At 35.0% G+C, this 286,844-nt stretch overlaps 15 protein-coding genes and 1 long non-coding RNA gene across 46 annotated transcripts in view; 5 read left to right on the plus strand and 11 right to left on the minus strand.

Moving 5' to 3' along the window:
* mtus2a (microtubule associated tumor suppressor candidate 2a) overlaps positions 1-6,299 on the plus strand; it is a 128,117-nt gene extending 121,818 nt beyond the window's left edge. For 2 of the 4 annotated variants that reach the window (XM_087270575.1, XM_087270576.1), the window contains 6 exons: positions 714-819; positions 895-968; positions 1,046-1,144; positions 1,568-1,687; positions 2,154-2,254; positions 5,256-6,299. In XM_087270575.1, coding sequence (XP_087126701.1) covers positions 714-819; positions 895-968; positions 1,046-1,144; positions 1,568-1,687; positions 2,154-2,254; positions 5,256-5,601 — 846 coding nt within the window. In that variant the 3' untranslated portion in view covers positions 5,602-6,299. The remainder of the gene's footprint in view (positions 1-713; positions 820-894; positions 969-1,045; positions 1,145-1,567; positions 1,688-2,153; positions 2,255-5,255) is intronic. The other 2 variants (XM_087270577.1, XM_087270578.1) reach the window with 1 other exon arrangement.
* LOC147842084 (uncharacterized) overlaps positions 1-11,503 on the minus strand; it is a 16,793-nt gene extending 5,290 nt beyond the window's left edge. The window contains exons 1-2 of the long non-coding RNA XR_015501138.1: positions 11,100-11,503; positions 8,643-8,706 (exon numbers count right to left, since the gene is read on the minus strand). This is a non-coding gene — a long non-coding RNA (uncharacterized LOC147842084). The remainder of the gene's footprint in view (positions 1-8,642; positions 8,707-11,099) is intronic.
* A 72-nt stretch (positions 11,504-11,575) lies between these two features.
* slc46a3 (solute carrier family 46 member 3) lies at positions 11,576-25,390 on the plus strand. Of its 6 annotated transcripts, none has more exons than XM_087270645.1 (8): positions 11,576-11,714; positions 13,094-13,295; positions 15,984-16,118; positions 16,210-16,643; positions 20,656-20,902; positions 20,991-21,074; positions 23,218-23,374; positions 24,650-25,390. In XM_087270645.1, exons 4-8 carry the CDS (start codon positions 16,215-16,217, stop codon positions 24,744-24,746), a joined length of 1,014 nt encoding a protein of 337 aa, XP_087126771.1. In that variant the 5' UTR covers positions 11,576-11,714; positions 13,094-13,295; positions 15,984-16,118; positions 16,210-16,214; the 3' UTR covers positions 24,747-25,390. The 6 variants fall into 6 exon arrangements, with proteins under 6 accessions (XP_087126771.1, XP_087126773.1, XP_087126772.1 ...); XM_087270647.1 differs by having other exon boundaries at positions 13,100-13,295; XM_087270646.1 differs by having other exon boundaries at positions 11,576-11,661.
* Positions 25,179-33,427, minus strand: stoml3b (stomatin (EPB72)-like 3b). The gene is given in 7 exon segments (NM_001017825.3): positions 25,179-25,677; positions 25,815-25,949; positions 26,061-26,264; positions 27,147-27,229; positions 27,492-27,564; positions 27,965-28,068; positions 33,337-33,427. Coding segments are annotated over 7 exon segments (843 nt in total). The 5' UTR covers positions 33,392-33,427; the 3' UTR covers positions 25,179-25,488.
* vps36 (vacuolar protein sorting 36 homolog) lies at positions 26,957-62,837 on the plus strand. 4 transcript variants are annotated; one of them, XM_087268875.1, is made up of 15 exons: positions 26,957-27,246; positions 45,979-46,079; positions 46,326-46,394; positions 46,551-46,621; positions 48,069-48,183; positions 48,399-48,488; positions 49,423-49,509; positions 49,828-49,860; positions 49,945-50,022; positions 51,761-51,895; positions 54,781-54,846; positions 57,267-57,331; positions 58,566-58,650; positions 62,040-62,116; positions 62,209-62,837. In XM_087268875.1, exons 2-15 carry the CDS (start codon positions 45,984-45,986, stop codon positions 62,288-62,290), a joined length of 1,149 nt encoding a protein of 382 aa, XP_087125001.1. In that variant the 5' UTR covers positions 26,957-27,246; positions 45,979-45,983; the 3' UTR covers positions 62,291-62,837.
* Positions 34,643-45,580, minus strand: proser1 (proline and serine rich 1). 2 transcript variants are annotated; one of them, XM_087270610.1, is made up of 12 exons: positions 45,060-45,580; positions 44,813-44,878; positions 44,674-44,742; positions 44,484-44,578; positions 44,304-44,397; positions 41,745-41,855; positions 41,569-41,655; positions 41,378-41,456; positions 41,110-41,202; positions 38,953-40,354; positions 36,984-37,131; positions 34,643-35,935 (listed from the first exon to the last, which is right to left on the minus strand). In XM_087270610.1, exons 1-12 carry the CDS (start codon positions 45,102-45,104, stop codon positions 35,813-35,815), a joined length of 2,412 nt encoding a protein of 803 aa, XP_087126736.1. In that variant the 5' UTR covers positions 45,105-45,580; the 3' UTR covers positions 34,643-35,812. The 2 variants fall into 2 exon arrangements, with proteins under 2 accessions (XP_087126736.1, XP_087126737.1); XM_087270611.1 differs by lacking the exon at positions 41,110-41,202.
* Positions 62,838-63,547: 710 nt separating the features above from the next.
* Positions 63,548-72,246, plus strand: thsd1 (thrombospondin, type I, domain containing 1). 2 transcript variants are annotated; one of them, XM_087270609.1, is made up of 5 exons: positions 63,548-63,606; positions 65,414-65,538; positions 68,580-69,841; positions 69,945-70,392; positions 70,481-72,246. In XM_087270609.1, exons 4-5 carry the CDS (start codon positions 70,209-70,211, stop codon positions 71,911-71,913), a joined length of 1,617 nt encoding a protein of 538 aa, XP_087126735.1. In that variant the 5' UTR covers positions 63,548-63,606; positions 65,414-65,538; positions 68,580-69,841; positions 69,945-70,208; the 3' UTR covers positions 71,914-72,246. The 2 variants fall into 2 exon arrangements, with proteins under 2 accessions (XP_087126735.1, XP_087126734.1); XM_087270608.1 differs by having other exon boundaries at positions 68,580-69,539; positions 70,234-70,392.
* A 62-nt stretch (positions 72,247-72,308) lies between these two features.
* fgl1b (fibrinogen like 1B) lies at positions 72,309-75,331 on the minus strand. Its single transcript, NM_001386710.2, is given in 8 exon segments — positions 72,309-72,767; positions 73,442-73,632; positions 73,724-73,812; positions 73,888-73,985; positions 74,056-74,215; positions 74,536-74,764; positions 74,869-74,939; positions 75,146-75,331. Coding segments are annotated over 7 exon segments (1,008 nt in total). The 5' UTR covers positions 74,926-74,939; positions 75,146-75,331; the 3' UTR covers positions 72,309-72,583.
* An 814-nt stretch (positions 75,332-76,145) lies between these two features.
* On the plus strand, positions 76,146-93,936 carry tpte (transmembrane phosphatase with tensin homology). Of its 3 annotated transcripts, NM_001025458.1 has the most exon segments (20): positions 76,146-76,317; positions 76,400-76,537; positions 77,517-77,591; positions 77,839-77,916; positions 77,999-78,046; positions 78,176-78,337; positions 79,844-79,963; positions 80,046-80,145; positions 81,032-81,095; positions 81,237-81,301; positions 81,422-81,482; positions 83,443-83,524; positions 83,626-83,714; positions 85,833-85,894; positions 85,991-86,071; positions 86,368-86,473; positions 90,738-90,835; positions 90,920-91,015; positions 93,248-93,318; positions 93,403-93,747. In NM_001025458.1, coding segments are annotated over 18 exon segments (1,536 nt in total). In that variant the 5' UTR covers positions 76,146-76,317; positions 76,400-76,537; positions 77,517-77,541; the 3' UTR covers positions 93,506-93,747.
* A 2,511-nt stretch (positions 93,937-96,447) lies between these two features.
* Positions 96,448-110,664, minus strand: smpd1 (sphingomyelin phosphodiesterase 1). Its single transcript, NM_001326536.2, is given in 6 exon segments — positions 96,448-97,241; positions 102,279-102,424; positions 102,735-102,811; positions 105,643-105,814; positions 107,118-107,893; positions 110,227-110,664. Coding segments are annotated over 6 exon segments (1,776 nt in total). The 5' UTR covers positions 110,440-110,664; the 3' UTR covers positions 96,448-96,849.
* Positions 110,665-111,556: 892 nt separating this feature from the next.
* On the minus strand, positions 111,557-146,652 carry ilk (integrin-linked kinase). The gene is given in 13 exon segments (NM_200571.1): positions 111,557-113,256; positions 113,344-113,474; positions 114,027-114,126; positions 115,156-115,277; positions 116,835-116,962; positions 119,328-119,437; positions 119,557-119,642; positions 120,973-121,056; positions 121,215-121,311; positions 122,600-122,695; positions 123,378-123,543; positions 140,106-140,386; positions 146,607-146,652. Coding segments are annotated over 12 exon segments (1,359 nt in total). The 5' UTR covers positions 140,195-140,386; positions 146,607-146,652; the 3' UTR covers positions 111,557-113,106.
* Positions 146,653-149,319: 2,667 nt separating this feature from the next.
* Positions 149,320-153,046, minus strand: timm10b (translocase of inner mitochondrial membrane 10 homolog B (yeast)). The gene is made up of 3 exons (NM_001017829.2): positions 152,882-153,046; positions 152,674-152,769; positions 149,320-150,023 (listed from the first exon to the last, which is right to left on the minus strand). The coding sequence occupies exons 1-3, from the start codon at positions 152,906-152,908 to the stop codon at positions 149,538-149,540; spliced, it is 609 nt and encodes a 202-aa protein (NP_001017829.2). The 5' UTR covers positions 152,909-153,046; the 3' UTR covers positions 149,320-149,537.
* Positions 153,047-153,323: 277 nt separating this feature from the next.
* LOC101885675 (uncharacterized) lies at positions 153,324-162,235 on the minus strand. Of its 2 annotated transcripts, none has more exons than XM_087270671.1 (6): positions 161,340-162,235; positions 159,769-159,888; positions 159,225-159,288; positions 159,048-159,115; positions 158,884-158,957; positions 153,324-154,114 (listed from the first exon to the last, which is right to left on the minus strand). In XM_087270671.1, exons 1-6 carry the CDS (start codon positions 161,344-161,346, stop codon positions 153,671-153,673), a joined length of 777 nt encoding a protein of 258 aa, XP_087126797.1. In that variant the 5' UTR covers positions 161,347-162,235; the 3' UTR covers positions 153,324-153,670. The 2 variants fall into 2 exon arrangements, with proteins under 2 accessions (XP_087126797.1, XP_087126796.1); XM_087270670.1 differs by having other exon boundaries at positions 159,048-159,118; positions 161,340-161,543.
* A 3,210-nt stretch (positions 162,236-165,445) lies between these two features.
* On the minus strand, positions 165,446-243,502 carry si:ch1073-15f19.2. 15 transcript variants are annotated; one of them, XM_087270629.1, is made up of 15 exons: positions 243,256-243,502; positions 241,465-241,517; positions 221,703-221,946; positions 221,492-221,597; positions 221,231-221,364; positions 220,830-220,866; positions 205,258-205,442; positions 176,502-176,867; positions 174,511-174,629; positions 174,281-174,434; positions 173,560-173,675; positions 173,277-173,430; positions 171,388-171,756; positions 166,446-166,539; positions 165,446-166,360 (listed from the first exon to the last, which is right to left on the minus strand). In XM_087270629.1, exons 9-15 carry the CDS (start codon positions 174,607-174,609, stop codon positions 166,264-166,266), a joined length of 1,083 nt encoding a protein of 360 aa, XP_087126755.1. In that variant the 5' UTR covers positions 174,610-174,629; positions 176,502-176,867; positions 205,258-205,442; positions 220,830-220,866; positions 221,231-221,364; positions 221,492-221,597; positions 221,703-221,946; positions 241,465-241,517; positions 243,256-243,502; the 3' UTR covers positions 165,446-166,263. The 15 variants fall into 15 exon arrangements, with proteins under 15 accessions (XP_087126755.1, XP_087126748.1, XP_087126750.1 ...); XM_087270622.1 differs by lacking the exon at positions 205,258-205,442; XM_087270624.1 differs by lacking the exons at positions 205,258-205,442; positions 221,703-221,946.
* A 9,540-nt stretch (positions 243,503-253,042) lies between these two features.
* On the minus strand, positions 253,043-263,050 carry LOC110440085 (uncharacterized). The gene is made up of 9 exons (XM_087271541.1): positions 262,897-263,050; positions 262,185-262,781; positions 259,790-259,917; positions 259,155-259,261; positions 258,930-259,047; positions 254,199-254,811; positions 253,728-253,855; positions 253,402-253,508; positions 253,043-253,301 (listed from the first exon to the last, which is right to left on the minus strand). Exons 1-9 carry the CDS (start codon positions 263,048-263,050, stop codon positions 253,166-253,168), a joined length of 2,088 nt encoding a protein of 695 aa, XP_087127667.1. The 3' UTR covers positions 253,043-253,165.
* A 19,359-nt stretch (positions 263,051-282,409) lies between these two features.
* Positions 282,410-286,689, minus strand: LOC100535655 (uncharacterized). Its single transcript, XM_087270648.1, has 5 exons — positions 284,525-286,689; positions 283,905-284,402; positions 283,630-283,757; positions 282,737-282,843; positions 282,410-282,649 (listed from the first exon to the last, which is right to left on the minus strand). Exons 1-5 carry the CDS (start codon positions 284,676-284,678, stop codon positions 282,517-282,519), a joined length of 1,020 nt encoding a protein of 339 aa, XP_087126774.1. The 5' UTR covers positions 284,679-286,689; the 3' UTR covers positions 282,410-282,516.
* Between the last annotated feature and the right edge of the window lie 155 nt (positions 286,690-286,844).

The raw sequence follows: 286,844 nt of genomic DNA on the forward strand, positions 1-286,844 counted from the left end.
TAATTTATCCATGACAGACTCGAACCAGCCAAGCTACCAGCACAAAAACACACTCAGCATAAAATAAACACTTTCAAAAATAATGATATTGCACACCCAAATATAATTATGACAGTATGAATGTGTAGGCCAGGGCTGCCAACTCTTTCAGCCAGTTCAGTACACAATTGACAGTATTCTCACGCCACACATCCATTTTCTCACGCATGCTTATCAACACCATATTTTACCATATTTTAACTGTTTTAAATAATGACTGTTAAAGTTATTAATATAATGATTGTTTTAAATAATGGTTTACACACACAGCATTACTGGTTTACAAAAAATTCAAACAAACATAATCCTGTTGCACTGCTACACTTGATTTTGGTTTTATTATTAAAAAAAAAAAAAAGAAAACATGTTAAATGAGAATTTGAAATATTTTATAGCATACTTTAAAAAAAATAAATATGATTTAGTATTCAAAATATTTTAATTTGATAATGTATTTAAATAAATTGCTCTTACACTTACTTTTACACCGTTACTTTTACCATAAACCGACATGCCAACCATTTGTTAGAAGTTGATATTTTTAAAACGATGAGATGTGTTGGGAAAAAAATGCATTGAGTGTGTTAACTAGCGACATTAGGAGTTAGGAAATGCAATCCAAAAATGTTTTTCTTGGTGGGCCAGCTAAAGGGTTAATGTGGTTTTGTGTGTAGATTGAAGAGTTGACTGCCAACCATGAGGCTGCCCTTGAAGACCTGAAAACCATGCACAACATCACTATGGCAACACTCCAGGAGGAACATGCCAGGACGATGAGAGGTGAGTGTCTGATTCATAACATCACCAACAGACAGAAATGGGGAGAAGAGCTCAATCTCATTTCCTTTATCTTAGACTTAAGGAAAGCCCATGAGCAGCAGAAGGCCAGTCTAGAAGAGGACTTCGAGAAACTGCGCCTCTCACTTCAGGTGATTTGATTCAAGGTTTGTTATGAAGGTTTTTGCTCTTCATTTGAGGTCATTAGTAACAATAATGTTTTCTTCAGGATCAGGTGGATACTCTGACTTTCCAGAACCGGACTCTGAAAGACAAAGCTAAGCGTTTTGAAGAGGCACTGAGGAAGAGCACTGATGAACAAATTGTGGTATGTTTCTTTGAAGTCGTCATGAAAAACTATATTCTATCTATATATTTCTGTAATTTTTGTCCCTAATGTGTGATGCACATCTAAATCAAACAGATTCTTTAATGAGAAAAAATGTTCATCAGGACAAATCAAAATAAAAATGATGGACAAATCAGCTGATTTTGAATTATATAGCTGTTTTGCTATAGGTGAATTTCATTTGAGTGACACATTGCCTCGCACTTACATGTCATTAAAGAAAGGCAGAGATGTCCTTGAAATGAGAATGGAAGTTTTTTGATTGAAGATTACAGGGCATTTTAATTAAAGATTGCACAAGACTGCCAAAAATAATGACATTTGGCTTAAAGACATTTCTAGATTGGATACTTACAGTAGCTGTGGCCAAACTGAAAGCAAGCCATTTAAATGTGTTTGTAGGATGCGCTGGCCCCATATCAGCATATTGAGGAGGATCTGAAGAGTCTGAAAGAAGTTCTGGAGATGAAGAACCAGCAGATTCATGACCAGGAGAAAAAGATCTGTCATCTGGAGAAAGTGGTAAGCTCCAAATGAAAAGGTGTTTAAATAAACACAGTGTGCAGAAAAACTGTCCAATCTATTGTGGTCCAGTTTGGAGTTTAAAGTTTAAAAAAGGTTGTCAAGAATGGCCTGACAAACCTCTTGGGCTCCTATAGGAGTACTGTGTATTGTATAATTTCAATAATATTGTATAAGAGTTATCGAGCTCCACTTTATTGTCCTACAAAGCATTATTTATCATTCAAATATTTAACCAATTTCCACTTAAACTTATTTTTCTTTTAGCTTTGGACGTTATATTTTTTATGTTTTGGAAATAGGGCTGCTGTCCATTTTAAAGCGTTTTACTCTCATTTCCATTAGCTTTTATGAATGCTCATTGTTTTGTTCTTGTGTAAAGTACATTTGAGTTCCTTGTTGTTCTGGCAGGGGTGGTTTGTGTAAGAATTTAATGTTGAGTTCTGTGTTCACTTGATCCTTCGAGCAGGCTCAAAAGAACCTGTTCCTGGAGGAGCGGGTCCAGGTACTTCAGCAGCAGAATGAAGACCTGATGGCCCGCATAGACCGACACCTAGTTGCGTCAAGGTGAGGAATTGAATACTAATATATTAATGTGAGGGGCATTAGGATGTTTGCTAAATATATACTGTTGCAATAATACATTCACTTGTCCCTCAAGCAAAGTACAGACACAGAGTATATACAAAATCAAAACCTTTATTATTATTATTATTATGATTGTCTTAAGGTTATCTATAAGTTATTATGTTTAAAATGTACAAAAAAAACAAAATTTGAATGTATAAGGTATATGCATTTAAAACTTAGACTTTAACTCCATGTCAGTGTGGATGGGGGAAAACGGAGACGAGGTGTGGTTTCCATCTGATCAGGGCTTCTTCTTAATATAAAGCACACAAAGTTCAGACTTGCATCCTTTTCTTGTAAGATCAGACCTCGAAAGTTTATAACAAACTCCCGAGGATGTAAGGGCGCGTTGGGTAAATCTTCAGATGTAACGGCAGTGTAGCCTACTTTACGACGTTCTTATATTGTTATCTTAACAATAAAATGAAAACATGACTTATGACATGACACTGTCTCTTTTAATTTTATATTAACAACTTAAACATAAGAGAGAGGAAAAAGTTAAAGGCATCATGTTCAAATTTATATGACCGTCATCTTCACTGTAGGCAAATTTATAACAAAACATAGTGGAAAATATGAAACATTAATCTCACTGTGTGGTTTTGGCAATATGTGTTTAGTGTCAGGCTATTTGCACACAATATCAGTGTACGTGGTTACATAAATTAATAGGTATATTAACTTATCTTTGCGCTCAGCCCAAACAAGTTACAAGTAGACTAATGGATTCAGAAGACAGATTCGTTAAATAAAGGTCTACTACACAAAATGAATTACACATCGCGTTTACCAACTACAGAGAGATGAGATCCAGCGGCAGATTTTGGATGGACTGGCTGACGTTCCGCTGCTCTCAGCTGGGCAGGTGTGGTCAGAGAACTGCCTGGTGCTCAGACGCGAGAATACCCTTAAGTAGCTTTCAGCGCAGAGTGTGTGTATGGTCAAGTGATGTGCATTTTCAGCGATGTAGAGTGGACGGAGAGCTGTTCATAAACACTAGATGAAATGCCAGTGTGGACTCATAGAATGATCATCAGAATGATCATTTAGAATGATCATCTTCATTCTAAAACGTCGTTTTAAAACTAAAACTTATTAGTGGCCTAAGACAGATTACTTGTTCACAATTACTATTTTCTATGTGGTGAATGGAATGTAGTACACTGCAAGGGATAAATAGTTCAGACAAGTAAATATGCTTTCTATTAGGGTGATTGAAGCCTGGTTGTGCGTATGTGTCACCGTAAATAGTTTGTTTTGGCCAGAGATACGGTAGGACAAAAAGGATCATGCACTTAAGTTGGCGCAGACCACTAAACTTATAAGACTCATTTGAATTCTCTGCAGAAAGCAATTTTAAAGCAATATGGAGGAGATTAGGAGGAGAAACGATGAGGCTCAGCAATACTGCTAGACCGTGGCTGCCATAAGCTGTCAGATCCAGCTTTATCAACCTCAACAAATCTGGCAGAGCTGCAATTTCAGACTACTTCAGGGGACCTTTAAAGTATATAGTTTCTGCACTATTAGTGTTTTATATATATATATATATATATATATATATATATATATATATATATATATATATATATATATATATATATATATATTATATTATATCCAAAACATTTACAAGAAACAGCCCTTAACTACTATGTACTTACATCAAAAAATAAATAATAAACGTACTGTGTTCATAATCTATTGCAGAGCACTTCTGGTGCTACTGAGGTAGGATACAGAACAGGTTTGTTGGAATGGGTAGGTTTAGAGATGGGTTAAGGTGAAAGGGATGGTTCAAGTGTGTAATTAGATTACACCTTGGCACCAGTGGTGTAGTGGTTAGTGTGTCGACATGCAACTCAAGGCATCCCCAGTTCGATTCCACCCCGCGGCCCTATGTCGATCGTTCACTTCTCTTTGCTACCCATGCTTTTCTGTCAGTTCTCATTTCTCACAGATTTCTTTACATTTTAATATGGCATCTTTGGATATCTTTTCTGCTGGAGATACTGTTGTCCTAAAAAACGTTTTTTTAAAAATGTAAATAATTTTTTTTATTTTTTATTTACACATACCTTGGAAACGGTATTGCAGAAAATTTGGGCAGTTTTAAAACCTTGACTTTTCCAAACTGCGGTAAACCTTGAAAACGGTTATTGTCCCATGCCTAAACAAATTATTAATTTCAGTGTAAGTACATATTAGGTAGGGCCACTTAATATAAAGTGGGAGCGAAGACACTATTTTAATCATAATTGTTGCACTCATATAAGCATGTGGGTGTGCTCATTCACTTAAGTTTAGTGAAAACCCACATACAGAAGGCTCATCCATTTAACAGTAAGTTGTAAACTTTTCATGACTTTTTTAACATTTACAGATAGTGGATATACCTGTGAAATTTAAATTATGCGCTTAGGAAAACACCAAAAGAAAAAAAAAACATTCAACATCATATGCAAACTGATTCAAACTACATGTTAAGGTTTCTTACATGTTAATTCAGAGCCTTACTTTGTTTATTGAAACATCATATATAGGACAAACTTGATTAAGCACTCTATTACCATCAATAAGCTAAATAAGTCCTTTACAGATTGTCAGATGCACTTGTATAAAACTGTTGTATATGATATGGATAGTGATGACAGATTTGAGCAGGCCAATGTTGCCCAGGAGGCTCAATGCTTACACCTTTAGAGGCGATAAACCTACTGTATAATTGGCACACTTACAGTCGTCAAACAACAGTACAATGTTTTTGACATTAAAAATGTTACATAGGTGCTTCATCGCTGTGGTGACCCCTGATAAATAAGGTACTAAGTAGAAGAAAAATTAATAAATGAATGTTATATAATTTACACTTGAATTTAAACTGAATCATGCCTAACCAGACATTCGACTAAACTGTTTCATCCTGTATTTCCAGACAACTGTCTGAAGAGAATGCAAACCTCCAGGAGAATGTAGAGAAGGAAACCAACGAGAAGAAGAGGCTGAGTCGCAACAATGATGAGCTGCTGTGGCTCCTCCAGACAAGTCCCCACCTATCACCAGCCTCATCCCCCATCCACAGAGCCTTCTTTACCGGCCCTGATATTCCCCCATACTCTTACTCTCCAGGCCCTGGGACCCCCACACACTCGTCCTCTCCTGGCCCTGGTACACCTACTCACAAGGTGGCATCTCCGGCACCAGGGACACCCACTTTCAGAGGCTCACCAGCACGCTCGTCCCCCGCACGCATCCCAAATGCCAATACTTTACCTAGATGAGCTGGATAATGCAATACTAGCTGTATTCCATCTAGTTTCTGCCCACAGCAGTGCTTCACTTTAATCTGCAGCCCCTGATTGTCATTTTTTAATATTTATTAAGATTTTGACAACCCCTACTGCCATAAAGCCTGTCATTTCCGTTATTCAACTTTGAGATATCTTTTTATCTCATAGATTTAGACTTGTAGCATTAGATTAAAAAAGATAATGATGCTAATGCTATTATTGATGTGCTGCCCACACTGGGCCAGCATGGAGGCAGAAACAATTTTGTGTAAACGGAAGTAGCTCAGCTTAAACTTGACTTTAACATTCTTTAAAGGTCTGTAGGTCCTCCTGAATGGCATACAGGAACTTTATACAACAAACAGCACTTTAGGTTTCTGCCTTTCCTTCCTACAGATAAATGCACCAGCATTTTTTGTGGTCTGGTTTATTTTTTTATGAAATATGTTTTCAGGTTTTACAATTCTCCCAATGTTTCAATTTTTAAATTTGTCAAAACTGCAAAATGTCATTTTGGTAATTATTTAGTATCCTTGAAAAACCTAAACATTCTTTTAAAAGAAACTGACTTAAAGATTTATTAATCCCAACAATTTATGTTTCAAATTCTATCTATTTTCATTCCGCTATGGCGACCCCCTGATAAATAAGTGGCTAAGCTGAAGGAAAATTATCTATCTATCTATCTATCTATCTATCTATCTATCTATCTATCTATCTATCTATCTATCTATCTATCTATCTATCTATCTATCTATCTATCTATCTATCTATCTATCTATCTATCTATCTATCTATCTAGAGCCCTTTTCTCACTATAAATAAGCTATTACTGCTCAATAGTGATGGGTCGTTCTTGAATGATTCGTTCATTTTGAACGAATCTGTTGTATGACTCGAGAACAACAAGTCCTTTCAGGGAGTGATTCATTCATTTGTGCACAGGCACATTTGTGCAGGTGAAGCAGATTAGTTCCTTTTCTGAGTCTTCTGTGGGGTTTGAGTAGTTCATTCATCACATTAAAGCCAGAAGCCAATCGGGTGCAGTCAGAGCCAGAAAAAGATTTGATCCATTCATCTCTCAAATGCTCAGTTTAAGTCTTTCTTTCATCAGGTGAAAGACAGAAGCCAATCATATGCATTTAGTCAGAATAAGATTTGATCTTTTCATTTCTTGAGTACTCGGGTTTGAGTCATCCCTCTTTACATGCTGTCACTTGATGAACGAATGACTCAAAAACCAGAAGACTCGAAAGGTGAACTAATCACGGCTTCATTGGCTCAGACTGTGTACATTGGTTAAGCTTATATGGGACTGTCAGTGTGACGTGAACAAACCACTGAAACTTAAAAACTTGTCAGAAGAGGTGAGCTGACATAATCAGACAAAACAGCAGGTAAACAATGAATGATTATTTTCTCTTTCTTATAGCATTTTAGTAATGACTTGTTTATAGTGTGATCTACATTTAGTGTAGTTGTAGATGAGTTTGAAAGCAACTTGTAATATTTGAATAATATTTCAAGCAAATTGAACGAAATAAACAACATGACTAAAAAAGATTTGGTCACCTCACTGAGCGAGACTCAAAGGCCTGAGTCAACAAACATGATCCGAACTTCCCATCAGTACTGCTCAGTAATCTGTCACTTTTGACATTTGATATATATCCAGAATAAAAATGGGTTTTATAATTATCATTTTAAAAATGTTTTGATAATTGAAATGTAAACAAAACTGATAATTTAGAAAATGATTTTTTGCATCACCTCGTCACTGTCATAACCGGCTGCAATGCCTACTGATGCATGAGTCATTTCATTTTGTTGAACCACCAAAAGACCAATCCACCCAAGATTAAACCAGCTTTTAAAAGCAAGTTTCCTTGCGTATATGATTTTCAGACTTACCTTGGCATAGATTTCATTGTGCCAGATTGTAATGGTTGCTCAGTTATTTTAACATAAAACTCTTCAGCATCAAGTCTGTTCTTCCTAACTAACTTATCTGACAATAGTAAGTGCTTTCACTTCATGCATGACATAAAACCGGGAGATCAAGCAAATGTAAAAGTACCGACTACAGGAAATGTTGTTGTAAATTGTAGGTGTAATTTTTAGTAGTTATTTGTAATTTAATGGGAAATTTGCTACTTGATGTGCATGTAATGTAAGTCTTCCATTATTCATGTGAATCCTAGGATAGTTGTCATGTTAGCGTAGATATTCAGACTCCTAGGAATGAAAGCTTCCACCTCTGATGTTTTTTTTTTAAAGATCGAGGATAGTATTTTACCCATATTATATTAGGACTGGACTTTCCTGCCAGGTGTGTTGCAGGTTTTATGGAGGTACAATATGGCGGTATGTTTGAATTTAAGCTATATTTACTGTAATGCTGGTTAACTCTTGTATTACCTCTGTAGAGTGTAGCATAGGGTTAGAGAGAGTTTTCTCTGTATGAGTAAACTAGAAAAGAATGTATCTGTCTTTAAATGTCCTTTGAAAAAGTTCAGGGAAATTATTTTGCTCTGTCTCAAAAGCAGTTTTTAGTTTTTTAGCAAAAAAATACTTTTTGTTTTTGTTTTTGGAAATATTAAAACATTCCTCATGCAAAGTGGGTTTTGATATTTCAACACAAAGAGGTTGTTTTTTTAAATTTTGAAGAAAATGAATAAGTTTTTTTTGTTGTGTGTTTGTACAATTGATACATCTTTCAATGGTCAGCCTTCTACACTTTTGATACAAAGGCGAATTTTTGTAATTTCTTCACTGATAATAATTTTTCTACAGTATTATCAGACGGTGCTTGTACAGGGTATCGTACACAGAAGTACAATAAAATGCTATTCAAGACCAGCAATCTATAAAAATACACACACAATGATTTTTTTTTCGTTTAAGACATTATTGTTTTGAATGCTTTTTAATTACTGTGATTTTTTTTCATTCTCATTCTAAAGTATTTTCTAATTATGTAGCTTTGCAGTCTTTTTTTTTAAGTTGGTTCTGTCACTGTGATAATGACTTACCATTGTTGACTTTCCATTTTTGCTACTCTGGTGCAGATGCTAAGAGGAGTCTTTTTGATGTTTCCTATAAAGCACAATATATACGTGATATACCACCATATTTTTAATAAACAGCAGATCAGCCAGTAACTTGTTTAAAACAGACAATTCAAAGTCATTTATTTAGCCATCTTGATTTACTAAAGCAAGAACACAAATGTTTCAGGGACGTGCCTTCATTTAATGTACAAAGTAGCAAAAATGAAAAGAATTTTCACAATACAGCAGCCTTACAAACAGTTAATATGCTTCTAATTAAAATCTTGATTAATACCGGAAAATAAATAAATTTTTCCTTGACTATTTATTTATTATAATTTTTAACTAAAACTAAAATGTTCTTTTTGTTTAATTTAAATACATTTTTTTGTTATAATGTATTTATTTATTGCATTCTATACTCTTTGTATATAAATGTTCTAAATTTATGACTCAACAAAACCTCAGCAACCTCAAGTACACAATCCTACTGCACCTGTTATGGTTTTTAATTGTTACTAACTCGGATTCATTGCAAGGAGTAATGTTTAATTGTATACTTTAAAATCCTGAAAGAGCTCCTTTGTTTCCCTTCAACCCTCAAGAAGAGCTTCAATATGGCATAAATGTTGATGAATGATATAAACCAACAGTATCAGGTTCTGAGATGCACTGACTCTTGTCCTGTGGACATCCAATCTACTGAATGTCAACTTACCCTGAAAATACTGACACAGTCAATGTAAACCGGGACTGGTGGAGTCACTTATTGTACTGAATGAAATGTGTCCATCTGTCTATTTACAAACATTTGACTTTCAATTATGTCTTTTTTGACTGAATTTACAGTCACATGTAAGCTACTATTTATTGTGTTGTAGTGCACAGTAATCAATGCATGTTTGTCTTGGCAGATCATCCTTCCCCTTGTATGTTTTCAAATTGTGATGGTTCATGCTGTAACTGTAGCATAGAGAATATACTAAGGAATGGAAATAATTTATATATAACTCATTTGTATTCACTATGGGAGGACGGGGAATGAATATTAAATTCTTTCAAAAGAAATAAAATGCTTTGGTTGTGAATGTATCAGAATGTACAACGTTGATCAGAGTCAGATCAGAACTAATTTCTCTTATTTTTTTGAATTACTAGCTTATAAGTGGGGGAGAGTGGGAACAAAAGTAACGTTGAAAGAAAGTAACATAGCAATTTTTCTCTAAGCCCTGACAACATTTGATTTCCAGGCTATAACAGCACATTCTGCATGCAACCTTGGATGGAGCTGCCAAATATCGTGATTGACAGTGTCCTGCGGTTAGTTCCAAATTTCTGTTTTTAAGTGCAAATTGTAAACTATTGTTACGGTTCTTTTTTTGCTTGCTACAAGTTGTGTTTCTCTTTTCATGTGTTACACTAATTATCAGTCAGGTTATTTAGTGCTATAACACATCCTTGAGTTTGAAATCTCTGAGTTTTTCAGTTTAAAACTAAATCAGGTTTAAATGGCAAGAGTTCTTGTGGGGACAAAAGTAACACTTATTTATGTCCCACAGCTAATAGCCATACCTTATTTAAAAATATATATATAATATAAGATATATATATATATATATATGTGTGTGTGTGTGTGTGTATGTATATATATATATATATATATATATATATATATATATATATATATATATATATATATATATATATATATATATATATATTTTTTTTTTTTTTTTTTTTTTTTTTGTAGAAAATTTTTACATTTTGTAGTGGCAGATTGGTTTTGAAACATTTGATAGAAGTGAATTTTAAAATTTTCCTGCCTATGAGGTCAAAAGTAACAATGCGCAACTTTTGTTGACACAAAATAACAACTTATATTGATAGACCACTGTTTTGAGTCAGTTACCACAACAAAAAATATATTTCTGATAAAAACATTATCTTTTGACATTTACTTTCAGGTTTTTATGAAAAATGCTACTTTTGTCCCCGCTCTACCCGAGTGTCATGTGAAATTTGACTTGAAATGACGGCGGTTGGGTAACTGATTTTAACATTTGAGTAAGACATTTTATTTTGACTGTTGCTCTGTTTAGGCATTTATGGAAGGAGTAGATTTAAATGTAGTCAAGAAAGAACCATGAAGAAAATAGATTTAAATAGATTTTTAAAAAAATTGTTTGAAAATACAAATAGGCCTGAGAGTGAGAGTGAGAGTGTAAGAGTAAAACCTTTAGCAGTCAGCTAATTATTTATGGCATTAAATACTTAAGTAAAATTTAAATTTCATTCCGTATCTTTGATTGAAAGTAGCAGAATTTGACAAAAACGTCCAATACACTCACAGAACATTTCTGTGTCTTTTCACATTTTTCTATCATGAAAACATTTGTTTAATATCAAACAAACAACTTATATTCAAACATTGAATCTTACCTCACACTGTCGACCGTTATAATTAAAGCATCTTTTTCCCGCCTTTGGAAATTAATTAAGTTTTGTTTCTGTCAGGTTTAAAGCCCCGCCTTCTTTGATCTGATTGGCCAGATCAGTTATGTTAAAACGCCGCCGCTGATTTATAACTCTTTATTGGCATCCTTGACAACAAACGGAGCAGTATGTCATTATAGTATCAAATCGGAGGTCATTCATAAATATTGATGACCTCATAATGACGTTTACTGGCCTGCTGAAACGTCCAAAATGCATTTTATACATTACCTGTCCGTATGTTAACTCTCTTCTTCTCAACTGTTTGCACTCCTTCCTCGTTTCTGCTACACAAACACAGATTAGTGTTCAGAGGGTGTGTGTGTGTGTGTGTGTGTGTGTGTGTTGCCCTTTGAGGATTTGTAGTCTTGACAAACATACGTAAGGAGGGGAAGTGTTTCTCTTACAGGATCTACAGTCCCAAACGAGTTCCAGAAGACAACATGAACATCTCATCGTCTGATCTTTCTGTTGACTGTGTCTTCTGACTTCCCGAGTGGATTTGAAGGCAAGCATGCTTTAAGAATGGAATTAATTCATAACGTTACACTTTAATTACAGGTAAGGTCCTCTCTCTTCTTTTCAGGCATAAATGTTTCTTGACAAGCACAATGTTTTATATTTCACAGAACAAATCTCATCTCTGTTACGACTTTCAATTTTAATTATGTAATTTTTTAAGTATTAAAATGTGTTTTATAGCAACATGTAATGTACTGTAAAGTTTTTCATTAATATAAAAATGCAAGTCCTATTATTGTACGTGACTGTTTTTTGCAAATTCATTATTTTCAAATAATCAGAAATAGTTTATTTTTTAAATATTTTAAACATAATACTGATCCAAAGTTTGGGGTCAGTTTTTTTCAGGTGTTTTTCTTTTCAAAAAAGTTCTGTTCATCAAGGTGGCATTTATTAAATGTAAAAAAAAAAAAAATGTTAAATTGTTAAATATTAACATTTTAAACAACTTTGTTTATTGTATGTAGTTTCAAATGAAATTATTACTCCAGTCATTATTGCTTTTATTACCATTACCAATAATAATATGAATAATAATAATTAATATTAAAGTAATTTTTGAGGAATAATATGACTAAAGACTGGAGCAATGAAGGTGAAAATTCTTCTTCAGCTTAAAACTCGTCATACTGTATTTTTGATTAAATAAATGCAGGATTGGTGAGCAGGAAAAGCTTATTTTAAACCTTTTATATATATAAGCATTATATTTGTAGATTGTTTAGAATTTATATAAAAAACATGTAGTTGAAGTCAGAATTATTAGCCCCTCCTTTGAATTTATTTTATTTATTTTTTTATTTTTCCTAAACTATGTTTAACCAAGCAAGGACATTTTCACAGTATGTCTGATAATATTTTTACTTCTAGAGAAAGTCTTATTTGTTTTATTTCGGCTAGAATGAAAGCAGTTTTTAATTTTTTAAACATCATTTTAGGGACAAATTTATTACCCGCTTTATGCAATTTGATAGTCTACAGAACAAACCGTCGTTATACAATCGTTATAACTTTATTTTATAAAATGAATCAGTTATTAGAAATGAGTTATTAAAACTATTATGTTTAGAAATGTGTTAAAAAAATCTTCTCTTCGTTAAACAGAAATTGTGTGTGTGGGGGGGATGAACAGTGGGGCTAATAAATCTGACTTCAACTGTAGGCTATATGTTTCAAGTACATTACTGGAGAATGTATTGCTTTTAGCATCTTGTTTCACTACAGGTTACACAAATGTTTTTTTTTCTATCCATATTTAGATTGTAAATGTGCGTCTCAACAAAAACTAAAGTTTCACCTAAACTGAATTTAATTATGTATTCACAGCCAATAACTAAATTATTTGCTTACAGTCAGGAGTTTAGTAACAGTTTTATGACCTTTCAATCATCTTTGTTTGTTTTATTTTCTTCTCCCAGTGTCAGATCAGAAAGGGGGATGGCTCGTGTGTCTCTGATTGAACCAGCGGTTGGCCTGTATGCTTTTGCCATGTTTATGTTCTACCCTCTGCTACAGCAGTATGTATATCGTCGGCTGTGGTTTGAATTGAGCGGCTTCATCTATACGTCTGAGAGTCTCTCTCACTGCTCCAGCAACCACAGCTACATCACCTTACACCAGGTGAGAGCTCACAACCTCCTCTTCACTTATGGGCATTCATAAAATATAATTTAAAGTTCAAACTGAGTTTAAATTCACATACAAAGAGATGAAGCGATTACACTTACTATACTTAACACATACACTTAATACACAAATACACTTTATTAAACATGTACACAAAGACATCACCTATATGCTATAAAGCTGTAGGTTAACCATGTTCATATGTAATAACTTATGTTTTTTTTACAACTTTAACTTTGTAACTGTCTACCTTTTGTAGCTGCTTTAAAACAAAAATTATTGTAAAAAGTGCTATAGAAATAAACTTGAATTGAATTTAAACACATCACTTGTGAATATTATTCATTTTCTTGTCGGCTTAGTCCCTTTATTAATCCAGGGTCGCCACAGCAGAATGAACCGCCAACTTATTCAGCTAGTTTTTACGCAGCGGATACCCTTTTAGCCACAACCCATCTCTGGGAAATGTGAATATTATGTTTAGATTAATTTAAAGTGTTGTTTTGTGTACCACAAAATGTACTGTCAATAAAGACACAGATAGAGGCAAACCAGGATAGTAAATTATATATATAAACTTAAATATTATTAACTTTTCATTGCACAGTATATAGTGCTCAGCATAATTGAGTACATTTCTTATAAAAATTAACAATTTTTCCATTTCTTAATCAACAAAGCCAATCATTTGTGGTGCTTTTTAAAAAATGTTTTATTAAACAGTTATATCCGTTAAATTAAGAGTGTGGTCAACTGAAATAAAGCTGAAATTTAAATTAAATTAATTAAACCTAAACAGTAATTTTCAAAAAAAATATATATACATAAATATTACACAAGCAAATGACAAAACTACTTAAAACTATATATAAAAACACAATTAGAGTATATAGAAAAGACACCAAAAAAAGTCTAAAGTATTATCTTCAAATCTTGTAAAAAATAATATTAATAATAATAATAATGAAAAGACAAATACAAAAGGAACAATAAACAATTGCTATGACTTATGATAATGTAGAAGCTAAATTAGAATAAAGTTTTAATTAATTTAGTTTTTATTGTAACATTCATAGACCAGACTGTTTGGTTTGTAGTGTCTTTAAAGTTTACCTTGATGTTCATACCTTATTAAAGGAGTTTCTAAAGAACCGGTTATACTGTATTAGGTAAAGCTGATCTCATGTCTCATGTTTCTGTTTGTAGTCCTTATGTACTGTACGTAAGAAAAGTGCTAATTATGCATCTGCTTGTCATCTGATACAAATTAATTGTCCTGTTTTCAGCAAAGCTTTACAACCATAATGTTCCCTACACTAATAGTGGCACCCATGGGAATTATGAGAAGGTTTTACAAAAATTCTTAATGTTTAACCTTTTGTTCAAAATGTTAATTATAAAACTGTGCTCTCCTGTAGAACAAACAGTTTTATCAAAAAACAAACATCTTTGTTAAATATATTACTGGCACTATTACTGGCGCTCCTACGAATTCATATCAGCAAAGAATTTTGAAGTATATTCCTGATGATATATTTTTATAGTCCACTTAAGAAACAGGAACGGGAAATGGTTTAATTATGACCTCCTGTTTCACAGAAATGTAAATGTGAGAAAACACAAAGGCCAAACTCTTCATAGCAATGGGACTAAAGAACATGCTATGATTTGCAGCAAAAGCTTGTTGAGCTTTACAAAATGAGACGTTGCTATAAGAAAATAGCAAAAACACAGGAAAAAAAATCCTTTTTCATCATTATATAGAAATTCCAGTCAACTGGAGGCGTTATGAATCAGCCTGAAAGATCTCTGCAAACTGCTGGAATGAAGGGTCTAAAATATTTCCAAGAATCACAGCTGGAGAATTGCAGACGTTAGTTGGGTCTTGGGATCAGAAAGTCTCCAAAATTACAATCGACCATCTCCTAGATCAGTGTTTCCCAATCCTGTTCCTGAAGGCACATCAACAGGACACATTTTTAACCTATTTCTAATCAAACACCTCTGATTCAACTCATCAGAGCATTAGTAGAGACTACAAAACCTGAAATGAATGGGTCAGATAAGGGAGACATCCAAAATGTGTACTGTTGGTGTGTCTCCGGGAACAGGGTTGGGAAACACTGACCTAGAATACCACAAATTGTTGGGTAGGGATTCAAAATAAAAATAAATAACTATAAAAACTACTCCCTTCCAAAAACAAACTTGAGCATGACGCATATTCGTTATTAATTTATTTTTAATTTGGTGTTGTTGTTATAGTTGACATTGAAATGCTCACTTTTGTATTTTTTTTATATATATTTAATTCAGAAAAGTGCCAGTCACAAAAGAAAACATGAATGTGTCTAGATGTTTGTTTGAATATATTTTACCTTGATAATGGCAGGCTGCAGTGTTAATGATAAATTACAATCATCCATCCATATCAGTGATTCATTAGTGAGCAGAAGGTCATTAAATGAGATGTTTTTGAAATAGTAAAAAGATTGTTTATTTGCAATAAAATGGGCAGTCGATGTCACCTTTAACATTTTGAGCAAAAGGTTAAACAGTAAAGAAATGTTTTGCCTTCTTTGCTGATATTTACCAAGGGTGCCATTATTAGGTTAGTGAACATGTTTTGTTTTATGTGACATTCACATTTAAACTGGAACTGTTTTGTCTTTTCTCCCTCAGGCTGTTCAGAAGGAGACGTCACTTTTTCTCCTCCACAGTGAACTTTGCTTCCTCATTCCCAGTCTCATATCTGCATTACTCCTGGTCTCATACAGTGATTACTGTGGCCGTAAAGTTGCCATTGTTCCTCCTCTGGTGGGTGAAGCTCTGCACGCCCTGAGCTATGTCTTGGTCAGTAGATTTTCCTTTAGCCTCAATTACCTGCTCGCTTCCTCCTTCATGTCAGGCCTGATGGGCGGACCTCCCACTTTGATTGGCGGATGTTTTGCATATGTCGCTGACCTCTGTGGGGAAGATCTAGAAGGTCAGAAGACAGTCCGAATGGCTCGGCTGGACATGATTTTAGGTGTTTTGACTGGCTTAGCCTCTCTCTGCACTGGATTCTTCATTAAAGCCGCTGGTTTCACCTGGCCCTTCCTCACGGCTGTCTTTCTGCATTTGATAAACCTGCTGTATGTGTTGGTGGTCCTGAAGGAGTCCTTGGTTCTTCCGAATTCGGCTGTTTCTACATCAAGCCCTTCAGCTTCTGAAGCTCCTCGACTGCGGCAGACTCAGGCTCTTACCACTCGACTGCAGGGTGTCTATTTGCTGTTTGCAGCCTCCAACCGGAGAAGGAACGTAGTGCTGTTGCTTATGCTGGCTGCTTTTGCCTTTTTCAAGGTAATTATGACAATTCTCATTTTATTAACAAGTTTTATTAGTTAGAGAGACATGTGTAGGGTGACCAGATTTCCCAGGGTGAAATAAGAGATGGACTGATAGATTATAAGTGAAATAAGTGTAATGATGCATCATCATCATCATTCATTGTTGGTGGTGTTTTTATTTTTTTATTCTGTACTTGTTTTTCAAGATAATAGTCATCATCAAATAATCTTATTTAATTATCTCAATAATAATTGTATAATCTTAATCTTAATAATAACCAAATAATCTTAATTTTATCTTATTTAAATTAATCTTTTCATTTTATGTGATGCATTCAGTATCAAGAAAATACATGTAATAGATGCAGACAAACATGGACATTAAATATTTACCATACAATTATGTTTATACTTTGGGTTGGTGTTGAACTATAAATATTAAAGAAGTGGCTGGCTGGATGGCATAAAAACCTATTCAAAAATACTGTGCAATAAATGAGGCATCACTCAGAAGTCCAACATATTATGAATATGTAATGTAGTACATTTATTTAGCAAGATGTTCTGCTCTGAATTGAATGCTTTCTTTATTGGGCACAATGTTAAACAAATATATATATAAATATACATACATATATACATACATATATATATATATATATATATATATATATATATATATATATATATATATATATATATATATATATATATATATATATATAAGCATACACTACCTCAAAAGCTTGAGGTCAGTGAAATTTTTAAGTGTTTTAAAATAAGCTTATCTTGCTCACCAGGCTGCATTTATTTAATCAAAAATACAGTACAAATTGTAAAATTGTGAAATGTTATTGCATTTTAAAATAAATGTTTAAAAGTCATTTATAATTTAATTTAATCATTTATTCCAGTGATTTTAATGATGAATTTTCAGCTTAATTACTCCAGTCTTCAGTCACATGATCTATCAGAAATCACTCTAATATTAATTAATAATAATATTATTATGAATATTATTATTATTATTAATGTAATAGTAATAAAAGCAATAATGACTGGAGTAATAATTTCATTTGAAACTACGTACAATAAGTAATAAATAAATATTTGATAAATAAGTATTTAACAATTTAACTTATTTTTTTACATTTAATAAATGCTGCCATAAAGAACAGAACAATTTTCTTTAAATTATCAAATAAAATTAATAATAATAATAATAAAACACCCCAAACTTTTGACTGGTAGGGAACATACTGTGTATGTATGAATGTATAAAGAAACAACATAATACTGAAATATAGTCGCTCAGTCAGCGTTTCAACTGTGACAAGACAAAAACGGTGGCAAGATGGAAATAAAAAATAAAGGTCATTGTGGCTTTTTATTTTATTATCAATATTAAAATGTTTATGTTCTCATATAAACTTTCTATTTTAATTGGAAAAAAGCCAGAACTTTTAGCAGAATTTTCTTTTGCACTTGCCAAGTTTAGATCTAAGTTTACATTTCGCACTTCTGATTTTTTTTTGTTAGTTTCTTTTTTTTACAAAATTCCAACTAGGTCTGGGCGATTTGGCCCAAAATCAAAATCTTGATGAATTGAAAATTTTAACTTGATTACAATTAATAAACGACTATTTTATTTATTTATTATTTATTTATTTTTTTGGCCCTTATAGTTTACTGACAAGGGCGTCACGGTGGTGCAGTGGGTAGCACGTTCGTCTCATGGCATTTCTGTGTGGAGTTTGCATGTTCTCCCCATGTTTGCATGGGTTTCCTCTGGATGTCCCGGTTTACCCCACAAGTCCAAAGACATGTGGTATAGGTGAATTGAATAAGCTACATTAGCCGCAGTGTATATGTGTTAAAGAGTGGGTATGGGTTTTTCCCAGTGTTGTAACGCCTGTTTCACACCGCAAGCGTCAGCGGCGCGTGAGCAGAGCGTGAGCAGCGCGTATGTCGAGCAGTAGCAGCACGCAGGCGTTTGCCTTTCACACCAGCTGCGTCTGCAGCGCGCAGTTCTTCGGCAGCTGCTGCTGAGATCAACCTATCTCTGTCTATTCTATCTAGTTACCCATGTCTCTCTATATACAAATACACTTTTTAAACTTTTCATCTGCACCAAGGCCCCACCTATGCTGTTTCGTTAACCTGCAAATATTTATTTTACAAATTTTATAGATCAAATAGTACTGTATGCTTCTAAAGCTAACTTATATGAGAAGTGTCTACAGTCAGAAGACAATCACCTGTGATATCATGTCATTTGTTTTTTGATTATCAGGTTGCTGTAGACCTAGTTATAATCATATTTATACAATATAGTTATAATGATATTTATACATGATCAAACTAGTGTTAATTTCTCCGCTTCAGTGATGTCCAGCGGCAGAATAACAGCTCGTTAATTCATGCTCGTGCAGATTATGAGACGGACAAAAGTAATTAATGCATGCCATTCTTTTACTTATTTTCGTGTTGTCAGATTCAGAGTGCAATTTGTGCAAACAGCTCCCGGTAACGTTAGGAATAACTCGAGTGAACATAAACAAAGCCGATTAAAACTTTCTTCCTCTGCTCCGCTGCACAGATAGCGAGCTCACATCATCCAGCATGCGTGTCGAACTTCACTACCCACAATACACTTCGCTATGGACTACAATTCCCGTAAATATTCTATTTCCCCTCTCCTACAACACTAGTGTGCAACTGATACTAAAATTGTTTTACATTTGGTTTTGTAGTTCGGACCTAAATAAATGTTTGTTGCCGTTTTAAATCGTTTTAAGTGAATTTGAATGACTATATATATAAACCATTTGACATTATTAACGCATTTATTGGGTAAAATTGCTACTTTTTACTGTCATTCAATGTGTTTTGGTCGTTGTCAATGCACTGTCACTTTAATTGAGCGTGAGCAGCGCGTCAAAAATAGACCCAGCGCCGAAACTATCGCTGCACTGCTGCTTCGGCGACGCTCACGCCTCGCTCTGACGCGCTGCTGCTGCGTGCGGTATGAAAGCTCTAATCTGTTAACATGGACGCCGAAAACACACGCGCTGCTCACGCTCTGCTCACGCGCCGCTGACGCTTGCGGTGTGAAACAGGCTTTAGGTTGCGGCTGGAAGGGCATCTGCTGCGTAAAAAATATGAATGAATGAGTTCACGGACAAGTTTTGTACAGTAAATATGCTCACATATTGCAAGTGATTAAAGGGAGCATTGCTTGATTTTAAAATCTACTATCTATGATTATTTATTGAACATCAACGTTGAACAAATGAAATTAAAACACACATTGCCTAAAACGCAGCTCTACACGCCACACACCCTCATTACTTATCACATGTTGTTGTTACATGTAGTTACATTTTTTGAGAGGTGCATGCGAAGGCTGTACGTGTTCTCCTGGCAGAATTATAAAATCAGAAAAATATAATAAGTATAAATCAGCCTTAACAGAGGGGTCTCATGACTCCACACATGGTAGGGAATATGTCTGAAAAAATTTACCTGGAAAAATTAGTCGATTAAAGTTTCTGAATGTCAATTTCGATTACTTCTCAATTAATCGCCCAGCCCTGTGTCCAACTTTCTTTATCACAATTTCATGTTAATGTCTTCGGTTACACTTTATTTTAAGGTGTCCTTGTAAACACATATAGTTACACTGTAACTATTTATGTAACTACTGAATAATATTTATTAATTACATGTACTTATAGGGTTAGAATGTGGGTTGGGTTTGGCATTAGATATATGTAATTAATTGTACATAATTATTTACTATGGTAAGTACATGGAACATGCAATAAATACAATACAATACACAATACAATACAATACACAATACAATAAACACCTTAAAATAAAGTGCTCCATATTTCGCAATTCTTAGATATTCTGATCATTCTAATGAAAGTAAGTCTGAAGGTCATTAAAGTCACAATTACCCTTTTATTATTTTCACTTAGACAATATATTTATTAATTTAAGCATTTTTCCTCTCCCAGTTAGCCCTGCAGGGTGGCTGGTCGATCTTCATCTTATATGAGCTGAATACTCCTCTGTGCTGGAGTGAGGTGTTTGTGGGTTATGGCTCGGCTCTTTCCACTGCCATCTATCTGGTGAGTTTTGCTGGTGTGGCGCTGCTGTCCCGATGTCTGCCTGACGCCTACATCATCCTGCTGGGCCTGATGTCTGTGGCAGCCGGCCTCATCATGGCTGCCTTCGCAAAGACCACCCTGCTTATGTTCCTGGGTAAGACCGAGTTTGGAGGTCCTAATGGATGGATGGATGGGTGTACTATTTTCAGGTGAAACAATAGTGAATGTTTTATTCATTGCAGTGCGGTTGCCATTGCTGCTGTCCATCATGCCCACTCCTGTCTTACGGTCCATGATGTCCAAAATAGTGTCTGGATCCGAGCAAGGTAAGAATCCCAATGAAATATAATAAAATTGGTTTTTAAGGCAACACACTGCAGGTGATTATGGTTTTTAAAAATTGTAAAATTGCAGACATTTATGTATTACAATACTGTATTAATTTGTAAAACAATTCATTTGTATTACAATCACACTTGGGCTTATCTCACCGCCGTCTTTCTGCATTTGATATACCTGCTGTGTGTGTTGGGGGTCCTGAAGGAGTCATTGGTTCTTCCGAATTCTGCTGTTTCTACCTCAAGCTCTTCAGCTTCTGAAGCCCCACAAATGATTAAATGCATGACATTTATGTATTACAATACTGTATTAATTAGTTTTACAATATTTTAGAATATTTGCAGAATATTTGCATATTATAAAATATGCTAGTGATGTGTTGTTTAAATAAATATGTCCTAATTAATTTTTATACAGTTGTAGCACAAAAATCTAAATATTGAATGAGGTCAGGTGCAAAGATATTTTTAATTTTAATTTTCTTTGACATATTAGAATCATTTTTTTTATAAAGGGGATTTTAGGTAGCTCTTTGTCAAAATGTAAAAACCCAGAATAAAATGTTTTCACATTTGTTTTGTAGAGTACAATTTAGTATATAATCAGGCAACATTTATAAAATTTATGCAACAGTTCTATCTGGTTCCCGAATGTGATTGGCTGATAGCCATCCAATATTCCTGTAATTACAGCACTCGTACAGCCTCCTCACCCTTGTGTATTACTCCGCCCACTTAGAGTGACAGCAGATCAATAAAGTCACTACAGATTGACAAATATTGTAGCTGTTGGACAACATAATGCACTTTTGAAGCTTTTTTTAAGCAATAATGTAGTTGTTTAGATTTAGGATATGCAGTTTATTTATAAGGATACTGCCTATTTTAAATATTTATATTTTTAGAGATATGTCAGCATCCATCAGCCTGTCATACTGAGCAGAGCAAAGACGGTTGACATTGTCCATCCACAAGATGGCAACAGAGACCGCATAATAAGGCCTTAGAGGAGAAAAACTCAGCCTAAATTTTAACTACAGCTGATCAATTCATTATTAAACTGGTGAAGGACTTTCTAAGTCGATTTCACTCTTTTGTATGTTGTATTGCTGTATTTATACCATAGTAATTGTAGTGTATCGAGTGTGAGATGGGAATCGCATATCAGGAATGTATGTATTTTGTGAAAGTCACTCTTTGTATTACCCTGAGTTATTTTTTGGTTGGACATCTGTTTGTTTCTAATGAGTCTCCTGTTTTCGTTACTGCAGACTAGTTCAGTAAACAGAAAGAAAGAAGAAATGCCCGCATGTGTTTAGCATTTTTTATTAGCGCAGTTCTGTTTGGTTTTCGTTTTTTTTTTTTTTGGGGGGGGGGGGGGTAATTATTGTGATCAGCCAATTGCAACAGAGAAATACTGGGAAATCTTTGTAGACATCCCATATGCCGATATACAGCCATATGACACTGCTACTCATGTGATACTGCTCATATCTCTAAAAACATATTAAGAACACAGACATGAGTAAAACTGTAAAGTTGCTGTATGTAAATGTTGCTGTAGTAGAGATTTATGGTGTAAGAGGAGAAAAAAAATCATTTTTAGAGAACAACCTTTTAAAATATGCATTGTAATTAAAATCTACAGACATAAACTGATAAAATAAGAGAAAATAAACATTTGTTTTCTTTAGATTAGACAAAAAGAAATTTGTCATTAAAAAGACAGAATTTGACAGGTACATGACAATAACTGTTTTTGTCAACAGCGTCTCACTTATACTAAATTGAATTAATTTTGTTTTTTATTATTTTGCATAACATTCCTTAGTGTTTCCCAATCCTGTTCCTGAAGGCACACCAACAGTACACATTTTCAACCTCTTCCTAATCAAACACACCTGAATCAACTTATTAGAAAATAAGAAGAGACTCCAAAACCTGAAATAAATGGGTCAGATAAGGGGGACATCAAAAATATGTACTGTCGGTGTTTCTCCAGGAACAAGGTTGGGAAACACTGACCTAACGAACAAAGCAAGCCATTTAAAAAAAGTGCAGCATTCCCAATTCAGATGAATTATTGATGGCTGTGTAAAATTGTTTCTTGTGGCTGTGTGTTTGTGTACAGGTGCCATGTTTGCGTGCGTAGCCTTTGTGGAGATGTTGAGTGTTGGAGTTTCATTTACGGTGTTCAACAGTATCTATGCAGCAACACTCTCCTGGTTTTCTGGGTTCAGTTTCTTGTTGGCTGCAGGACTCACTGTTATTCCATCTGCCCTTATATGGTGAGCATCCCGCATCTGTATTTATTGCTGAACTGGAACCATCTTCATTGTGAAAACCAGTTTTATATAGTATATTAAAAATTGTATTAGACAGCTCTCAGGAATACTTCATTCTGATATTCTAAGGTATGTTATCCCCAGATAAAAATGTATTAAAGTAATAACACAAGTTTAGCTGGGTGCACTGAAAAAATAGAGGTTTTGTCTTGTTTATAGTACAAATATATTTAAAAATTAGTTTTAAGTTTTAATGTGAGTATTAGGTATGTTTTTTCAATAAAACAAGCAAAACAATCTGCCAGTGGGGTAAAGAAAATGCACTTTTTTAGATTCTTTCCCCACTGGTAGATTATTTAGGTTGTTTTAATGATTTTTAATTAAACACTTAATGTTGACACTTATTTTTGCAGTGTACTACACATCATCTTTACCATTGGTCAATATACAGTATATTTGTATACATAAACCCTTAACTGTCACTTTGCTGTTTTGACTGTTTGGCACCTCTAGTGATTGAATAATAAAAAGTAGGTTAGTGTAGGCTGCACCCAGCTGTTTTATTTTAGAGCTAGTAAAGCGTTACTCAATTTCTGTGCAATAAGCAGAACAATGCACAGCCAGTCAGTCTTTATTCTTATACAGTAGCACACTCTTATAGTACTTTAATCTATGAGAACAACCATATGGATGTACATTATCCCTTACATAGCAGCCAGATCCTTTGTTTTTTTTTAGTAATACAGTTCCATATGCCGCTGTTTGTCTGAAAAGAAAAGTAGAAATCTGAATTTTTAAATATTTTTACATAGATCTTGTCATATAATGGCAGGTCATACAGAACATAAAGAAAAGGATGTTAAGTACCTCACTGCATTTCACTGTCACACTCCCCTTTGAAGTGTGACTGATTTCTTTGAAGATGTACAGTCTAGGCCAAAAGGCAATTAATGATGTGAATGTGAACATTTTTATTGCTTGAATGATCTATTGAAGGAAAATAAATCTTTACTTAATTTTGCTGAAAGAGTATCACAGTAAAAAGTGGCAAAGGAATTTATTTTATTCCAATCTCAAATATTTTTGATTCTGTCCATCTATTTAAATGTCTATTTACCCAAAATACTGACTCTTAAAAATGGTCATAAAGAGAGAAATTAAAATCCATATGAACTGAAAATTTCAGGCTTCTGAAAAGACACAGTTGCTGTTTAAGAGTAAGCTGTTAAATTATATAAGCAATTTGAAATGTTTAATACTGTAATTCTCGTCTTTTAGTGTTATACTTTGTCTCCGTCTGGATGTGTATGAGGAATCCATCAAACTGACAGAGAGCATGGAAAACCACACAGAAATCTTGGAGATACCACAATAATATGGACACTAGAAGAACATTTCCTCTAACTTTCTTGCATGACAACAGTGCCCTCTGGTGGGAAGTTAGAAAACTGAGTTCATTGATGATTTACAAAATGCAATTCAAAGGTTCTACTGGCACTTTGAGAATAAAACAAATACTGTATCTTTTAACCCTTGTCTTGAGTTTAACAAATCTCCAAGGACCACAAATTTGTCTTTTTTTAGTTACTGAAGAAACTAAACAGCCTCAATTTCCCCAAGGGTGCACAAATTAACAGTAATTTATTTAGTTTGTTTTTGAGTGAACTAACTTAAAATTAGGAACTCTGATCCGAGTGTTGACACTTTTTGTTTTCTTTTTTGGGGCCTACATGAATGCTACTTCACAGTTTGCTAAAGAACAGATTAATAACACTGTCCTTCTTTTTTGTGAAAAAGACCAAAAATATTTTGTACAAAAATGTGTTTATTTTTATTTATCATTTGTTTCATGTAATAGTATGCATGCTTACAAGAGGATATGAAATTTTGCATTTGGATTTTTACGTTACACATTAGTATATTTCTGAATTGTAATATTGGTAATGTATTTTTTAAATAAAGCCATTTGTAAACCTTAAGATTACGCTCTTTCCTTTCATAAACAAGTAAAAAGTCTCCTTCAACATAAAAAATATGTAAAACATGGCACATTTGTAAGTACATATTACAAGTTGTAAGTAAATGGATAGCATATGTATGTAAAGAATATTCAGCATTTATTTCCTTATGAAGTGATTCATGATGTCAATGGGCAGTGGGAAGACGATGGTGGAGTTCTTTTCGGCTGCAATGGTGTTGAGGGTTTGGAGGTATCTGAGCTGAAGTGCAGATGGAGACTCTGCGATCACCAGAGATGCCTCCTTTAGAGCCCTGGACGCATTCATCTCTCCCTCCGCTGCAATGACCTGCATCATCACAAACCATTATTGTGTGGCATGAAGACACAGTCAATGTCCATAGATGTCATATGGGCAAGTAGAACATAAATGAAAGATGTGTCTTTTTTTAAGTTAAAATAAGTTATAAAACTTGTAATACTGACCTTTGCTCTGGCCTCACGAGCTGCCTCCGCCTCAGCTGCCATTGCTCTCTGCAGCTGCTGTGGCAGTTTAACATCTTTAATCTCCACTCGCTCCACTTTGATGCCCCATGAATCTGTGGCCTCATCTAGAGTTGTCTACAGCAGGAAGGAGTAATATTAAGAAAACTTCAGGTTCTTGAAAACAGACCTGCATTTAGATCATGCATGCACAACTCAGGAGACCATTATTTAATTTTCCACACTCACCTGCATACTATGGGAGATGCCTTCTCTGTCAGAAAGGACCTCAGCAAGGTTCTTGGTGCCCAGGACATTTCTCAGGGTGGTCTGGGCCAGTAGGCGGGTTGAGTAATCTGCATTGGAGACATTTGCCACTGAGGCAACTGGGTCATTTACTCTGAAGTACACAACACCATCCACTGAGACTGTCACTGAGTCTTTGGTCAAGATCTAATGGGAAGCAAAAAATGTGGCATTTTAGCATCTAAACATACTGATCATTAAGGTATACAACAGCTGACTGACAATCTGTGCATCTGAGGAAAGGTTTTTGGTGGCTTTCTATTATGCCATAGAATCATTCACTTAAAGGTTCGTTGAGTTATTGAGGAAAGAACAATAAGTGATTGATTGCATTCACAAATCATATAGGCATCCCTATTTTTGCATACTCTTTTATGAGAGTAGTTGGGCCAAATTTTTACATACTATTTTAGGCTATTTGTACTAGCTTGTAAATAAAGTGGTTATTAAATCCAATGCCTATGCTATTTTTATTAATTTATTTTATTGTTAAACTTCGAGAAATTACTTAATCATAAAGTTCTCACAAATATGGACTTTGGAATGGTATTAGCATACTATTGTTTAGTCATACTTGATATTTTATATGTGCTCTCAAACAAAGTAATAATTTGTAAGTCCTCACTTCTTTTTCATCTCAGTTTCATTCATTCTTTAGAAACTGAACAGGTGATGACTCTATTGAGTCATTTCACAAAACTTAAATAGCATAGGCTCTCACTATCCTCCATCAAATATAAATATAAACAAATAGAGTAGTAGGCTATAAAATAATTCAAATTCGGCCTTAAATTTCAAATCAAGCGTTTTCCTAAAAAGTGATTCATTGAATCGTTCACGAATACGATTCGTTTGCTAACACTGATTCACTATGTCTGGAAACGTTTTTTGAGCATTTTCCGTTTTAGCCTTGTAGCCTTGTGCTACTGGTTGGCAAAGCGATACACAGATCGAGTAATCGTCGATTAAGTTTGTTAAAAGTCAGTTTATGAATAATAACCTCTTGATTATTGCGTATTTGCATGTTACCTCTTGGGGAGGGATGTCAAAAGACACAGTTCTCAGATCCACTTTGATGAAAGAGTCCGTGCAGGGGATAATGAAGAAGATTCCTAAACACAGACAGCAGGTAACATGTTTAATTATAATTGTTAATATTTTAACTGTGCTATACAGATTCGTCATTTTCCTAAACGGACCCCTACAGGAGTTTGAAATTGCAGGCCACATTCTCAAGATCTTTGGCAAATATTGATTTAGACAAAAGCTGGTGTCACTTCTGTATTTGTTTGTTCAGCTTTGGCTTATCGAATGTAAGATCTATGAAAGTCTTGCAGTGTATTTTTGTTTGTTTGTTCAGGTGTTCTTGTTTACCTGGTCCTTTGGCTTTGCGTGCTGTTATGCGGCCCAGCCTAAATATGACAGCACGTTCATACTCTTTCACAATCTATAAGAAAGCAATGAAAAACATCAAATGGGTTATAAAACAGTTCAACACCAGATGGTGTAAAATATTCAGGCATGAGATATAACTTTCTATTATTGCAAGACAAAATGAAACAAGAAGGCCTTATAATTATACCCAAATAAATAAAAAATAAAAAATATTGATTTAAGTATATATTTTTAATAAATGTGTTTTATTTTTAAGCAAGTTGGGGGCTGCTGATACTAGATACAAAAGTCATATTAACTAAAAATTAAGTAAATCTATGAAAAAAACTTAAAAATATTTCTAAAATTTATAATAGTATCACTTATAGTAAAATAGGCCTGGTCTTAGTAAGTTTATTGTTGAATATTTTTCAATATGGTTTTTGTTTTGTTTATTTTACTGTGGCTCATACCTTTATGCTTATGAAAATGCTGATTGGAAATACAAGGATGCTGAAAAATGCTGATATAATAACAAGGATCCACCCACAGCAGCCCAGACTCCCATCATTTTCACCTGTGACCACAGAGAAGAGTGTGATTCTTAACAGAGCATGCCGTTTAAAATGAGGACAAAGATGTCTCAAACAACAACTTTTCTTGCTTAACTTTAGGATGACAAAAAAAAAAAGAATTGAAGCATGAAGGCCTGTTACCACAGTTTATATAAGATAGTAAACATAGTTCTAAAAAAGCATAAGTATAAAAGACTAGTAGCAACTAATCCAATATTGTTTTAATACTTTCAGAACTTCTTTTCCCACTGATAAATAATGATGAAAAAAAACATTGACAGGCAACTAGTCAATCTATCTACTCCAGCATTACAAAACTCAAGCGCACTTATTATTATTAGAGTGATATTTTTAGTTCCTGCAGATGCTAATATACATATTATAGTTCTTGTTTTTGTAACGAATTGGCCTTAAAATGATAGTTTACTCAAAAATAAAATGTACTTTTTATTTAGCGTCAGTCCATCCAAGGTGTAGGCTAACTAGGCTAACTTTTTCTTCTTCTATGGAAGAACAATTAAAAAAAACTCTGGACCACAGTGATTAAAAAAGTGCAAGTTGATGTTTTTAGGGCTTCAAAAAACTACACAGGTAAAACAAAACAAAATAAATATCTGTGACTACTGAAGATACAATGAGATCTAATGAAGCGAAATGATTGCTCTGTGCAAGAAACTGAACACTATTTAAAATATTGTTACCTTTAAATCACATCCTCAGGCAGATAATCTGGATTATTGACCTGTTTGTCTACATTTGGATCGAAATTTAAGAAGGAGTTTGTGGCTTTAGTCAGCACAGATTCTGATGTTACTCAACATACTCAATGAAAATTCATTTTCAGGCATGCCTGATTTTATTCTGCTTGAAATGAGTCTATGTACCAGTGTACATGACAATCCTATAATGCTGCCTCATTCAGCTCTTAGCATTGACTAAACCAAGGAAACATTTACAACTTTTGCTGAAAAAATGATGATCAGGGTAAGAAATGTATACTTAAAAAATGACGTTTGCAGTTTGTTGAAACTACTTATTTAAAATAAGCTGAAACAACACAATTCTTTAGGTTTTTAGAAAAGACAACTGAATTAGTCATGTTCAATCCATTTAAATTTGTAAAAACTCAGTTAATTAAGTTTTTTCTTGTCCCAACACTAATCAACCATATTTTAGTGTAAAAAAAAAAAGACAAACACAGAAATCTTAAATCTAGTGTAGAGGTGCACAATTAATTGAAAAAAAGATCACGATCCTGATTTAACCCCCTACACGATCTTAACCCAGCATTTCTACGATTCTGCCAATCATATTTTCAAGTTAAGGAGAGAAGCAAAGGCGACTGCACAAGTCTTTTCATTGTTTCACACACATTGCTCAGCGACATGGACACTTCCAAATGATGTTAAAAGAGTCACATTCTGTATTTATAAGGTATAATTCACCCCAAAATGTCATTTTTGTTATTTAAATAATATCGCATTTTAGAGTTATGACTGCGACAAACAATTGATATTTTTTTTCTTTAATAGCAAAAACATGGTTGTGCATGAAAATAAATGCTTACAGTGTCAGTATAACTACTCTAGCCTGTAAAATGTTGATTTTACCAGTGAAGTAAATGGTCTAATAATGTTCTCAATGACAGATTGCAAGCATAGGCCTATATTTTAAACATAATTCAACATCAGAATTATTAAAAGAAACCAGTAGACCTACACATAATATTAATTTTGTTGTTTTACCATATGTTTTGAGAAAAAACAATAATCTCATCTCAGCTTTATTTTACATCTACAGAAACGTGAGAGAATCGTGATCTTTATTTTAAGCAAAAAATCGCGATTCTCCTTTTAGCCAGAATCGTGCAGCTCTAATCAAGTGTTGAAATAAAAAAAGGTTTCAGTGGTTTACATAAAAAAATATGAAGATGAATGTTTATTTTACATGCTTAAGACATAAAACAGTTGGTTTCCACATTATCACATGGTGATCTATTCAAACAATTTCGTTACATTACAGTGTGATTACATAAACTCTTCTTTAAAAGAACCATTTCCCAAAGAATAGTTTTTATTGAGTTTTTTGCCGAGGCTATGGATTACAGATAATAAGATCGTAAATAAAGTAAAATTTCCTGCACAGATTGATAATTTCATAAGATCTCAATGTATTGTTAGGAATCCCACAAATAATTTAGTTTGTATGTGTTTTTGTCTCTCAAAGTGCTGGTTGCATTTTATGCAGTTTATTATAGTTTCAACTTAAAATTTCAACAACAAAAAAATATAGTCATCTGCGTTTTGTATGGCCTGAGGTCGAGTAAACTAATAGCAATTATGTATTGTTCTCTTTAACAGTTGTAAAGCTTCAAATTATCGTTTTATGCTAATGATTTTGTTTGCAGAGATTCTAAATTTCCAGAAACGTGTACATTATACTGTCAATCATCTGTAAAGCACATCTTATCTTTTCCCCTTAACCCAGAATAGAAGCACTTTGCAATAAAACATTCAATACCACCCCGGCCCTCACCGGATCAATAGTTTTTCAGATAAATTTCATCAGGGAGACCCTTTTTGTCATAAATCAGCTCAGGGTTGTCCTTTATCAGTGGGTGGATAAATACTGGTTCACAGACCCTCCTAGTTACAAACCATTTATGTAAGTGGTATGGATAAGGCTACAGTTTTTCCACACACACCAAGCACTTTGCAGTTGGCAAAGCAGCAATACAATAAGTGTAATACAGCTTTAATTAAATAACATTTTTAATTGTAATTTATTTATTTTTTATTTTTTACAAATACATATAATTTCATTATAATTAAATTTGTTAAATAATATATATATATATATATATATATATATATATATATATATATATATATATATATATATATATATATATATTAGGGATGTAACGGTATTGTAAATACCGTCATACCGCAATATTAATTTTTTTCAATATTACCGTAGTCGCATAACTCGGTAAAACTATAGGTCTTCTGAGAAAATTTGAAGCGAACGGGAGGTAGCAGAAACTACAATTTCCATCAGCCCAGGCTTGGCCATCATCCCTTGCGGTCTGCTGTCGCTACAGATCCAGTAATGCGGAAATGGAGTGTGCTGCTTGAAGCGGGGATGAAAAAGAGCTGTAAGTGATCGAACCTAAAGCGGGTGTTGTCGCCGCGCGCGTACTGAATAGCGGTGTTGTCGCTCGCGTTCTGATCAGCTGTGTTGTCGCGCGCGTACTGTAAAGCAGGGAGGGGGGGTTGAGCGCGCATACTCAAGAGAGGTGTTGTCGCGCGCCTACTGAAGGGCGGGACGGAGGGTGTGTCGCGTCGCGGGGGCACTTTTGATAATTTTGGAAGGGCATTTTCTATCCAAGACTAAAAAGGGCATGTTCACTGCACAGGTTGAGCCCTATGTGTGCACGTGCCTGCAAGTTGGGGAATACGACAAATAACAGTCATGGGGACTGCAGAAACACAGCACACTGTTCAGATTGATGCAGACATTGACTTGTACCGCAAAGAGACCTCTATCTCACTCATGGCTTGTCCTCTCAAGTGGGGGAAAGACAATGCACAACGTTACCCACTGCTGTCAACCTGGGCCAAGTCATATCTCTCTGTCCCAGAAACCTCAGTCCCAAGTGAGAGGGTTTTTTTCTGTTGCAGGGGACATTGTAAATGCCCAGAGATCCCAGCTTTTACCAGATTATATTTATATGATAATTTTCCTTAAAACCCATCTCTATCTAAGTGAGTGAGTGATTAAATGTTGAATGTGATGAGTTTTCAACAATACTAAATTGAAACTTTTATTTTTTTACATGGTTTAATAATTTTTTGTTATTAAAATTGAAGTTCCTGTTTCAAAGCTTACAGATAGATGACTAATTTGTATGTCATTGACACTTTTGGCACTTTTTTTGAGTATTTTCATAAGTTTTGTTTTTTCCTGTAAATGATTCAATAAACACCGTACCGTGACATTCATACCGAGGTATTACCGTACCGTGAAATTCTGATACCGTTACATCCCTAATATATATATATATATATATATATATATATATATATATATATATATATATTTTATTTATTTATTTTTTTTTTTTACCACGTTTTACATTCCTTTTTTAGTAGTTTGTATAACAAAAAATGTAATCTTGTCAATCACTTAATCATCATTTGACGACAGATTAAAGAACTCCATTTAAACTTCTGAACTCGTGTGGCCCAAAAATAAAAATAAATTGTCATTTTTAACATTATACTTTTTCCTTTATTCGTCAAATCATTTGTCAACAAGAAATGTTTAATACATTACATTTTAAATCGATTGTCGTTTAAACAATTTTTTTATTTAAATTTGAATAAATACAGGTCATTTGAGCATATTGTTTAATTTTTTTTACACACGCGCAGATATATAACACCGAATGACAATGGTAGAAAGGCCCTCCTTTACGACCTGTCTTATAAACATTTAAGATAAATATGAACACGTGTTTAGATCTTCCACAGTTTACTTATTAAGTTCATATGCAGTTCAGTAATTTAATTCATGGTAATGACTCCCTCTGTGATTGCTTATTGTGTAATAAAGTCAATCGCATTCCAAACATGTCGTCTTCTCAGAAAAGCATGAAAAAAAAACACCCTCTAACAAGTTTTCTATAATCTGCTGTGATGAATGAAATCAATCCCAAAACCACAATATTGATGTTGAACAGGAGTAGTTAAAAACAGGGCACAATTTGCCAACCCAACATCAACATACAGTAATATTACAAAACTCAGTACATGTAATGAAAATATTAAATCAGATCTTTGCTGTACCATCAAGCTGTCATGTTTTAAATATAGCCCTTTCATTTCTCCTCTTTACCTTCCCTATATTGCAACAGACTATTTGCATGCAACAGCTTTAACTTCTAACTTTAAAGCTCACATTTATAGTTTGTTCATGCTGATTTTATCTCACTAGAAATACTAAAACTATCACCAATAGCTTGTTTACACATACAATACAGACTCTATTTCTTTGTCTTTCCTTGTGTAATTTGTCAAACTACATGGTTAATAACTTGCTTTGCACACCAAACACATTCAACTTACATTAATAATATTGGTGATGATGGTTAAAGATCATAAGCTCAAGTTCTATAGTAGTTCTACTTAAGAGAATTACTATATTATATTCCCAACATATTAAAAGTCACAGTTGAGGGACAGAGAGAAAGAGTAAAGTCTTCTTACTAATTAGATTCTGTTTGCTCTGGGGTCCTCGCTCCATTTCAGATTCCATTTCCATGTAGTTGTGTTGCTACGGAAGCTTTGCAGAAGGCACTGTTGGCTTTATGGGTTGCCCAGAGATGTATTTGTACTGTCATAACACTTCCTGAAGGGTGTGTCTTTGTGTACAATGCAATTATAAAAATCATTTACAGAGCCTAATGGTCATATGACTCCCTGCACTACATAAAATCAATACCAAGCTGATGTCAATGTTAATGAAGCAGTTTGGATGAGTTGATTTCTCAGATGAATCCGCTGTTTTTATTTTTAAGATTTATTTTTCAGCAATCAAGCCAGTGTGCCTTTGTAAACATTTCCAACTGTTTTTAAAGCATTTCATTGTTGTTATATATATATATATATATATATATATATATATATATATATATATATATATATATATATTTATATATATATATATATATATATATATATATATATTTTTTTTTTTTTTTTTTTTTTTTGAGTTTTGAGTTTTGCATTTATAGATTAAATCAGTACATTACCCCTTCTCTACCATGTCATTGAAAGAGAAGGAAAAACAAAACAAAACAATATATACCTACACATATACACATACATATACACACAAACAAACGTTATAAAAGAAAAAAATATTTATTGCATTGTTTAACTATAAATTAAAACCAATAAAAGATTCAAATGACAAAAAATAAATCTGATGGGTAAATCAGGCAAATAAGTTTTATTTTTGCATTTTTTTATTTATTTATTTTTGTTAGGTTAAATGTAAATTGACCCATTATTATGTAATATTTAATACATTTTTATGAGCTATACTGTATCTACTCATGGCACGCATACAGGAACTCCTAAGTCTTGCATAAAGTAAAACAAAGGTCAAGTGGAAACTAGTAATCACAGGAGTCTTATGACTTGTGACGTGGAAAAAAATACTATCACGATTTCCCTCCTGTTATGTGATCAAATGCATGGGCTGGATCAATCGATGTCAGAATAATGTGTAATAACTAATTTAGTTTCCTGGACAAGTTCACCAGCAAACTCAATATTCAAGACTTTAACCATCATAATGTAAAATGTATAAGATATTTGAAGACATGTAAGATTTTTTTTGCAAGAAAAGGACACATTATATATGTCAGCAGGACCAAACTTTGTCTTTTTTTTTTTTTTACAAAGTTTACCAAGTTGTTTTTTTTAGTCATTCTGGAAAGTCCTTTACCGACACGTGACATCCACTGCTAACCACACAATTCAGAGTAAAAGGAAACCACAAAGAAAGTCTAGGAAAAAAAAGAGTTTTATTTTATTATGATGTTAAAACGCACCAGACAACCATAAACCTACCATATTGTTTTGTACATTTTATAAAATATAATGGAAACAAATGAGAGTACCGCAGACTCTGGGGGCTGGATCTAAACATTGTATACATGCAAAATTCATGGTTCTGACCTTAACCCTTTAACTGCCTGCTCTACCAAATGGTTGACCATGTTTTGACTGTTTTAAATAATGACTGTTAAATTCATTTAAATAATGGTTTATACTACACAACATAATTGGTTTACAAAAAAAATCTTACAAACACTACACTTGACATAGGTTTTATTGCATGTTAAATCCTCAAAATATAAAGATGATTTAGTATTCAAAAATGTTTTATTTTGATTATGTTTTTAAATAAAGTCTTACACTTCATTTTTTCAGATTTTTCACAGTATATGTATTCATTCCGGTACTTTCACCATAAACCAACATATCTACCATTTGGAGGAGGTTGATATTTTAGAAATTATAGGATGTGTTGAATAGTGACATTAGAAGTTAGAAAATGCAATCCAATTTTTTTTTTCTTGGTGGGGTAGTAAAAGGGTTAATATCAGCAAAATTGCACAACAGTGTAATATTGGTTACACTAAAGTCACTTTGGAGTTGGCAAAGCAGCTCTATCAGTTCCTATAGAGAAGTTTGCAAGGTAACAGGGAAAAATAAAAACTGGATCAGCTACAGTACAAAGAGCAAACATCTAATTTACCCATTTTCGAAGGGTATGTACAGTATTTGACAGACGTTTAAAGAAAAAGTCAGTTAAGCTACTTTCACACTACTTTCATGATTAAAAAAACAGTATAGTAAACTTTGCAGACCCACACTTTCACAGTTCATCTACTGGTGTATGTTAAAAAAATTATTTCAATATTCATTTTTCAACATTGTCATGATGCTTAATGTTAAGATCTAACTACTTCTAAAAACAAAAAACTAAAGGGTATTATTTATTTCATTCATTCAAATACATGTGACAAGCAGTCCAGTCCTCAATAGTCAAATCAAAATGATTTCTTCTAATTCGTAGCACCAAACCACACGTCTGGTGGTTTGAATCTCTTGTAGAGGAAATTGTTTCACACACAAACATCCTTAGGTTGCATTTCTTTCGATATGCAAATTACTGCCAACCCAGTGAAGGGTGCAGACCTGGTTGCAGAGGGAAGCTTGAGCCAGCTGCTGCTGGGTAGTTTGGGAATCCATTTGGCTGAGCGTAACTGTCCAGTGCTGATGCTGAGTGAGCCTGAAATGACAACCAAAACAAGCATTAGCATTTGAATGGAGTAGTGCAATCATAATAGCATGTGTTCTTTTATTACAGAGCCACAGCCCCAGAGGGATAAATGTAGGGCTGGGCGATTTTGCAAAAAAAAAATTAAATTACCACAATATTATGATTCGTATCATTATTGAATATTTTTAACAATCCATTTAGGTATATTATGATTTTTACCACTTTATTTTAATTTACCAACATTACTAAGGCAAATAGTTTTAATAGTCAAAACCAAAAATATTTAAACAATATCTGATCTCTTTATCATAAAATAACATAAGTGTTAAAGAGACTCTTAAACCTGATGAATAAAATGTTACAAAGTGTGTGTAATGGTAAAGTTAGATCAACATCTGTAAGGTGTCAATAATAATGATACAGTAAACCTCAAACTCTGTAAACAAAACAAATTATGGCTATCAAATCTGAGTTTAAGGAAACAACCATCATTATTCAAATTCATACTGCAACAATACAAGTTGTGAAGTTGAATGAATATATTACTTCCTATGCTAAATCCTTCAGATGGGGTGCTAGTGGTTGGGATGCACAAGAAAAGAAACCAAAAAGCTACTCTCTCCTTTTTATTTACAATCTCCTCATTGCTGCTATACAAAACTCATATTCGCATTTGTTGTTTTTCTGACCTGAAGTGACAAGCAAAAGCGTGTAGTTTTCTTCACAATTTTATATGCACTTTGCACTAACACCCCCCTGGCATCTCTCGTAACTAGGTGACCATCAACCATTTTCTCAGAGGATGAAATGCGTTGTGCAAGTTGCTCGCATTCATTGGAAATTACAAACTTGCACACTAAGCTTTATGGCATTCCTTCCAAGGAGCACGCTCATCAACCACATTTTATTAAAACTATAGCCTTCATACTGAACTTTTTTTTCAAAGTTATTGACAATGGTGATCAGTGAAAAAATACTGATATCGATTTTATTGCCCAGCTCTAGATGAATAGATGGAATTCATTTTTGTCTAATAATAGAGACAATTGTCTGCTACCTGCAAAAGAGCAGACTGCATGGCAGAGTTGTGTAGACCAGAGAGGGCAGCAGGAGACGCAGCGCTGGAGAAGCCGGGCATCCCTGGAGGAAAAGACAGCAATCCTGGGAAACCTGCTCCTCCAGGGGGCTGAAGACTTCCAGTGAGCCTGAGTAACATAATAGAGATGGCTATTAACAGTGTACAATTCTGTTTCGTTTTTTCTCCAATTTACATTGATTTGAGAAGTGAATATTATTTATAGAATAATATACAAAAACATATATAATATTTGTACTGGAAAAGAAGATAGAATTATGGTTCTACTGATAATTTTTCAGTGTAGTGAGCATTTGCTCTGTGGTTTGTTAGAGAAAGTTGCTGTTGGTTTTGTGGTCATTCTAGTAAAGTCCTTTAGTGATGTGACATTCACTGCCTACCAAACTATTTAGAATAATAGCAAACAAAAACTTCTTAAAAGACAACTTAATTTCATTACGATGTCAAAACATACTAGACTACCAAAAACTACCATATTCTTTTATACATTTTATAACATAATGGAAACACATGTGCGCATCACAGACTCTCTTGGTAAAGAATGCAAAATTTACGGTTCTGACGTTAATATCAGCAAAATTGCACAACAGGCTTTCAGTGAGCCCAAATAACGCATTAAGGAGCAATATGGAAGGCTATTAACAGTGTGCAACTCTAGCTGTTATCTTATGTTAACAAAAAGATAGCATTTGCCAAGGAGCTCATAGTTTCACAACCGGTTACTAAATTCAAAGGGAACTGAGGGATCATACTAGAATCAGTATCTAGACTTATAATAATCAGCAATATGACCATAAAATACTCTTGTAGTTTTAATTTACTTTGACAGTTTTACCATACCTTTAGGGAAGGCAGGTCACTCTGATAATATGAAACACTGAAAAGTAGACCTTGGACTTTGCAGAGAGCATAAAAAGGGATAGTTCACCCAAAACTGACAAGTCTGTCATTATTTACTTAATCTTCAGTTGTGTCAAACCTGTTTAAGTTTTATTTTCCTGTTGATAAATATAATAAAATATTGTAAAAAAAAAGAAAATGTTAAAAACCTGTAACAATTGACTTGCATTAATGAAAATTTTTTTTTATAAAAGTCAAAAGTTAGTTTCAAAATATCTATTTGTGTGTTCAACAGGATACTATACTGTATACTACCTTACTGTACAGGGTGACAGATCCTAAACCTATTCTCTGGCTTTCTGATCGCTGCTTACATTGTCATTCTAAAGAATCATTATAACGAAGATGGAACTACAAAACTGACTCTGTGTAATTGTTTCCAATACATTTTTCTATTAACATGCTGCTTAGCTTACAGTGTAATATTCCAATGACCACAAAAAATACTTAACACATGTAGTGGATATAATAGTCCATTTGTGAATGGATTGAACACGACAACTACTATCCCGCAGAGTTTAATGGCAAGCGAAAATGAATATAGGAGCAAAGAGTCTAAAATAGGGATGGGCAAACTCCTGCAGAGTTCTGTTCCAGAACAAATCAAGCACACCTGAACAAGCTAATCCCAGTCTTCGTGATCACCAGAAATCATAGGCAGTTGTGTTTTATTAGGGTTGAAGCTAAACTCTGCAGGACACCAGCACCCCAAGTTTGCCCAACCCTGATCCAAAGTAAAACTATGATGGAATGGTGTAGTGCAGGGGTGCTAAAACTCGATCCTGGAGGGCCGGTGTCCTGCATAGTTTAGCTCCAACCTTCATCCAAACATCTGCTTGGATGTTTTTTAGAATACCTAGAAAAATCTTTATTAGCTGATTTAGGTGTGTCAACTTGGAGTTGAAACTAAACGCTACAGGACAGGCCCTTTAGGACAAGGTTTGGGTACCCCTGGTATAATCAACCTTCTCTACGCATTACAACCACATTAAACATGCTATGTAATTAGGCCGAAGAAGAAAAAACATACCCAGGCTGTCCAACCAGAGCAGGGTTGAAGTTAGAGCTAAACGCAGAAGCAAATCCTGGAAGCACAGGAGAAGAGGAAGGGACTCCTGCTGCGGCAGCTGCTGCGACAGCTGCCTGGAGAGGTGCGACAGTGGCTACTGAGGAAGAGGCTCCTGGAATGCCCATTAAAGATGACAGCACTGGACTTCCTGCAGCAGGGGACCCAGAGCCTCCAAATCCTGGGAAGGCAGGGTTTGGTCCAGGAGGAAGACCCGGGAACACAGATGGAGCTGTTGTCAATCCAAGGCCAAAAGGGGTGTGAGAGGGAGCACTAGAGTGAGCCAGGCCAGTATATACAGATGAGACAGGAGGAGTAGGAGTAGAGGGGGTGGAAATGGAAGACTGGGCGCCAGGGAAAGGAGACGTTGCTGCAAAATGTGGAGCAGGGCTACTTCCAGACTGAGAGCCTAGAGCTGAGGGCAGGCTATGGAGACCTGCTATGCCAGCAGTGCCAGGTAAATTAGACTGTGGTGAGGGAGAACCATGGGCCATACCCACAGGTCGGGCAAGGACAGCAGAGTTAGGCATTACTAGAGAGCTAAGAGAAGGGGTGCCAGAGCGTGAGGGGCCTTTAAATGCAGAAGGGACAGGACTGTTGCTTCCACTACCTCCGCCATGCCGGGCCATGGAGCTGGTGTGCTGCTCATTAAAATAAGCTCCTGCAGGGCTACCAAAGGCGGCCTGGGAGGTGAGTCCAGGAGAGGGCTTAGGGCTACCAACACCCTGCATGCTGGGAACAGATTGTCCAGGGGCGAGAGCAGACATCCCTGAAGGTGTGTAACTACGAATAACTGAATGTGACTGCGTAGAGGGAGTGCCAGGGTAAAAAAGTGCTGACTGGGAGTCAGAGGAAGGTGGGTAGCCCTTTTTTGAGGGTAAACCCATTGCTCCATGAGTATTCATGGAGTCACCAGTTGCCCTGGGAGTAGGTGTGATGCCACCAGAAGGTGTTTCTGAGCGAGGCGCATTGTGGAACGGAGAAGGTGGGATGCCTGTACTTGGCCCAGGTGTACTACATGGTGTTCCAGATGGTGTATGACTTTTGATGACAGAAGGGGTGTTTCTACCAGAAGGGGGCATACTGGGAAATGGAGAGGGAACTGGTGTAGTGTGGCCACTGGAGTTAGAGGCAACTTGGGGAGAGCCAATTGGAGGTCCTTTGATAACTGAGGGAGACGGGGCAGGAGTAGGGGAAGGGGTCACAGGGTTCTGGGATGGGACCATGCCAGGGAAAACTGGAGTGATTGGTGTAGTTGGCTGAGGCTGGGAGGTGACTGGTGTTGATGGAGTGGAGCCACGAGGAGAGATAGCAGGTGTGCCAGAGATGTTGGCTGTTGGGTTTTGACTGGCAGGTCGGCTGTAACCTAAAAATAAAATAAAAACAGTCAGTCCTATCAAATAAAGACACAGAATCACATGCATCTAAGTTCATTAGTGCTGCAGTTAGATGATAGATTAGAAAGCAAATTCTCCCAATCCACAAGCTGAGCCATAGTATCACAATGCAGCAGAGCAAGCATTCATGCTTTAACTTAGTGCTTTCCCTTCTTGCCTCTAGAAGACCAACATCCTGGAGAGTTTAAACCAGCTGAAACACACTTTTCGGAAGTTTCTAGAGTCTTATAACCTTGATTAATATAGAAAGTGTATAATTAATGTTGGAGCTAAGCTCTGCAGGACAGTAGGCTTACAACAACAGATTGTCACCGCTGGTTTAAAACTGACTATTCAACACAATTCCACCCTTGTGATTAAATGAAGTAAAAATGTTGAAAACATGTATTGAAACTTACAACTGCAAGTCCATTAAGACACTTTTAAAAATTCTGAAAAATTTTTTCACACTTACATATTTTAGAAAATCTGAAATACTTAGAAAGAATGTAATTCTACAATTTTTGCTCTCTATGAATCACAGCAAGCAGAAATAACCATATTAGCTCTGTTAGTTCAGTAAGGAAAACCTGTGAAGAGTTTTAAGCATGATCATAATGCATAGTATAGATGCTGCAGGCAGATTTAGAGCATGCCGTGGTGAGGTAGCATCTACAGACAGCATAGTCATCAACAACTGTTAAAGGCAGCAAACAGCGCTAGCGACAGCAACTGCATGTTGTACCTGCCAAATTGGGAGTGGCTCGGTAGGGTGGGGGTGGCACACTGGCAGTAATGACCCCACCCACTGACACCAGACCTGCGTTGTTGTATGCACCTAATCAGCATCCGGAGAAGAGGGTAAGAACATTCTCCCTCAATTTACTTTGATATTGAACATAGACTCATTGCTGGAATATACATGGTAACAATTTATCAACACATTTTTTCCTGCACATTAGGAAGGTCAAACTACTCTTCTTATTTTCTTATCTGAAGAAAATGGGTCTTACTTGGAGCGATGGTTGCATGGGGGCGGCATGGCGGGATCGGGTATGGCACAGGTCTGTGTGGATTATATGATGAAGGGGACTGTATATAAAATAAGAGAATTATGTGTGTTTTTAAATGGCATTAAAAAACCTGTTAAATTCATTTGAAATGTATTTTAGTTGGTCAAAAAAGAAAAAAAAAAAAAACACACCGGTTTGCTTGATCCTCCAATGATGCGTAAAGCAATACCCTTTCCATCGAGGTTTACATCCTCTCCCTCCTTTTTGGCAGGAATTCCCTTAAAAGTCCCAATAAAATCCACAATGAATTCAAAAGATTTACATCTGGCAATATGTATTTAAACATTTATATAGTAAATCAGCTCACAGGGAATGTTCCTGTAACCTGGCTGGGTTTGCCCTTAGGATAAGGGTTCCCTGGGATCATCCCGCAGGATGAAATCATTGCAACTGGAGCTTTACATCCCACCTTACACACCTAAAAATATTATTAAGATGTACATTTAAATATATAAATCAACATGTACTGTCTATACTTGAAATAGCTCATTAATTCTGTGTCATTCTAAACCCTGAAGTAAATCAACCCTGGGTTATCACATTTACACTGATTATAACTTGTCAAAGTTGCAGTATGTGAGTTTGGCACCCAGTGGTTGAACTAGGTATTGCATTCCTGAATCAAAACACACGCAAGTGCAGGTTGCCAGATTAAGGAACAACAGGACTGACTATCGAACTTAAAGGCTGATTTAAGGCCAACTTAAAGCAAGTCCTAAATACAAGCAATGGCACATGATAGAAGGAATATTTTCATATTAAAAGGAGTTTTTGTTCTAACCAATACCTGGAATTTATATTTTAGAAACGGTTTATTATTTCTTGCAGCTGAACAACAGAAAACAATGACAATAATCACCTCAGGTACACCTCATGTGCTTTATTCAGTGTTAAATGCTAACAATGTGAGTTTGAATGCCATTTTACATGACATGTATTGCCATGCTACTGAAAGCAGCAGCAGATAGTTCACCTCAGATCTTAAATAAGCTAAATGAAATTAAACTTTAGACCTGTGAAATAATGCAAATAAACACATATGAGTGATTCAGCATCTACATTTAATAATGTTAAAGAGGTTATATATGTATTAATTAGATCATAAAGTTGACCATTTTGTAAGTGAGTGCATATTCTGTGCTTCTGAATGGCTGTATCTAAGGGTGCTTTCACATCTGTAGTTCGCTTCATTTGGTCCATACCAAGGGTAATAAATGATACATTGTTGCATCTTCTGCCGTCCTTGGGTCGTTTTCACACCACACTGCTTGTTTTGGTCCGAACCAGTTGAAACGAACCAAAATGCAGTCATCTGACAAAATCCACATCTCTCATTGGCCAGATGTTGTTAAACATATTTCCTAAACTGCCTATTGATTGGTCAGAATTCACGAGCGGTAAAATGCCAGTGAACTCCCGCAGGTAAACAAAACCTTTTACTCCCGAGGGATGACTGCGGTGACTGACTGTATCCCTGCTTTAGACAAACTATACATTACGAAAATGAAGCGCGGCCGCGGCTGGAAAACAGTGTTTAATGCATCGCTCGTCACTTCAGGAGGTGTGAATTAATTTAGCTAAACTGCGACATGGTAATCTTGCGGAAATATTACCAACGATCCATCAGGTAATGTTTTCCCCCTCTCTCTCTCTCTGTTAGTAAAGCGCTGTCAACAAATATTTTTCCTGCATATCCCATAATGCACAGCGCATCGGCCTACGGCAGCTGAATTAGTCCAAAACGCGCAGTACTTTTTGCGGTTGGACCTGTTTTAGAAAGGATCATATTCTCACCACAAACGAACCGCTCCAGGGTTCGTTTGAAAGCGTACCGAGACCACCTCTTCAAGCAGGTCTCGGTACGCTTATTTGGTCTGCTTTTGGTGCGCACTCGAGTACGATTGCTGCATTCTCACCTGCCCAAACGAACCGTAATAAAAGGGGAAACGAACTCTAGTGCCATTCAATCGAACTAAACAAGGCAGGTGTGAAAGCACCCTAAATTTCTACTGTGTTGCGTCTGGTGCAAACAGACAAACTGCTTATCACTGCAAATCTTGTAACGTAGTGTGTTGTTGGGACACGGGGATAGAAGCTCACCTAATGCTTATGTTTGTAATATTTATATTATTTGCTAATTAATATCCGTCATGTAGAACTGAGGTCACATTTCATGGGCACATGCTTTGATGCAACCTAGGGCAAATTGTACCCATTGCAGAGCCACTTGAGCTGAGCTTCAACAAGGGGGAGCTTAAGCTCCAGCTCCTCTTTTCTTGAACTTCAGGTTAAATGAACCAAAACAAAAACAGGCGTTCCAACACGTAACACACATTTTCAAAGCAGAATATCTGACTAGCATTGTTTTTCAGATAAATAAGTATGTCGCTTAGCATGTTTCCTAAATATTTGCAAACATTTTGTGGTGTTTTTATTCTTTAGAAGAGTCAACAACTCACATACAGCAAATTTAACAATTTACCCCGAGATATTCATGCTTGCGTGTTTCACACTGTACAACCCTAAACCTTTTGTTAATAATACTTAGTATTAATACTAAATAATAATTAGTAATATTTGCTACTATATGCTGCAAACTTTCACTAGAATTGCTTTTTTTTCTCACCATTTACTCTGTCCTTCAGACACTGAAATGATTTTATACAACACACTGCAAATATTTTCACCTTTAAGGTAAGGCTTAACTCCACAATAGCATCAGGGCAGGGTTTCATAAAAACAGGGTTAAAACTGTGTTCAAAATAACAATAACCCAGGGTTAAGCCCAGCGTGAATGGCCCTTTTCGTTCAATATAGTCAGGAATTTGCTCAGTTTTTAAATCCCCAATGAACAACAAAGTTCCACCTGTTCTAGGATTCTTCTTGCACGTTTCTTCTCAGAGAGATGAATACGGAATGCATCTTCCACAGGACGGTAGTTTTGGGCATCAGAAATATTTCTGTATAGTATAAAAAGCAGGATTATGTTTAACCTGTTGAATATTTCCTGTTGTGTAGAGTGCATATGCAATAGAGCATGACTTACAAAGCTATGAGTTCCAATACTATAATTCTGTCCTTTGAAAATGTGAAGCAATTAAGGATGTTTGCAACCTTTGTCGTTGGAATTGCAACCATTTTCTGCAAGAAAAAAAATTCATGCAAGTAAGATATGTTTCTTATCTCATCTAACAAGATTGGGAATGAAAGTAACAAAAAACGAGCAGAATTCTTACATGTTGCAAGGCTTTGACTGCTTTTATTTGGGGCTCTGCCCAGGAGAAGTACTTCAAAATGTCTATGACCTGAAGAAGCACATTAAATGGGTAAACACATGCAAAACACTGCAGAATTAGTTACACAATTTCAACACACCTGTTCACTGGAGAAATACCCATGAACCTGCTCGATAGCTTTGATCCGTTGATCTGTCAAAACACACTTAAACACAAAGAACAATATAGCATTATCCTCTTACCTTGAACACAAATTCAATAATATTGTCTGATCACCACTGCCTCCTTCCAGATCACATCGACATGTATATATTCTTTATTTCTCACAGACATTTATGTAAACATGCATACCTACACAACACAAAATATGCTGCAAATATATTTACCTTTCTGATTTCGTCCAAGACGATGTCAAATGATTTCTTGTCCATCTTCTCTGCCGATGCTCTGATCTCTGTATTGATTGCCAATCTATCCTACAGCATTTCAAAGACTAACCTTCATTTACCTGCTGGAGGGAAACTAATTATAACTGTTAGAATGATTCACAGCACCGAGGTTTAAATTCAGATTTTTTAGCATATAGTCTATCCTTCTAGTGTCTCCAAAATCATTTCGTAGAGGTGCAGCAGGTACAACGGAAGGCTGGTGGTCTCTTTAAATGAAGGCTGGCATCATTGCCGTGAGGAACAACAATAGCCCAGTGCTAAATCCACATACTGGCCGAATGCATCATTCTTTACATATACGCACGTCTGTTATCATGTTTGTACATGTACAGTTTTCGCCGAAGTGACTGACGACCATAGTTCGCGCGCTATTGTTGTTTATTTGGATATTTCGACGCTGTTTGATGGGGTTTAGCAGAGATGCTAAAGCTTGCAGTTCGTCTGCGACCGTCTTTGTCAGGACCCCGACTAGAAAGAGTCTACTTGATAATACGCCTTAGGAAAATGTTTTATTTTCAGTGTATTGGTTGTTTGTAAATTGTTCGTTTGCTATCATTCATATAGTAATTGTACATATAATAATAGTGATGGTTGTTTGTGAAAAGAATGTACAAATTAGATATTTGCTAAAAGGTTTGTAATAAGAAATGTTAATTAAATTGATGTTATTAATTTGATTTCAGAAGTAATATTTATAAAAAGCAAATTAAAAACAATTAAGTGGCTTCACAGAGTGAAGTCTTGAATGAGTCGCCTTATTTTTCAGACAGGCGCATTATTAGACACCTAGGCGGAAGTAATAGTTCATGTATACTATGCTATAGTTCTGTTATTCATCTTTCTTTTATATTTAAAGAAAAAATGGACCGATTTATGTGGACAAATGGTCTCCTGGAGATGAACGAAACTCTAGTAATTCAACAAAGAGGAGTAAGACTTTACGACGGGGAAGACAAGGTATATTGCTCGTAACATTAACGTTAGTTGGTCATTGTGTATTCAGCTGAAAGTTAGGAAATGACAACCATGTGAAACACCGGGATGAAAATGAGATTTACACTTGAAAACAAATATATTTTAGAACATGTTGCTTTGCTATTGCGTATTAGCTTGTTGCCATGATACTGAAAGACTCGTGTTAAGATGATAAGATTTGTGTTTACTAGATTTCAAGTTTTCTAATTCACTGTTTCCCACTGACAGGCTAAACTTGATGTTGGAGGAGTTGTATTAAGCACCCATCGCCTTCTCTGGAGAGATCAGAAAAATCATGTAATGTCCTTTTCATATCATTTTATAATCTCCTTTTAAATAGAATCATAAACAGTATTTACAATTCAATTGTTTATGTCAAACTTTTTTATTCTTCTCTTTAATGAGAGTATGGGGTATTTGCTTACACTTTTGACATCTCTTGTTGTTTTGCAGGAATGCTGTATTTGCATCCCCTTGTCACAGGTCATATTCTTTGAGGAGCAAGCTGCAGGCATTGGAAAGAGGTGACTGTTATTACTGTTATACCAGCAATATTTCAACCATTAATCAGTTATAAATGTTTGCTGTGAATGTATCAGTGCACTGAAGGACTTTTGCAATTGAGACAGCCCTTAAATTGGCTCTGTCTGACTACTGAACAAGGTACCTGATTGAGATAATAATAATATATATTTTTTGTATTGCCCTTTTTGTCTACATACATGCAACTCAAAGCGCTTCACAAACAACAAACAAACAAGCATTGTAAAATAAACCCAAATAAAGCAAAAGAAACAACAAAAATATACTCAGAAAAAAACACACGTTCACACATATCTACACAATCACACACACACAATAGTCCTTACATATGCATATACATGCACACTGTACATGCATACACCTACACAATATACATACAGTATATACATAAAATGCATGCTCTTTACATACTACTGTTATATCCTTATGCAATTTTATTAGTCACGCTTTTTAAAAAACATGAATGCTTGGGGAATCATTTGGTAGACAGATCCAAATTTTTGGAGCATAGTGACTAAAAGAGGTGCTGGCTGATTTCGTGTGACATTCTAAAAGTCCAGCGCTAGAAGGGCATAGCAAACGGTTTGGATTGTATCTCGATAAGCGATCAGAAATGTAAGAAGGTGTCAGGTTGTGTAGTGCCTTATAAACTAATAGAGATACACCCTTTGATTGTAACAAGCTATTAAGGTTACAGGTAAAGTACAACAGCTGCCGTTTTATCTTTTCACACCGTTCTGGTCATTTCCTCTTTCCTCTAGCATCAACAAAGGATTTTCACCATAATGCTTCTACTTAAAATACATTCTTTTTTCCAGACTTTTCTGTGTAAATCCTAGAAATAGTGGTGCAATAAAATTCCAACAGATCTGCAGTTTCTGAAATATTCAAACCAGCCCATATGACACAACATACATGACATGTCCAAAGTATGTTAAATCACTTTTTCTTTCTCATTTTAAAGTTTTTAAAGATCATCTCTTGACCACACATTAGGCATGGGCCGGTATAAGATTCTGACAGTATGATAACCTTAGGTAAAAATATCACTGTGTTGTGATTACTGCTCTAAAGTATAGTCTTTTTAAATCTCTGGGTAAAATTTTGGAACGGTAAACATGTCAGGCTAAATAACACAAATGAATAATTGACTTCTGCATTCTTCATTAGTTTCAAAACAGTGATTTCATTACAATTTAAAACTTTATGTTTGCATATCTTTTACTTTGAAAATGGTTATCAACCCATGCCTACCACACTTAGATACCTAAATGCTTGAAGTTGCCGTCATGTGATTGGCTGATATAATATTTTTATTAACCTTATGAATCTGTCAGTTAGAGCACACCCTGTTTATTAATCTAAATATAAGTAATATAATATAAATATAATATATATTAATATAAATATTTTTTCAAAATCATTCAGTGCCAAGATTGTCATTCACCTGCATCCAGCCCCTGAAAACAAGGAACCAGGCCCTTACCAGCACAGCAAATACTCTTACATAAAGCTGTCCTTCAAGGAACATGGACAGATTGAGGTCAGTAATTGAAGGAGTGATGTCACAAAAATATTTCAGCTGAGATGATGCATAGATTAATAAAGCTTTCGTGTGCATGGAACTTATTACGCCTCTAAATCTGGCTTAATGCAGTTTACGGCATAAGCAGTAGACTGTCATGGCATTTAGATTGAAACAGAGCTGCTGAGATGTTAGGTGTACAAGTAAAGTAACTTGTGATGTGTTTGATGTAGTTTTACAGACGTTTAACAGAAGAGATGACTCAGAAACGATGGGAAAATACACCCGTCTCACAGCCCATCCCCACTGGAACAGGACCCAAGGTCAGCCTGGACTGAGACTCTGAATGATAAACAAACTGTTAATTTCATTTATTTTTATCATTTTTATTATTATTATTATTATTATTAATATGAAAACAATAACTTTAATTAAATATTTTGTTGTTTATGTTTGTGATGATTAGGTATGGATTTCTTTACAAACAATTTTTTAAAATCAGTCATTATTTTAGTTCATATTTTGTTTTTTTATTTTATTTTTAATATCATTATTTTAGCAAAAACTCATTTTATTATTAGTATAATAATATTTTGTGCATCATTTTGGATACATTTTTGCTTTTGTTTTACATTTCTGCTTAGCTTAATTAAAAATTAGTTTATATAAATTAATTTGTAGCCCGTTTGTGTTAGTTTATTAACTTATAATTATAATAAATTTTATTATTTAAAAATGATTTGATAGTTTTAGCTTTTATTAAAAAAAAAATCTACATTTTTTATTTTTATAATTGAATGATGTTCTTTAATTTGTCATTCATACTCATGACAGCAGTCATCTACCTAAATAAATAATGTTTCTAAATATAATGAATGTTCACAAGTAACCCACTAATCCTGTTTTGAAGAGTAAAGATGCAGTGTGCATTGCTCCCTCATGGTGGCACTGTAATATTGTAGATTTCATATGTGACAGTGTAATTGTTGACAAATCTGTTATTTATATATAATTTCACTTTGACAATATTGGTGTATCATGGGTTGGTTTATGATAAACAACTTGCATGGCTGTTGTTTAAAGATTGTGTGTTGTAAAGAACAGGCCATGAAATAGTAACCCCAGGGCAAACCCTTTCCTTCCTGTTCCTTTGTTAGTTGTTTGCATGTTTTTGAGTTATTGTTTGTGCGTATTTAACAAAGCGTGTTGTGCGTGCCTAACTTTATTTTTTCTCTCTCCTTCTTTCTGTGGTTGTAGGCAGGAAGGACACGTGCAGTGGGGATTGTGGGTATTGAGCGGAAGTTAGAGGAGAAAAGAAAAGAGACAGATAAAAACATATCTGAGGTAAGAAACAGACTGACAGGTAGTCATATCTGACCTACAGAGATAATCAGGAATCAGTAGGCGCCGTGGCCCCCTTTTAAGAGGGCCACCTGATGATGAAAGCAAGCCGGGACCCTGTTTTTAAAACCCGGTGACCTCATAGTTCTGATTAGCTTTCTGGCACAGTTATAATGGAAGATAAAAAGAGAGAGCACAGTGGTGGGATATCCTGAATACACCCAGTCATTTACAGGTGATTTCAGCCCTCGATAAAAGAGGGTTTTAGGGATAATCTCTTTCTTTTTTTTTCCAAGTTCTAAATCTCTCTTTTTCTTCTAGGCGTTTGAGGATCTCAGTAAACTAATGGAAAAGGTAGGTCGGTGGGTGAGCTGTGCAGAATTCTGCCATGGTCATGTTATCAGTCTGATTTCAGTGACACATTATCTTCCCTTACAGGCCAAAGAGATGGTGGAGCTCTCCAGGTCCATTGCCAACAAAATCAAAGACAAACAGGGTGATATTACTGAAGATGAGGTGAGCTTGAAGACTGGGACATGCTTGATGATCTGAAGCATTCATTCTTCACTGAGACAGAAGAGCAAAACTTAAATAATAAGACAATTATTGATCATAAATTGATACAGTTTTTTTTTACATTTAAGGGTTCTGGCAGTGAGAATTTTTATCATAATTTTCAGCAAAAAAAACTTTTCATGCGTTTTAACAATTAATTTAAATGAAAAAATGAGAACATGTAATAAAAAATAAAATAAAAATCATTATCGTTTCTTTGTAAACTACAAAAATGCAAATATGTTGAATTTAGCCGCACACGTAACTACTAAAACCACAATAGCACTTGACAGGTCACAGTATTTCTTTTTTTAAAGTGACATCATCACCTAATGACATGGAATCCGTAATGTAGTATTTATAGTAATTTTCACAGATCTATGTGGAAAGGGGTCATACTTTTTTAAATATCGAATGATTTCAGTGCAACTTTGCCATTTGAACTTTTGCCAACTTTACCAAGGCTGCATTTATTTAATCTGAAACATTGTTAAAAATTATTAGAATTGTCTGCTCCATTAGCCTAATGGTTAGTGCATTGTCATGGCGAGTTTAATTCTCAGCTAGAGGTCCTTCGCCAATCCTTCTCCATCCCTGCTCCCCCCAATTTATTGTCTGCAAAATCTCCACTGTCCTGTACAATAAAGGTGAAAACGCCTAAAAAATAGTTATGATAAAAATTAGAATTTTATTATTCAATCAATATATTTTATTATATATCCATATATTTCATTAAATTATGTTTCTGTGATTGCAAGTTACATTTTTAGAAGACACAATACCATTCTCAAAGTAACATTCCTTGTTATGAACATTGAAAACAATTGAGCTGCTTAATGTTTTGTGATGCACATTTTAAGAAGAACAGAGTTCAGAAGTAACACAAAAAACTTTATCACATTTGATCAGTTTAATGCATCTACATGCATCTGAATAAAAGTTTTAATATCTTACAAAAATGTACTTGATCAAATTCATCAACTTTTTGAACTGTAGTGTTTTAAACATGTGCTTTAAGTCTGTTTCCTCCTCAAAGTCTATTACTGCTTTGATCCTGCTTAAGTTAATAGGCTTTCTCGGATTGCATGTAGATAGCAGCTGTTATATCTATTAGTATAGCTAACATTTTTTATATGGCCTCCATATCCACACATAAGAATTTAAAAGCTGATCTATCATTTCCTTTCCTTAATTAAAACAATGCATTTAGATTTGGATTATTATTTTCACTATTGCTCAATAAGATGTCTATAAATCCAAAGCTTGGAAAACATCAGTTGTGTAATCCACATAGAGCTCGGAAGTCCTGCTCACTCCCAACAAACTTTGCACTGGGATGTCAAATGTCCAGGAAACAAAGCGGTGACACAAATAGAATCTGGAATTGAGCTGAAAAGCAGCCAGAATTGAGATGCATCAATCAGAGGACTGATGGTGCATGTTTCTAAAGCGAAGGACTGCATGCGCATACAAATAATTATTGCAGAGAAAATGACCTGCAATTATAGAAGCCCACAATGAAATGAGGAAAAACCTTTTTCACATCTGAAAATGAGAATGTTGAAGTTTACATGCTAAAACTGGATGTTGGATATTCTCAGTATTGTTTGTAGACTAAGAGCCAGCCTTGCTCATTTTTTTTGTGAGTGAAGAGCTGCAATTAAATTTGTCATGTTTGTTTTTGTGTCCCATCTGACAGACTATCCGCTTTAAGTCTTATTTGCTGAGTATGGGTATAGCCAACCCAGTGACCCGGGAGACGCATGGCTCTGGCACACAATATCACATCCAGCTCGCCAAACAGCTGGGAGACATGCTGCAGGCCCCACTGGAGGTAATTAAGCCTGTGTGTTGTTTCTACATAAACAGCTTCTACACTGAAAAAAATATTCATTGGATTTACAAAACATTTTTAGGGGTAAGTGGTTGCAAATAATTTATATGGGCTTAATTTAAACAAACAAATTTAATTTTGTAATGTTTAACTTAATTTGTTTATATCCTGCCCATATAAATTATTTGCAACCAGTACCCTTACATTTTGTTTTTGTAAATCCAATGCATCTTTTTTTGTGATGTGTATTTAGATCAATATACATACAGTGCTCTATGGTTTCATATGCAAAATCACTAAATATGGAAATTATAATGGAATCCAGTCATAAAATTGACTTAACTGTATAAGACATTTCATGAAATTTGACACATTTTGGATGAATAAATAGAATATATTTTTGTATATGTATGCTTAATCATCATTAGTATCTGTGAGCATTTACCCCTAAAGGTATTTTTAAATAAATAAAATGAAAAAAATAAAAATTATAAACGTACTTTAATCTTGTACCCAAGATATATGAAATATGATTGAATCATTTTATTGGCGGAAAAAGAAGTCCAGAAATAATAAAATAAAGAAAGAAAATTACATCTTTTTTAATGTGATTCCCTAATTAATTTCTTGTTTGGAATAAAATAATTTTTTATTTTTTTATTTTAGCTCATTATTTTTTTTATACTTTTATTCAGCAGAATACATAAAATTTATAAGACTTTTTTTTAACTTTCTATTTATCAAATATAAACAATGTTATAGATTAAATGTTTAATAATCAGCTTTACTATCACATGAATAAATTACATATTAATAAATATAATAAATGTAAAATATGACAATATAAATAATGTTTCACAATAGTATGGTTTTATTTATTTGTTAGCTTTTTTCTTTTTCTTTTTTTACATTGCATACATTTACATATTACTGCCCCCAAATTACTGAATATTGTATATTTACACAAAAACCTTTTGTACATAGTATAATAATTTTTGTTTAAATAAGCATTTCATATCAGTTTTTTTAAACGACACCTATGATAAAAAACATCTTTTGGAAGCTGTTTGGACAGAACTTTGTGCAGGTATAGCGTGTTCACAGTCACAGTGGAGTGACAGAAAGACAATAAGATTTTTTTTCAATTTCCTGATATTTAAAAAATAGAATCCAAATGTGTGTGTGCAAACTTTAGTACAGCATTGTGTGTGACTCATTGTTGCAGAAAGGCTTGAATAACTCCACAACAAATATATCAAATAACCACTGGGAAAGTTCTTACTGTAGTACAGGAGATCTGCTTCCTTCTTGTTTGTCACTGCTGTTTTTCAGTAGCTATGTTTCCATCCCCCTATTTTTATGCCCATTTGGCATATTCGCATAAAAAAACGATTGATGGAAACGCCATGATGCGCTTAGATTTTGAAAACTTATGCGCATAACTGAGTAGGATAAACTTTTTATTCTATAAGAATGGATGCGCATAAACTATGATGGAAACACTTTTACTACACAAATTTCAGTTTGCGCATTACAAAAGGTCATGTGATTTTGTGATAAGAGATCATGTCATGATGATGTGTTAATGGACAAACCAGCAGGCTGAGCACACTGTAAACCATCTGAACTGTTGTTTTGGTCATTCTAAAGTGCCTAACCATTTTAAGTATTAGTGTTATTATATTATTAATGACCTCTAGAATCAAGAGTGTCTGTGCTCCATGTCTGACACCTTCAAACGCCACCGCACGTTCATTGCGTGTCAGGATTGCCTTCTGAGGCGCAAGTCATTTATTAGAGGAAGAAAAGATTGACGTAGCTTCTCCTACTGCAGCAAATTCAGTTTTTGCTGTTGTTATTTGGCACCAGTTAATCAGGAAGCGACGATTTATGTTTGCTTTGACTCGTTGAAGCTGCTTTATTCGCACGTCTTTTATGCGATGATCCAGTTTTGCACAAAAATTATTCGCATTTTTAGATGGAAACATAGCTATTGTGAAGGCTACATTCATCAGACCGATCTCTATGGCTCTGACAGGCACGTGAGAAAGGTGAGTGGGGAAAACCCAGCTCATTTGCATTAAAGGCACAGGCAACAAAAACAGCTACAATGTCATAACAGCTCAAATTTTCCAAATCCAGGAAGGTATAATAAATAATCTCATTTGTATTTTGAGCTAAAACTTTACAGACACATTCTGGAGACACAAAATACTTTATCTTAAATCTTGAAAAAGGGGTAAAATAGGAGCACTTAAAAATATATATATATATATTTGGTGAGTTGCATAGCATACATGTTTCTTGACATTTACATCTTACTGCCCCCAAATTATCTCCCAGAAATGGATTGCGGATGGAAGGACATCTTTTGCGTGAAACATATGCTGGATAAGTTGGCGGTTCATTCCGATGTGGCGACCCCAGATTAATAAAGAGACTAAGCCGAAAAGAAAATGAATGAATGAATGTATGCCCCCAAGTTATTAAATAGTGTATATCTGTATACACTAAACATTTAACCATTTATTGTACATATAGTATAATAACTTCAGTTTAAATGAGCATTTCGTATCAGGTTTCAACTCTGGACTGAATGCAGATTCAATTTACTAGATCTTCTATGTTAAGCTGCTTTGACAGTCTATATTGTTAAAGCGCTCAAGAAATAAAGATTAATTGAAATGATAATTTAAAAAATTATTTATTTGTTGACTTGAAATAACATGCAGTCAATTCATCATCATCTCAAAATATTCCTCTTGTTTGTGTTAATTTCTCAATACTGAATGTTTGACTGTACATTTTGTCTTACAGTATCTCATTATATGGATATTGACCTTCCTTCCTCCGCTTCTCTTGTATTATTCTGTGTCTCTCTGTAGGAGCGTGGAGGAATGATGGCCCTGACTGAAGTTTACTGTCTGGTGAACAGAGCCCGAGGGATGGAGGTTAGATGAAACTCCGCACACTCAGCAGCATCAGTGCATCTTATCGTAGAGCCAATTAGATCTGATCCTGATCTCCTTCCCGGTGGCATTAAGAGTGAAGCTGGTGATGGTACAGCCATCTGGAGTGTAGAGAGCAAAACCTCACATCAAATCTCAGCCTGATGGCGTTCCTTTAGCTTGTGTGTAAATGATGTTGTCATTGCATTCTCAAAATTTTACCTTCATTTTGGAAGTATACTGGCTTTATTAGCAAGTAAAATAACTCATCAATTAAATTAAAAGTTTTAAATTAGGGCTGCACATTATATCGTTTCAGCATTGATATTGCACTGCAAAAGTCCCATCACAAGATATGCAAAGTTGTGTCTGAATTATAGTTGACCAGGAGCTACAGAATTGTATTTAATTACTGTATTTGTACAATTTATAATATAAATAGTGTGTGTGTGTGTGTGTGTGTGTGTGTGTGTATATATATACAGCTTAAAGTGACATTTAAAGGCTTAACTAGGTTAATTAGGTGAACAATGCAGGTTAGGGTAATTAGGCAAGTTATTGTAAAACGATGGTTTGTTCTGTAGACTATCGAAAAAAATATATATAGCTTAAAGGGGTTAATAATTTTGTCCCAAAAATGTTTTTATTCTAGCCAAAGTAAAACAAATAAGACTTTTTCCAGAAGAAAAAATATTATCAGACATACTGTGAAAATGTCCTTGCTTTGTTAAAAATCATTTGGGAAATATATATATATATATATAAAAAAAAAATAAAAAAAATAAAAAGGGGGCTAATAATTCTGACTTATATATTAATTCTGAATATATATATTCTTACTTGGAATGTTTAATATTTATATTTCAAAGCAAAAACAAGATTTTTACAAACCCCACTGGCATATAATTGTACTTGTTTTAAGGAAAAACTCTTTAATTTTGACTTTAAAGTTGAATTAAAACTTCCTTTTTTTTTTTTTTTTTTACATATTTGGACTAGAAATGAGACAAAGTAAGAAAAGTCTTTTTGGAATTGTGATAACTCAATTTCTGTACCTGAAAACTGTACCAGATGCACCGCAGCACGGTACACGAGACGCACATATTCATGTGTTATTTAAAATACAACTATTCAGATGGCGCTCTGTGGCATGGCAGAAATATGAACACTGTCCTGAGTCATAGCTGGGCACCATGGACAGCCACTGACTTGCTTTGCCAATATGCGTATCCTGATAGAAACCTATGTTTACAATTCTAAAATGCATGGCACTGCTTGGTGCGGTGCGTTTGCCTAGCAGCACATCTGGTGTGTTCCCCTCCTTTAGACTTCCCAGAAAACAGTCAAATAGTGCTACTCAAAGTATATGAAATAAACTGTAGTATCGCAATATTTATTGCAGAAAAACTAAATATCACGATATGCGTTTTTTTCAACATCGTGCAGCCCTGTTTTAAGTAATAACTGTTTTATAAACCTGTTTATTAAGTTGAGTCATATGCTGAGATCACACTAAAACAAGAAATATCACAAAACCTCAATGAATTTAAAGATTTGATCAGGTGGTAACATGTCATGTGTGGCTCCCAATTATACAAATACAAATTTTATTTATGAATTAGTAATGCTGAAAATTTCACTAATAGAGATGTTTTTTCTTTCTTAATTTAAAATGTTATAATATGTAATATGTCTTATATCCAGTATGCATATTCATGAAGATATACACTGTAAAAATGCTGGCTTCCACACAGTTCATTCATTGTTCCAACGCAAATTGATTGAGTTAACTTAATTGTTTTTTTGTTTTTTTTATTAACCCTTTGGTGCTGTTAGGAAGGCATTGTATTAGTAAGGAAAGCAAGTATTTTACTAAAGTGAAACTTTCGTTTTAGTGTAGTATTGTTTTTATTTAGTATTTTGTGTCTTTATTGAATTTTCTACTCGTGCACTTTAGTTAAAATTAAATTTTAACCACTTTTTTTGACCATAGACTTAAATTACATTTCCAGTGTGTAAGCTGTCTTAAATTTAGAGCACAGATTTTTTGTTGGACTCTTGTACTTTAGTATTTTTTCTCAATTTAAAACAAAAACTAAATGTTTTTTTCTTTTTTTTTTAAGATGATGCTTGGCAGATTATTGCTCAAGTAGAAAAATTTTGTTGTTTTTTTTCTTAATGTGAAATAATATTGTGTAGAAGTTAAAATTTTGAATAAAAAAAATCAGACATAAATCTAAACACATTTGTTTTTAATATCACTAAAAATAACTTTTTTTTTTCCATTGCCTTGTTCATTTTTGACTAGATACAGAAGCCAAAAATAGCCACACAACACTAGAAACTTAATAAATAATGGTAAGAAAAACTTTCCAAATGGATCCTTTCATGACGTATAATCTGTCTCTCAAATGTCTCCTCAGCTTCTCTCTCCAGAGGACCTGGTCAATGCCTGCAAGATATTTGAGTCACTGAAGCTTCCCTTACGGTATGGCTATGAGCAGGGTTTGAAATGAACACCCGCCAACCTGCCAAATGCAGGCAAAAAATAGACTGGTGGATATTGCGAATTAACACACTAGCCAATTTGGCGTGTTTAACTTTGCATATAATCTCTGTATGAGCTCAAAGGCAGTCTCAAACATTTGCAAATCAAAACATAAAATGGGTTGCACAATGTGTTTTATCCCAATACATGTTTAAAATCAAACATAATATAGCATAAAAGTACGTCTCTAAAAAAGTATGTATTTCTCTATCACTTTTCTGCAGTTTTTTGTTTTGTTTTTGAAACTCCTATTTAAGCTTTTTGACTTTGATTTAAACTTATAAATTATTTTTAAATGCACTTTTCTTAGTATGATGTTCAGATTGATTGTTTTTGGACTTTTATTATACTTATAGCTTTTATTTTACAAGAAAAAGAAGCATGTTGAAATTAAAAATCTCTTTTCTTAGAGCGTCCTGGACAGGATAACAGGACACAGATCCCATAATATCATCATTCATCTATCAATACACGCATAAAATGACAACTTGTCAGAACATCTACAGACCAGTATTTTACATTCAGAATTATTTTTAAAGAACAATTAATTCATTCATTCAAAATAAAATTATGAGAAATCACAAGAGAATTGTTTATCTGTTAACAATAATGCACTGTAGTGTGTGTGTATATATATATATATATATATATATATATATATATATATATATATATATATATATATATATATATATATATATATATATATATATAAACATGATACAGTAATTTTGAATCAGATTTAAAAAATAAATACTTAAATCCAAGCAGTGACTTTAGTAATTTGGAAATTTGTAATATTTTTGTTTTGGCTAATGAAGTTCTGAACAGCTAATAACTTAGAAAATTTGCAGCCAAATTGACCTTATTTAACTGAAAAAGTACATTTCAACCCCCTATTTTTGAGCATAGTTGTATGTGCATGTTTTGAGTGAACAAAACTGTGCAAGTCAGGCCGGTCAGCATGGAATCGGTCAGCCACTTCCTGGCAGGCTTCCTGTTTTGACGACCCATGTCCGCCCTCAGTCTGTTGGCTGCATTTTCCACCTTTCAAAAGAAAACAACCATTCGACTCAAACCACAATTAAGTTGCATGCTATTAGATTACGAAGCAGTAAAGTCTTGTTGGGTTCTTATGTAACCAGTAACATAAAAATTCTTCTTTCCTTGTCAGTTTGCGAGTGTTTGACAGCGGGGTGATGGTGGTTCAGCTTCAGTCCCACAGCGAAGAGGAAATGATCGCCTCGGCTCTAGATAACGTGAGTTTCGTGCCATCATATTCTCCCATCTGTGAAATCACTTACTGTATGTGGCCATTCAAACATCATGCACCAACTTCCTGTCATGTTTAATAACCGGTTAGTAGAGTGGAAATTGGATCAAATCTGTAACCACAAGCTTGTATAGCCAATTTATTCCTCTCTGTTTAATAGTTGTGGTCAGGAGAGTGAGAGAAGGTTCCAGTTTTATTTTTTGCTTGAGATTGCATGAAATGAACCACCTTCAAAGTGTTTTTGAACAAGACGTGGCTAGCAGATGTGACTGGCGCTGATGTTATAGGTCAAAGAGCTGGAATGAGAGGCGTGTCAGATTAGAAATTTCCATCCCTGACCCTGAAGAGTACAAGACACATGTGGTAAAAAAACATCCAAGCAAGCATCTCTGAGGACCATTTAAGATGAAATGCCAATTACTGCTGTACTCAAAGTGATTCAGTTATTAGATTTGATGTATAGGTGAATCTCACGAGGCCCGTCAGGATAATATCTGGGTTATGTTTCCCTGTAAAGTAAGTACAGGGAGAATAATAAAGTAAGAATAATAAATTAGATTTTTCTATTAATAAAATCAAACAAAAATATGAAGATATATTAAATAATTGTGTGTTTATTTTTTACTAAAGGCATATAAAAAGAATAATCATTTGTAACAAAAAAATCTATATTTTTCCTCTTAAAAATGAAATGCTTATAAGCTAAAGATAATTTTACACTTCAGATTACTGAACTGTTAATAAATTGTATAGTCATTGTTTTTAATAACTGCTCTGCATTGGATTAAATCAACCAACTTCTGGCACCTAGAAACAGGTATTTGAGCACAGATTTTGCTTCAGAAGCTACATTTTTAAACTCACCTTTTGGCACCTAAAAACAGGTATTTCAACCCAGATTTTGCGTTAGAAGCTGCATTTTTAAATTAACCTTCTGGCACATAGAAACATGTATTTCTACCTAGATTTTGCTTTAGAAACTGCATTGTTTTAATGCCACCCCACAAGTTTTCAATTAGGTTGAGATCAGGGGGTTAAGCTGGCCACTCCATTACTTAAGTCCTTTTTGCCTGAAACCATCGTGTTTTGAGATTGTTGTTTTGTTGAAACACCTTTTTCTGGGCCATTTCCTCTTCAGCATAATCTCTTCAAGTATTATGATGAGTTCAAACCTTTTCATGGTAAACGATGAATAAGAAACATCCCCATACCATGTTTATTCACAGACTTCACACTGAACCGAAGCTTGAATAGGTACCTGAGGATCATCGGATGTAATGTCGATGAGCACTAGATCAAAAGAGAATATGTGCTCAAGTGCTTCAAGTGTTCTTTTGCAATTTTAGCTGATTTTGCATATGCTGTATCTTTCGAAAAGTGGTGCTTTTTAGCCTCTGACAGCTGAGCTTCAATCTAAAGTCTTCTGACTTGATAATTGTTTGGATTTTTGCCATTCAGACTATTCTTCGATTGAAAAAAAAATTTAATTGCAATTTGTGACGCCTCAATAAAGAAACTAGTGCTGAGTAATTAATCGAAGACTATTTTCATGTGCGTTTCCTATGTACATTTGGTTCTTGTAAACATCCAGCATGTGCTTTCAGATTGAGCAGCATTTACTACACAGAGTCATATTGAACTGACAAGCTCAAAAATTGAGATAGATTTAATCAAATGATAATGACATAAAGATAAGTGTTCTGCTGTTTCCTATGGTTCTCGGTGAACTAGCCATTATAAATGCTGCTACAGTACATGTGAAAAATATGAGGGATGTCCAGATCGATCACGTGATTGGAAATTGGGCCTGATCACGTGGTTTAAGACTCGGGTCTTATATATATATTTTTTTATATAAAATATATATAAAACGCTCAGTTGCCGTTTCTGTGTGGAGTTTGCATGTTCTCCCTGCCTTTGCGTGGGTTTCCTCCGGGTGCTCCGGTTTCCCCCACAGTCCAAAGACATGCGGTACAGGTGAATTGGGTAGGCTAAATTGTCCGTGGTGTATGAGTGTGTGTGTGTGGATATTTCCCAGAGATGGGTTGCAGTTGGAAGGGCATCCGCTGCGTAAAAACTTTCTGTATAAGTTGGCGGTTCATTCCGCTGTGGTGACCCCGGATTAATAAAGTGACTAAGCCGACAAGAAAATGAATGAATGAATGAACAAATTATTTTGTTAAACTATCCGCTTGTTAAGTTGTGACATGAAATACTGTTTCTGTTCTGTTTCATATAAAGTAATGGTGTAAACAACAGTCTCTGGACTTGCTGCATCACAGACACCAATATTATATCACCAATATCACTTTCTGGTCATTGAATATTAGGCATGGATATATATATATATGCTTAGCCATATCGCACTGCTACGAGTGTGATATTGCGTTTATACAACAGTTTGACGGCATAATTGTGTATATAAAAACTAATTTAAACATGGAGAGCCTCAAAAACCCTTTTGTATGAGGAACTACTTTCTTCCGAATTCAAATCATAAGCTGACAGTTAAACAGTTAAGCGTGCATCTTTTAAACTTTAGAGCTTTAGTGTCTGCTTTTTGCTGGCTGTATGTGTGCGGAGTAATACAAAAAGGGTAAAGAGGCTGTAGGAGTTCTGATATTGCAGAATATTGCACGGCTATCAGCCAATCAGATTTGAGAACCAGACAGAACTGTTTTAATTTCATTTGGGAAACATTTAAAAAAGAAAAAACATCAAAGGGGGGCTAATAATTCTGACTTTAACTGTATATTGTGATTGTGATTTTCGAAAGTATTACATCGCCTTGTAAACATTTATAATTACCATTTGTTTAGCCTCCCTGTAAATTTTGATAGAGTGCTTGGACCTGGAAGCCGCTTTGCGTGAAGTCACACTTAACAAGTGGATACATTGCAACTCTTCTGAACACACCCCTTTCAAGTCATTGGCCAATTGCTTGGTTTATGGCATTTTTTAATCCACATGAATTTAATGTGGATTAATTTGTCCAATTTTAATTAAATTTGTCTTCTGAAGATACATAATTGCATTATATAATGAACAGATTTAATTAAGGCTTTTATGCACATGTAAACTGGATTATTGATAAAAAATATTATTGTTTGTGTTTCAAAGATAAACTTATTTTCATACTATCATGGAAAGACATGAGGGTAAAAAAATAAGAACATAATTCTGAGGGTAAACTTCAGAGTTTTTTGTTTTATTGTTGTGTGATGAAGAGCCTGTGTTAACTCACTGTGGCATACAGTAAAATAAACATAGTAATGTATATTTTTAGCTTTTGCCATACTCCAGAAATGGCGGTAGTATTGCTGGGCATATATCTGGTTTAATTGAGGTTTCCTTCTCTTTTTTTCCCTCTCCCAGGTGTCTGATAAAGGCTCACTCACAGCAGAAGAGTTTGCCAAGCTGCTGGGACTGTCAGTTCTCCTCGCTAAAGAAAGGTGCTGGAGACATCCTTTGCCTTATTTCATCAATAATTCATCCCTCAAGTCTCTCCTCACTATTTTGATGTATCGCTCTCTCTCTTTCACAGGTTGTTATTAGCCGAAAAAATGGGTCACTTGTGCCGAGACGATTCAGTAGAAGGCCTGCGTTTTTATCCCAACCTGTTCTGACGAATGAGGCTGATATGTTATCGAACCCAGCTGCCCCTCAGCTCCTGCTGGCCCCGAATCCTTCTGTGAACTAGATTAGATCTCACTCTGGACACAAGTGGGCACCTATTTTCCACTGTTTGTCAATAGGGTCTTTCATTGAATGATGGTTAAGGTACTTTTGTGTATTACTGCATCTGTTTGTTTGCTGTGCCCTGTGTGTAACCGATTTAATCTATTCTACGGCCTTTAATGGAAAAGGAGTGACAGAAGTGACCATGCAGAGGATGCAGTCGATATTGTGTGTGACTGCAGTTTGCTCAGTACTATTAGATTGTCTATTAAAATATGTCGTTATGCATTGCATATAGATCAGAATTGAGATATAAACATAGGAAAGAAGGCAAGAGGCCTTTAAATGGCAAAAATAATCAGAAAATTCATTAGAACATCAGCTAATTGTTTGGCAGTCAGTGAGAGCAATCTGTTTTGCAGTTGTTCAAAGTCTTCCATGCTTTTTTTGAACAGTTGTGTAAAAAAATATATACATATATATTTCTCTTTTTTTAACACTTTTTGACTTTGGGTTTTCTTTCATGTGTTCAGTTATTTTTATTTCTGCTGAATTACATCACTTGCATTTGTGTTTTTAATATCAGAAGTTTCACCAAAGCTTTTTGGCAGTAATTGTTCTGACCGAAGATTAATGTTCTGTTTTTCTAAAGTTTATTTCATGGAAACATGTGATCGCGAAATGACAACTGAGATTACAATGAGAGCACTGTTCCTAAATATAGTTTAATATCTTAATTATCTTCAAAGATTGCTTGAAATGTCAAGCTCGTTTTGAGACAGACCTTGCTTTTGTGGGGAGATTTATGGAGGAGAGGTTTTTTGTTTTTTGATGATGATTTACTTTTTCTTCTGACATTTATGTTTAGATACACGAACTACAGCTAATCTGCTGGATTAATGAAGAACCAGCCGGCATTTCACTGCGGTCACTGAGAAACTTGTGGTTTGATTTACACTTTAAATAGACGCATATAATGCAGTTTTTCGTAATTTATCGGCTAGACGTAAATACTAAATAGATTTTTGTGGGGACCAGACCGCGTCCTAACTTGATTTCCTAATAACTGCCATAAGAGGAAGCGAGGGAGTGCGCGTTCACGGAGAATGGGGTCGCGCGCCTCAAAGGAGCGCGTCTCAAGAGCGGAGGCGCTCCGTGACGTTCATTCATTTACCACTCAAAAACAAAACTCACGGTAACATGATGCCTTTCAGTCCGTTCAGGATACAAGAACATACGGTGTGCATCCGACTTAATGTCAAATGTAAGTAAAATACTTCTGCTTTTGTAGGTCACTCTTAATTTGCGCGTTTAAATGTTTGCTATTCACTGGTTTTCTTTAACCTTGCTGACCTCGTTGTTCGTTATTTTGATATTCTTATTAGAGGTATTTTAGCGATAACCAGAAATGTCGTTTTAGGTATTATTATTGTCTTTTTCAAATTCATATACATATGCCCACGCAACAATAGTCTGTTTGCTATTTATTACAGGCTATACGTTTAAATAGATTTTTGTAATAAATTATAATACATAAATGATATAATAGAACATGTATATTAGATCATATAACTCGTGAATTATATTTTATTATAAAAATATAATAAAGCATTAAGTTTTGTTCAAATATAATCTAGCAAGTTTCAGCTATTAAAAACAGACTTCTTGCTCTGTACCTTTTGAGTTAGTTTAGAGAATAACGTGCATTTTAGTACTTATTATATTGTGAGAAATAACTCCATAATTAATTTAATTACTTGACTCAGCACTGATAACAATCTCTTTAAGTCTTAATGCATAGACAATAAAAAATGTAATTCTTAAACTTAAGTCAACATGACCTTTTAGCTTTATTTTAAAAAATAAGACTTAAGAAATGTTAAATATCAATATTTGTATATTTCATATGCGTACATCCCATGTATATTCATGTCAAATATTAAATGTTTCAACATAATTATGATCTTTTATAAACACAATGTCATTAATTTCTTAAGTTCATTTTTTCTAAAGCATGTGCAACTACCATAATAAATGTTAATTTATGTTAAAAATTAATTATAATATAAAGCAAGTATATATATATAAAAAAACTATAAATAGCTTACAAAGTAATCTTTTAGTTTTTCAGCATAAAATTACAATCAATTAATTTCACTAACCAGCTACTTTGTAACAAATGATACCCAACACAAAGTGCATGTATGTACTGAAAAAAAATATATAATAAAGTGTAATTCATATGTGATATATGCAACATTTATATGTTTTTATGTGCATTTTTTAATTATACTGTATTATAAAATATTAGAAAACATGTTGTGTCCAAACATAATAATAACTATTAAAAACAAATGTCAAGCATTTTAGTACTTTTTTTACTTTTTGGTGTGAGAAATAACTCAATAGGTAATTTAATTACTTGACTCAGTACTGATTAAAAATATAATACAAGTGTAAATATAATATAATATATCCCAGTAAGCCTTAATGCATAGACAATAGAAATTAAACTCTTAATGCTTTAAACTGGAGTCAACATGATCGTTTGGAGTATTTTAAAGAACAACACTTAATAAATGTTAATTAATATTTCTATACTTTATACATATGCATACATAGCATGCATATTCATGTAAAATATTAAACGTTTCAACCTAATGTCCATCTTTTATTCAAAATGTCAATAATTTCCTAAGTTCTTTTTTTTAACCATGTGCAACTGGCATGATAAATGTTATTGTTAAAGAATTATAAGGCAAGTAAAGTATAAATAACTACAATTAAATTGTTTACAGAGCAAAGTATTCAGCAGAATTTTACAACTATTTAATTACAGTAACTACTTACTTAGTAACAAATGACACCCAACACTAAGTGCAAGTATGAACTGGATAGACTATGCACCAAGTGTTAAAATGTGAGATTATCAAGAAGATATTCAAATGCATTTTTCCAGCTTGTTGATAGTCCAATGAAAGAGTCAGGTGATTGCCTCAACAAATAAGTGCTATAGAAAATGAATGCATTCAATGTATCTCTTGTTCCCGATTGAACTGCTTCTCTTTCAGGACAGGGAAAATAATAGTGGATTGGGGTGATGCGGACAAAGAAAGATAAGAGGCCGCACAAGTCGGAATGACACAGGGTTTCCCTACAGCGACCTCATTTGTGCTGCTCTTCCTGATGGGATTTGGTAAGAATGCATGCTTGCTTTTAAAGAACATATTGTTCTGAAACTCAGTCAAGTCTGACCATTTGTATGGCAACTAAGCTTTAAAAACAGAAAAAAACTCTTCTAATGAAATGGCTCAACCAAATAACTAACTGTGACTAGCGAGTAAAGAAACTTTCTGCAAAGCAACAGGTGTAATAAAACCATTACGTTTTCATTACATCCTTAGGGATCAGTACAAAGGCCCAAATGTTCAGTTATGTCATCCAACTTTGTTAAAATCCGCGTCAGTGATTGACAGTTTCAAGTGCACCGTGGTAAATTGGGAGAGGAAAATGGAGGGAGGGGGAAGGGTGGGTCACTGAAGTTTCCTGCACTCTCTTCCCCTGGATGCATTTGTTTTTTCTGCAGGAAGTGACCCACGCTTGTAAATCACAATGTCTCAAGTTCTCATACTACAGTAATAGACACAGTAGTTGAACTTCTTGTATTAGGCTTCAGAAGTTCTTTAAAGTCAGTCTAGCTCAAAATGCACAACCAGAAAATCTGTGGTAATGTCAGAGATAAACCAAGGTATAGTGCAGCTTTTAAATATGACCAAATTATTTGACATATTGTCATGATACAGCATGTGGTGTTCTTGGAATGGTGAGTGTTTTAAAGATTAGTTCTTTTTTCTTTTTCTAATCACAGTCACAGTCAATAAAAGTAACAATAACAGCAAAAAGGGGAAACAAATAGTTGTATTTAACTTTTTTTGTGATTCTGCTTAATTTTTGCTTTAAATTTAAGATTACATTTGCATTTCAAAAAAAAAACATTTTGTGTCTGACCACCATGGAGGCTTAAGAATGTGCGGTTTAGACTTCATTCATTCATTCATTTTCTTGTTGGCTTAGTCCCTTTATTAATCCAGGGTCGCCACAGCGGAATGAACTGCCAACTTATCTAGCAAGTTTTTACGCAGGGGATGCCCTTCCAGCCGCAACCCATCTCTGGGAAACATCCACACACACACTTATACACTAAGGACAATTTAGCCTACCCAATTCACCTGTACCACATGTCTTGTTGGACTGTGGACTGTGGGGGAAACCGGAGCACCCGGAGGAAACCCACGCGAAGGCAGGGAGAACATACAAACTCCACACAGAAACGGCAACTAAGCTGAGGTTCGAACCAGCGACCCAGCGTCCTTCTTGCTGTGAGGCGACAGCACTACCTACCGTGCCACTGCCTCACCCCGCGGCTTAGACTTATATTAGTAAATTACCATCTAAAATCTACAGATTATCAACCAAGTACACTGAAAAAAAGGATTCAAAGTTGATTCTTTGAATTGACTTTTTTTAAGTGGTTGTAAACTAATTATTTAAAGTAAATTTAAACAAACAATTTAAGTTGAAAGTTACTAAAGTTAATTTGTTTAAATTCAACCCATATAAATTTAGCAGGAGCGACGAGGTGGGGCAATAGGTAGTGCTTTTGCCTCTCAGCCAGAAGGTCGCTGGTTCGAGTCTGCGCTGGGTCAGTTGGCGTTTCTGTGTGGAGTTTGCATGATTTCCGCGTGTTGGTGTGGGATTTCTCCAGGTGCTCTGTTTTCCTCCACAGTCCAAAGACATGCAGTACAGGTGAATTGGGTAGGCTAAATTGTCCATAGTGTACGAGTGAATGGATGTTTTCCAGAGATGGGTTGCAGCTGGAAGAACATCCGCTGCATAAAACATATGCTGAATAAGTTGGTGGTTTGTTCTGTTGTGGCGACCCCAAATTAATAAAGGGACTAAGCTAAAAAAGAATATGAATGAACAAATGAATAAATTTTGCAGAAGGTGAGACGGTGACTCAGTGGTTAGCACTCACAGCAAGAAGGTCACTGGTTCGAGCTCTGGCTGAGTCAGTTGGCATTCCTATGTGGAGTTTGCTTGTTCTCCCTGTGATCATATGGGTTTCCTCCAGGTGCTCTGATTTCCCCCACAGTCCAGACAAGCGCTATAGGTGAATCAAATAAACTTAATTGACCATAGTGTGAATGAGTGTGTATGGGTGTTTCCCAGTCCTGGGTTGCAGCTGGAAGGGCATTCGCTGCGTAAAAACATGCTGGATAAGCTAGAGGTTCATTCCGCTGTGGCGACCCCTGATAAATAAAGGGACTTGGCTAAAGGAAATGAATGAATTTTGCAGAAATATTTTTTTTTTTCCATTTAGCCACAGGGTAAATTTGTGCTTAAGGTATTAGATTTGACCTCAGACAAAGTATGGTCTTGATTCTGAACATGATTTTATATAATCCTGCCAAGAGTATGGTTATGATCTACAGAACTAAAGACGAAAGTATATATTTTCCAGTTTTAGGCTGTCCAATGAAAGTCGTACTGTGTTTGTAAAAGTAAAATATCTTGGTCATTTTATTACTGAGCACTTGACTGATGATGAGGATATTGAAAGGCAAGGTCGTATGTTGTATGTACAGGCAAACATACTTCTAAGCAAATGTAGCTTCTGCACAGGTAAGGTGAAATAACGTTGTTCATAGCATACTGTACTACACTTTACACTGCTCACCTGTGGCCTAACTACAGTAGAGGTCAGTAGTACACGGTCAATCAGAGCTGAGGAGATATTGGTATTGATGTATTTAGTAAATGGTTTTGTTTTTATATGTAATAACCTTATGAGTCCATTGAACTTACTGCATATTGTTAAACTGACTTAAAACAATTTGTGTAACTTATTAAGTTAAAACATGATTAGCTTAGTTTAATAAGTTGTAATGAACTAAAAACATATGTTGTCATTGAATATATGTTTTTACTTTATTTATTTTTTAAATTGGACTTTTGGAGTCTGTAATAAGGTGTGTTTGATTGCTTGAATGAATGATTGCAGTTTTGTATTGGGCAAGGCTGACCCTTCAATCATGAAAAATCCACAGTAGGCAGTAGATGTTTCACTTTTAGTCCATTTAATAGAACATAGTAACCTGACAATGCAAGCTATTCATTGTTTTTTTTGCTTCTCAAGATTTTTATTGGTTTTACTTTGTGTTTTCTTTCCCATAGCAATGGCTGGTATCCAGCTATGGCCATCGATGCACATTGCCTTGAGCAATGCCAGTGTGTTTGTGGATTACAGCACTGAAAACAACCTCACTGACCACCGACTGACAGTGGAATTGATTGACGTGGACAGGAATGTTACAGTACTTACCAGGATGCTTCCTTTCAACCAATCAGAAGGGTCAATGGAGTTTAACTGCTCCTGTTTTCTGTATGCTGGTAGTTTCAGATTCAGACTGGAGCAGAAGCACGTCCTTGGCGTGTCTAACAGGAGTGCCATCTGGTGGTGGAGTCCGGTTCTACATGTGCACTGGCCCACCTTTCATTTAGTCGTGGATAGGGGCAGCAACAACCAGAGCTCCACTGACTTTAGGATTGGTGTGTACACTAATGACCATTTCCATCCATGTTTAAGCAGCAAAGCTTCAACTCTGTACCTTGATGTGAGCTACCTTGAACAAGTCCAGGTAAAAAGAACCACCTTTGAGAAGGTGCAGAATCGGATAAGACATAATATTAAAGTAGCCAGGTCTCAACATCTGGAAATGCCATGTGCATCCCCTCTGACAGAGCGTGGCTTCATCCAGATTTCCATAAAGTCCCCTCATACCCAACAAGACATTAAATCATCTGGTCCCCTTTACCTGTCCAGCATCTTTTCCTACAAGCTTGTCGTGGATAACAGTTACAAAAGAGGTTGTGAAGGAGCAGTTTCTGTCCGTCGAATTGCTCCTCCCTGTACAGTTGCAAATGGAAAGATTCTGCTTTACAAGGAACAAAGTAAAGACTCATCTTCTCCCTCTCACCTGGCATTCAACTTCCTCACACAAGGGGAGAATGAGACTGAATTTAACTGCTCCATCTTTGATGCTGGCAAGAATAAGTACTGCTTCAATTTCACTCTGGTCTACAGTCAGGCTGCCAGTTTAGCGCACACCTGTGTGATTGTGCAAAGACATACAAGTGAGTCTGCTTTAATCTGTGGTGAATTTATTTGTACAGCACTATGGTAAACTGCAGTTGTGTTTGTTATAGTGAGTACTTAACATTAACTAAAAATGAAATTAAACATGACCAAATCGAGGCCAATTTATTCTAGAATTAGCATCACTGATCCATTTCTTAATAATTTGTCTAATTAGTGATGCATGATAGTGACACCTATCACTGATTTGAATCCCTAAACCAAGGTGTCCAATCCCACTCTTTGTGGCTCAATTTCCAGTTAAGCCTACCTACAATCTTAATTAAACATACCTGAAAGAGTTCATTAAGGTCTTAAGGATCACTAGAAATGACTTGGTTGGTGTGTTGAAGCTACATTCCGCTGGAAGGTAGAGGGAAGTTGGACACCCTAGAGTCCTGGAGGGCCGGTGTTTTGCAAAGTTTGGTTCCAACCCAAGACACTCCTGGGCTAGCTAATCAAGCTCTTACTAAGCTTTATAGAAACATCCTTGCAGGTGTGTTGAGGCAAGTTGGAGCTAAAATCTGCAGGACACCAGTCCTACAGGACCAAGGTTGGACACCTCTGCCCCACACCTTAAAAACCAGACCTCAATCCAAAGCATTGCATTTACAGTGTCCATTTTCATCTTATTTATTTTGTTTTTAATATTTGCTCATTTGTTTGTTATGATACCATATTATTTCTTTGAAGAAATGTGGGGACCGTGGCAGGCATGGAGTGGTTGTAGTGTGACTTGTGGGGAAGGTGTGCGAGAGCGTGTCCGTGAATGTCTGCTGCCCTCTAGTGGTGGGATACAATGCACTGGCATGGTTAGGGAGCAGTCACACTGTTCACTAGAAGACTGCACTGGTAATCATTTTACTTATTCTATTTTTTATATATTAATTAAAAACAAGTCATTTCAGAATAAACTCCATTCTGTCTTTTCTTTATTTAGAGGAGATTCCCCCTCCACCAGTCAGCCCTCCACCAGCTATGAGCACACCTCTAACTAGTAATCTAGTGGTAGTGTCTGGGATCGCTCTTTGCCTGGCTGTGATCCTGGCCACCATTTTTGTTACAGTGTGGCGAAAACTGTGTCGTGCCCCAAAATGCAGCTCTATGCGCCGTGGATCTCTACACTCTCCTAGCGGCCGAAAGAACTCTGATCAAGCATCTATCTGTGGTCACAGCATGCAGAGGCCCAGTTTCTCAGAAAGTCTCCAGGCAGCTCCCCTACAGAAGGGATTTACCTTACCTGCTAAGCAGGGACCATCAAACCGAGGTGTATTGGCTCATCAACAGAGCATGTCCCTTCCTCTTCCCCATCCACAAGACCCAGAGAGGATGTCTCCTTCTGGCCAAAAGATCATTCCACCCCTTTTTGGCTACCGCTTAGCTCAACAGCAGCTCAAGGAAATGAAGAAGAAAGGCTTAAAAGAGACTACTCAAGTCTACCATGTGTCCCAAAGTCCAGTGGATGACACCATGCTAGAAGCAACGGCTTCAGCTGGTCTAACTCCTGTGCCCCAAGAATTTGACAGTCCAGAGGAGTCAAGCAGTAGCCACTTCCGCATAAGGTCTCCCTTTCCAGAACCCACATGGCATTCCAAAAACAGTACCTTGTCAGATAGACAAAAGATAGACATTTTACATAATCCTTCGAAGTCTGCATTTAGTGCCAGCTCATGTCGTCTTGAGCGCACTGCAGACTGGGTTGAGATGGTAGAGCGCAGCAGAGTACCATATTCCAAGAATACCAATTTCAGGAGGACTTCAAGCTTCAATGAGACCAACCAGCAGCCATTTCTCCCATCTCGGCCACACAGAGAAAGAAGCATGACCCAGGTGACCCCTCGGCAACTGCCTGAGGGCAGCTGTAGAAGCAGACCCTGGGAACATACGCTTCCTGAACTTGAGGTCTGGTCTTGTTCCAGTCCTAGGATGACTGAAAGCTCAGTGGACAACAGGAGAAGACCATGGGTTGACACACCCCCATCACAGTCAAATTCAAAAGATTCAGCTCCAGCGACACCAACAAAAGAGCCCTTGGTGGATCGTCATCACGGGGCCCGGAGCCCATCTTCTGCACTGGACCGTGCTGAAAGAGCAGAGCAGAACTGGAGCAGAAGAGGCCCCTCACCCATCCAGAGGAACATACTAGCAAGGAAGCTACGAGAGGCGAATTCTTCTACCGGCCAAAGGCAACGCAGTTCCACATTTTCTACCTCAGAGCAGCGTAGGGGACGCTGTCGCAGCCTTCCTCTCTCTGCAGACTACAGCAACTCTCCATATAGTCTCACAGAGTCAGAACAACGCATGATGGACATTTCTGGATACTTGGGTGAAGATGATGGCGTAGAGGTTCTGACTATTCATAAGCTTACCTGACAAATCCTGTGTTTCTACTAGTTTCCAACACTTTGACTTTAAAATGAAAGTCTTAATGGAATGAAGCATTAGTTTTTGATTACAGAAAGGTGTTTCTATCAGATTTGGAAGATTTTGTATCATTATGTTTTCATGACTTCAAATGAACGATTCATTGTATTTCTATTTATGAAGGCTTGATTTGATTTAAAAAGCCAATTTGATCTCATGCAAACCACCATCATGAACATTATATAGTATATTTTGGACACATTTTGATTTGATTGTACACTGGAAAATGTGAATTCTCAGGTTCTTTTCCATAACAAACCAAAATATACATATATATACAAAGTTTTTTTTCCTGAATGATTATTTTATACTACTAAACAGTGATACACAATATCAGTCAAGACTTTTCACATGTAAAAATGCTGTTTTAATGTAATATGCATATTGTATGCTACAAGTGCTATTATATGGCTGCATGCAAAGTTATATTATTTATGATTATTTTAAAAATAACAGGTGGATTCATCAAATCTACCAAGATTACTTTCTTCCTTCATCCCTCCAAGATTCTTTCTATGCTCAACAGTCATGTGGTTGAAAAGTTAATAAACCACAGTAAATCTTATAGTTAACACAGTATAATTCACAAATGTGTATAACAAGATGCTCAGCAACCTTGCTATTCAGTGGGTCCTCCTCCACTACCCACGCTGTCCATGTGGGAGCTGGGCCGGACCTTCATGACTGTGTGTCTGAGGGAGTACCACAGTCCTTTCCAGGTGCTCCAAACAATACCATTGTCATATTTGGCCTTGTACTCTCCACCTCTGTAAAATCTCCCATTAAGATTGGCAGCATGACACCTGTAAATAAAAAATAGGTATCTTAAAATAACACATATTTTTGGAAAATGGGGAAGAAGTCCCCTTGAAATAAACCATTTAATCATAAAACCAACAATTACCATTTTTGAATCCATTCAGCTGATCATTGGGTTAAGTGGGAGCACTTTTAGCTTAGCAAAATTTATTAATCTAATTTTGGAAGGACAAACTGTTCTAATTAATCAAATAATAGCATTCATATAATTGCAAAACTCAATTATCGAAATATATATTGAATTGGAATAGAAGTATTGGCATAGTATTGAATCAGCAGAATAGATCGGTATATCAATGCCAGCCGTCTGTGGTATGGCAGTAAAATTCCTTGAATATTACGTCAGAAGTTCCTAGCCATAAAGGCCTTGAAAATAGCAACATTTTAGTACATGATTTTACTACAGAAGAGTCTAACTTTAAATAGGAAAAGGACTTAAACTCTTTGGTCATTTATGAGCGAGCTGCTAATGCTCTATTCCAGTTCAATGATCTATGCTAAGCTAAAAGTGCTTCCATCAGAGCCAGAAATTGGCTAAGTGGATACAAAAGGGTAAAACTAAACTGTTTAACTCTATGAAAATTGTCCAATTTGTCTATTGTCAAAAAACATGGAGTATTCTTTTAAGACCTAAAACTCAGAAATCCCTTGGCATCACCTGTTATACCACCAGCCCCCCTTGTTCTCTGCAGCACAGCTTCCCTGCAGGTACCGATCATGATCTTGGTCCCTGGTGCTGAATTGCATGCCATTATGGGAGGCTGACCACTGCTCCACCATATTGGCTCCTCCGGACAAGGCATCTCCTGCTTGACCACTGTACATCCCATAGTACAGCCTGTATTTATCCTATAGTGAGCAGAGAGGAATGTAATTGAGACTTCATCCATATGAACTTCTTTTATGCATAAATAATGGTAAGAACCTAAAAGAACATTACTTTTTCATCTGACACTTTGAAGTTGTCATACATGGCATATGATTTCCCTCCTTTCCAGTCTGTCAGATCAATTTTCATCACACTGTCACCTAAAGGGTGTTAATAGAATATTGTTAAACAGAAAATAAGTGTAATAAACTTGCAAATAAATATACAAGTCTTACCATCACTGAGAAGGACATGAATATGATCGTTCCCAAGCCAGAATTCATCTTTACTTGACTGAAAATTTCCAAATCCATTTTTATAATCTTCCCACTTTCTGTGAAAAGAAATGCAGATTTAATAATGCTGATATTTTTGTCGGTCTAAGGACAAGACAATGTACTTGCCTGTCAAAATCAACTTTCCCATTGATTCTTTTTTGAATCACAGTCCAGGCCCCCCCATCATCCATGTCACAGTATACAAGGAATGGTTCGAGTGATGGTTTGGGTTTGATCCTGTAGAATCCACTGACTGGTTTGAGTCTGTCATATAACTCTGAACAGTCTAATGGACATACATTCCATAAATAACCATATGACTTTTTTTAAAATTATTATTATTGATCTTCAACCCTTCATATTATCACAAAAAAAGCAGTTATGTAATTTTTGTTTAATTTGTATCAAATTTTTGTTGAAATGCAAGAACCTCAATAAAGCCACAACAATTACAAACATTATGAAGGACAGAAAATAATGTACATTTAAAAACAAAGCTCTTTAAAATGTAAAAAAAAAAAAAGAGTTTATACCCATTTTTCATAAAGTAATGAATGGTTTAATTAGAAATATACATGTGCATAGGTTTCTTATGTGGCACATTACCTTTATCATGAACTAATAAAGATCCTCCAGTGCTTGGTAAGGTTGGTGAAGGTTCAGTGTTGTTTTCAGACGGCTTATTTTCCTGTAATTCCAGATTGGGAACCAGCCTGAATTTACGATGAGTACGCAGATGCATAACTTTCCATTCCCCTATCAACAATTTATTATTCAGCATGCGAATCTCTTCCTTCAGCTTTGACATTTCAGAACTTTGGCATTCTTCCCCTGCCTTGATAGAAAACACAACATTAAAAAAAAAACTTTATAGCTTTTATTTATTTATTTAATGTCTAGTTATTGTAGAAAAACATTTTAGACAAGAAATAAACTTACTGAAGCTTGAAGTAATGTGAGAGCATGACAAATCAAGATAAACACCAGCTGTGGCATGACCTGGTAATAGTCTTCACATGAGAATGTAGATGTGTTAATTTGTCCAACACACATCACACCTATAAACACTAGCTTTCCACTTAATTTGCATTAACATTAAACAGCTTAATATATTACATTGTAATTTTAAATAATAAATACAACAAAAACTTAAGTATTATAGCCATATAAGCAATAAAAATCTATAGACATTTATTAAATACAGAGTTATACATACAGAACGTGATGTTCCTTCCTCTTCCAGATTAAGCATCAATGAAATGCCCTCCAGACTTTCATTTCTAATATTTATAGGTGCTGTTGGTTCCACATGGTCCACATTAGTCAGTCCTGGGCCATTCCGCACATACCAGAAGCAACTATGTGAAATTGTTGTTGTCTTTTTGTTTTCTGTTACACAAATCGTAAGCATTATGATTAGAATTATAATAGTTAGCAATGTAGTGAACAAGCCAGACAATAAAAGCTGTTTATTGTGCCTTAGTTTTTTTACAGTTAAAGAGACAGTTCACCCAAATATGAAAATCCTGCCATCATTTACTAACCTTTCACTTGTTTAAATCCTATTTCAGCTTCTTTGTTAGGTGAACACAAAATCATATTTTGACAAATGCTGGTAGCTGGCATCCATTGAGTTCCATAGATTTTTTTTTTACTTTGTCGAGTGCCCACAACCAGAATTCTTCAGAAAATCTTATTATGAAAAGAAAGATCTCATAAAGGTTTCAAGCCACACAAATAATGAGACAGTTTTCATTCTTTTAGGGGAACTATCACTTTAACATCTCTATGTGTTCTGTATTAGAAAATAGGCACAAGGTTGGGAAAGCCGTAAAGTTTCTCTAATATTACAGACGTATTTTAGCACTTTTATATTTTATTTAAAGGAATACTTCGTCATTTTACTGTTATTTCACCAAAAAAATAGACAATTGACTTTCATTGTTGGGTTATCTGCTCCACAAAATATTGGTAAAAAATAGATTTGAAACTATAAACGAGCGTGCGCGCGCACACTAATTCAAACCAGATTAGAGTATTAGAAGACCGCAATACATTTAAAAGCACCACATTTTCAGTCCCCGTCCATATTCATTTTGTATGAGGAAGTTAAAAACCGCTACGTCTGCAGCAGGAGTGAAGAAAGGGGCGGTGTGAATGTGGATGTGTTTGTGGATGGAAGAAAACTATTGCTAACCTTCGAACCTCCTTCCTTTGTTATCGCAGAAAATCACGGGACAGTCACCGCTTGTAAAGACAACCATGATGGAGACAATACGCCGAAAGACTGTTTGAGGAATATGTGACTGTTTAGAGAGCAAAAAATAAAGCTGCGAGTCAAGCAAAGGGAAAGGAAACAGTTTTCCCGGATGCGCTTCAGTCTGGCTGGTTTGTATCGGTTTCCAAGTGTCCTGCGGGATATGTTGTATCTGGACAAACAAATGATTACTGGTTACATTTCTTTATGCAGATATTTAATATAGTAGATTACACTTGATTCAGAAAGTGCAGACGACGTTCGGGATTAATGGAATCCATGGAATAATATATCCTTTAATCCACATTTGAAACTTTAAATTCGGACCCTTTGAGAATTTATTGATCTGAAGTAAGTACTTTTGTAAGTTCGTCAATGCTGATTCGTTTGTTTTAATCTTTCTACTGATATTCATATATCCCAACTGTTTATGTAATGAAATTTAGGTTACCTTTTGTTTTTGACTTATCATCATAGGTAATCAGAATTGACACGTCTCATTATTTTTCTTAGCTTTAAATTACAAAAGTGATTTTTAAAAGTATATTGAATGCAAAGGTTGGACCAATATGTGTGTAGTAGCCTCCATGTAAAAATAAAATGACATGCTTATTATGACCTGTAAGTTTTAGTTAAAAAGCAGTAAGTGATCATTTATATTATTATGGTGTGTATTGTATTTGCAATAGTTAAAAGCAGTGTGCAAATTATACATTGACAATTAGGGGGGTCAACTTTTTCGGTAATAGTTTGATAATAAATTCTTTGGTGAATACAATTTAGAAATGTATTTAAATTAGGCTACATCTAATTTATTAACAAAATGTATACATTTTCAGTTTTTTGAGGAGATTTATTAGTATTTATTAACATTAGATCAGAGAAGCTGAGTTTGTGTCTTGTAATTCTGATGTCTTGTGATTTTGACCAAACATCTTGTTTTGATGTCCTTCAGGGGGATCAAGCGTTAATTAAGGGGGTCAATCTCCCCAAACCTCCCTTTAATTTGTACCCTGGTTAAAAAGATTCTTAACAGAGTGGTTTTAGGGCTAGTGACAAAGTTTAAATATTTAAAATGAGAATGTCTTAGTGTTTTTGGAGAAAATGCTTACCTTTTTGGGTTTTAAACTGTTATAACGAATGACATTTTAGTGTGGGTCTTCTGTAAATCATTGTAAAATGTATGATGATCACTATTATTTTCTACAAAAAAAGATATTAGAAGGCAAATTGTGCAAATGTGTTGTTCTGAGGCTTGAAAACCAACAATATATATTGCACTGAAGTCCAGTATTGACTCACTGATTGATTTCTTTCTTTTTCAATATAGCAATACTTGAAATATTCCCATAAAGATGACGTCTGTGCATTTTAACCCTGGGTTAGATTCCAAAGAAGTTAATGGGTGAGTGAATAACATTCATTAAAAGTTACTAACAGTTCACCAGCATCATGACCTTTACTCCAACAACTAAATGAGCAATTCAGCACCGTTTCTAGCTCCCTGATTTACAGGATATTGTTAACAAATCACTCCAACTCCTTATGCTTTGTAAAACTACTCACTGAAGTTTTGAAACCACAAAGTTCAAATATAGTGCAAGCACTGTCCTTATGTTTTAATGATGGTTTTAATATGCACATTGGATCAGTAATTCGGTGAAAGAAGAGGCAGAGGTGCAGATTGATGATGGAAAGGAAGAAACCAAAGACCCAGACACAATGTACCAGTAAGTAAGCTAATAAATTGCTGACACAATGACGCGTTGGCATTGTTATTATTCTTGCATGTCATTCTGATTTGTTTTGCAGTCAGGTCCGGAAAAAGATAACTCCTTTTGTGATGTCCTTTGGTTTTCGGTGAGTGGCATACTGGAATTTGATGTTACAAATAAAATGTCACAAAGTGTTTAGGTACTGTATTATCCCCCAAATAAATGTATTATAAGCAGAGTTTGATCAAACAGGCTACTTTCATTATGTTTGCAGTGTTTTTGGCCTGGTACTGATCATCTTGGACATCATTATGGTCATTGTGGACTTGTCTCTTTCTGAGAAGAGTCGTGATGTTGGAGGTGCACTGGAGACTGTTTCTCTGGTCATCTCTTTCTTTTTCCTCATCGATGTATTGCTCCGTGTTTATGTGGAGGGGTTAGTAGCTTTTTAATTTAATTAGGCAACCTTGATTTCAGCACATGATGTTATTTGGAAATCTTTTATCTTGCATGACTTCATTTGAACATCATTTACAAAGCTCGTAAGACTAACAGTAACCAGTAGCATCACATGATAAGTTGCTCATGATGGGAAATGATCTGCAGGAAACACATTTTCCTGGGCATTTTCCTGACTCAAAAATGAACTGGTCAAACATGCTCCGCTGTAATATGAAGTAAAATTAAAATGATAATAGCAATATATGAGTGTTGTCTAAACTGTATGCATAATTTAATATTTTCAGGACCTGTATGGGACCATTTGATATAAACTTTATAATTTAAGTGCTACTGAGCTTAGCCACTTTTTAGTAGGGACAAAAAATACTATGTAAGTCAATAGCTGTTTTTTTTTCAACTTCTTCAGAGCGTCTTGTTTTGTGTTTAACATAAGAAAAATAATTCAAACAGGTTTGTAAAAAATGGAGAATGAGTAACCAATGATAGAATTTAACATTTTGGATATCTATCCCTTTAAAACAGCAGATTTGATAAATTAGGCTGCTGTACTTGACATACTTCGAATTCTGTTGCAATATCAGGGTGTCCGCAGAGTCTTAAAGTATAAATGTTGATAAATCAATTTAGAGAGAGAGAGAGAGTCTTAAATTTCATTTTACATGGTATTAAATTGTGTCGTTTTTGATTATACAGTGTATAGTTGTGTGCTATTTCCAATTTTTAATTCAGTTTTCAAGCTACTAAGTTTCAATTTCAAAGAAAAGAGGTCAGGATTGTAGAGAAAAAAATCTGTCATAGTTGGATAAAAAATTTACAGAAAAAATCTGAAGTGCAGGGCAAAATAGAAATTAATAAATGGTAAAATACATTTTGTGCATTAGTCTGTGCAGTGAATGTCAAATGAAATCAATCATGTTAAATGCATATGATAAATTTAAGCATTTTTATTCAAGTAATTTTAAATAGATTATAAAATATCTGTTATGATTGCAGAATGAAGTTAGTTTAATAGAACCATGATATTACCTTTTTGTTAGACGAGTTAAATGAGAACAAACTAAACTAAATAACATTTCAATAGTTTGTTTACACACATTTGAAGGTGTTCACCTAAAAATTACAACTGTCATAATTTACAAACCTGTTTGAGCTTTTTTAAGTTGAACACAAATGAAGACTGATGAACAATTGACTTCCATCTTCTTTTTTTTTTGTTCCTAATATTGATGGAAGTGGCAGCTTTTTTCCCAATATCTTGTTTTTAAAAGAAGAATAAACTATTAAATTTATTTGTGTGCAAAATTATATTGTTGTGTACATAATAAAGAGTTTATGGCCTATTAAAGCTACATTAAGGACAAATAGTGCAAAACAAGTATAAAGAGTAGTTACTTTGCCTCTAATGTTGTCTTTACATTTCAATTTAAGCTCAAACAAAAGTGTAACAGTCTCTGATAAACTGTTGATCTTTTTTTTTCAGATTCAAAGTGTATTTCAGCTCAAAACTGAATATAGTAGATGCTTGTATTGTGGTCATTACTCTGGTGGTCACCATGATCTACGCATTCTCCGATTTCTCAGGAGCCAGTCTGATTCCCAGGTACAGCCGATTTGACCAATACATTAATGTTTGATATTTCCCAACAGTGTTAATGTAACGTTTTGTTATGATGTGTTTTCAGGGTGGTGACATTCCTGAGGTCTCTGAGGATCCTAATTCTGGTACGCATCTTCAGACTGGCCTCGCAGAAGAGAGAGCTTGAAAAAGTCACCAGGAGAATGGTGAGTCACTTAAAAATATAAATACATTATAGTATTATTAAAAATATGTAATTGTTGTGTCTTTTTATCAGATTATAATTCAGTTGCATTATTTTTGTAATTCATTTTATAATAATAATAATAATAATAATAATAATAATAATTATTATTATTATTATTATTATTATTATTATTATTATTATTATAACATTTATTTTCAAGTCTCTTTTGCACAGAGGCTGCTTTTAATTGATTGAAAAATTTAGATACTGTAAAATATATTATTACAATTTTAAAAGCAGAATTTACTCCAGTCTTATTATAATATAATTTTGCATTCAGAAATTATTTTAATGTTCTGATTTAGTTACCTAAAAACTTATTTTTATTATTATTTTAATAATAATCATAATTATAACAACAACAATAATATTTATGAAAATAGTTGCACTGTTTCTTATTTTATGGATACTAAGATAAACACACGCATGAACTAACCAGCATGTTAAAAAAACTATATTTTATGTATATTAATAGAGAAAAAATAATAAATAAAAAAAATATATATAAAAAAATGTGTAATATTATTTATTAATTTACTATTTTATTGTTGAGTTTGATGTTTTTTACTTTCTAAAACAATTTACATATAAAAATCAATATAATTGTTTTCACTTGCAGTCTATATATCTATAACACCCTTTTGTATGCTTATATGCTCTTTTAATATATTTTTTATTTTAATTTTAACCAATTATTTTTATGTAGTTTTTTTTCACAGTTTTTTCGTGGGTAATTAAAAAAAAAAAAAAAGAACTATCAAATGTCTCACTTTGATCTAAATCAATTTATACTGTATGAAATGTGTGTGTTTTTTTTTTAATTATTGTATAATAATTCTTTACAGGTTTCAGAGAACAAAAGACGGTACCAAAAAGATGGATTTGATCTGGACCTCACATACGTTACAGGTTTGGTTAAATTAGAAAAGCCCTTTTAAATAATTTTAATACATTATAAACAGAACATTAAAATAAAATAGTTTGAATAAATGTTAAAAGGACAGATACTTTAATAGGCAAAGTCTTATTTAGTGGGTTCTCTCCCTCCAGAAAGAGTCATCGCCATGTCTTTTCCATCTTCTGGGAAGCAGGCGCTTTATAGGAACCCAATCAGAGTAAGTAAAACACAAATGTTGAAGGTTAACATTTAAATTAGATGTGAATCAGTTTAGAGGGATTCAGAAAACAATACAGCAGTTCTGTCATTCACATGTAAATCACATTTCATTTTTCAGGAGGTCGTTAGATTCTTGGACACCAAACATATGGATCATTACAAGGTTTTTAATCTCTGCAGTGAGTAGAGTCTCTCTTCATTATTTTAACAACTTCGACAACTTGTTAAATCTAACCTCTTTTCTAAAAGGCTTGATAATTGTGTAATGTTCAGTATAAAGGGATGTAGCTGATTTGTTCAAATAAATGAAAATTAGAGACTGAATATTCTATAAACATAATAATTTAAATCATTTAATAATAAGTACATTTAATTAAAAAATACTTCAATTGAATATGTACAGGGTTTGACGAAAAGGGGTTTTAAAACATAAAATAATTGAAGAGCTTTGTTTTCCCCAATACAGTTTAATGTGCACTGCTTATTTGTTTCCTTTTTTAATTATGTTTATGGCTGAATTATTTATAATTAATTGTTATACTATGGTTATCATTTAAAATATCTTTTTTCGAACCCCTAGTATTTACCCATTTGTCATTATGAAGAATGGAATCATTTAAATTCGAATCAAATGAATAAGAAATTATTCCTGTTTTATTTAATTGAATAAGTTAACAATCTGGCCAGGCAGTGGCGCAGTAGGTAATGCTGTCGCCTCACACAAAGAAGGTTGCTGGGTCGCTAAATCGAGCCTCGGCTCAGTTGGCGTTTCTGTGTGGAGTTTGCATGTTCTCCCTGCGTTCACGTGGGTTTCCTCCGGGTATTCCGGCTTCTCCCACAGTCCAAAGACATGCGGTACATGTGAATTGGGTAGGCTAAATTGTCCGTAGTGTGTGTGTGTGTGTGTGTGTGTGTCTGAATGTGTGTGGATGTTTCCCAGAGATAGGTTGCGGCTGGATGGGCATCCGCTGCGTAAAAACTTGCTGGATAAGTTGGCGGTTCATTCCGCTGTGGCAACCCCGGATTAATAAAGGGACTAGCTGACAAGAAAATGAATGAATGAAGTAAACAAACTGTTTAATTTTTATTTAAATATATCTCTTATGCTGAATGATGATAAAACATTATTTGACTTTTGTGTATTTCCTCCGTCAAAAATTCAAATGTAATATTTTCAGTGCTTATAAAAATCATATATATATATATATATATATATATATATATATATATATATATATATATATATATATATATATATATATATATATATATATATATATTTATTTTATTTTTTTGCTTTGTTCATGTATAGGTACCCAATCTGGCCATTAACATCCATACAATCACCAACTTAATACATCTCAATGAAGTGTTCAATTCTTTTATTTAAAAATGTTTTAAACTATTTACCATAACGGTTTAATTACTTTCCTTACAGTAACATTTGTTTAAAAGATCTTTATGTATTTACTGCTGAGGATACTGACATGACCTATATTATTATTATTATTATTAATAAATTATAATGATTTTGTTGATAAGGCCAATTAATAATTTTCCAACTGGGATATTCGATAACGATCCTTAGCATTTAGCCCTCTATAGGTCTAAAATTTCATTCACTATGGTCTTAAAAATGTCTTATGTCTTAAGTTTCACTTGGTCAAGCCTGAAGCCAGTATATATATATATTATAGACATCATCTAAAAGCTGATTTAATAAGCTTTCCATTGATTATGATAGCACAATATTTGGCCGAGATGCAACTATTTTAAAGTCTGGAATCTGAGGGTTCAAATAAATAACAATATTAAGTCAATTTCCCTTTAAATTGTCCAGATTGAGCTCTTAGCTGTGCATATTTCTAATCAAAAATTTAGTTTTAATATATTTACGGTAAGAAAATTACAAAATGTCTTCATTGAACATGATCTTTATTTAACGTTCTAATGATTTCTGGCATAAAGAAATGCATATAAATATATAATTTTGACAATTATATATTATATGTGCAACTTAATACGAACAATATGTGACCCTGTACCACAAAACCAGTCTTGTTTTTCCTCACCCACCATTTAATTTGATCTCAAACCAAGTTTATAATAAACTGGTCAGACTGACTTTTCTTGTTTCAGGTGAGAAAGGTTATGATCCAAAGTTCTTTCACTACAGAGTAGAGCGTGTCATGATAGATGACCATAATGTGCCTTCACTGGAGTGAGTATCACCACAGCTCAACATGTGCTTCATCTCTGATTCCTGCTTGAAGATGTAGATGAGCTCAGCTGATCTGTGTTTGTGTGTTTTAATCCGGTCAGTGATATGCTGCGCTACACCGCCTGTGTCAGAGACTGGATGGCAGCAGACTCCAGGAATGTTATTGCCATCCACTGCAAAGGAGGAAAGGGTAAATAAGTAAAAAAATTTAAGTAAAAGTTGTGCACCCCAGACATTTCACAGTGTTGACTGGCATATTTGTCAACCTTCCTGTTTTTCCTAGCAATTTATCATCCCGTTTAAATAACTTCCTGTACTTTTTATCTTACCCAACCAAAATAAAATGTCCCACTGGGTGTAATTGAAATGTTTCCTATATATTGCTGCTATTGTAATGCCGACCAAATCAAGCAGAATATATAGTGGCATTCACTCTATTAAATATCAATCCAAAATCAACTTAATTTGTAGTAAACGGGTCTTTTTAATACACAATCTAGACACAAACACAATATGTGAAGTATGTGAAGTGAGTAATGGTTGATTTTTGTTCTGTAGTTTGGCCCGACACTATAGTTTGCATGGGGCTTGTTTAAATACAGTATTTTATTTTGTTTTATAAACAAATTTCTAGAGGATCACATGCTTATGATTGACCACCGCTGGTCTCACATCATCAATCACTTATTAACCAATCAGGTGTACCCCAAATTTACATGAATAGTCTGCCTTCCTTACCATAGTCTGTTAACCTTCAACAAGTTTTCACACGCCAACATCTTTTGTGAAATTGCTCAAAAATACAGAAATCTGAAGCAAATCATGCTCATTCACGAGAGTACACTGTGAATCATCAAAGTCCCTATCAGAGAGAATCATAGACTCTTATGAAGTATTCGGTAAGCTAAATATCTGGCTATTTAAAGTCATGCTGTGTGAAGTGTTCCGACTGAAAAACACATCGATCGTTGGCACCGATAGCCTAGTGGTTAAGTGTGCCCACAAATACCACTGAAGTGTTCACGATGACCTATATTCTTTTTCCGGCTTGAGTTCCTTTACCAATCTTTTTTGTCTTTCTGCCTTCCACACTTTCATTTCTAAATGTCCTGTCCAATAAAAGGTGAATAAAATTAATTATAAATGTTAAAAAAAAAACATCTACCTACAGCCAATGCGTGAGCAAGATACAGGGCAGCGTGACATCTATGATGCTTTTTTGCATCTGACACAATGATTTTTAATGAATAAAGTTCATTTCTCTGCTAAATTTATTACACACATATTTGTATTATTTATTGTTTATTATATAATTGTTTATTTATTATTATTATTGTACATGTTTTAATATTTATTGTCACATTGTGTTATTAAAAAATATAAATTTACAGCCTCAGCCTTATTTTATGTTAATGAAATGAAGCATTTACAAATATCATAAACATATTTTAGTTTTAATCGCTCCATGACAAATCCTCAAAACTAAAAAGAAATATAAAGCGCTAAAAATATAAAGCAAACATAAAACAATGCTCAGCATATACGAGTACACCCCTCACAAATCTCTCTCTTAAATTCATATTTTTAAAGGGAAGCTGTACAGTATTATATTTGTGAATATACATTAGGAAGTACTAAAGTCAAATCTGGAGCTTGCGTAATAAAATGACTTATGATAACGGTCCAAAAACTAGCACACCCAAATGTATATGATATAGAAAAATATTAAATACAAATTTAAAAAGTGGAAAAATCAAGAGAAGCAAAAAATAAAAAAAAGTTAAATATTTTTTAAAATATTTTATTGTATTTAATTATATTATCCTTCAATTTCTAAATATGTTTGGTGACTAAAATCTTTTTTAATATATAAAATAATATATCTGTTTAGCTGGAAGGGCATCCGCTACGTAAAAACGTGCTAAATAAGTTAGCGGTTCATTCCGCTGTGGAGTCCAGATTAATAAAGAGACTAAGCCGATAAGAAAATGAATGAATATCTGTTTAATAAATCTGTTTTGCTTAATTCACCAAAATGCATTGCCTATATTCACTGGGAAATGCAGAAAATATTCATTTGTACTAAACTATGCTGAGCACTGTATACTGTATATGTAAATATCAATTCTAATTCAACTTATTTGTAGTAGCGGGTCTCTTTAATTCAGCATGAAACTAAATGTTCTTGAAGTTGCTTTGGACCATAACTGTAGAACATTTCTGAAAGTAAAAAGTTAAGACGCATTCTAGAAAAACACAAATAAATCAGTGTATGTGAAGTGTGTAATGGTTGATCTTTGTTCTGTAGGTCGGACCGGCACTATGGTTTGCACATGGCTCATTGACAGCGATCAGTTTGAGAGTGCACAGGTACAGGCTGATCATATTATCCATATTTCAGATTCCTTCTCTTCCTCAACTGGTCAGATTTTCTTAAAGCCTTACATATCTCTTCATCTCTCACAGGAGAGCCTGGATTACTTTGGAGAGAGACGGACTGATAAAAGCATGAGCTCCAAGTTTCAAGGTGTTGAAACTCCGTCTCAGGTTTGTTAGCTTGAGTTCAGTCGGTGAACGTGTGTAGAATTATGAGAGGGGTCTGGATGCAGACCTGATGCAGTTGCAAATCTGAGCTGCATGTAATGCTTTATAATGAGCACATCTAACCCATAACCCTACCCCTAACAGTGACGTCACTAGCTTTATTGAGTGCATTGTGTCTGACATTGCTAGCCAAAGACTTGCATTTTTAGCTTGCATAATCAAGGCTGCATCCATATACTATTGAGAATGATAGATGTTCTCTTTATTGATGCATGATCTGTTGGGTTGTGCATTTGCAGAGCAGGTATGTTGGCTATTATGAGATCATGAAGAATCAGTACAACCGTCAGCTTCCTCCTCGGAAGAGCCTGAAAATCAAGAGCATCCGAATCCACTCCATCGCAGGTCAGACTCTGTTTCTATTAGTGTAACAATCATGACAGACATATGTAATTATATCAAATGTATATGTATTATTTTAATGTATTCAGATAGTGACTGCTTTAATGAAAAAATTGTAACAATTTAATGTAAAAATAACTGATTAAATAAGGATAATCAGGGTGCCTGCAGTCTTAAAAAGTATTCAAAGTTGATCAATCAATTTAGAGATCTTTAAGGCCACTAAAAAGTCTTGAATGCTATTTTACAACATCTTAAATTGTTTTATACAACAGTTCTGTCTGGTTCTTGAATCTGATTGGCTGATAGCCGTGATATATTTAGGTAATATCAGCACCCGTACAGCCTCTTTACCCATTGTGTATTACTCCACCCACATACAGCTAGCAAAAAGCAGACACTGCTTTTTTAGTTTATTCATAACAATTTGCTTTTGTACAATGTTCTTATTAATAGCAGTATTATTTATTATGTGCATATTTATATATTTTTTATTAAAAACAAGCTTAGATTTGCTCACCTTTCAGGTTTTAGACCATATGGGGCACAGCGTGTGTATTTGGATATAATTCAGGTTTTTAAACACACTTCGTTATTATTGTTCATTTATTCGTTTGCTGGAAATTAGAACTGAATTTAGAAATAGTTTTGAAACAAATCTTTGAGCTTAACAAACAAAATTAATTATGTATAGGCTAATGAATGTCTGTGCGCACAAGATGTTTCCCTATCCATGAAAGTGAAAGCGAAAGTAAATAATGAGAAGGCTCATCTCTCATTATCATGCTGTAGATGCTCCGTTTAACTATTTTCTTACTAGTGAAGCATTCAGTTTTTCCACTTACAAAGTCCGCCATGTAAATAGCAAATGCGCTATGGCGCAGCACAACTGGCTCTTAAAGGGAATGGGAGATAAGACTCTGATTGATTTATTCTCAAAACAGAATAAGTGAATAAGCTCAATCCTGTAAGACCATGCGCCATGGCGCAAAGTGGATTTTTCCATCCTTAAAATAGCAAAAGTGGATTCTGACATGCCCTTATTGTGTTTGTGCCCTGCACTTTGCGCATGGATCATCAAAATAAGTGAAAATAAGAGCCCAAAATATTACAACAAATGGTAATAATCAGGGGCGCCTACAGGATTTTATTCCAAGGTATTATAATGATATAAAATGTGCATTTTTAAGGATGTATTAAAAGTAACCATTTAAATGATGGCTGTTTTTTTTTTTTAGTATTTAAACATTAAATAACGTAAAATAGTAAAATAAAAATGAATATGAAACACAAAGCAGTATATAAAGCATATAAAGCACTATTATGTTTAGCAAAATGCTTCTCTTTTTATCTTAGAATTTTTATAATTTTATTTTTGTTATTTTTAATAATTTATTGTCTTCATAATTAAAGCTATAGACAAATTGCTGCTTGACATTTTAGGAAATATTTTGCGTAGCCGCCTAGTATGTATTAAAGATCACTGAGAATATAAAAACAAAAACATGTTACATGTCCCCATAAATTATTCATTATTCATTCCTTTGACTTGTTTATCGGTGCATATATAGGCTGTCATTTAAATCATACAACAGTACCCTGGACAGCTACAGTGCTACTCTAGCTTAAAAGCAAAAGTCCAAAAAATTAAAGAAAGATTTGACTTTCTCTGGTGAAGGCCGACTACAACACGCCATAACCGTCCTTCGGGTGATATAGCCTTCATTAAATTACAAAACAAGCTGTTTGGGCTGTGAATTAAGTTTGGGCTTTGAAAAGTGCAGTTATTTCTCATCAGATTATTTCAGATCAGAGCGAGTTTCTGTGCTACCAAAATACAGCGTTGCATGCAATAAACTCGCATTCAGTCAGGCGAAGTAAAGGTCTCATTGCCTAGGATGTCAATCAAATTAAGCAAGCTCTAGTCACAAAAAAAATAATAGGCTATTTTATTATTCTAAGATTTTAGATGACGGGTTAATAATTCTATTATAGATGGTTAATTATATTCAAGTCAATGACATGATAACTATAACAAAATAAAATATGTTTGTAAGAATGTGGTGGGCCAGTGAAAAGCAGCTGTAGTGTATACTGTTTAATAATCAATTGAAATGATGTCATAAATAAAGTTTCCGCACCCTCATGGTAGGTACGCACAGTGCATACAGCCGCACGGCTGCAGGCGCCACTGGTAATAATAAATGTTTATAAATAAAATTTTATAATTTCGAATATCACAATTACAATATATATGTCCATGCTAAATATCCGATCAAAGATTTGTTTCATGACTGCAAGATGAAAGTACTCAGCCAAATTTAAATTGTGTCTTGTTTTCAAGAAAGTGATACGTTTTTATAAATTGTTAAAATATTGGTGTCTGTGATGCAGCAAGTCCAGAGACTGTTGTGTTCTCCATGATTTTATATTAAATTCACTATGGTGTGTAATATGACGAAAGTAGTCATAAATGAATAGTGGCTTGAACCCGGAAACACTTTTCCATACTTCACCACCTAACAAGAGGATAAGCGCCACCTGCTGGATTAGCTGTTATATTCACCATATGAATAATGTTTTAGTTTTAGATTAGTTGCTTGCAATCAGTATTTTGTAAATATACTTTAGGTTAAAATGTTGTCAATGTTACCAGTTGAAACCTAAAGTGAGGTCTTAATGTATGGAAAGAGTCTTAAAAAAGGTCTTAAATGGTACTGAATGTCATCTCCCTGATTCCTTTATATATCCTGATAATAGAACAAAAATATTTATTATAAAAAACAACATGTTTACGTTATTTATATTTATTTAAAATAATTTAAAAGTTGTCTATCTAAAATATTAACATCTATATATTTTATTTAACTTGTGTGTCATTTCTGTATTAAATATTTAGTAATATAATGTTTAATCAAGTAAATTTAAACTATTATATTATTTGAATAATATACAAAGCCAAGTATAAAATTTGAAATAAAATGTTTTCATATTGATTAAACAGCATAAAGTGTGTGTGTGTGTGTGTGTGTGTGTGTGTGTGTGTGTGTGTGTGTGTGTGTGTGTGTGTGTGTGTGTGTGTGTGTGTGTGTGTGTGTGTGTGTGTGTGTGTGTGTGTGTGTGTGTGTGTGTGTGTGTGTGTGTGTATATATATATATATACATACATACAGTTGAGGAGTATAAAACTGTGAATCTTTTCAGAGCAGAAAAATATTTCCTTTTATAACTTTCTTTAGGAAAAATTTGTATTTCTTTTAGTTTGGCTGGAATTAAAACATTTTAAATATATATTATTTACAACATACAATAATATTAGCCCATAAAAATAGACTTATTTTTGATACTACAGAACAAACCACTCTTTTTCAGAGAGATGCCTTGTTAAGCCTTAAATTGCACTTTAATCTGAATACTAGTCTATTACAAAATAATTCGCGTAAAATATGATGCACTGTCATCATGGCAAAGCAAAATAAATTATTTATTAGAGTGATTCTGCTCTGTTTTATATAAAATGCGCTTGTTTTAAAGTCTTTTCTCCATTTAAACAGCACTTATATTTGAAAGAACAAGTGTTTCTCAGGCTAATAATTGTGTCTTCAACTGTATTTGAATACAGTATATGTGAACAGTTGAAGTTGGAATTATTAGCACCTTTTTGAATTTTTTTTTCTTTTTTTTATATTTCTCAAATGATGTTTAACAGAGCAAGGAAATTTTTACAGTATGTCTGATAATATTTCTCCTTCTGGAGAAAGTAGTATTTGTTTTATTTCTGCTAGAATAAAAGCTGTTTTTAATTTTTTATGAAACATTTTAAGGACAAAATTATTAAGCCCTTTAAACTCTATATTTTTGATAATCAATAGAACAAACCATCGTTATTCAATGACTTGCCTAATTACCCTAACCTGCCTAGTAAACTTAATTAACCTATTTAAACCTTTAAATGTACCTTTAGGCTGTATAGAAGTGTCTTGAAAAATATCTAGTCAAATATTATTTACTGTCATCAGGGCAAAGATAAAATTATTCAGTTGTTAGAAATGAGTTAATAAAACGAAAATCTTTCCTCCACTAAATAGAAATTCAAGAAAAAAACAAACTGAGGGCTAATAATTCTGACTTCTACTGATCTTCATATATTATGTTCATGCTGATTAATATTTCATGTCCAGATGTTTTATTTTTTTTTTCTATTTATTAAAACAAGTAAAATAATACAAATGGTGGAGAGTCGGTGTAATTATGATCTGTTTATTCAGGTGTGGGGAAGGGCAACGGCAGTGACCTGAAACTGAAGATCATAGTGAAGCACGAGCTTGTTTTCCAGTGTGTTTGTGCCAAACAGCACAACTGTACAGTGAGTGTCTGTTCTCTACTCTCTAATCAGCTGTAATTAAGTGTCTTTCGTTTCATTCTGATCATCTGTTTTTCTGTCTCTCAGGTGTTTCCTGACACTGGTAGCAATGCGGTGGTCATCAGTTTACAGGACGGGCCTATAGTGACTGGAGATGTGAAGGTCATGTTTGAGTCCAGTGCTGTAAGTGTTTAACATAAGATTTCCGATGTTTTACATCGTGCTCGTTCTGCTGGTTTTTCCATTGATGTGATGCCTTTTTTTGTTATCACATGATCTGAACAAAATCACATGACTTTTTTCATGCGCATGCTGGAATATTTTTTTGCTGACGCAAACATATTTGTTCAGTTGTTTTTAACTCTTGTGTGCGGTAGGGGATGTTTTCATCCACTCTGGGGTGATTTTAAGTCTTAAAATAAGCTGAAACGCAAAGTTGTGGCCAAATTGACACATTTTGCGAGAATGCATTCAACAAACATTCTGGGCAAATTGACTACCCTTTTGTCATATTGGCGGCTGTTTTTGCCTCATTGACTTCCATTATACCCATGTTTTTTCATTGCAAAGCCATGACACCACCATGTAATCATGCAGTCCTGATTGTTTCTGGTTTTTCCAGTGTGAAAGAGGTCAAATTTTAAAGGTTTATTGTTGATCCATCAGCTGGAGTGCAAAAAGAGCTTAGTTTCAGCCTCCTATATGAAGTAAAGTGTGTGTGTCTGTGTGTGAGAGAGACCTTATCTTGATTCATCTGAGAAAATCAAAATAAGCAGCTCAGCTCTCAGAACACAGTAAACACTGTAATTGTATTCATGCACACACTGTGATCTGCTGCTTTTCTCCACAGAACTTCATCGAAATTGTAATTATAATTGGATTGATCAAATACTATTATCAATATTTTGGTACTGATATTAATCATATTTTAGCCTCACACGGGGCACCATTTAATGTAGTGATAATTGGATTTTTCAAATATTAACATCAATATTTTGATATGGATATTAATATTTATATTTTAGCCTCATGTGGGGACACCGATTAATGTAGTGAACACAGTTGAAGTCAGAATTAATAGCCCCCCTGAATTATTAGACCCCGTTTATTTTTTTCCTTAATTTATGTTTAACTGAGTGAAGATTTTTTTGCAACAAATTTCTTACCATACTAGTTTTGCATAACTCATTTCTAATAACTGATTTATTTTATCTTGCCAAAATGGATATTTTTCAAAACACTTCTATACAGCTAAAAGTGACATTTAAAAGCTTAACTAGGTTAATTAGGTTAACTAGGCAGGTTAGGGTTATTAGACAAGTTATTGTATAACAGTGGTTTGTTCTGTAGACTATCGAGAAAAAATATTAGCTTAAAGGGGCTAATAATTTTGACCTTAAAATGGTTCAAAAAGAATTAAAACAGCTTTAATTCTAGCCAAAATGAAACAAATAAAACTTTCTCCAGAAGAAAAAATATTATCAGACAAACTGTGAAAATTTCCTTACTTTAAGCATCACTTCAGAAATATAAAAAAAAAGAAAAAAAAAAATTCAAAGGGGGTTAATAGTTCTGACTTCGTGTGTGTGTATGTATGTATGTATGTATGTGTGTGTGTGTGTGTGTGTGTGTGTGTGTGTGCGTGTGTGTGTGTGTGTGTGTGTGTGCGTATGTGCGTGCGTGTGTGCGTGCGTGTTTGTGTGTGTGTGTGTGTGTGCGTGCGTGTTTGTGTGTATGTATGTATGTATGTATGTATGTATGTATGTATGTATGTATAGGGGACGGTCCACAAAAATCACGGTTGGATACGACAGTGGTGTCACGGTTCGGTACGTTTTTGATACAGCAAAAAAAAAAAGAAATAAGCCAGAGGATTTCTCTTATTTTAATTTTTTTAATGTATTAAAACTAACATCATAAAACAAGATCATACCTTTTTTTCTTTTACTTTAAACTGTAATAGAGCTATACCTCTAGAGTTTCTGCTTAGCAGAAAATACAACAAATTCTTCTTCTTCACTCAAAACCAAAAAGCTGCTTATAAAAAAAAATATATATTATATTGTAGAAGGTAAACAAATAAAAAATAAAAGAACAATTTAGTTTTAACTATTTTTAGGTATTTTTTATTTTCAGAAAGATGGGTGTCCACCTTTTCTTCAGACAACACAGATCTGCTTGATTTGACTGTCACCTGCCATTTTAGTGGATCTGAAAGCAGGAATTATCTGACTGAAATGGGCTTATGAAGGAATGATGTAACGGAACTGAAATAGCAAAAAATGTCTGCAGATTCTGTCTGGCCCTACTAATCCCTCTGTCATTTGTGATGCAGAACTTTAATATGCATATTAAATCAGGATGATGGTGATGCAGTTATTGATGTTGATTTAACTTCTGTTTCTCTGTGTTCAGGGTTTGCCGAAGGGTTATGAGGACTGTCCCTTCTATTTCTGGTTCAACACCTCATTTGTGGAGAACTACAGGTGTGTTTTTGACATTAGTTTGTAATGTTTTTTTCTCTCTCTCTCCATGACTCATTTACTCACTCACAATGTTTTGTGTGACAGACTTTTTCTGTCGAGGGAAGAACTGGACAATCCTCACAAACCCAAGACCTGGGACATTTACAAGGAAGACTTTGGAGTGACGCTGTCTTTCACTGAGCCTTGAGTTACCTATTTAAGGTCTAACCTACTTAAAGGGATAGTTCACACAACAATTTCCTCATTGTCTTATTAGTGGTAATAAACTTTCTATCTTTTGTTGAGCACAATATGAGATAGTCTGAAGAATGTTTAAAAAAAAACATATAGGAACAAAAAATGCCAATGGCTTTTTTCCAAAAACATTGTCAAACAGAAGGAAGAAATCTAGTTTAACAAGTGGAGGAAGAATAAATGATGGCAGATGGCTAAAATAAATTAAAAAAGTATATATGTTTTTGTGAAGTATCCCTTTAAGCTATAAACTGAAGCCAAAGTAAACACTCCATGTAAACCCACAGCTATACGATCTGAGCGAGACGTTTTGTACTTTTGTTTTCATCCAGTTGTATTTTGATGGTTGTCTTTTTGTGTTTGAAAAGAAAAAGGAATACTTAATAGAGTTTGTACTGTGGTTCTTTTTGTTTTGCATTTTTTCATATGATGGCAATTAATGTTCATTAGTAAGTTCAAACATTTGAGAGCAAGATTTGACCCTAAACAACTAAAACTAAACAAAAACTTTTGATATTGTTAAGCTGGGAGTTTGTCATTTTGTGCTGCTAAAGTGCAGGTTTCGCTCAATATGTTCTCTTTCTCTAATGATTTAAACAGAGAAATACATTTTTATCAGAGCTGCATTATTACAACTCTTACTAAGGACTGTATTTAGTTGATAAATAGTACATTAAGATGGAATTTTCACTGCCAAAATTCCAAACTGAACCAAATCTAACTGAACTTCAACTCTGAAAACTGGACTGAAACAGTTTCAATCTACTAGAACTTCCATGTTAAGCTGCTTTGGCAAAATCTACATTGTAAAAGTGCTTTACAAATAAACCTGAATGGAAGCGTATTGTGCTTTTTATATATGTATAATTTACAAAGTTCAAAATTAGTTCTAAAGTAACATTATAAATATACAGTGGTAGAGTAAGTAATGCAGTGTAAGGTATTACTGAACTAATTTTTTAGTAATCCTTTACTCTGTACATGAGTAATGTAACAATTTTGATCGAAAATGTAGTTGCGCAAAGGAAAAAAACACAGGAAGACCACAAGCTATAGAATGAAAAGTATCATTTCTGTATGTTCCTTGTAGGATTTCCGCAGGAGTTCTGCATGTTCATTGAAAGTAACTTTCACAATACTGTAAATGTCTTTGTTTTGATCTTTGGTTATGAATTGCTGTATTACTGCTTAACAGAAGTAATAACTTTTTTTAATCACTTAGCAAAATATTTTAGAAACCAAACTGCTAGATAACTGAAATGAGTAAACTATAAACTAAAAGAAATCTAAATAAATGTTATAGAATAATCATTCCTATTGTTAAATTCCATGTGGAAACACACAAACATTTAAAATAATGATCAAACTTGCAAAATATTTCTTTATTCAATAATTACAACCTATCATATTTCATGATTTTAACATTCATTAAGATCCACAATAATTAGCAAATCATTTTCAGCAAGTGTGACAATTCAGAGTAAATCAGACGATCATAGAATCTTTGAGAACTTTTTTTTTTTTAAATTAAAACAAACAGTGCAATGACTTGATTTTCAAGTCCACATTGTACAATTAGTTGACTCGGACTCCAGTGTGCAAACTGTAGCTCAATGCAGGAAGAGATGAACAGACAACGATCAGCTCATGAGTGACGAAAACACACAACCACAGCATTGACAATAAATGAAGCCTGAAGATGGAGGAACTGTGGTTGTTCTGAGGCAGAAACACAGCGCATAATTCAACCATGAGCTCATTTCCAATCAGATAAAGCTTGTCTTTGGTTCAGCACTCTAAATGACACAAACCGTGGACCTTTTAAGTCCCACTTTAAAGTGACAGTTCACCCAAAAAATACAAATTGTTAAGGTATGATTTATTTGATAAAACTGTGGTCTGGTGATTCAGAAAATGCAAAAATCTGCGAATGCAACCACTTTTAACATTCGAAAAAACCTCCAGGCAAGCCAAAATGATTTTACATTGAATACTCAAAACAGTTTGATGAAGCTGTGAACTTAATAACATGATGTTATAAATAAGAATAACTTTCTTGATCATTTCGCTTCATGCGTATCATCTGAGCTCATTTTTTTGCTTGAATATTATTTTGAGCCTCAAACTGCTGACTTACATTTGATGAATCACCAAGAACCAAAATTTCAACAACAAAAAAATCTTCATTAATATCCTATTGATGGAAAAAGTCACCACCTTATATGACGTGATGGAGACTAAATCATCACTAAACTTTCATTTTTAAGTAAACCATCCCTTTAACCAAATACCAACGGCTTTAAATACCAACGACATGCATAGTGAGTCAGCTAACGGTTGATTTGATCACCGAAAACAAATGTAACAAACAGAACAAAGTGCTTAAAGAATCAATCAGTGTGACACCGTACAATAAGGTCCATTAGTTAAAGCACAGGTGTCAAATCCAGTTCCTAGAGGGCCGGAGCTCTGCACAGTTTAGTACCAATTCTAATTAAACACACCTGATCAAACTAATCAAGTCCTTCAGGCTTGTTTGAAACCTACAGGTAAGTGTGTTGAAGCAGGGTTGGAACTAAACTCTACAGTGCTGCGGCCCTCCATGAACTGGCTTTGACACCCGTGTTAAAGGGATAGTTCAACAAAATAAATACACATTTACTCTCTCTCAAGTGGTTCCAAACTATTAAGGCTGTCCTTATATAATATATTTTGAAGAATGTTCAAACTGCACTGACTTCCATAATATAATAAACAAATACTATGAAGTCGATGTTTGCAGGTTTTCAACATTTGTCAAATACATGTTGTGTTCAACTAGTGAAAGAATCTCAAACAGGTTTGTGGTTAGTGCAGTGAGTAAATGATGACAGAAGCTTTATGTTTTGGTGAACTAGCCCTTTAATTTACTATTATTTAGTTCTCAAGCACGTTCCTGAAGGACCACCAGCTCTGCACATTTTCCATGTCCCCTTAACCAAACACTCCTGATTCAGATCATAAGCAGAGACTGAAAGACCTGAAATGGGTTTGACAGACAAAGAAGACATACAAAATATGTAGTGTTGGTGGCCCTCCAAGAGCGTGGTTGAGAAACATTGATTTAATCTATTAATTTACTAACATTAACAATGAATAATACATTCATTACCGGTTTTATTCATCTTTGTTAATGTTAGTTGTTGAAATGACTGCTCGTTGAGGCTGTACCTTCTGAATTCATGTAATGAAATACATTACTAACCTTAACTAATGGAGGCTTACTGTAAAACATGAGCTTAGATTTCTCCATTCTCCTCAGCACATGCTCTTCTTGGGTGTGTCTCCATGTAGCGGGCTGCATTGAGTCAGCAGGTCATAGCGTCCGCTGTGCAGGAAGCAGATGATGGAGGTTTTGCATGTGTCTTTGCAGGGTTTGGATACGTGGCCTTTGTGAAAGAGGTACCAGAATTGCTGGAAAATGCGATCGTCATTCACCATGTGTTTGATCAGAGCCTCCATGTCTGAAGGGAAGAGTGTGGACAGACCGTAGGCTTCGGATGCTCGATAGAGAAGTGTCCAGGATGGCCTCGGGTCTGGTTTTAAGGGCCGGTTGTTGGCCAGAGTCAGGTTAAGAATAAACGTCTCGTGATCTAGAACCATTCGGCTGCTGTCAGGGTAGTTTCCGTCCACGTAATACACACGGTATCCTGAGCATGAAGAAAACAAGTTTGTATTTTTCTTTCTTTCAATGAGAAACTTTTTTAACAGTTAAGTTTATTGAAAGGTTTAATGTATATCATGTTGTCAGCAAAGATCTTTTTTAATAATAATTTTAATGTCACCAATGCTTAAAACCAAACAAAACACTTAAAATAAAACAATAAAACAAATGCTAACATAAACTAAACTGAAAATCAATGTTTAACAAATGAAAGAAAAACTAAATGGTAAAATTAACTAAGGGTGAAAATAAAACATGAAAATATATAAACTAAATAAATTCTTCAATAAACATTCAAATATTAAATAAAAAGATCGAATTTACTTAAAATATGAAAACATTATTACATGATGCTACATAAATGTACCTAATGCTAAACAAATAGTAAATAAGTAAGTTAAAAACAAAACAAAATATCTTCTAAGATAACAAACTAAATCCTTAATTCTAAAAAAAAAGATAAATGAAAAGCATAAGAAAATTGATATTCCTAAAGGCTAAAAACTAAAAAAAACAAACAAACAATCAAAAAAAAAGTTAACAAAATAAATATTATTACCAAAAATGTGTTTAAATAAAGAAAAAAAGAAGAAGAAAAAGTTAAATAAAATCAAGCAGAATAACACATAAGCTAAAACAAATAAAAACAAAGTCAAAATAGGTTAAATTCACCAAGGATAAAGAAAACAATAAAACATCATAATATTTAAATTAAATAAATTCTACAATACACTTTCAAAGCTATATTAAATTAATTTACTAAATAGAAGCTTTCTTGATGCTAAAAAAAATAAGCAAATGCTAAACCAATTTTGCATGCTAAAAATATCAAATGCTAAACAAGTAAAAAACAAAACGAGACTTATTTAAAAAATAAACGAAACTCCTTAAAAATGTTTTTATAAAGGATAAAGAATAGAATAAAACATCAAAATATATAAATTAAGTAAATTTTAAAATAAACATTAGAATTATAAGTAAGGTATATTAATAAATGAATAATAAAATAAGCTACATTACAGTTTTTTTTACAATGGCTATGACAGTTTTTTCAATACATTTAACAAGTTTCCTAAACTCTTAAAACAGTTAGCACAACATCCATCTTTCGTGGGCTATAGACTACAATTAACACATTTCTTGTTGCTTTGACACAAAATGCATCCAGTTAACACCAATTTAAAATGCTAAAAAAATGCTCATGTACTATGTAAATACTAAATAAGTAAAAAAACAAAACTAAATATATTCAAAAATAATAAACTAAAATCATTAAAAAACTATTTCAATAAAGAGCAATAAAAACAGCAACCATAAATGCTAAAAAATATATATATAACAAACAAACAAACCACCAAATGAACAAAACTTCCAAAAAGGTATTTAAAAAAGAAGCAAATTTTGAAACAAATAGAAAATAACACAAGATAAAACAAATAAAAACAAATGCAATCATAATAAACTGAACTGAAAAACAATGTATAAGAAAAGGTTAAATTCACTAAGGATAAAGAAAATAATAAAACTTAAAAATATATCAATTAAGTAAATTCTAAAATAAACATTCAAATAAGCTACATTAAAATAATTTACTAAATATAAGCTAACATTCTTACTTGATGCTAAAACAATAACCAATGCTAAACAAAAAAATGCATGCTAACATGCAAGAAAAAAAAACCCTAAATGTAAAAAGAAAATACTAATATATAAGTAAAAAACAAAACTGAAATGTAATCACCTAGTAAAATAAACTAAAATCTTTTAAAACAAATAATGTTCTCTTGACGCTGAAAAAGCCTTCGTCAGAGTCGAATGGGACTTTCTTTTTGCTACTCTTAAGAAAATTAATTTAGGCCCTAAATTCATCGATATGATAAAATTGCTTTATACCAACCCTCAGGTTACTGTGATCACGAATGGCTTGAACTCAAAACTCTTTGACATAGAAAGAGGTACAAGACAGGGGTGTCCCCTTTCTCCCCTGCTCTTTGCCCTTGTGATTGAGCCACTAGCTGAATCTATAAGACAATGTCAACATCTTTTTGGAATAACAGTAGGAGACGAAGAACATCGGATTTCTTTATTTGCAGACGACGTGTTGCTGTACATTTCTGAACCAGAAAGGTCAATCCCAGCTACACTAAAATGTCTTTCAGATTATAGCAGTTTATCCGGATATAAAATTAACCTGTCTAAGTCTATAGCGCTCTCTTTCCATATTCCTAATCTAAACGATCTTTCATCCCTTTCACCCTTTAGGATAACTTCTGTAGGTTTTAAATATCTTGACATATTTATAACACCAATACTAAAGGACTTATTTAAAAAAAATAACTATGCCCCTCTTTTTGAAGTTATTAAAAAAGACCTTAACATTTGGAGGACACTTCTTATTTCTTTTTTGGGTAGGATTAATGTAATCAGAATGAATATTCTCCCTAAATTTTTATCCGCTTGTTAAGTGTGACGTCATGCGAAGCAGCTTCCGGGTCCAAGCGCTCTATTCAACTGAATGGGGAGACTCATGAAATGGTAATAATAAACGTTTACAAAGCGATTTAATGCTTTCGAAAATCACGATCGCAGTATAAATGTACATGCCTAATATCCAATGACCAGAAAGTGATACATTTTTTTTATAAATTATTAAATTTTTGGTATTTGTTTTGCAGCAAGCCCAGAGATTGTTGTGTACATTACGATTTTATATAAAATTAACTTTAATGTGTGATAGGAATAAAACGTGATCATAAACGAATGATTTCTCCACTCAAATGAATGGTGGCTTGGACCCGGAAACAGTATACCACTTAACAAGCGGATATTTATTCCAATCCCTTCCTTGTCACTCACCCAATGCTGTTTTTAAGGACATTAACAAGCACCTTTCTAAATTTATCTAGAACCACAAAATGCCCAGAATTAGCCTTAACATATGAATGAATCAAAAGATAGGGGAGGTGCCGCCTTGCCAAACCTACGCCTTTACTTTTGGTCGGCACAAGCGAAGCATATGGTCAGCTGGTACAATGAAAGAACTGACTCTAGATGGCTTAACATGGAGGCAAAAGCCTGTGCTCCTCTCCTAATAAAGTCCCTGCCTTTTATTCTAAATGTTAAAAAACTTGAATGTGTTTCAACCAATTTTATTATTTTAAATACTCTTCGAACATGGAGAGACATTAAAAAGCATTTTAAAATTCCAGCTAATATCACTTTATTTTCACCTATTGCTTTTAACCCTGATTTCCCAATATCTTTCCAAAATATTGTTTTTTTCAAATTGGTCCAAATCAGGGATTCGTGCCTCTTCACAGACAGTACACTTAAATCTTTCCAAGAAATTTCATGTCAATATGATATACCACAATCCAATTTTTTAAAATACCTTCAGCTGCGTCACTTCATTAAATCTTTGTCCGATAAGGGTAAACTGAGATTTGAACTTGTACCCATAGAGCAAATTGTAACAAACAATTTTGCCAAAGGGCTAATATATCCAAAATACATAAAGTTCTGTCTAACTCATGTACTTCTTTCTTTGAGAGTTTGAAGTGTGTGGGGGAAAAAGATTTGGGTCACGAAATTGAAGATACAGATTGGTCTGAAATATGTAACAACTTGTATTCTAAATGTACTTCATTGGGTGTTCATGAGCTCAATTATAAATTCAAGAACAGAGTTTATCTTACACCCTTGCGTCTGAAAAAGATTTATAGAAACTCCTCTGCTCTTTGTTTTAACTGCAAAAAAAGGCAAAGGAACATTCCTTCACTGTTTCTGGTATTGTGACAAAATCATCTCTATTTGGGAGAAAATACATCATTTTCTACAAGGACTCTTTCAGATAAAATTCAGTTTTTCTCTAGAATTGTATTTGTTGTATGATGGAGTTGAGAATGTGTTGGACCCTGACACCAAACACCTGTTCTTAATTTTGGTCTATCTGGCAAAGAAATGTATACTTTTATTGTAGTCATCTCCTAAAGTGCCTTAATCCTTTAAAATGTGGTTGTCTCAAGTATGTGCGTTATTTCCACTTGAAAAACTCACTTATGATATACATCAAAAGTCAGATGACTTCTGGCAGCTATAGACACCTTTTTGGCATTACATCAATAATCTCTTCTGATTTTCTACTCTCTGGTGTATATGCATGTATGTAGGGGTGTATGTATGTGTATATATGCATATGTATGTATGTATGTATGTATGTATGTATGTATGTATGTATGTATGTATGTATGTATGTATGTATGTATGTATATATATATGTATATATGTATATATATATATGTATATATGTATATATATATATATATATATGTATATATGTATATATATATATATATATATATATATATATATATATATATATATATATATATATATATACATACATATATATACATATATACATACATACATACATACATATATATATATATATATATATATATATATACACATACATACACATGGTAATGCGTAAACATGCATACGTAAACATGGTAATGCAGTCAGGCTAGGAGTAATATATATATATATATATATATATATATATATATATATATATATATATATATATATATATATATATATATATATATACTCCAAGCCTGACTGCATTACCATGTTTACTTATTTGTATATTTTTCCCCCTTTTATAATTTTTTTACTTTCCCACTGTATGACTGAGTCTGTATTTGTATGTGCTGATGTATCGAAATAACCGACGACTAATAAAAAAATAAAATAAATAAATAAATAAATAAATAAATAAAACAAACAATGAAAAAAAATCTATATACCTAAATGCTAAAAACTATATAACTGACAAAACATATAATTAATGACCAAATTAAGCAAACAATATTACTACAACTACATTTAATTAAAAAAAAAAGAAATAATATAAAATTAGTTAAAATATTAGCAGTTAAATTAGCAATTAAAATAAAATAAGATTTAGACTAAAACAAACACGTGTATATATAAGTGTTATTTCTTGAGTGAGCACCTGGGTTGAGGTTGACAAAAGTAGTGACACTCGGAGCAATGAAAGCCACACTCAGTGGACGGGTCAATGTTTCTTCATCATAAAACATCTGAAACTCATCCGTGTGTGTGTGTCCAAAAAACTGACCGGTTATAGTGCTTTCATACCTGCGAAACAAAACACAACGATAAAAGAAATAAAGAGAACAAAACACAAGTGAACCATTAACCAGTGCATTATATACCCTTACCAGTACATACGGTAAATGAACGGGACAATCTCAAAAACAAGCAGTTACAGTAAACATGACCCATTTAAAAAAAAAACTATATGACCCTTCTGGTGATAAAAGACTGTTTATAATGCTTTAAGAGTGCAGTCACGCATTTTTGTTGACACAGCTATGGGTTTAAGAGATGAAAGTTAACTTTACAGCATGATATAAAGAGCTGATAGAAAACTGACTGACTGACTGACCTGTTGACTATATGATAGTAATTCCAACTCCAACTGCTCAGACAGAAACCGGGAGGAATGTGACCAATGATGTGGACCTGAGACACAGACAGACACACAGACAGGCAGACAGAGACAGCTTAGACAAAACCCAAATGGAAAAAAACAGACTAAATTAAAAGCAAAATGAACAAAAATAAACTAAAAACAAAAATGCAAAAAAGATCAAATTAAATAAAACCACAAACAAAAAACACAAAAAATAAAGACGAAGAAGAAAATAAGGAAAAAACGATAATTTAAAAACAGAAAATGTACAGGTAAAACAAAAACTGCAAATAGCAAAACAAACCTATAAAATTAAAGGACAGAAAAAAAAACAATAAAAATGAAAAACTGAAACAAAACACCCAAACAAAACAAAGCCCTAAATACAAAAAATACAAATAAAATAAAGCAAAAATAGCAGCATAAACCCAAACACTACAAAAACAAAATGAAAATGCAACAAAAATAAACAACAAAATAAAAAAACTATGCACAAAATGAAACAAACCACAAAAATAAAACAAAACAACAAGCGAAATTGACAAAAGACAAATATAAAACAATGACATACAAAGAAAATCTACCAAAAAATGCAAATCAAACTAAAAACAAATATAATGATAAAATCAAAATGTAAACAAAAAAGTGCTGCAAAGAAATAACAAAACTAACAACAAATTTTACAAAAAAAAACAGAAAAAAAATAATCAAGTAACAAAAAATGTAAATAAAAAAATAAAAAGTAAATAATAAAATTTCAATTCAAACAAAACTACTACATAAACTCATACTTAATTAAACTCATATCACAAAAAGTAATAAAAGTTTTTCTTAGTTGTTTACACACAATTACTTGTACTACAGACACAATTTCTACAACATGTAACTGATGCACCAACCCCCTGAACCAGTTCTGTTAACCTACAAGCACAATTCCTGCTTTACACTGCAGGTTTACAACACACTTTTTTCAAAACGCTACACACAATTCTCTGCATTTTGCACAATTTTCAAGCACAAAATCTTTTGTTTTCACAAGGAACACACTGTCATTCACAATTGTAAAGTCAGTTGCCCTACTTTACATACCAACTCATCACATGAGTAAACACCTGTTACACAGAATTGCAATTTAGAAATCAGAGCTCATCTAGTTCATAACTGGTTCACTTCCCACCCACAATTTTTAGTTGTTTATCTACCTCCATATTCTCCATTCCTCAAACCAATTGAGGAATTGTTTTTCTGCCTGGAGATGGAAAGTGTATGACCGAAATCCACACACACGTGTACCCCTTCTCCAAGCTATAGCAATTGATGCTTTTCATGGCTGGATTCGTCATGCAAGGTAACATTTTCCCCTCTGCTTGGCCAGTCCAAAACAGAAAAGAGGATGCAGTATAGCTGTTTATATATATATATATATATATATATATATATATATATATATATATATATATATATATATATTTTTTTTTTTTTTTTTTTTTTTACTATGACTGTATTCTGTACATACTTTGTGTTGGTTGGGATGAACACTGTGTACACTGTTTTTATGGGAAAATAGAGTAAAATATATTTGGTATTTGTGTGTTTTGTATAAAAACAATACTCTGAAATATTTTACAACAGACTTCTGTAGGCCTATTTACTGCCTGTAGTAAGTGTAACACTGAACGAAAAATGCTAACAGTAAGTCATTATGATAAATGGAGAAGTGGTCATAGTGTTATAGTGTTTTACATTCAGCACATCAGTGTTCAACTGATCTTATAATTGTCTATTCATGTGATGGTTTGTGTGTGTCATTTGAAAACAGAAGACCATTTTGAGAAGAAATCATATTGATTTGAACGTAGAGTTTCATTTTGCAGGAGAATTGAAGGGTTTTGCCTATTGTGTGTGTGTTTTGTGATTTGTGTGTAGAGTTCTGACAATATGAGACCTGCTTACAGAAAATATGTGTAAACAATTGGAAAAAACTGTAAATTGAATAATAATAATAATAATGCAAAAACAAAAAGAAAATATATCGCAAACAAAACCAACAAAATTTACATAAAAAATATATAGAAAAAAAATCAAACCACAGAAAAAAATCAAAATAAACACGTAAAACAAAAAATTTTTGAAAAAAAAAGTAATGCTAAAATTTAAATTTAAATAAAAATATAACATACAATATAAAATATATTTAAACCACAGAAAAACACAACAAATAAGCCACACATTAAACAAGTAAAAACGCAGCAAATCCAAAAATGTAATTGAATAATAAAATAAAATGTAAACAAAACAAAATTGCTACAAAAATAAATAAAACCACAAACTAAATTTACAAAAAGAAAAAAACAAACAAACAAACAAACAAACAAAAAAAAAAATACAAAAACTAAAAACACAAAATAATGCTAATAAAAATATGAATTTAAAAAATGTGTTTGTGCTACAATGTGCAACAAAAAACTAAACTAAATTCAAAATGTCTAAAAAAAACTAAATGCAAAAAAACAACAATTAAACTTAAATCTTAATTTTAAATCAAAAATATTAAATAAACCACAAAAAATATATTGATGTTTGTGGAGGGAAAAAACATGGAATGTGGTTCCTCATTCAGTGGTAGAAGCTGTAGGGAAACTCCAGCATTACATTAGCATGTGATGCATACCATCAAAATAGCAACAGAAGTGCAAAAACAAAACTGCAAGTGTCAAACTGAAAAGCTGAACATGCAACAACCAAGAGTCACACATCTTCTTTAACAGCTCCAAACCTTTAAACCCCTTCAACCCACAAACACCAACACTACTGCTGCAATACACTATGGCTTATTGATCACATTTCTCTGTTTTCTGATGATGCATCTCTGATTTCTCACCTTCTCTCCCTTGTTCTCGGACTCCTGCAGGATTTGTATGAGCCACTGTAGCTGATCTGCTGGGTCAGTGGAGTTCACCATCAGCCAGTAGTTTTCTCTGGAGCAAAAGTTCATGTTCAGAGACACAAGCCTCAATCCAGGCTCAACCTCCACGCTGTAGAAACCACCACGGCTGCAAAACACACATTACACAAATGATAATTAAACTAATCAATCATAATATTGGCATTAATTATTTAGATCCGGCAGGTATTATCACAAAAATTAATACATAACTATACCAAAACAAAACTATACCATCATTATCAATAGTATAAAAAATAAATAAATAAATAAAAAATAATAATGATGATAATTAAAATAATAATGGTCATAAGAATTATTATTGTTGTTATTATTATTAAATATAAAAAAGAAAATTTGTATTAAACAAAATAATTTCCTGAACTGCAATAATAATAAGTACATTGTAAATATAGAAATTAGTAAAAAAATAATAATAATTTCTTAAACTGTTATAATAATAATATTAATAATAATAAATTAATAATAAATTAAAATAACAAACTGTCATATCATTTAACACCTTGTAGCTACAACAGCTACTCTTTGTGGCAAAACGATTAGTAAATAATACAAATATAAATCAATACAATAAAACAATTTGGGCAGACAAACAAGCAAATAAGTTGTATAAAATAAACTTGTAAATACAGAAATATTAGTAGTAAACAAAAGTTCTAAAACTAATAATAATGTTAACAACAACAATAATAATAATATACTACATCTAAATTTTTCAAATGATTTCACATGATTTTTTTTACAATTATTTATAATAAAATGATAACTGTTAATAATAATTAATTCAAACAAATAATTCATTCAAAAATCTTTATTATTGATATTCAATTTTCTTGCTGTGTTGTAAATACACATTTCATTTTTACGCAGAAAAACAAGTACATTTAATTGTATTTTAACATCAGAGATGCAGAGAATCTGCATGCAGACAAAATTACTGATTACAGAGAAACAATAATGATATATCATAATAACAAATATGATACTTCAATATATAATAATGAATTTAATGTAACTTAAATATTAACAATTTTTTAGTTAAATAATAATAACATCAATAATAGTATAATTAGTGTTGTTGATATTATCATTATCATTATTAGTGTTGTTGTTATTATTATTATTATTATTATTACTAGTGTTATTATTATTATCCTTTTTATTACTGGTGTTATCATTATTATTATTATTAGTGCTATTATTATTATTATTATTATTATTATTATTATTATTATTATTGTGTTATTATTATTATAATTATTATTATTATTATTATTGTGTTATTATTATTATTATTATTATTACTAGTGTTATTACTATTATTATCACTAGTGTTATTATTAATATTACTATTATTATTATTATTAATATTATTCTATTTACAGCTTTACCGTATGGTCTCCAGGGCTTCCTCAGGCAGCCAGGGTGCCCACTCCTTCGCCATAGTCTCATAAAGCCAACGGGACGAATGATTTCCATGCACAAACGGAGGAGGAAAACTATTGACCGGCGTGCTCTCGTGATTTCCCACCGCTGGATACACTGTAACATTTCGCCCCAAGTGTTTGTGTATGAGTCTGCTGATGGTGACCAGCTCATTCAGCTGCTGGTTCCGCGTTTGAGACCACACATTATGCGCAGGAATATCCCCTGTCCAATAAACCCAATCCCACGGGCCTGATTTAGCCACATTCTCCAGGAGATTCTCCACCGTGCGCAAAGGCAGGTCACACTTGCTATACGTCCCCCAATATCCTGCCCCAGCGTGCCTCCAACTGGCTCTTCCAGAGTCATTTCGGCAACACAGAGGCTTGTTACACTCCGCAAGGCTGCCCTCAGTGTACTCTGCGTCCCAATGGATGTCTGTGAGGAACAGGATCCTGCTGCGTGGAGAGCCTGGTTTGGGTGGAGAAGGCGGCTTGACTGGCGGTTTGGGGATTTGTGGTAAGGAAACGTTCCAGGGGGCGTAAATGTCGAAATGGCCACACGAAGGTCCAACCAAGACAGCACAGGCCTCTGTAGGCCAGAGAAAAGACTCCTGGAGCGCTCGGATGACATCAGCACGGAAGAGTGCGGTGATGTCACGACACACATCCGGATTGGCCAGGTGAAGACGGACACACACCTCTCCTAAAGCTCGAGACACTCGCTCCATGTTTGAGTCACTCTGGAAACAGACGACACAGACACAGTTTAATAAGTTGACCTTGTGACCTTGTGTTTAATATATTATTTCAGTAAGGTTTAGATATTCTAATGAGTCATGAAACCATAGTATACAAAAAAAACTCCAGACACACCTCATCACTGTTACCCTGATGAAGGCAAGTGTTTGCCGAAATGTGTAAGTGTAGTTTTAAGCAATAGCCATGTCAATGAAAGCGTTTTAATATTTTCACATTTTTCGAGTGCCTTGGACTGATTTTTGCTGTTTTTTCAGATAAATCGCCTGCCCAAAGAACCCAGACACACTATTTAAGGTACCCCTGAGCACTTTTTAAATGATTTTGGACGGTTTAATAACAGTTAGCACCAAAAAAAGGTCTTATTTCAACATATTATTTCTTATTTTTAACTTATTTCAAGAGATAGTTCACCCAAAATAAAAAAAAAAACTACATTTTACTCACCCTCAAACATTTAATAGTTTCTTTTTTTCTGTTTTACACAAAATAATACATTTTGAAGAAAGTAGAAAACCGGTAACCATTGACTTTCTAGTAGGAAAAATAAATACTATACGAGTCGATGGTTACAGGTTTTTAGCTTTCTTCATAACATCTTTCTTTTGTGTTTGACAGAATAAATCAATTCAAACATGTTTGGAGCAAGACGTGAAGTTCTGATGACAGAAATTAACTTTTTTGGGGGGTGAACTGTCTCTTTAAGAGCATGAGAAAATGAACTTGTTAAATGCTTTGCTTTTGATAGCAGCAGTTTAACAAGTCGTTTGTGCTGGTGTTTGTGGCTTGGAGGTGTTTGGGACATCGTGAGTCAGATCGGCTAGAAGAGGATGTGTGATGGCTGGTTTTTATACGTTTAGTTTCAGTCATTAGGTGTTTTAGTTTATGCATTTAAAACATATATAAAATGTATAAATAAATAATATAAATGGATATACATGTAAATTATATTTAGTAAATGTAACAACAGCAGCACACAATTATAATAGGATAAAATAGATATACATATTTGTACTGTACTATTTGCATGGCTATTTGAAATCATAGTTGGTTTATCTACAATAAAGTACATACAAATTGTACATGCAATAGAAAGAATGTAAAATAACTAGCTAGAAACTTCAAATGTATATCAAAATCTAGATGGCACAACATGAATATATAAAATTTATTATATTATAATACAACATATATAAACGCATATCTACAGTAAATACATTTTAAAAAACTATACGTCATGGTATATCTATAAATCAAAATGTACATTAAAAGAAAAAAGTTTCATTAGTTTCTACATCTATACAGAACACATATAAACATGCACACTATAAAGAATATTATGGAACACCATCCCACCAACAATCAGAAGATTACATACATTTCCTTCTTTTCAGTTTCATGTAAAAAATTGGTTATTGACAATGACAACTCAGCAATGTCAACATTAGTACTGTACTCTTGACAGTAGACCTACTGATTGTTTTGTCTATGTTGTCCTATTGTTGTTGTTTTATTCCCCTTTTTTGTTTCTCTGGTTTCATATTTGTGTTTGTATATTTTACATATGTGGCAGTGTATTTATGCTGTTTCTGTTTGCAGGTGTGACTTTATAACATTCTGTTAAGGGTCTGAAGAGGAAAAACAGCCATTCTTGGCTAATTCTGGAACACTTTAGAGTAAATATAAACATTATAAAAGAATGTTATGGAGCTCCATCCCACCAACAATTAAAAGATTACATACTTTTTAGTTTTATGTGAAAAATTGGTTATTGATAACTTATCAGTGTCAACATTAGTACTGTACTATTGACAGTAGACCTACTTGTGCTGTTTGTTCTTGACTATGATATCCTCTCCATCTGCCATTGTTGTTTTATACTCCTTTCTTGTTCCCCTTGATTCTTACTTGTGTTTATAGTGTTCACTATTTTATATATGAAGTGTATTTTGTGTTATTATGCTGTTTCTATTTGTAGATGTGACTTTTTAACATTCTGTCAACTGTCTGAAGACAAAAAACAACCATTCTTGCAACATTGCAGTAATGTTTATTGTATCAAATGTTTATTGTCAGTCATATATGTACTGTTTATTAATGTAATGTTAATTGTGCATTGACCCTGTACACAACTAAACTATTTTCAGTAAAGTTGGTTTTATATTTGTAAACTGCAGTCTATATACTTCACTTTCGATTTTCAAAATACAAACTAAGAAGCATTTATTACTCTCTCACACAAACAATTAAAAACGCGCCAGGAAGACTTAAAACACACAAGAACCATCATGGAGGAAAGTACAGTAGCAGATCTCACCAGCAGCGCGATGTCGACAGAGGCGAAGATCGCTTTACACAGCACGCAGGACAAGTTTCTCCATCCGAAACCGAGCTTCAACCGGTCCAGCTCCTCCACGACCCTCAGCTGAGGCACATCTGTTCCTCCTTCAAGAGGGTAGGAGAAACACAAAGGCCCAAAAAACAAGGTCCAGAGTAAGAAAACTGTCAACTCGTACACCGGACGCTTCATCTCGACGGCGCGCTGAGGTACTTTCAGACCCCCGTCTCTACATCCCCGTCGACCCGCACAGTAAAACAGAGCCTGTGGATAAGGAGTCACGCGTGTGTGTGTAAATAAAACAGCAATGAGAACAAGGTGACTTCGCGTTTTGTTTATTGGCAGTTGCGAATAATGAAGAGTCTGTCCTCACGCTGTACCGCGTCCCGGGCGACCGGACGAGTTTACATATAGCGTCAGCTGATTGGTCACGTGACTTGCTGACAAAGCATCTGACGAATCACGTGCTCTACTGCTTTGTAAACATTAAAATGACAACAGAGACTTTTGATGAGCCACAATTATAGTAATATTTTAGCTATAATACTTTTGACATTCTAAAATAAGCACATTACTGCACTGGACAATGACGTGACGCCCTTTTATAGTCTATTAGATTGTTAAAATAAATCTGAAAGTAATATATAGATGAAAAAAATTAAGCCCTCGGATTAAGTTGTAACTTTCAAATAACAAAGATTATTCAAATAACACACTTTTTAAATATTTTTAATAACTTACTTAATTCTTAATTCTAAGAGTGCTGACAATATTCACATTAGCAGTGTTTTACATAAAAAAACACTCTCTCCTAAGACTGCTGCCCCCCACGACCCGGCCACGGAAAAGCAGATGAAAATGAAATAAAATTAAATGAAAAATTAAATGAAAGTATTATTAATGTACAATAATTTCCCCCATAAATTCAGTTATTATTTAATTTAGTCAAATTTCCCATTTATTTTTCTAGATTGCAGTTATCTATTTTACACATTATTCTTTTTTACACTTTTGGGATTTAAAAAAAAAACATTATCAAATCATTTTATCCCTATTATACTAAAACATGGAAAATTTTTATTATAATAAATTATATATAAATGATTACAGTACAACAGTAAACATTTAAAATTTTTTACATTCAGACAAATTATGAAAAACTCACAGTCCTACGTTTAATTTATTCATCCAAATTTTTTTCAAAACACTGATATTCTGCATTATACAATAAAATCCATTTTCATGACAGAATTTCACAATTCTGCTTTCCATCTCATGACTAAACAAATGAACCGACTGAAACTCTCAGCATGGCCAAAACATTTTTATTTTGTTCTTATTTTCCTTTAGTAAACTTTAGTTATCAGGAATAAAATATAAACAGCCCAAATCTCCAAAATAAAGACTACAGAAAAGCCACATGAACGTTCATTAAAAACCTCACAGGGTCAGAAAACGGAGCATAAGTTAGAAAATCAGTCTGTTTGTCTTTTTTTCAAAACGCAAAAAGAAACACTGTGAAATAATAATAATTAAAACAAAAAGATACAATTATGCATGTCAAGTATGCTTGTTTTCGTCTCTTGGTTTCCTATTGCATACTGGCAAATTGAAAAGAGGAACACTGAGAGCAGAAGGAAGTAAATAGATGTAGTGTTCAGAAAAGCAAAAGTGCTCATGGGCTGCAGAACGAACCACCCATGAAACAAAAAAAAAAACAAAAAAAAAAACACATATATATGTATACAGTATAAAAATCTCTCAGACGTTTCAGCACATGACATGCTTAACATGTACAATGAGGAGCGGGATGCGTGTTAGTTACAAAACAGAAATCATGCATGAATCTAAATCAATTTATGGAAGGCAAAAACTGACCCATGATATATGTGGCACATGACTTCTCACATTTAATGTGATGTGTGTAAATGTCTCCTTTATTTTTTGCATTTACGGTACCTAATCTAATGTAACGGGTGTTCATAACATGAATCTCCTTGCTATGAAAGGGACAATACAATCATGATATTCTGGGCACTTCTTATTTTGGTTATTAATTAATTTTTTTACATGACAAGGCATAAAATGGCATTAGCTTATGCATTATTGCACTGTTTTATATATTTTTTAATGCAAATAAATCTGACTTTTGCAATCAGGAACAATCTGCAACTGTAAATGCAATGGCAGGATGCTTTAAATACTAATAACGGACACATCAACTAATAAAAGGACTCCTTTGAAAAAGCAAAGTGGACAGAAATGGCGAAAAGAAGCGGATGTTTGGAGTGGTTAGCTGACATTATATTTACTGTACATTCACTGCCACCACTTCCTGTTTAATGGCTATAGAAAAGAGGTTTTGGGAGGAGTGTTTCTCTGTAAACGCTCCTGAGAGCACGTAAAGGCTGATGAACACACAAACACGCGCACCATTTTCAATGATTGCATATAAGAATATAGAGGATAGTGAGAATGTGGCTTTTTAAAAATGTTCAACAGCGCTTCCACAAAGCATTCTTTCTTTCTGTAGCAGAGGACTTACAGTGGCATAGAGCACTTTGGTGAGTGGTGAAATTTAAAGAGACAGTTCACCCAAAAATAAAACCTCAATCATCATTTACTTACCTAGAGAAGATATTTTGAAGAATGTTGGAAATTCATAGCCATTTACTTCCATGGTATTTGTTTTTTCCCTATATGGAAGTCAATGGCTGCCGGCTTCCAACAATCTTCAAAAGATCTTTTTTTGTGTTCGACAAAAAACAGAAATCTGTTAGGTAATAGTGTGTTTGTGTTCATTTTTGAGCGAGCTTTCTCTTTAAGGCAATACTGTGAAGTCAGTGTTGTGCAGTGTGGTTATTTGTCTTGCATCTTCTCCAGGATGGGCACGATCATGTCGAATTTGGGCCTCTTTGCAGGGTCTTCGTTCATGCAGATCTTCATGAGTTTGCAGATGTGAGGGGAGATGCCGGGTGGGATGGTGGGCCGTAGTCCCTCTAGCGCCACCTGGTGGGCACAGAAGAGATAAGGTTTGTTTGATTTTGGTCCAGTTTTTTAAAGTCAGGTGTGTGTGTGTGATGGTATGTTTCTGACCTTCATGCCGATCTCCATGTTTGAGAGGTCAGCAAACGGCACTTCTCTGCTCACCAGCTCCCAGAGCAGCACGGCGTAGCTCCACATGTCAGCTGAGCGCCGGTTGATCTCCTCTGGCTTCTTCTGCAGAGCTGAGAACAGAGGTAGAAGGAGATTAAGAATGTGTCGGCTGATTAAAACATTAAATGTTAAATTTAATGAAAAATTAAAATTAAATATTTTTAAATTATAATAAAACTATATATTTTAAATAAAAATTATTTTATTTAAAAAAAATTAAAACCTAAAAAATAAATGTGAGAAGAGGTTATTGTGTTAACTGATCAAAACTCAGTTTTTTATTATTACTAATATATATATATATATATATATATATATATATATATATATATATATATATATATATATATATAAATGATAAAAAAACAGATATAAGATGGCACCGATGAAGAACAGTAAAAAAAATTTAATAAAATAAAATAAATTAAAATAAATAAAATCTGTTGCATTATGTAATTATTATATATATACACATTATATTATAATATATAAAATATATACATAATATAAAAAAATAGATACCTTCAGGTGCCACCCATTTGGGAAAAATAAAATAGAATAAAAATAAATAAAATAAAATAAATTAAAATAATAAAATAAATATTTAATTAAATTAAATATACCTTCAGGTGCCACCCATGCAGGAGAGTACATCCTGCCAGGACACTGAAATGACAACTTTACATCTGCCATGCTTATCCTGGCCGTCATGTCCTCGTCAATCTGATCAATTAATCAAAAAATAAGTACATTTGTAAATAAGTATTTGTTTTAATGTAAAAAAAACCAGCATACTAAAATTAAAAAATTAAATTTAACAAGGATGCATTAAATTACCAAATGGCATATAAGCCCGGTTTCACAGACAGGGCTTAGACTATAGCCAGGATTAGGCCATAGTTTAATTAGGACATTTCTTTTTTTTTTTATAAACATGTTGGCAACTGGTGTGCATCTTGAGACAAAACAAAGGCACTGATATATTTAAAAATCAATCAGTGCAATTTTATTTCAGTTGAAACAGCTCAGACTGACATTTTAGTCTAAGACAAGGCTTAAGCCTTGTCTGTGAAACCGGGGGAAAATGTATAAAAAGTGACAGGTAATATATATGTAAATGTATATTAAATCTCAAAATATATTTCAAACAATTACTCTTGCTATTTAAAGAAAAAAATATATATTTATCATGATTTGCATAAATATATAAAGCAGCAAATCAAACATGCTTATGAACATAATAAAGTATTTATATATCATAATAATATATATTTTCTTGAGAAAAAATATGCATATTACAATCATTTCTAAAGGATCATGTGATACCAAAGACTGCACTAATGATGCTGAAAATTCAGCTTTGATTTACAGGAATAAACTACATTTTAAAACACATTTACATTCACAATGTATTCACAAAACGATTATCTTAAATCATAATATTTCCCAGCATTGCTGTTTTTATGGCAGTTTTGATCAAATAAACAAGGCCTCTAAAAGCCAAAACTGTACTTTCACTATACTTCTGACAGGATGCACACAAATCTGTTTATAGAAAGTTTCTGTTACAGCAAATCAGTTCCACATACCATGACAGCAAAAACAAACATTGGACTTGTGTTTTGCAAATGCTGGTCTACAATGAGTAACTCATGTCCATAGTAATGAATCTAAAGCAAAGATCTTGATGAAACGGAAACTGAGACTGTGGAAAAAAGCAGTTGTAGAAACTGGGAGTTTTCTGTTCCTCACCATGACACTCTTGCTGTTGAGATAATGGCGGGGGATCATGGGCTCAAGAGTGTGTAGGAAAGCCATTCCACAGGCAATGTCCAGAGCAAATTTCACAGCCTGGTTTTGATCCACTACTAAGTCTATATGAGCAAGAGAAAAAGAGGGAAATAGAGAAAAGACATTCAGTAAATAAATAAATAAACAAAAAATGTGCGTTAACAGCTTTGTTTCCCATTAAATAAGAAAATCTAATTGAACATAAACGGCATTGAAGACATTAAAAAATGTTGTCTAATACTGAATAATTTATTTTAATAGATTTTAGTAAAACATTCAAGAGAAAAAAAATCTGAGAATTTACACGAATAACCTCACTTGAATAAACAGATTTTATTAAATCATTTAATTTATGACTTTTTTTTTGTTATTTCAATAATTTATGATTAGTTATAAACTTCAAACATTAATACTAAAAAATAGTTTCAATCACCTTTGAAACATTAATTAAACGATAAGCAAAAAATAATCCTATTAAAATACTGAAATACAGTTAACCAATACAAGTAAATAAAAATAGGGCAAATAATAATAAAAAAAGGTTTATTATGAAGAACTAAATTATTTGTACCATTGCATTCCCTTACTTACAGATTAACCTATTTGGTCCCAAAAATATATGAGATGGAAAAATAAAGTAAAAATATATATTTTCCTTACGTCTAAATGTACTTCCTTCATACCCGAGTTCGAAAACAGCTCAAATCAATCAAATCAAAATTAAATAAATTGTTTAGGTCTCTTAAAAAAACAAACGAAACAAATAACAAAATAATAATAATAATAATAGTAAAATCTGTGGGAAAGAAAATATATATTTATGATCATTTCTAATAATTTGTAATTATTCATAAAATAAATTATGTATATTTTGAAGTTCTTAAAGTAAAAAAATTAGGAAACCTTAAGAGTATTTAAATAAAAGTAATAAACAAATAATAATTTATATACAATTGAAGTCAGAATTATTGGCCCCGCTGTTTATTTTCCCCCCAATTTCTGTTTAATCAAGATAACATTTTTTTAACTTTTTTTAATTATTTCTAAACATAATAGTTTTAATAACTCATTTCTAAAAACTGATTTATTTTATCTTTGCCATGATGACAGTAAATAATATTTGACTAGATATTTTTCAAGGCACTACTATACAGCTTAAAGTGACATTTAAAGGCTTAACTAGATTAATTAGGGTAACTAGGCAGGTTAGGGTTATTAGGCAAGATATTGTATAATGATGGTCTGTTCTGTACAAAAAATATAGCTTGAAGGGGCTAATAATTTTGACCTTAAAATGTTTTCTAAAAAAATTAAAACTGCTTTTATTCTGGCTGAAATAGAACAAATAAGACTTTCTCCAGAAGAAAAATATTATCAGACATAGTGTGAAAATTTCATTGATCTGTTAAACATCATTTGAGAAACATTTAAAAAAGAAAGCAAAATTGAAGGGGGAGCATATAATTCTGACTTCAACTGTATATATTCCTAAAGAAAAAGTATTTTTTTTAAGTCAAGGAAAAATAAACAATAATAATACTAAAAGTAGCTTTTTTTAAACACATTTCTTCTGGCTCAAAATGTGATGTTCAACATTCAACATTGAAATCAAGCAGACAAACAGTGTGTGTTTTACTCACTGGTGCCCTCATGCAGCAAGTTGTAGAGGGAACCGTAGGGCATAGAGTGTGTGATGATGATTGGGTGAGGGGCAGGTGGAGACTGACACGCCCCCAACACGGGCAACACGTTTGGGTGAGAGAAGATTCTACAGCAGGTGGAGAGTGACAAATGAACACACAGACAAAAGAACACCGACACAATGGACACAACTGACAGATGACAGACCACAAATGTCCTTTACTCACTGAAAATTTAAACTTGTTCAAAATTGTTACGAGTTTATATCTTCTGTTCAACACATTATAAGTTACTTTGAAAAATGTTTATTGATGTTACCCATTGACTTCCATAGAAAATCTTTCCTACTATGGAAGTTAATGGGTACCATCAACCAACATTTTTCTAAATATCTTCTTTTGTATTCAACTGAACAAAAAACTCATGAAAAATTAAAAATCACATGAAGGAGATTAAAATGAGGCAAATTTAATTTTTGGGTAAACTATCCCTTTAAATACTTCACATAGACTTTTTGAGGCATGACATTTGAGTATCAGCACTTTACATTTGGATTAAATATGTTCTGCTCTGACTGTTGGAAACTATTTATTACAGCAAGATGGACAACACTGTTTAAAAAAATCTGTTTGCAGTTTTTTTATTAATGTCTTATGACAATGTTCGCAACACATTACAAAAATGGAGTCTTCAAGCAGCGAGATGTAATTAAATGTAAATAAAGAGATGCTGTATTTTACCAAGAGACTCAAAGTTTGTTTCAAGATGTCAGTGGGTCAGTGTGACACTAGAACCAAGCTGTTCCTCAATCATCTGCCACAATTTTGTATTCTATATATAATCTGTATCTTCGTATTCTGTTTATCATAAACTACAATGTGCGGCTTCGGTTTTTGCCGTTTGCTTGAACAGTGGCTCTTAAATACCTCTCAAAATCAGGTTTTGTTTGGCCCTGCTCATCACAGTTTAAGCTTTTGGAGTCTCAAAATATGTTTTGTTGTTTGCAAAGTAAATGGCATGCTTGCTATTGTAAGCCCACACATTGTTAAAACAGCAATTTCAATATTTTCATAGACGATAAATACCGCACGCACTTAAATGTCAAAGAAATTTGATTGTTTACATAAGATATGTCTATTCAACAAATAAGTTGATGTAATTCACAAAAGCAGTAATACTGATTTTTAACGATCTGGTTAGAATAGTTCAACTAATTAAACTGTGCCATGTTTGTCACACAAAGCCACTGTGTGATTTAGAAGACTGAATATTCTGCAAATGGCCACAAAGGAACTTTTATGGTGTTTTTTGCGGCCTTTTTGAACTTTGTAAGCTTCAGTATTTATTCAAGTGTGACTTTGACCTTCTGAGTTCTGTTTGTGTTCCACAGAATAAAGTCTGAAAATCTGAAACTTCAAAGTATCAATGAAACATTACTATATAGTTAATATTTTAACTAAAATATTTCATTGAACCTTAAGTAGTCCACTATTGTTTTTTTATTTTTGTTTTTTAGCGCATTCATTTATATTTATATATATATATATATATATATATATATATATATATATATATAAATAAATAAGAACAGTTTATATATATATATATATATATAAATATATATATATATATATATATATATATATATATATATATATATATATATATAAATATATATATATATATATATATATATATATATATATATATATATATATATATATATATATATATATATATATATATATATATATATATATATATAAACTGTTCTTATTTATTTATTTATAAGTAAAAAGTTTGAAAGTAGGAATATACAATATGAAGGTTTTTGACTTATAAATGAATAAAATTATTTTAAAAGAAATTTCACAAATTATTTCAAAGAAATTTAACCAGAAGAAAAAATAAACAACTGTGAACATTATTATTGATATCATGTAATAATTAATATTAATATTATTACAAAAATACACATTACAAAGTTACTATATTTATATGTGAAATTTGGAATAAATATTATCAGATCTATCAATAAAACAAATATCAACTTTTACTTAAATAACTAGTAAAAACTGAGAATTTTCAAATGATCTCTTCATTTTTTTCCAAATCTAAATATTCATGTATTACAGTTAGAGAAGAAAAAAAAGTACATTAAAACAACTGCAAAGCCCAAAAACAGACAATGATTTGTCATTATCGCAATAACTAGCAGCCAAATGTGATAAATGTGCCCTTTTTAACATTTTTTTAAAGATATTATAATATACTTTATTACTATTATTATCTTTATAACAAATTAATTAAAACAATATTATCATTTAAAAATTATTTATATTATTCATATAAATATTGATTTAAATATAATAAAAAAAATATTATAATATAATAACTGTGGTTCTGTATGTCATTCATTATTTCACACATTTTGAGGGAAACTGTCTTTTTAATTTGTGTAATGTGACCACACAGGACTATTGGTTCTTCACCTTAGTTTAGGGTACTCCTCATTAAAGTCTCGGCTCTTTCTGGTGGTCCATTCCCGCACATGCAGCATCTTGACCACAATCTCTGTGCCCTGCCAGCGGCCCTTCCACAGCTGCCAGACAGCGATTGAGAAAGAGAGAAAGCAGAGGCATCAGTGTTTCCGTCATCAGCACTCTCAGACTTGGCCAGGATACTTATTAAAGTTTGCTTTGGTTTGGTAAATGAGCTCACCTCGCCGGAGTGGTTCTCGTTGATCTTGTTCAGCATGTTAAGCTGCTTATAATCTATGCCAGCTTGCTTGTTTAGTGTGCCATTACCTGCAGGAAAAAAAATAATGTTAAAAAAAACATAGCAACAAACCTTAGTTAATAAGATAAGGCAATATACAACTGAAGACTAAATTATTAATTCTGTGAATTTTTCATTATTTTTCATTTTAGTTTTTTTCTTTTGGGAAAAAAGTCTTTTATTTTTTTCATTTTTGGCTGAAATTCAAAAAATAATATTCACAAATATAAAAAAACTTTATGGTAAATATTGTAAGCCCCAAAATAATTAGTATTTTTTGATAGGCTACAGAATAAAGCGCTGTTTTACAATAACTTGCCTAATTAAACTAACTTGCCTTGTTAACCTATTTAACACAGTTAAGTATCTGGCGAAACACTAGTATATATACAGTAAATACAAGTAAAATATTATGTACAGTCAGCAAAGTTACTAGAAAATGGCTATTAAAACTGTAAAAATATATCTTAGACCCTGCTTGTTAAACATCAATTGGGAAAGATAATTTATTTAACAGGAGGGCAAGCATTTATTTTTGTCTTTAACTGTATATGTGGCCATTCAACAAAACTAGTGCAAGAAAATAAATAAATAAAATAATAATAATTCAAAAACACTTACACTACAGTAAACAAACTGTAGATATTTACGAATACACAATAATATTTCATTTAGCATTAAGTTCAATATAAAATTATTTTTAATCAAATAATACGTTTTTATAATTATTGTGTAATATATTGTGTACATGTATATATATAAAATATAAATAATTTTTTTAAAATTATTATTGGAAATTGACATCCATACATATATCTATACATTTTTATAAGTATTATTATTTGCATTTGTTGTTTTATAAAAAAAGTCTTTACAACAAGGTTAATTTTTTTTCATTTTATTATTTTTTATTAATACGAATAGAGTAATATTTAATAAAATAATGCATTAGTAGTGTAATTTAGCCCTGACAAATTAAATATTGTGGTCACTTTTAAAACACTGCCATCATTTTTGAACTTGAATGGGATGTTACAAATTTGAAAATAATTTTGTTTCACAAAAAAAAATATGTGTGTGTGTGTGTGTGTGTGTGTGTGTATATATACACACACACACACACACACACACACACATAAACACACGCACGCACGCACGCACGCACATATATATATATATATATATATATATATATATATAAACTGTGAGTTATCAACTTAGATGTTATGATATTTGTTTGCTCAATGTAAGTTTAGACTAATGAATCCTTACCTTTGAAAGCAGAATGATACAGTAGATGATAATAAACTGCTTGCATCTGCATTAAAAATGTAAACGAAACTCAGAGGTTTTGCTTACGTGGTCGTGTTCGAGTTGTTCCTTTCCAGAAATTGTCCTTGTAAGGGACTTTTGACAGGCTCTGTCCTTGTTTCTCTGCCAGGTCTGATTCATAAACATAACAGTGATAGATATAAGAGACAATGGAAAATATGTTAACAGAAACAGATCTCTGAGACTTCACAAGGTTAAAATAAAAACATCATACAAAAGCACCGCTGATGTCAAATTACTGCATTATTAAATAAAGAGAGAGTGCTTACCTTTTAGATTTGCTGCAAGCGGTGGTTTGGCCTTGTCCATTGGAGTTTCTCCATACTTGTTGCAGATGCTCACCTGAGCTCCATTACTGACCAGATCCTGGAGACGTGACCAAACAGTACAACCAACCAATGAGTACCAATGTTCAAGCATTTCTTTGATGATTCTGCTAATGTTAACCTTTATGAACTATATGTCAAGATTTGACTTCTGAAAATGAAATGGAGCTGAAAATGTTGTTTTACAAAACAGTCATTATTACAAGGTTATTTTAGTCTAATAAATAATAATATCTAAAAATATTTTTTGTTAACTGAAAGTAATTAACAATGGAAAAACAAAAAATTCACATAAAAAACAAGTGAAAAAAAAACTCAGCAAAAATATTTATGTCCTTTAGAATTAATAAGCAGTCATTCTGTGGCAGAAAATCTGAGCTGCTGTAATATATAGAAGTACCTCAAGATGGGGCTTTTATAGTTGAACGCATCAGTCAAGCACATGATTATATATACCTTCTTAATTATAAAAATCTTCTATCTATTTTTAATCCTTGACAAATGTAAACTAGGCATGTTTAACTACATATATTATCTCTAAAATCAAGATTTATCGTTTAATCTGCATTTAAGGTTTACGGTTCGGTGTCTTTTCAAACAATTCTTTCATTTAATACCAAGAGGTAATTTTTTTTTAAACTCTGTTAAACTAAAATGATTAAAACTAAAACTGAAACTAAATATATAAAAACTAAATAAAAAGTGTGTTTAAAGATACAAACTAAACTAAAACGAACCAAAAAACAAACATTAATGAAACAAACTAAAACTAAACAGTAATAATTGAAATAAAAAACGAATTAATAAATCATAATTATAAGAACCTTGCATAATTGATTTTTTTAATGACATGAAGTTGCTAAGCACATATTATTGGGGTATTAAAAATCTGCATTAAAATGATGAATGGAATGTAATCAAATTCCTTTTACTTTATAACTTATGATTGCTCAAAAACAATACAAATCTCAATTTCTAACAAAAAACAAAACATAAATAACGCAACATAAAATATCACACTTAAAAGTCACACTTTCTAGTTTGCTATATTCCCTGTCTTTTAACATGTGAAGCACATGTGAAGATCTTTCACACACATCTATGTTTGTTTCCCTAAAAATAAGTCACCTAATTTATAAGATGCAACACACAGTGGAAATGAAAATATATATATACAGAAAAGTCACACTGGTGTCTAAGTCTCCTTTTATCATTTCAATCAGAAAACATGTCAATTACGTTCTTTTAGTCAAGTAACAGAAGCCATTTCTCCCGCTCTGACAGCTGAAGTTTGTGATGTTTCACAGCAGAGGGCGCTTCATACTCACCTCCGCCACCTGATCGTGGGCCCAGAAGCAGGCATAATGTAGAGGGGTGTTTCCGTGCTCGTTTGCCGCATTGGTATCTGCTTTACACTGAATCAGCTGGAACACACAATCCACAACATAATTCAGCATTCACACAGCAAACACACAACAACAATTCACAATCTGTAGTTTTACACAACTATAGATTTGCTACTCAATATGCTATTCAAGAAACATTGATATTTATCAGTGTTAAAAATGGCTGCTAATTTTGTGGGTGTAAAAAATGTGTACTATTAAAAGTACCATTAAAAGGATAGTTTAACAAACAATGAAAATGTATCATGTGGTTTTAAACCTGAGTTTCTTTCTTCAGTTCAACACAAAAAGGCGATATTTTGAAGTATGCTGTTTGCTGGCACTTATCGACTGTAGTAAGAAAGAAAAACAACGGAAGTCAAAGGGTACCAGCATTTTTCAAAATATCTTCTTTTTTCTTTAACAAAGAAAGAAACTCAAATAGGTTCTGAACAAGTGAAGCGAGAGTAAATAATGCCACAGAATTCCCAGTTTAGGGCTAACTACCTATTTAAATATCACTGATCCCAGACTTTTGGCAGTAAGTGTATGTTTAAGGTTTGTGTGTGTGTGTGTGTGTGTGTGTGTGTATTTAAAGCATTGCCGTTTGCAGCTGTGTGTTTGTTTACACCTTTCCATGAGCATTGTGGTCAGTGTGGTTGTTCAGGTGCAGTTGTGTGTGTGTGTTTGAAAGTGTTTATCTGCTGTGATCTGTTCACACCTTGGCCAGAATGTCACGATGGCCATGGCTCGCTGCCAGGTGCAGGGGTGTGTCGTCGCCGCGGTTCATCACATTGATACGAGCACCTCTCATGATGAGCATATCCACAACACCCGAACGGCCCTCGCGGCACGCCCAGTGCAACGGACTGAAGCCGTGATCATCCCTGACAGAAACAGACACATGCAGAGTGAGCAGAGTAACTCAAAAACACAAATAAAGATGTTCAGACACCATGGAATTAAGAACTGACCACCTTCAAAAACTTTCAAATGATTCTGTGTACATCATATCGAAAAATAATGATAATGTTAAAGGTAATTTCCTCATCGTTATCGTCCTTTTATTATGTTGGTGGCTGTTTTTTTCCCTATTGACTTTCATTATAGCGACATTTTTTGACGGCATAGCCTTGGCAGCATTTAATCATGCATTTTAGTTGCTGGTGGTTTTCCCAGTTGGAATGAAGTCAAATTTGTTACGGCCCATTCACATGGGGCGTCAGCGTTGCCGAACTGAATTGTGGGTCTGTCAGCGCTGCTTCAGTGGAATTGCTCACTGCAGAAGTTAGACTTTCTCAACTTTTCAAGCGCCAACGAAAGCTTCAGCCAATTAGATCGCTGTATGCAAATACATCAGCTCAGACAGTAGCCAATTGTGGACTAATTTAATTGGCTGACGCTGCCATGATGTGTCAGCCCTAACTTCAGACACGCCCTCAGACAAGTGTGAAGCCCCGTGTGAATCAAGCGTTATTCTTATGGTTGATCATCAGTTGGCACCATTAAACCTTTGGACAGGCCTGTACAAAAAAGTTTGTGTATAAATACACTTACTATGTTTACTATGATCTGAGAGCAGCTGTGGTGCTTATTTTGATATTCTCAGATAGATCATGGTAAGTGTGCAAAGGTGTGCTCTCACACACTGGCACATACACGAACGCACATACACACACATTCACACACTATTCTCAATATATAAAAGCCAGAAACTAAGCTTTTCTTGCACTGCTGCAACTGTTGATTAATAATTGCAAATTTTTGAATTGCAAACAATCAAGAACGCATGGTATGATGTCACGGCTTTGCAAACAAAAAAGTTGTTTTGATTGAAGTCAATAGGGAAAAAAACAGCCCCCCAATATAACAAAAGGGTTGAAGATATACCCAGAATGTTTTGTTGAGTTTTTGAAAATTTTCAAAGAATTTTCCCAAAATATGCGTAAAAAATAGGTTTGTTACAAAAAAAATCATTACATTTGCTGAAACACAGAGAAAGGTTTGACCAAATCAAGACTCAACATCACCCCAGAGTGGATGAAAACATCCTCAACAGCACACAAGAGTTAATTAAATTAACTTTTACAACATCTCTTTTGCAAAACAGCCATTCCATTTGCAACATCTCTTTTATTTTGACAGCATTCACTGTCATGAGGGTATGGCAACATGCCAATCACTAGTGATCTACCAACAGCAGACCACAACAACCCAACAATGCAATCAAATCCCAGCGGACAAGTACCACCCTACATATTTTCCTTGTTTGAGAACAGTTTTACTCAGATGTATGTCACAATGACATAAAAGAAAAGACTATCACAGTTTACATTTTATTCTGACGTAGAGACTTTTGTATTTGAATTGTCGTTATAATGTTTCATCCATTTAGATTACCTTTTCATTCATTTGGAATAGTTTGTGTTAGAGCTGTCTGTTTTTTTTAATGTATGACTGACAAATATGGACAGTGAGTCCTGAGCTTCCCAATGGGAATTCTGGAATGCTCTTTATTTCCGGCCAAACTGCATGTTTCATGAAAGGAAGGAATGCTGAGAAACAGATACCCAAGCAAGCAAGCAAAAAACAAGTCTAGAATGGTGTCAAACAAAAAGGAAGATAAATTTTTTTAAAATAATTAACCAAACAGGAAATGAACAAAGGAAGTTATAAAGCAGGCTGGATATTTCTGTGATCACATCACTATTTAAAAGACAAGACTATTACGACTTGTACTTAATTTTACACCAAAAATGACTGAAGTCACAAAAATTAGAGGGTCCATTAAATGACATAACATATTTTAGGCCAATACATTTTCTGTGGCCGAAAATTTTGTACATCTCTAATTTCAACACACTTTTAGATTCCCATTGTTGCACATGTCTGTGGTGTGATTGGCTCGTACATCAATATTGAATAAAAAAGTCCAGAGCTTATTGCAATTTAGATAAATTTTGTCGTTATTTAATATATCGTTTCTATAATATCTGCCCAGCCCTAATTGAACCGTCCCTTTAAGTCAAGGAACTTTTTTGACGCAGCGGTTGGCGGTAAAATGTCTCCAGTCAGGCTAGTGATCTCGTTCTCAGCTGTCTGTCTCCAGCCAGTTAAATATAAACAGCCGTTAACTGGCCCTTTCCTCTAGATTATGTATATCCCCTGCCCCCCAGCACTTCAAGACTGAGATCCGCTCTCAGGGCTTCCCATTTCCTTTTCAAAACCACTGTAAAACTCACACTTACTTCAGATTAGCAGGACAAGAAAGTAACAATAACAACAAAGTGATCAGATCAGAGCCTGTGCATTAGTGCGGTTACTGAAAGCATGTGTGACTGAACCACAAAGTGTGTTTTTTACCAATAAAACTGCTGAACGCAAATGCTCTTAGTGTTTTTTTTTAAATAAACAAAGGTAACGCCTGCAGATCGTGCTTATGTCGAGCTTCGTAGCAGTTAATTGTGAAGCTTTTGTCTGCTGTAATGAAGTGTTTGTTAAGGGGCTGGGTGTGTGCAGTACAGTAGGAAGTCTCTGGGTAAATAGTCAGGCCAGGAGTGTGGCTAAACTTAGGGTAGCTGCTGAAACTTCTCACAGGGATCTGCCGGAACAGACAAGACCACACACACACACACACACACACACACACACACACACACACACACACACACACACACACACACACACACACACACACACACACACACACACACACACACACACACACACACACACACACACACACACACACACACACACATGCACACACACACATACACATACACATACACATACACATACACATACACACACACACACACACACACAGACAGACACACATGCACAGTGTTGACCGAGTCAAATGGTGGTTTGGTCAAATCTGAAGCAGTTTAACACAAAAACAACAGAAAAAAGGCAAACAAACAGGAAGTCCCCTCTTCCCAAATAAATAATTAAGTTAGGACAGCAATTTCCATTGGGGAGTTTCTGAACATTTTTTATTTCTAGCCTTTTTAAAAGGAAAAATAAGAAATGTAAGGATAGAAAAGAAAAGAAAGAGTCAAGCAAAGGTTAGAAAGCAGGAAGAAACCAGGAAAGACAAGAAGAAAGTTTGGGGGAAAAAAAGAAACAGAAAAAAATAAGAGGGAAAAAGGGAGGAAATCAGCAAATGAATAACGGATGTGGCGAAGAGAAAAGGATGGACAAAGGACAAAAGGATGCAGCAAAGAAGAAAGCAGAAAGAAATGAAAGGAGAGAAAGAAAGAAAGAAAGAAAGAAAGAAAGAAAGAAAGAAAGAAAGAAAGAAAGCAAATAAATGAAGGACGAAAGAAATGAAGCAAAAATGAAATGAAGGAGGAAAGAAAGAGAGAAAATAAGGAAAGGAAGGATTAAATAAAGGAGGATTCAAGGAATGATGAAGGAAGGATGGAGGGAAGAATGAATGAAAGAAAGGAAGGAAGGAAGGAAAAAAGAAAGAAAGAAAGAAAGAAAAGAAAAGAAAAGAAAAGAAAAGAAAAAGAAAGAAAGAAAGTGAGGAAGGAAGGAAAAAAAGAAAGAAAGAAAGAAAGAAAGAAAAGAAAAAGAAAGAAAGAAAGAAAATAAATGAAGGACGAAAGAAATGAAGCAAAAATGAAATGAAGGAGGAAAGAAAGAGAAAATAAGGAAAGGAAGGATGAAATAAATAAAGGAGGATTCAAGGAATGATGAAGGAAGGATGGAGGGAAGAATGAATGAAAGGAAGGAAGGAAAGAAAGAAAGAAAGAAAGAAAGAAAGAGAGAAAGAAAGAAAGAAAGAAATAAAGAAAGAAAGAAAAGAAAGGCACAAGACTTTAAACAATTTCAAACATCTAGTTATAAAGCAGGAAATGGAAGCTATAGAAGAAGGCTGAAGACAGCTGGACTATACGAAAAAAAGCAGCTGAAAATGAAAACATAATTATCAGTGTTCAAACAGAGAGTCAGAGCTCAGTCTTATCATCATCACCCCAGCACTCAGCACAGCAGAGCTCCTTCACACACAGGCCTGAACAGAGGAAACCAGAGCGGGAAACACAGGAAATCATATTCCACGCTCTCTCTTCCACTGTAGCGACTCCCTCCCTCCGCCTGCCCTGCGCTATGGTCAATTCAATACAGTTAGTACTCTTGTCCTTGTAAGGTCGTGAAGCACATGCTGTTAACAAGCGCACACACACACACAGAGAGAGAGAGAGAGAGAGAGAGAGAGAGAGAGAGAGAGAGAGAGAGAGAAAGGAACGTTTACGTTAAATGCCTTACAAACGCACAAAGACAGACTATGTAAACAGTGATACTAGAGTCACAGCTGAAAGATTACGTCTTGAGACTGCGATTATACGATCAAAGAGTCGTAAAAACTCTCTTATTAAGAGCATCCTCCTGCCAAAAAACGTTCCAGGGTTGCATTTGGTAGTGATTTAAATGTACGGCTTCACTTCTGAGTTCAAGTTTCAACCTTTTAGCAACAATCTGGCTGAGTGAAGCTCGGACTGAATTAGGTCATAAACCGCACATCAGTGAGGCGCCATGCTCTAAAAATGTATCCAAGCTAGCAGGCTAGTGAAGTGTGTGACAAAAAAGGGGGTTTGTGACAGGAAATGTAACTCAAACAATATTGCGAAACATCTAAAAATCCCCTTTTCTCAAACCACATATCAAAGTGTGTGTATATTTAGATACTACAAGCTCAAAGGAGAAGTGAAAAAAAGAGAAGCATTTTTAGTAGTAAACGGCGATTCACTGTTTGGTAAACGTGCTTGTGATTGACCTGTAGCTTCGGTGTGGGTTTTAAAGCCACACAGACAAACAGAGCTGTAACCCAGCATTTAGTTTGTCTCGGTCTTTGGTCTTCTACTATCATTAGTTGCTCTTTAGTACCATCCAGACATCAAGAATGAAAAGCAGCACACAAAATGTGTCAGTTCCTCTTTGAGTCACTGTTTGAGACTCGCAAGACTCGAGGTGGCCTTCGTTACTGGAGAAGCACAGATGCAAAATTTGGTTACGGATATCCGATCTTCAAAACAACCTGAGATGGTGTAAGACACGGTATTATGTATTGCATACAGGAAAAATGCTGAAAAGTCAATTTGTAAAAGTACAGATATGAAGACAAAGATATATTTTAATTCAGTAATTTACGCAATTTAACCTCAACAATAATGTGTGATTGTTATTTTTATACATGTTAGTTGGATAAAAAATGCAATTTTATATGCAAATACAATTAGTTTTAACATAAAAATATAAATATTTTTATTTTAATATATATATAAATTGTGAATTATCAGTGTCTGTCAAACATTTTACCAGTATGTGCTACTCTTAATATTTCATTTCATTTTAATAGCTTATCTACTTATCTCTAATGACCTTCCTGTTCCAGGATGTTATTTGACTAGTTCTGTACTTCATGTTTTTAATATCAAAATTAATTCAAAACTTTTGATCTGACGTATATGCAAAACTTAAGGTGCCTCTTAAACCCAAACGCTATTTTGGGATTCCGCCTGGATTTTGCCTACCCAAATTTAAAAGTTTCCCATATCCACATTCAGGGGTAAATGTAAAAATTTGGTATCATTTTAAAGAAAACACTTTGAATTTTCATAAAATACTATTTTAAGTGTTTAAAATAACTGTATATGTTGTCTGTGTTATAATAAACACCTGAGAAAAAGAGGCGCTTTTTGTATTTTTTTTTTTATAAACTCAAATTTAAAAGTGTACATTTTAGGTTCTGTGAGGTCTAGGTTGCTGTAATTAATTTAGATGGTTCTTGCACACGTCTGTAATCATATGAAAAAAGAAAAATGTTTCTCATAATCTATGCAAAAGATATTATATTCCAACTAATGAGAAGTGCTATACAAGCCACAGGGATCGATCATTGTTTTCATATTTCACTATTCTTTTGTTTAATCAAACATAATTCACTGTGTTTGGACCACGTCAGATATATAAAAGGATTACTTATGCACATCACCTCAAAAACAGAGGAGAAATGGCCTGTTTTAATAAGCACAGCATAGGGGAAGAGATTACAGCTTTCTGTGCTATCTGGGGCTGCTTATTGATCATAAATGTATTGTTTTCACTTCTGCGCGATTAATTCGACAACTGTTTGATATGTGAATATAATTCAGTAAAAAAAAAAACGCTAGAACCGTATGAGCACTGGCAAGAGCTCTTATTTGAGCTATAACAGGGTTTGAAATTAACCTATTTGCTTGGTAGCACCGCTGCTCCTAACTTTAAAAATTTAGGCGCATCGGTCAATTATAAGCACCCTTACTACAACTTTTATACAAATATTTATTGCATTTGAAATCAACAGTAATCAAACTTACAATCAAGAAAATATATATGTAAGCGTGAGGAAAATATGTCTCAACAAAATCCTGTTATCACATGAAAATAAAATATTATAACAAACTGAGTGACCGAAAGATACATGGACCGCTCACGCACTGCTAGACATGAATGGATCTGTTAACGATATAACTTGTGCTGTTCTCTGTCTGATATTGCAGTGATGTTTTTGACATATACTGTCCCTTATTATATGCATACGTCATGTTAATAGCAATACGGGTCTTTTCAAGAGTAGCGATATTAGTTAACTCAGTGCAAGCCTTTTTGTGATAGTGTACGTGGTGTCAAATTTTACATATAGCTGTCACTTGCACGACGGACAGTATCTGGCGATTAAATGAAGGAATAAACAGAAGCTCTCGTGCTAAATGCGGCAGACAGTAACCTGAAAATTCCATCCCACAGACTTTTTATAGCAGACTTGAAGCCAATGGAAGACTTGTATACAATCTTCGAAAAGTGTGGATTAACATTCAGCACATGATTGCTAGTAAGATGCGTCATTATTTATAACTTTAGATGCAATGGTTTCTGAAACAAAATTTGGCAGTGTTATCTTCATTCTCGATTTACAGTTTTTCGCGGTAGTAGCTCTCTCTGTCATCCCAATCCAGAAGGCATTGACTGAGGGATTGACAGCTCATATTTCAGTGCTAGAGCAGTGGGCCAATATGAAGAGCGCGAAGGCGGGGCAAGCATTACGGACTTCGCTTTGTTTACTACAGCAAGTTGACATGACAAATGTTTTAAACCAATAACTGAGCAATGCGTTTCGCGTTTTAAGTACAAAGATACATTTTGCGTGAATGCCTCCCAAACCTGCGCATGTGGTGAACATTTTGCAGTAAAAACTGGTCACACACAACAATTTTATGCATTCGCACAAATGCTCCCAAATATATTTTGAGGTCGCATAAATAAGTTTAAATAACTAACTTAAATAAACATTTAGGATTAAAACCGAGATGATGCATATGTGCATAAAATATAGTTTTAACACTTTCAAATGAAACCACTTAATGGGGTCTGGTGCAATGCTAGCCCTTTAAATCTTAAAGGGAAAGTCGTTGATGTCACGCAGAATTTGTGAGGCTAATAAAGAAAATCTGGGTATACCAAGGCATAGTAGAATAATAAGAGATCAGAATTTGAAAATGGGCATACCGTGAGCCTCAGGCCCCGTTTACACTAATGCGTTTTCGTTTTAAAACGCATAAGTTTTGCTACAGTTACGCCATCCGTCCACACTACGCTGGAGTTTTCAGGCGCCGAAAACGGAGCGTTTTGGAAACCCTGAAGAGCCCATTTTCATTCTGAAACACTGCTGCTCCGTCTTAGTATGGATGGGGAAAAACGAAGACATCTGAAAACGGAGGCGGGGCTGCCGAGATTCGCTTACTGATTGGGGCTTTTGTGTCATTGCGTATCCTTCTCTTATTTGTCAAGCCCCTATCACATGACTATAACACATGGCTTTAATGCTACCGGAAGACTTCAGACCAGCCTTCACTGTAAACAACAACATGGACTGGACACAGAAATGGGAGCGCTGTTTGCACTGTTGTCTGTTTTAGGCACCATTGTACAGTTATTCATTTGTTACGTTTAGTAACAACTCGACCTCATCGTCTGTCCACAAAAATACCTCTCTTGCTTTCTTTGCCATCGCGTTCATTGTTTAACCGGTGTTTGTTGACTAACAATAACCAAATGCCAAGCGAGACACATGCTTCCTGTTTATACTAGAATGCGCATGTCCAGAGTGCGCGAATAGTCACGTGATACATGTTTTTGGTGGTGTGGTGTGGACGGAGATATGTTCAGAAACGCTAGGTGAAACGATAGTGTGAACGCGGATCATTTTTTATGTAAAACCCCGTTTTAAAACTAAAACGCACTAGTGTAAACGGGGCCTCAGACAACACTGTTTCCTTGTTCTTGTGTAAATTTTACAAGTGTACAGCCCCAGTGGACAACAGGCCAATCAGAAGACAAAGCATACATGTGACAAGACTCACTGGCCATGCCCTCCGCTAGGGCTGCTCGATTATGGGAAAAATCATAATCATGATTAATTTGGTCAAAATTGTAATCATGATTATTCAAAACAATAACTGTTGAAGTCTAAATTATTAGCCCCCTTGAGCAACATATATTTTTGATTGTCTGCAGAAGAAACTACTGTTATACAATGACTTGCCTAATTACTCTAATTAAGTCTTTGAATCACATCTTAATCAAATTTATTCGGCAGCAGGAATATTGCACGCTGTCACTTTAAGAGCAGTGCGGTTCTGATTAATGGTTTCACTTTGACATGTCTTTTGATTCTCAGTTTGTTTGTTTATTACACAAATGGGGGTTAATATGAATAATCACTAAACACCGCGTTGACACAAATTTGCATGTATTTGACCATAAAAGCGGTCACATTAAGATGGCGTTAGATGTGTGTGCCCAGCTCGTCTCTGAGGTTAAGTGCATACAACAGCATGAACTCTTTCGCGCTTTTAAAAACATGAATGATTCGAATCTACATCAATGAATGATGCGCATCCGTGCTGCAAAAGTAGCATTACAGTACATGCTTATAGTCATTTTCATGTGAAACTGACCTTTGCAGAGCAATGTACAACTGGAAAGGGGGCGGTATATGATGGAATAATCGTTTTATCTCCATTAATGTTTTTTTATAATTATTAGAAGCCAAAATCAAAATCGAAAACAAATTTTCGATTGATTGCACAGCCCTACCCTCCGCATTTGCATGTATGCCTACTTTAGGTCATTAATCCAGACCTGACAAGCAGCTGACGCCTTGAATCATATGCATACTTATTTGCATAAAATGACCCATATGCAGCTCAGAGATCATAATATGCACGCCTCAGGCTGCGTTTAATAAGCCTAATGTTTTCTAGAAAAAAACAATGATAGTTTCTCTCCTTCAGTTATTTGTAAGCTTATTTTCAACTTACTTGTATGTGGGACTTTAATTTTGAAAACGTGAGGCCTTTACTGAGTGTTACTGGGCAAAGACAGCACAAGACATGTTCAAAACCACTTCATAACGCAAAATGCAATATTTTCTGATAATACATTTATTCATCTCCACTCTGAAAAGGCATAAGGTATGTTTTATTTTACGTTTTGTTTATGCATCGTGTTTACTGTGAAAACATGTAGACTGCTAAATCGTATCAAATCCCTCATCTCAACTTTCATATGTTCATCTAGAGGTTATTTATAAATCCTGGCTGATTTCTTTGACAATTTAGCTTTAAAATGCAACACTATACATCTCTACCACTCTCTTTTGTCAAGTTTAATTATAATTTAGCTTTTATTCACAACAGATCTGGTAAGAAAATAATTTAATGTTATTGTGATGGGTTTATGTTTGTCCATGTTCAGCATACATCATACTCTTGTGTGTGCCTGTAAGAGCTGCACGTCAAAGCGGAGTCCATTAATAATTATTAATAATTTTTGGAGATTTTTTTCACTTGTTCAAGCCATGAACCTACTATGTCGATATCAGAGAACTATTTAACTTATTAATGCAGTAACTTTAAAATGTATCAACATATAATGAAAACAGTAAGGTTGACTGTGCAAATGTCATCAGCATAAACTTTTTCTACAATTCTAAAAACAATTTTCAGAGTTTTGCATCATAATAGCGCGTTTATGTGTTATGTGTTAATGATTAAACCATACAACAATGTGATTTCACCATCTGGAATTTAGATCAGATTTTAAAAAAAGCTCACTAAAACACTTGTAAACTCTGTTAATAACATTATTTTCTCCTCAAATTAAAGGTAATTTCAGAAATATGAAACGTAATTTTTTTTACATGCTGTTGAGTCCCTCATGCTAATCAATTATTAAACTAAATGCACAATGTTCCAATGTTAAAGACTTTCCATAAAATATGCACATTTAAATGAGATAAGATAACAGAAGACCAACGTTTTGTTGTCCAGTTCAGTTTTCTAACTGTCATAATGTAATGCGGAGCATAAACAACACCCATGTATGTCTGCCATTTCCTGTCTCCTCCCACAAACATGTAAGGTCGTGACATCTGAAGCCCTGCTAAAACTCCTAATGGCCCTTCAGAAGAACTGAATCATAGCCCATTCCATTTTATTAAGCCAAACCCGAAAGGCAAACCCCTTAGCTGGAGTTTTACTATTTCTGGAAAAGGAAAACACTTTGAGATGGGTAAGCAAAGAGAGAGAGAAAGAGAGAGAGAGAGAGAGAGAGAGAGAGAGGGAGAGAGAGGGAGAGAGAGAGAGAGAGAACTGGTAAGGCTCAAGTCAGCATGCTTTGGTTGATGAGGTCATCGTATGGAAACTATTCCACTCCATCCTATTTCATTTTAGCCCAGACTGTTCCCACCTCCCCTTGTTCTGAGTCACAAATTACACATAGGCTTCAAATAATGCTGGATTCGTAAAGCATCAGCTGTTGTTTAGAGATAGGAATAAACTTAGCGAATAGTGACATTAGCAGTAATATATACAAAAATGTATAATATTGTTTAATATTTTGGGATTTTGTGCCATTTAATTTGTTGTTTTAATTAAACAAACCATTTCTGAGTCACAAATCAGACATGGAATCCAACTTCTGCTGGATTTATAAAGCATCAGCTGTTTTTTAGAGTTTGGACTAGACAAATTAACTAAAGTTAGCACTAACATAAACAAAAATGAATGATATCATCATATTTTTGGGATTCATGGTATTTAATTTGACCTTTTTTTATTTCTTTATGCTGGCTGCTTTTCTAATAAACCAAACAATACAAAGTCATAAATTACAGATGGACTCCAACTAATGCTGGAGAGATAAGTAGGTGGCATTAGCACAAACATAAACAAAAAATAATACAATTTATTGGATTTATTACTGTTTAATAGGGCTGCACGATTCTGGCTAAAATGAGAATCACGTTTTTTTTGTAAGTATCAGCTGTTGTTTAAAGTTGGGATTAGACATATAGCAACGACATTAGCACTAGCGTAAACAAAAATAAATAGCATTTTTGTGTAAAGCATTAGCTTTTGTTAGAGGAATGGCAAGCAAGTGATATTAGCACTAACATGAAAAAATGAATGACAATTGTTTAGTTTTTTTTAATTTTGTGCTATTTTTTTTTGTTTTTTCCCCATGTTAGCTGTTCTTTTAATAAGCCAAACATTTCCTCTGTCATAACTTCAAAGTCGCAACTTCAGCCATGTGAAGAGTGCAGGAAATACCTAGATAGTGATCTACATCAGACGTGACGACACGCCTCCCTAAAACCTTCATCTAAACTAGAGCTTTTGCCTGCAATCTGCTGATTGCACTGCTGAATCTGCACCGGTGAACCATTCGTCTCCATCCCATTCCTTCCAGCTAATAATTCTCACGGCTGACAGCAAGAGAAACAGCTTCAGATCAGATTCTTTACAGCTTCTTGGAGATCTACCTGACCATTTTCCTCTCTCTTGTGCGTCCCAGCTGCTCTGGGTTGTATTATTGAAGGAAGACGGGCCAAGGCTGTTTGTGAGTGGGAGCTTGGCAAAGGTGGAGGTATTTGAACAGGGTGCATGGATCAACTCTGTGTATGCTTTGCACCATATAGGGCTAGAAGTGGAACGCGTGTGGAATGTGTTTCGTTTTGTTTATAAAAGACAGACTGGATATTTTAAGTCATAACTCTTCAAAACGGCGCTAACGATGTTCAGTTTCAGAGAAGAGGTGCACAATATTAACAGTTCTGGCTTACATAAAAAACATAAAGGCCAATAACTAATAAATGTATTAGTTGTATTTTTATTATTATATATATTTTTGTAACTTTGTCCTATGCTGCCTGTTTTGACCAAGACTCCCTGGTAAAAGAGATACGATATCTCAATAGAACATTCCTGGTAAAATAATTAAATAAATAAAAAATGATTGATATAAATAAAAACATGTACTGTAGAAATTTATTTTGACAGGAGCTGACATTTGACTATATCATTCACTTTGAATAAAACAAACAAAACATTATCATTCAAGAAGCATTCACTGCATTATGAAGCTAATTAGAATACTGTTAGAATGACCCTAATACTTATGAAATAATAATAATAACCCCATAGATGTTTTTAGTTATATATATAATATATAATATACATCGGCTTAGTCCCTCCATCAATCCGGGGTCACCACAGCGGAATGAACCGCCAACTTATCCAGCACGTTTTTACGCAGCGGATGCCTTTTCAGCCACAACCCATACACCCTCTTATTCACATAAACACTCATAAACTAAGGCCAATTTGTTTCAGTAAATTGATGCATTCCACTAGTCTACTTGTCTTATATAATATAATTGAAATATAATTCCTTTGCATTCATTCCCCAAATTTCTATACAAATAAAACTGAGCTGCTGTATGTTCTGCTTTCTACCTATAAAACAGAGGCCATTAAAAGCCTGATGTATAATATCAGTACATATACAGTTTTTTTACAGTTCTAATTACGTTAACTAGGCAGGTTAGGGTAATTAGACAAGTTATTGTTTAACGATGATTTGTTCTGTAGACTATCGAAAACAAAATAGCCTAAAGGGGATAATAATTTTCACCTTAAAATGTTTTTTAAAAATGTAAAAATATTTTTAAAAAGAGAAAAATCTATGGGGGAGCTAATAATTCTGACTTCAACTGTATGTATCTGCATAACATACAGTATAAGCATCTGTTAGAAGTTTAGCGAATGATATAACAAAAAGACTTGGCCTGAATGCGCGGTTGGATGACATCATGTGATGGGGTCACACACTGAGAAGTACTGTACTGCGTCTAAAAGCAAGATTTATACTTTCGACAGGCTCTGGTATACTTTTTTCCTGATTTCCACCTGGTTGACGCAACATATTTAACAAAGTAGTATATCTCCTGATATAATGGCAGGGGATACATAGCACACCACACAAAAACCTTAAAACATTGTGCTACACACAGGTGAGTGGGCCTGACAAACCAACTGTAGGAAAGACTGAGGGCTGGGCGAATTTTAACTAGAGTACAATTAATAAACGATTATTTTGTTTATATATTTGATTTGCTTGTTGTCATAATTCCCTGACAGGTTTTGTACAGTAGCGCACATATTACAAGTGAGAGATTTCTGAAAGAAGGTTGCATTAAAATAATTGAAGGAAACACATTATGTGCTATCTATGATTATTTATTGTACATCAGTGCTGAACAACTGAAACTAAAACACACATTGCCTAAAACCAACTGTCATTTTTCTTCATAAAAAAGTGAAAATAAATAACTTGCATTTTTGTAAACAAAATTAATAGTTTTTATTGTTTATTATATTAAAAGTAGAAAATAAGCAGCATCTCTTCTAAATAAAATAAGTCTTGTATATCCTGTAATAAATATTTTAATAGGGTAATTTCTTACATCTTCTGTAAACAAATATTTTAATGTAAATAATAATTTTAATGCAATGGAAACTATGTCTTCTCAAGACATCTCTGGTGCAGCTTCCAATCATCGTCACTGTAGTACCAATAGCCCCTTTCACACAGTGATACCGGTAAATTTCCGGAACGACTTTACCGGTATATTGAAAAAAGCGCTGTTCACACAGGCGAGGACGTTAACGGAAATTTTCCGGAAAAGAGCATTCACACATCCATTCCAAAATACTGGTAAATTCTGACATCATTCACCACAAATGAGCTTTAAACGGCTGCGCTTGTATTTGTAAACATTTGACTAAATTACAAACTCTGTGGATGATCAATATTGTGAACAACTTTCGCAGGATCACTTTCGCATGTCGAGATGTTCATAATATGTGCGTGTGCAGGCGCTCATAGGCGCACGCAAAGCTTGAAGGTAAACAAACAACGGCTTATCATAAGCATCTCATCGATGATTATTTACACAGTTGGCATTAAGAAGAACATATAAACGTGATCTGACTAACTTTTAGCAGCTAAATGTGCCTGGAAAAATATTCAAAGGCTTTTATTCTCACAAACCGCGCGGACGTAAATGCGTCTGACTGTTGTGATTGGCTAAAGCAGACGTCTCACGTCAGCACGTTCTAGACGTGCACGTGCTTATTACGGGAATCTTCCTTCTGCATTCACACAGCGCAGCATTCCGGCAAATTGCCGGTAATGTTACAACTTCTCTTTCCGGAAAATAGCCAGAACGAATTTACCGGTATTTTCAAAAAGGACCTGTTCACACATACAACCTTTCCGGAAAATTGCCGGCAATTTTCCGGAAAGGTCTGTATGTGTGAAAGGGGCTAGTGTGTGACCTGTAGTTACATTTTTTGAGAGACGCATAGGTATGCGATGCTGCGAAGGATATATTGGACCATACTCGTGCGTTCAACGCAGAAGTATAAATCAGCATTAACAGAGCGGGGTCACATGACTTTTCATGCCGTAAGGAAAGTAAGGGTGCCTTCACATTTGTAGTTCGCTTCATTTGGTCCGGACCAAGGGCAAAAAATGATACATTGTTGCATTTTCTCCCGTCTTTGGGTTGTTATCACACCACACTGCTGGCTTTGGTCCGAGCCAGTTGAAACTAACCAAAATGCAGTCACCTGACAAAATCCACATCTCATATTGGCCAGATGTTGTTAAACATATTTCCTAAACTGCTTATTGATTGGTTAGAATTCACATGCGGGAAAATGCCAATAAACTCCCGCAAGTAAACAAAACCGACAGATACAAAATGTTGTTTTTACTCTGGAGGGACAACTGCGCTGACTGACTGTATCCCTGCTTTTGACAAACTATACATTTCAAGAATGAAGCACGGCTGCGGCTGGGAACGAATGCATCGTTCGTCACTTCAGGAGGAGGCGTGAATTAATTTAGCTACACTACGACATGCTCATCTTGCGGAAATATTACCAATGATCCATCAGGTAATATTTTCCCCTCTCTGTTGGTAAAGCACTGTCAACAAATATTTTTCCTGCATATCCCATAATGCACAGCGCATCAGCCTACGGCAGCTGGATTAGTCCAAAAGGCACAGTACTTTTTGCGGTTGGACCTGTTTTAGTACAGATCATATTCTCACCACAAACGAACCGCTCCAGGGTTCGTTTGAAAGCGTACAAAGACCACCTCTTCAAGCAGGTCTCGGTATGCTTATTTGGTCCGCTTTAGGTGTGCACTCGAGTACGACTGCTGCATTCTCACCTGCCCAAACGAACCGCACCAAAAGGGAAAACGAACTGTAGTGCGATTCAATTGAACTAAATAAAGCAGGTGTGAAAGCACCCTAATTGACCTGGAAAAATTGGATCGATTATAGCTTTTAAATGTTGATTTCGATTACTTTCCAATCAATTGCCCAGCCCTAGAAACACTCTTTCCTGTCTATATGCACCAGACACTCTCTTATAAACACACTAAAACACAATGTTACAAAGATATTAAAAAGTTATCACCTATACTGAAAAATTATTTTGTATAACTGCAGATTAACTATGTATATGATTGGAAGCTATAGTGTCCACCCAACACAAACCTTAAATTTTTATTAATTGAGTTTTAACTTAATTACACATACCATTTGTAGAGCTGTTTTGGTACAATACTTTTGGTACAATGAAAAGTGATACACAAATAAGCAAATTGAATTGAATCTCTTTAAATCCTCAAAATCATCTATTTAAATCTAAAAAAAATACCTGTACTGCCACGACAGACCAAATAACTGAATGAAATCTGTGCCACAAACAAAACCTGATAAAAATCTACCCTCATTGCCTTTGAGTCACTGCACCACTGCGCCTAGGGATTACAAGACTGATAAAAGTGTAAGGGGTGAACTAGGGGACAAGACCAGACAAAAGCTTGTCACAAAACACACACAACATTTCAAGAATCCGCCCCCTATTGACAGAAAGTCTGTACAAAACCACAAATAAGCAAATTCTACAAGCCCACGTCAAACCTTCTAAAAATAGCTCGTATTATGACCCTTGCAAACTCTCAAGAATGCACTCACCCCTGGTTTAGGTCATTCTCTGTGTTGTCCAGCCAGAGGCGAACGGCTACCGCGTTGCCTTCACGGCACTGAGTGAAGATGTCATCCATTTCGGCACCCTCTCTCCTCTCACACTATCCCAATGGATCGTCCTCCTACCAGGAGTGTCCTGGAAGAGGCGTTTGATGCAGCTGGACCCTGAAGAGAACAGGTGAGGGCGGACAGGACATCCAGCAACGGGAAGGGTGCGATGGGACAGTCTCTTCACAGCCTCAGGGCAAGTGTCTGGTGTCTGCGCTGCACTGCAGAGAGACGAGAAGGAGGAAGCTGTGATGAGCCGTTCTGATCTCTGTTGCACTAAATACACAGTCACAGTTCAAGTCACTAGGGAACAATGACAAAGTGTGAAACATTACAAGAAGTTTAGAGGTGTGTTCGCACTATTTTGGTTCTTTAGGTCTGGATTATTTAGCATTTCATTTTTAAGACTGAAGCTAATTTTTAAGCCATTTCAGAAGCATATTTTACTACAGAATTGACCTTATATCCACAAAAGTACTGTGTACTTGGTTAAATGCTGTAACTTTGATGAGAAAAACAGGCATGCTTAAGCATTCTGTCCTTTCATGGTGATGCATTGTGACATCATGTCCTGTTTTTGGTTAGTTTAGACGTCTTTAGCCCATGTTGTATTAGTATTTCAGTTGACCTGCGCCAGAGTTTGTTGCACTCATCTTTTCAGAGGTCTCGGTCTGCTTGTTTGGTGTCCATAAAGTTTTAGAAGGTAGCGTTCACACTTGCTGAAATTATTGAAACTTTCTATGCTTTCATTTATCAAGTCTTCTACTGTTAAACATGTTAAAGAGTGTTAAAAAGTGTAAAACGTTTTTTTAATCCAACCAAAAACAGTATCTTTTATATTTATAGCTGCATAAAACATATGCAGAGTTATTGCTGGTTCATTCCACTAAGGCGATCGCTGATAAATCAGACACTAAGTTAAAGGAAAGTAAACGAGTAAATTAATTGTTTATGAGGACTATTATTAACTGTAATTATCTGAATGGAAAAGGTTGGTTTGTTGTTGAAGACATCTAATCATACTAAATCTGTCATGATATCTGATGGAGCACAACAGCACATCTCTCCTGTCTCCATGGTTTAAAGGTGCTCTCTGAAAGCATAAATCCTTGTGCACCGTGTAATATCATTCTGTTTGATTTGTTGAGTTTCTTGACTATAACTCCAGAATGAAAGAATAGTTCCTAGAAATGTTGGTCTTATTACACAATGTAAATACAGTAGAGTCAAGCTTTAAATAGGAAAACCATCAAAACTCTTTTTTTGAATGAAATGCTAACGGTCTAGTCTAATTCAATTAATTATGCTAAGCTAAGCTAAGCTAAAAGTGACACTGCCAGAACAAGAAATCGGCTGAATTGTTTCAAAAATGGTTCAAGTTATCAGTTTAATTATAAGAGACCAGTAAATAAAAAAGAAAAGTGGAGAGTCCTTTAATCAAATTAAACCTTCCAAGTGTGAACACATCCTTGAAGAAATACCCAAAAATGAAAAGGTCAGTGATGTTTTTCTATCATATTTATACAAATAAATTAATGTATTTTACACATCTTTTATGAAAAGACTAAAGTCATAATGTCACATAGCCATAGCTATAGGCTCAAATGTTCTAATGTTAAGAAAAAGATATAAGAGAAAAACTTATTTTAATAAAAAAAATTACAATATAATACAATTATATTTTAAACATACAAATGAATTAAATACTTTTTCATAAATACAACTTAAGAATAATTAATGAAATGTTTGTAAATATATTAATTAATGCAAGTAAATATTAAGATACTCAAAAAGTATTGAACTGCAAAAGAAATATTTTATCACTTTTACTTGATGGCTACCACATGACATTTTTAAAGTAATTCAATTAAATTTACAATTCAAAACCACATAATGCCAAAGAAAAAAAAAATTATATATATATATATATATATATATATATATATATATATATATCTAAAATGCTGCCCCACAAAAGACTTTCCTTTATTTTTTTATAATCATAGTACTTGTTTTGTAAGGAGAAAGTAGATGTTGTATAATGTTATATATATGATATACATATAACACAGATAATATCAAATAAATATAAAACAATATATTTTTAGCCCTGGTATTATTTTTAGTCATACAAACTCTTTTACATAAGCCTCTCCGCCACTTCATTGTCAGTCTCACACTTTTACCATGCCAAAATATTTTGGGCCATACTCATATTGCTTAGTGAACAGTTGACTGTCACTTCAGAATCTTTCATTTAAACATACTGTTATTTGGTACTACATATTGGACTGAATGCTTGGCATGAATCTGGACTTGGCGTTGTCCTTGACCTATATATACTCTTTAAAATATCTTCCAGTAAAAAACAAGTTGCACAAGTTTAAAAAACAGTGGTCAGTGTATTTTTTGGATAAGCTACTCTAGTCTTTTATTTCACCACATAGAGTTAAGCAATGGGTTCATTCAATGCTGATCTGTGATAAATGCCCATGTAATCATGCAGGTTTTGGCCTGTTAAAACACATATCACTCCCTCACCGAGTCCTAAACAAGCCTCTGCCAAAGAATGTGTTTCTTTAATAATCTGACATCACTCCTCCAACACATACTTCACTTAATAGACTTGCTCTAGACATTTCTTTGTTTGTTCAATTAGAAAATTAAATTATAGTCATGTTCCGTTTTTTTAAAAGAGCAATTGATTGAAATCGTTTTAAGAAACCTTTTGAGAACTATTATGCAATTAAAGGGACAGGACAGTTCACCCCCCAAAAATTCCTCACTATTTACTTGTACTCAAGTGGTTCAGTTGAACATTAAATGTTTGTTTTTTTACTTGTTATGTTCATTTTCATTGAAAAAAAAAATCATACAAACCATACCGCCTAAATCCTTACAAGAAAGAGATGGACCATACATCAAAGTTCTCTTGGAAGTACTCTATCACAGTGGATTTAGCGGACTACAAAAACTCAAAACCCACACATCAAACATTGATCAAAATGTTTGTGGAAGGTTCATTAAAAATAAATTAAAAGGCATACCATACATGAATAACATTTACAATCAGGGCTTGACATTAATACCCGCCAACCTGCCAAAATGCGGGTAGATTTCAGCTGTGGCGGGTTAGAGCTAGCCACTTTGGCTGGTTAAAAATATTTTTTAGATTGCCAGTGCTGGCTAGTCATTAAAGATTAGAATTATAATTTATGATCGTTTGTCAATATGCGTGCAAATGTGATCTCTGAATCGAGAAGCAGCACGACTAACTGTTAAAATAACTGTTTGCACACGAGCAAAAGAAAGGAGGGGAATACTGAGTGAAGGTTGATCATGCACACGGTGAGACACAGACACGCTACCGTTACCTTGTGTGCCTGGAAACGGAACTGCTGTGATCGGTTGTCTTTGAAATGCACTGGACAATAAGCGATGCTCGTGTACCCACAGTCCTGCTTCTTTTAATAGCATGATCATACTTTCATTATCGCACATGGTATTTTTCATCTGCTTCCTGCTTGCGATTATTTTTTAATATGGTTAATTATCATCCTTTGCAATGGCTTTAAAAGGAGATTAGCTCAATTTATGTATAATTAACTGGTGATTTGGCCTGGCAGACTACTGTGCATAGTTTTATGACAATCATTTTTTTAAATGCCAGTTGTTTTTTTAAGAACATTGTTGTTAAATAAAAGTGTATTTATGCAACTATATTTTGCTTGTTTTTACACATCATTCAAAAGTTGTGGCAAGGAAATAATTAGTTTGAAATTTTTTGAAAAATACATACTTGAGCCCAAAACAGTCACATGAAAATGAAACTAATTGTACATGACAGCATGAAACTTATTTTCTAATGCTCATTGAGCAAGGTCATTCACAAAAAACAAAAAGGTTTAATGAAGGAGGCATGTGGACATAACACAAAATTTAAATCAAGTAATTTTAGCATGTCAAAGTCAAATTAATGAATAAAATATATTTTCCCAACAAACTTGTGTCTAGTGAAAATGAGTGGCTAGTAACATTGGAAAACTACTAGCCACAGTGGCTGGTGCTAAAAAAAGTTAAGCCCTGTGGACAATCATAATATGGAACTGGCTGGGACAAAAAATAAAAAAATGGAAGCAAGGTGTATATGGACAATGAAACCAAAATACATTATAAAATAATTATTAACACAATAGTCTTGTAAAAGTATATTAGTTCCGCATATCTGCAAAAATAATATGAATGGTTCCCAAATCTTGTCAGAAATGGACAATTTGTCACTCTGACCTTATAAATGTAACATATTTCCAAGTTCTCTAGCCCTTATTTCAAAGTTGGGGACAGGATCAGATTTTCACATTTGTTAAATGAGTTTTTTTGCAACACACATACAAAATACAATTGCATGCGTTTGGTTTCTACTGTACTGCAAGAACTGTCCTCTGCTCCTAAAAGTCCAATACTAGGATCATGTTCCAAATTCACTGAATACACTTTAGAAAGAAATGTTAAAAAATTGTATTTTGAAGAATTATGGAAAAAAGCAGCTATATCAATATTAGGAACAAAAAATACTAAGGAAGTCAATGTTTTGTATTCAACAGAAGAAAGACACTCAAACAGGTTTGAAACAAGTGAAGGACGAGTAAATGATGACAGAATTTTTAATTTTGGCTAAACTGTCCCGTTAAAATACAGTTGAAGACAGATTTATTAGCCCCTGTTTATTTTTTACCCCAATTTTAGATTTTTTCAACCCATTTCTAAACATAATAGTTTTAATAACTGATCTCTAATAACTGATTTATTTTATGTTTGCCATGATGACGGTAAATAATATTTGACTAGATATTTTTCAAGACACTTCTATAAAGCTTAAAGTGACATTTGAAAGCTTAAAAAGGTTAATTAAGTTAACTAGGTTGGTAAGGGTAATTAGGCAAATGATTGTATTATGATGGTCTGTTCGGTAGACTATGGAAAATATATAGCTTTAAATTTTTTATTTTTTTATTATTTACTTAAAACAAATATTATCAGACACACTGTACAAATTTCCTTGCTCTGTTACACCTAATTTAGGAAATATTAAAAAAGAAAGAAATTCAAAGGGGGGCTAATAATTCTGACTTGAACTGTATATTGCAGATTGTGATAAATTGGTTTTAAGGAGTGATTTTGTAAAAAATAAAAAAAATAAAAAAAAACTACACTTAGAAAGAACAAAAGTGTTGACAGAAAGAAGAAAATGACAAAAAGTGTTGACAAAAAGAAAATGACAGAGAAATTAAATAACTGAAGCAAATCTCATTGGTATTGATTCAGTTTGGTAAACAACAGAGTTCAGACTCATAGAAAGATGAGAAGGATTACACACAGAAAGATCCATATTGAGAAAAAAAATGATAAGCAGACATCAGACAAGTGTTGTTTCGACAGACAAGCAAATAAAATGAATAATGGATGAAATGGAAATGAAAATAAACTAAATGTGAGACAGACAGCTATGCAAGTAAGTTTGAAGAACAGTTAGACAGAACTCCTCATGGAGAAAGACAAGTGGTCAAAGAGAAATAGAACAAAATGATTTATATATTACAAACAGGAAGATATATAAGAACATGTTAGACAGACAGACTGGTATGGGTTCAGTGGGATATATATTTGTTAGTTGGAAAGCTTCAAATAAACTGATGTTTGTTAAAGACAGTAAGCCAGGTAAATCAGGAGATAGAGACAGACAGAATGATAGATGGATAGATTTACAGACAGACAGACAGAGTTCAAAAATGTTACATTTTGCTCAATACAGAGAGCAAGACTGGCAAATGAAGAGATATACAGACAGACAGACAGGCAGACAGCCATTAGAACGATAGATAGATAGACAGACAGACAGACAGGTGAAAATGCAGTACAAACTGACCAGATAGATAGATAGATAGATAGATAGATAGATAGATAGATAGATAGATAGATAGATAGATAGATAGATAGATAGATAGATAGATAGATAGATAGATAGATAGATAGATAGATAGATAGATAGATAGATAAGAAATATAGAGAAAGAGACAGACAGACAGGCGGACGGACAGACAGACAGATACGTGTGTTCTCTCTAAAGCAGTAGTGACATTAGCCACGGAGCTAACAGACAGTCCATTCTAAGAGTGACCAAAGACTCTTAACTGTGAGTGAATCAAAAGAAAAATACCACTATTTGAATGATAACTTGCTTAATTATGCATAATGAAATCATTTTCCACTTCACGCTTTATTTATAGACATTCGGCAGTACTTTTGCCCTGCAGTGGGCTACTGCGCTAATGCTGCTAGCAGTCATAAATACGCCCACAGTGACTGAACTAAGTTACACGATCAACACAGGATTCATGCTTCCCTCTCTTACACTCAATCGATCATAACAATAATCGTTACCTGTTTATATGGCCGCTTTTAGCTGAAGTGGACCAACGGAGATGACTGGGACGGTCTGTACCCGACACTCTTCCAGCGTCCACACCCTACTAGAGCCCGAGTCTGAGATCTCCTCCCCGCCGACACACACACACTCATTGCGCGAATCCGCGAAGATCAGCGCCACTGCAGCGCCACCGGCTGGACAGCGAACAAAAACATGGCTTCGGGTAATGTTTTTTTACTTCAGTCAGAAATGTGCCCTGTGAAATTGGCAACGTTCTTCCTAAATTTTTAACTATTTACCAAAGGCAGTAATTGTAGGTGCATCGTTTCCATTAAGTTGGTGTTTAAGGGAAGACATTAAAACACAATTAAATTATTATAATTTCCAGCATGATTTTTTTTCAATAAATATTTTTTTTGCTTAACAATTTAAACAATTCAAATTCACTAATAGAAAGATCAATACCATTTTTTTATCATTTAGTTTATCAAAAGCATGATTTTTGTGTTACATAAAAAGGGTCATATAACATTATGGACAAGGCAATTTTTTGGAAAACATTAAAACATATGCTGGAATATTTGGTGGTTCATTCCACTGTGGGGACCCCTGATTAATAAAGGGACTAAGCCAAAAAGATAATTAGTGAATGAATAAAATATATGCCGGAAAAGTTGGCAGTTCATTTTGCTGTAGCTACCCCTGATAAATAAAGGACTAAGCCACTGATCTGTATAGAATTCCACAAATTACTTGGTGTTCACCTGGTCCCTCAAAATCAGCTCTAAATCAAAGAAGGCCCAGCAGCATCTTTACTATCAAAGGAAGGCATAGCTTCCACCATACATCCCTACAACCTTCTACAGAGGAAAGATAGAGAGCATCCTGAGCAGCTGCATGACTGCCTGGTTTGGAAAATGCACCGACCATTCATCAGAGTCGATTTTCCCTCTGTGATGGACATTTACACTACACGCTGCATCCAAAAAGCCACCAGCATTGTGGCTGATCACACACACCCCTCACAAAAACTCTTCACGCTGCTGTCGTCTGGAAAGAGATACAGCAGCATTCAGGCTCTTACATCCAGACTGTGCAACAGTTTCTTCTCACAAGCCATCAGACTTCTAAACTTAATGTACAACTACAGGTATATTTGCCAACTGCTATTTTTACACTACTCTGTACAACATTTACACCTCAATGACAAATGTTTACCTGTTCAGTAATTATACACTCACCGGCCACTTTATTAGGTACACCTATTCAACTGCTTGATAACACATTTCTAATCAGCAAATCACATGGCTGCAACTCAATGCACTTAGGCATGTAGACATGGTCATTTCTGACAGTTCAAATCGTGCATAAGAATGAAGAAGAAAGGTGATTTAAGTGACTTTAAACCTGGCATGGTTGTTGATGCCAGATGGGCTGGTTGAGTATTTCAGAAAAAGCTGATCTACTGGGATTTTCACGCACAACCATCTCTAGGGTTTACAGAGAATAGTCAGAAAAAGAGAAAATATCCAGTGAGCAGCAATTTTGTGGGCGCAAATGCCTTGTTGATGCCTGAGGTCAGCGGTGAATGACCAGACTCGTTTGATTTGTACTGATAGAAGGGCAAGAGTAACTCAAACAACCACTCGTTACAACCGAGGTATGCAAAAGAGCATCTCCGAAAGCACAACATCTCCAATCAACCTTGATGTGGATGGGCTACAGCAGCAGAAGACCACACCGGGTGCCCTCCTGTCAGTTAAGAACAGGAAACTGAGGCTACAATTTGCACAGGCTCATCAAAATCTGACAATAGAAGATTGGAAAAATGTTGCCTGGTCTGATAAGTCTAAATTTCTGCTGCGACATTGCGATGGTAGAGTCAGAATTTGGCATCAACAACTAGAAAGTATGGATCCATCCTGACTTGCATCAATGGTTCATGCTGGAGGTGGTGGTGTAATAGTGTGGGGGATATTTTCTTGGCAGGCTTTGGACCCATTAGTACTAATTGAGCATCGTGTCAACGCCACAGCGTACCAGAGTATTTTTGCTGACCATGTTTATCCCCTTATGACCACAGTGTACCCATCTACCCACTATCTACCTACTATGTCATAAAGCGTGAATCATCTCAGACTGGTTTCTTGAACATGACAATAAACTCATTGTACTCATTGCCGACAAATCTGCAGCAACTGTGTGATGCTATCGTGTCAATATGAACCAAAATCTATGAAGAACTTTCCAGAAACTTGTTGAATCTGTGCCACGAAGGATTTAGGCATTTCTGAAGGCAAAATGAGGTTCAACCCGGTGCTAGTAAGGTGTACCTAATAAAGTGGCCGGTGAGTGGATTTCATTCAATATTTGCACAACATCCAGAGTGTACTGGTTGGCGTTACTGTAACCGTTTCTTTTCTTGTCTTGTCATGTGTTGTCTGTCCTGTCTTATTTGCAGTTTGCACTCGTCATGTTGTCAATTTTTGTCTTTTGATGTAGCACCTTGGTCCTGGAGGAGCATTGTTTCATTTCTTTGTGTACTGCACTGCCTACTGTTGAACTGACGATAAAGCCAACTTGAACTTGAGAATGTTCTCTATATAGATCAGCGGACTAATCTGAAGGAAAATGAATGAATGAGAAAACAAAAATATAATCCATGGTGGCTTTATGTAACTAAATATAACACTTACAGATTTAATAATAAATAAAGCAGGCTCAATGTTTATCTTAGTTTCCACATGGAGCATTTTTATTAAAAGAAAGAGTTCACATGTTAGCCAGGCGGCACTACATAATTATTCAATGTTGTAATAGAGGTATTTAAATATTCATGAAGCCCATTCCACCGAAAAACGATCAACAGTCTTAAAAGGCTTCTGTGACTTTTGGAGGCTGAGTTAAGACTGAATATGCAGCATAAACAACATTTTGCCTCGCCATCAAGATGGAGTTTGTCCTGCGCCTCCTGCAGTTGGTGTTTCAGGAACTGATGTGTTCACAGGTGATGGTGTTATCAGTTCATCTAAAGACTGATTTGTAAAGGTTTTTGCGTCGTTAGTTATAGCATGCAAATTTGTTTCTCCAAAAGCTGAGCCATTCGTCATTGATGATGTCTTAATATCTGATGTATTATTAGGAGATGAGAGAATCTGAAAGCTCTCAGGTGCTGTAGAAGATGTATTTGGGATGTCCTGGATTGATGGAGACATCATTGATGTGTTTGTGATGGCAGAAGAAGGGTTATCTGGTACTGATGTTCCTGCTTTCGCTGCAGCTTCAGCCTCTGCTTTAGCCATTTCTGCAGCTTTGCTCTCCATCTCCTGCATGCGCTTCTGCACCATTGCAGGCATCAGCTGCACATACGTCCCCATTAAACGGTGATTGGTCCTTATTAATTTGCCTGCACAGCTGTCAACACAGCGCTCCTGGTAAACCAACATAAACAAAAGAGGCAAATGGGAGTATATGTAAATATATAGGCAAAATAAATCTGCACTCCTTAATCTGGTTCTTGAATCTGATTGGCTGATAGCATCTGATATTCCCATAAGAACAGCACTTGTACAGCCTCTTCACTCTTGTGTATTACTCCACCCAAAATAGAATGACAGCAGATCAATAAACTCACTACAGTTTGACAAATATTACAGCTGTTGGACAACAATGTACTTTTGAGGTTTTTTAGAGGTGACTCTGAGTGTTTGATTTTCTGCTTTATGTACATGATTGTGCCATCGAACTGTTGTATAAATGCAATATCACACTCATAGCAGTGTGATATGGCTATATATCGTTACTGGTGGTATACACAATGTACGCCTCCCACCAGTGCCGATATACAGCCATATCGCACTGCAACTAGTGTGATATTGCTCAGATATATTAAAAAAAAACAAACTTTAAAATGTTTGCAATTGTGATTATCTTATGCCTTATTTGAGACATCAGGCTTTTCTGAGGATTTATAAAAAGAAGTTACAAAAAAAATAACTATTAAAACGTGTCTGCGAAAGCATTTAATTTTTAAAAAATCTTGCTTCTTTTGGTTTGAAACTGACAATATTGGTCTATTCCTGCCCTATGATGCAGATTTATGGAAAATGACAGAAGTTTGTAATTTTTGTTTACGAAGCCATTTCTCTTTTAATCTTTCATCTTTTGTTTTGTACCCAAATATGTTAGTATGTTCATAGCTTGTGATGTCAATGCACGTAAATTACAGAAACAAATTTTAGATATCTCACATCTCAGGAAATTGATTGAGGTAAAGTTAGTTTTATTACTGTATTTGCACAGAGCAGTGACAACTTGTGACATGGTCCCTGTATACTTTACTGTGCTACTTTGAATATTCTGTCTGAAACTGCATGCAAGTATGACTTCAAAACAACATAAGCACTATTTAACTGACTGTGAACAATGTTGAACTTTGATAGTCATTGGCTGCTAATATGATTTCATTATTTCAAATTTGCAAATAATACTTTTATGAAATTATATTATTTAGGAGAATATCCGAATGTGCTAAGATAAAACCAATTTTTCCACAATAGGAAGTTGATACACATCAGTCATTTAATATTTTACTGCTAGCTTGATTTCCATACAAGTCCATTTCATTTAAAATTTTCCTTCTTTTGTTCTGTGCCTGATTATATTAGTATACGGAAATATATATATATTATAAATATATATATATATATATATATATATATATATATATATATATATTTATATATATATATATATATATATATATATATATATATATATATATATATATATATATATATATATATTTATAAAACTTACATTATAATATCTACAATTATAAATAAATTAACTGCATACAAAGGTAAATTTTTATAAAGGTAACTTTTTATTTGATAAAATCATATGCAACGACAATAACAGTCTTATGTTCTATAAGCCAAATAGCCAAAAACACGTGGTATAAATAGGGGAAGAGCAATTAATTGAAAAGTAATCGAAATCGACATTCAGAACCTATAATCGGTCTAATTTTTCCAGGTCAATTTTTTAAATTACTTTCCCTACCATGTGTGGAGTCAAGGGTTTGCAGCCACATCTGATCTCTGGTCAGGTAGGACGATGGACCTAGCCTTAAGCTTTACTTTGCACTACAGTGACGATGACTGGAAACTGCGCCAGAGATGTCTTGAGACTGCATATTTTCCATTACATTAAAATTATTATTTAAATTAAAATATTTGTTTACAGAAGATGTAAGAAATGCACAGCTTAAAATATTTTTATTATTATTATTATATTATTTAGAAGAGATGCTGCTTATTTTCTACTTTTAATATAAACATTGAAAATATTTTTTCCCTAAAAGTGCAAGTTATTTATTTTCACTTTTGTTTATAAGATTGTTTTAAGCAATGTGTGATTTAATTTCAGTTGTTCAATACTGATGTTCAATTAATAACCATAGATAATAGATAGTGTGTGTTTCCTTCAATTATTTCAAAATCCAGTTATGCATCCTTCATTCAGAAATCTCTCACTTGTAAAATGTGAGCATATTTACTGTGCAAAACCAGTCAGTGAAGTAAACTATGAGGGCAAAAACATAAAATAAATAAATAAATAAAATAATCATTAATTAATCGTAATCGAGTTAAAATGTTCAATTAATCGAGATTTTGGTTTTAGGACAAATTGCCCAGGCCTAGTCGAAATAATAAAATAAAATAATAATAAAAATAATTTGAATATTAAGTAAATATTATCCTTAGTAAAGATTTCTCATCAGGATTTTTTTGTAAATGCCCTACTGTACATATATCAAAGCTTAATTTCTGTTTAGTAAGATGCATTGCTAAAAACTTAATCTGGACAGGTTTAAAAGTATTTTCTGCCTCTATTTAGATTCATTTGAGCCCTCAGATTATAGATTTTAAATGGTTGTTTCTCGGCCAAATATTTTCATATCCCAACAAAAACATACATCAACTTGAAGCGTATTTATTCAGCTTCTAAAATAAGCATAAATCACAATAAAAAAAGTCACTTATATCTGGTTTTGTCGTGCAGGATCACAAGCCTCACCTCATCCATTGTAAGATTTCTGTAGTTGAAATTGCTTGAGCACCGATGGAAGCAGATTTCAGTCATGCGATTATAAACGAGAAGGAAGTCTCGTAACTACACAAAAGAGCACAAAATTAAAATCGTACATATTTTTAAATACGTATAAAACATTTGACACATTTACGAATTAACTAAAAGATGTGGACGCGTTGGATGTCATACTTACATTACGCAGTTGTCCCTGGGGGTCCATTATAAAACTGCTAGTAATCTATCTGTATAAAGAGAAACGTCTAAATAATTCTAAATATATTACAAAACACACGAAAAAAGAAACGATGTCTAAGAGCTATCGCATGACTTTCAACAGCGCGCGGCCATGTTTACAATCACGTGACTACAGGAGCAAATACGTCATAGGGTTTGTCGCGGCGTAAGTTTGGAAAAATCGCTTATCAAGCTTACTGTAGTTTTTCTGTTGCATTTCCCCCTGTCTTTTATGCATTTACATAAAACTGACACAATGAAGACTTAGTTTTATTTTTATTAAGTCATTTTCGTTTAAAAGAGCGTCTAACAGTTTATAAATATCCCACTTTTTTTGTTAGAAAATATTAGGTAACCCTACATTTTTGCACCTTCAAAGCTTCAATGAAATAAAGCACATACAAGAGTCACCAAGACCTTTAATATCATAACAAAACCACAAAAATACATTACAAATGATGACTATTGAAGCCTACAAGTCTTTTATTTGTCATCCTAAATATCATTTTAAAATAGCAATAAACAAGCAGATAAATATATGTTAACATATTACTTTTAGTATGTCCAACAACAGATGGATACTTGAAATGGTCTCCTCTCAGCACAGGCATCATAGTAGGCTATGGGGTGTGTGTGTCTGAGAGAGATGCAGCCTACTTCAGCACTTAGCTTAAAATATCACAGGTGTTGACATCACACCCCACAATATCCTGTGTTTCAACTTTTAAGATGCTAAATGTGTTTTTATTTAGCTCTCAAACTGTAAACTGTCCTGTTCTAGACTTTGTCTTGATCTACCGAGGGAGTGATCAAAGCCTTCGTGCAAATTTCTGTGCGACTCAAACTCTCTCTCTGCATCTTCATCTCTTTCTCTTTCCATTTCCTTCTCTCGTTCTCTTTCTCTTTCCATTTCCTTCTCTCGTTCTCTTTCTCTCTCCCTTTCTTCGGCCTCCAGGGCTACTTGATGGCTGTTGAGGTAGATGCTGTGACGGGACACCATGAGGCTGCTGGTCCGGGATGGGAGGGCGCTATCATCCTCAGGATACTGGTCCAGGCAGTTCTGCTGGGATGAGGGTTGAGGATGCGTCTGGGCCTGGTGAGTCTGAGCCTGTTTTTGGTATTTTCGCTTCTTCCTTCGCTTTTTGTTGGCTGTCAGATCAAGAGAGGCATAAGACACGTCCCCCTGCTGGACCTGGGTGAAAATGACAATGATAGAAATTAATGTATTATAAAATAAAAGAGACAAGCATTAACTGGAAGACTAAGATTAACCTTGACATGTTTTTTTCTCCATAATATATATATATATATATATATATATATATATATATATATATATATATATATATATATATATATATATATATATATTTATATATATATATACATATATATATATATTTTTTTTTTTTTTTAAACCATGTTTAGCTGATTACAAAAATAATCTGTATTTTCATCATGTACCACCTTTTTCATCATGTACCACCTTCAGTGCTTATTGGAAAAAAAACAAAAAAAACTTCAGTTTGACCTTTAGGTTAAATTGCAACATAGCAAAGGTCACAAAAATAAGTTGTGCAATGCAGTTAACATGACTTTCTCTGAGACTCAGAATGTAAACATGCATCGTGATATCTTGCATCTCTGATTTTAATGTCGAAATAGTCTAAAACTGATGCCAAATTATGGCTTGAAACAGAAGTTGCGATAGACTTTCTTTGCGGTTGTGTTTATATTTAAGAAAATGTAGGTCGCTGCATGATTTTATCAAATGATATTTTCTTTTAATGTTGAAATAATCTAAAACTGACGTCAAATAATGGCGTGAAACAGAAGCAGCAGCTGTCTTTATATCTGAGTAAATAAGGCTGGGACTTCAGTTAGAGTTATTTTCAGTCAAAACGACAAATTTTGGCATTAACTTGAATATGTTATGCTCTTTTCTTATGATGTGAAATAACTTAAATATAAGAAAAAATGTACAGCATGATTTTTAAATTAATTTGGGAAGAGACAAAAAACAGGAGAAAGCTGATATACTTTTCTAATTCATTGTGCTTTATTTCTGAATTTAAAAATAAATTAAATGTAGGACAGAGCTATAGATTTTATTGGGAATTTATCTAAATTTTGATATGTAAAGTATTTTTTATAGATTTTACTCTTGAAATACAACATTTGGACACAAAACAGATCATCTTTTTATTTTCTATCGTCACAGGACTTGATTTTGTCCATTGAAAATTGATTTTAATGTTGAAATAGCCAGACTTGCGTCATTTTAGTTGGCGATTGCATGACATAGTCGTCTTTTGTTCAGTATTATCTATGCATATCTGAGTTAAATGGCTTGTCTGATGCGTAAAAATGTTGAGCAGGGCTTGGTTTTGTAAGTTGAGCACTGATTTGAATTGAAAAATAGTTATAATAGATAGCATGTTATTAAATAACACAAAAAACTGAAAACAAAGGGAGACAGAGCCTTCTCAGTCTATGCTCCAAAACTTTCAAACACTTTACCTTTAGAAATTAGAGCTTCATCTACATAAAAAAATTAGTCAAAAAAAATAGTCAAAATGGACTTCTTCTCTCTGGCCTATTGATAGAAATCAGTTTTTAGGACTTATTGATTATACAGATTTTTTACATTTATTTTTAGATCAAAATTTTATTGTAGCATATTGTCATGTCTTTTAAACTGTTTATTATTGTTGCCATGTTTGTGAAGCACTTTGGTCAACATTCTTGTTACTTTAAGGTGCTATATAAATAAAGTTGACCTTGACCTTAAAAAGATTTTCATAGAAAGCAATGTTAAGAAAGACTAAACCTTAAGGCCAAAGACTGAAAATGAAAGTGTCTGTAATGCCTATTCAACTCAAAATCTCAAACAAGAGATAATAAAAAAAGTTTGACAGGGCTTAATTTTGAACATCAGTGATCCCTTTTAATATTCAAATAGTCATAGATGTTAATAAATTTATGACTAAGTTATGTTAAACAAGGTTAAAACTCAATTGCAAATTTTGGCATGAAAGTAAAGTTAAAATAATATTTGTTTATCTTATTGTAACATATATTAGAGTAAAACAGCTTTTCAAATGTTAACAAAGGCCTTGAATTTGGAAATGGATTTTAATGTTAAAACAGTATTTTTATGTTGAAATACTTTACAACTTATTACCAAATGTTGGAATGAAACAGAAGTGTATGTTTTTTTTCTTTGCTCTATTGTGACATTTATCCAATTAAGATAGCATCCCGACCGAAAAGAAAAGTAGGATAATACTTGATTACAGTATGTCCATCAGGAATTGATTTGATCATTATCTCTGCATCTCATATACTTCAAACAGGTTGCTGTATAGTAGGTGTTATTATCCTGTCATTGCGCCGATGCATGTCAATCAGAGATTTTAAGTAAAGATTAATAGGACACATAAATAAAAAGAATAGATGTGCATGGACAATGTATATTCTACAATATGTCATTAAAGAATGAAAAAGCGTCAATTTAGTTTTGATTTGAACTTACAAGAAAGGCTCAGTATCTTGCAGAACTACTTTCACCGCTGCATAGTAATTGAATTATAAATGTATGACTTCAATGAAACTTTTGACACACATTCTGCTGAAGGTGGTCTGAGATCTCTGACCACAGGCACGTTCATTAAAAGACCTTCTGTACCACACATGTCTGTTTTCTATGAGATGTGTGGGCGTGCAGGCCGAAAATAGTTATCATGTGTACATTCTCACGCAGCCTTCTACAAGAATGCTTTGATAATCATTCAGCTATTGAAATTATCATGAAACAACATGTGAATATTGTGTATTTGGTAGTCTGTTTTTTAATTTGGGGTCAAGTTGCAATACAAATACTTGTAATAAGCAACACTTTTTACTTTTAAAAATGTATAAACTGTTTGTAACTGCATTAGACAAAAGAGTTAAATGAAGTAAAAGTTTGGGATGGGTAAGATTTTAAAATAAGAAATAAAAAGTCTATTTGTTTGCATTTTTTGAGTAAAAAACTCCCAAAAATCTTGTGAAGGATTTAAAACAAAGTGAAATACTGAAAAAAAAAAAAAAAAAAAATTATATATATATATATATATATATATATATATATATATATATATATATATATATATATATATATATATATATATACATATTCAGTATATATATATATATACTGAAAATATTATATATATAATAAATAATAAATTAAATATTAGATATAATATTTCTGAACTAAAATGTATTCCTGTGATTCAAAGATGAATTGTAAGCATCAAAACTCATTTTCCAGTGTCACATGATCCTTCAGAAATCATATTGAATTGCTGTTCTGTTATGATAAATTATTATTGGGGTTGTTGATATTTTCATGAACATTTATTTGAGTTAAAATCTTTATTATATTATAAATGTATTTTCTGAAATGTGTTCTTGATTATTAAAAACATGTAAAACTTTATATCATTCAAAAAATGATACAAAGATAAAAACAAGCAAAACTGTTTTTAACAGATAACAATCAGTAATATTTCTTGAACTGCAAATCAGCGTATATAATTAAAAGAATCATTTCTGAAATCCCAAACAGAATCAAATTTTGTAATATGCAATTTGTTACTGGTCAGTCATCTATTAAAGAACAATATCCAGGCAATTAACACTTAAACAAAGAAACAAATAAATAAAGAAGTATGTACATGTGTATATAGTCTGTAGTCTTTGCACAGGACAACAAAATCATAAGTCTGAAATCATGACTTAAATCATAACTTACACAATAAAGTCAATCTTAAGTAACTTGTGTTAACTTAATTAATTTTAGATTTGGAATCAACAAAGCTGAATAAATAAGCTTTCCATTGATTATTGGTTTGTTAGGACAGGACCATATTTACAGAGATATATCTCAAATCTGAGGATTATAAAAAAATAAGTCTAAATACTGAGAAAATCACCTTTAAAGATACAGTTGAAATCAGAATTATTAGCCCCCTATTTATTTTTTTCTCTAATTTCTGTTTAACGGAGGGAAGAGTTTTTCAACATATTTCTAAGCATAATAGTTTTAAAAACTCATCTCTGATAACTGATTTATTTTATCTTTGCCATGATGACAGTAAATAATATTTGACTAGATATTTTTCAAGACACTTCTATACAGCTTAAAGTGACATTTAAAGGCTTAACTAGGTTAATTAGGTTAACTAGGCAGGATAGGGTTATTAGGCAAGTTATTGTATAATGATAGTTTGTTCTGTAGACTATCGAGAAAAAAAATATAGCTTAAAGGGGCTAATCTTTTTGACCTTAAAACGGTGTTTAAAAATTAAAATCTGCTTTCATTCTAGCCAAAATAAAACAAATAAGATTTTCTCCAGAAGAAAAATTTTGATCAGACATACTGTGAAAATTTCCTTGCTCTGTTAAACATAAATAAATAAACAAAAATTTAAGGGGGGCTAATAATTCTAACCTCAACTGTACCCAGTGAAGTGCTTAGTGATGCACATTAATAATAAAAATTTGAGTTTTGATATGTTTACATTTGGAAATTTACAAAATATTTTAATGTAACACGATCTTTATATAATATTTTAATGATTTTTGTCATGAAAGAAAAAAAACTATTTGACCCATTCACTGTATTTTTGGTTATTGCCAAAAATATGCGCATGCCACATAAGGCTGTAAGAGGTTTGTGGTGCAGGGTCACTTTAAAGAAAATAACACTTTAAATAATAAAAATGATCATACAAATCAAATTTTTAATAAAAACTGTGATAAAGCCATCAACATTTAACAGATAAATAGCTTTTTAAAAGATAGTTTCCAATGTTTAGTAGCATGCTGTTTTTTAAATTCTGAAATCAAACATTTTTTGCATCGAATACCTTCAAATATCAGCAATTTCCAAAGCAATTTGCTTAAAAAACATACCTTCAATCCATGCTTTACTGTGCTTGCCTGAGACATCTGTTCATAGCAGACATCCTCAGCCATTTCAAAAGCTCCTGCATTAAATACACAACACATTCTTCATCACCATAACAGCTGAATTATTAGCAGCACTCACTACTTTAAAACAACTGAGCGAAACCTACCTCCTCCTTCTAAACAGATATTGCCATAAATAGGATTTTCCTGTCTTTCCATTTCATCATCCTCAAACCTGCTTAACACAGAACCGAAAGCACATTTCTGTCATTCAAAGAGCTGCGGCTGCGTGAAAAGGATCTGCGCTAAATTAAAACTTATTTTTGTTTTATTTAATGTGTCACCTGTAAGACTGAAGTGAATCTCGGCGTAAAGCCTCATCTCCATAATCATACATGTTTTCATTGGCTGAATACGAAAGAAAGGAAACCGTTTAATGTCTACAAGTAAATGTGAACTCAACGTACTTTCTGAATACGTGACCTGCATGGACCACAAAACCAGTCTACTGTCGCATAAGTCTATTTATGGCAGTAGCCAAAATTACATTTTATGGCTTGAAATGATACATTTTCCTTTTGTGCCAAAAATGATTTGACCATTAAGTAAAAGATCATGCTTAATTCAGACATGTTGTCAATTTCCTTTCTGTAAATGATTTCTTAATCTTCTCAGAGTATTCTCAGCCATACTCTCAGTATTTAGATTTTTTTAAACCCTCAGATCTTCCAGTATCTTGGAGAACTATTTTCCTATCACAACTAACCATACATCAATGGAAAAGCTTTTTGTGTATATATTTAAATTTTAGACTATAAATTATGACTAGTTTTGCAGTCCAAGGTCACATTATTCTATACAATTCAGACCTACTGTATAAAAACATACCTCTGCATTTTCTTTCCTTTCTTCTTAATAAATAGAAAGCGACATTTAAACACAGAGATATCAGCAGCCCAATAGATAACAGACCAACTGCCACATATGCAACTGTACAATTACAGCAACCTTGAGCAAAAGAGAGAGTTAAAGGACAGTTCATTATTTGACATATTGTACTGGCTACATCTTTTACATCTCATTTATTTTCACTATATTTTGCATGTTGGTGATCATATTAACATTTGGTCCAATTTTTATTTGTAGTTGTTATTGTTTTTTTAATATTATTATTTTGCCAACACTTTAGGCTAACACATTATAACACTGTTAAAAAATGCTGGGTTCCACATAATTCCTTCATGTTGTCCTAACATAAACAGATTAAGATAACTTGTGTTGTTTCAGCTCATTGTAAATAAGTTTGAACGAGCAGCAAAACAATTTCTTTGAGTGAATAACTGCACATGTAAAAAGTCATTACTTAAAGTGAGTAAAACAAATTGCCTTAAAAGCAACAAGTTGACTTTACTTAAAAATAATCTAAGTAAACCCATTGTAACTTAAATCTGTTGGGTTGACTTAACTTGTCTGCTATTATGTGATTTTACTAACTTTTTTTTAAATACAGTTTACTAATAGCTTTTTTACTGTGCATTAGGCATTAGCAAATCCTAAATATATCGTTTGTTCTTGATCAATCTGCCGTTCATTTCTTTTACTATTTAGAATATAACTTTTAGAATATATTAATGTCGAGTTAATGCTTAATAAATGATTCATACACTGTAAAAAAAATGCAGGGTCTCACACAATTCCTTCATGTTGTCCCAACACAAATCTATTAAGTTAGATTAATCGTTTTTACAAATTTAAGTTGATTAAACATAAAACAATTAAGTTGAATTAAATTGTGTAGTTTCAATATATTTGTATTATATGAACAAGCAGCAAATGTTTTTTTTATTAGTACTTATAAAGTATGATCACATTCCACATCTGTAATCCTACCCAAACACCTTACTAACAGTTAATAAACAGATAATTAGTAGTTTACTGCGATGATAGTCTTAGTTAAAGGTTTTTTAATATTGTGAGTTGTACAGTAAAATAAAGTGTGACCCTTATTTTTAATTCCTGAAACTTAAATAAATATCATAACATTTTCATCCATTTGGTTTAGGCAGAAATGATCTCAAACTGTTTATAAACACACACACATATCCTTAAAACAAATCAAGAAGTTTCCTTCAATGAGTAAAAAGGATTTCATGAATCTACTGTATAGATTTAACTATTATATTCTATATTATTTATACACTTCTCTAATCTGGATCAGTTCATAAATTTGTATTAGTAGTAATTGTTTCATGGCAAGTGTAATTTAACATATTAAAAAGAAGTCCTAAAATGTAAGGATTTCAATCTCTTCAAGTCAAACGAATACAGTTTTTTATGCAGTTTTAGTCTGCCATTATACAAGAACATCTACTGATGGAGAGCTTTTATTTAAAGATGATGCATTCAAAAGTAACATAGAATGTTTGCATACAGACGTGTTAAAAATTTGTTTATCTTACCTGTCATCCTGATTTAAGTGGGTCAAATCTCCAATAAAGCCTGTCTGATAAAACATTCACTTGTACGCGAGCATGTTCAAGAACAAGTGCAGTAGTCTTGCTGCTATTTTTATCGTCTTAAGATGTTTTCGGTTACAAACAGGAAATGTAGCGACTACCTTATTCGTTGCAAACGTTCACATCACAAGTAAGACAGGTTGTGTAGAGTCATCAACTGCTCACTGTAGTTAAATGTACATTTATTCAGTCAGTCATTGTTTATTAAAAAAAGTGATCAAGAAAATGTTTAGTATTTAAATATTTAAATTTGATTTATCTTGTATTTTAATATAGGCTTACATTTTAAACAAAAGAAATACACTAACCCATGTTTTTAGGGGGTAAAATTTGTGGTTTGTATTTTTGTTTATGAAAGTTAAATAGGCCTACTCATGTTTTCAGTCATGCATTATTTTTTATGTGTAAGCAAAATCTTGTCATTATTTTTGAAAATAAGGTGAAAATAAAATTTTCAAGCATTGATAAAACTTCATTATTTGAATAATTTCTCAGAATGTTATGTTTGGGTCCTTAATATTTGGTTATATCCTTGAAATTAAACAAAACTGTAATTCCACGGTATAGTTATTCTGTTTTGTATATGCAATAAATCCCCCGTTTGCGTTTAGAAATGATATTATTGTATAGAAATTAAAAAACATAAGCGTTTTTATAATCAAAATGATGTTCTAATATTCAAAACAGTACATTCAAGTCTATTTTTTATCTAAAATTTCACATACTGTTCTTTTAATATTAACCACTGTTTTTTCACACCCTACCCTCTATATTATGCACAATATTACAAAATACAACAGTAGATTGGAAGCATGGTTACAGTACAGGATGCAGATCATGAATGCTAAAATGATCAATCCTTTTTTCTGAATTTTCCATTTCCGACCACAACAGCGAGAGCAGGAAACGTCCTTCTGCGTGAACGTGTCGCATTTGTTGAAGCAAATACCACAATGCACAAAACTCTTTGTACTCTCTCTCTCTCTCACACACACACTTTTGTTTTCTCTGCATTTAAACACACAAAAAGGCTATCAGGCTGCATGACTTTACTCAATCACAAATGCATTTCATTTCTATATTCTGCTTCAATGGTAGCCTAACCGCATATTGAATGGCCAAACTTTATGTTAATAGCATAAACTGAAACAGAAATGCAGCTGAAATTATTTTATATAATCAGCCACCGTCAGAAATTATGTGCTAATGAAGTTTAAGGCCAAGTTAATGGCCTTTGTGGATTAAGCCTCAAAGATGGAGGATATACAGTATCTGCCGGTCACTGTCTGATGTGGTTTTGTCAGTTGGTTGTCTCGACTATCTGAGGCGTAAACTGAGGTTTTATGAGGCTTGAGACAATCGGTTGTTAGCCATCGCTTTGCTAAAAAAACATTCAGCCGCAACAGGAATTCAGCATTATGTACTGAAAAAAATATTTTAAAATGATTTATTGAATTTACTTTTTTTATTAAGTTAAATGCAAACAATTTATTTAGGCTGAATTTAAACAAATTAAGTTGAACATTACTAAATTTAATTTGTTCAAATTCAACAATATTGCAGACATAATTTTTTCAGAGTAATTTCAAAGATGGCTGCCATTTCATCATATTAAAAGGGTTTTGTGGCATTCAAAGCCACATTGCATTAGCTGGGTGATTTATTGAAGGTAATAGATGATTTAAGCTGTAAAGTTTCCTGCATGACCTAGTCATATTTCTGGAATTTACCTTAGTTTTTAATACCACCTCCACACTAGGTTTTTGTCTTGTAAATTCACACATTTCAGGGAAAAATCTTTGATACTATGTAGGAGTAATCAGTCTGTTAAATAAAACTCTGCCAAAAATAAAAAGGTATTTGAATTTATATTTATTGTTTGTCATACAAAAGAAAACAAATTCAAAGTTTACCCCCATTAAAACAAAGAACATACAAATATTTAGATATACATTTTTATATAAACACTGTTTAGAAAAAATAAGCCACAAAATTCACATAAAAAACTCTTACAGTAACAAAAATATAACAAAATACAGCATAAAAAATGTCAGTTTACCCGAATATTGTTTATCTTTGAAACATGATTTTTAACCTGATAAGTGTAACCATAAACTTTAATCAACACATACAGTGCATTCGGAAAGTATTCATAGCGCTTTACTTTTTCCACAAACATTTGTAATGTTACAGCCTTATTCCAAAATAAATTACGTTAATTTATTTACTTAACATTCTACACACAATATCCCATAATGTCTATGTAAAAAATATATATATTTTTTTTAACTGTTGCAAATGTATTCAAGTAAAAAACCTGAAAAATCACATGTACATCAGCATTCACAGCCTTTGCTCAATACTTTGTTGATGCACCTTTGGCAGAAATTACAACCTCAAGTTTGTTTGAATATGATGCCACAAGCTTGGCACATCTATCTTTGGGAATTTTTGTCCATTCTTCTTTGCAGTACCTCTCAAGCTATATCAGGTTGGATGATAAGTGACGGTGTTCAGCCATTTTCAGATCTCCCTAGAGATATTCAATAGGATTTGGGTCTGGGCTCTGGCTGGGCCACTCAAGAACATTCATCGAGTTGTTGTGAAGCCACTCTATTGATATTTTGGCGGTGTGCTTTGGGTCAGATGAACCGTCTTCACTGTCTGAGGTCAAGAGCACTCTGAAGCAGGTTTTCATTCAGGATGTCTCTGTACATTCCTGCATTCATATTTCCCTATATCCAGCCTAGTCTTCCAGTTCCTGCTGCTTAAAAACATCCCCACAGTATGATGCTGCTACCACCATGCTTCACTATAGGGATGGTATTAGCCTGGTGATGAGCGTGTCTGGTTTTCTACAAACGTAAGGTATTCACTCCAAAGAGTTCAGTTTTAGTCTCATCAGACCAGAGAATTTGGTTTCTTATGGTCTGAGAGTCCTTCAGATACCTTTTGACAAATTCCAGGTGGGGGTGACTTCCATCTGGCCGCTCTACCATACAGGCCTGATTGGTGGATTGCTGCACAGATGTTTGTCCTTCTGTAAGGTTCTCCTCTCTCCACAGAAGAACACTGGAGCTCAGAGTGACCATCGGGTTATTTATCACCTTCCTGACTAAGGCCCTTCTCACCTGATCACTCAGCTTAGTTGGCCGGCCAGCTCTAGGAAGAGTCCTGGAGATTCCAAACATCTTCCCCTTATGGATGATAGAGGCCACTGTGCTTATTGGAACTTTCAGAGGCAGCAGAAATTTCTTTGTAACATTCCCCAGCCTTGTGCCTTGAGACAATCCTGTCTTGGAAGTCTACATACAATTCATTTGTCTTTAGCCCTGGAACCTTATATAGACAGGTGTATGCCTTTTCAAATCATGTCCAATCAATTTACCACAGGTGAACTCCAATTAGGCTGCTGAAACATCTTAAGAATAATGAGTGGAAACAGAGGCTGTTTCTCAATTCCAAGAACGCAGAGAACGCGGAGACCGGTCTTGCCAGGTGTCCTCGGAAGAACGAACTCAGGAGACCACGAGGGCAGAGAACGCATCATTTGAGAATTGAGATGCTGCGTTCTTCCTGATGGTCACATGACCTTCACATGTTTTAAATGGTAAATTATTTGAACATTACAGCCTTCATACAACGATTTATTGTTTTTCCCCTTTTCAAAATATATATTTTGCATAAAAACATTATAAATATACTCTGCACAATATAAATAAAACAGATTTTAAAACAAATTTTAGCAAACAAACACCCTTAATGTGTTTATTCCTTTATTAAGATGTCCATGGTGATGTTACTTTCACCGTTTCATTTAGGGAAACTCCTGAGGTAAATAAGTGATATCTCTGAACTTTAATAATAAATCTAAATAAAATGCTGCGCTTCCCACCTCCAGTCGCAATGACTTCTGGGACTTCCAGAGCAAGTTTGGTGCTCAAGTCTGCATCGTTGCGTCCTCGATATCAAGATTGGAACTGAACTTAGGCAGCAGATGATGACCTTGCACGAGAACACGAGGACGCAAGACCGCTGAAGAACGCATATTGAGAAACAGCCAGAATGTACCTGAGCTCAATTTAAAGCTTCACGGCAAAGGCTGTGAATATTGATGTACATGTGAATTTTCAGGTTTTTTATTTTTAATAAATTTGCAACAATTTCAAAAAATATTTTTTCACATTGTCATTATGGGGTTTTGTGTGTAGAATCTTGATAAAATAAATGAATTTAATACATTTTGGAATAAGGCTGTAACATTAAAAATATGGAAAAACTAAAGCGCTACTTTCCAGATGCACTGTAACTGATATCAGTTGATTGGTCAAAGTTTATTTTATGGTACAATTCTTGCTATTACTAAACAATATAAACAAGACTTAAGATGACTTTAAGCTCAATAAAGTATTAGCTTCCTGCTTATTAATAGACAGTAAGATAGTAGGATTTAGATATTGGGCAGGATTAGGGATGTAGAATACTAGCAAACTTTAAAAGTACTATAAACAGCCAATATCTTAACAAGTAGTTAATAGTGGGAATTGGTCCTTAAATTAAAATATTACTAGCTTGATGAATACAAGCTGAAATTAAAACAAATTCATCCTATAAAGCAATCATCTCTTCTGAAGACTTTTAGAAGCATCAAAGGTTAGGTTTGTGTGGACTTTCAATGGAGAAACTAACGTCTGTCAGGTTTCATTAAAAATATCTTTTGAAGATCTGTGTTTTGAACGAAAGTCTGAGAGGTTTGGAACAACAAGAGGATGAGTAATGAATGACAGAGTTGCAGTCTTAACAGAAAAGTCCTCCAGTCAGTCTTTTTGTGGCCCACGGTCTGCGAGTACTAAAGTGAATGATGCATTCAGACAAGAATATCAGTCATGCGGATATCAGGGTTCCTCACTGATGTGTATTTCACTGGTGGTGGGGGAGGTTTGAATGGGGGTGGCCTATCCATTCTGAAAGAAAAAATGAAGCAAAAACATTGATAAATGGAATGAAAAGATGTAGGATGCTAATATGCTAATGGACAAATCATCTCACTTTTTCTGGTTCCGGTATCTTCCATAGAGAAGCACAATGAGCACGAGTAAAATTAACACAATCGGAACAGCCACAAATGCTTTGCTTTTCGAGCCTGAAAGAGAAACAAGAGGATCAGTTTTACAATTAGCTCAAGTCTTGGCCTGAATGCATATCCTGTTTGCATCGTGAGCAAGTTTGCTTAAAAACACCACACGGACTGCTTCCAAAAACAAAGCACATGCTTTCTTGAGTATACTTAGTTTTTATAAGCTGTGAAGAAGTTATTTTTAAAAATGTGTTCTGTATGGTATAAATATGATCTTTATGTATAACATTTACATGTTGTCATCATCATCATGTGACCATCAGCATTGGTTAGCAGGTGCTATTCAAAAAAAAAAAATCTGTTTTGCCTTTTCTTGGAATGTAAAATGTCCATCTAATGCACACTTAGGAATCTAACTTATACAGTATCTGGTGATTTAGACACTTTATGCTAACTCATTTGAGAGTACTATGAATTCTGACATACTTAGTCTAATATATAGTGGTAGCGTATATGATTTTGGATGCACCCCTAGTTATGTCACAGATTAAAGAGCGAGATGTCATGCATGTGTCATAGCTGTTCAAAACAGTATAAATCAGACTCTGAAGGGCATTTTGGAGTGAGAACAATCAGGAATTCCATAATGAAGAGGAATTCCAAAGTGAAGTTCTCTTTATAGAGATACTTTATAATAAAAGATTTTGAATAGCTGTGATTTTTGTTTTTGTTACATCCCAATACAGCATATACATTTATACTCATTCAACTGAAGCTATTTAGAAATTAATTATTAAATATTATATCAAAGTATGAAGCAAAATATTAGTAAAATAGTACCACAAACAAAGTAGATCATGAATATGGAGCGCTTTGTATATGGACTTGACCCTGAATGAGGTTTTATTGGGTTGCTTGTGGCAAGTTTTTTGCTTCAAGTTCACTAAAGAGGGCATCACGTTGGTGCTGTGTGTAGCACGACCGCCTCACAGCAAGAAGGTTGCTGGTTTGAGCCCCGGCTGGGTCAGTTGGCATTTGTGTAAAGTTTGCATGTTGCAAGATTTGTGTGGGTTTCCTTCTGGTGCTCTGGTTTCCTTTACAGTCAAAAGAGATGCGCTATAGGTGAATTGAATAAAATAAATTGCCAACTATATTGATGAGGGGAAACACTGAATCATTTGAACCTACTGCAAAATGATTCACTGTATCCTATCTCTTGGAACACCACAGACTGACGGCCTCTGCTGGTCAATACTATACAAATACAACAAAAACTGTTCTCATGACAGTGCAATCTATTAAGTACCAATCTAAGAATTACCGTATTTAATTGCAATCTAAGCATGATTAATTACCATTAAATATAAAGGATTGGTAAAATGTGTCTTCTTTTAATAATGTGTAGTCTCCTAGTGTTTGTTTTGAGTTGTCAGGTATAACTAACTCTAATGCAGAAGTAGTCCTATTAAAACAAAATAAAAATCATATAAAACTTTGTTCAAAAATGATCAAAATACATTTAAAATCTGACATTGGCTGGGTGAATAATAAAAGCAATTTTCTAGTTTGTTTTGTCAGTAAAGCCGATTCTAGTAAATCTCCACCACATGCTTTTAGATGGTTCAAGATAGTCGTAGTTAGGGTTGGGTCCATACGATAGACAATACCATTGTACAGCGTACACGCGTGTTTGAACTTCAGCAGTCAGCAGGTGCTTAGAGCACAAAACCCCTAAGAGCAGTGCGCGTTGGACAGTTTATCAAGGATGTACTGCTGGATCACGTCTCACTATAGTTGTTAAATGTGATATTTAATTCATCTTGTCTCTATCTGATGACTGTCTTTTGAATCTATCAGGTAATGTGTCACAGAGTCAGAAGGGGAGCGCGGGGCACAAAGTAACGCGGGGTAAAATGTAACACAGTTTTAAGGTATTTGCTTAGGGTTGATCATGACCATGCTTCCAAGGTTTTCACCACAGTGTCGGCAGACGTCTTTCTGCCAATTATTGAAACCATTTGGCAATTTGGATGAGAAACTCAGGAGAAACCATTTTTGCAGCATGAATTTTTTTAATAAAGTCGATATTTTTAAGTTTAAAAAATCTGTAAAAATAGGTAAGTAAAATCTTTTATATACTGTTGTGATTACCGTCTTCTAGACTAAAAGATGAAACCTTTTTAAAAGATGTAAAAAACACACAGTGACTACCAGCCAGTTTTGAAAAAACATGGCACAGCGGGCCACATACTGTTTGACATCTAACAAAATATTTGTTGAATTTTGAGTGTAATGTTGAGAACTTTTTAAAGAAAATGTTTATTAATAGAAAATATTTTTTAATAGCCAAAAAAAAAAGTTATTGCTAATCCGAAAAACAAATATGTTGGATAATAATGCATAACAATCCAAATAAATGCAAATGTGTTTATCCAGTAAATAAATAAACATGCTGTGCTATGTAGAATAAAAAAATTATTGAGTTAAGTACTGAGGAAATATAGCTACTATTTAAACTAGATATAAGATAATTGTGTAAGATCTGCCTTTTATAGCATGTGCTACAACTAACCCTCTGTCTGTTACAACTTGCCCCGCAGGTGGGGTAAATAGTAAAATTTTTACTCCTGGCATTTTTGACAATACAGCACAGAAACTATAAGTCTCCACTACACTTCCTAATCTGCAATTGCCTCTCTGAATATCACACTAACTGTACCAAAAAAATAAATAAATAAAAATAAATAAATAAATAAATACTAATACTTCCCTTCTTAGACTTTACAGACCTGAAACTTGCCTATAGCAATTATTCATTGTTGCTCTTAGTTGTGTAAATTGCTTCCTTGTCCTCATTTGTAAGTCGCTTTGGATAAAAGCGTCTGCTAAATGACTAAATGTAAATGTAAATAAGTCCAGCGATCATACAACCAGTGCTCATTTGTAGGAGAGGCTTGTGTGCTGTTGGTAAAAACAACTGGTTTGTCTAACCCCATTACTTTGTTCATTATTTGGCCAAAACCAAAAAGTGTTACTTTGTGCCCTGCTCTCCCCTACACTGCTTCAATCGTTCAATTTCATGCTTCCTTGTACTCAGTAATTTTAGCAAAAACCTCAGATACTGTTGGTTGGTTGCTGTTGGTTGTGCACCTTTTTTACCAACTAAGTTTGTAGGCACCATTATAGCGACACAGATCACTCTGCCGATTCATGCCAGAGTCTCGCGGAAAAAGTAATTGACAGGTGGTAATTTTTGTGTAACTTATCTTTAAATATTTACGATTTGGTTATGGGTAAAACAAAGACCATGCGGGTCAGGTAGTTGAAACATTAGACTACAAATAATTAATTCATTATGAATAAATGAATTATTTATAATAATAATGGAAGACATGACACTGCCACTGGCCAATTTGGCTGGTTGAAAATAATTTTACTGGATAATAATTCTTAAAAGCAGGGTTCGACAATAAGGATGGTCCAATATGATGCAAAGGCAATCTTAGAATAGAGAAGCAACACGGCTGTCAACAATATTTGCGTTTGCGTAAGCAATAGAAAGCAGGTGAATACCGAATGAGAGGATAATCACTCATGCTAACAGCTGAGGTGATGCGTGCTGCTGTTTAAAACGTGTGCGCGCTCCCGTATACTTGCGTGAATGGTTCTCTTTCAATTAGACAAAATGTGATGAACATGCACCCACAGTCTTACTGCTTTTTTTTTTTTGAGCTCCAGATTTGTCTTTTTGTAAGCAGCACCGGTTGCTTTTGCTTTAAACATTCTTTGAACAGATTGTTAATGGGTCTAATGTTAACCGTGTGTGTGTGTGTGTGTGTGTGTGTGATCGTCTTTTCATTACCACACTTTGTTTTTTTTACCTGCATTTTTTTGCATTAATATGGTTTAATTATCTTTTTTTTTTACAATAACATTGCTTTATTGGGAGATTGACTCCCCATTTATGTGTAGTTAACTGGTGATCTGAGACCTTTAGCCAGAACATATTACTGTGCATATGTTATGTTAACTAAAAAGTATAGTATGCAGCTACATTTTGCCATATAATAGTTTTGACACATTTAAAATTTGTGGCTCAGAACTAATTGATTGTTTGTGTTCGGTGTGGTCAGAGATACATTTGGTAAATCTTTCATTTTGAGCTCTGAAAATGATGTGAAATAAAAACTAATTGTGATACTCTGTAACCAGGACCCATTTGCTCATGATTATTGAGCAAGCACATACACGACACACAAAAAGTGAAATAAATTAGGAGGCATGTGGAGATAACACAAAATCTTTGAATGAAAAACATTTTAGCATGTCAGAGTCATGTCTTTAAAATATATATTTTTCTAACAATAAAAGTGTCGCTAGTGACAACTACTAGTGAAAAGTGAAAAAAGACAACTACTAGTGAAAACTACTACCACAGTGGCTAGTGATCAAAAAAGTTAATGTCAAGCCCATATAGCCACTATGTTAAAACGTGGCCTTAGTTACTAGATTCATTAGCTAACAACAGGCTATCAATTGTTTTGATTAAAGTTAGCCCAATCTACATTTTGGATTTAAGTTGAAAATAAAAAGTTATGAGCAGTCTATGTTACGAGCAAATAACATATGACTATCTTTTTAAGACTAGCCTAAGTGCTTTATGCAACTGCCGTCTGGTGAATTCAATACAAGCTCTGAATCTACTGTGTGAAATGAAATGTGTCTAAATGTTTTAAAGCTTTATGATGCAGTGTTTTGAAAGTGCCAATACCTAACCAATGTAACCCAACACCTGAGTTGCGTCAGCACAAAATGAAGTTTGTTTCAGGGCAGAGCATTTAAAATATATATGTAAAACACAGCAAACACTTCAGTTTCAAGTCAGATCTGATTAGAAACTGACATTTCCGTTACCTGTGGTGGTGCTGTCTTTCTGTGTCGTAACAGAGGGGACTGTTATTCTGCTGGTCTCTGGATCTGGACTTGTGCTTGTTTTGTTTGTATGAGTGGTGTTTGTGGACTGTACAGCGCTTGTATGTAATGTTGATGCAGTGTCAGCAGGTGGTGCTAAAGAGCTGCCAGTGAGAGCAGTGTGATGGATGGTGTTTCGGGGTTGTGTGTTTGTCACAGTAGTATTTGGTTTTGAAGTGCTGGTGAGGATGGGATAAGATTTAGTTGTTGTTTTGCTGTCAGTACCACCGCTGCTGCTCCAGGATTTCATCTCCAGGGTGGTAAAGCTGCTCTGATGTTCAGTGGTTTTTAACGGAAGACAAGTTGTAATTTCTTCAACAGCAATAACCATGGGGAAAAAAACAAACAAATATATAATGTAAGGTAGTGCATATTACAATTTGTACATTGTACAAATGAACCACATAACATTCTAAAATAAATAATATATGTACACAATAATATATTCGCTGTTTCCCAAGGAGGCACACCAACAGTACATATTTTGGATGTCTCCCTTATCTGATCCATTAACTTCAGGTTAATGGAGTGTCTACTAATGTTCTTATGAGTTGATTCAAGTGTGTTTAAATAGGAAGAGGAGCAAAATGTGTAGTGTTGGTGTGCCATTAGGAACAGGGTTGGGAAACACTGATCTACACTGATCTACTTTGAATCAATTTAATTAAAACAAGTCATTTCCATTTACATTGGATTAAAACATCAACTTGGATTTTGTTCGATTAAATTACATATTGGGTTATTACTTATTGATCCAATAATTTCTTTCAGTGTTAATGTTGATGTTCATTTATTCATAATGCATTCATTCATCCATTAGATAATATTAACTGACTTGATTTTAAAATAAAATGAGTAAATTCGAAATCAAGATTAAATAAGATATATAAATGTAAATAAAAACTTAAAAATCAATACTGCATAATAAAATATTGGTGTACGTTTTGTCAATGTTATTAATTCAATTAACAGTCCCACTTTTTATTAAGTGTCCTTAACTAATATGTACTTAAACTGAAATTAACCATTTGCTACAATGTACTTTTTGTGCAAATATGTGTTTTTACATTGAACTTATGATTTCCTAAATACACGCAAGTACATCTGTAATTAATCTCTGTAATTACATTTACAATTACACACTTGACCATCCCTTTTTAACCCATCCTTAAAACTACCCATACCACAGATCCTGTTCCGAACCCTACCCATATCCCACATCATTACCACCAGAAGTGTTCTGCAATACATTATGAACGAAATAAGTACATTGTATTTACATTTTGATGCAAGTACATAGTAGTTAAGGACACTTAACATAAAACGGGACCTAATATAATATTTTTTATAATAAATTATTTTTGTAGGACTATCAATCCAACAAGTATGTTTCCCTGCCTAAATAGATAATTATATTATATTATAGTCATTACTAATGAATGACTAACCATATGCATTTTTATTAAGGTCATTCAGTTTATTTTCTGTTTAACGTTTTTTCACATGGGCACGGCTGGCTGCTTACAATATAAATGATTTCAGGTTTTAACATCCTTGTGGAGACATTACATTTGCACAGTGTTGGCAAAACTGGACACACACACACACACACAGACAAATACCCAACAAACAATGAGTCCTGGAGGGCCTTAAATGAGGGAAATTGATCAATTAACTCCCTTTCCACAATTAATTTATCCCCAAGAGCTTCAGTGGTTTTTCCACTGTTTGCATTTTATTGTTTATTATTCACTGTTAATAAGCTGGCATCTCAACGAAAGGAATTTTAAATTGTCCTATTGTTGCAATAAAAAACAACAACAACAATGTACCTTCTCTTTGCTTGGGAAGAACGTGGATATAAACCTCGTTGTTTATCTGGAGCTTCTTGTTCTGAAAGACAGCTGTCAGTTTGTATATTCCTGACTGTTCAGACTTCACAGAAGTCAGAGCCAAAGTGTGTGAGAGAGACAGTGTTTCGTCCCCCTAAAAAAAAGAAAAATACCACACTGACATGTAAAACAAACTAAAGTAGGTAATACAAATGCTCTATTCAAAGCAATGCTGCCTAATTATTTAATTTCAGTCTCTTAATATTTCTTAATATAATCTTACCCTCATCCATTCATACAGCAAGTTCTGAGATGCATTTGCGATACATGAAATCACCGCATCTTCACCAACACTGATGTTTAAAGAGCTGCTCAGGTTACACACAATGTCATCAAGATCTGTTTGGGGAAAAAAAAGGAATAATAAAGGTACAGTGTAGGTCAGAATTATTAGCCCTCTTTAATTATTAGTCTACTGTATAATAATATTTTTTTTATCTTATTTTCTGTTTATCTGAAACATTTATTTATTAAATTTACCAAATCTCTAAACATAATAGTTTGAATAGCTAATTTTTAATAACAGTTTTTTTTATATTTGCCACGATGACAGTACATGATATTTTACTAGATATTTTTCAAGATACCTCAAATTCAGCTTAAAGTGCAATTTAAAGGTCTCACTAGGTTAATTGGGCAAGGAATTGTATAACAATAGTTTGTTCTGTAGAAAACAAATTCCTAATAATAATGAACTTAATTTTTTTTTTTATTTAAAAGCTGCTTTTATTCAAGCCGAAATAAATCAAATAAGACTTTCTCTAGAAGAAAAAAATATTATAGGAAATACTATTAATATTATTAGTATTAGAAATACTAAATAATATTATTGGGAAATGTTTGAAAAAGGAAAAAAAGAATTCACAGAAGGGCTAATCATTGTGTATATTCAAGAATACATTTCAAAGATTCAGTAGATCTGTATTATTAAAAGGAACGCTCACAATTCACAGTCAGTTCCATAGTGGCATTGAGACCTTGGCGATTTTGTTCTTGGGAGTCCCATTCAGGTAAGCAGATGTACAGATCACTGTTTTTTCTTGTGACGTTTGGTAAAATAAACTCTCCATTCAAACTGTTCTTCGAGAAAAGCTCATCCTGATGAAGAGATGGAGATCAGTGCAGAGCCTTATAAAATGTGGAACAGAGAAATGTCTATTTTCATTTGACTCACGTTTGACCGTTTCAGTTTATACCGGAGTGGTGGAGGACTTGCTGAACATGTTAATTTCACCTCGTCCCCTTCTTTATAGAAGTCGTATGAAGCCAACATCTTCACTGATGCTGGAAGCTCTGGATGAAAAGAAAGATTATGCTTACTCACTTTACATTTTAAATGGACTATATGCGCTCACAGGACGCTTGTTTCTGCCACAGATAAAAACAAGTAAAAGGGTAATTGAGCAATTCCAGCATTACGGATGTGACATTTACAGGAGAAACTTAAAAATTAAATTCACAGCAAATGTATATGTAACAGTACACTACCTGACAAAAGCCCTGTCGCATATCCAAGTTTTAGGAACAACAAATAACTTGACTTCTAGTTGATCATCTGGTTTCAGAAGTGGCTTATATGAAAGGCAAAGGCCTCTAGATTAGGCTTATTTTACCAAAATAAAATATGATCATGGCTTGATTTTTAATTATTTAATTATTCGCTTAATAACGTTCAATTCTAGTGACTGGGATGGCCAATCCTGGAGCACCTTGACCTTCTATGCTTTCAGGAACTTTGATGTAGAGGCTGAAGTATGAGAAGGAGCACCATCCTGCTGAAGAATTTGCCCTCTTCTGTGGTTTGTAATGTAATGGGCAGCACAAATGTCTTGATACCTCAGGCTGTTGATGTTGCCATCCACTATGCAGACCACTTGCACGCCCCCAAACTAAATGTAACTCTGAACCTTTTTTTTCCTTCACAAAACTTCACTGATTTCTGTGAGAATATTCACTCCATGTGGGTTCCAATAAGTTTTCTGCAGCTCAACAGATCAAATTTCTAAATAATCAATAAGAATACAAGTTTTAATTTGTTGCTTTTACAACTGGGATCGACGACAAGACTTTTGTCAGGTACTGTATATTGAAATATCTGTATTGAAACACATTTTCTAATACAACCACAGAGAGATCATAAAAAATTCAATCTGTAAATTTGTTATATATTTTAAGTGAGGGAAATAAACATGCATTATGGGTGTGACCATAAATGCACTTAGTAAAAATTCTGTGAATAGCACAACCTGCACAACCCAAAATAAATAATACAAATCAAAAAGATAAAAGTTGGCTCTAAACAAAAATTATGTATTTTATTTAATTTTTGGATTTATGAGGAAATCGCTTTTAGATGGATGTCTGTTACTGATGTGACAGATGTAAAACTGACTCTTGTGTGTCTAGTAAATAAAATAAAATAATTGAAAACCCTTGACAGATTTTAAAGTAATTTTTACAGTACTGTAAAACAAGTTTGCACAAACAACTTGGAAAGGAATTCTCTATTTTGGTGAAAACTTTTTTTTTTTTTCAAGGCAAGGTTGACATTTGCATGGAATTGCTCAATTGCAACTTTTTTATGCAATTCAGAGCCAAACCTCACAATTCTGATTTATATCCTAACAATTCAGAATATCATGAAATTCAGCACATTTTGGATGAATAAACTAAACGTGGTGCTGTACACTTGAATTAAACGTGATGTGGACATGTGTCTGTGAATAATAAACTGCAAATAGACTTCTTCAATATAAAATGATATATAAATATGCTGTCTAGTGTGACACTTGTCATTCCACTATCTTATGATGACTACTTCCAGCAGGATAACACCCCATGTCATAAAGCGCGAATCATCTTAGACTGATTTCTTGAACATGCCAATGAGTTCACTATACTCAAATGGCCTCCACAGTCACCAGATCCCAAGCCAATAGAGCTTTGGATGTGGTGGAACTGGAGATTCGCATCATGGATGTGCAGCCAACAAATCTGCATCAACTGTAAGATGATATCATGTTAATATGGACCAAAATCTCTGAGGAATATTTCCTCTACCTTGTTGAATCTATGCCATGACCCGGCACTAGTAAGGTGCACCTAATAAAGTGGCTAGTGAGTGTAGTAGTAGAAGTTCCTATAGTAAACAGTGAGTAGTTTTACCTGACACTTGAAGCTTTGAACTTTTTTTAATTGAGCCATTAGGAAAGGAAGTAATTTCGCAAACATAGTTTCCACTGTCTTCCACTGTAACATTATACAGGGTCAGGATGGAGCCCAGTAGTTTCCCAGTTTTTGGACTGGTCACCACTTTTAGAAGAGAATCAGCTTTAAAGTAAATTGCATCCAGACTCGGATGAAACACGACAATCTTCTGCTCGATCTTCTCATTTGAAATTTGCTGTTTACTCCATTCCAACTGAATGACTGTGATAGCATGCTCCTCTCCCACAATGCATTGCAGGCTGACATTCTGTCCCTCTACAGCAGTTGCAGACACGTTATGTTGTACAAGCACTCCATACGTTCCTGATAAACCAATATAAAGAGACATAATCAACATCTTACATTAAACCACAGATTACATCATTGGATATATGTATTGATTTCTAAGATGACTTATTGACAAGAAAACTTTTCAAATTTTAGCCATTGGAAAAAAAACAAATTAAGGCCAAGAAAGATTGACAGGTTGAATGTAATGATTGTGAAATTGTGTGCTGCAGTTAGTATGAAAAAAAGAAACCATTAGATTTTCCTTTAACTTTAAATGTGTGCATGTCATTTACATTTTGAACTGTACAGTGGAGACCAAAATTAGACCATTTGAAGGCACTTGATTTTATTTTCCAGAATTTTTTTGTCTTGACTTCAAAAATTTGGGTTATTTAGTTGGGTTATTTAGATAAAGATCACTAGTCTTTAACAAGTGAACACTAGTGTCTAACAGAGATCACTTGTCTCAAACAGATATCACTAGTCTCTCACAGGTGAACACTAGCCTCTAACAGATATCGCTCGCCTCTCACAGGTGAACACTAATCTTTAACAGAGATCACTAGTGTCTCACAGGTGTACACTAGTCTCTAACAGAGATCAATAGTCTCACAGGTGAACACAACACTTTAACAGAGACCACTAGTCTCTCACAGATGAACACTAGTCTGTAACAGAGATCACTATTCTCTCACAGATGAACACTAGTTTCTAACAGAGATCACTATTCTCTCACAGGTGAACACAAGTCTCTAACAGAGATCACTAGTCCCTCACAGATGAACACTAGTCTGTAACAGAGATCACTATTCTCTCACAGATGAACACTAGTTTCTAACAGAGATCACTATTCTCTCACAGGTGAACACAAGTCTCTAACAGAGATCACTAGTCCCTCACAGATGAACACTAGTCTCTAACAGAGATCACTATTCTCTCACATGTAAACACTAGTCTCTAAAAGAGATCACTAGTTTCTCACATGTAAACACTAGTCTCTAAAAGAGATCACTAGTTTCTCACAGGTGAACACTAGTCTCTAAAAGAGATCAATAGTCTCTCACAGGTGAAAACTAGTTTCTCAGAGGTGAACACTAGCATCTAACAGAGAACACTAGCCTCTCACAGGTGAACACAAGTCTCTAACAGAGATCACTAGTCCCTCACAGATGAACACTAGTCTCTAACAGAGATCACTATTCTCTCACATGTAAACACTAGTCTCTAAAAGAGATCACTAGTTTCTCACAGGTGAACACTAATCTTTAACAGAGATCACTAGTGTCTCACAGGTGTACACTAGTCTCTAACAGAGATCAATAGTCTCACAGGTGAACACAACACTTTAACAGAGACCACTAGTCTCTCACAGGTGAACACTAGTCTCTAACAGAGATCCTTAGTCTCTCACAGATGAACACTAGTCTGTAACAGAGATCACTATTCTCTCACAGATGAACACTAGTTTCTAACAGAGATCACTATTCTCTCACAGGTGAACACAAGTCTCTAACAGAGATCACTAGTCCCTCACAGATGAACACTAGTCTCTAACAGAGATCACTATTCTCTCACATGTAAACACTAGTCTCTAAAAGAGATCACTAGTTTCTCACAGGTGAACACTAGTCTCTAAAAGAGATCAATAGTCTCTCACAGGTGAAAACTAGTTTCTCAGAGGTGAACACTAGCATCTAACAGAGAACACTAGCCTCTCACAGGAGGATCCTACTCTCTGACAGAGATCACTAGTCTCTAACAAATATCACTAGTTTCCCACAGGAGAACACTAATCTCTCACAGGTGAACACTTGTCTCTCACAGGTGAACACTAGTCTCTAACAGAGATCACTAGCCTCTCACAGGTGAACAATAGTCTCTAACAGAGATCACTAGTCTCTCACAGGTGAACACTTGACTCTCACAGGCGAACACTAGTCTCTAACAGAGATCACTAGTCTCTCAAAGGTGAACACTAGCCTCTCACAGGAGAATACTACTCTCTGACAGAGATAACTAGTCTCTAACAAATATCACTTGTCTCTCACAGGTGAACACTAGTCTCTCACGGGTGAACACTAGCCTCTAATAGAGATCACTAGTCTCTCACAGGAGAACACTAGCCTTTAACAGAGATCACCAGCCTCTCACAGGAGAACACTACTCTCTGACAGAGATCACTAGTCTCTAATAGAGATCACTGTTCTCTCACAGGTAAATACTAATCTCTAACAGATATCACTAGTCTCTCACAGGTGAACACTTGACTCTCACCGGTCAGCACTAGTCTATAACAGGACACTAATAGTCACTCACAGGTGAACACTAGTCTCTAACAGACATCACTAGTCTCTCACAGGTGAACACTAGCCTCTAGCGGTGCCTCTGACTGAGCCAAGCCCAGTTTGATGACTTGTTGTTGGTGTCGCCTGGACGATTTGCCCCGGGACACCATCAACAGGTTCTACGTCACAATCACGCCCCCACAAGAACCGCTTCTGATTGGTTAACGTGGCGCGAATGTCCGCTGCAGTTCAGATTTTCGAACTTGAGAGATTCGCGCGAAACGCTCGTTAAGCACGTCAAACGTGCAAAATGCTCAAATCGTCCCGCGCCATTCGCACAATTCGCGCCGCACCTTTCGCGTGTATCGCGCCGTAGGATGTCTATTCGAGCGTTTGCATTGACTTAACATGTAAATCACTTGCGCTTGACGCGCGTTCCGCATCTGGTGTGAACGCAGCATAACAGACATCGATAGTCTCCCTCAGGTGAACACTGGTCTCTAAAAGAGATCACTAGTCTCCCTCAGGTGAACACTAGTCTCTTACAGAGATCACTAGTCTCCCTTAGGTGAACACTAGTCTCTTACAGAGATCACTAGTCTCTCACAGGTGAACACTAATCTCTGACAAACATCACTATTCTTTCTCAGGTGAATACTGCGTCTCTAATGCAGAGTTTAGACTGCAGGATTTTAGCCCCGATTTTGACTCGCCAACAGGTTGAGAAATCGGCAACAAATGCCTGAAATCACAGGCAAATCAGTGCTTGTTCGCGTGACAGTCACACATATGAACAAGCAAGGACACGATATGAGAGAATCGCTGATAAGTCGCTGACGCCCGTGAGATATTTGGCATTCTAAATTTCTAGAGCTGTCAGCGATTCAAATCATGCCGTGTAAAATGTGTTTTGACAGAAAATAACATCTGCAATCACCTACAGCCAATGAGAGAGCAGCATTCACTACGGGTACCTGCAGGCCAGTGGGAGGTTGGGGGTGAAGTTAAAAGCGCTCATTTTCAGTTTATTTGGACTAAAGAAATGGAGGAAAAACAAGTGTAAATTTGGCAGGAGCACTGTGTCTGTTTGACGTGTCATTTGAATAATATCACAATCAGGTCAAAAAGTAAAAAAATGTTGAGGAGAGAATGTTAATTCTCTTCAAAAGCCAGATAAGCAACATAAATAGCTACATGTTCTAAAGCTAAAGCCTTCTTTTTCCATTGTGTAGGTAATAACGAAATAAAAATTACGTGACCTTGCGTTGTTTCCATGTCATTTTTCGTGTTTGATTGCTTGTGAGACGTAGTTAGGACAAAGTTGTCATTGATTCTTAATAATTTAAAGTCATGCAGTGTGAACTCTCCTGTCGACAATCCAGCCAACATTGTAAACACAGGGCCGACAGAACCCTAACCCAGATAGTCATGCAGTGTGAAAACATCCAGGACATGACTACTTTGAAAATCCTGCAGTCTGAACTTGGCATAACAGACATCACTAGAATCCCACAGGTAAACACTAGTGTATAACAGAGAACACTAGTCTCTCAAAGGTAAACACAAGTCTCTAACAGGACATCACTAGTCTCATCAGTCATTAATATCTCACAGGACTCATTGTCCTGCATGAATGTTGCTGTCTGATTGGACAATAAATGCGAGTAGCCAAAACATCTCCAAAATCATCCTCCAAACAATAAAGCCTTCCATCTTTCATTGACAAACAAACTTCTTTAGGAGACTCCATCTAAATTAAACCTGCAAAGGTTTAATTTATTTAGGTTTTGATTCATTTTGCTGATGAGAGTTTGGTCACTGCAGGGCTTTCAGTCCAAATTCCAATAAATGTTTGGACACTGTATGCTGAGATACAGATCCTTACCCTTTTCAGTGCTAAGTTGGCAAAAAATTAAAAAAAAATAAATTCATGAATCAGTGTTAAACCGATTGCCCATTGAGATTCTTGGCAGTATGTCCAGTCATGCATTGTTTTTGTGGACCACCAGCTTTTTGGGGTGTCAGAATGAGTTAGTGGCTTTGAAAAGAGATTATGAAGCTTTTATACTGTGCTTCAGAGAAACTACTTATTAAAATGAGCTGAAACAACCCAATTATTGAGGTTTTTGGGGGACAACTTCATGTTGTTTCATGTTCAATCCACTTAAATGTTTAAAAACTCATGAGTTAACTTAATTCCTTGTCTCGACATAAATTGATTGTGTGGAACCCAGCATATTTTAGAGTGAAACTCAAAGGTTTGGAACCACTTGACAGCGATAACAGTAAATAGTCTGTATATTTTCATTTTTAGGTGAATTATCCCTTTAGCACAATTTTAAAGTACAATCATCATAGAAGAGTAGCCATTAGGTCACTTTATGTATGATTTAATGCATTTTTTAATGAATTAATACAGTACAAAGAACAAATACATGAGTGTCACATTACTGATCTACTATTCTTGTGACAGATACGTCAACTAAATGTTGAAAAACGAAAGCCTTTCTTACCTCGTATCAGCCATAAAAATAGTAGAAATTTAGAAATTGTCGCTATAATCAATAAATCCATCTCTGTGAAAAGTCAACAGTCTTAACAGAAAGAGTCTGACTACAGCAGAGCTACAGGAAATGAACTTCACCACAAGAGAGACAGGAACTGGTTGATATTTAAAGCTAAACTAGTCTAGTCTGTCTAAGCTTGCTTAAGATGTGCAGGACAGTTTTCTTTCTCAGTGGACTTGCTTTTATGTAAATATTCCCAGATTGGATAAGGAGTGAAGACTTTGGTCCAAATACTCATTATAATCTTAATGCAGTGTTTCAAACATGATCATAACCTATTTTTTTTGTTAGCGCATCAGCAAGTTATCCTCGATTTCCTGTCACAGTGCGTATATGTGTCAAGCTGCGGCCACATTTACTCACAAGCAGCAGATATGCAGTCAAAATCCAGATCAAATCAAATTTTAAAGCCCTCCTGGCACTAGGTGTTATTGTTTGTGGATATTATATCACACAGTCAGGCTGGTTGGAAACAGTCCCGCTGGCCCACGAACATTTGGCTTCTTTCTTTGAAATTATGAGAATTTATGGTTAATTCACGTCTTTAAATGAGACGTGACAGGAAACTGCAGTGGGAGAATGTGAACGCTAAATTTAACTAACACAAAACATTTTGGCCTACTTAAGGTACAGGATGAGAGTCATAGATTATTAGCTTTGATGGATACACCACATTGATCCATGGATATCCAATACAATACATGGATAATTAGCATTAAACCTAACATTGATTCCAGAATAATGATGTTATGTAATCAGAAAACAAAAATCTGTAATAATAATAATAATAATTGCGAAAATTTAAAAAAAAAAAAATTATATAATAAACTAAATTGGGGCTATGCAGTGGCGCAGTAGGTTGTGCTGTCGCCTCACAGCAAGAAGGTCGCTGGTTTGAGTCTCGGCTGGGTCAGTTGGCATTTCTGTGCAGAGTTTGCATGTTCTCCTTGCGTTCTTGTGGGTTTTCTCCGGGTGTTCTGGTTTCCTCTACAAGTCCAAAGACATGTGGGTGAATTGGGTAGGCTAAATTGTCCATAGTGTATGTGTGTGAATGAGTGTGTGTGGATGTGTCCCAGAGATGGGTTGCGGCTGTAAGGGCATCTGCTGCATAAAAACGTGCTGGATAAGTTGTCGGTTCATTCCGCTGTGGCGACCCCAGATTAATAAAGGGACTAAGCTGACAAGAAAATGAATGAATAAACAAAATTTAATAAGAAAATTAGTCTAAAAATGCCAGGTTGTTGTAATCCAACACTGGGTGGAGTATTAAATTAAAATCTGAAATCGATTTGTCCATTTGACACTAAGTAGGTTATGACAACCCATAATTTTTTACAGAGTAATGATGTTACATAATCAGGTCAGGATAAAAAACACTTTTCTTAATGTAAATAAATCGAAGGCAAAAAAATAAACCTTAAAACCAATTCATGTAACACTATTAATGACATTAAGTAGATCACAGAACACAAAAGTAGAGATGTACTGATATTAAAATTCTGACAGATAAGTGATATGATTGAAATTCTGTCTTAATAATTGAAAATACAACATTAATACCTAAAAGTCACATTGTGGTAGTAATGATGTATCTGGATACAAACCAAAAAAATGAATAAATAAAAATAAAAAATAGAAGTGTCGCAATATTAAAATTCTAGCTGAAAATTGGCGTCATGCAAAGACGGATATTTAAATTCTGTATTATTTTAGTTAGCCACAAACTGTTGCCCACTGCCAGACTTTAAAAAAGGGCACCTAAAACAAAAATTACATTATTACACGTACAATAATCAAAACGATAACAAGAGTTTAATAAAAAGCAAAAAAAAAAAAGAATTTTATTAGCCATTTCTTTAACTTGTATTTAAATGTTTAAAAACTTGTAATAATCCTTCATTCAACAGGATGTGTATTACATAACTGACTGAAAAGACTGACCATGCAAAAGTAGTACGTCTAAACTGCACAGCTCAGTCTCCTTTAGTAATAGATCACTTTGCTTTGCCATTATTCTTCTTCTGTCACAAACTCACATGATGAATGTGGAGCGTATATAAGATTTCATACACTTTCCTGCAGTGTATCAACAGAGAACCAATAGCAACTCCGAATAAGATGACGCAATCCATGCAACAATTCAAATGATCGCAGGGAAATGTCAAAAAGATTTTTCTTCCTGTTTTCTTATTGAGACACGCCGTGTGCAAAATTGCTGTTATAGATTGTTTACGTTTATTCTAAGGAACAATTTCCGAACACAGGATAGTAAAAGTGTCACATGTGGATGACGTCAAACTCCGGGGGCGTTTTCTTTCATGCTTAGCGTTTCTTCATTGTCATTCATTCTGACTTTATGACAGCTGAGATTTTACAGAGTGACAAAATGAATGAATGAACAAATGTAATAGTTACAAGTGAAGATAAAAGGTTCAAACATTTATCAAAATTATACATTGATATAATCTTTTTAACGTTGTATGATTGGAGTCAGACAAAACGAAAGATAAATATATTATTGTTCTAAATCACTTCATATTCAAATTGGAATCAGATATGTGTTAAATTTGAAGTAAATCAACATTGTCCACTGAAAAGACCGAACAGGCAGTGAACCTTTATCCACCAGTGGACACCTCCATTGGGCCAACTGGGTGGACCTTACACTACAAAATAAATGGCAGATTTAATTCATATGCATGAGCATTTACAAAATCCATAATGAATCAATAATTCCAATAATAATTAGAAATCAAAACAAACAAATTAACAAATACATAAATAAATAAATGTTGTTAGTAGAGAACTATTCATACTGCCACATACAAATGACCATTCCTATTTTAAGACATTTAATGACCACACTCATAAAAAACGCATCTTAAACTGACATCAGAAGGGCAGAAATGCCTCGGTGTTGTCGATTTAATCACACACATACAGTACAAAACACGAACACACACACACGCACACGCACGCACGCACGCACGCACGCACGCACGCACGCACGCACACACGCACACACACACACACACACACACACACACACCTCATGCTTCTTAACAAACTACTTGCTACTCAGAGATTATTTGCATGTACTATTTTCATTGCTCATAGCCTCTGGGGTCTAAAGCTCATAATCATCGCCCTGTAGAATAAGATCAAAATCACTACTATCAAATGATAATGAAGCAACGAGTCCTGTAAATGGGCGAGGAATTGATGGCTCAATTAGATTCTTTTGTGTCTAGGGATGAGAAATAAGGGACGTTAATAGATGCACGAGTGTGGCAGCTAATAGCAACTCAGGGAAATGTAAGACGTAAAATATGAAAAGCAGCATCTTGGTGATTATGGAGGAAACAAGAGACGCTTTGTACTATCACAAATGCTTTGATGTAGACATTTAAATATAGTATTTAGAGAGACAAGCTGGGTGATGCGGACTAACAGATACAAAGGGAGAAATATTTGATCTGCAGTGTTCTCAAGACAAATTATTTCCGAAGGTCAAGAGCCTAATGTTGCTGTCTGTAATATTTGGCTGTCAAAATGAACACACATCCGAGATTTTGTATTCCACTAAAGGACTAAAATATCCCCTTTCATTATAGGACTCAGTGAGCAAAGCGTTTGATTCAGAAATTGAGTAAGTGTGTGATGTAATTCATATACATAACCTCTAAAAAGTGCGCCTGTGCCTCCGAGGTAAAAACTCTGGGATAAATTCAGCGAGGCTGAATATCCTGAATGCCGCCTGCAACATTTTTAATGAATAATTCGATGAATAAAATCGTACAAATCAGGTAATCAGGCAGTCATGCAGATAATGTTTTCCTTTGTCGTCATCGGCAATGACACGAATGTCTTTGAGCTTGTAAACAGACTGAAATTGCACCCAAATTGGAACAAATGAAATTGCATCAAATGTTCAAATAAGAACAATCCAAATATGCTAAATCATGTTTAGCTTCACTGTAATGAGCTTTCAGATAGTTTTTTGTTTTGTTTGAGTTTCACATCTTTAAGCCGGGAACAGACTGCATTATTTTTAAAACTCCTTTTTTCTCCCTACAATGGAAAGATTTGTTTGTGTGTGCTAAATGTACTACATGATGTTTTTTATTCTTATTAAATTGGTAGAGTTTATAATAACAGATTGGCTATTACAGTATATGATATTGGATACATCTACAGTGTACATCTACAAAAATGATTCAGTTCAATTCATTTTAATTTCTATAGTGCTTTTACAATGTAGATTGGGTCAAAGCAGCATAACATAGAAGTTGTAGCAAAATTGAAACAGTGTCAGTCCAGTTTTCAGAGTTGAAGTTCAGGTTAGTGTGATTTATTTTCACTGCTGAAAATCCAAACACTGAAGAACAAATCCATCGATGCGCAGCTAAACAAGTCCCAAACGAAGCAAGCCAGTGGCAAGCAACAAAACTTCACCAGTTGACGAAAGTAAAGGAATAAAACCCTCGAGAGAAACCAGGCTCAGTGGGGCACAACCATTTCTCTTCTGGCCAAACTATTTGTGCAGAGCTGCAGTCTAGGACCCAGAGGCTAGAGAACACTGGATGTCCATCGTGCAGAACTTCAGGTGTGAGCAGGTGATCAAGCTGGCCCACAGGATCAATGTGAAGACTCGACTGTCACTAAATCATCCTCAGCTAAATTTTGATTTTGATACTACACTAAAACTATACTGAAATATATACATTTCATGAGTTCACACCTATATTTGATTGAATAAAATATTTTTAACTGAAGGAAAAGACAATTTACATACAGAACAACAACCATTACAGTTAAAACCGCAACATTTTTCTGTTACACTGTTCCTAATGTATACCCAAAGGTTTTGTTTTTTTAAAATGTTTTATTATGTCTTGTAAATATATCTGTGTTTTTGAAACTAATGAAGAAAACTAATGAAGAAAACTAAAAATCAGAAAATTATTTATTTGAATTATTTATTTTGACCATGTTTACTGCTCCAAAATATTATAAATATTTTCAAAAATAAATTATTTTCTGTTAAATGTTTTTTTTTTTTACACAGACATTTATGAAGAACTTATTTTAGAGCAGTAATCGCATTACTGGTATACCGTGCAACCGTGATATTTTTTTCCAAGGTTATTACACACCGTCAGAAACCAATTCAATCTCACGGCAATTCGTAACTTTTTGATTTAGTGGCCAATTCGTATGAATTCGTACAATCTAATTCATACAATTTAGTATGATTTGCTCATCCCCTAAGGACGGTTGGGGTTAGGAGTGGGGTTGGGTGCCACGCCTCCTTTTTAAAATTATACATTTTCGTACAACTGAACTCGTCTGAATTCGTACAAATTAGCCACTAAATTCACAAAACGTAAAATACTTATGTTTCCTTCAGAGATCAGGCTGATTTGAGGCAAATTTGAAAGCACAAGCTATGCCATTTTGAGACTTTATGCAATATAATAATATCTGACCTTTGTTTGCAATGTACCACACAACATTGTCAAATTTAAAAAAGTTTATTAACAATATAATATACCAATAACTTATATCTTCAGTCAATTGGAAACTTATACAAAATAACCTGCCATCTAATTTCTCTTTTGTAACTGCAGTTTTTTTCACAGATGATGACAGTCAAGTTCACAAAATATAGCAGTTTCAAGTTCTTGTGTAAAAGGAATATAAAAAGAGAACTGCTAAAATTATTGTAAAAATACTGTCAAAAATATTAGCTATTTACATTTCTATGGGCAGATATGTTTTTATAGATTCATGTTCTTCTTTAAGAAAATAAGAATGCCCAAATTATCTGAGGAGATGTCTTTGAGATGTCCCCAGCTGTTGAGAACACTCTTTCACTTGCCATTCTTTTTGCTTGAACAGCAAGATGATGTTTGGCAAGCTTGGACTAATTTGGGTACTGGTTCTCGTTATCTCTCCACCATTTCAGTGGATTTGAATCTACGAAAATTTTAACCATTTTGTATAGCTGAATCTAGTCTTTTACAACATCAGGCCATGGTTTGGTTTCTGATGATTCATCTAAATAAAAAAAAAAAAAACGAACAGTTCACTGAGTGCTTTTCTCTTTGCTGGAGGGCTGCCTCTACTGGTTGCTACAGTGTCTGTATCCTCTGCAGGGTTTTTCAAGTTCTATCGACAGGTCTCCTGCGTCTCCAGTCGCCATGCTATCTTTTGGCTGTTTTTTGTAGCTGTTAGGTTGACTCGCAGCATTTCAACAAGCGTGTTTTTTTTTTTTTTTTTGACAAGCCAAGTTGACGTGACATGGGGTTGTGGCAGCATCGACGATTCTATTTTTTGATTTGATAATCGAGATTGAGCATGAATTTTAATCAATTTAGATTTAATCGAAATTGTGGCACCCTTACAAGCCTTGTGCTTACATAAAACGAGACTAGAACACGCAGCCAATGAGAGAACTCATTAACTGCGTGTTTACATGAGTCAACACTAAAGCACACAGCCACAATGTAAACACCGAGCCACATGCTTAGACAACAACAACATAAACTGAATGCAAGACATAAGTACACGATAAATAACTCTCATGCACTCACACATGCAATGTGCATGGTTCATCCCAGGGCCAACCGAAACCAAAACCAACTAGACTGAGACTCTGAGAATGAAACATCACTCTGCAAACAAAACAAACACAAACAGCCCGTCCCAAGCACGCTCAGACCAAAAACGCGCATGGCCCAAACGCAGCAGAGACGGCGCTCATGAAAAAAGACACAATGACAAAAAATGAGTGCTTGACCCGAGAAAAATCAAGCCGAGCACTTCACGAGTTCACACTTGCATTTGTTTAAGTATAAAGCATATTTGGCGTGCTGTCTGAGCTCGAGGAGACACCCCAACTCGAGTTATTCCCCTTTTCAGGAAACAAAGAGAAGTTGGGATTCAAGCAAAGTATCTAGCCTTGCCTCAGAATGCTCCCCCCGGGAATGCAATGCAAGAGGTGAGGTGACGGATGGTGGAGGGATGCTAAAGTCGTGAGATGCTGCAGGTAAGACAGCTTTGGTATGTATAGGGGTTTGTTCAAGAACTGATTTGATAATGGGATAATTGTCAATGACGTATTCGATACTGAAACTTCTGCGCATCCTCCACCCGAAATTTCTTTGCAAAACATCACAACATACAAGACAAGACAAGACAGGACAAGGGTCTGAACTCTGCCACCAAAACAAGAATTAACAAAACCAGAGTGGCAGAATCCTGACATATCGCCAACAATGAATTAGCTTTGTCAAAATAATAGCCTCTGCAATGAGTTTTTTTCTGCAATGAGTCCTTCTGCAATGAGTTTTCAAAGCATCACAAAGTGTGATATTTCAGCCTAATCTCACGAGGAAACAACTATTTTAATTTTGTCAGTTTGGCTGCAATTCACAGGAATACAAGTTCAGTCGTCCGAAAATATATCGTTAAAAGGAAGCACCAAACCCCACTGCTAAACCAAACTATCATTGGGGGATGAGCAAATTGTACCAAAAAACACAAATCAGATCTTACAAGTTCATATGAATTAGCCACTAAATCAAAAAGCTTTAATCTCATTAAATCCATTTTTAACATAATTTTGCATTGTGGTAGAGTAGTGGCGCAGTGGGTATCGCTGTTACCTCTCAGCAAGAAGGTTGCTGGTTCGAGCCTCAGTTGGGTCATTTGGCATTTATGTATGGAGTTTGCATGTTCTCCCAGTGTTCATGGGTTTCCTTCGGGTGCTCCGGTTTCCCCCACAAGTCCAAAGACATGCGCAATAGGTGAATTGGGTGAGCTCATTTGTCCGTAGTGTATGTGTAAGAATGAGAGTGCATGGGTGTTTCCCAGCAATGTGTTGCGGCTGAAAAGGGCATTCGCTGTGTAAAACATAGGCTGGATAAGTTTGCGGTTCATTCTGCTGTGGCGACCCCTGATGAATAAGGAACTAAGCCAAAAAGAAAATGAATAAATGAATTTTGCGTAGTTTGTCAGTAAAGTACTTCTCTGTATAGTAAATGCTGCTCAATCTGAAAGCACATGCTGAAAATTTACTCGAGCTAGTTTTACTGTTAAAATGCACATGAAAATAACTTTAGATTAGTGTCAAAATGCACATGCAAATCATTGTAGATTAATCCCCAACTGTTTTAAAATTTGATTATTGACTCAGGCATCATTAATGGGGATGTGTGGGACTGGAAATGGTGCAGCATGAATGTCAGGAACATCAGAGCCTTGTCAGTAAACCCCAAAGTTGTTTGTTATGCTTTAATTATCACATTGTCTATATGTTGATTTTTTTTGTACATGCAATTTGATGTTATTTTACAGCCACACGGCACAGCTACTGGAGATAGAAAAGAAAGGAACTGCTGAGAGAGAGCGAGAGAGGATGTGGCTATTGAGAATACAGACAGATAAAGAACGACTGCAGCTGGAAAGATCACAGCTTTGCAAAAGGTGCAGATAAGATTTGTAGACCTTAAATGTTTCGTAGTTGTTTCATGACATCACCCATTTCTTTCACAAATTGCAATGTTGAACTTGATTAAATACATAATTCAATAAGTGACTTCCACCCAAGTCAAGCCGAGAAGCTGAGCCTGAAGAAACAGCTAAAATGTTTTATTTTATTAACAGTGACTGTCTAACACTCTGAATTCTATATACAACACTGTAAAACAAAAACCTAATTTTACAGAAAATATCTTTTTTAACAGCATTTTTTTGTCATTTCAAAATATATTCATAACTTAGTAAAATGGCAAACAATCTCTCTAAATTAACAGTTTGACTTTCATTTTAGGTACTTTCATCAAAATTACAAATTACTTAAATTTTTGTTTTTTATACAGAGAAACTACGGCGAAGTGGTGGCGCAGTAGGTAGTGCTGTCGCCTCACAGCAAGAAGTTCGCTGGTTCGATCCTCGGCTCAGTTGGCGTTTCTGTGTGGAGTTTGCATGTTCTCCCTGCGCTCGCGTGGGTTTCTTCTGGGTGCTCCAGTTTCCCCCACAGTCCAAAGACATGCGGTACAGGTGAATTGGGTATGCTAAATTGTCCATAGTGTATAAGTGTGTGTGTGTGAATGTGTGTGTAGATGTTTCCCAGAGATGGGTTGCGGCTGGAAGGGCATCTGCTGCGTAAAAATGTGCTGGATAAACTGGCGGTTCATTCTGATTAATAAAGGGACTAACCCGACAAGAAAATGAATGAATGAATGAATGACAGAGAAATTACAGTAATATTTATGCAGTATTTTTTGTTACTTTAAATTATATTAAAAAGTCTGTAAAAATTACAAACAATATCTGTAAATTAACAGCATGACTGTAATTTTATGTACTATATAATTAATGACAAGTTATAGCAATTTTCCTGTTTTATACAATAAAATTGCCATATTATTTAGTGTTTTTTCCTGTTTTTTAAGTACATTTGAAATTATGTAAAATTAAAGTAATAAATTGTAATTACTTGCTCTGTACAAAAAAAAAAACGTTAAAAAAAAAGGTCAAATGACTTTGACCTTAAAATCAAAATAAAATAAAAAACCATAAAATTCCAGTGAAATTTCTTTGTTGAAATAAAGTGCAAAAAATAATAAATCTACAGATATATATTTTTTAAATGTTTACAGAATAACATTATTATATAATTATACAGAATTACAATATTACGTTATTTACAGACTTTTCCTACAGTAGATTATTACGATCAAATCCATTTAATAAATAAAATATATCAATTCCGCTTACATGCACCTGTTCTGGATTCCGCACGCACACTCAAACACACACACGCACACATTGAGATTGTCTAATTTCATCAATGTTTTGCCCAACCAGAACCATCTGTTAAGAGTATAATTGGTGTGATATTGTGGCCCACGAACCACTGTTGAAGCTGGATTCTACTGACAAAACATTATACTATCTTCAGTAAACTTTTGTCTAAAAATTATGCTTTCTTTTTGTTCAAACTACACTGAAAAAAAAGGTTCATTGCAAATTTTTGCAAACAATTTATATAAGCTGAATTTAAACAAGTTGACCATTTTAAATTCCATTAATTTGTTTAAATAAATGTTTCACAATAGAAAAAGTGTGCTTGATATTGAAAATAACTTATGGATACTGAATTTCAAGCACTGGACAAATATGACCAACTTCCACTTAAAATAGGAAACTATGATAAAGGTGAATCAAAATACAAGTCCATGACTGAACTGAAGATTAAAATCCAGGACAATGTTTCATTACCAATTATGAAATGTATAATGATATACATTAATTTTCAGAACAAAATAATTAAATTAGCCCATTAAATTATCTGATAAGTTCCCTTAATTTTAATAAAAATACAAATCCCAGAAAGCCATTGACCCACAAATAGATATTGATCAATAAGAAAGAAAAACATAATATTTCGATGTTTTGGCTTACAATTAAATTTTCACATACGGTATTCAGGTGACACTAATGACCAGCTAACAAATGCACTGGAAATTTACATTTCCGCTTTCACCAAAGCTTAACGTGATGTAGGTTTTTAGCTGTTAGCTAAGCTGTTAGCTTATTTATATATATATATATATATATATATATATATATATATATATATATATATATATATATATATATATATATATATATATACATACACACATGTCAATCTACATGCATTTAAATGTTTAGAATGTGATTATTTTGCCACCATCAGCAGATCTATCAACAACAAATACAATTAATGCAATGTTTTTATAAGTGTTATAACAGTTTTGCATTGCATCACCACAAGCAAATATTATCATGTCCGCAAAGTGAACTCTCAGTTATCTGACAGAAATCCATTTTCCGCCGTTATGTATCCACTTGAGTTTTTCAAATTGAAAAGAGTACACTCTCTCTTATTCTACATTAATTGTTTTGTCTAGCACACAATCGATGCACCAACAACTCCGTAATGACACTGCAGTACCTCTAATTGGTTCTCTATTAGTGTTATGTGTCTTTTTCCTCAGTGAAGATGTCAAACTGTACATAAGACCCTCTTTGGTCATCATTAAGGCACACATTATCCTAAACACACTGAGTGGATGAAACTAGGGGCAAACCAATTCAGGTTGACAAATATCAGTGAGGATTATGGGTTGTTATGTTAGGGTGTACACATTAGTTTTAGTTAGAATGTAGATTATTTAGAATGTAGAATGTAGATCAATGTTAGATTCTCTTTCCCAGAGATGTGCTGCGGCTGGAAGGGCATCCACTGCGTAAAAACAAGCTGGATAAGCCAAAAAAAGATAATGAATGAATGTTAGGTGTCAATTTGTCTTTAACGTACATTCCAAACATCATTGCTTGCTCAAAGTACTTAAAGTCCCACTAGTCACATTGCTAGTTTCATGGTAAACAATAGGGTATATGCAGAAGTATGCGGAAGGACTTTCAGTATATTCAATAGAGTTTCTGCACTAGCCTGCTAATCCTTATGGGCGCTTGGATGTTAAAGGCTTTTCATTTTTACACTTGAACAACTAAATGAACGTTGAAGTCTATTAAACTGATTATATTGTAATTACATTACAGCATCAACGCTGTAAAAGGAACCATATAAAATTGAAAAAAATTCACATTAACCGTTCACGGGAAGTTTATCTGTAATTGAAGAAACACTAGCTGTGCATATACCCTATTCATCTGTTTGGGCATTGCTAACATACTTAAACAAGCTGCTTTAAATGTCAGTTTTGACAACAAATAGAAATGGTGAGCAGGAGGTGTCTGTTACTGTAGGTTTGTTTCGCAAAATCATTTCCCCATCTTTCTGAATGAACTGCCTACTTTACTACATCCAATCAGCTCACAGTAGAAAAACAAGCCACACCCACTGTTGTGTCGTTTAGTATTCCGTTTCTCAAGGAACTGCATCACAATAATAAAAAAAAGTTGCAGTTTCAAGTTTATAGGGACTTTAAGATACAACTTTTATATCGGTCACCAAGTTTTATATTCAAAACCCTTCATTTTTTCAAAACAATTAAGTTAACTGAATCCATTTTTGTTGGGGCAACATAAACTGTGTGTTTGACTGCATTAATTGTACAGTGTAGTTAATTGACATCAAATTCATTCAATCATTTTGCTTTTGGCTTAGTTCCTTTATTAACAGGGGTCACCACAGTGGAATGAACCACCAACCTATCCAGCATCTGTTCTACGCAGTGGATGCCCTTCTAGCTGCAACCCATCACTAGGAAACACCTAATTCACACACATACACTATGGACAATTTAGCTAACCCACTTCACCTGTTGCACATGTCTTTGGACTTGTGGCGGAAACCAGAGCACCTGAGTGTATGGATGTTTCCCAGTGATGTGTTGTAGCTGGAACGGCATCCGCTGCATAAAACATATGTAGGTGGTTCATTCTTATTTCGGTCTCTTTTACTTAGTTTTTGTATTTATGTCCAACCAGGGCAGCAGCATCTTCCACTGCAGAAATTCAGTCCTCAGTTTCAGTTTTATTTTTTTTCATGGTCACCAAGTTTTGCAATAGTTGTTGTTGCAAGAGTTAAGACAGTGAACTCGGTATTTGCAGTATTACTCAGTTTTGAAATGATTTCCACAATTTTCATAATAATCTGTCACATGCCAGTTCCAAAAACACTGGTGTTAGCATCTGAGGTGACAGTTGCATTATCATCACTCACGATGGTTATCTTCTGTCTGATTTACTCCAGTTTCCAATCTTTGTGGCATCATGACGATCTACTGCTTTAAATAGTGAGTCCAAACTAGCAAACAGCAAGTACCACAGAAGATAATAAGCTCCCCGATCGAAAATAAAGATCTTTGAATACAATAGCCCACACTGACTGGTTGGCGGGACCATTTTTTTAAGAAACGGCATTGGCATCTTGGATCCCCCATTATCAAATTTGAGGCCCATAAACACATGAAATTTATGTGCGGTCAATGTTACTAATGTCAGCCATATTTAATATCATTGAGGATTTATAGTAAAATGTCTGAATTCAGTACATGCTGTGCTGAAATGAACATATCAACGTTGTTGTGTTCCTCAGCTGAAGCGAGTGGTGGCTCTGGGCCAGAGAGATTTGGCAGGCTCTGGCTGTAGCGGGATGAGGGAGTCAGGACAGGCTGATCTCTGGGGTCCCGTGTGACTCTGAAGTCCTTTTTAACTGGCGTGTAAAAAGAGGATTCATTTACAGCCTGTGTCTTTTTAACGGCTGAAAGAAAAGCTCAGGGGAGGATCAGAGTGCAGCGCTGCCTCATAACCATACACAAACACACAACCACATACACAGCCACTAAACAACTACATGTATGTACAACCAACAGAAACCTACACAGGGCACACACTCAACCAAAAACACTACACAGTACACACACAAATAAATAGAACTACTAAGCTACAGATTACACAAACATTTATACAACACAGACACATGTGCACAAACACACACAACCACAACACACTACACAACACATACATTATATTATTCTATATAGTAGAACACTTACAAATGCGCTCACACATTCAGATTTACACAGGTGCACACACACACACACACTGCTACTGAATAACAACACACAGGCAGAACACACTTACTCATTCTCTCTTTCTTTCTCTCACACACGCACGCACGCACACACTCACAAAAATCCACTAAACAACTATACATCACACACACCATCAAAAACATTGCATAGAACACACACACACACACACACACACACACACACACACACACACACACACACACACACACACACACACACACACACACACACACACACACACACACACACACACACACACACACACACACACACACCTACTAAAAACCTACACAGCACACACAACCACTAAATAAAGAAAATCTAACAAATAACACACAACAAATTTACAGCAAACACAATTTACAAAACATTACATAGTAAACACATGCAACCACTAAACAACTCTCAAACACACAACTAGAAAACACTTGACACACACACACACACACACACTGTAAAATACATATACTCCCTTATACAGCTGAGCACTAACAAGCGCACACACATAACCATAAAACCTTTTAAAACACACACACACAACTCTGCCTGTAGCCAACAGCACTTTAACACCCTTGAACACACACCACACACATTTGCACAGCATAGGGCAGACCAGGGCACAACTCTAGGGTTAATTCAGGTAAACACACATTTTTTAAAAACATTTCCTAGAAAGTTTGTTCACTCAGTGGCCACATTTACAATGCCTTCAGGCAGCTATTTTGGCCAAACAACACAAAGTCCACTCTACACACAGACACACACTTGGTTGTTTAGCTGTTCTTTGTAGTGATGCAGATTCTATGCAACACGACTGACATACAAATAACCCATTAACCCCTGAGGTTATTCACTGTCTTAAAGTTTTAGTTTATTTGGGGAAAGACCAAAAATCACATTAAAATGTATTGTTCCTTAAAAAAATATTCTTATAAAAGATTCTCAACATTTTCGTCTCCAAGGCCTCACTAGAAGAAAATATTAAAGTGCCTCACACAACATTTTTTGACCTTAATGAAGAAATAAATGTGATTTAACAAAGCTTTCGTCACTGATGTAAATTCAGTGGAGTAACAGGTCTAAGATATATCATGATAGCATATTCTTTTAAATGGGTGGTCCACTAAGAAATCATATTTTAAACTTTAGTGGATGATTAATAAAGCTGTGGGAACATAACATTTCTGGATGCAATACACTCAAACTTTAAAGCAAAGGAGACCTTGTCTTTTACAGAGTTAGCTTAGCAAAGCCCACAGCAAACAAAGTTTGGGGACTACAAAAAAATACATGCGGGTTAATGAGATCACAAATGCTTCAGGTTTATGCATATTCACTTTGTGCATACACTACTCGCAGCAAAGGGTCGTAGCCAGAGGCACTGTAATGTTATAGCAGAGAAAGCTAAAATGCCATCCAAATGCTGCTATTTCCACAGAGCTTCTTCTGTTTCTATATTTGGGCTTCCAAATGAGATGACACTAAGAGAGAAGTACTTATAGTTTAATTATATTTATGTTCCAGAGCATTATAAAAAAAAGATATAGCTAGCATTTGACAAAGGACAGCTTACAGAATCTCTCCCAGTTCAGTGCTGGATTCAGCTAATACTGCTCAAAGAAGGAGCAGCTCCAACCATATTAGCAGAAGCTGTGGATTGTGAGCCACAACCTGTAGGTATTTTTTATTTGTTCAAATTGATCTTTTACATGCATAGTGTCTAGTGTTAACACTGTTGTAGCAAGAATGTAATCAAGGAGTTAAACAACAGAAAATGCTGTTTGGCACCGTTAACAATTTAGCTACAAATGCACATTATTTTCTGCCAAACTGCTGTAAACACCCACACTTTTCACCAGTGCTGCAGTGTCTATCTATGCAGACACTTTCCCTGCATTCTACATCTCATATAAACTCAAAGAAGATATTTAAACGATTCATGTCACTTTCACAAGCTTATAACCCGAATATATGTGAAAGACATATCTCAGGTTTTATTTTAGACAACAGGCATGAGGTTTAGCTGTGTCCTCTGTGTCATTTTCTGTCTGATTCAGGCTCAAGCTGAGAAGGCTAACAGCTACTCTGACTGACAGGGTACACAGCTCATAAGCGTGGGCTAATAGAAGCGTAATGCTTTTCCTGGTGACATGGAGCCGATCCGCAAATCACAGCATATTATTTAAGCTGACCAATCAGAGCCTCTTGAGGGCGGGCCTTTCGGAGGAACTATGAAGTTATGACATTTGTTTTTATGTTAGCTGAGTAGCAGTACATAATCAAAGTAGGATCGATGAAAAAAAATGTGATTTTCTACAAATGAAGCATGAGCACACATTGCTTTGCATCTTATAAACACAACCAAGCCTTAAAAATGCACTCTGGACCACCCCTTTAAGAGAAACTTGGCTTGAATTGGGAAATCTCAACTATCTGACATGATCTGTCTAGGGCACTGTATTATGGAATGACTCAAGACCATTTTTAAAGTGAGAGTGTTGTTTATTTTACGTCTTTTGTTTATTTAGTTTTGTCTGCAGTATTTTGCCCTGTGTTTCATGTGATGTTAATTAATTTGTTTCTTAGGTATGTCAATTTTATTCTTTATAAGTTATTTTCATTTGTTAAAATGCTTTTTAAAAAAAAAGAGAGTTTAGCAGAAAATGACCGATGCTGCTATGGTTTTGTCTGCAGTATTTTGTCCTGTGTTTCATGTGATGTTAATTAATTTGTTTCTTAGGTATGTCAATTTTATTCTTTATAAGTTATTTTCATTTGTTAAAATGCTTTTTAAAAAAAAAGAGAGTTTAGCAGAAAATGACCGATGCTGCTATGGTTTTGTCTGCAGTATTTTGTCCTGTGTTTCATGTGATGTTAATTAATTTGTTTCTTAGGTATGTCAATTTTATTCTTTATAAGTTATTTTCATTTGTTAAAATGCTTTTTAAAAAAAAAGAGAGTTTAGCAGAAAATGACCGATGCTGCTATGGTTTTGTCTGCAGTATTTTGCCCTGTGTTTCATGTGATGTTAATTAATTTGTTTCTTAGGTATGTCAATTTTATTCTTTATAAGTTATTTTCATTTGTTAAAATGCTTTAAAAAAAAAGAGAGTTTAGCAGAAAATGACCGATGCTGCTATGGTTTTGTCTGCAGTATTTTGTCCTGTGTTTCATGTGATGCGATTTGTTTCTCAGAATAAAGAAACATTGAAAACCACTTTTGGATGGTGTCATTGCTTTGTGTTGGTGACAATTGCGAAAAACACAATGCAGAGGTCAACAACTGTTACACTAGGACAGATGGAAAATTAAATATTGCTATTTTCAAGGCAGATAGGATTAGGAACTATACTTTCATTCTGGTGTAATAATTAGGGAACTTTGCTGCTGTGTCATGGCTGCAGCAGGCACAATGATATTACACAGAGCATGAAAATCAGCTTTTAGAATAGATTTACTTTAGTGCAAATCCTGCATCTAACTAAACTGGAATAATGAAAAATTTGCAGGCAGTGCGCATTATCATTACATCTGCTGCAGCCAGGATTTCAGGCTCTATCTGGGTCATGGCACCAAAACTGTTATGAACTATAGAAGAGCTAAACCAAGGCTAAAAACCGAGACTTTTCAGGTATATCTTTAAAGAAGAATCCTTTAATGAGAACTCACTAAAAATCTGATCTAGAGCAGTATTAAATACACAATTTAGGGGGAAATCTTGTTTCAGGGTCATAAGAAGATCCTGAGGTTTCACCTGCCCTGACTGGCCTGAAAGTATTACTCAGGCAAACACGAAGACCACGAAGTTGTACGAAGGTACAACTATGCCTCAAACAATTTGTATTACTTTGGAGAAATGATAACTGGGCTGTCAGAGTTTTGAAATCAACGAATATAACTTTTAATATAATATAAAGCTTTATTATAGAATTTATTATAATTATATAATATTACTCAGTTTTATATACATCATTGTTAATTTAAACTAGATTATATACATTTATATACCCACAGAATGGCGGCAAAGTTTCTTGATTATTACGCTGGAATGAGAGTTCCTATTTGGTCTGAAAGTGAAGACCGCTGTCAGTCTGTCTAACAAGAAGTAAGAGTCAGAAGATGTGATATGCTAATGGTGTGATCCAATTCAATGATCTATAATCTAAGCTAGAAATGCTCCCACCTAACCTATTCAATTCAATTCATCTTTATTTCCATAGTGCTTTTACTATGTAGATTGTGTCAAAGCAGCTTAACAGTTCTAGTAGATTGAACTTGTGTCAGTCCAGTTTTCAGAGTTTAGGTTCATCTAGAGATCGGATGATTAAAAAACGGTAAAATTCAACTTGTGGGGAGTTGTAAAATTGAACAGTTTTCCTTAAACAGCAAATTTATAGCCAAGGCTTTGATGAATATAATCATACATAAAGCGGCTTTTAATAATTATCTCGCCTGACAAATATTCACTAAAGTCAGAATGTGACAGTTAACGCCGACCACCTCAAAATACCCCAGTTCACAAGGATCTCTGTCCAAAGACCACCTGCAAAACTCTGATAGCTGAAATTAATCTAGTGTTTTCTCCACATGCCCCCTTTCTACTTCATCTCATTCTCTGGTTCTTTCTTCCTCCAGGCGCTCTAGTGCTGTGAAGTCAATCTGCTTTAATGAGCGCTTCATTAAATGACTGGAGTCCGTCCGCCATCTCCACCACCAACCATTGTTTCACTTCCGTCCGAGCGGCCCACGTTCATTCCGCTTTAATTGTATGAAACTGAAATTGCATTAAACCATGATTTCATAGGCTATTATGTTTTTCACGCCTCACACTCTTGTGTAATTGACTTGTTTATATGCAGCCTTTAATAATGAGTTTGTCTTCGTTAATTCAAGGGAAGTTCAGAAATAACATTTCATTCTTAATTAAACCAATGATGCTGCTTCCAGCTCGCTTTGGAGATTAAAGCAAACTTCCCTCCAGATGTGTAATGTTACCTTTGAAGGTCTGAACGTTGTTCCTCTTGTACTATCTGTAATTGAAAGATGCCGTTAGACTTTTGGACGTCCGTGAGTCTGAACACGTCTTAGGTAAAGTCTAAAAACGTCTGCAACATTCTTGACTTTTGTTTACATTGAATAGAGGGTAGGAAAGCTCTTTGTCATTGAGTGTCCACAGGAGGCTGTTTTAATCTCAGTCTATATCATTGATTTTCTTCCTGAACTGTAATTTCTGGTGGGGGTTTTAACCCTCCATTTCACAATGTGTGGTCAAGGTGACTCAGATCGTGCTGGTTGTTTTCATCATTGACTTTCAAACTTTAGACTTTGAAGAAAAATATCTATGGCCTTTTTGTGTCAGTCTTTACTCGTAAATTACAATTCAAATCAAGACTTTTCTCAAAATAAATCCAACTTTGTGGCTTACAATTCTTCCCATTAGTTTAGACTTAAATGACAAATCTTGTAATTCTGATTTTAAATATTTCCCAAATGATGCTTAACAGAGCAAGGACATTTTCACAGTATGTCTGATAATATTTTTTTCTTCCGGAGAAAGTTTTATTTATTTTATTTCAGCTAGTATAAAAGCAGTTTTTAATTTTTTAAAAAACATTTTAAGGTCAAAATTATTAGCCCCTTTTAAACTATTTTTTTCAATAGTCGGCAGAACAAACCATCATTATACAATAACTTTCCAATAACCTTGCCTAGTTACACACATACACATTTTTTAATCGTAAAACTGTCTGTACATTTCTGGGAACTACCCCCACAAAAAAAGTTATTCTTTTCGAAAAAAAAAAAAAAAATCATGAATCATGAAAAACAAGGGGGTCTGCTTTATATTTGTGTAAACATGCATTGGATGAATGTTGTGTACTTCCATATTATAACTAACTTACATTAGTAACTACTCTGCATTTACAGTTGCATTTGCAGTTGTTTACAGCATTTTAAGTGTTTCTAATTGAGATAAATGAATTCAACATGTGAGTAGAAGTAATTTCTAACCAGAAAAAAGATAGAATGCCATTTCTTGTGTAAACGGTGTGTTTATCATCAGACAACCCATTCAGGTAATTTCACAGTGATTTTCCAAGGTTTAATTGTGAAGAGGGAAGTCATTTTAAGGTCACATCGGTGCGGAAAATAGTTATTTGTCCACTACACAGTAACAAATGTGCAGAAGGACTTCTTAAAGCCTGTAAGCACTGCTGCTCGGGGACGAACAGATCTGGACACGAAGAACAGGCTGTTGTGACATCTTTGTTTGGCATGAAGGATCTCCAGGGAAGTGCTCATTAATCTAATGACTGATACTAGGCCTGTGGATGTTTCGGGCTATGCTGACTTACATAAACGCGCTCAGAGGCACGGGAAAGATCATGTCAACGATGTCTTCACTGCGCAAAGACATGTGGGTTAAAAGTGGAGGGGCACGTACAGGTTCCAGGGTTATGCTTTAGAGATTTAGTGTATATCATGTAATTAATCAGCCTTTAAATTGGTTCGCAGCCGCAAGAGGACATGCTTAATCTACTGGGTGCTTTAAAGTAGACCAGTTTGTGATTAATTTTACGAGCAGTGACACAGTGTTCTTAAATATTAGGAGACCTTGAGAAACTTGTTTTATGCTGCAAAAGTTTGTGCTACCAGGTGTCATGATAATAGATTTATTTGCTGCTATATTTGTATTAGTCTGCTTGAATACCTAATAATTATAATTGTTAAAGTAATGTTGATAACAGAACTATTATTAGTGCAGTTGTTGCTGTTTAGTAATATAATATCTAAAAGTTTTTATTACCATTTTAATTGCCACTTAACTTTAATAATGAACTTAAAACATTCTAGAATACTATTTAAAGGGGTGCGTTTAATATTTTTACACTTTATTTTTCGCATCATTAGTAGGGTTGTCACGATACTGTAATTCCGTACCAAACAATACTGAAATTTTAAAACGTCTTTCCCGCAAACATTTGAGCACTGTCGAGCACATTCTTGAAGTGGTCTAGAGTGTATTTTTAAGGCTTGGTTGTGTTTATAAGATGCAAAGCAATGCATGCTTCATTTAAAAAAAAAAATCATGTTATTTTTTTCATAAATCTTACTTAAATCAAATACAGCTACTCAGCTAGCATAAAAAACGACTGATATATTTCCTAGAAATGCCCCCTTCAAGAGGCTCTGATTGGTCAGCTAACATTGTGCTGTGATTCGCGGATCAGCTCCAAATCACCAGGAAAAATGTCGCGCCTCTGATAGCATGCACTGTGCCTCGGATGTGTTAGGCCCAATCCTAGTTCTACCCCTTAGCCCTTCCCCTTACCCCTACCCTTTGTTTTGTGTGTTCCCATGAAGGGGTAGAGGTGTCCCAATTCTCTTTAGCTTGAAGGCATAAGACTAAGGAGAAGGGGTAGATACCCCTTGGAACAGAGATTTTTCAGGACCACACTCAAAACCAACAGGAAAGAAAAATTCCCAGAATACACCAGTCACAATGGCAGCACAGCTATACACAGAAGTCAGGAGATCCACAAATTAGTATTTTTTGTCGTTATTACAAATTTTTACAACAAACAAGCATATATTTTAACACATTCATAACCACATTTGTATTTTAATGGCATGCTTAAAAAAAAACAAAAAAAAACAGTTAAAATAAAAAACGCTAAATTTCGCAATCTATAATCCCTAATAATATCTCCTGATAGCAGTCCCACAACATTCTGACACTCAATGACACTCGAATACCCGGTCATTAATGTCTTGCGGCTGGAAATGAGCTTTTTACAGTGTCTGCTTTAATGTTAATAGTGTTGTTTGTGTTTACATGAATATGGCCACTGTGTAAATGAAAAGTATAGTTACAATCTTATTGCCACACTAGATCATTATGATAACATAATACATGCCTTCAGTGATTTCCTGAAGATAAATACCAAAAAAAAAAAAAAAAATACTACTGTAAGAACTACAGCAGTGACGATGGTTGATCTCATATAAAGCAAGAGATCATGATGACATATGATGATGTGTGCAGGTGCTGTAGTGCTGTCCCATTTCTTAGGAGTATATTTTAAAGCCCTTCCTCTTCACGCCCAGTTTTAAGGATAAGGGTACAAAAATAGAATTGGGCCTAAACACTGTCAATGAGTTTAGCTGTTAGCTGCAGCAGTTTAAGCCTGTATCAGATGGAAAATGAAATGGACACAGCTGAACCTCACGCCTGCTCTCTAAAATAAAATCTGACAAGTGTCTTTCACATATATTTGGAAAAAGCATATGTAAGTAATGTGAAACGGCGAAGCAGTGGCACAGTAGGTAGTGCTGTCGTCTCACAGCAAGAAGGTTGCAGGTTAGAAGCTTATCTCAGTTGGCGTTTCTGTGTGGAGTTTGCATGTTCTCCCTGCATTCGCGTGGGTTTCCTCCGGGTGCTCCGGTTTCCCCCACAGTCCAAAGACATGTCTTTTGTAAGTTGGTTATCTGAGATGCAGAACGCATGGAAAGAGGCCTCATAGAGAGACACGGCAGCGCTGGTAAAGATTGTGGGTGTTTACAGTGGTTTGACGCATAAATATGAATTTTTAGCTAAATTGTCATAAATGCCAAACAGCATTTCTCATTGTTTACATCCTTGATTACATCTTCGCTAAAACATACCATTAACGCTAGACACTATGCATGTAATAGATCAGTTTTAACAAATAAAGATTCTTACAGGTTGTGGCTCACAATCATTATTAAATTTTTAGCCGAATCCAGCACTGAACTGGGAGACAATCTTGAAGCTGTCCTTTGTCAAATGCTAACTATATGTTTTTTATAATTCTCGTTAACATAATAAAATTTTTTTTGTAAGCACTTCTCTTTTTGTGTCGTGTCCTTTGGAAGCTCAAAGACAGAAACAGAACAAGCTATGTGGAAATACCAGCGTTTGAATGGCATTTTAGCTTTCTCTGCTACATTACAGCATTACAGTGCCTCTGGCCATACCTCTTTGATGCACAGGGTGTATGCGTGTAACCTGAAGCATTTATGATCACACTAACCTGGATGTATTTTTTGTAGCCCCCAAACTTCCTTCACTGTAGGCTTTGCTAAGCTAACTCTGTAAAAGCCAATGTCTCCCTTTATATTAACCGTTGAATGTTTGTTTTAAATTCAGAGATGTTGTTTATGTTCACACAGCTACATTACACATAAACCAAAGTTTTAAATATGATATCATAGTGGACCACTCCTTTAAACACCACTGATTTGCCAATAGTGTTCATGTGCTCAACAGAAATGACTGTGATTATCAGTGAAGGTCATCAGTTTACCGAACTCAATACTGTTTACTAAGTGTAAACGCACGTACAGGGACACTAGAACATTTTAAAGTTGTGATTTATCAGCGGATTGCTCGTATGTCAGCTTATAGACACATTCACAGCCATTTCTGCTGAGCATGTGAACGAAATGGCAAATCAGCGGTTTTCAAGAACGTCTTTAACAGCGCTTAAATGTTCGCCGGAAATGGACTGAATTCCAGTATCGTGACAACCCTAATTATTAGTTAATCTATATAATGTGTTGAATGAACATTCTTTAATTACATATTTTATAAAAAGTATACAAAAATAAAACTGCAACTGATTTTGACAACAACGGATGAATTTTAAAGCAAATTATCACTCAAAGGTATAACTAAATTTTGATTCAAAGTGGAACAAAACATTTTTCCAAGTGTACAATAATCACACAAAACCAAATCAAATTAGCCAAAGACACAGATTTTTACAATTAGTCATTCAGGTTTAAGACATCCTGTGAATCATGGCAGAATTACAATTCCTGGTCAATTTCTAAACCTAATAACCTGGTTACTTCATAGCAACTTATACACCAGCACCTCCTGCAAGCTTTCAGTAATTGTTTATGTATGCTCCGCAGGCTCCCATACCCTGAGAATCCCTCTGTTCCTGGAATTCATTTCTTCCCTCAGGGCAGCAGAGCTGAAGAAGACGCAGGAGGTGAAGCAAGGCTCTGATGCTGCATCATCCTGATCAAATCTCTCCAGCACTTAGTGTAGCAGATTGCCAGAAGCTATTAGCCATATCCTGACAGAGTCACCACAGTCTGGGGCTCCTGCCATCACAAAGATGTCAATTAATATCAAGAGTGACAGGTGCCTGTAGCCCAAGCAGCGTTTATTTGTACGCTGTGTGTGGCCGTGAGTGAGGGACAAAAGAGAAAATGATAGATTGGCCAAGATGTGTGCTTTTATATAACTGTTTAAAACCTGCCTCACTGTCTGCATACATGTGATATAAGGCTCTGAATTCACAAGTGAAATTACATGAATGACTGCACTGAAAGTGCGTCATACAAACAGAGCTCTGCATGCTAAAATCATGGGAGATCTGACTCATAATTGATTTTTTTCATCAGCTCTAGCTTCTGTGTCTTAGTTATTCAAAGAAACTTGACATTGCAGTACTTTTAAAAATGTTGCCTCATGTTGATAAACTACACACACTCACCGGCCTCTTTATTAGGTACACCTAAGTAGTAAAGGGTTTCACCACTTTTGCCTTCAGATCTGTCTTAATCGTTTGTGACATAGATTCAATAAGGTACTGGCAATATCCCTTAAATATTTGTGTCCATATTGACATAATAGCATCATGCAGAATTGTCTCCAATTCCACCACATCCCAAAGGTGCTTTATTGGATTGAGTTTTGGTGACTGTGGAGGCCATTTAATTGCAGTGAACTCATAGTCACATTCAAGGAACCAGTCTAAGCTGATTCGCCCTTGATGACATGGCACGTTATCCTGCTGAAGGTTGCCTTTAGAAGATGGATACACTGTGTTCATAATTATGGACATATAATGGACATAATTAGCAACAATACTTTAGGTAGGTACTCAAAACTCTAAGTAGGTACTCAAGTAGGATGGCGTTTACACGGTGCTCAATTGGCACCCGGTGTGGTCTTTTGCTGCTGTAGTCCATCCGCCTCAAGGTTGGATGTGTTGTGCGTTCAGAGATGCTCTTCTGCATACCTCAGTTGTAACGAGTAGTCATTTGAGTTACTGTTGCCTTTCTATCACCTCGAACTAGTCTGGCCATTTTCCTCTGACCTTTATCATCAACAAGGAACCCAGAACTGCTGCTCACTGGATATTTTCTTTTTTGGACCATTCTCTGTAAACCCTAGAAATGGTTGTGTGTGAAAATCTCAGTAGATCAGCAGTTTCTGAAATACTCAGACCAGCCTGTCTGGCACCAACAACCATGCCATGTTCAAAGTCACTTAAATCAGCTTTCTTCCCCATTCTGATGCTCGGTTTGACCTGCAGCAGATCGACTTGACCATGTCTACATACCTAAATGTATTAAATAGTTGCCCTGCGATTGGCTGCTTAGAAATTTGCGTTCATGAGCAGTTGGACAGGTGTACATAATAAAGTGGCCAGTGACTAGAAGTTCCTCAATGTTTGATAAACAATCTACTAACTAAATGAAATGTTAATGTAAATTTTAATATTGTAATAAGTTTAAACACTCTAAGCCAGGTAATTAAGAAGCAGGGAAGGCAGAAATTGTAACCCTAAGTTCAATACTTCCAATAGTTCAAGTCTTCCCTGTGACCACGCATCAGGTTTAAATTTACGTATATATAGTTTTTTTTTCAATTAATGACAAACACCATAATTGTTCTCTGAAATATCTGATTTTCAGTTTCTCAAATATGAAAAAACTGCTTGATTCACAACATGTTAATTCATTAATTTCTCCCGAAATACAAGAAAGTAGCTGTTTAGCTGGGAGGAAATTACAGTAAGCATTCTAATTACCTAAACTGTAAATCTTATGTGAATAAAGCACATGGTTCAGTTATGTTACATTTTTTTTATTTTATTATTATCAACCTCTAGCGCACATTTTAGAAACCATAAATGTTGTGATTTGATAGTACTAACGCGTGAATATATTAAAATAAACATTATTTGTTTGAAAACACTGATAAATTGTGATTTATGATAAGTGCAGTGAAAATCTTTCTATAGCCATCGTCGGAAAGCAGACTTGAATTCGGCAGCTGATCATGTCATCTACTGAATTCTCAAATCACACCAGTGTAATGGTATGCTCCAGGGACCAGCCAAGACTGATCACACTTTGTGATCATACATGTCAAAGGTTTAAAGTTAGTGGAAATGAAAGCTTTAGTGAAAGTTCTGCCATTTAAGAATCTAATGTCAAATCATTCAAAATAATTATTCCTTCAGCTTATAACAATCAATCATGCTTTAAGTTCTTTTAAACAGTCTCTATCGCTGTCCATAAGTGACAGAGGAAGTTCCCTTCCATCCAACCCACCACCACCAGGTTGGCCTTGTCTTGACTCAGGGGTTGGCTCCCCCTACCTTCAACTTCAGGTAGGATCTGCCAGCTCACTCAGAAGTGTGTCACATAGATGGGGCTTATGCCAATAGACTTAATGAGAGCACAGTAACTGAACTTGCATTTATCTGAACAATTCACAATAATATGTTAAAAGATTTATTTAAATCATAAGTCTTTCAGGTAGAACTTGGCTTGAAGCAAACCAAATGAAATTGGTTTAATTTCAACATTGGACCTTTAGACTGTTCTGATTTTATTTGTTCAAGCTCTGAAACTCACTAGACCAGCTTCCAAGTCATCACCTGTAAAAACTGTCCACCCACTGCTTTGGACCACATTAACCAGCAGATACTCCTGTCAACCTCCAAATAAATGACATTTCATGAACCACACTACAGTGGTTGAAATCTTATTCTTAGGCATATCCTTAAGGGTGGGTGTCTTAGAGGTGTAAAAGATAAACAAGTGACAATATCTTGCTCCTGGGGTTCCTCAAGGCTTGGTTCTAGGACAGTTTATTTTCTTTATTTATCTACATTGGAACACTAGCTGTCATTTAGAAACATGGCTTTAGAAACACCCTCAACTCCACATATCATTCCAGCTTTACAGGACAACCAGGAACCTGACTGAAGATCAAATGAACTTCACAGACCACAGAGTTGGAATGGCCCAGTTCTTTTCTGTTAAAATATGCTATACAACACTTTAAGACCTGGCTTTTATTCTGTCGAGGCTGGATTATTGCAATGGCAGATCTTGCCGCCAGTACTATCAAAACTCTGCAAATTATCCCAAACGTGGCAGTGAGAGAGGTTTTTAATGAGGCAAAGAGAGCTCACATCACACATCTGTCCATCAGATTGCACTCACTGCCAATAGTCACTCAAATCAAATTCATAACACAGATGTTTGGCAACAGAACAGCCACTGGGTTTGCACCTTTTTACATAAACTGACTACATCATACTTCAGAAGCTTGTGTTCTGCATGTGAACAACACATTATGGTGCAATCAAAGGAGGCACAAAAAGACCTTTACTTTGACCGTTCCCTGTGGGTTGAATCATTTACTTAACCAAAGCAGCTGGATACTGCGTCATTTTTAAGGAACTTCAAAATATTTTTCATAAACACTTTAAGACTATTACCAGGTTTTTTTTTTAATTCTATACACTTTTAATCATTAAAGTTGCTGTTTGTAAGTTTTTGACTCTTCTAAAGCATTAAAATACCTTAAAATGTTTGCAGATATTTGAGAAACATGCCAAGTGAACGTTCTTGTTTATCTGAAACGCAATGCTGAAGTCAGATATTTTGCTTTGAAAATGTTTGTTACGTGCTGAAACGGTGTATTCGTTTTGCACCCGTAACCGAAATGCGACCTCCGGTGGACAGTAGCAGACTCCGAAATGAGACACAGGTTCAGAGTTCTACAAGAAATGGCTATTAATAAGCAAATATTATAAGTACCACTAACGTAAACATTAGGTGAGCATGTATTATAACCCTATGTCCTAGCAACTACATGATTTGCAGTGATAAGCAATTTGGCTGTTTGCACCAGACAAAACATGACAGAAATTTAAATTCAGCCATTCAGAAGCAAAAAACATACACTCACTCATGAAATAGTAAAGATTATGATGTAATTAAGAAATATGAAACCTCTTTAACATTATTAAATAAACATGCTGAATTACTAATACGTCTTGATTTATTTAATTTTCAAGATCTGAGGTAAACTATCGGCTGCTGCTTTCAAACTCAAATCCATAGCATAAAGCACATGAGGTGTACCTAAGAGGATCATTGTGATGTATTCTGATTTACACCACTAGATGGTGCCCTGTATGTGTGTATACTGTAAAGCACTATTTACAAGGATCCTAGAACAAGAAAAACTCCAGCTAAGAACATTGTCTGCTGTCTTTATGTAATATTCTATTCTCTTATCTAAATAAGCCTAAACAGCTTTACGAGTCTACAGAATATAATACAATCATTGTCAGCTTTCTGTTGTTCAGTTGCAAGAAATAGAAGCGGTTTCTAACATAACAACTTAAGGTGTTGGTTTGGACAAAAACTTCTTTTAGTATGAAAATATTCCTGCTATTGCTTTTATATAGAACATGATTGAAATCAGCCTTTAGGCTTGATTGTCAGACTTGCTCCTGTTGGTCCTCAATCCGGCAACCTGTACTTGCATTTGTTTTGATCCAGGAATGCAATACCTAGTTCAACCACTGGGTGTCAAACTTACATACTGCACCTTTAAAAAAAAAAGGAAACATCTTACCAACCCCAAAATTTGTAATGGTAATGAGTGAACCCAACCTAAATCTATAAATTTCTATTAGACTAACTCAAACCCACCACACTTCCCTGGTGCATGAGATGGAGTCATGAGAGTGTGCAAATAATAGGCTTCTCCATCTCAGTCCCAAGTGGGAATAGCTCTCTTCTTCTTGATAAGTGTTTGGCCCAGCTGTTGTTGCAAACAACCAACATCTCAAAGAAAATCCCATACATGCTTCATTTTGAACTGCAAACAGTCTCATTCAGCAGCGGGCCTCGTGGAAGCCAATCCGTGACTAATGAGTAATGACTAATTTTCCTTACTGAGAGACAGCTGGAGTTCTCTAGAGAAACCCAAAACAATAAAAGTGTTTGTCTACAGGCTTCAGACCCATAAATTTAACAAATGTACTACACGTAAATCTGCTGTCACACAAATCCCTCGCTGCAGATAAGTGTGCAAGCCTGGTGACTACAGCACCCTCCGCCGAGACAGCAACATGGCTAATACCCAACGAAACTGATCCATGACTCAACTTGTCTCAATGGGCTGTACCTGTGAGCAGGACTGTGGGGGAGTGAGCCAATGTCAAGCCTTTTCAACGGATCAGTCGCTGGAGAATAAGAGGCCTCCCCGCTGTCATAACAGAGAGAGTGGAAGTGGGACCTCCACTGAGAGCCTCCTTTGATGGGCCATTCATCTTGGCACTCTCAGCTGATGTCAGATCAGTATTAACAGAACTGTGAGCGCTAATGACTCATACTCCCACACCTGTAGAGATGGATTAACTGAAGAGAGCAAGAGATGAGTTTACCTGACTAACCATTTATCAGGTGCCTGTAATAGAAAGGCACTTGCGTAACTTGTGCTGTAATTAATCACTATTAGACCAGGGTAATTTGCACATGATTGTTTGCTTTGTAGGATCTGCCATTCGAATCTAATGTAGGAGATTCAGGTGAAGTGTTCTCTTTATTCTTCTCTCACTTTGTACATCCCCTTTTTTGATGACTGAATGAGTTATATCTAGGCCAGGAGTATCAAACTCATTTTAGCTCAGGAGCCACATGGAGGAAAATCTATTCCCAAGTGGGCCAGACCGGTAAAATCATGATATATATAACTTAAAAACAACAACTTAAGATTGTTTTCTTCGTTTTAATATGATCAGCACTAAACATTATGCAGGAGCCTGAGGACAACACGATCTCAAGGAAATTTGTAGCTTTTTGATTTAGTGGCTAATATGAATTTGTATGATCTCATTCATACAATTTATTGTGATTTGCTTATTCACCAATGACGGTTGGGTTTAGGGGTGTGGTTGGGTGCCATGCCTCCTTTTTTTACCGTACATTTTCATTCGGCTGAACTTATACGAATTAGCCACTAAACTGACAAAACGTAAAAATGTTACGTTTCCTTGGGAGAACACCTCAGTGTGGTATGGCAGGTCATAGATGTGGTCTTTCTCCCTCCGAGAAGACTGTCAAACTGATGCTGATTCAGTCTTCTGGATTGAATGAAATTAACAGTTTGCACTTGCGCTATCAAGTGGACACAATTGGAACACCGGTTACTTTTATTGAAAAATTGCAGCTCATGTTTATACATTACAGAGTCATCTCGCAGGCCTATTAAACCTAATCCGGCCCGCGGGCCACACGTTTGACACCCCTGGTCTAGGCCCACATTAAAACTGTGTGTGCAGAATTCTGCAGATTTCTCTTTTTTTCATTGAGTCTATTTTTATTCCGTTTTTAAAATTGATTTCAGTTATATTATTGACTAATATGAAAATATTCAAATGACTAATTTACAAAACAGTTTGTAAAGCAATATTACCTATCTTTTAGTAAATATATTATATAAGAAACTGGCTTTGTTTACCAAATAAAGTGGATCTAATAGGATTTGCATTGTGAACATTAAAAAAAAAAGTTAAAACCATATAATTTTTATTTCATATACTAAGTTTTAGTATGATTCTCTCAAAATCATTCTGAATAAATCTGCAGATTTTTAACAACATTCCGAGCAGAAATGGCAAAAAATCCCCGCAGATTCTGTCTAGCCCTAATCATGTCAAAATTATATGAATATTCACAATGTGTCTGGATCAAACGTTGACTATACTCAGCGATCCTCGTTTACTTACAACAATAAAGTTCATGTTTAAATGATTAGTTCAACCAAAAATCATAATTGTTATTAATTACTCACCCTCATGTTCTTTCAAATCCCTGAGACCTTAATTCATATTTAAAATACAAACTTAAATATTTTAGGTGTGAATTCTTTATGTGAATTCTGTCTTAATGTAATGAGATATTTGCAGCCATGAAATCACACATGATTCACAAACACGTTTGTTTACTAAAGAGAGGACTTGCGTGTGGCCGCGAGGTCTACTTTAGCGAACAGAACCTGCATAGACTGTGAATTACAGGTGATAAGGTTGTAAATAACATTCAGTTTGTTGAACAGAGGGATCATTTGGGAGCTGCGCGGGAAGTATGATTTCCATGTTTGTTTGTTTGTTTGTTTTTCTTGCCAGTGACGGCAGCCATGACATGAAAGCATTAGGCAGTGAAAGTAAAACTGTAAGCGCACACATCAATTAAATGATCATATCACATTTTAAAGTTTTGATTATGATGAGCACTTGATATGTTTTTTCTTTCATAGCGAACAGGGTCAGTATAACTACTCTAACCTATTTAATGTTGAATATAATGCAAAAGGGAATCAGATAATTCATTTCATAGCACTTGACTTTAAGAGGTTAAACATAATTTAAATTAAAATAAAGTTTTTTTAGATGCTAGCATCAGAATGTTTTAAGTATATCTAAGCTAGTGAGCTAAAAACAGTAACAATATTTGCATTTAGGAGATATAAATATGATATAAACGTCCAAAGCTTGAAGTTTGTCACTTCTGCCTAAATGGATCAATAATTTTCTAATCAAATCTTGACCAATCAAATGCTCTCTAGCATCTGATATGCCTCGCCCCTTCAGGATGATTCTCATTTGCTTTTAATTTGATACGCTTGAGCTCAATCACTCTCACTTGCAGATCTGTGATAAATTGCTAATTGCTATTGGCTGCTTTATTTTTTAAAAAAGAGGGGGAACAATTATGTGCCACCCCCTCTTCATGTTTCCGATTACATCAAACTTTGAAAAAAAAAAAAGTACATTTCACAACACTTCATTTTCCCTTTTGCATTTTTAATGCAGGCCACTTGTTTTGAATAAAAAAAGGACATTCAAATAAATATAATGTTATTTTTTTCTTTTTTCCCCCTTTGAAAATAGGAGACTTTCATATTTTCATGATTCCTAATGTCTTTGGCAGTGAAATAAGCCCAGAGCACCAGTGCCTTCCATGCTGTTTTCTGCATAAAAACTAGTTCTTACTTCACTAACTCAATCATAGTTGCTAATTACTTGTGAGTGAGTCATTGAGGTGATTTGCTAAGTGCTTTCTGGCTGTTTAAGGCCAAAGGCCGCACAACCGGACGAGACTTATGCAAATGCCTGAGTGCTCAAATACAAGGAAGCCTTTAAACTGTGTGGCATGTGCATACACTTAATAAAAAAAGCAGTTAGACCTAGTGAACCCATTTCTGATTTACATGCGATGTGACATGTCCTAGGGATTGCCCGCATCTGAGTACTATGCGTTTGTAAGTGTGCGTGTTCATATGTGTGTTTTTGATGATGTAACAATTCTGCGTCTGGTTATGCTAAGGTTGTGCTCTTTGTTGGACTGAGGTCACATTGTGCGCCAGAACGGGAATGAAACATGGTGCTTCAAACTGATTCAGGTTCACTTCCTTAAACCCCATCCAGGATTACTCATATTTGCATCTGCATATACATTAAACATTTGTAAAACAGAAAGAAAATTGAGGAAATATCATGTAATAATGCAAGTCAGAATTATTTAAGTGAATCTCTTATGCATTATATGAAAGATATACTGAAAGATAGACACATACATATATACATTGTCTATTGCTTTTATCTTTTTTTCTTCCGTGCGAGTCAGTACATCTAAAGGTAAAAAGCTGTGAAATGTCAACGCATAAACTGCAGATAATTGAACTCTCTTAACTCATCTAATGCAATCATCTGTCTACTGTTGCACTCATGTTTATTTTTATAAGGTATAATTTTTTTTTTCTGTTCAAAATAATAAATGTTCTGTAATAAAAGATGAACGTATATAATGAAATCTCTATCTATATTTTAGTCAGACCAAACTTATTCAAACATTTGAAAACCACAAAGTTAGTTTTGGCACAATGCCACTTTGTGGTTAGGAGAAATTAAATATAAAGAAATATATATAATATATATAAATTAGGATCGTCAAATGATTTTGAAAAATTACGTAATTAATCACACTTTTTTTGTAATTAATCGTGATTATTTATAAAACGCAGTATTTATTACAGAAATAAAAACACAGGCATGTAAGTGACATTTGAAGTTCAAAACAATCAATGCCAATAACAAACAAAAATGATTTCCATGTTGGACTATACACACACACACACCTTCCTTCTACAAGCGCATCCTTTGTCTTATCCAAGTTTCTAAGCATGTTAAACACACGCAGGGCCAGAGCAAGATGAACTAAATGGCAATCACGCTGCCCTCAACCCAAAAGTGACTGGTTCGCTGATGAAGGAGGGGGTGGGTGTAGCGGATGAAAGTGAGGACCGGGGGGTTCGCTCACTATTCTGCTGCACAAGGTGGCCGCCTAGGCCGCCTATAGACATATACATATATATATGTTTTTGCAGTTGACAAACACACATTGAATAATACAAAGAGAATTATTCCCAAGAAATTGTGAAATTATAAACACATTGCCACATTTTCTCAAAACTTGATTCATGATTTAAGATAAGTCTTTTGTTTTGATTATTTATTATGCCATTAAAATGAATTATTGGAATTTTCGGCTCTGAGCACGTTGTAGCTGATTTTTGTAGGTGTGCCTTTAATGCAAATGAGCTAGTTCTCCCCGCGCACTGTTCCCACGTGCCTGTCAGAGCCACAGAGATTGCTCCCGATGGCTCTGATTTGTGTCTCCACTCCTGCTGCGTCAGATAACCAGCACAGTGACAGACATGAAGGAAGCAGACCCCACTTAACGCTTGTGAGAAATACTGCATTAAGAACTTTACCAATGATTATTTGATGTATTTGTTGTGGAGTTAATTCAAGCCTTTCTGCAATGAGTCACACACAATGTTGTTACAATGTTCACGCAGACACAAACACACACAAATACAGTAAATGTGTTTAACTTATCTGTTATGTTATGTACAAAATAAAACTGATTGGGATTGAACAGCTTTCTTTTATAATTGTATTGCATTTACATTTACATTTAGTCATTTAGCAGACGCTTTTATCCAAAGCGACTTACAAATGAGGACAAGGAAGCAATTTACACAACTAAGAGCAACAATGAATAAGTACTAAAGGCAAGTTTCAGGTCTGTAAAGTTTAAGAAGGGAAGTATTAGTAGTTTTTTTTTTTTTTTTTTGTACAGTTAGTGTGATATTCAAAGAGGCAATTGCAGATTAGGAAGTGAAGTGGAGACTAAATAGTTGAGTTTTTAGTCGTTTTTTGAAAATAGCGAGTGACTCTGCTGTTCTGATGCAGTTAGGGAGTTCATTCCACCAACTGGGCAGATTGAGCGTGAGCGTTCGCGAAAGTGATTTTTTCCCTCTTTGGGATGGAACCACGAGGCGACGTTCATTCACAGAACGCAAGTTTCTGGAGGGCACATAGATCTGCAGAAGTGAGTGCAGATAAGAAGGTGCTAGGCCAGAAGTCACTTTGTAGGCAAACATCAGAGTTTTGAATTTGATGCGAGCAGCAACTGGCAGCCAGTGCAAACGGACTAGCAGCGGAGTGACATGTGCTCGTTTAGGTTCATTGAAGACAACTCGTGCTGCTGCATTCTGGAGCAGCTGAAGAGGTTTGATAGAGTTAGCTGGAAGCCCAGCTAGTAGAGAGTTGCAGTAATCCAGTTTGGAGAGAACAAGAGCTTGAACAAGGAGTTGAGCTGCATGTTCAGATAAGAAGGGTCGGATCTTTCTGATGTTATAGAGTGCAAATCTGCACGATCGAGCAGTTCTAGAAATGTGGTCAGAGAAGTTTAGTTGGTCATCAATCGTTACTCCAAGGCTTTTCACCATTTTGGATGCAGTAATGGTTGCCCCATCCATCTGGATTGAAAAGTTATGGTGTAGAGTCGGGTTGGCAGAAACTACAAGCATTTCCGTTTTTGCGAGGTTAAGCTGAAGATGATGATCTTTCATCCAGTGTGAAATATCCAACAGGCAGGCTGAGATGCGAGCCGGAACCGAGGGATCATCAGGATGAAAAGAGAGGTATAGCTGGGTATCATCAGCATAGCAGTGGTAGGAGAATCCATGTCTCTGGATGACTGGTCCTAGAGATGATGTGTAGATGGAGAAGAGAAGTGGCCCAAGAACAGAGCCTTGAGGTACCCCAGTGTTTAGATGCTGTAGGTTGGACACCTCTCCCCTCCAAGACACCCTGAATGACCTGTCAGAGAGGTAAGATCTGAACCATTGTATAACAGTGCCCGCAACGCCCAGTGACTCAAGCGTAGATAGCAGGATCTGGTGGTTGACAGTGTCAAAAGCAGCTGACAAGTCCAGCAAAATGAGGACTGATGATTTAGAGTCTGCTTTAGCCAGTCTGAGATCCTCCACGACCGAGAGCAGGGCAGTCTCAGTTGAGTGGCCTTTCTTAAAGCCGGATTGCTTGTTGTCCATGAGATTGTTTTGTGTAAGAAAGTCCAGAACTTGATTGAACACTACTTTCTCCAGAATCTTGGCCATGAATGGAAGCAGGGATACTGGTCTGTAGTTTTCAAGTAGCGTATGGTCCAGGTTGGGTTTCTTTAGCAGTGGGGTTACCCTAGCCTGCTTAAATGTAGTGGGGAATAAACCAGAGTCAAGAGATGTGTTAATTATGTGAGTCAGTGTTGGTATGACTGCAGGAGAGATGGCTTGCAAGAGATGAGAGGGAATGGGATCGAGTGGACAGGTGGTTGCATGGCTAGATAGCACAAGTTTGGACACCTCAGACTCAGAGAGCTGAGAAAAAGAGGTGAGTGTGTGTGGTGTTGGTGTTGTATCTTGCGTGTTTGTTGTAGGTGCAGCAAATTGAGCACTGATGCACAAATGTAAATGTAAATCAATAGCTATAAGACTTATAAGATTGATCATGTCAAAAACAGATACCAATCATGCTAAAACTTGCCTAATGTTTATCAAATGCAGGCTAAAAAATAAGTTTTCTCTTCACCTTTATTACTTAAGCCAGCAGATACTTTTTCAATTTAGATTCTTCAGTCCATACTTTGAAGAGGGTGTTAATCTTGACATTTGAGCAAGCAGGAGTAGGACTAACCACCTTCATCTTATTCATGTTGATATTCATAGAATTCACAAAACTTCAAAAAATGAAGTGGTGTGCAGGAACTGCAAAGGATGACCGAGTTGAAGGAGTAAGAAATCTATGTGAACACCCACAGAATGAGACTTATTCTTTAAAAAAGTGCATTTTTTCTTCAGAGTCAGAATTTTATCTTTTTGTGCCTCCCATATTAGATTCTGTTGAGTCGGGAAAAAGTGACAGTACACTAAGAAAAACAGTATAAATACAATAAAATTAAATTAACTTAACATAAATAATTTAGCATTTTTAATTCAAAAATGTACATTTTCAAATACTTATAAAAATGCTTATATAACAACAACTTGACCATAACCTCATCACATTGTAGACCTACAGTATCTCCATAACAGTGACTACGCTTACATGGACATCAGTAATCAATTTATTTGCTTTAATCAGAATAAGATAATAATACGATTAAGATGTTTACATGAGTTTCGTTTTGAATGTTCCTTTCATGATCCTGTTGTGCATTATATCGCATAATTCGATTATGGTCATTGCGTGACCATGCTATCCACATTTCTTCCGAAGTTTCATGTAAGTTCAGGTGTTTCATTCTTAATTTGTCGATTTTAACTGCAGTTTGGCATTTTCACTTTCATTCAGGAACATTTCATGCAAGCTCTCAGTGATAAACAAGATATTGGATCAGAGTATGAACTGCTGGAGGAGTGTTGTTTTAATGGAATTTGATAGCACACACTGAATGGGGGAAAAAACCTTGATGTCTGTGGTCCTTCACTGGCTCAGTAGGTGCAGAGAATAGTGTTAAACAGCCATGTGTGTATGGAATATCCTGTCGTAAAATGTGACAAAAATCCTACACGATGGTATTAGTTTGATTAAGGTGTTTGAATGTCTGTACCGCACTTCAAATGCAACTAAAATTCGCATACTCCACTTATCTTATTTGATTTCTGTTTAGTTTGATTATGATTTCAGTCGGATCAGGATAATCAAAAATGTCTGTTTACATGTTAGACTCTTAATCAGAGTATCGCCTTAATCGTATTAAAATCGCATTATTGGTGTCCATGTAAACTCAGTGTTTCTATAAACATCATTTTATAGTAACTTTAGTACTTGGAAAAGTTATCACTTTTCATTTTAAGATGCTAAATTGGAGCCACATTTTGGGTAATTGGAGATCTTTCCAGATTGCTTGTTAGTACACCTGGTTGGTAGGCAAGAAAATCACTAGTGGTACACTAAATAAAATATAAAAACCACAACTGAGCACTGATTCTGCAGTAAAATCAAGGCCTTATTTAATGTAACATCAAGCAGAAACTCTAATCTTTTCCATACAGATGAGCACTCGTAAGCAAGTTTATTGATTATAAAGGAGGTCATTTCAGTTTTTGACAGGATGTGCCATTGTGCAACTATAGGTTGTCAACGGTTGCTAAGCAACATCACAGTATTAAATGTGAAGCTGCATTTGCAGTAAGGTAATTCTTTTTTTGTTTGTTTTGCATTGAACTTTGAAGAAAAGTAGAAGTGTTCCTTGCGTTATGTTCTCTGAGCTATTTGAAGTAGCCTCTAAAGACAGAAAACAAAAAGCATTTATACATGTACACTCATACACACTCAAACTCGCAAGGCATGATGAGTACACATTTGGAGTGTGTTATTCTCTAAAAGCAAGCAGGGTCCTACTTTGAAGGAGAGAATGGATTCTGAAGAGCTTTAAAGATTTAGTTTTAAAGTAGGTGTAAAAATGAATGAAAAATGACTCCAAACTGTGAAGTGATTGCGTCAAATATGAAACAGAACAGCACAGGAACAAACATGAATAAATGGCTGTAATGACCAAGGGTTTCTTATGATGCTCAGGAAAATAATAGCAAAAAATTGAATGCTTTTTTCTCCCAAAGTAAAGATGTTTTCCCAAAACGTCTCACTTAAGAGCCGTTTTTTTACCTTTAAAGTATCATTCCACATGGAATATTGTCTCCCAGTAAAAGGTCTTTAAATTGATATACTTTACTCAACACATTATCTAGATGTAATCGTGACGTTCGAGCCAACAGGAACTGAAAGAGTCAGACTCTCTGATGAGGATGCACATCAAAAGGCAAATCTGAACCATGTATGAACAGAAAAATGACAGGAGAGCGCATGATGAAATTCCTGGTAAGAGGTAATCATATTTATAACCATTTACATATGTTATGTAAATATCGGAACCCAAAATGGTTTCACTAAAACCAAAAATAATAGCAGACAATTTGCAAGTCATTGAATAGATCCAGCATGATACAGGTTAGAATTGCTTGCTAAATTCTGGTCAGGTTCACATTGTAATGCCATGCCTCCCAATTTCAGATAATATTAGATTCACAGTTGTACAATAACAGCCTCCTTTTTCTGTTTCAACAAAGCCCTGTGAGGCTATGTTTAATCTGCAGCTGCTTTTATCATTTAATTACATTCAAAATACAGACTATTATGCATGACGCACATCATGAGAAAACTGACGCACTTTTGTTCGGGTGAATCACAAATGTAAACCAGGGACTTCTGGTAGTTGTAACTACAAACAATTATTATCATATTATCATATATGATTATCATATCATCCATTATGTCAGGAAAGTGACGTTAAGATGTCAATACCATAACACCAATGAAAAACACATGAGTCTGGGTTAGGGAAATTTGTTGTGTTTTTTTTTTTTGCTTAAAATCCTTATGAAATAAAATAAAAATCAAATTTTTGGTGTTAGCATCCATATGCACTACTTGACAAAAGTCTTGTCACCTATCCAAGTTTCATACTGAATGTTGAAAAAGAGTTAATTCTGAGGGTCCGCCTAAACGCTTGTAAGAAAATAATCAACGGTATTCAAACTGTGTTTATCTGAACTCCTTATTAGTCAGCAAGCCTCGGTGAGGGAAATACACTGCACAATCGTATACAAAATCAGCATAGAGGACACTAGGAGACTCAATATGGAATATTACACACAGTGTTAATTTTTGTGTGATAAATACAACTACAGTACATAGGAATACAGACGATGTAAATATACATGAGGTGAATAAAGTCTGTTTCATGTTAAATCGCCAAACCGAATTAGAGAAAAAAGTACGCAATAGAACTCAAAAGCACTTCCTGGCAGTGTTTTAATTTAAATTAATGCTATTGGCTGATTTTGAAAAGGGGGAGGGGCTACTAGTGCCTGCCATTTCTTCCTTTTTCAGTTAAGATTGTCAAACACTGAATAAAAAAAAAACTTTAATAGAGATAGTTCAACCAAAAATCCAAATTTACTATCTTTTTACTCACCCTCAAGTGGTTCCAAATCTTTATGAGCTTCTTTATTCTGTTGAACAGAAAGGTAGATATTTTAAAGGGAGCTGAAAACCTGTACCCCTTTACATTAATAGCAGGAAAAACTAATACTATGGAAGTCAATGCTTACAGGTTTACAAATTTCTTCAAAATATCTTCAAAATCTAAATCTCAATCAGGTTTGGAAAATGTGGAGGGTGAATATGTCAAATGATGACAAAATTTTTATTTTTGGGTAGACTATCCCTTTAAGAGAGTGTGTGTTACAGTATCCCATGAACCAGTGAGTGAAATAATTTAGTATCAAAGTAATGACCTTGCTTAACCAAGCTCTCACTGGGCCACAAAAACAAAAGCATTACAAGTCGAATTTCTCATTTTCTAAATTTCCACACCTCAATTTCCAATCTCTCCCAGGGAGTTGCTTCATGTTCCTTGCTCAGACGAAAAGCGGCTTCAGCCATAAACCAGTTCATTCAGCTTTCATCAGAGTCATTAGGGCGAGATGTGCTTTTGTAGTGTTCTTCTCCTGCACAACAGAGAAGAGACGCAGTGGGAAGGCAGCTGACACGCATCTCCACACATAACTCCCCTGGAGCGAGGCAAGTAAAAAAATAAATAAATAAAAATTCACGCTCTCCTTCCACCTTTCTTACCCATCATCTCTCTTTCTCTCCCTCCCTCTGCCTGCACAGTTCATCATCTTTTCATGTACCCTGATGAACAACTGCTTTTTCATCTTTCTAATATGAAGCATAGCGTCTGCAGAATGAATAGAAAATATGTCACTCCACAGCATTACATTTAGGTTGGCGTGCCTTTCCAACATGCCTTTAATCTATATAAAACAGTGCAGGGGTGTTCAACCTTGTTCTTGAAGTGCAGACATCCTGGGAGTTTATCTTCAACACACCTGCCTGAAAGTTTTGAACCGAGGTCCTGAAAACCTTGATTAGCGGTTTCAGATGTGATGAAACAGGGTTGGAGCTGAACTCTGCAGGATAACGCCCCTTTATAAGCATGCTGTGGACCATGAGGGGAGCAGTCTTTCTTATCAGCAGATTCAGACGGGCTGCCCTAGAACAACCTCTCCTGATGACTGTGACAATGTCTATAATGCGAGACATTCATAAGTTATCATGTTGCCACCACACCAACATAAAGAATATGACGTCCTGGAGATCACACAAAAGTAAGTGTGTTTATTTAAATTCTGCCCATCAAAAGTAACAATGGGGCACCATCTAGAATTATGACTGCTGTCATAATCAAGCAGTCATAATCAAGCATAATTATGGTCTTCTTTTGTGTATCCCCACCCTCTTGTTCTCCCACTTTTTTCCTTTCTCTTGTTCTACTCCACTTGTTGCACTTTTGGTTTGTAAGTAGCCACTTCAGTGGTACAGACGCAGTGCTGAAGGACAGTCAAAGGGAAGGAACATGTCCTTTGGGTTTAGAGGACTGCAGGCATGGCTTAGTTTTGGCTGCATGAATGGCACTTCCAGGTCACTGTTTAACAGCACATTCAGGCATTTAGAAGAATCAGACATCTCAGTAACATCCCTGTTCAAATGAGCCATTGAGATATTTATGCCCCGAGTAACAACAAAAGTGACTTACAATAGAGTGCACAAATCATCGGTGTGACAATTACCAGGACTTGTTGCTGAGAGTTCAGGATGCATACTAAATTGGGCTTCTAAAAGTCAAGTAGGAAATCTTCATTATTTAAAGTGCATTAAACTTCTCATCGTTTTGAGACCATTGTGGATCTATTAAACTTGCTAGTGCCGTGCCTCAAACAAAACTGTAAATTTGTCATGCCAATTCCCTAAACAACTTTGGCAAATCCAGTGTTCATCCTCAAAATCTCCCATCGTATCGGTTTGCCTTTGATTCTTGGTAGACTCAAAAACACCTGTATACTCTTACTTCTGGAAGAAAACTGATAGGAACTACTGATATTTAGACACTACTTGCCAGTTTTCTCTGGAAACTTTTGGGATTTTGTGTGGACATTTGTTGTGTAAGTTTCACCAATGGAATAAACTGAGTTCTTGTAAAAGAGTAAGAGATACATTAAGGCATGGGTATCCTAACTCCATCCTGGAGGGCTGATGTCTTGCAGAGTTTAGCTGCAACTTACCTCAACACACCTGCCTGAATGTTTCTAGTTTACCTAAACAGAGCTTGATTAGCTGGTCCAGGTGTGGTTAATTGTGATTGAAACTAAACTGTGCAGGACACTGGCACTCCAGGACCAAGTTTGGACACCCCTGCATTAAGGGCAGCTAAAGAGACAATTTTCTGGGTGAAGTCTTGGAAGAGTCTAAGTAAAATTCAAGAGTTCACACTTGGTTATAAGCTGATGATTGGTTATAAGTGTGTTTGCATGCTGTCCCGGGAGAGAGCCCTGAGATCAAAAGATCCTCGAGCCCTGGGCTCCCTCCTATGTGCAAGCTGAGGGGATTTTAAGCTCAGGTAGATCTCTAGAACTCCTCCACTTATTGTAGCTAATGGCAAATGCTTAATGAGGGAAAAATATTGTAGGCTAAAAACTTGACTATGGTGCCAATTTGGTTTAGTTAATTTCCCTACACTTTCAGGAATAAAGGTATGAGAGGTGTCACTGGGTGGTACCTTTTTAAAAGGTACACATTTGTACCTAAAAGGTTGGTATTGATACCTTAAGGGTACAAATTAGTATCTGCAAAGTACAAAAGTTTATCTCTTAAAATGTTTAGTTACTACTATAAGCTTTTGAGGTACCATTATGGACTCTTTAAGTACAAATACTGTATGTACCTTTTGAAAAGGTACAACCCCAGTGACGGCTCTTGCACTTTTTTTTTTCTGAGAGTGTATTATGTATGTCTTTGGATGGTGGAAGAAAACCAGGGAACCCAGAGGAAACCCACTCGAGCACATAGAGAACATGTAAACTCTGCACAGAAACGTCAACTGGCCTAGTAAGGTTAAAAACCAGTGATGTTTTTGCTGCGAGGCAAAAGTGCTAACTTCACTGTATGTAAAAGTGTATGTGACAAATAAACCAAACTACAGTATGAGTAAGCAGTAGGCAACCAGACAAATTGAGTATTAGTTAACCCTGCATCCTCTAACTAACTTCAGAATGTCGAGATCCTGCCCATGAGAATGTAAAATATGTAAATATCTGGCCGTAACAAGTTTGTGCGGCACTGGGTCTCTAATAAACATAACTGAAGAGCATGGGATGATAGCAGAATTCTTTTCAGAAGCACTAGAAAAGGCTAAGATGCATTTAACCTTCGACCATGCTGTTAGTTTTGTCATTGTTCTAATAGATGTACTTCTAAAACTGCCAATCCCATTTAAATACATCTGAAACAGTTAAACAAGGACTTTAAGAAAAAAAAAAAAAAAAAAAACATCTAGACAGACGAGCTTGGACGTTAAACAGCCCTAGGTTAAAACAAGGAGAGTTCTTTTGTTTGATCTGAACTAAAGATGGTTTGAACCATTACAACACAGGCACCTGGTTGTATTTCTTTCACTGCTTCTTGTTTCAAAGCCTTAGCTTTGAAAAGGGCTAAGTGAAACTTTCATGTATTTTCTAACATCAGAGAGCTCCAATTTGTCATCTTAAAGTCTGATGGGGTAGATCTGATATATAAGAAATTCTGACAGCAGAAGAGTCCAAAGGCAAAAGATCAGAGGAGATATCATGAAGAAGAATGCCTTGGAGCTGTTAGTGTTCACTAAAAAAACTGCATCATATACTTATTTCAGATGGTTTCAGATGTTGTATGAATTGTGATGGGACCAGGTTGTACCCATTTCAGAAACTACAAGCATCACTAGTTTTCAAATGGACAGGAACTTCAGATCAGTTTTACTGTTAGAACATTTTTTGCTACCGTTCTTCCAAGTCACAGCATGTCATCGCTAATGTTTTCTCAGTATGTGGTGGGAGTGATTTGAGTGGCTCTGTCACATGTCAGCCTAGAGTTTGACTTCCAGAGAGAGCAGCAGGGTTTCTGGCCAGCCCGACTGGCACTGTTTGGAAGGCAAAACTCTATGATGTCCCTTTAGCCTAAATGGGGACATCAAGACTAACTCCCAAGGTCTTTACATTACAGGATTTCACATACTGCTAAACTGTCATTAGTAGGCTTGCCACGATAGACGGTGTTGACGGTGATACCGGTTTTAAGACGCAACACCGGTGACATCACTTTTCCACCGTGACACCGTCCCCACATTTTTTTTTTTTTTTAAGTATCGTTTTTTTTATTTTTTATTATTGAACATTTATTTGAATTAAATAGAAAATATTATTATAAATAATTGACTTAAGACGGGAGCATGCTCTATAATTAAAATCTGAACATAGCTACAATGGGTCATATTTCATTTATCACGTAAGGAGAAAAGAGGAGTCGAATTTACAGGAAGAGGATGGCGGACGATTTATTGTCAAAACTCAATGCAAAAGCGCCTGTTTGGCAATATTTTGGGTTCAAACCAAATGCAAAAGAGAACCTGAAGACGTTAATGAGGCAATCTGCAAACTTTGCCTGACAAAGGTGGCAGTATCTAGAGGAAACTAATTTATACACGCACCTTCAACACACCTTTATGTTTAACTATGGGTGGGTCACGAATAGATCAATGACAATAAATACGCAACACATACTCTCATATTAAAAATCACGCGACCATCATCTCACAATGTTTAATAATAAATATCTTATTTTTTTTATTAAAACGAGTAATTTAGCAATCCAACTGCAGAGAAAACAACATTGTGGCAACGTGAGCACTTTTTCCTAAGTTCAGCTGTTTTTTTTCCACTTGATTATGTGTTTAATGTTAAAAAAATCAATAATAAATAGGCCGACAAGAGTGCATCCTGTGTGTACACTTATCTTTTATAACTGAGGCCGCTCTCTTCAAAAACCGAAAGTTGCTTTGTCTGTCTGGCAATATTTCGGCTTTTAATCGAATGAAAGGTTCATTTAGATAAGCCAATATTAAAAATTTCAATAAAGTAACTAAGACGTGCGGCCACACATCTAATCTGAGGTCTGATCTCTCTCGCTCTCTCATTCAGACATCGAGCCACAACACAAGTCAAGTTGCAAAACTTAGGCTGGTGCAGCTGACAGGTAGAATAGCTGAAGCCTTTGTGAAATCTGTCAAAATACACCACTGAAATTAACAGGCATAAATGTCTTTGAGCCAAAAAAGTCTATTGGTAGGATATCTGTAAATACGCAATTGGAGCCAAAGATATGTAGGAGTTGTGTAGCCTATTATTTATAGGTCTAATATTCTAATAAAATGAAAACCAAAATAAACAATTCATTGCATTTTTCATTTGATAAAAATATACGCAAGCGAAAAAGAAATCAAAGAGTGGCTAGTTTGTATTAATGTGTTTTAATATTAATAATGCTTAGCCTATTTAATTAACGGCTATATACGTCGTCAATAGACAAGCCATTCAAAACATATTATTTTACTGTGCACTGGGTTATAATGTATATTTTACAATAAAAACTAAACGTAGCATGTCTCGCTGTCATTAAAAACATGTAATTCATACCACACTTTAGACCTACAGTCTATGCAGTGAGTAAACTTACAGGATGGTGTTGGTCAATAGTCTTACTTGCACCGAACTCTAATCCGAGGGAGATTATGTTAATCGATAGACAACATTAACTTGAGAGATTTTAAAAATAAAAGGTATTTTTAAAAAGGAACAACACGCAAATCTGCAACAAATAAAAATAAAAATAAAACGTCTTGCCAGTGCTGTGTGTATTCCGCCACTGACAGTGTAAGACGCCCTTAAGCCTGGTTTATACTTCTGCGTCAAGTGACCGGCGTGACCCACGGCACATGCAACGCGCGTAGCTGTGCATTTATACTTCTGTGCGCTTCTTCGAGTTTCTTTCGCGCAGCTCTCGGTCCCACCCAGACTCGTCAGCGCTACCAAGCAGACCAATCACAGAGCTTGCGCTACGCGTCGTTGCGACGTGTAGTTACAATTTTTGAGAGGTGCACGTCAGCGACGCCGACGGCCACGGCGAAGGGCTATGCGTCAGCGCCATGGCATACGCCGGCATTTGACACATAAGTATAAATCAGCCTTTATGCAGCGCCTGTAAACTGCCACTTGTAAGAGAGATCAAAGCTGTATCAAAATAACCAAAAAGCAAGATTATATAGTTATAAATATTCAATAACAATACTTATCGAAATATTTATACATTTACATGTTATTTATTGAGATTGTGTGATCTGTAGGCTGTCTGATCTTTACAAAAGCTGTAAACTGAGACATGTGCGGTGATGTTTGGCTCTGACGAGGCGCTTTTTAGCCTGTAGTCATTTTTGTAAATAATGCTCCAATTCTTAACATTTTTATTATTTTTTATTATTTATAGTTTATATATAAAATGAGTGTCAGCTTGTTTAGTTGTGATCATTATGCAAGGATCATATTTCATATTCGGTTTATTCTTTAATAGCCTATAGATTCGTTAATAATGTATTTTATAAACGGATTGTTCTTAAGGACTAAGCTGTTAATATAGGCGTTTATGGTTGTTATTTGTATGGTTCCAACTTCCACAGATTTTTCAGCCTGTAGCATTGTTGTGTTTTATTCGTTATGTTAATAAAAGTTATGTTTTGTTTAATAACAGTGATTTTTTTGTTGTTGTTTTTTTTGTTTCCTTTTCGTCCATTCAAATAATTGACGCCGAATTGGCAACTCCTGCAAAACTGAAAGTGAAAGTATTATACGCATGCATTTATAAGCTATTTAAAAGCAGAAAAAAATAAGGAAAAGAAGAAACGCTCATTCCCACAGTGATACCAGTACCGGTGTTGTCACATGTCGATTAACCGGTGGGGAAATTTCCTCATCGTCACAACCCTAGTCATTAGTCAACACACTCTTGCCAGAGCAAAAAAATTCCCTCCTGTTTGCAGCTAGGGAGAGGTCTTTTGATTTTAGGTTTGCACAGCTATGCAAAATTTTGTTTTCTCCATCCCCATCGACCTCCCGCTGGAAAATGTCTGCTTTTAAGCAAACTCTACATTCAGAGTGTTTGGAGTTTATCTAGACGAACTTGAAACAGTGTTTTTGCAGCTTTGCACTAAAGACTGTAAGCGTTTGATGCTTGGGCTGAATAAACTGTTAGTGTAGCGTTAGTAACTCCTGCATGCAGAAATGGATGATTTTGGGACTGAAATACCTTTGAGCCAAGGATAACTGCTTCAGACTTAGTCGATATTGAAAGGTAGGCTTTTATGTGACTATATCATTGGTGTGTCAGTACAGCCAATCCTCTCTCCCACCATTAAAATACTTTGCTCGCTATGGCAAGCAAAATAGAGGTGTTTTTAGATTACTGCTGTCAGAGTGGCACTGAAAATGCTAAACACTTTCATCAGCTCACCTCACTTTGCCTCATTCTCTGAGCACTGTTCTGTTGTTATTGGTATACCCAAAACAAGAGTGCTTGAATTTAAATGTGGGCAATTGTGTTAATAGGAGCAGCATGTTTAGATAAACTATTTATTTCATAAAATATAAATAAAATATTTTAATGTATTTTATCTACGTGCACAAATTAGAGTTTTAAAGCATTATCTTTAATAACATGATGCAATCCATAAATGTCGACTTAAATATAACTTATAAATTAGTTGAATTGTATTGATTAGGGATGTAACGGTATCAGAATTTCACGGTTCGGTAATACCTCGGTATGAATGTCACGGTACGGTATTTATTGAATCATTTACAGGAAAAAAAAAACTTTTGAAAATACTCCAAAAAAAGTGCCAAAAGTGTCAATGACATACAAATTAGCCATCTATCTGTAAGCTTTGAAACACTAACTTCAATTTTAATAACAAAAAAATATTAAACCATGTAAAAAAATAAAGTTTCAATTTAGTATTGTTGAAAACTCATCACATTCAACATTTAATCACTCACTCACTTAGATAGAGATGGGTTTAAAGGAAAATTATCATATAATTATAATCTGGTAAAAGCTGGTATCTCTGGGCATTTACAATGTCCCCTGCAACAGAAAAAAACCCCTCTCATTTGGTACTGAGGTTTCTGGAACAAGAGAGATATGACTTGGCCCAGGTTGACAGCAGTGGGGTAACATTGTGCATTGTCTTTCCCCCACTTGAGAAGACAAATCATGAGTGAGATAGAGGTCTCTTTGCGGTACAAGTCAATGTCTGAATCAATCTGAACAGTGTGCTGTGTTTCTGCAGTCCCCATGACTTTTATTAGTCGTATTCCCCAACTTGCAGGCACGTGCACACATAGGGCTCAACCTGTGCAGTGCACATGCCCTTTTTAGTCTTGGATAGAAAATGCCCTTCCAAAACGATCAAAAGTGCCCCCCCGACGCGACACACCCTCCGTCCAATCCAGCCCTTCAGTAGGCGCGCGACAACACCTCTCTTGAATATGCGCGCTCAACCCCCCCTCGGCGCTTTACAATACGCGCGCCACAACACAGCTGATCAGAACGCGCGCCACAACACAGCTGATCAGAACGCGCGCGACAGCACCGCTATTCAGCACGCGCTCGGCGACAACACCCGCTTTAGGTTCGATCATTTCCATCTTTTTTTCATCTCCGCTACTAGCAGCACACTCCATTTCCGCATTACTGGATCTGTAGCGACAACAGACCGCAAAGGATTATGGCCACGCCGGGGCTGATGGGAAATGAAGTTTCAGCTACGTCCCGTTCGCTTCATTCGCCTGAGCAAATTTTCTCAGGAGACCTATAGTTTTACCGAGTCATGCGACTTCGGTAATATCGAAAAAAATTAATATTGCGGTATGACGGTATTTACAATACCGTTACATCCCTAGTATTGATACTTAAATGCTTAGTCTGTTATCTTAAAGTGCAAGTGAAGCAGTCAAGTTTACATTATTTTGTACATTGGTTTCCACTTTAATGAAAATATATTAAACAAACTTGACTAATGTGACCATTTCAAAGAAAAGAGCATGTTTTACTATAGCTTTTAGCCCAAGGGCGCTGCCATCTCGGAATGTTGATGTGTCTGACAACATGGGGTGTGTAGTTGTGTGCATGGATCGCAGAGCTGGTGCAAATACAAGCATTAAAGTTGTGTCTAATATAAATATATAAAATACATGGTTTCCACTGCATTCATTCTTCCATGGCGGGGAGCCAAGTCAAAACTGATCCCGCCACGGCTACATTACAGCTTTTCATTCAAAACATTCAGTCATGTTTTTTTTTTCTTTTTTTATAGCGGTTGATAATCTCACCAAAACGTATTAAAAGGTAAGTGAATTATAACAGCGCAAACTTTTCTGTAACCATAATAGTGCCATGCGTCATTTGTTTAACCCTTTAAGGGTACGTGGTGACTGACTGAATGACAAGTGCTTGATGCGTGAGGCCAGCAAACACGACGTATAGCCATTTCACTTTACTTCAGAACACATTAATGTCGCTCTGTAGGTCTATTGGAGACATTCATAAATATTCTTAGCAAATCTAATAAATGTTGGAGACATGCTCGTTACATAAACACACTCAATCGAACTTCAGCAGCGTTTATTTGAGAGTGTACAAGATCTGCGCTTGAGCACCGTAAATTTGAGGGGGCGTGCAAGAAGTTTTGAGCACGAGCAAAGGAAATCGGCACGCAAGTAAAGGATTTGCATGCTTGAAGGCTATTACATAAATGGGATCTTGACTTGTAATACTGCGCTCCAATCAGTGGCGTAGTCCATGCTATACGCACGTATACTTACTCAGTATGCCTACTTTTTTCCACGAGCTGTTTGGGTATTACCACTTCTGAGGATCAATAATTGCGTATACCCTCGGTATACTCACTTGTTTTGGTGATTAGACTTCTCTAATTTATGTGTATTCGGGTCTCCTTTAACTGTCTACCAAATGTCTTTTTTAACTCGCATCCTAATTTGTTGCAATTGGTGCATTTGTTTAATTTGCGCCATTCCCCGCCCCCTGACGATCCAAGCAGCTTTGAGAAAATTTCCTGAGAAGATCACAACAAATCAACTGAATGATGTCTCACTGAAACTTTCAAGTAAAATTAAAAACAGCATGGGTGTCCCTTTAGCACTCCTACATTTCATTAAGTTTTTTTCTTCGGTGAAAGAATAGTTACATATATATATATATATATATATATATATATATATATATATATATATATATATATATATATATATATATATATATATATATATATAGCTAATGAATCAAAGAAACATTGTCTTTCGTCATTTCTGGATTGGATGGGTAATAGTACACCACCTTTTTGTTTACTACACCACTGGCTCCAACATTTGTCATTGAAATAACGCCACATGTAGTTGCTAGATCTGTGTAAAAAAAAAAGGCCTGCTGCCACAGCTGGAAAGAATCCTAGAGGAAACACTGAAATATTTATAGGTTTTCGATTTTATTTTTTTAATACCATTCATTTGATGCGCTTTGGTCCACTCTCTCAAGCTGGTGCAGCGCTTTATCTTAAAGAGCCCATATTATGGGTTTTTGAAAATTCCCCTCCATGTAGTGTGTAACACAGCTCTAAGTGAAGTGAAGTATCCAGCTAAGGCTTAAATCTGTAAGAATACAGTGTTTAAAACGGTTGATTCATCTATAAAAGAGTCGACTCATAGTGCTTCAAACGAGTCGCCTTGATACCGACTCATTAGGTGTTTCGCCATGACGTACGAACGAAACCAAGTTATTCACGTGCACGCGCAAACCCGGGAGATTTCAAACCTGAGGCCCCGCCCTCTGACGCAGAAACCCAGACACACACACACACCCACAAACACACGCACACCCACAAACACACGCACACAAACATGCCGGTCGATTGAAGTCACACTGCAGATGGACATTATATTGAGTCTCTACCCAAAGATGAAACATCAGCATTATAACCAAGCAGTTGGAAACTTCTGGAAGCTACATGCTACAAAGAATACTTCATCTGAGTTTGTTAAAGGAAGGATCAGTAAAGAGTAACTGATGGACGTCAGGATGGGTTTCTTCCATTTCTCAAGTGTAAGTACGTGCGGTTAAAGTTGTTGCCTCGTTTACTCTAGCTTGCAAATGTATTTAGTTGCGATTTGTTACTTGTAACCGCGTGTACTGTATCAGGTTAACTGGATATATTATCTTTTCGCGTGCAAAGTCACGTTAAAAACGCGACGCGTGCTGTTTGTTTATGGAGCTCCGTGCTAGAGTTCTGCTCCCGCGATTTATTCGGAAATTTATTCCCGCGCCGCAGAAATCTGGCGCGGGGACAGCCGCGGGAATAAATTTCCGAATAAATCGCGGGAGCGGTCGTTAACGGGTTTAATTTGGGACGGGAGCGGGCTGTCTAGCAATATCACGGATATTGCTATGCGAATTAGAAAGAGAGAGTCTGCGTGGTGCTTGTGTGTGTGTTAGTGCGCACGCGCGCGTATGAGAGAGAGCGCGAGAGAGAGAGAGAGAGAGAGAGAGAGAGAGAGAGAGAGAGAGAGAGAGAGAGAGAGAGAGAGAGAGAGAGAGAGAGAGAGAGAGAGAGAGAGAGAGAGAGAGAGAGAGAGAGAGAGAGAGCGCGAACGAACGAACGAGCTTTGTGTGCTTTGTGCTGTGTGTTTATACAGACAGCTTGGCTGTCTGGACTGTATACTGGGTGATTTTTGGTTGTGTTCTCCGCTCTAGCGGGACCGGGCGCGGCGGGCAGAAAACGGAGCGGGTTCTCAGGCTAAAACCTGGCGGGTGCGGGCGGAAGCGGGAGCGTTGTCATCCGGAGGTGTGTGTGTGTTTTTGTTTGTGTGTGGTATGGCGAGTACACGACTGTCTCCTTCGTTCGGTTATCCGTGGCACTATCCACTCGCCATAGTGTGGCAGCTAAAATCCACGTCTACACTATCGAGCGTGTATGAACTGTGATTACTTTTTAAATTGCTGATTAGCTATTGGTCATTTCCCTCTCTGACTGAAGGCAGTCGACCAATCGCGACAGACTGTCATCGGTCCAATCAGCGCAGATTAGCTCCGCGCTAAGGAGGGGTTTGGGAACAAATGAATCACTGGACGATTCATACAGGAGTCGCTGGGATAATTAGCTAAAAATAAATGCAGATTATAAGACCATGAAAGTGTTTTTTGACCTTGCATGCATATTAGACTGTTGTTGGAGACCCTTACAACTAGGATATGACCCTATTTCATGTATAATATGGGCTCTTTAATAATACAACAAATACATTTATAGATGTGGTATATTATAAAAGTGAATTTCACTAACCTGGGAAATAGAGGCCTTGTGAATAGTGTGTGAGCACAATTAAATGCACACAGCATGCCATATTATCTGATAATAGTAAGAAATAATTCCAAATAGCAAATGACTGTGTAAAGCCACTTAAAACAATACAAAAATATGATGTATATGCCGAGTTCAGAAGCTAATCAGACGCAATCAGCTGAGGTGACGTGATGGTGACCAGCGAGACCTAGCTGTCACTCAAGTTGTCTTCCCCTAATTATGCAGACTTGATATCTTAAAATAAACTAAATGGATGAATTATAAAAAAATAAAAAAATCACCCCCTGATAGTTGTCATGAAGGGTGATATTAGTTATATGAACCAAAATTGTTCTATGTAGCAGGCTGTAAACACCTTTTTTTCTGCTGTAAAGTTGGCCTTTTTAACTTTGGGCTAAATAGAAATGTTCTCTATTATGGAGCCAGGACCAGAGGAATTTTGATGAAGTGCAGTTTCAGTTCTTTATTAGCTTCACAAGAGAAAGCAGGAGGTAGTTGCTTGGAAAAAAAACGCGCCAATCTTAGTTTGGTTTGAATGCAAAAAGAGGTAAGCAGCTATCGTAGAAAAAATTGAAAGCAACCACCTCCATTACATCACCTCCATTTCAACCCTGTTGAAACCATGGTTGAAACCCAGACAGTCAGGAGGACCAAAGCGCATTAAATGATTGGTAATTAAAAGGGAAAAAAAACAAATATATATATATATACACCTTAGGTCTAAAAGCTGTAGTAAAACATGCAATTTTCTTCAAAATGATCAAATTAATCGAGTTTGTTATATTTTCATTAAAGTGGAAATCAACTTACAAAATAATGTAAACTTGACTGACTGCTTTAACCATTATATTAAAACAAAATCTCTACAGTGCTTGCTTGAAGGTTACAGCAGAGCACCCATGACTGCATATTAAATACGATGCACGCCATAAAATTGAATTATAAAGCACTGATTTGATTTAGATGACATCCTGTTCTGTCACATGACATTGAGGTGGCCTTAATGCTTATTCAAACAAAGAAGACAAAGCTCAGAATGCCTTTGTAGTGTCATTCATGCATGCTAAATACTAAGAATAAATGTTTTGGAAATTAAATGTGCTCTGACAATAGATGATTGTTGTCTTGCATCAGCTGAACTCACATTTCAGTAACAGCATCTGTGTCGGAGGTGTGTTTTTTTCCTATTATTTTGAAGAGATAAATGAGGTCAGATCACAGACAGTATTCACTGCAATATTTTCAGATAATTTTAGAGGACTCTTTATTCTACTTCTACTTTTAATATAGAGTTGTAGGAATAGGAAACATAATATTAAAATACTGTAGCAATTGATAATACTAAAACCTGTCAAAGAATTTGCGTATTTGAGTCACGTCTCAATTTGCATACTATCAATCCTAAGTATTTGAAAATATAACTAGTAGGACCCAAATCACAGTACATTGAAATTAATATTCTAAAGTAACCTGATATTAGTAACTTGTTACTTAATAATAGGCAAAATACATTGGACATTGATGTAAATTCGATTAGAAATACAAACATGGGTAAAAAGTTTTAAACTACAAACATGGTGGATGTGCAAAATTGACAGTTAACTGGAGAGGCTTTGTTAGAGATGTTTGAATGATTGTTATTTAATAATGAATAGATTTATTCAACATTTTATGCATTATATTTAGGCTGCAACAATAATGTTATCTTTTCTATTGCTTATTAACTTCTGAATGCATAATTAGATCAGATTTAGACTAAAATTAAGATCACATTAGAATCAGATTAACCTGCTGCTGAAATTCTAATACTTACTTACTTACTCCCTGGGCAGTTTATATCAAAGTTGATATTTAGCCGCACCCTTTTGGTGTTTCATAACATCCTTTTTTTTTTTTTTTTTTTTTACAAGGTGTGTTATTAGCCCAACCCCTAAACTCCCAACCTGGAGGACCAGGACACACATGCACTATACGGACAATTTAGCTTACCCTATTCACTTGTAGCCCATGTCTTTGGACTGCAGAGGAAACCGGATAAGGGATAAATAAGGAGAGAGAAGTAATGAGGAATGAGAAAATAAGAACTTATGTAAGAAATGAGGAATAAGGAATGGCGAAATAATCACGCTGTTACACATTTAAAAGTATAAGAACTGTTTCTTCACAAAATAAGTTCATACTTTTGAGATGTACAGTGCTTATTCAAATTTGTCATTAATAATTCAAACAGTTTGATATAGAATTCTCTGAAATTGTAAATATTTCGCTTTAATTATATTTAGGCAAGACTTTTATTTTAATCAAAAAAGCAACACAACCTCACGGCAACTTGTGTTTTGCCACATATAGTGAACTTGTTTTAAAGCGAATTACCTTAAATGTTATTCGTTATTCTTGTTTAGAGATAACTAAACTGACCAACAAAACATACATCAAAATTAAAAAATTTATAGCAAATGAAATTTGTATTAGAAATTTGTATTTGAAATATGTATTTATTACGCTGTGGTGACCAAGTTAATAAAGACGAAAAGAAAATGAATGAATGAAATTTGTATTAAAAATATATTTTTTGCCCTTCCAGTAATCAACTATATAGGTGGATGATTTGTTTCGCTCTGAGAAAAAATGTCTGTCAGATGTCGGATGACTGATCGTGAAGGAACGTGCGGTCTGGCACATTTGTTACCCACGACAAGTTAAGATTTTATCATGAAAAATAAATAGATAAATAAACAAATAAATAAATAAATAAAATTTAAAAAATTAATAAATAACGCATAATCTGACATAGTAACTTTTGTAATTGGCAATAAAAATCGTGTGATCTGACCGAGGCATTATTCATACAGTCATGCCACAAACAAAAATTCTTTAAACAATCACTAAACTTCCAAACAAATGAATTTAAATTTCTCAACTTGCTAAAAAAAATATTTTGTGTTTTGAAAACAATGCTATTTATGTCACATTAAGAAGTCTGTATTGGGTCCCTAAAGTGCCAAAACCTAAATACAATTCGAAATGTAGCCAAAAATAGCGCTGCACGATATTGGAAAATCTGATATTGCAGTACTTTCTTTTTCTGCACTAAATATTTCGATATGAATACATTTTCACAAGATAGTTTAAATAGTGTTATTTGACTACTTTTAGGGAGACCAACAGTCTCCAGGGATAGAAATCACAATAGAAATAAATGGTTTTCTAACTTTGTTTTGTCTCGTTTCCAATCCAAAAAAATGTAAAAAAAAATCTAAAAATAAAGAGTAAACTTAAAAAATAAATAAATAAATAAATAAATAAAATGGAAAGGAAAAATATTGATTAGTTTCCACCGTCAGTAGAAAGAAGTAAAAAGTTTTTCGTTAAAGGGGTGGTCCACTATGATATCATATTTCAAACTTTAGTTGATGTGTAATGTAGTTGTGTGAACATAAACAACATCTTTGAATGTAAAATGCTCAAGTTCAATGCAAAGGGAGACCTTGATTTTTACAGAGTTAGCTTAGCAAAGTCTACAATGAACGAATTTAGGGCACTACAAAAAATACTTCTGCCCCATGTGAGATCACAAAGGTTTGTTTACTGCGCACACACACTGCGCAGCTAAGGGCCGTGGCCAGAGGCGCTGTAACGTTACAGCAGAGATGAAGCTGAAAATGGGTTCAAACACTGCCGTTTCCACAGAGCTTATTCTGTTTCTGTATTTGGGCTTCCAAAGAACACAACACAAAGACAGTGCTTACAGTTCAATATTAATTTGTTGCAGAGAATTATAAAATACATAACAAGCATGATTTAACAAAACAGCTTGTGCTTGTACCGGCGTGACATGGAGCCGATCCGCGAATCGCAGCATATTATGATGATGACCAATCAGAGTCACTTAAGGGCGGGTCTTTCAGAGGAACTAGGAAATATATCAGTCATTTTCATGTTAGTAGCTGTATATAATCAAAGTGAGATATATGGAAAAATAACTAGATTTCCTTCAAGTGAAACATGAGCACGCATTCTTTGCATCTTATAAACACAACCAAGCTTAAAAATTACATTCTGGACCACCCCTTTAAAGGGCCATGAAACCCTCTTGTTTCAGCAGGGTTTTTTCACACCTCTACTTTGGAAAAAGTCAGAAAAGTGGGCGTGTCCAGCTCTGTTTAGGGGGGAGTGTCGGAGGAGGGAAAAATTGGTCCTCAAAAATTTGCATAAAAATGGGAGTGTCGGTTTGGGCACTCGGTGATTTTCCCTAAGGCAAAAGAAACACAGACGCAGAGGAGAAAGACAGTGACTGTGTTTACATGGACATTCAGTAATCAAATTATTTGACAAATTATTAAATGGTGGACTTTAACTGCAGTTTAACTTTTATTCAGGAATTTCATTCATGCCCCTCGTGACAAATGAGATAATTGATTCGAGGAATTGCTGGAAGCGTTTATCTTTCATGCAATGTTTGTTACCGCACGGTGAATGAGAGAAAAAAAACTCTGTATTTCCCGGAAACTTAGATGCATTCGGTAGGCAGTGTCAGAAAGCTGCGTGTGTTATTCCCGTCACAAAATGCGGCGAAAATCGTATATGACAGTAAGTTTGGTTGTGGTTAGGGTTGTAACAATATACCGGTATGACGGTTTACCACGATTTGAACGTGCACGATTATCATACCATGAACAATTGCATATCAACGGTTTTAACCCTTAAAGACCGAGACAGCCGCCCGCGGCTAAAAATAAGTATTGCTCTTAAATGTTTAATAACTTTTGATCCGCTGATCCGATTCATACAATTCAAAGATTGGCATAAAGAAGAGAGTCTCAGCTTTCCAGTGATGTATCACATAACATTCAGAGGCTCCGGAATCAGTGCGGTTACGTCATCAACATTTGACAACGCTGATTTGACAAAGAAACGCTCGTCACTGTGTCTCCGGACAAATCAGACATGATACATTGATGCATTGTCCCTCCTCCATGCCCAGATTGGTTCAAACTCGCTATATCACAACCAATAAGCATAGGTTTCGCTTTTGTTTGTGGACCAAGCTTTTTGAACAACACGGAATGAGAGATACATTTATGCGCGGCATACATTTATGCGCGGCTAAATAAAACGCAAAAAAAAAGTTTTGCATGAAATAATTCTCATACTAAGTACTTTTGCATGCACAGCAGCACAGAAACATGACAAAACAGTGACACAGCAAAGACGAACTGCTGCTCTTGCTGTTTTCAAAAGACACAAATGAAGGTGCAGCTGTTTGTCTGCATTGCAGACAACCATATCCAAATCCATATCGATAGACAACCATATCCATGCTGGCACATAAAACCTAAGGATGTTCCATATTGAATCTAGTTTCGTTATGTAACTATTTATAGTATAGTAAATATTTATATCTATTTTTTACTGAGGATTTGCACCATGTTTATTTGGACTTTATTTGGACTTTGACACATTATTTATTATTTTCTTATTTTTTTATTTGTTCATTGTAAGTGGTGTTGTTTATAGTAACTAAAAAATATATTATTTGGAAAAAGTCAAATTTGCTTCACTGTTCTATTATTTTGTAACATTTGTAACATACCGTATACCGCGAAACCGTCAAACCGTGGTATTGTTTTAGACGATTATCATACCGTGAAAAATTCATACCGTTACAACCCTAGTTGTGGTGCTTACACGTTTACACTCAGAGAGCAGCATTTGCAGCTGATTTTTCAGTTCATAATATTGTAGTGATGTTAATGTATGCTAAACTTTATTAACTTAGAAATCATTTGACTAAGGTCCGTCTTTAAACACTAAAGTAGTACTGCTGACAATACAAACTAATTTTGCCTCTGAATAAACAAACAAAGACCACTGGTTGCTCACTGACCAAATCTGTAGATACAGGACAATCAACACAAACTGTATCTGCATCTTTATTAAAAGGAGACGAGCAGCAAATATGGATTTCACCATTTCCAGATGACAAAAGCTCTCGGGTAAACAATGTTCCTTAGTCACGTATTTCTTTGGCGCGTCGCATGCACTGTAATCCACACGCGAGTCCAGCTGTGCTCTCATAGAGGGAAAATGAAAACAAAACCTTCACTGCAGCAAATTATAAACGCAACACTGACAACCCGTATCTCCAAACAATTCTTGTTCTCTCAGCTTGGCAACACAACGCGGCGTCTCTCTGCCATCTGAACAATGTAACTGGTAAAAACAGTCTTGGAAGCTATCATGAATATAAATGAAGTTGCACCACATACATAAGAGCGTGCTGATTCGTTTGAACCAATTCTTACTCATGAATGAATGCAACACACTCAGAGACGTCATAAGGAACTCCCAGGTGCAGACGTCCAGTCTACACGCTGAAGTACACATAAGTACCTGATAGTCGTGATGCAGCTTCAAAAATTTGCTTCAAACCGGAAGTAAGAATTTGCTCGAAATAATGCAAAAACAACCAATTTTCACTTTTTAGTGAAATGTATGTGTCCTAATAGTGTTTTTAGAAGTGTGGGACACATACGACTATCAACAGCTAAAAAAAAATGTGTTTTTGTGTTTTGTTACCCTTTAAAACAAGCAAAAATATCTGCCAGTGGGGAGAGTGAAATAATATTGTTTTCACTTTGAAATGTAGATATTTGAACTAGAAACAGGACAAAAATTCTGAGTAGGAAAAGGTTTTTTTAAAAAAAAACATAAATCATATAAATACAGCCCTAGTCAAAATAAACTAAATCGTAATTCATGGTAGTATACATAAATTTTTCAATGAGCTTCAATACAGGGAAAAAATGCTTTAAGTTAAAATGAGGACAGTTTAGGCTACATTTAAGCATAAATCCTATAAGTGGACATATGTCTACTACACTGCCATAGAAAATGGATTAGCAGAATTATTCCATGGATGAATGTCTGCGTGGACTAGATTGTGATGATGCCTTTGGCAGTGATGATTATATAACAATATCTCAACTTTTCCACAGAGAAGTTTGACTAGATATCACTTTTTTCGTCAGTAACCTTAATCTTCTTGCTTGCATGACAGTTCCTGTAATCTCTTGTTTTAGAGCTTTACACTGCCTAGATTGAGTCAGACTGATTGAATGACTGTAATAACAAGATTTTCAGAAGAATGACATTAAAAATAACCACAACAGTACATGATGATAAAACTCCCTTCTAGAAGCCGGACAACAGATTTGGAGATAAGAATAAGAAAGTGTGTATGTAACAACAACGCAATGGAAATGACAAGACTGTTTTGAAATCACTGGGTATGTCAGAGAATATTTTAGCTTTTAACGGACAAAGCACAAGGTGGGCAAAGGTAACCCTGATGTGAACTCCACTAATTGCTAATTTTGAAAGATTTTCTTTCAACCTCGGTGTCTATAAGACTGCAGAGAGAGTGAGAGAGATCTCAAAAAAACAGAATAGGATCCTTCAGACAATCATCTTCAAAAGGAAGAGACTTTCTCCATTTGTTGCTGCAAATTATAAGCGTCCCCTCTGGCATTTGTTAAAATACAGCTCAACTGTAATGACAGTGGATTATATGCTGTCTACAGACATATATATTCTTTTCATAAATGGCAACTCAATTGAGGTCTGGGTGGAGAAGAAATTTGTGAGTGTCATAAGAGGTAAAGTCTAAAATCTGCTGATGTGTGTGTTTGGAAGAGGATTTGCGATTAATCCATAGAAAATGCATAAATGGAAAAACCATTATAGCGAAAAGGGCCATATCTGTCAAAACAGTTCACACACTGTGTGCAATTACTAAAAAAAAAGACATGGATGGTAGGAGACATCTGAGGGGGGAAATGAAAAGGGGTAAAGACAGAACTTAAAGGAGATGGTGATTTTTTTGGACAGTTGATTTCTCGGACTGTCCCGTGCACTGCCCTACTCTCTCCCCCGCTCCTGTTTTCTGCTGTCTGTTTTTATAGGCCTCAGAAACAAGTACTCGGACGTGTTGGGCTATTTTGGGGGGAAGCTGGTTTTGTGATGCCAATGACGTCGAGAACACTGCCCTGCTAGTTTAGGCCGATCTTATCTGATGAGCCTACAGCACTCTCTGGGTCCGCACTGAACACTCTGGCCCTGCTCCATTCCCTACTGCTCTGAAATACAGCAGGAATATTGCAGAGTCTGCTGTTATGCCTGACTGCGTCTGTATTTGTGTATGTGCGTGAGAACAGAGAAAAGGAAAAAAGAAAGTTTAAGAACTTACTGCTTATGGGCCAAAGTATCTGGACAAGCAAACAGCACAGCCATGTTGTAATACTGAAACAACAAAAACACCCTTAAGCTGGTGTGCCAAAGAGTTGGAAACACTCCATTTTCTAGACAAGGACATGAAGAATACAGACAGCTATAACCAGGGACAGACTGGCTAACTGGCAGACCAAGCAGTTTCCCGGTGGGCCGACGTACTTTTTGGGCCGCGCTGATCATCTTCTTATGATCTGATCAGCCCATAAAACACTGAGCAGATGATTCTTTTCTGTACAGACCGGCCCATGTGACATAATCTGCGGCCTATTGGTTCTTTGCTTTATTGACATTGGGCTGACCAAATCACAAACTTCTATTTTGCGTTCTGTGTAAGCTTGCAATGTGTGTATTAAAATAGTGAAGAGTCATGCCTGTTTCTCACCCCATGCGCGCCAGAGAGCAGAAACGGCGAGCAGGCATTTGCCTTTTGCGTCTCCAGCGCACAGCGGAGCACAGATCAATATATTCCTGTCTATTCTATCTAGTTACCTATTTGTCTGTATAAATATACTTTAAAAAAAAAAACTTTTCATCTGCACCAAGGCCCGCGGCAACTTCCTCCTATGCTGTTTCCTTAACTCGCAAGTCTTTATTTTACAAATGATAAAGAATTTAAGCTTCTCGAACTCTATGATGGGTGTCATTCATGTATTTTAAAATGCACTCGGTCAGAAGACAATCACCTGAGATATCATGACATTTTGTTTTTGATCGTCAGCATGATGTAATCTTATAGTTAAAATAATATTTAAAATGATATTTATACATGACCAAACTAGTATGCAACTTAAGCAAAACTAAAAAAAAATTTTTACATTTATTTTTGTAGTTCAGCCCCAAACAAATATTTGTTGCATTTTTAATTTGTTAAAGTTAATTAGATTGACTATGTACAATCTTTAAGCTATGTTTGATGTTTCATTGTTGAGTTAAACGTTTTTTAAGGGTCTCTGACACATTGCTTTTATTATTTAACTTTATTTTACTGTGTGCATCAGCAGGCAGTTTTTGATAAGTTCATTATTTAATATAGGCTCCCTCAAAACACGCACACACAAGATGGACTTTTACAGAATAGCAGTTGGTAAGTTATTCAAGGGCGTGCACAGATGGGAAGCATTTTGATTGATGTAGTGGGCCGCTCTGTCCAAAAATGCCAGGGCCGATTTTTTGTCCCAGTCCAGCCCTGGCTATAACCCAAGAACCCATTTAACATTTAACAGGAAAATGACAATTTTTTCTCTTTATGTTTTAACAGAAGAGTCTTCTGCTCAGCAAGTCAGCGTTTATTTGATCAGAAATACATGAAAAGCACTATTCTCATGATTATTTTAAGAATTTTTTTTTTTTATATATATGTGAAAATGTTACTGTTTACATTCTGTTATACTTTTAATGAGAAATTGGTGAATTAGAAAATCAAAAGAACAGCATTTGTTTGAAATAGAACCTTTTGTAACACAGTATTTCTTATATTACTGATTAAACAAATAATAAATAAATATACTATATTCTTACAGTATTTATAGAAAAAAAAATGTAAAAGACCAAATGTTTTATCACTGATGACAGCAAGAAACGTGTCGTGCTAATCAACTCATGATATTTTCAAAACATGTTTCCAAGTTTTAGTACTGGTAGTGTGTGTATTTTATGTAATATGTTGATTGTTTTAACAGGGTTTTAATCATTATCAATAGACTAAAAAAACCTTTGTAAACAAAGAGTAATGGAATTGTAAACTCACGGTTTGATTAGTTGTAAGGGAAACACCTTTATCGATGCACAAAGCAAACATCCTTTTCTTTCATTCTTCATCCTTTCTCAACCTTGTCAAAATAAATGATATAAAAAGATATCTGTAAACTGTATCTAATGTAGCCAAGAACAGTAGTTAAGTTATGGTTAATTTGTTCGATGTTCACACGTCAAGTGCAGACAGGCGGCAGCCATTAATAACAGCCTAAATGGAAACGCAGGTGTGGGCGGGGCCTGTAGTGTGATGATGAAAAGGTTTAGCTAAACGTGCAAACATTAACCCTCTACTGCACAGTGTCACCATATGGCAACACGGTACTTATGTTCATTTCCCTGCCACTGTTTATTAAAGACCAACATTATATATATTTTTGTTGTTGGAAAGAAAACACCTGAGAGTAGCCAATGACGTGCTTTGGTTAAGTCACATGACCTGCAGTGTTTTTTCTGTAGCGCAATTTCTCTAGGCATTAATTCTGGAGAAAGTCTTATTTGTTTCATTTCAGCAAGAATAAAAGCAGTCATTATTTTTTTAAACACAATTTTAAGGTCAAAATTATTAGCCGATAATTATTTTTAAAATTATTTTTCAATAGTCTACAGAACAAACCATCGTTATACAATAATTTGCCTAATTAAACTATCCTGCCTATTTAACCTAATTAACCTAGTTAAGCCTTTAAATGTCACTTTAAGCTGTATAGAAGTGTCTTGAAAAATATTTAGTAAAATATTATTTACTGTCATCATGGTAAAGATAAAATAAATCAGTTATTAAATGAGTTATTAAAACTATTATGTTTATAAATGTGTTGAAAAAAAATCTTCTCTCCAACAGAAATTGGAAAAAAAATAAACAGGAGGGCCAATAATTCAGGGGGGCTAATAATTCTGACTTTAACTGTATTTTGCTTGTATATATTTTCTTATTTTTCTTCTTTGAAATCTAAACGTCAACTTGTATTTCAGATATATGAATTAAATTTACATTTTTAAATTAGAAATTAGATCTTACTGCTCGTTAGAGTAGGCTGTGTCAGAGTAGCAAGTGATTAAACTATACCTGTCAACATTTGGATACAAAAATACGAGATACACCCAAACAACTGTTATAAGTATGGGGAGGAAAACAACCTTAAATGATAGAACACATAGCAAACATTAGAAAAATGAAAATAAAATAAAAAAGTTTAGCCTATTAAAATAAATTTCCTGATCACATTGTTGTTATCGTACATGTTAAAGGGTTAAAAGTGTGTTCATTTATTTACTTGAATTATTCAGTGATTCCTCCGCGTACCACTAGAAGGAAGCCTGCATACCACTTGTGGTACATGTACCACAGTTTGAAAACCACTGGTATATAATGTTATATATAAACATTGTTAGCTAGTAGCTACATTATTCTGATGCATCTATCCAACTTGTTATTTATTTGATATAATATTTACTGGAGGAAATATTTATATTTACTGTATGTTGTATACATTAGAATACAATATTATGTTTGTTTTTAATAATATTCAGCAAAAAGAATAGAATGAATGAAAGCTGTTGGAATATGAGTCCTGGGAAAGTGTGTATAAAGTGTCATTTATAAGATCTGTGTTAAAGCTTATAATGCTGCAAAATTAAATCATTTCAAACAACAAAATTATTAATTCTAAGGAAAGTTTAAAATGTGAAATTTCTAATTTACAGCCACTGTTGGACGTTGTTGCCATATGGCAACATTTCATAAAGTACCTTAAAAAAAGATCTTTTTCAAATTCATTTTCAAAACACTTCAAGTTTAGCCATTTTAAGAAAAGAGAATTTTTTTTTTTTTTTTAAGATTCATCATAATGTGTGCATTAGACGGTTTATAGATGTAAAGAGAAATTTGTATTTGTGACATTTGCAGGATGGTGTAATTATTTAATGTATTGCAAAAGTATTTCAATTTGACTGCCTTTACTCATGATTTTTTATACCAATACATTTTATAAGCAGATTATTACAGACATAAAAATGAATTCCATACATTATTATGATTAATTAGGATCCATATCAACACTCCTAAAATTATTAAAATAAATATAAATACTTTACAAATAATAATGATGATAATAATAGTGGGCATCACGGTGGTGCTGTGGGTAGCACGATCACCTCACAGTAAAAAGGTTGCTGGTATGAGCCTGGGTAAGTTTCCTCCAGGCGCTCCAGTTTCCCCCACAGTGCGTCCAAAGACGTGGCATAGGTAAATTAGGTAAGCTAAATTGTATGTTTGTGATGTGTATAGATGTTTCCCAGTGATGTATTGCAGTTGGAATGGCATCTGCTGCGTAAAACATATGTTGGATAATAAAGGGACTAAGCCGAAAAGTAAATGAATGAATGAATAATAATAGTAATGATGATGATAATAATGATTATTATCAATAGTACATATATACAGTATAAAATGTACTAGAAACGATATAGATGCTTTTTATGTTGTAGGATGTATTCATATTTGGTAGTTTGTGGCATCTGAAAGAATTAAAACCCCTGAGATAGATATAAATGAGACACAGATTGAATGTGTGAGTTTATTTCTGCGTCTATGTGCATCCTTAGATGCTTATTTGTGTGTGTTGTTCTGTGGCTGTCATCACTATCTGTTCCTGCTGAAATATAGCAAGCTCATCTCGGTGTTAGTGCTCTAAAGCAGACTGGGTTGCATAAGCCCTTCACAATCCGCCCTTTAACCAGAGGATATGAGGATGACGGGCTGGCTCATGGCTGAATGGAAAAAAATGAAACAAATCTCTTCCCCGACATGGGAAAAATACCTTTTTGGATCTTTGACAAACATTTTTGACAGATAAAATCCTTGCCAAAGGGGGCTTTGGTGATAAACAAATGCACGTTGAATCTAATAACCTCACCCAGGATTAAATTAGATTTCAAAGAAACATGGCAAAACTGCAGAAATCTTTTCATCACTCATTTGCTTATTGATTTATGTCACGGTATTTGCCCCATCTGAATTTATTGTTCTCTTTAAAATATTTCCCAAATGATATTTAACAGAGCAAGGGAACTTTCACAGTATGTCTGACAATAAATTTTCTCTTTTGGAGAAAGTCTTATTTGTTTTATTCCTGCTCGATTAAAAACAGTTTTTCATTTTTTAAAAACAATTTAAGGTCAAAATCATTAGCCCCTTTTAAGCTATTTATTTTTTGATAGTCTACAGAACAAACCATTGTTATACAATAATTTGCCTAATTACCCGAACCTGCCTAATTAGCCTAGTTAAGCCTTTAAATGTCACTGTAAGCTGTATAGAAGTGTCTTAAAAATATCTAGTAAAATATTATTTACTGTCATCATGGGAAAGATAAAATATATCAGTTTTTAGAAATGATTTATTAAAACTATTATGTTCAGAAATGTGTTGAAAATATCTTCTCTCTGTTAAACAGAAATTGGGGAACAAATATAACCAAGGGGGCTAATAATTCAACTGTAAAAATGACTTTACAGAACATTTTCTTTGCTGGTAGATTCAACTCCATCTGAAATGCTGATTGACAAAACAAAAGAAAAGAAAAAAACTTCATGTTTTCATTTTTTTTCTAGCTTTTTTGAACACTGTCTAAAACTTCTCAACTCATTTAGTATGTATATTTGAACAAAAGTGTCTTTCAAATGAATAAATGTAAATGATCTGTCATATTTTTCTCCTGTCAATATTATTCAGATTTACGGTAGGCTAATATAGATTCATGAAGAGCCAAGGATGCATATTTAATCACATGTCTTTTTACATGCGGGAAAATCAACCAGCATTGTGCGTTCTGACATTTCAAGGTTAAATCTGACAGCTTGACTAACACTAAAATTAATAATCAGCTTGTTGACTCTGGTGCAAAGCTATGTCAGATGGCACTCTTTGACCTGAGCAATCTAACATCATGGTCCCGAGGCTCTATACGTCCTACTCTTCAATGTACACAATTTGCCCTGAATAACAGCTGGCACTGCAGCTGCTCATTGGCTAACATAAATGCATATCTCAGCACCTACATGTCATTCTGTCTCAATCAAGATTAGTTTGCACTACAGTATGGCTTTAGGGGTTCAGGTTTCTGTTTTACCCACTCAGGAGTTAAACATGCATTCTTTGCTTCCGTAGACGGTCAGCAGTCAGCATTGATTTGCTTCAATTCTGTTTGAAGGCTAAGCTTTGACATTTTGCTAGCATAAACAGCATAAACTGTCTGCATAAAGTGAAATACGCACTTCTTGTGGACATCTTTTGGGAACTTTTGCTTTACAGACATACTTTGCTGAGTGTGTGGAAATGGAACACTTAACCGGTCAGTATGGAGACACATAAATGGATTAGATAGCAGCTTGCTAGGAAACACATCACTGCTACATGTCATAGGTTCTTGTTTATGTCATGGCAGACATGCTGCATTAGACCATTAAACATGATCAAAGGTCTTCCCATCGGAGTGTGAAATGTTCCTGTGAACATTGAGAGAACATACATTACATTAACACCTTAAATTCGGTCACATCCGTTGACATGGCACTAAATTCTATTGTACTAATGGGAGACCCTTTCCAATCCGTCGTAAAAGACAATATCTCTCCATTTGTCATAGGTGTTTTATACACCATTAGTGCTCCATTGTCCTCCATCTCTGCAAAATATTAATATAATACACATATAGATTCCTTTAAGCATTTTTCAGAGATTTTAATCCGTTTTGACGTCATAGTGCCACAAAATGGCTTCAGACGTAGCTGAATCTCCTGTTCCCAAACATCCCAACAGTGCTCTATTGGACTGATCTGAAGACTGAGGAGGGTCAGTTGAGCATACATATAGTGAACTCACTGTCATGTTCAAGAAACCAATCTAAGGTCATTCAGGCTTTGTAAAAAATTGCATGATATCCTGCCATTTTTGGATACGCTTGATTGACCTAGCCAACAACAATACTCAGGTAGGCTGTGAATAGGGAGAGTTCATCCAAATATGAACATTTAGTCACCATTAACTCACCCTCAAGTAGTTTCATACATTTATAATTTCCTTTATCTACTAAACACATACAAAAAATATATTTTAAAGAATTTTAGGATCCTGTAACCACTGGAATCGTAGGAATTACAATTATTATGCAAATCAATTTATATTTTTCCTACATTTTGTAAAAACATAAAGAATGAGTAAATGATGAAAGGATTTTCAGCTTTGGTTGAACTATCCGTTTAAATCAGTGGTTCTCAACCACGCTCCCGGAGCACCCCAACACGTTTGTCATGTCTCATTAGTCAAACACACCTGATTCAACTCATCAGTTCATTAGCAGAGACTCCAGGACCTGGAATGTTTCTGTGAGCCAATAGAGACATGCAAAATGTGCAGTCCATAGGGACTACAAAACATGGTTGAGAACTAGTGCTTTATATAATGCTCAGCTGGTACTAAGGGGCCTAAATGTGTCAAAGAAAATACACCCCACACCATAATACACTGCACAGAAGATTTTTTTGCTCTGCAGTCATAAACCATCCCAATGTTGGGAGAAATCATTCATTCATTTTCTTTTAGGCTTAGTCCCTTTATTAATCTGGGGTCGCGACAGCAACTTATCGAGTATATGATTTACGCGGGATGCCCTTACAGCTGCAACCCAACACTGGGAAACATCCATACACTTCATGCATTCACACTCATACACTAATTTAGCGTATTTAATTTACCTATACCGCATGTCTTTGGACTGTGGGGGAAACCGGAGCACCAGGAGGGAACCCACGCAAACACAGAAATGTCAGCCGACTCAGCCGGGCTTGAACCAGTGACCATCTTGCTGTGAGGCGATTGTGCTACCCACTGTGCTACCGTGACATCCCATTTACCAAAGGCAACATATGCCAAATAATCTTTAGTCCAGTTTTGGAGAGCGTGTGTAAATTGTATTTTCAATTTACTGTTCTTTGTTGACAGTAGTGTCACCAGCGTTTTCTTCAGTTGTTGTAACTCATCTGCTTCAAAGTTTGACTTTTTTTTTTCCACAGACCTCGGGTATAACAAGTGGTTATTTAAGTTAATGTTGTCCTCTTATTTTTTCTAATCAGTCTGGTTTATTTGATATTTTCTGCTAACACTTGATATGGTTGTTTAAAAAAAATCTCAGTATTTCATCAGTTTCTGAAAATTGACACTGGCCCAAATTCATTTAAAGGCACAGTATCTATTTTTTGCCTTTAGAGGGCATGTATTCACAACAATTAAAGGCATAGTTTGATGACATACATTAGTTTGTGATCTTCATTACATCCTACAAGAATCCTGCAGAAACCTTCTGGTTCTTTTCCTTGTGATCACATGGAGAAGCATCAGCACTGTTTCATCATCCTAATTACATTTTAAGGTTTTGTTATAAAGCTGCTCTGTGCAGTCTAATAAAATGCACAATGTATTGAAGCATCTTTGGTTTCTATCTTTATTTCCCTGTTTTCTATCAAACCAAAACAGAAATTGAGGGTGTGTGATGTCATTAGCATGGTGACCCAAAATACATTTTGGTTAAAATAGCTTATTTCTTCAGATACGATAATTCTTCAAAACATTGGGATATGTCAGCAAAATAAATAACTTTTTTAGTGGTTTTTACATATTTTAAAAGAAAAAATCTTACATATTGTACCTTTAATATTTGTTGCCCATACTTATGCTCAGTTTAAACCTCAGCATATTATCTTGTCCACCTCTACACGCCTAAATGCATTGAGTTGAACAGAGTTGTACATAATTGTGATTAATGAGCGCTTAGCTAGTTTATGAAAGGATAACTACATTTCGCATTATTCTCACAGTTACACACCTAATGTACTTCCTTGGCTCCATATTCTGCTGCTAAAAGCTTGCTGCCATGTCAGGGAAGTGTAAACGGAAAAAGAAATATTAACAAGTTTATATTCACATTTTGATCTATGAAAATCACGATTTCTGAACTTGTAAACAAAACCGTCTCCGGAGGACTTGTACGCAGCATGTCATCACACCATGAGTGGTTAAAAATTTAAAGGTGGACACCATGGGTCCGTGCTTACACAACATAAATGCAAGGGTCTCACAGAGTGTGGTAAATGCAAACAGAAAATCAAGAAATTATCCAGCAGCTCGGGACCAGCAGATTCAGGGAAAGATGTGTTAATGTGTGCATGTGTGCGTGTTGTGTTGATCCCTGTTAAATGCTACTTATCATTCAAGCCTCACCTACCCTGAAAGCTTGGCAATGCTTGAAAACAGTGTGAGGTGAATTATTAAATATCAAGTTTTCACCATCAAGGACAAAAATGTTGGCCTTGAGAATATGGAGAGAAAGTTACTGACATAAAGACCTCTTCAGATACTTCAACCCTCTGCAGTGCAGTTCAGTTTGACGAGCCTTTTTTATCCATCTTTTTATCCATCCATGCATAGCTGTGATTTTTCCACAATTCCTCTAACTACAGTACATAAAACCAGTACATACATATAGCTTTTGCATGAAAAGAAATGCAAAAAAATATTCTTGATAAGAGTTTTAGAAAAATCTTATCAAAATTTGTACTAATGTTCAATAAACTGTAGTATTCCATTAATTTATATACATATATAGTAATATTTAAACATTGACTTTGCAGTCTAGACTGGAAAAATATAGAGTATAAAATACAAAATTTACCGGTAAATATTTAAAGTGCTGGTACATGAAGTGATGACACCAAACATGGAGTTAAATAGACAGTTTACCCCAAAATGAACATGTTGGGCCCTATCTTACAGCTGGCGCAACAAGTCGCGAGACATTTGTTGCTATTTTCAGACCAGCGCAACCCTAATTTTCACATTTTGCACTACGTTGTTTCAATAGCAAATCCATTTGCACCACTTTTTGGACTCATAGGTTTTCTGGTCCATAAAGGAGGTGTGTTAAGGCACATTGTTGGTGCGTTGCTATTGCAATTAACCATATTGACATTTATGTCAATCAGAAAAACACCACAAACAATGTAACGTACAAAAGAGTAAATGTTTATTTAATTTAAGAACAGGGGCAAATTAAATGCGGGTACCGGGGCTAGAGATTTAGATGTCAAAGGCTACACACAATTATCAAGCTCATTCCTTTACACACATTGAGTTTAACACATTACTACAACAATGTTTCGAATAGCACCCAACACAATCCACACTGCACACAAAATTAAGGTGCATCCCCTGTAATCAAATGTCCCTCTCACTCACCTCACTAATCATCTTTCACACACATAGCAGCAAACTTAACATACAACAGGCATAAACACAAATAAAGGTTTAAAAAGACTCCCCTCCACAGCCTTTGAGACTCAGCCAAGGAGAGAAGCACCAGCGTCATCACACAGAGCAGGAAAGAGCGCACTTCCACAATCACACAGACCCGCTATATGATTCATTTGTCCGCAGTCATCGATGCCGACGGCGAGGGCTATGCATCCACACGTAGGCTGCACCAAAGCATTCTGTGTGCACTTGACGCAGAAGTATAAATCAGACAGTGGTCAACTAAACATTAATTATCCCTAACTCGACTATCTCACGTATGAAGCCCTGTCTGACTAGCTATCTTCATCTCCGGAGGGCATATTGCCCCAGAGAGACAGAACAGTTTACCCAAAATGAACATTTCTTCACCATTTATTATACTAAAGTGGTTCTAAACTTGGCCTAGGAACTATGGCTCACAAGTTTACTGTTTAACCCAAAGAATGACCAGTCTGTCAGATGAAGAACAGCCTAAGTCAGAGATTTAAATCAATAAATGAAGTTTACTGAAGATAGTTTGCAGTTTCATCAGCAGAAGCCAGCTTCAACACTCGCAATGAGTTCCTATAGGCCAAGTTTAGAACCACTTCAGTATTATAAATGGTGAAGAAATGTTCATTTTGGGTAAACTGTTCCTTTAAGAAATATAATGTCATCAGTAAAACACTACTCCAACACATGATCTTTTACTTCAATATTGCTTTTGGCAAACATCTAAATGACTGAATATAAAACAAATCACAGTATCCTTCATTCTTTTATACAAAAGTTACTTCTGCAACATGTGCTAACACAACAAAGGCAATGGCTTAAAAAGGTATGATGTGCCATAATACCTACGACAGTTACAAAATAAAAGGATGGGAACATAATAAATGAATTAAACTTAAAGCAGACAGAGCAACATAGAGTAGGGTGAAGCTACAAGCCCAGAGACCTAACTGCACTCTCAGACCTGTTGGGTCAGGTAAAGCGGCAGGTTCGGAGACCTAACTGCAGAGAGAGTCCTTGCAGCAGCCTGCAGCTTGATGATGTACTGGACCAGGTCCTCTACGTAATGGATGATCCCCTACGCTTCCCCCTACCCTAAACCCAACAGTCAGAGTAGCATGGGCGTTCCCTCAGTGGGCGATACAATGTCCACTATTTAGTGGAGCTGGTTTAGAACATCTTCATGGTTACACACTGCATCTTGCAACTGCACGCTCAGACCAGCACTTTCTAGCAAGTAGCAACATTGGACACGTCACCCTAATGCTATCCCTAGCTATAGGTCTGGAAGTGCTGGTCTGAGCATGCAGTCAGGTCTCCGGGCAGGCAGCTTCATAGTGTTGGCAACATCAGATGAAGCCATTCAACTCAGAACAAAAATATGAAAAATTTATTACAAATAAAGAGCATTATACTGCAAATTTGTCCATTCTTATTCAACAAGATGTGTTTAACTTCTACTGTGTTAAGACCAATCTTACATACAGTATTTGTGAAACGTATGTATCATATTGAACTTAACAGAAAAAAACCCTTCATGTCTGTTTATAATTTACAGACAAATTTAATGACATTTTAAAGAGCTCTTCTCACAGATCCATTGAAAAGAATAATGACACTTATAATCAGGCCATTCTGATGAACGAGACACAGCACAGATCTCTCCTCCAGCTTCGTTGGGTTCTCCATGACTCCAGAGCCTGCTCAACAGATTGGCATTAGAGAGGTTCAGTGCTGCTGTTTTATATGATACTGACTGAGAGAATAATTTAATATATAATAATCTGATTAGTTTCTCACCCAGTGGTCATGTTGGTGCCATCGATCCACGTCCAACTCCTATTTTTACCACTGCCAGTCAGACCAATCCAGACAGCAATACGACCAGACAATTTATTAAGAATATCCTAAGATGATGCAATAATTTGCATTGTAGTCTGATAATGCCACATTTGTATAATCATTTTAAAAACACAAACACACAAATAGCTGAGTGTAGATGTGACATTTATTATTTCTCCATTGATGTGAATTTCTTTTTTTTATCCACTGAAGCTAAAGCTATACCACTAGACCAATTCTCACTGAAATCTTGAAAACATACAAACACAGTATACTTCACTCACTTGTTCTTCACTGTTGTTTACAATAATCAGATCCGCTCCTCTGTCTGAACTGTATCTTCTGCTCTCTGACCAGCTCTTCTCTTCAGAGGAAATGAAGTAAAAACTGGACTGATAGTAAAACCATCCATCTGTAAACACAACATTCAACTTTTCACTGAACATCACAACTTATTTAACAGATTGTACTCAAAGATGGTAAAGTTGTTGTTAGCCACTAAGGAATTTTGTGTTTAAGATATCTAATAAACATTTAAACTATGATTGGGCTGTAAGACTTCACATGCCATTCATTGTGTATTTGATGACTAGTCTCGTTTTGGGCTATTGCTTCTATTAGATTTTCACAGACAGCCCAAATTGAGCCTAGTTTTAGCCAAGACATCCATGTTTACATGTCTATTAGACATCTATTAGACTTCTTTTAAACATGGCTGGAAATGTTTGTATATTTGTGTAGTCATTTATATTTACCCTTATTTTTCTCCTGTAGCTGGTCTCTCTCTTTTGTGAGATTGGTAATGTTGGTCAGTATCTTGTTTCTTTCTTCTGTGAGGTTGGTAATCTTGTTAAGCATCTTGCTTTTCTCTTCTGTGAGGTTGGTAATCTTGTTAAGTATCTTGCTTTTCTCTTCTGTGAGGTTGGTAATCTTGTTAAGCATCTTGTTTTTCTCTTCTGTGAGGTTGGTAATGTTGTTAAGCATCTTGCTTTTCTCTTCTGTGAGGTTGGTAATCTTGTTAAGTATCTTGCTTTTCTCTTCTGTGAGGTTGGTAATCTTGTTAAGTATCTTGCTTTTCTCTTCTGTGAGGTTGGTAATCTTGTTAAGTATCTTGTTTTTCTCTTCTGTGAGGTTGGTAATCTTGTTAAGTATCTTGCTTTTCTCTTCTGTGAGGTTGGTAATGTTGGTCAGAAACTGGCTCATCTCTTGTGTGTTGTTTGTTTTGTTTGAATAGATGTAGAAGCAAAACAGTACTATGGCAATCATTTGAAAAACACACAACAGCCCTAAACACACTGTAGCTCTGGAGCTTCTGATCCTCTTTGAATCACTTCCTAAAGAACACAGACATGTGGTTAAATGGCCGAATGATCAAACTGTTATGTTGTGGTATCAAAGAAATGACAGTGATTACCTGTTTGCTGAAGTGGTTGTGGTTTGTTCGTCCTAAAGCCCTGATAATTTACACAATCTACACTCTCATAGATATCCACCATCATCTCCACTCGCTCTGTTCCCTGCGACCCAATGCTGATCACATCATCATAAATATTATCAGACATGTCTGCTCTTTAACAGTCCAACACTATTATTCTTTGACAAATATGTAGTTCAGCTCTGCTCTTTATTATCGCCTGTGCTTAAAGTAAGTAATCACAACGGATATAAGACTAAACCAGTCAAATTGAGAAATCATGTGACATTAAGCTATTAAAAGTGGTCTAGACTATAAGCTATTTCTGAGAAACTGCTGTTGATATTTTGGAAATGATTAGACACAACCTTTAGCCTAAATGCAAACAAACAGACTCTGTGGGGGAACATTGCAGAATATTTACAAGCAAGATTCAGGTGTCTATCACAATCAAGCTCCAAACAATAACACTCAAAACTATATTAAATGTATGGTGGCACAGTGGCTCAGTGGTTAACATTATTACCTCACAGCATGAAGGTCACTGGTTCGAGTCCTGGAATTTCTGTATGGAGTTTGCATGTTGGGCCATAAGTGAATTGTATAAACTAAATTGGCTGTAGTGTATTAGTGTGTGTGAATGTGAGAGTGTATGGGTGGTTCCCAGTAATGGGTTGCAGATGCAAGGGCATCTGCTGTGTAAAACATATGCCAGAATAGTTGGTGGTTTATTCCACTGTGGCAACTTCTGATAAATTAAAGATTAAGCTGAAGAAATGTGAATGAATGACAGAGCGTCGGTCATAACAGATCCATCTTTGCAACTCTTAAGAAGCAAAATGATTGGTCTGTTCAGGAAACTGAATACATTTCTAACATAATCGCTTTGGTCATCTAAACTTCTTTTTAGATGTAACTGTAATTTAATACTTAGCACAGGTGAGTTTAAGAAATCAGACGTTCTGAACAATAGGCTACTGTAGGTATGGGTACATATAGAAAATGTGTCAGTGACCATTTAGCTGTTTTATGCTAGGCTAAAAGTTAACAGTTGCTTGGATTGTTGAAATATTTCTGACAAAGCAGTGACAGATTGAGTGAATGTGATACAAATGTAAAAAAAGGGCATTGTACTAAAGGAATGAAAGGGAATGAAGTGTACACTGATGCTTTTCAGAAGTGATAAACCACACAGCACTGGCTGAAGTAAATGCTGAAGTGTCAGTTTCTGCTCAAAGAGAGGCTGAATAGATATAGATACTGAAACAATGTGGGACTAAATTGAGAATGATCTTTCACTTAATAATAACAACAGACATGAAGTTCAGAAAGTGTCTTTATATTCTTACCAGTAAAACAGACAAAGACCACCTGTAAAATATTCAAATATTTTGATCTTTGACAGGGGCAATTTTAGGGGTTCAGCTCCTTATAAGGTAAATAAATAAATAAATAAATAAATAAAAATAAACAATCAAACATTTATTTATTTGTTTGTTTGGTAGGGTTGTATACTAGTATTCCACTGTATTACATAGACAGGCACAACCATTTGAGTTCTGAGTAAGCCAAAGAAGCTCAACCCACCAGTTCACTGCAATAAAAAACACTTTCTGTATTCAAGTGCATTTTTGTTTGTAATGATACAAAGTCAAATGGATCCAAGTGCAACTGAAAATTTATTAACAATAAATAGTTCAACAGCAATGCTAACAGTGTGCGATAGAGAGATCATGAAAATGTGTAATGAACTGACAATGATGACTTTGCTTTCCTATCAGCTGGAACTGCTGATTAGTTTAACTGATCATGTGATGTAAACAAAACACACAAAATATTTTTCTCAAAATAATATTTTTACTTTAAACCAGCAATTTTTCATGTAATGTGACCATATGGAGTAGTATAAACACAAAGAGCTCTCTTTAATGATCTAGGCGCAAAGTCTAAAGTGCAGGTTGCAAAAGCATTAAGTGTGTGTCCACTTTTGCTACTTTAAGAATGGAAAAATACGCTCTGCGCCACGGCCCATGGTTTAACAGTGTTGTGCTTATTCTCTAGATGCGTTATGGGTATGTTTTGAGAATAAACCAATCAGGGTCTCAAATCGCATTCTCTATAAAAGTCCGTTGCGTTGTGCCATGGCACATTTGCAATTTACATGGCTGACTTTGTAAGTGGAAAAACTGAGCGCTTCACTAGCGAGAAAACAGTTAAACACACCATCTGCAGCGCGAGGATAAAGAACAAGCCTCCTCCAATTGGCCTTTACCTTCAGTTTCTCTATTTTATGGATAAGGAAACACATTGTGCGCACTCAAATGAAGACATCCATTAGCTTACACAGTAATTAATTTTATTTAAGTGCAAAAAATTTTTTTTAAATTATTAATTAATTTAGCTCTAATTTCCAGCCAATGAATAATTGAGCAATAAAAATGAAGCGTGGTAAAAAAAAAAAAAAAGAATTATATCCAAACACTCATGCTATGCCCCATATTGTCCAAAACCTGACAGGTGGACAACTCTAAGCTTGTTTTTATTAAAACAAATATAAATATGCATATAATAAATACTACTACTAGTAATAATTGAACATTAAACAAAAGCAAGTTGTCATGAATAAACTGAAAAAAAGCACCCCGACATAAAGGCATGGAGGCAGTGGCTTTTATATTTACGTAGAAAACGGTGCACAACTAACATACTCTGCGCAGGACTTCAGACCTGCTTTCAGCTGGTCTATTGCACTCTAGACCGGAACACCCATGAGTCCACAAAGTGGCGCAAATTGATTTGCTATTTAAACAACGTGGTGGAAAATAGGGAAATTAAGGTTGCGCTAGTTTGAAAATAGCAACACGTCAGGGCAAACAAGTCTTGCCCCTTATTGCGCCCGGTCTATGATAGGGCCCAATAAGTCTAATTTTTAACATTTTCTGACATTAAAATAGGATCCAAATCCCATCGTAATCTGCGTAGGACTGCAGTTTTCCTCACCTACCAAATTGATTGACAGCCACATATTAACACATCTCCATAGTAGCGCGTATACACGAGTCCACAAAACAGGATTTGCAAAGAACTAAATTAAAAGATCTGTTCCACCTCTCTGTGATCAGCTGCACCTCTGCTTAAACAACTTAAAAACATTTTTATAACTTTAAAACGTTCAAAGCAGAGCATGTTTGTAATAAAGAAAAGACATAGAAAAAATGTGCAAGAAAAAAAAATGTGTGTGTGAGTACTGTGAACTTTGTCATGGCACTTGTGTTTGCATCAGTGAATGGCAAAGTTTGAATAAACTCCACCACAAATACATCAAATAAACATACTTGCTATATTTGACTCATGAACTCATAAAATTAATCCTGGATCTGCTTAATTTATGTCTGTCTCTGTGCTGTTTTGACTTGACACAGTAGAAGCTGACCCACAGATGGGAACAGTGGGCGGGGTGAACCAGCTCATTTGCATTAAAGGCACAGGCTACAAACACAGCTACACATATTCTGGAAAATATAATAAATGCTCTGATGGGTGTTTTGAGCTGAAAATTTACAGACACATTCTGGAGACACGAAAGACGTATCTTACATTTTATAAAGAGGCTAAAGTAGAAGTATCTGATTAAGAAAAGCTAGTCTATAGTGATGAATGTTTATGGGATGAACTAGCTTCAATAGTAATTTTATTATTGCTACATCTAGTTATTATATATAGCTGATACAAATATGTATAATCATAACTAGTTATGATTGATGATTCATTTTTGCCTATGAGCTAAATTTGTCAGGGGATGCAGTAAGTGTGTGTGTGTGCTGGTTTTTTTGCTGGTGATGATGTTAATTGGCTGTTTAATAGTCCTGTGTAAAGTATTTGGTGCTGCTAAATGAGGGTGAAGCTTGGTGATTCCATCACAATTAATAAAACAGATCTAATTGTCATTGTGTAAATAAAAATGTTTTGAATATAATGTTAATAAGACACATTGTGTGTCTGAATATTAAGAGAAGAAAGGTGGTAATTTACAGCATGAACAAAAATACAACTTAATGACTTTTTAAAATGCTATTTTCTCACAGATCCACTGAAAGTTAGCATCACATGGATAATCGGCCCATCCTGAAGAATGAGATACAGCACAGTTCTCTTCTCTTTGTCCATTGGGTTCAAAGCGTCCCCAAAACCTGAAACTACAGATCAGCATTAAATGTTCATTTCTGATTTCTGTGTGATATTATTCTGACTGGGAGAATTATTTAGTAGAAGAATAATAATCTCAGCAATTTTTCACCTAGTGGTCATGTTGGTGCCATCAACCCATTTCCAACTGCCCTCTTTAGCGCTGTCAGTCAGACCAATCCAGACCAAAGCACCACCAGATGTTTTCTTAACAAAATCCTAAAATGTTTACAAAATGACATTTTAATCTGCCATTATTTAGCTGCCACCACACAGACTTTATTTATTGTATATAAAAGTATATGAAGCTCCTGATAATTATCTAAATTTCATCTGCTCTTTTCATCACTGTCAGTCAGACCAATCAAGACTGTAACACCACCTGATATTTTATTTTGAAATAATATTAAGAAGAAGAACCAATTTTATGACATTGGCTTTGTGTAGCACCCCCACTGTCCAGTTGCAGTACTGCAGTAAAACTCTATGTGATACAAATAATGAGACGGTCAAAGATGAATTGTTCTTCAAAGTCGAGCTGTTCAAGGTTAAACATGACTAACTGCTGTATACAGGGTGTACAGTAACACTTGTAATTCCATGCGAAGCAAAGAAAATAACAACAGTCAAATTTAGTAAGATTAATAGGTGATTTTCTACACAAACACACACACACGCACACACACACACACACACACACACACACACACACACACACACACACACACACACACACACTTCACTCACTTGTTCCTCTCTGTTGTTTATAATGGTCAGATCTGCTTTTCTGTCGGTACAGTATCTTCTGCTCTCAGACCAGCTCTTCTCCTCAGAGGAAATGAAGTAAAAACTGGACTGATAGTAAAACCATCCATCTGTAAACACAACAATTTTAGCATTTGGTTCCCTTCAATCTTAACGGTAACACTTTACAATAACAGAACTACCAACATAAATATTGATGTGTTAATTCCTAAACTAAACATGACTTTATTATAAACTGATGTATAAATGTAAAAGTATGTGCTAATCGTAAACTAACTTTAACTACAACATGAGTCAAAAAGCTACCTTAATCACATGTTAGTACACGCTTGTTTGTTAATTAATGTAGCCTATTAATTACCACATTAGTTTATTTTTAATTTAACCATCATGTTAATGAATGTAATGATATCATGACTTTACTTGGAGGGACATAATTTCTTAACTACTCATGAACTCTTTATGCACGTTCATCTAGTGCGTTTACACTGAATAACAATAGAAAAGTGTTAAGTCGATATCAACAGTTTAAACACAGGAGTTCAAGAGTATTTAAGGATGAGTTGATGACGATGTGCCCCTTCAAGTAAAGTCACGACACAATTACACATTAGCAGCTCATGAGTTCATGCTGGTTATATTTATCTTAAACTTCAATGTTAATTAATACATTAAGTAACAGTATGTAGTAACAATTATTAAGGTAGCCATTATTTACTCATGAACTTTTGTGACTCAGGTTGCAGTTAAAGTTAGTTCATGATACTCATCATTAATGTATAATAAAATAATGGTTAGTTTACAAATTAATACATCATTATCAGTGGTGTAAAGTAACTACAAATACTGAAGTTACTGTAATTTAGCAGTTTTTCTCAGAAATTGTAATTTATTAAGTAGTTTTAAAAATGTGTGCTTATACTTTTCCTTCAGTACATTTTTAGTGCAGTATCTGTACTTTTACTCCACTACTTTTCTTCAACCTGCAGTCACTACTTTATTTTTTCTTGTTTATGGAAATTAGAAAAGTCAATCCTGTAATTCTTGTCCAATCTAATCACGTATAGAAAGTAAATTGCATCATAATGAACTACTTCAAGACATGTGCACTTTACATTGCAGCAAACTGTTTGGAAGCATTAAGTGTCCAAGAAGATGTTCAAAATCTTTACACGCATTGACCCAGAGACTCTATAGATCAGGGATGTCCAAACACAGGCTGATTCTCAATTCAAAGATTGCAGAGAACGGACTTGCGTTCTTGTGGAGACCGGTCTTGCCAGGTGTCCTCGGAAGAACAAACTCAGGAGACAACGAGGGCAGAGAATGCATCCTTTGAGAAATGGGATGCTGCGTTCTTCCTGATGGTCACATGACCTTCACGTGTTTTAAAAGGTAAATTATTTAAACATTACAGCATTTATACGATTTATTGTTTTCCCCCTTTTCAAAATATATACTTTGCATAAAAACATTATCATAATACTCTGCACAATATAAATAAAACTGATTTCATTTCATGTTCATGGTAATGTTTACTTTCACCGTTTCATTTAGGGAAACTCCTGAGGTAAATAAGTTCAATCTCTGAACTTTAATAATAAAACTAGATAAAACGCTGCGCTTCCCACCTCCAGTCACAATGACATCTGGGATTTCAACGTCCAACCTAAAACCAACCAAATATCATTGTCTAATGATGTTATAGCTTGACGTTGTGTCAACGTTACCACTGTAACATCTATCAGAGGTTGAATTTTAGTTGCCATAACTGATGAAAAAATGACAGTATTTGAAGTCAATAGGATTTTGGTTTAAGATGTTGGCTTGACATTGGATTTTGGTCACTTTCTAACAACCTAAAATCAACCAAATATCAACGTCATTTGATGTCATTATTGGACATCAAAACAATGTTGTCCCTAGACGCTGGCTAGAAATTGAATTTTGGTTACCTGACATCACAACCTAAATCTAACCTTATATTAACGTTTTGTGACATTGTGTGCCTGCTGGGCAATAACTAAATGCACTACAGAATGTTACGTTTACACAAATCCACAAATTACATGTAAATGCATCAACTTTTAACAGCATAATACTCACTGCTTACTGCTCATGAGTACTTTTAAAAGGGCTACTTTTTACTCAAACTTTGATTAATATTTACAACAGGTTCTTTTACTCTAATCACACTACATTTTTAGGCAAGTAATGGTACTTTTACTTAAGTATGCTTTTTCAGTACTCTTTCCACCACTGATCATTATTCATGTACTGTTATTATATTGTTACCATTTTAACATATTTATGCTAACAGTTTGTAACCAAATCAAATATATTTGATGTGTTTAATATGTGATTAGTTCATAATTACCCTGTTCATAAAGAAACTTCAGGTAATTTTTCTCCTGCTGTAACTGATCTTTTTGTTTCATTAAAGAATCCTTCTCAGATGATAATCTCTTCTCTAACTGATCTTTCTCTGAACTGAAATCTTTGACCCTAGTTAGTAGCAGGTCTCTCTCTTCTGTTATATTGACAATGTTAGATAGTAGCTGATCTCTCTCTTCTGTAATATTGACCATGTTAGTTAGTAGCTGATCTCTTTCTTCTGTTATATTGACCATGTTAGTTAGTAGCTGATCTCTTTCTTCTGTTATATTGACAATGTTAGTTAGTAGCTGATCTCTCTCTTCTGTTATATTGACAATGTTAGTTAGTAGCTGATCTCTCTCTTCTGTTATATTGGCAATGTTAGTTAGTAGCTGGTCTCTCTCTTCCAAGAGGCTGGTTATGTTGATTATTAGCTGGTCTTTCTCTTCTGTGAGAATAGTAGTACTCGTCTCTCGTGTGTAGTTTGTGTAGATGTAGACACTCAGCACTATGACTGCAGTCAGCAGAAGGAAACACAGCAGCACCAAACACACTGGAGTTGGTCTGGGACTTGTCTTTAATGAACCACTCCCTGATAAAAATCAACATGATATGTCTTAACATGCAACTGCAAACTTTGCCATTTTTATTTGAATTAATGCTCTAGATAAACTAAATACTAAATGATTAAATTCCTGAATGAATATGATTACCTGTTTGTTTAAGTGGTTGTTGTGTGTTTGTCCTGAAGTCCTGATCACTGATAACGTCTGCACTTTCATAAATATCCACCATCATCTCCACATGCTCGCTGTCCCTTCCCCCAGACTCGATGCCGAACACATCTTCATAAACATTATTAGACATTTCTACTCTTTTACAGGCTTATAACCTTAAACTGCAAATACTGAATATTCTTTGTGTGCCTTTAGGTTATGCACCTTTAGCACCAACAGTGGAACAGAGGAAATGAGAGTCTAAATGTGTCAAATTTAAGTCATGTGACATCTCATCTTTAGATGCTTTAATAAATGGGCCAAAGGACACATTTTTACTTCCTGAACAAATGCAAGACCCGAAGCTGAGCTCTGATCACCTTGTGGGAAATAGTCTTGTATATTTTAGTCCTCAATAGTCAGACACTATAAGATCTCAAAGAAACTTCTGTGTTTCAGAAGTGTCAGAATACACCGTAAAAAATGCAAAGCTACACACAATTCAAATTGATTAAGTTAACTAAACACTTTTAACAAATTTATGTGGATTGAACATTATAAAGAATGAAGTTGTCCCGATGAAATCTCAAGAATTGTGTTCTTTCAGTTTAAATAAGTAGTTTGAACAAGTAAAAAAATATATTTTTGAGTGTATGGTAATGATACAAAGTCAAATGGATCCAAGTGCAAGTGTAAATGTATTAACAATTTAGAGTTCGACAGCAATGCTAACAGTGTGCGATAGCAGCATGGAGAATATAGAATCAGTCATGGAATCAGGAATTAAAACAAGAATTATTTTTCCATGTAATGTGACCACATAGTGTTATATAAACACAAAGGGCTCTCAATCAAGATGCAAAGTCTAATGTGCAGGGTGCAAAAGCATGAAGGGCGTGTCCGAATCCACTTTTGCTACTTTAGGGATGAAAAAATCCGCGCTGCAACGTGGCGCGTGGTCTAACAAGGTTGTGCTTATTCTCTTAATGAGTTATGGTTGTGTTTTAGAATAAACCAAGCAGAGTTTCATCTCACATTCCCTTTATAAGTTGTGTCCTGCCATAAAACATTTGCTATTTACATGGCAGACTTTGTAAGTGGAAAAACTGAATGCTTTACGAGCGAAAAACAGTTAAACAGAGCATCTGCAGCACAACCAACGGCACGGCCTTTACTTTATCTTTCACTTTGTCTCTTTTGTGGATAAGGAAAGGTGTTGTACGCACTCCACTGAAGACATTTATTAACTTACATACTGTAATTAATTTTAAGTGCAAAGATTTGTTTTAAAACTGTTTCTAAATCCAGTTCTAATTTCCAGCAAATGAATAAGTGAAGTTTCTCAAACTAATTTCAAGAGGAGCACGTAATAGGATTGACTACAGCTGATCCCTATCACTAATTACTAACTAGCCAATCGGATCACTCTAAATTCAATATAAATATCCAGCCCTTCACTATGACGGCAAATCAATGCCAATATTAATCGAGCGCAGCGGTGATGTTTGCGCGCGAGGAGAAGTGAACCGTGAGCAGATTACAGGTCTACACGCGAGAAAAGTACAGCTCGCGAGCGCATAGGGGATCTTCACGCGCGCGCTCAACTGATCCAGCGCGAGAAAACAAGTCCCGCGCGCGCACATCATCATCTGTGCGCACGATGGACGCTCTCGCGAGCGAGGTCATGCCTACAGCGCGCGCGCGCGATCAGTTCTCTCCGCTCGCTCGCTGGTTCTTCTCTCTGCTCGCGCGAAACAGATTTGATTTTTGTCAGTCCTGGGGCGGGACTTGGTGTACTTGTTATCTCTAACGCTATTGGCTACTCTGCCTTTCCGGAAGTTAGCCGGGATTGGACGGGCATGCACTAAATTCCAGGGGTTTCATTACCACGACGTAAAATGGGCGTGGCTCGGTCGGTGTTTGGGAAACGCCCCCTTAAAAAAAAACAATACTGAGAGGTCACCGATCATGCGCAGTACAGGTTCTTTTTTAGCGCGGTCATTTCAAACAGGATGATTATGGATAAAGAACCTACCGCGGTGGATAACGAGGGAAAAAAACAATCATACAGGTTATTTTTTTGTTTTTATAATCTTATATTTTAAAGATTTCATTAGCAAAACCGGCTGACCTCGTTTTACTCAGTTTTTCTGTCTCTGGGCTTTTGTACTTCCATTTTAAACTAAATAATAATGGTTGTGGTAAGATTAACCGTGTTTTTGTAGTTTAAAATATGGTATTCAGTCATGTTTAAACAAATAAATACCACAATTTCTGTAATAAATCGTGGTTAATTTTTCTTTCTCGATCTTAGTTAATTAACATAACTCATATTTATTTTCTATTTTTATTTAAAGTCATCATACACAAAACAACTGGGATCAGGACAGGTATCTGATGTTAACTAATATAAAAGTGATCATACATAAAACCCCTGAGATCAGGACAGGTATCTGATGTTAACTAATATAAAAGTGATCATACATGAAACCCCTGAGATCAGGACAGGTATCTGATGTTAACTAATATAAAAGTGATCATACATGAAACCCCTGAGATCAGGACAGGTATCTGATGTTACTGTATATAATATAAAAGTGATCATACATGAAACCCCTGAGATCAGGACAGGTATCTGATGTTAATATATATAAAAGTGATCATACATGAAACCCCTGGGATCAGGACAGGTATCTGATGTTAACTAATATAAAAGTGATCATACATGAATCCCCTGGGATCAGGACAGGTATTTGATGTTAATATATATAAAAGTGATCATACATGAAACCCCTGAGATCAGGACAGGTATCTGATGTTACTGTATATAATATAAAAGTGATCATACATGAAACCCCTGGGATCAGGACAGGTATCTGATGTTAATGTATATAAAAGTGATCATACATGAAACCCCTGGGATCAGGACAGGTATCTGATGTTAACTAATATAAAAGTGATCATACATGAAACCCCTGAGATCAGGACAGGTAATTGATGTTACTGTATATAATATAAAAGTGATCATACATGAAACCCCTGAGATCAGGACAGGTATCTGATGTTAATATATATAAAAGTGATCATACATGAAACACCTGGGATCAGGACAGGTATCTGATGTTACTGTATATAATATAAAAGTGATCATACATGAAACACCTGGGATCAGGACAGGTATCTGATGTTACTGTATATAATATAAAAGTGATCATACATGAAACACCTGAGATCAGGACAGGTATCTGATGTTAATGTATATAAAAGTGATCATACATGAATCCCCTGAGATCATATAAAAGTGATCATACATGAAACCCCTGAGATCAGGACAGGTATCTGATGTTACTGTATATAATATAAAAGTGATCATACATGAATCCCCTGGGATCAGGACAGGTATCTGATGTTAATGTATATAAAAGTGATCATACATGAAACCCCTGAGATCAGGACAGGTATCTGATGTTAACTAATATAAAAGTGATCATACATGAAACCCCTGAGATCAGGACAGGTATCTGATGTTAACTAATATAAAAGTGATCATACATGAAACCCCTGGGATCAGGACAGGTATCTGATGTTAACTAATATAAAAGTGATCATACATGAAACCCCTGAGATCAGGACAGGTATCTGATCTTACTGTATATAATATAAAAGTGATCATACATGAAACCCCTGAGATCAGGACAGGTATCTGATGTTAATATATATAAAAGTGATCATACATGAAACACCTGGGATCAGGACAGGTATCTGATGTTACTGTATATAATATAAAAGTGATCATACATGAAACACCTGGGATCAGGACAGGTAATTGATGTTACTGTATATAATATAAAAGTGATCATACATGAAACCCCTGAGATCAGGACAGGTATCTGATGTTAACTAATATAAAAGTGATCATACATGAAACCCCTGAGATCAGGACAGGTAATTGATGTTACTGTATATAATATAAAAGTGATCATACATGAAACACCTGGGATCAGGACAGGTATCTGATGTTACTGTATATAATATAAAAGTGATCATACATGAAACCCCTGGGATCAGGACAGGTATCTGATGTTAACTAATATAAAAGTGATCATACATGAAACACCTGGGATCAGGACAGGTATCTGATGTTACTGTATATAATATAAAAGTGATCATACATGAAACACCTGGGATCAGGACAGGTAATTGATGTTACTATATATAATATAAAAGTGATCATACATGAAACCCCTGAGATCAGGACAGGTATCTGATGTTACTGTATATAATATAAAAGTGATCATACATGAAAACCCCTGAGATCAGGACAGGTATCTGATGTTACTGTATATAATATAAAAGTGATCATACATGAAACACCTGGGATCAGGACAGGTAATTGATGTTACTATATATAATATAAAAGTGATCATACATGAAACCCCTGAGATCAGGACAGGTATCTGATGTTACTGTATATAATATAAAAGTGATCATACATGAAACCCCTGAGATCAGGACAGGTAATTGATGTTACTGTATATAATATAAAAGTGATCATACATGAAACACCTGGGATCAGGACAGGTATCTGATGTTACTGTATATAATATAAAAGTGATCATACATGAAACACCTGGGATCAGGACAGGTAATTGATGTTACTATATATAATATAAAAGTGATCATACATGAAACCCCTGAGATCAGGACAGGTATCTGATGTTACTGTATATAATATAAAAGTGATCATACATGAAACCCCTGAGATCAGGACAGGTAATTGATGTTACTGTATACAATATAAAAGTGATCATACATGAAACACCTGGGATCAGGACAGGTATCTGATGTTACTGTATATAATATAAAAGTGATCATACATGAAACCCCTGGGATCAGGACAGGTATCTGATGCTAACTAATATAAAAGTGATCATACATGAAACACCTGGGATCAGGACAGGTAATTGATGTTACTATATATAATATAAAAGTGATCATACATGAAACCCCTGAGATCAGGACAGGTAATTGATGTTACTATATATAATATAAAAGTGATCATACATGAAACCCCTGAGATCAGGACAGGTAATTGATGTTACTGTATATAATATAAAAGTGATCATACATGAAACACCTGGGATCAGGACAGGTATCTGATGTTACTGTATATAATATAAAAGTGATCATACATGAAACCCCTGGGATCAGGACAGGTAATTGATGTTACTGTATACAATATAAAAGTGATCATACATGAAACACCTGGGATCAGGACAGGTATCTGATGTTACTATATATAATATAAAAGTGATCATACATGAAACCCCTGGGATCAGGACAGGTATCTGATGTTAACTAATATAAAAGTGATCATACATGAAACACCTGGGATCAGGACAGGTAATTGATGTTACTATATATAATATAAAAGTGATCATACATGAAACCCCTGAGATCAGGACAGGTATCTGATGTTACTGTATATAATATAAAAGTGATCATACATGAAAACCCCTGAGATCAGGACAGGTATCTGATGTTACTGTATATAATATAAAAGTGATCATACATGAAACCCCTGAGATCAGGACAGGTATCTGATGTTAACTAATATAAAAGTAATTATAACGTTACATGAAACCCCTGGCATCAGGACAGGTATCTGATGCTACTGTATATGATATATAAAGTATTTGACACAAAAGCCGTGGGATCGGGACAGGTATCTTAAGTTATAACAGTATTAATGTAATCTGAGAGGTATCTTAAGTTAATTTGTTTAAAATAACATACACGTACTTCACATGAAACCCCAGCGAATACGTACAGGTATCTGAATCAAACGGCTGTTTTCACAATCTGCGCATGATCCGTGACCTATGCAAATTCACAGATAGGCCACGCCCACCCGATGACGTAGTAGCGGTTACGCTGTACTGAAACCCCTGGAAAAAAGTGCCTGCCGGATTGGACGCAGGTTAAAAGATCACACCATTAAATATATATACAATTTGCAAGTCATAATCATAAGAAACTTTCTGAGAACTTTATGAACTTTATGAGAATTCAATCTCGAGAAACAGTCAAATAATGATAATTAATCTTCTAAAATAATGACTTGCATTCTTGTAACATGACTTTCTGAACCCATTTGATTTGTCCCGTGCAGCACTTCTGGTTTGTTGTATTTTACTTCATTATTAACCACAACAGCAGAGCTCATTAGGACACTTGGGGTTGATCTTTCTAGAAAATATTGTCTTCAGAAGAGTTTATTTGGTTTTTAGATCTTTCCATACAATGCAGATGTGCAGTGCAGCTTTGTATATTATTATAATTATTAAATTTATATATATATATATATATATATATATATATATATATATATATATATATATATATATATATATATATATATATAATTTTTATTTTTCAATCTCATTTTTAGTTAATGATTGAATAACCTGCATATAAAGACTTCAATCAAAAATGATTAGCCCAATTAAACATAAAGAATACAGTGACAGACATTCAGATGGGTGTTTATCGCCACCTATTGAGCAACAATTTAATTTCTACAGTCTTCGTTTGGCTTTACTCACTATCCATTACATTATTCCAATTCAGAGGCATACAAATACCACTTTTTTATACAACATGCCCACATCTTAAAGGTCACATATGCAGTTGAAGTCAGAATTATTATCCCACTTATTTCTTGTTTTATTTTGGCTAGAATAAAAGTAGTTTTTATTTTTTTAAAAAACACACTTTAAGGTCCATATTATTAGCCTCTTTAACCTATTTATTTTTTTTCGAAAGTTTACAGAACAAATCATCGTTATACAATAACTTGCCTAATTACCCTAACCTGCCTAATTAATCTAGTTAAGCCTTTAAATGTCACTGTAAGCTGTATAGAAGTGTCTTGAAGAATATCTAGTCAAATATTATTTACTGTCATAATGGCAAAGATAATATAAATCAGTTATTAGAAATGAGTTATTAAAACTATTATGTTTAGAAATGTTTGAAAAAAAATCTTCTCTCAATTAAATAAAAATTAGGATAAAAATAAACAGGGGGCTAATAATTCAGGCGGGCTAATAATTCTGACTTTAACTGTTTAGTGGAATGACTATTGGCAATATATTTACTATAAACCTTTGTACTTTATGCACTTCATGCATGTGTAGCCTATTTTGTATACTATTGTCCATCCAATTTATTCTGACTTGTTCTTCATAAGAAAATGACTCAAGGACAATGAGTCTAAGAAAAAAAAAAAATATTTTTTATAAATTTGAACACGTGAGTTCATGTTCATAAATTTGGCTTGAGTTTAGTTTAAATGTAGGTGCTAAACTTCATCAAATGGTTCAAAACACACATTTAAAGTCTGAATTATTCGTCCTGAATTATTAGCCCATGTATATTTTTTCCCCAATTTCTGTTTAATGGAGAGATCTTTTGCCACATGGTATAACTCTCTCTTTCTCTCCCAAGTAATAAAGTTTGTTACAGAAATATATCTCATTCATTTGATATGTCATTATATGACTTGGTCATGATGGTAAGAATAGGCATTATTATGAGATTAATTATTACAAGAAATATCTCATTATTGAAAGTAAGTCTCCACCTATTATTACTGAGAAAGTGAGTCTATTAGTTTCACATTGTGACATTATGATAAGATATCCTATATATTTTTATTTAACGGGGAAACTAGCTTACCTGCGTCCAATCCCGGCTAACTTTCGGAAAGGCAGAGTAGCCAATAGCGTTAGAGATAACAAGTACACCAAGTCCCGCCCCAGGACTGACAAAAATCAAATCTGTTTCGCGCGAGCAGAGAGAAGAACCAGCGAGCGAGCGGAGAGAACTGATCGCGCGCGCGCGCTGTAGGCATGACCTCGCTCGCGAGAGCGTCCATCGTGCGCACAGATGATGATGTGCGCGCGCGGGACTTGTTTTCTCGCGCTGGATCAGTTGAGCGCGCGCGTGAAAATCCCCTATGCGCTCGCGAGCTGTACTTTTCTCGCGTGTAGACCTGTAATCTGCTCACGGTTCACTTCTCCTCGCGCGCAAACATCACCGCTGCGCTCAATTAATATTGGCATTGATTTGCCGCCATACCTTCTCCCTCCTTCTCAGTTTGGGTGACTCGGTGGCTAGCACTGTTGCCCCACAGCAAGGAGGTCATTGGTTCAACACTAGCTGAGCCAACCGATCAGGCCCGTGCAGAGACCGTCCAAAGGGCATGTGCAAGATAAATTTTTTGAAGGGGGGGTTGTTGTCGCGTACTCAAGAGCGGTGTTGTCGCGCGCCTACTGAAGGGCGGGACCGAGGGTGTGCCGCGTTGCGGGGGCACTTTTGATCATTTTGGAAGGGCACTCTCTATTCAAGACTAAAAAGGGCATGTGCACTGCACAGGTTGAGCTCTATGTGTGCACGTGCCTGCAACCAATACTCTCTTTGCGGGGTTTGCATGTTCTCCCAGTGTTAGCATGGGTTTTCCCCGGGTACTCCAGTTTCTCCCACACTCAAAAACTATGCAACAAAAATTAAAGTCACAAGCACTTACTACAAACTAGCGCAACTAGTGATTATTTCTGGAAGCTATCGAGAACTACCTGATCTCATATCCCTCCAAATGCTTATTGACCATGCGGGAGCCTTGTGCTCATCTATCACCGAGCTCCGGGTTATCTCCCGGGACAGCATGCCAAACTAGCTTAAATAGTCAAGCATTATCTAAGTGTGAACTCTTGAAATGAACAATAATAATGAAGTGTGGTCAAAAAACTAGAATTATATCCAAATACACATCCTATGCCTCATATGGTCCAAAACCTGACAGGTGGACAAATCTAAGCTTGTTTTTAATGAAACAAATATACATACGCAAAATAATAAATAATACTAATGATAATACAGTTTTTTTCAAATGTTTTGCCACAAATTTCAAAACCCTGATGTCAATTTTCAAACCTTTAGACAGAACTATAAACACTCAATACTTTTAACACAGCCTCTCCAGTGGTCAACACTCTGCTTGCTGCGTTCATTTCCTTGAAGAAGTCTTGCATTTGCAGATTCATTGGTTCACATAATCCTTTTATCATACAAATGCCACAGAAACATTACTGTAGATCACCAGCACAAAAAATGCACATCGATTTAATTAACAATCTTTAACAATCAATAAATATTGCCGTTTAAAATATATGATACAGGTTTTATTTTGGTTTATATATAAGTGGACACTGGATACAATCAGGGGTGTACAAGCAGGATTTTATTCAAAGGTACGCACAAATCCAGCACCGCCCCGCCCCGCCCCCTTCCCCCAATCATATGGTAACAACTATTTTTTTTAAGCTACATTAAAAGAAATTGATAGACCACAAAACAACTTTCAGAGATTCGTGTGTATTTAGAATAAATGTTCATGACAACAGGAATAAACAATTCTTGTTACACATGGGGATATGACATGATCAGCAGTCAACTCATTAATGATCACTTTTCAATAGATATGAGTACTTGATAACTGTCTTGATAACTGTATATATATATATATATATATATATAAATATATATATATATATATATATATATATATATATATATATATATATATATATATATATATATATATATATATATATATATGTTTATATGGGGTGACGTGGTGGCGCAGTAGGTAGTGCTGTCATCTCACAGCAAGAAGGTCACTGGTTTGAGCCTCGACTGGGTCAGTTGGCGTGTCTGTGTGGAGTTTGCATGTTCTCCCTGCATTTGCGTGGGTTTCCTTCGGGTGCTCCAGTTTTCCCCACAGGCCAAAGACATGCGGTACAGGTAAATTGGGTAGGCCAAATTGTCCGTAGTGTAAGTTTGTGTGTGTGAATGAGTTTGTGGATGTAAGCCGAAAAGAAAGCGCCTACAGCAATATTTTTTGATTGTCTATACAGAACAAACCATTCTTAATGACTTGCCTAATTACTTTAACTTTAACCTAATAAACCTAGTTTAGCCTTTAAATGTCACCATTTTATGATTTTATGTTAAAAATAACGGTTAAATGTTATATTTTAAATGATTAACAGCCTGACTGACTAATATTCATTCATTTTCTTTTTTTGGCTTAGTCCCTTGTTAATCCGGGGTCACCACAAGGGAATGAACCGCCAACTTATCCAGCATGTTTTTACGCAGAGGATGCCCTTCCAGCCGCAACCCATCTCTGGGAAACTGAATGACGAATATGTACTGGGATAATCTGTTATTCCATTAAACAGCTACTTGGTTATCTCAAAGCAGGCCCGTGGCCAGTCTGTTATAAAAGTAGTTATTAGAAAAATTGGTTAGTTAAACTATTATGTTTAAAAACCTGTTGTAATAAATCATGTGTTGATGACTCGTGCTTTATGTCATGTCGTGGCTGAAATCAAAAATGAATGAAGGCAAAACTAAACGAGTTGAATATAACTTATATGAGCGTGACTGAAAACTAAACTGGATCACTGTTTCATCTGTTCTCCTGTACTTGCCGTTTGTAAGTTCAAGACTGCATTTCCTAACGTAAAACTATGTACAGTCAATTTCTAATTAATAATAGCCTCTGCATAGCACTTCCTATAATAAAAGTTTTGAAATCGCTATTGAAAACAGAATCCTAATATCATCAACAGTGGACATTTTGATACTGTTTTACAACATAAACATGACTGAAGTTGAATCGTTTTATTACTTGTGTCAATTTGGGGGTTAACTTCTGACAAATGCAGGAAACTGAAGTGTGCAGCACCGTCACTGACAGACAGAGAGAGAGAGATAGAGAGAGAGCGAAAGCAGAGAGAGCGAGTGCGCGCCATACGACTGCGCGCGACACTGAGAGCGCGCGCCACCGATGGCTGATCTCGCTTCTCCGTCGCGTTGTTGACACAAAAATACGCGTCTAAATTTAGAGGGCCAAGCTTGTTGTTAAATTTACTCAAAAAGTACACGTTACCCAATAATTTTACTCAAGTAAATATAACAAGCTAAATGTAACTCGTTACTACCCACCTCTGCCCGAATCCAAAAGAGTCCTGTACTTTTGCTCCTCTGAAAAATGGCATGTACAAAAGCTGATCTGGGATCGGTTTATTGTACGGAGTGCATCGTCAGTCAGCGCTTATGGATTTACTGGTTTAGAGGTGTCAAATGAAAGGCATTGATCGACGCACAGCTTTAATGGAAATACAGTGAATGCAGACATTTTAATATTAATTTCAGCGTGCTTTCAAGATTTAAAATATATCAGAAATATACGAAAATACTTCATGATAGGATAGTGGCATAGAATGGTAAAATACGGGAGAATTTCGGCCAAAATGGGAGGTTTTACATGAATGTAGAGAACAGGAAGTTAACGCAAAACATCTTTGCAAGGGAACGCAAAAAAAAAAAAAAAAACTTAAAATGTTTTCCTATCACTCAGTGTTTTTTAGTCACCTAGTTATTTTTTTTCGTCCATCAATTTTTTTTCTTCCACCTTTTTTTCCCCACCATTATGTTCCTCCCAGTTCACAGTGAAAAAGACAGTTCCCCCGGCTTGGGTGCTGATGCGAATGCAGTCTCCACCTTGTATTTGTGTATTGCTGTATATCATGTGTGTTTTAAGCAATGTGTATACATTTACAGTGCATGCATTTAGTGTATGCATTTAGTTCCTCAAAATAGCAACGTGCCAACAATGTGCCTTAACACACCTCTTTTCTAGACAGGAACACCCATGAATCCACAACGTGGGGCAAATGGATTTGTTATTTAAACTATGAGGCAGAAAATGGGAAAATTAAAGTTGCGCTGACCTGAAAATAGCAACACGTCAGGACAAACACGTCTTGCGCCTTATTGCATATTAAAAATGAGACTTAATGGGCCCTATCATACACCCGATGCAATAAGGCACAAGATGTGTTTGCCCTGACGTGTTGCTATTTTCAGGTCAGCGCAACTTTAATTTTCCCATTTTTGGCGATTTTCTGGAATTTTCTGACATTAAAATAAACCCAATCGATATTGAGGTCTACCACATGGTGTAGGACTGCAGTTCTCCTCGCCCACCAAATTGATTGACAGCCACGTATTAAGTATTTGCAAAAAACTATTAAGGAATTGCAAAAAAAAATTAGCTGTGATTAGCTGTGATCTGTGATTAGCTGCTCATCAAGAATGAGATTTACAAGTATAAAACGTTCAAAACAGAGCATGTTTGTAACAAAGAAAATATAGAGGCTATACGAGGCCACTTAAAGTAGATGTGCAAAAAGCATGTGTGTACTGTGAACTTTGTCATGGCATTCATGTGTGCACCAGTGCACCGTTTGCCGGAATAAACTCCACTGGAAATACATCACATAAACTTACTTGCCATATTTGACTCATAAACTCATAAAATGAATCCTGGATCAGGTTTATCCATGTCTGTCTCTGTGCTGTTTATCTCACTTTATGCAGTAAAAGCTGACACGTATATGGAAATGTTGGGTGGGGAGAACCAGCACATTTGCATTAAAGATACAGGCTAGTGAGGGACACCCAGACATGTGATACAGTGCTTGTGCCTGTCATCCGGGGTGAAGAAACCACTGCATCCAGAAACTCACAGTCGGAACAACATTAAAAGACACGCTGCTCGACTTTGTTGCTCTCTTGGGGAATCTGCTCTTTCAATGGAAACTGCTCTTTTATGCTAGTGAAATGGTGAAAAGGAACTGCGTTTGACGCATCTTCACCCTCACTGGTGACAATACTGGTTTCTCAATAAAATCAGGTTGGCAGATGTTTGGAACTCTTCAGTCTCTTAGTAAGAGGCTCTAAAGCAAAAATCTAACGCTCGCTTCACAAGCACCAGCTGATAAACTCTGGTAATTATTAATCTCTGGCACCTCATTGTCCTGTTTTCTTACTCTTCAGAGTGATTGGTCGTCTAGTGATAGTGTCTTTTTCTAGACACACGTTGGAGTTCCCGTGAAGGGGAACCTTTGTTCTGTTTTAAGCACAAGAGAGATTTGTCATAAAGCAAAAACCTGAAGTACATGCTAGGTAAAATTACAAGCATTAGTTTTTCCAAAAATAGCATTTTTACTTTAAACCAGCTTTTCCATGTAATGTGACCACACAATAAAAAAAACTTTTCAAGCAGTACTTCATCCAATTACTGTAATAATTTATTTTTAATTTCAATGTAATCTTAATTGTGTTATTTTTCAAGTAATATATTTTGAGTTTAAAACATGTTAAATATAGATATTTTTATTAAGAACTCAAATAAAAAATATTTGTTCTTACCAATGTAAAATTTTAACGTCACACAAACAGGCCAGCACATGCGTATTACAGTTTTTTAGGATTGCTTACACACTAAAATTAAAAGTAGTACACTATTAGCAAAACCTTACACACAAGTTTCAAAACATCAGCCCATATTTGCACTACTATAAGCACATTGTCAGCCTCACACTTGTTGCAAATCTCTCCACACAGTGATTTGCAAAACACTAAACACACTTAACATACATTACACACTAAAATCTATCATGAAGTCACTTTCTTGCAATACCAAAGCACTGACTGTCAAATTACTGCACCGTCCAACCAATTGGTTCAACACAGTCGTCAGGTGTGCAAACACTTGTTTGATTAATTGTAGACACACCAATCAGGTGTTTAAGCACTATAAAATGCCAGTTTCAATGAAAATCATCAGGTCTCAATATCAACACTGGCACACACCATTAAAAAAAAAAACATATTCAAATGAAGCAAATTTATGGAGTGCCTTTCGAGCACAATTTCGAAAGGGTAAAAAAGACTGATGCATGATTATGCAGAGGTATGTATTCACTTTAGCAGTGTGATCTTGCATACTGTCTCAATATCTTTTACTGTACTGTAATACTAGATCTACACTGAACTACACAATTTTACCTGACACTGTTCTTCAGGTAGTTTTACGAATGGATGGAGAGGAGATCTAGCATGAGTTCGCTTATGTAGATGATGGTGTGTTCAACCTGATGAAAACACGGAGTAGAAGAAACATCATTGGCCACAGGGCTATAGTCAATGTCCCAGGGCAATGTGGGGGAAACACTCTGTGCAGCCATTACAAAGAATGGGGTCCTCCACTGCCATGACCTTCTTGGACCAACTGCACAACATAACATCAGCAAATCAAATCGATCATACGCAATACATTGTTGTCTTGGACAATGTGTCCTTCCACCGTTCTGCTCTGGTTCAGAACTGGTTTTAGCAACATCCACATTTTACCGTCCTATATCTTCCACCAAACTCTCTATTCCTCAACCCTATTGAAAAGTTTTTCTTGGCATAGTGGTGGAAAGTATATGATCTTCGTCTCCAAGCTGAGGTACCCCTCATCCAAGCCAGTGGCGGAGCGCAAAATGCGGAGGCCCCCCTGCAGGGATCGCTGACGGGGCCCCCTGATGAAGTCATACGTCAATTTGCATATCGCTGACGTCATCACGTTCTACCGTTTCTGTTTAACAGCCTATGGTTAATAAAGGGGTATTTATAATTGCACTACACTTTATATAAGGATGTTTATTTAACTACATATATTGCTGTTTGAATACAGTATATCATTATAGATGTGTAACGTTAGTGAATGTGCAGTAATCTCTCATATGAAATAAACTCAGACAAGTTCAGAAACTGTCACTAAAATATCTGTGATTGTGAACAAGAAAAGAATAAACGGTCCAAATAAATTGTTAAAATAAAGTGGAAGTAGATCGATTTGACATTACAAGTGAAATACCTTCACACTGCCTGTGCTAAATCATTTGTCGTCGGTACGCAGAGGGGTGATCTGCTCTCGGGCTGCAGGTGGGAGATGCTGCTGTAGAGGACTGACTGGGCCGCCTGTCAGTGCTGTGAGGCGGGGGAGGGGCCGGCGGCATCACACGCAGCTCGTTGAGAAGAGTAGGGACGGTACAGTATGGAAAAATGACAGTCTAAAAAAATCTCCAATAACACACAAAAAAGTCGCTAGGGGGGTCTGAAAAGTCGCTAAATCTAGTGACAAAGTCGCTAAGTTGGCAACATTGGCGGCAAGCAATCAGAATGAAGTAGTCCACCGCTTGAGAGGTGTTCAGAGAACACAGACGTGTGAACTTTGGTTCCGACCACAGTTGTTCCCAAGAGTTTATTGAAAATCGCGACGACGCGGGGCCCCCTAATCACGCGGGGCCCCCCCGCGGTGCGTGCCCTGCGGGCCCGTCCGCTACGCCACTGATCCAAGCCATGGAGGAGGCCTGTGACCAGATGGAGGTAGCAGCAATACAAGATTCTACATTCAAGACACTTCTTTCCAAGGTGTCTTGCTAAGGACAACATTGCAATGTTGATAACTCTTATGCCAGATCCAGCTAGGCGAAGAGACAATGTCTACAGTTTTTCTTGGTTGCTTTGATGCAGCCGTCAACTGAAACTCCACATTTTCAAAACAGTTAACACACAGGCCTAAACAGCGGCACTCATGGTCAAAATGACACATTTGCCTTGCAAAAGGCACATACTGTGTCAAAACATTTAAAAAATGCAACAAAAGCTAGTTTTATCTTCAAACAACACAACTTGAAAACAAGTATATGAGCTCTTTCAATTAATCATTACACAATGGACAACAAAATACAAAATGCAGAACTTAGTGTGAATCAATGCACCATTGCTTGCCATTGTAGCCTATTGCCAATGCCATTTGTTGTCTTTCTATTTGGGCTGTCAAATTTGCCTAAGAATTGGATCCAGAATAAGAAATGCTTTGATTAAATTTATATTGAATTCATGACATCTTTCAAACTGTGGCTGAAAATTGAAATACTGTAAAAAAAAAAAGACTGTAAAAAGACAAAAGTAATAAAATACTGTAAATATTAGAGAAAACACATGTAAACCAATATACAGTCAAATCTATTGGGAATACAGGACATAATAAACACTATCGACCTCCTCCATCCATGCTGGCACAGAACAACACAGACCTTCCACCTTTTTTAATGTTTGCAGACTGACTGCTAATTGAAGAATTGTGTTAAGCAGTGTCAAATCGGTGCTTCAGTGAATTCATACTGATCTTGGTAGTTTCTAATGGTTAGGAATAGATGGTTTCTGTTTACAGTTTTTTACAATTGCTATGACACTTTTATCAATACATTTAACAAGTTTTCTGAACTCTTAACACAGTTAGCACAACATCCGTCTTCATGGGCTATACAATTAACACATTTCTTGTTGTTTTGACACACAATGCATCCAGTTAACACAAATTTAAAATGCTTTAACTTCTTTTACACACAAGCACAACCAAAAACAAAACAATGTAATTTTACTGTCAAATTTACAAATGCTTTAACACAGTATGTCAGAACAGATAACACCATGTTCTAAACAGAAATTATATAGGATAAAGTCACAGTGAACAGCTGTTCTAATTGTGAATTGAAATACAAATATATTCCCTGTATTTTATTCAATTGCCAATGAGAAACATCATATTGCGGTTATATAAATAAATAAATAAATAAATAAATAAATATATATATATATATATATATATATATATATATATATATATATATATATATATATATATATATATATATATATATATATATATAACCGCAATATGAGTCTCTCATATATCCCACATGAAATATATATATATATATATATATATATATATATATATATATATATATATATATATATATATATATATATGTATGTATATATGACAGCTGATTCCCATCTAGAAAGCACACTCATGTCTTGTTTTGGTTTTTCCAATCACATGATCATATGTTCTAATAGACGACTCTTGAGGTTTTTGAAAGGAACATCAAAGAACTCTGTCACCAATTATGCAATACAGTCATCACTGTACTATACAAAGTGTTTTGCAGTAAACTACTCTTTAAACCTGGAGTTCATTAGTACATACAGTACATATACAGTACAGCATTTGCATACACTGTGTCTAATTACTTTTTAGAGAGTCATGAAGTTAGAGGCCAATCAAGTACCACATGAAATTTTCAATGTTGACAAGGCTGGGGATGTCGCCGTAGGAAAAACATAATAGGCCAAAGGGCCACAGTTGATAGAAGATATCAAGTGTAATGTGGATGAGAACATGTGGCAAAAGACCAGGCAAAATAGAAAATTACTTTGTTATTTTATTATAATTGTGGTGCTTTTTCAGTTTGCAGTGATGTCCTTTTGCAAATAGAGTCTATACTGCAGCAATTCTGTGTCTGTATTTTTTAAAAAAAACTATAAATTTTATAAAGCAATTTTTTTCTTCGTTTTTGTATAGAATTTTTGCAGTAAAAGAAAGAAAATGCCTGCATTTACTAAACCCAATGAAACAAAACTGTAGAGAGACTTCAAATATAAGAGCAGAGCTGACACATAAACTAATGCAGTTTCTGTAAAGTCAGCTGATGATAGTGTTTTTATTGTCAGTGTGTTCTGATTGACTGAATGTTTCTGTTGAAAGAGAACATGTGTTAGAGTTTTGAACAATTATTTCATTTTGAAACATGTTTACAGTGTTTTGTTAGAAATGGTGAATTGTGTTCATTTATTATTATATTTTGAACATTAGTTTATAGGTTTAGTTTACAATGTGTGATTTTGAGCATGAAATTAACTGTTTTGTCAATTGTGTGTTTTAGGTGTGTTGCTGCGTTAAGAGTTTAGCAAACTTGTTAAATGTATTAAAAAAACTGTCATAGCCATTGTAAAAAACTGTAATACAGTACCATTGCTAAAACAATGGAGTTAGGACCGCTTGAATGACAGTTGTGTTAACTGATTTGAAAAATGGTGGGAAAAATGTGTCAATCCAATGAGAACGGGTTTACACATTTGCAAGACCTGTCTTCTGCTCTGCTGGGAAAGTGATAATGAAAATAAAGTGAAACCTAGTTTCTTTAACCAGGTCAAAGCAAACAAGAAAAACTGTAACTTACAGTTCAATACATACAGTAAAGTGACATATTACAGTACTTTGAATCTTCATGTAAACATGTTGGACATGTTGAGGAATAAATGAGTTTCTTCAGTGTGCAGCATTGTTCTTGAGTAGTGTTTAGTGAATTTACTTTATATTTGTACTTTGTTGATGGTAGCCTACTCTAATCATAGGGAAGTAGAAGTGCTAAAAGTGTTTTAGGTTTATCACAGCAGTGTGTAACTTGTGCAAACAGTGTATAGTAAATGTGAAAATGTGTGTTTCTTATGGTAAAAAAGTGTGGTTTTTAAACATAAGTGTAAAGTTTTTACAAGAGTGTTTAATTATGCAAAGGATCTGTAGTGTTTTGCTAATTGGGTGTGTGGTTGTGTTAATTGTGTGTACTGTTTTGAAAACACGGGCCCTGTTTTGAAAATCGTGCTTAAGCAATCCAAAAAAACTGTAAACAGAAGCACTACCAGCTACAGTACCAGATATTTAAGTCAATGGTTTTGGATCGCACGCAACACAAGTCTCTTTCTTCAGTTTCCTGACTTTAAAATAGGATCCAAGCCCCATCAATTTTGAGGCCTGCCACAACGTGACTTAGTAGTGCGACACCTCCCACGGAATTGAATGACAGCCACGTATTAGCACATCTCCATAGTAACGCGTATAACCATGTCCACCAAACAGGAGTTGCAAATAAACTGGGATTAAAAGATCTGTTTAACTCTCTGTGATCAGCTGCACCTCAAGATCGAGTTTTATAACTTTAAAACATTCAAAGCAGAGCATGTTTGTAATAAAGAAAAGACATATGCTACCTATAGGCTATATGGGGCCACTTCAAGTAGACGTGCAAAAACCGTGTGTGTACTGCAAACTTTGTAATGGCATTTCTGTGTGCATCAGTGCATCATTTAATAAACTCCACCACAAATACGTCAAATAAACTTACTTGCTATATTTGACTTAAAAATGAATCTTGGATCTGCTTCTGCCACATTGTTTGGCACGGGTTACTAAAATAGCTACATATACATTGCTCTAAACCCAAAATGGACATATTCTGGAAGCTATAATAAATGATCTGATGGGTGTTTTGAGCTGAAACTTCACAGACACATTCTGGAGACACCAAAGCCTTATCTTACATCTTGTAAAAGGGGTAAAATAAGAGTATCTGATTAAGAAAAGCTAGTCTATAGTTATGAACATTCATGGGATAAACTAGTTTCAATAGTAATTTTATTGCTGAATCTAGTTATTACAGGTACATAGAACTGTAACAAATATGTATAATTATAACCAGTTATGATTAATGAATCATTTTCCCTTATGAGCCAAATTTGTTAGGGGATGCATTATATGTGTGTGTGAACTAGTTTTATGCTGCATGGTGACGGTAATTGACTGTTTGATACTCCTGTGTAAAGTGTTTGGTGGTGTTGAATGATGGTGAAGCCTGCGGATTCCACACATTGTTTGTCTGAATATTGTATTTAAGAGAACAAAATGTAGTCTGTAATTTACAGCATGAACAAAAAATAAAAAATAAATAACTTAAGGACCTTTTAAAGTGCACTTTTCTCACAGATCCACTGAAAATAAGCATTACATGGATAATCGGCCCATCCTGATGAATAGGATACAGCACAGTTCTCTCCTGTTTTTCCATTGGGTTCAAAGGTCCCCCAAAACCTGAAACTACAGATCAGCATTAGATGTTCAGTGCTTTAGTGACAGGAGAATCAGTTATTAGATAATAATCAGTTCAGTTCGGTGATTTCTTACCCAGTGGTCATGCTAGGACCATAAACCCATTTCCAACTGCCTTCCTCATCACTGTCAGTCAGACCAATCCACACCATATCACCAGCAGATATTTTCTTAACAAAATCCTAAAATATGTACAAAATGACATTGTAATCTACCACCATTTTGCTGCCTTTACAGACATTATATTTTGTGTATAAAGGTATATAAATCTCTTGACAACAGACTTGGCTATAAAAAACTGAATTACATCTGCTCTCTTCATCACTGTCAGTCAGACCAATCCAGACTGTAACACCACCTGATATTATCTTAAAATAATACTAAGAAGAAGAAAAAGCAATTATATGAAATTTGATTATGCCCAAACTCAGTTGGCATCATGTAGCACTCCCACTGTTCAGTTGCAGTACTGCAGTAAAAATCTGTGACACAAATAATGAGACGGTCAAAGTTGCATAGTTGTTTAAAGTCGAACTGCTCGAATAACGAGTCTCGTTGTTCAACGTTACACATGTGACTATACAAGGTGTACAGTAACAGTAACATTTGTAAATCCATACGAAGCAAACAAAATAAAAACAATCATATTTAGTATGATTAAAGAGTGCATTTCTTCAGACACACACATATGTAGATTATTAGGACCTATCATAGGCTCAATCTATTTTATACTGTATAAACCACTTATTAGGACCATACCCTTAACCCAACCATCATTTTAAATTACGATAAAACAGAGCATGTGCTCATTACCCACTTTAAAAGTGTAATATCAAGGTCACATTCATGTCATTGTGCAATTGCAAACTTCATATACCAGAATACACACACACACACACACACACACACACACACACACACACACACACACACACACACGCACGCACAGTATACTGGACTTCACTCACTTGTTCCTCTTTGTTGTTTATGATGATCAGATCTGCTTTTCTGTCTCTACAGTATCTTCTGCTCTCAGACCAGCTCTTCTTCTCATGGGAAATGAAGTATAATCTGAACTTATAATAAAAGCATCCACCTGTAAACGCAACAGTAAGTGTTAATATTTAGTTCCCTTCAATCTTATTTATTCTTTCCTTTCATATTTATTGTAACAGTTTATAAGTAAATATTATATATTTGATTTGTTTTGTGTGTAATTAGTTGTGGTGAAGTTCATAATTACCCTTTTCATAAAGAAACTTTTCCATGTCATTTTTCTCCTGTTGTAACTGATCTCTTTGTTTCATTAAAGAATCATTCTCAGATAATAATCTCTTTTCTTTATTTTTCAGGATTTGGTTCTCATTCTCCAACTGATCTTTCTCTGCATTAGAACCTTTGACCCTGATTAGTAGTTGCTCTCTCTCTTCTGTTATATTGACAATGTTAGTTAGTAGCTGATCTCTCTCTTCTGTTATATTGACAATGTTAGTTAGTAGCTGATCTCTCTCTTCTGTTATATTGACAATGTTAGTTAGTAGCTGATCTCTCTCTTCTGTTATATTGACAATGTTGGTTAGTAGCTGATCACTCTCTTCTGTGAGGATAGCAATTCTGGTCTCTTGTGTGTAGTTTGTGTAGATGTGGACACTCAGTATTATGACTGCAGTCAGCAGAAGAAAACACAGCAGCACCAAACACACTGCAGATGCTCTGTTGCTTGTCTTTAATGAACCACTTCCTGATGAAAATCAACATGATGTTATATGTCTTGATGTTTTTATGTCTTAATGTTTTAAACTTTGATATTTTTGTTTGGATTAAAGTTAAGGATTAACTAACTGCATAAATAAATGTGATTACCTGTTTGTAGAAGAGGTTGTTGTGTGTTTGTCCTGAAGTCCTGGTCTCTCACACAGTCTGCACTTTCATAAATAGCCACCGTCATCTCCAATAGATCTATGTTCCTTCCCCCAGACTCGGTCCTGAACACATCCTCATAAATATTATAAGACATTCTACTCTTTTACAGGCTCATAACCGTAAACTACTAATGCTGAATGCTCTTTGTGTGCCTTTAGTTATGCACGTTTATCACCAACAACTAAATAAACAAAGAGGAAATGAAACTTAGTCTAAATGTGTGAAATTTAAGTCATGTGACATCTCATTTTCTGAGGCCAAGAATGTGAGCAGCTAAATCTTCAAATGTTCGGTATCAACAGCTCACATTTGATGTAAAGCATATTTTTCTTTTCGATGATGACTGAGAGAGTCGCTTATTAGATAATAACAATGATTTCTGACCACTTTTACTTCCTGAATAAATGCAAGACCCCAAAGCTCAGCTCTGCTCACACTGCTGGAAATATCCTAGTAAGATCTCACACATGTACGCAGCTCTCTTTACAGTAGTTAGCTCTATTTTTAGAGACAGATTTACAAAGAAACTTCTGTGTGTGTCAGAAATGTCCAAGATCATGTAACAATTCAGAAAAAGTAAGAATTATGTTTCTTATTTAATTAGCCTTAAAGCAAAAACTTACACACTGGTTAAAATTAGAAGTATTAATTTTTAAATTACTTTAAACCATAATTTTTATGTAATGTGACCACATGGAGTAGTTTAAACACAAAAAGAAGTTAAATTAGAATTTTAGAGGCCCACCGCAACATGGTAACCGTCACAGTGACGTCACTCACTCCATTTCGTGCATTGTGTCTGACATTGCATCGCTGAGTAAAGCAATCACAGCTGCATTATAAAGGCTGCATCCAGATATTGTTAGCAGCATTTTCACTGTCAGGCCAGTGTGAGCAAGGGCTTTTATCGGGCCGGGCAAGGTTGAGCAGTGAGGCCGAAATCATGTCGAGTTTCCACTGTCGGGCTAGTAGCTCGCAGCTCGTCAAGCAAACCCCGCCCCTAGAACGTCCCCCGAATCAAACGTCACACAACCCGCCCACTTCAGCGGGAATCAGGCAGATAAAGCACACCATCACATCATCACGAGAGCATTAAACTGAAGACAACCAAAACAAACAAACGACACGTTACTGTACAGCATTACATTATGTCTATACGCACATGCCTGTGTGTTCTCATCTATCATATTCATTTACTCGCAGACCGACTGTTGGAATCGAACATCGAGTGGTCTCTTAATGGAGGGACCCAGTGCAGTGAGCGCACCCATCCATAATATAAAACCACAGAAATTCTCCGTTAATAACTGGGTAGAAAATGTATTTTATAACATCCTCATTTAGATAGACGCAGTCAAACATTCAGCCCAAATGTACTGGAGAGACCTGAAACATATAAATAGCTCTTTATGTATTTAAAATTTCATTTTTAATTTGACCACGTCATATAAAAGCATAAACACTTGTTTGAGGACACAGAACACATTTTGTATTTGCAGTTTTCCCCGATGCTACGTTGGTGCTGCGCAGGACTGGCAAACAGAAAAAAGGTAGTCTAGTCTCTGCTTTCACTCACCCCAAACATTTTATTTCATAAATAATATTTCAAACCTTCTCTGGTGTTTATTGTTTTTAGAAAATATTTAAAATTTCTTTCTTTTTTTTCAGATAGGCCTTATAAATGAAAGTTATATGGCTGTATACCTTTATATATGGCTATATATCAAAGTAATATGGGTTTAAAACGGTTTGATTTATGTATTGTATATACCTTGTTATAGCTAGCTTTTGTTTGTTTTATATTGGTTTATTTGTTTAATGTGATTTTTTTATATTCGATATTTGTAATTCTTTAAATTATTTCAATATAGCTTAGGCTATTATCAAGATATGACACTATTGTTTTGAGTCTACAAAAGTGGATACGTAATTTGTAAAGTTTTATGTATTTCTGTAGTTTTCATATTGTGTATTATCTCCAAAATAAATAAATAAAAATGAAAAAAACCACGCTCGCAGCATCAACAGAGCTGTGAAGGTAGCGCTCTTTTGCTCGGTCTCACATTCACATACAGGCATCTAAACGCGCATAAACACCTTTTAAACTTGACAAAAACTCTCGAAAACCTTTACTGTCTGTTGTGTCTGTAATATGGTGTAAAGATTATTATGCGTTATTGAAACATCAAGGAGAACACAGCAAAGAAAAGTCACTTAAAATAAATCTTTATTATTTTATGGAATAGCTTTACATTTAATA

Source organism: Danio rerio, chromosome 10, assembly GCF_052040795.2.
Source record: "Danio rerio strain M-AB ecotype USA chromosome 10, GRCz13ab, whole genome shotgun sequence".
NCBI classification, from domain to species: Eukaryota; Metazoa; Chordata; class Actinopteri; order Cypriniformes; family Danionidae; genus Danio; species Danio rerio.

Excerpts from the sequence above, each read along its gene's own strand:
- LOC110440085 (XM_087271541.1), bottom strand. The coding sequence starts at position 263,050 with ATGTCTAATAATGTTTATGAAGATGTGTTCGGCATCGAGTCTGGGGGA. Across the intron at positions 259,048-259,154 it reads GGCACCAACATGACCACTAG|GTTTTGGGGACGCTTTGAAC; the intron begins GTGAAAAATTGC and ends CTGTAGTTTCAG. Across the intron at positions 253,509-253,727 it reads TAAACAACAGTGAAGAACAA|GATATTCTTAATAAATTGTC; the intron begins GTGAGTGAAGTA and ends GCATCATCTTAG.
- thsd1 (XM_087270608.1), top strand. The coding sequence starts at position 65,481 with ATGACACAGGGTTTCCCTACAGCGACCTCATTTGTGCTGCTCTTCCTG. Across the intron at positions 69,540-70,233 it reads GATTGTGCAAAGACATACAA|AAATGTGGGGACCGTGGCAG; the intron begins GTGAGTCTGCTT and ends ATTTCTTTGAAG. Across the intron at positions 70,393-70,480 it reads TTCACTAGAAGACTGCACTG|AGGAGATTCCCCCTCCACCA; the intron begins GTAATCATTTTA and ends TTCTTTATTTAG.
- proser1 (XM_087270610.1), bottom strand. The coding sequence starts at position 45,104 with ATGGACAAGAAATCATTTGACATCGTCTTGGACGAAATCAGAAAG. Across the intron at positions 44,743-44,812 it reads GGTATTTCTCCAGTGAACAG|GTCATAGACATTTTGAAGTA; the intron begins GTGTGTTGAAAT and ends GTGCTTCTTCAG. Across the intron at positions 40,355-41,109 it reads AGCCACTCCCAATTTGGCAG|GTTACAGCCGACCTGCCAGT; the intron begins GTACAACATGCA and ends TTTTATTTTTAG.
- LOC100535655 (XM_087270648.1), bottom strand. The coding sequence starts at position 284,678 with ATGTCTTATAATATTTATGAGGATGTGTTCAGGACCGAGTCTGGGGGA. Across the intron at positions 283,758-283,904 it reads AAAGTTTCTTTATGAAAAGG|GTGGATGCTTTTATTATAAG; the intron begins GTAATTATGAAC and ends TTGCGTTTACAG. Across the intron at positions 282,650-282,736 it reads GGTCCTAGCATGACCACTGG|TTTCAGGTTTTGGGGGACCT; the intron begins GTAAGAAATCAC and ends GCTGATCTGTAG.
- timm10b (NM_001017829.2), bottom strand. The coding sequence starts at position 152,908 with ATGGACCCCCAGGGACAACTGCGTAAT. Across the intron at positions 152,770-152,881 it reads CCCAGGGACAACTGCGTAAT|TTACGAGACTTCCTTCTCGT; the intron begins GTAAGTATGACA and ends TCTTTTGTGTAG. Across the intron at positions 150,024-152,673 it reads GAAATCTTACAATGGATGAG|GAGCGCTGTGTTGACAGCTG; the intron begins GTGAGGCTTGTG and ends TTGGTTTACCAG.
- tpte (XM_087268868.1), top strand. The coding sequence starts at position 77,542 with ATGACGTCTGTGCATTTTAACCCTGGGTTAGATTCCAAAGAAGTTAAT. Across the intron at positions 85,895-85,990 it reads ATCAGTTTGAGAGTGCACAG|GAGAGCCTGGATTACTTTGG; the intron begins GTACAGGCTGAT and ends CATCTCTCACAG. Across the intron at positions 93,319-93,402 it reads TCATTTGTGGAGAACTACAG|ACTTTTTCTGTCGAGGGAAG; the intron begins GTGTGTTTTTGA and ends TTTGTGTGACAG.
- si:ch1073-15f19.2 (XM_087270621.1), bottom strand. The coding sequence starts at position 243,326 with ATGAAGAATGAAAGAAAAGGATGTTTGCTTTGTGCATCGATAAAGGTG. Across the intron at positions 176,868-241,464 it reads GATACTTTGGCCCATAAGCA|GAACGTATGGAGTGCTTGTA; the intron begins GTAAGTTCTTAA and ends TTGGTTTATCAG. Across the intron at positions 171,757-173,276 it reads TCTTCCCAAGCAAAGAGAAG|AAATTACAACTTGTCTTCCG; the intron begins GTACATTGTTGT and ends TTGCTGTTGAAG.
- vps36 (XM_087268872.1), top strand. The coding sequence starts at position 45,710 with ATGGTTGTTTGTGAAAAGAATGTACAAATTAGATATTTGCTAAAAG. Across the intron at positions 46,395-46,550 it reads GGAGAGATCAGAAAAATCAT|GAATGCTGTATTTGCATCCC; the intron begins GTAATGTCCTTT and ends GTTGTTTTGCAG. Across the intron at positions 49,510-49,827 it reads CAGATAAAAACATATCTGAG|GCGTTTGAGGATCTCAGTAA; the intron begins GTAAGAAACAGA and ends TTTTTCTTCTAG.
- LOC101885675 (XM_087270670.1), bottom strand. Across the intron at positions 159,119-159,224 it reads GATTCACTTCAGTCTTACAG|CAGGTTTGAGGATGATGAAA; the intron begins GTGACACATTAA and ends TTCTGTGTTAAG. Across the intron at positions 154,115-158,883 it reads CAGTAAAGCATGGATTGAAG|GTCCAGCAGGGGGACGTGTC; the intron begins GTATGTTTTTTA and ends ATTTTCACCCAG.
- slc46a3 (XM_087270642.1), top strand. The coding sequence starts at position 13,113 with ATGGCTCGTGTGTCTCTGATTGAACCAGCGGTTGGCCTGTATGCTTTT. Across the intron at positions 21,075-23,217 it reads AGTGTCTGGATCCGAGCAAG|GTGCCATGTTTGCGTGCGTA; the intron begins GTAAGAATCCCA and ends GTTTGTGTACAG. Across the intron at positions 23,375-24,649 it reads ATTCCATCTGCCCTTATATG|TGTTATACTTTGTCTCCGTC; the intron begins GTGAGCATCCCG and ends CTCGTCTTTTAG.